This window comes from Rhipicephalus microplus, chromosome 9, assembly GCF_043290135.1.
Source record: "Rhipicephalus microplus isolate Deutch F79 chromosome 9, USDA_Rmic, whole genome shotgun sequence".
NCBI lineage: Eukaryota > Metazoa > Arthropoda > Arachnida > Ixodida > Ixodidae > Rhipicephalus > Rhipicephalus microplus.
In genome coordinates this window covers 79,272,476-79,560,833 of record NC_134708.1, presented here as the reverse complement: position 1 = coordinate 79,560,833, position 288,358 = coordinate 79,272,476, and the positions used below count along the sequence as shown (strand labels likewise).

The 288,358-nt window shown below is 45.7% G+C and overlaps 3 protein-coding genes across 6 annotated transcripts; 2 read left to right on the top strand and 1 right to left on the bottom strand.

The window, feature by feature from the left end:
• Positions 1 to 71,456: 71,456 nt before the first annotated feature.
• On the bottom strand, positions 71,457 to 180,281 carry LOC142771930 (protein NEDD1-like). 2 transcript variants are annotated; one of them, XM_075873928.1, is made up of 15 exons: positions 179,994 to 180,275; positions 176,339 to 176,495; positions 156,038 to 156,132; positions 153,176 to 153,289; positions 144,097 to 144,234; positions 134,122 to 134,351; positions 125,915 to 126,122; positions 124,919 to 125,021; positions 117,991 to 118,035; positions 113,973 to 114,043; positions 110,646 to 110,724; positions 95,859 to 95,969; positions 85,158 to 85,315; positions 78,708 to 78,896; positions 71,457 to 71,654 (listed from the first exon to the last, which is right to left on the bottom strand). In XM_075873928.1, exons 1-15 carry the CDS (start codon positions 180,045 to 180,047, stop codon positions 71,568 to 71,570), a joined length of 1,839 nt encoding a protein of 612 aa, XP_075730043.1. In that variant the 5' UTR covers positions 180,048 to 180,275; the 3' UTR covers positions 71,457 to 71,567. The 2 variants fall into 2 exon arrangements, with proteins under 2 accessions (XP_075730043.1, XP_075730044.1); XM_075873929.1 differs by lacking the exon at positions 176,339 to 176,495 and having other exon boundaries at positions 179,994 to 180,281.
• A 382-nt stretch (positions 180,282 to 180,663) lies between these two features.
• On the top strand, positions 180,664 to 206,041 carry LOC119164728 (uncharacterized). 2 transcript variants are annotated; one of them, XM_075873925.1, is made up of 4 exons: positions 180,664 to 180,806; positions 181,799 to 181,877; positions 181,966 to 182,078; positions 200,732 to 206,041. In XM_075873925.1, exons 2-4 carry the CDS (start codon positions 181,809 to 181,811, stop codon positions 203,358 to 203,360), a joined length of 2,811 nt encoding a protein of 936 aa, XP_075730040.1. In that variant the 5' UTR covers positions 180,664 to 180,806; positions 181,799 to 181,808; the 3' UTR covers positions 203,361 to 206,041. The 2 variants fall into 2 exon arrangements, with proteins under 2 accessions (XP_075730040.1, XP_075730039.1); XM_075873924.1 differs by having other exon boundaries at positions 180,684 to 180,941.
• Positions 206,042 to 206,651: 610 nt separating this feature from the next.
• Positions 206,652 to 263,351, top strand: LOC119163183 (uncharacterized). Of its 2 annotated transcripts, none has more exons than XM_075873926.1 (5): positions 206,652 to 209,025; positions 232,748 to 233,941; positions 239,010 to 239,159; positions 241,882 to 241,985; positions 260,775 to 263,351. In XM_075873926.1, exons 2-5 carry the CDS (start codon positions 232,891 to 232,893, stop codon positions 260,841 to 260,843), a joined length of 1,374 nt encoding a protein of 457 aa, XP_075730041.1. In that variant the 5' UTR covers positions 206,652 to 209,025; positions 232,748 to 232,890; the 3' UTR covers positions 260,844 to 263,351. The 2 variants fall into 2 exon arrangements, with proteins under 2 accessions (XP_075730041.1, XP_075730042.1); XM_075873927.1 differs by lacking the exon at positions 206,652 to 209,025 and adding an exon at positions 209,050 to 210,999.
• Positions 263,352 to 288,358: the final 25,007 nt, after the last annotated feature.

The window sequence follows — 288,358 nt, the reverse complement described above, 5'->3', positions numbered from 1 at the left end:
GTTACTTTTATAAATATCCTTTAAAAGATTAGTGACTACATTTTCCACACCTAGTGTGTCCAGTATTTCCCACAAGTCCTCTTGAACCACACTACCGTACGCTCTCTCGATATCCAAAAATGCTAGCCACAGGTGCCTGTGTTTATATATATATATATATATATATATATATATATATATATATATATATATATATATATCGTTTCACTCCTCCTTCCCTTTCCTCTCCATCTCTCTTCCTTTTCTCCTTTTCAACTTTAGGGTGTCTGCGGTCTGTGTATCCTTCCTTTACCAGCGCATTGTTCCCGACCAGACGGCGCCTCCTGGCTCTAGTGGTTTGGTGTGGGGGAAAAAGAGCTTTTTTAAGAAGTTTAAGCCTTTAACTACTCATTGCCCCCTCGCCATCTCGTCGTAGAAAGAATGGCGCCGCGTATTGCTGCAGAGGCTGGCAAGCGGGTGCAATGGCAATTCTTGCCCACTTTTGGATTACGCGTGCAGTAGGGGCCTCCAGAATGTGCACAGGGTTGTTGTTGGGCATGTCATGTTTGGCACAATTGATTGGATAGTGAGGTAAAAACAGAAACAGACGACAGCTGTACTTAAGAAGAGTAGTTACACTTGGAATTATTTTGAGTTGCCCAGTGCCCTTCGCAGCTGCAGTGCCGTGCAATCAGTTATTTTTTCATTATTGCCGATATTGTTTTCTAATGCTTTAATTGCTGCAAGTGTACCCGGATTCTCATTTATTCCTCTATCGAGGGTGTTAAATCGGTGGATAAGGTATGACTCTCGTTGTTCACGTTCTCGGTTTTATTTAAATCCCGTCTCTAAGATCGTTACTGATAGTTTGTCGAATGCATGGTCGGGAAGATTAAGTTGTTCTGATAGGGGTAGATTTGGGGCTGATTTCGCATGGGCTCTGTGATTATTGAAGCGAATCCTAAATGGTGTTTCTGTTTGTCCGGTGTACTGCACACTGCACACGTTGCATTCGAGTAGGTATACCACATTAGAGGAATCGCTTGTTAGGTTTCCTCGTATGTTAATCGCAAACTTGGATTGTGTGCTGGTTGCTTTGTGTGTTTCTCGCATCGCTTTACATACAAGATATTGTGACTTTAAACAAGGTCGGCATGAATTATTAGGGGGTAAGGTATTAAGTTGATAGTGGACAAGTGTGTCTTTGAGGTTGCGTGGTCGTCGGTAAACGACGCCAGGAGCGGATGGAAATGCGCGTTTCAGACGTTCACTTTGTTCCAGAATGTTGTAATGTCGTTTAAGGATTTTGTTTACATTGGGGAAATTTATGCTGTAAGTTAAGCAGAGGTTTGTTCGTTGTGGGTCTTCTTGCGGTGGTCGCTTCACAAGTAAGTCATCACGCTTCAGTTTTATCGCTTTTTGAACGGCGTCATCAATTACATGGGGGGGGGGGGGGGTATTTTTGTTTATCGAGCATAATTTTTAGCCTCTGTGAGCTCGTGTCAAAATCAGCGTCTCTTGAGCAGATTCGCTTAAACCGGTGAGCCTGGCTGTATGGAATACTGTTTTTACAGTGGCGTGGGTGATTCTCTCCCATGCGCAGGGTAGCAAACCGGCTGCCGATAGGCTGGTTAACCTCCCTGCCGTTTTTTCCCCCTATTTTCCTTCCTTCCTTGGTAATAGAGGTATTGTTGTCGATCCGTTGGTTTGCGATATAGGGTTGTAGAAAGCTTGTCTTCTTCTATCGTTATGGTAACATCAAGAAAATTTACGATTGCTTGCGAGTAGGTGTGTGTGAAGTGTATGTTCGTATGTACAGCATTGTAAGTGCCGATAAAGCTGAGAAGTTCATCCTCGCTGAGGGTCCAAATAAGAAAGATGTCTTCTGTGTATCTTCTGCATAACAGTGGTTTCAAGGAACTTTGTGCAAGGAACATCGATTCTAGCTTTCCCATAAATATGTTGGCATAATTGGGTGCCATTTTGGTGCCCATTGCGGTCCCGCTGATTGGTCGAAAATACTCTTGGTTAAAGTCGAGGACCATCCTCGTCAAAGTTTCGATGGCAGAGAAATCTGGGGTGTTAGACTGTCTATGGTCTGTGTACATGTTTTGTAATGCAGCTATGCCGTCATCGTGAGGAATATTTGTATACAATGAAGAGACATCAAAAGTAAGCAGGTACAAGTTTTTCGGCACACACAGACCTGTAATGTCTCGAAGAAAATGTGTGGTGTCTTTTATGTACGACGCGAGGGTGCATGGAATGTAGCTTATTAGTTTGTCCACGTACCCTGATATAGGCTCAGTTATAGTACCGATGCCTGATATAATTGGTCGACCTGGGTTACCGGGTCTATGAATTTCTGGGGGGATGTAGAAGCGACCTGGACGAGGTTATGCTGCTCGCATCAGTTTGTGGTCAGTGTTGGTTATCTTTTCTGCATCCAACAATTTCTTTAGTTCCGTTGATACGATACGTTTGTATTCCTATGTCGGATCACCTGGGAGGCGTTAGTAAAATTTTGAGTCGTCTAGTTGGCGGTATGCTTCTTGTAAGTAGTTGGTTGTATTAAAGACTACAATTGCTCCTTTTTTGTCAGCGGGTGTTATTGTTATGTTTGTCCTAGATGCCAGTTTTCTCATACTGATTTTTTTTTCAGATTTTGTCAAGTTTTCTTGTTTTCCTTTCTGTCTGTGGTATTCGTGTACTATATCTTTCTGTACTGTGGTGATATAAAGGTCCAGGCACTTGTCTCAATTACTGTTCGGTGTCCAACCATTTGTTTTATGACAGTGAATTGTTTCGTGGTTAGAAGGCCTGTGCAAGAAATATTCGCGCAACCTTAAGCTTCTAGCGAAGTTGTCGAGGTCTCGGAGCAAGTGGAATTAATCGAAAAAAATTGTGGTTGGGCAGAAGCTTAGTCCTTTAGATAGCAGTTTTTCTTCGTCTGGTGACGAACTCGTGTGCAATAGGTTTACAATCACAGTGTGACGAGGTCTGTTCATAGATGGGTGCACGTTTGTACCGTTAGTGGTTTTCTGGGTGGTGGTGTTGTAGTGATAAGGAACTATATTAGGAAACGCCGGGTTGGGCACATGGTCTCTTTTGAGTTCATGAATTTTTGTAATCATGATGGCTTGGTATTTATTCTGTTCAAATTCTGTTAACCTGGTGATTTCTTCGTTCGATAAAGTGTTGTGGTGGAGAATGGTCTGGTCATAGCAACCAGTTTCTTTACCTACTTATCACTGTGATTGAGAGCGATTTCTGTTAATTTAAGAGATGCCTCAAGGAGGACATTTTTTCATGTTATTTGGTCGTGTTCGTCCAGGTTTGCAGCGGTTGGTTAGAGGGAGGGTGTCATACCCTTGGGGGCTATTCTAGCACGGAGGTATGTTTGCAATGTTGATTTATGCATTTCATGTCTAATTCCTTTGTCAGTAAGTTTTCGTACTTTAAGGAAGGTGCCACTGCAACTGGGAAGCGATGAGCTGGACTTACATTTCAGAGTTCAATCTTCTTTTGGGTGCGGGGATGGCACTGATGAAGTCCGCAGATTGTAGTTATGTCCGGCAGGCCTTCATCGTTGTAGAGAGGATGTCGGCATTGGGATCCCGGCTAACGTGTTCGTAGGGAGTTCCGGTCTCGGGGTCCGCAATAGAGGGACGCGCTTTCGTAGTTCGGCAGGCTTCCCTTTGAGGACAGGGGTAGTGGTGCTATCATGTAGTGCTTTTGGTCTCGACATCCGCAATGGAGGGGCGCGTGTTCGCTGTCCAGCAGACTTTCCCCCTGGTAGTGGTGCGCTGTTGATGATGGTGAGGTGGTGCTAGTCGCTCGCCGAAGTCACAGTTTCGACGATCGTCGGGAACTCGTCTGTGATGTTGGGTGGGTGCGCGGCTCCTGGAGTATGTTGATACGTAGAGTTCTTGTCATGGGCTCCTGGGATATGTTGATATGCAGAGTTCGTGTCGTGGGTGTCTTGTTGTGGTGAACGGATATTGACGGGAGCTACTGGCTGAGTCGACCACTTCGTGGAGGCTTCGAGGTCTCCGCGACCGAGTGCACTTTTGAGGGTTTCTGCAATCAATGCGACACCCATAAAACGCGGATGACGCCCATCTGCAGCAAAAAAGCGTCTTGGTGGCAACTGCTCGAATTGATAGTGGATGTATGACACCTTTCTGGGTCCTCAGCAGTAGGCCGTGACTGTCTCGTTGAATTGACGAGTGTCCCAGTTGAAATGGTGCACGAATTGTTCGTCACCAGGATCACTTTGTGTGTGTTTAGTAAAAATGTCGAACGATTTCGAGTACTTCAAGTACTTGGTACTCAACTATGGGAGAGCAGTGAGCCGGCCCTAAGTCTTCGTCTTCTTCGGATGCCAACTCAACGTGGTCGATTGCTATCGCATACGGAGTCGACCTAACAATACTTACTATAGCATACTCAATACTTTCAACAGCCAATGTGGCACAAGCCACTGTGAAAGTTCTTCTATTTTTGTATGCATTAAAATTGAAAATATCTCCAACATTAACAGTTGGCTTGACTTACTCTTGATAGAAACGCTTGGCTTTATTTTAAATTACGGGCTATTATAAGCCAGTACTGCTGCAGGGTGAACATTATTCATCTAAATGCCGATTTCTTTCGCCCGGGAGCTGCTTCGGAATAAAGGAAGTTGGCGTTTAGCACGGCCGGCTTTAGAAATGGCAAGTGGTGTTAAACTTCATAACAGTGGAGACTCTTGTGCAGGCTTCCATGCCCTGAGTTCGGTCTCTACATGTCTATCTATCTATCTATCTATCTATCTATCTATCTATCTATCTATCTATCTATCTATCTATCTATCTATCTATCCATCCACCTACGGCTTTTAGCTCTCCTGGTCGTTTGGATAATGGTATCGATACCAAACTTGGTATGGCATAACATTACTGTATTGTGCGCATGTTTGACTAGTCATAACATGAAAATAATGACATGTATGTCATGAATGTCATGATTTACATTTAATGGCCTTGCTGCTTTCGCCGTGGTTTCGTTAACATGGCATGTGGCAAAAATAGTATGGTATGACGTGATTGCACGCGAACACAAGTGACATACCCTAACATGAAAATGATGACATGCGTGGCATGTACCAACATGACAACATGCCACGCTCATGATGCGCTCCCGGTCATTTCGCTAGCGTCACATATACCAAAGTTGGTATTACGGTACGTGAATGGATGACGAAGGTATGTGACTGGTACAAACACGATAATCGCAACATGCGTGTCATGTAACAACATGACTACATGCCACACTCATGATGCGCTCGTGGCTGTTTCGCTAGCTTCACATATGCCAAATTTCACATTACGTGACGTCAATGTATGACGTATTTATGTGACTAGCGCAAACATGATAATCATGAGATGCGTGTCATGTGAGAACATGACTACATGCCACAGTCAAGGCACGAATACACTTCGACGTGGCCCGGCGCGCGTGCGTACCAGCGTTCATTTTGTCGCGTCACGCAGACCTTGCAACACCAGGTGCCAGTCCTGCCATATAGTCGCGCGACGTGCTGCGTTGCTTTGACGCATGCGCGTTTCAGCGCGTCCGGCGTCCCTCCGTCTGAAAAAGAGGCAGACGCAGTGCTGTGTGGATAACGCATCGGCGTCAAATGCAACATGTCGCATTTCGAGCCAGTTGCTGTCGGGCCACGCCTGGCGTCAGATTGTACAGAGTGCTCGCGTTTTGCAAACGTAGCGTCCGTGTGCCCAGCGTGCGCACGCGTCAACGTTACGTCGGAATATATTGGGCCCTTCATAATGCACTCGAGGCCGTTTCGCAAGCTCCACGTATACCAAACTTGGTGTTACGTGACGTCAATGGATGACTAAGGTATATGACTAGTGCAAACATTATAATCCTGACACGCGTGTCATGTAAGAACATGACAACATACGACGCTCATAGCATTCTCGCGACCGAGCGGTGGGCCACTCAGAGTCGGACGCCCTGGTGCCGGAGCCCCTGGTCACCTACCACGACATCACTCAGCACTATCGCCTCGAGCGATATTTCTATTCACATCCTCACAGCAGCCTTCCCAAGCGGTCCGAGATCGCCTGGCGTCGCCTACAGACCCGCACCTTCCCGTGCCCCCTCGTGTTTTCATACATGCACCCAGGTGCCATCGATCCACGCTGCTGCCTGTGCGGCAACGTTGCCTCGTTGAACCACATCCTCTGGGGCTGCCCGGAGGATCCCCCGCCCGCCGACCTCCTTTGCTCACCCCCCACCGAGGGACAATGGGAGGCCCTTCTCTCCAGCAACGACATAGACATCCAGACACGGGTCCTGAAACGAGCGGAAGAAGTCATCGAGAAACACAGCCTGGCAGCCTTCGTGGCTTAGCCTCCCTTACCCCTCACCCCTTCGACTAATAAAGTTGTTACTCACTCACTCGCGGCCGTTTCGGTAGGCCCACATATACTCAATTTCATCTATTTCTTCATCTATTCGTCATCTATTTTGTCATCTAATCACGTCACGTGATAACGGGACGTGAATAGATGACGAAGGTAAACACCTCCAAAAATTATAATCATGACACGGAAGTCGTGTACGGCATAATTTACCTCGACCTCGTAACGATATTGTGATTGAAAATGACATATTAAACTTCCTCATTCGTGCTTCGCATATAATCGATTCTGGCAGATCCCACTGCATATATACGTAGGATCAATCTGCCAGTTTTTTTCCCTCACGGCGCTCGAATTTCTTGTACTTTCCTTTCCATTAAACGAAGAAACGAGAAAGCCAAGGTAACTATAGGAGTTATCATCTGCAGCAGTTATGAAGTAAAGCAGTAAAGCGTGAAGAAAGTAAAGTAGACAAAGGGATAACTTGCCGCTGGCAGGGATCAAACTTGCGAACTCTGAACAGCGCGTCCAATGCTCCACCATCTGAGCCACCGTAGCAGTCACCCCCCCCCCCCCCCCACGTCCACTTCATGGTATATATATGACCAGTATTTTTTTATTACTTATTATACTACATAAAGGCATCTAGTCTGCCAGAAAGAAACCTACAATAAATAAAAAAACAATGCAATTCTAAGGGATTGTTTTCTTTTTTGTGACACACAACACTAATAAGAGGTAACCAACATGGCTCTGATACACCAAGACAGTGTGGCCACCACAAACATTATTTTTTCATGATAGACTTAATATCATCGATAGTCCACGTTACATGTTGTTTATTGGTGGCCTGCATGAATACAGCAATTAACCATTGCAACAGTCAAGACACTCTACGAAATCACTCTCCATGCTGTCTTATGAAGGTGGTGGTGCACGACTGACATTGCGCTCGTTTGTGAGAAAAACAAGTGCTCTATAAAGAATAATACGCTTCCCGCCACTGTATATCACGGGACAGTACGTTGTACTACAGTAGCGTCTCACGTTGGAGCTGTTCAGCTGCGCACAAAGGCTTGGCGAAATTCCACCACTGGAAAAAACAATTTGCCACTGACTAGCGCACCACAGAACCGTACTCAATCACAGGAAACATGAGTCAAGCTACCCCCACACACGATCGCAGACATTAAAGCACAAGAAAGTACACGAACACGCGCAACTCTTGAGGCGACCAGATTACAACACGAAGTGCAGGCTCCTTTATTTAGCGCCCAAACAGATTGGCGAAGATTGCAAACCAGAACCTTTTCAAATCCAGTACACCGGAACAGAGTAAATTCCAGACAATACCCGCAAACAAGCTGTACCCTCTGTAAGCACGAACACGCAGATATGGCACTTATTCTATGGCAATGTACACACGTCTCAGTAGTATACCGAGAGGACAATATAAAACCGGACCTTCTCGAGGAGCGTTGGCTAAGTACGCTGACTAGCTGAGATCTGCACGACCAACTGTGGGCAATCCAGCGGGACCGGGCAGCGGTGGAAAGGCTACGCCTCACCGCACAAAACGTCGGAGTGGCCTGAGTCCGGGCCGGTAACCCTGCAGGGTTCCCTTTTTAGTAAATAAAGTTTTTCCGTCCGTTATTTAGCGCCCACAGCCCAATAAAAAAATCACAGCATATATCCACGGAGTGAATGATGATCAGTGGGGCGAAGCATCTGTCAGTCCGTCCGCACTTCTGTCCGTCCGCGCATGCGTTCATCCATGTATTCGTGCGTCCGTCCGAGCGTTCGAGCAAGGTGATTCAACCTCACAATCAATAAACATCAGCACAGCGTCAAGCGATAAGGGATGCGCTGACACTTACTTTATTGGTTCTTTGGTTCAAGATGCCATGCCGCCTTATGGACAGCGATGGCGGTTCCATCTTTTTCCGGGTTCAACCACCACTAATCGTGGCCCTTTTTCATGTGAAACAGTGTGTAATGTCTAATGTCTGTTGTGCCGCTAAGTTGAGGAACAAACTCACTTTTCGGCAGTTATGAAAGCTCAGAAGGTCGATGCTAGCGACACCCCCCCCCCCCCTCTTCACCACCCCGAACCATGTATGACGCATGCGTGTGTTTGGCCACGGAGAATGTTTTCGGCATTTCCTGCTCCATATATAAGCATTCGTTTACGCGGCATAGGGCCCTGAAGTGTACGCCTGAGCCAACACTTGAACACCTGTTATTATTTATTTATTTCAGAAGTGCTGCCAGCCCCACACATGAGGCCTTAGGCAGGGGTGGGTGATACAAAAAAGAAAACAAATATGAAAAAACAACAAGAAAGGAAACACGTCACGTAGAGCTACACCATGAATAACTAGTGCATCAAAGTACGCCAGTACTTACACAATTGTAGTTGTTTACGCGTACACGTACAAAAAAAAAACTATGATGACGAACATCTGCTCATACAGAACTAAGAAACAACTATCATATAACGGTTCAAAAATCGGCAACATTTCAAAAGTACAACGCATTGATATGAAAAAAGTGATAAAAGTGGAACATAAATGGAAGCCTGTTCAGGATGCGCAGTGGAAAATTAGAGTGCGAAGCGAAAAGAAAGATCAAAGTCAAGTGGGTTGCTGGTGTTTAGGTGTTTCCATGAACGACTGAGTGGTTTTGCAGTTCACCAGATCGGCAGAAAGAGCATTCCAATTAGAGACAGTGCGCGGAAAAAAAGTGTTTTTAAAGGCTTTTGTTTGACAGGAATATTCCTTCAGTTTTTTTGGATGCTCGGATTGAGTTGATCGGCGGTGAATCGTTTTCATGTACGCGTGCTTGTCTATGCGTAGCTTGTCGTGGTAAAGTAGAAACATGTTCTTCAATCGATCGTGTTGCCATCTTGCCTGCAATGTATCCAAGTCAGCTTTTTTTAGCAGTTCACTGGGTGACGTCAGAGCGCTGTAGCGATTATATACAATTCGGATTGCTTTTCTTTGAATCATTTCAAGTGTTTTAATATTTACTTGGCTATGAGGGTCCCAAACCACAGATGAATACTCGAGGATCGGACGGATAAAAGTTTTATACTCAATTAATTTTAATTTTGGGGTAGATTTTCGCAAAGAACGTCTTAGAAATGCTAGTTTCTGTAAAGCTTTCTTTTCAATGTAGGCAACATGCTCATTCCACCTAAAATCTGCACTTAATACAACCCCCAAATATTTATAAGTTTTAACAAACGATAGTTTTTGACCATTGATGGAATATGAGTGTTTCAAAGGAAGCAGCTTGCGCGTAATGGTCATAGCTACCGTTTTCTTTTCATTAATCTTCATTTACCACACTGCAAGATATTTTTGTTAACGCTGCGTTAGAATACTTCAGTCGCTCAAAACGCATTCTTTTGTGTTGCAAAGTCAATATCGGCTTTGATATAGTGCATGTATAGAAGCAGGGGGACTGAGTGTAAAATTTTATTGTTGTCCGGCAAGACCCACGTTAGTGCGCAGTGGGTGACTGCCAGGTCGGGACCGCTAGGCTAAATTTGGCAGCCGCTCAGCGGGCCTGCTGAACGGCCCAGAGTCGGTCGGACAAGAGAGAGCTACGAAGGGCCGCCTCCCACCTGGCCGTGGTGAGGTTATTTTGTAGCGTTAGCTACACTGGCCCCGCTGAGCCGATTTTGCGTGGCACTGGTCTGCGCATGCGCAATCATACTCCGCTGCCGCCACGCGCGGCTCGCGCCGGTGTGCGCGCAATTCGATGCGCTGCGCAGACAATCAGTGGTGTCACACACCAGAGCCGGCACCTCCCTCGCACTCGGCCGCGGCCGCGCGCGACACGCCGCCCCCGGTGTGCGCTTTCCAGAGGAGTGCCGCATAGCCTTGGTAGACATATGGACGCCGACGCACGCACCTTCCCTGTGCAGTCGTTATCTGACACTGCGCTGGAGCCGCTTGATAGCGCCTCTGACTGGCGTTTGCCACTGTGGTATAGCCATGGAGAAGGAGGGTGCAAATTCTGCTCAACGGTGCAGTAGAGCGGAGAAGCTTAACTCATCGGATCCTGAAGTAGTTGCCCGGCAAAATAAATATACATGTGCCACATAATACGTATACCATGTGTGTGTCATCGGAACAGCAGTAAGCATGATATCTGGAAAGCTAAGAATAATCAGCTGAACTTTTGCTAACGCTACGTATATCCTAGCATAGCTGAGCTAAGCCACTGCCATTTTTTCAGAGGGAAAGTGGGAACCTACATCTTTTTTTTTTTGCTGGAAACTTCGTTCACTCACAGCGCTCTAATTCCTTATACTTCCCTATTAGTAAGAGCTAATCGATATCAAAGCAAAGAAAACTATAAGGGACAAAATTTGCAGTAATCATGAGGTAAAATGTGAAGGAAAAGTGGACTAAAAGATAACTTGCCGCTGGCAGGCAGTGAACCTGCGATTTCGTAGCAACGCGTCTGATGCTCTACCAACTGCGCCACAGCGGCAGTTGTCCCCCGTCCACTTTATGGTATATGCACGTGCTTTTAAACTCGGGAGTGTTAGCCTGTATCACTAACACGTATGAAACACTCTTTATCCGTCTCTTGGTGTCACGTAGCCAGTTATTTTCTTTCAAGTTCATAGCTGACCAATAATCCTCAATCATTGGCATACTATCCCTGCAGGCACCAAATCTGTCAGCACGACACATAAATAAGAAAAAACTAGCATTGAAAATTGAAAGGGTTGTTCTTTTTTCTGAACCAACACACTAATTAAGACTAACAGACAATATTTCAATGCATCAAGATGGTGTGCACACCACAAGCATTTTCTTTTGTGGTAAACTCAATATAATCGATAGTCCACGTTAGAGGTCGTTACGAGGCAGCAGAAAGCACAAGACCCGGGTTGATTGGCGAATCGTAAGAGACGCCTTTGTGTTGCGAAGATCGTAGTCATGATGATGATGATGACAACGATGATGATGATGATGATGTTGAGTTGGTATTGCACAAGAATACACTAAATAACCTTTTAAACTGTCAAGGTGACCTACCAAATCACTCGCCCTGCACATGTCGACGCCAATCTTTTTAAGTCCTAGCTGATACATTAGAGCTTAACCGCATGCACGCGATTTCCTAGCGACAGCGACATGAGGCCGCGACAAACTTGCCCCGTCGCGCCGGTGCATCGCGACGGTGGCAACCACATGTCCGTGACAAACTGTCATTGTTGCTTGAATGAAAACTATCACGTGCATGCCCATAAATTGCGAATAGAAGTTTAAAGTTGGTCGATGACCACATGCCAAATTTATTACTGTCTTGTGTGGCATAAAGAAGCCACAAAAGCACTGTTTACGGCCTTCTTGTTTCTCAATCTTTTGTTCAACCGCGACAAGCTGCCCAAAAGCGTACGCTAGAGATGACGGGTACGATGCACTCCGAATGATGATTTTATTCTTTATTCATTCTTTATTCATCAGATACCCCGCAGCACCCGAAGGCGTTATAGCAGGGGGGTTACATCAATAAATGAAGTACATCTCCGTTCACCGACACAATACAACTTTGTTCATACATAAATAACTGAAATACATTTTCGTTCACACACATAGCAGAATTTTGTTCACACATAATATATCTTCGTTAGGTTACAGCATGGGTTTACAGCAGTGAATAAAATATATCTTCGTTCCCACTATGTACTTGCATTTCAGTTAGCCTGTTCCACTGTTTAATCGTTCTAGGAAAAAATGAATTGGCATACATGTTCGTTTTAGCTGGGTATTCCCGAATTTTGCAACTATGATCAAAACGTTTTGAAGTGTAATGAGGGTTGTGTAGGTATATTTCTCTATTAATTCCAGTTTTATTGTAGTAAATGCAGTAAAGAAATTTTAATCTCTGCTTCTGGCGGCGGTCAGAAAGACACTCCCATCCTAGCTCAGCCTTCATTGCAGTGCAGCTCTCCCCCCTTCCGTACCGTCCCAAGACGAACCTGGCAGCACGATTTTGTATTTGTTCCAGAGCAGCAATGAAGGTTACCTCGGCGGGGTCCCACACGACACAACCGTATTCTAAGATAGGCCTGATACAAGTAGTGTATGTCATACGTTTTAAATTCACATGCGAACATCGCAGGTTTCTTTGAATGAAATTTAAAGCCTTACCAGCTTTGGCTATGAGAGTGTCAACCTGAGGCCTCCATGAACATTCAGATGATAGTATTATACCTAGGTACTTATATGTACTCTCTCGTTTCAACTGTACATTGTTCAGATGGTACTGTGACTGAAATGGTTTCATCTTTTTGGTAAATGAAATATGTACACACTTTGTTATATTCAAATTCATTTTCCATTTGGTACACCAGCTATAAATGAGCGATATGTCTTTCTGAAGTTCTAATACATCATTGTGATCAAAAATTTTTCTGTACACAACACAGTCATCCGCAAACAACCGTATAGAAGATGAAATTCCTGCAGAGATATCATTAACATAAATTAAAAACAATAGCGGACCCAGGACGGAGCCCTGTGGGACCCCTGAGGTAACATCGGTGTACTCGGAGCATTTTCCATTCAGTACTACGGTTTGTGTTCTTTGGGAAAGGTAACATTCGATCCATTTAAAGACAGTCTTATCAATGTTCAGGGTGGTAAGTTTAAACAGTAAGAGTGAATGTGACACCGTGTCAAACGCTTTCCGAAAATCCAAGAACACACCGTCAACCTGTCCCACAGTATCTACGCCCGATATTACGTCATGATAAAATTCGACTAATTGTGTTGTGCAAGACTGCCCTCTGCGAAATCCATGCTGCTCGTTGATTAGTACCTTATGCTTGTTTAAATGAGTTAATATTTCTTTGTATAAAATATGTTCGAGGATTTTACACGGGATAGACGTAAGCGATATTGGTCTATAATTACCAACGTCTTTTTTGGACCCACCTTTATGTATCGGTACCACGTGCGCGATTTTCCAGTCATGTGGTAAGGTGCCTGTCGCTAAAGATCTTTCAAAAATCGTATAAAGATACATAGAAATTGGCCCTGCACAACGCTTGAGTACACGCGGAGAAATTCCATCTGGACCACTAGATTTACTCTCATCAACGTCCTTCAATAGTTTTTCAATTCCATTAACACTAAGCTCGACAGGAAGCACATGCGAAATGCTCATAATAGTTTGATGATAATTACAGCTGTGTTTAGGTAGGAATACCGAGTGGAAAAAGTTGTTTAGGCATGCAGCCTTATCCTCGTCATTCGTAATTACCGTGCCGTTGTAATTTAACTCCTGTATTCCAAAGGAATCTGAGCCACACTGTTTTAGGTACTTCCAAAACATTTTAGGATTTGATTTCATTTTGTTGCTCAGCTCAGTGAAGTAATCATCTTTAGCTTTTTTTTATCTTTAGCTTATATTCGTGGGTAATCGACTTCAGTTTTTCAAAGTGAGCAACTGATTTGCTTTTCTTGAATGCACCTAATGCCCTCTTTCTTTTGTTGATAAGTTTTAATATATGTGCTGTTACCCATGGTTGTTTGTGTTTTTTTAGCCGTGATGAATGAACACTGGGGATATGTCTATTTGTTAACTCGGAAAGTATATTCTTAAATTTGTCCCACATATCATACACATTGCCCTCCTCAAAAAGACATTCGAAAACAGGGAACGAATTACGAAGTTTTTTAGAAATTGCATCGTAGTCACCCTTGTCATAAAAGTAGATCCTTCTACTCGTAGGTAACTTCGCACACACTTTTTTCTTTTGGATACAAGCAACAACAGCAAGATGATCACTAATTCCTGGAATCACAGTCACGTCATTTACGAAATTTGGCGAGTTACAAAACAACAAGTCTAACACAGCGTCATTGCGAGTAGGGGTGGTAACGTACTGCGTCAGACCAAACCTGTCGACGATATTTTTCATCGCACGGTTCATGCGCCCGCTTATACTTATACAGGAACCATTACCCCAGGATAAGCCAGGCAGATTAAAATCCCCCCCTAGGAGTATTGTCTGGGCTGATGCTTCGGAAAGAATTTCATCTAATGTTTGCATTACGCTACTATCTGAGCTCGGCGAGCGATAAACCACTCCGACCAAAAACGCGAAGTTATCAGGCAGTGTTATCTTGCACCATACAGACTCCAGTGCGTCGCACTTATAATCAACTTCAAATGACTGTAAGCAAGAACAAACAAGTAAAAAAACGCCACCACCTGCTGTGAGCCTATCTTTACGATAGACGACGTAATTTTGCGGAAACACCTCACTATCAGCAATCGAGGGCTTTAGCCAAGATTCTGTACCAAGGACTATATCTGCGTTAACACTCTCAATTAGGCCCAAGAGCTCAGCAACTTTATTAACTACACTGCGGCAGTTCACGATGACGGCAACAAGTTCTTGACATCGGTATTTCTCCTTTTTTCTAGTTTGTCATCGCCTGCTTACTGGGACGACCTGTTCTTTTTCGTCATCCCACCTGAAAGCCCTGCCGTTAATAATCAGTTTGTCAAATTTCAGCTTCACTTTATTGCTCTTATCCTGTCTTTTTGTCTTGGCATATTCCCACAGCTTATTCCTGATACTTCTTGTCTCATGTGAGTAATCTTCACTAACGCTGTATTGGGAATTCTTGAATCTTTTGGCATTGAGAAGCACTGCCTGACGCTCTTTGTACAATGAGAATTTAACAATAATTGGCCTCTTCTTATTCTCATTATAGCGTCCTAAGCGATGTGCCCTTTCCACAGACTCGAGTTCCATTCCAAGGCTCGTTTTGCAAATATTCTTTATTATAGCTTCGGATTCATCCCACGATTCTGAGGTTTTATCATCAACGCCATAGAAAACAAGATTTTTCCGGCGACTTCTGTTTTCGAGGTCATTTGTTTTCTTTTGCAGATCTTTCACCTGTTGCATGAGTTGCCGTATTATAGCTGCCTGCTCAGTTACAATCTTGCTGAGGTCCCTTATCTGGTTCTGAGTTTGGCTAAGATTATCTTTTACTTCCATCAGTATGTTCTCATTTTTTTCGAACCTGGATTCAATGCCGTTTAATTTTGAAATTAAAGTTTCCTGCCCACTCTGCAAACATTTCAGCACTTCCATCTCCGGTGTCTTAGCAGGACCTGGGTTCAGTTCAACATCTCCCGCGAGTATTAACAACAAAATCAAATACAGAACTCTGTTAGAAAATAATCGCAATCTCTTCAGACGCGACGTATGCATCGTGCATCCGTGGTTTTTGTTACGAACAGTTAGCAACGTGGGAGGAGCCGGCAATGCATATACAAGTCTCCGCGATTGAGATGGGTAGTAATGACTAACCTGCACCAGCAACAGTTGCATCAGCGACATGTCGGCAAGTGTGCCGGCTCCAAATCCCACGAAGCCATCGTGCTGAGTGCCTATATACGCCTGATCGGCACCACGTGAGTTCTGTTGGCCCGAATTCATTGGTTGATCCTTGCTGATCCATCCGTGGCTCGGGCCACACGTGCCTCTGACGACAGATGATGACCCATGCACACGTGTGGACGATAGTCGAGATACTGTAGATGCCGACCAAGGATCAGACAAAAAGGGCTGTGTCCGGCGCTCCGCCGCATCGAAGTGGATCGCAGAAACCAGCAGCAGAGGTACCTGCACCAGCAACAGTTGCATCAGCGACATGTCGGCAAGTGTGCCGGCTCCAATTTCGCACTGTAACAAGCAACCAAATTGTCACAAGCTACCGTCGAGACACCAAAACAAACCTTCGATAACGAGATTTACGAGAAAATACGGCCGCTTTCTCACTCCGCGTGAGATCAAAATGTAAAAAAAAAAAAGATAGTCTATACCTTGCGTCTCTTGAAGAACGTGTGGATAACAAGCATCAAGAGCAAATTGTAACCGAAGCGAGAACCATGGGCGCAGCCATGTTGCCGGAAATAATCATGCTGGCTTTCGGGCGACAAGCGATCTTTTCTAGTTTTCCAGAAACGCGTGACGCGACAAGCAGTGGCGACTGATGGGCCTCCGGGACAGAAACGTTTCTCGCTCGTCGCTGCAGCTTGTCGCTGTCGCGAGGAAATCTCGTGCATGCAGTTAGGGCTTTAGTGGCGAGTGCCTTGTTTCTGCGCAGCATTTTCAGTAAGTTGGCCCTGCAGTGTACTATGCAAGTATACAGAATTCGAGCCCTTGATTAAGCATAGTACCTGCACAGCTGTCATAAATCTTTACAGCTGTATTAAATGTGAAGTAGCTCTTCGCGAACCAAGAGCAACTTGCTCATTTCTATCTATCTATCTATCTATCTATCTATCTATCTATCTATCTATCTATCTATCTATCTATCTATCTATCTATCTATCTATCTATCTATCTTGCATCTACGTCTTGCTGCTCTCGCGGTCGTCGCCTTAACTTGGTATATACCAAAGCTATTCGTGGTTCATGCTTGGGAAGTAAAAACTGTGCATATATATATATATATATATATATATATATATATATATAGCAAGAGACGACAGTTGCGAGTTCAGCGCCATGTCGTCTCTTCCACAGTCCATGTCTATATTTTCGCGCTGTTTTTACTTCCCAGACTTTTATAAGAAGCAGCGATTCCAGTTGACGACATCACTAACTTGATGTCTTCCCTGCCGTATACGTCATGAAACGCTTTCCACCTGAGACATGTGGCACACATTCCCACACCAGTGCCGGGGATATGCGGGCATGCGCCTCAGAACGTTCGCAATCGACATAATCCCACATTTTAGGGATGTTAGCGTGAGCACTCATCCGCTGACCCCAAGGTCGCGGGTTCGATCCCGAACACGGCAGTCGCGTTTCAATGAAGGCGAAACGGTAGAGGCACGTGTATTGTGCGGTATCAATTAGAAGCCACAATATAGGCTGTTTCGCCCAAAGAAATAACGAGGAAAGGGGTCGAGGGATTTCTTTGCGCAAAGTAGCCGCAACTGTGGCTTCTAATTGAACATGAACCGAATAGCCGACAAAGTGTTCTGTGCCATGGCAGTGCGCGGTAAAAAACACCAGATGGTCAAATTTTCCGGAGCCCTCCTCAACGGCCTCTCTCATAATCATATTCTATTTTCGGGACGCAAGACCACACAGATTAAAAACATAACGAAATCTTGGCGTGATGCCATGAATGAACCTGTGTCGCTGTAATTAGATGTGGTGCGGACTTCGGTGGTGGTGTGGATGGATGTGTGAAAAGCACTTTATAAGAGAGAACATTGATTTAATTGGAGAAGTAATATGTAACCTATTCAACCACTCATTACATGCCGGTCAATACCCATCAATACTCAAGATAGCCAAAGTCAGCCCTGTTTACAAAGAGGGAGATAGGTCCGAGTCTTCTTGCTACCGTCCGATCTCTGTACTGAGTGTACTTAACAAAATCTTTGAAAAAATAATTTCGAAATGTATGCTTTCCTTTTTGAACAAATATCATGTGTTATGTCCGCAACAACATGGCCTCCGGCCAATGTGCTCTACAGGTACAGCAGTGCTCACACTAAGCCAAGTTTTAAATACTGCCCTCCAAGATAACAAATTCGCCAAAGTGGTTTTTCTGGACCTCAGAAAAGCGTTCGACACAGTAGACCATGACATCTTACTTTACAAACTACGTAGATATGGTTTTCGCAACACTGTGTCGAATTTTTTTCAGAGTTACCTTCAAGGTCGACAACAGATGGTAGTTATCAGTAACATTACTTCTTCTCTCTAGTCCATTCATGCAGGTGTGCCACAAGGTTCCGTATTAGGTCCGTTACTTTACTTACTATACATAAATGACTTGCCTCTACTACTAACAACTGCCGAGATGGTTATGTATGCTGACGACACTGCCCTAATTATTACCGGCAAAAATCTGTCAGACATAGAAGAACAGATGAATACTGAACTAGCTAAGCTTGCCGATTGGTCTACAGCGAACAGGCTTACCATCAATGCCAAAAAAAAAAACAAAATATATGTTATGCCACTCCCGTAATAATCCTACTCCACATGATATACAACTCTACATCAATAATTGCTCCCTGTAATGTACTGATTCTTTTACTTACCTAGGTGTTGTTCTAGACAGCTGTTTAAATTGGCAGAGTCAAATAGAAGCAGTCAGCTCGAAACTAGCTTCGAGTTACACCCTTTTGCAAGCACGTGAATATTTTGACACAACAATTTTGCGCACTTTGCATTTTGCTTTAGTTAACTGCCACCTTCTGTACTGTTGAGAGTCCTGGGGTTCGACGTATGACTCTTACCTTGAGCCAATACGACGGCTGCAAAAACGGGCTATACGTACGATTACTTTCTCACCTTACTACGAACATAGCAAACCACTTTTTTCTAGGTTAAAGATCTTACCATTTGATTTTGTGCGGGAACAAAAAGTAGCTATATGTATTAACAGTGTCGTTAGGAACAATGAACCATTCCCAATTTCATTACTGTGTATTCCCCGACGCCAAAAGAGGAACGAAACTTTTAACAACTTCAATATACCGCCCATAAAAAACGCCTATAGCAAACGTCTAGTACAATATACCGGAGTCAATGTTTGGAATGGCATACCGCGTTATATAAAGAATACCCAGAACTTTTCCATATCACTGAAAAAATACTACTTTGAAGCAATTTTCTCTGCTTGAGTTGACTGATACTTTAGGTTAATTTTTCATTATGTATATATATTGCCCTTTATGTGTTTAGTGTTTTTTTTGAAAGATGTTTCAATACTATTTTTCTCTATATTAAGCCATATAAGAGAACAACTATTGATACTTGCAACTACAAGTATCATTCTTCAGTTCTGTACGCCACTAATCACCAAATATTTGTGTTTACTACAAGTTGTGTATTTTCCCTTTTTTATGTTCAGTCAAATTCAAGTGACTGTTGTTAGCAGATAAACATTACTTCTTGTATGATGATACCAAATTTGAATTGTTAACTTCTGTTTATTTTAAATTGGAACTATTAAAGTTTCAGCTATGTATACTTTCAATGGGACCCGCACTAGCCTTTGGCTATGGGACCATACAGTTTGTGCTTATTTTATATAAGATATGAGTGCAATAAAGATCATTCATTCATTCACTCATTCATTCATTCATTCATTCATTCATTCATTTTGGGTCACAGAAATCATGCCAAAACGCAGCATTTAAAGCGACCTGAAGCCGCTATATTTTGTGACGATGTGAACAGCGCGTGAGATTATTAATATGGTCAACACTTTCATCCGGAAATAGACGCAGGTAGAGGGTGATTGCTGCCTATACAACTCCAATAAATACTAAACCACCCCGGTCCCCAGTAGTGGGTTAGTTACTTTTTCCGCATTCAATCCTCCTCATCGCCCACATGAAGCACTAGAAGAAGGATCTTCGGCCTGTCAACAGCTGCTTCGACATTCCCTCTTCGGCATGGACGCCACAGAGGACCAGGAAAGCCAGAAAACGTCGACGACGACGCCCTTGTCGAATCAGCGAAGCAGCCGAAGTAGGACTTCGAAGCCGCGCACGGACGCCAGCGTCCGTCCGAAAGCTCGTTCGAGTGACAAGCGTTCCAAGGAGGCGTCCGAGAACGACAGCAAGGTCGACACCGACAACAGCCGGTTAGTTATTGGTCACACTACTGCGACCGAAACTGAATGACAGCTGGGCTCATTCATTGCCATATAGCGTGATTGAAGAATAACTGAGCTCGTATAACTAAAAGCATTCTTACTAACAATTCAGCCGGTGGGGCTTAGCGCAAAAAAAGTGTGACGAATTTCGTTAAGTCGTCAAGATTTTATCACGCCACAAAATATACCATTGCTGCTTAAGGAAGTTTCATATAGTAGCTCCAAACTGGCGATTTCAAAGCGGGGTCATCGACCGCGGAAAGCCTTACTGACTTCTTGGCCATGGTCCTCAGCCTCTAAAGTGTATTGAAATATACATTTTATTTGATTTGCCTCCCCGCGAAAAGAACTACTATTGACTTGTTATGCCCAACCACTTTTCTAGTCTAGTAAAAACAATGAATGCAATTACCATAATTACAGCAATATACTGTCATTAGTCACTTTAAGATATATGCGGCCAATGATGCAGTAATCACGAAGGCAGTGCAAAAATGTAGCATTTTTCTCACTTTCGGGGATTTCCGGACACACGTTATTAGAAAAACCTGGTATATCTATAGACCAACTCGCAGTTAGTAATAACACAGAAAAGATGTTATAGCGGCTATAAGCAATATTGTTTCAAAACATCCGGACCCCTCTCTACGGGTGGTGACTCACGTACAAGATTCGGTGGCATTGGCAGAAATAATGTCAATTATGGCTTAGCCATTCAACAGACATGTTTCTGAACGGCAACCTCCGAGAAAAGTGCTGTACGAAGAGCGCTTCAATAAGGCCGGCATTGTCCTATTTTGAGAGTGCTAATTTTGAAGATGATCAACCGACTGGCAGAGCGCATAGCTTATTAAGTGTAGCTCTCGCACTTTCATGGCTCCGTTTTCATGACACCGCTGATCTCCATAGGCGGGCCAGGAGCTTTTTTTTTTTTAAACTTGGCACTCAGCGATGACCTGGAAACTTATAGAACTCATCTGTAAGAAGCTGTCACTCATCATCCTTTCAGTTAAGACTAACTGCAAGCAACTTCGGCGCATGCTGTTAGTGTCAAGTGCTGTGACAAACAAGTACGAATCTATTTATCACCTCTGTGTAATTCATTGCTTAGCGCCACACAGTATTTAATAGCATCGCGTGGTGCGTGCAGGTCGTCATCTAGCACCACGGAAACGCACAAGCACAAGTCAAAGAAGAGAAAGAAAAAGAGCAAAGACAAAATTGATGGCGCCTTCGCTACGTCGAGTACGACAGGCGTGTCAGCCGTTGCTACTGCAGCCATGTTTCCGGAGTTCTCGCCGGGACCCCAGCTGACCATAACGCCTACGCCGGCAATCGATGCCGACTCCGTAAGGATCTATAGGATTCATGTCGTTGCAATGTTTGACAAGGCGTCCGTATACCTTCAGGCACGGTCTGCTGCGAGCGATAACGCGTTTCGAAGTTTTTAGACTGTGGAACCTGGTCGACATGACGAAGAAAGACATGGGGGCGTCATTAAAGAACGTCACTTTTTACTCATCGGCAAAAATTTTTGTTACGGTCAGCTGCAGAAGAGTTTTACGCGTGTCAGCATCGATCGAGTGCAGAACTGTCAGCTAGTAAATCACCTTCGGAGCGATAAGCTTGGTAAGTCGCGTGTTACCTTCAGCTTTCTGTTGAAAGCAATGGACGCGTCAGAGCCGAAATTCGCATCGTTAGTTGATCTTAAAGAGGTTATAACGCTTCGACGTTCGTTTCCTTTATTTTGAATAGTTTATCACTATTTCTCGCGCTTGTTGGTTTTTCTAGTGTTCAATGCCGTTGTTTCCATATGATGTATCGTTTTTGTACAATGATGTAGCTTTTTCTTTGTGCATATTTTTATTGAATGTAAATCTAACTATGGCTGTGCTGCCATGAGCCCTTGTAAATGGGGGCGGCGGGCCCGTCAAGCTGTCGCAAGACAGCTTTGTTTCGCTGCTCCTCTGTCGGTTTGTTAAAGGACACAAATGAAGTTGATTGATTGATTCAATGAAATAACTGCAGTCACAGTTTAAATAAATGCCTTCAGTTATACTGTTGTTCTTGTGTTGTTTTTTTTATACCAGGGCACCAAGCCAACACCACTACTGTTGCATTCATTGGTAAGGATGTTTTTTTTTTTCGCTTCGGAAAGCGCACTCATTTACTAGTGACACGTGTATGGACGTAAAATAGAATGACGATGGAGATGTTTTGCAAACTCCGGTTATAATAACTTTCGGGCAGAAAGGCGAAAAAGTCGTCTTCTGTACAGAATAATTTAAACACGCTGTCTCGCGTGTTAAAAATCAGTGCTTTGGCACCATGAAGCAAGTGAAAGCATGAGCTTCACCAAGGTCGTAATATGAGCACGTTGATATTCCATGATTATGAACGGTAATAGCGTAATGAAGACGTAATACGAAATAACACACACGCACGCACATAGCGCAACTTTCATCAGTTTATTTCTTCTATTACAACAGCATGATTATAGGGCAAAACATGAGCACATCTGCGGCACAGATGTAACAAGACCATTGATAGGTCTCGTGGCGAACACCAAGGAAGTCAATTTTTTTCTTTGTCACTGCGATGGAGGGAATGCTAATACACTCGTCACTCATCTTTTCAATCTCCACTGCTCCTCTAATCGCAAGTGCAAATTGATTTTCATTTTTTCCCGCAGTTATCTCGCAATAGAAATCAGCTTACACGTGAAATTATAGAAGCTGGGGAGATTGAAAAGATCGGTGACAAGGAAGGAAGGAAGAACAACGAGAGAGAAGGCGACCAGGCACGTGCCCGGTATGCTACCCTCTGATTTGGCGACAAGTGTATTAGAAGAGCGGGGTGCACTTGGGATGACGTGGTCACACGCACCCTTTTGTGCGGCGGCGTTGGCTGGCTCGGCTCATCACTGGTTAAGCAGCTCTTATCATCAGTGTTCGCGTGCTTTTATTCGCACGTAGAACGCACGGTGTGCCGAACGATGTTATCTACGTGAGGTTGACACCAAACTTGAGAGCCACAGTGCATGACGGCACAAATCCATTCGGAGTGTCCATACAATAGCTATAGCAATAAACGCTTAGCAGTTGATTTGCCGCATCTCCAGAGTATATATTGCTCTGAAAATAAAGCATCCTACTTCGTTTTCTCAGGATCAGCCGATTTCCATAAGAGCCATTGTTCCACAGACACAACTAGACACGCAGATGCGGCGGGAACGGTAAGCCTTTCTACGATTTCTTGCTTCTTACTATCGTACTTTACATGTTAGAACAGCCAGTTTCAGCCTTCCAGACAACCGGCTTTCGGTTATCTCGTGCATTTAGTGACGTAACACGCATGTGAATGAAGCCTAGACACCAATAAGTTAGATAACGGTTTGAAAAGCTTCCGCCAATATAGGAATTCGGTGTTACAATGTAAGAAAAAACCAAAAGCTGCTCCCTAATAACTGAGGAGCGCCTACAATTCATCTGTTATAGAGAACCGTGCTGGTTTGCGTTCTATAACAGCAATTACTTTTTCGCTGCTAGTGTGAACACTTTGTATATTAACAATTAGGTGTTCTTGGTCACTGCTTAAAAAGACGGCGTATTCCCGGGTAGTGATTTCAGAATCTGTGTTGAGATTTACCAGCAAGTTAGATTCTTAGGGCACAACGGGTTCTCTTAAAAAAACACCATCCTCAAATACTCTCCAAGTGCTTGGCGTCACGGGTGAGCAAGCGCGATCGGACGGGGCGCCTATGCAAATTTTCTTTGATTAATTGGTATGTGTGGTTTAGCGTCCCGAACCCACCATATGGTTGAGACGCCGTAGTGGAGGGCTATAGAAATGTCGACCACCTGGGGTTCTTTAACGTGCACCCGAATCTGAGCACACGGGCGTGCAACATTTCCGCCTTCATCGGAAATGCAGCCGCCGCAGCTAGGATTTGATCCCGCGACCTGCGTGTCAGCAGCCGAGTAGCTTAGCCACTAGACCACCGCGGCAGGGTTATGCGAATGTTCTTTGGCCGGGAATGCTACCTATGCGTGCGAAGCTTGCATTTATTTTTAGGTTTTAACTAAATGTATATAAAAGCGTACGCGTACTCTTGTTCTTAACAGAACTAGAGTGCATTCGTGCCGCGGTACTGGGTTCCAACGCTACAAAGAATCTATAGCAACGTTGCCAGGCGTCAGTGCTGGACTGGTTACTTTTTTTATTCGCGCAAATAGTACTACAGAGTGTTGCAAGTAACACTAACACTCATAAAAAGGCCCGTAACCAGCAAAGTTGCGCTAACCCCCCCCCCCTCACCTGTTCGTCCCCAAAATTCTGAAAGAAGGGGGTGTTTTACAGAAAATAAGTAATGAAAACGATGTCTTTAAGGTCCTGAGCATGTGCACCCCGCCCCCCTTTTCCCGAAGTAAATTTGCGGCTGCTGGCTTCTCCTATGATGATTCCTTGAAGCACGTACTATCGCATAATCATGTAGGCCGTGCAGGTGCCTCTTTTTCTTTTCCCGCATTGCTTTTTTGCAGGCCAGTAAAGACTGATCCTAATACGTTTCTCTGAGAGAGCCGCACTGTCTGAATATACCACTGTATGTCAGGCGCACGAAAAATGACAATGCATCACAACTCGTGTGCAGGAGGATGGCGAGATTCGCATATCGGGCCGTGGTTTTTACGGTCATCGCGCTCGTCGTCGTCATCATAGGAATCCTGTTCAAGCACAAGGACGCCTCAACCACTGCTCCTGGCGCTACAGCTTCGGCCACGTCGGCACTGGCTGTCAGCACCACCGAAGCCACTGGGGATCGAGTGAGAACGGTCACCGAGGCATCGACTTCGTGGACCGAGGCTCCAGCAGTACCAAGTGTCGAAAGCACTACCGAAGCCAGTGGGGATCGAGTGAGAACGGTCACCGAGGCATCGACTTCGTGGACCGAGGCTCCAGCAGTACCAAGTGTCGAGGTGCGTTAGTTGCCTCGACACCTAAAGTCCGCCTCTGTGAAAGAGTGGCTGGTGCTCGGCTGCTGATTTGAAGGTCGCGGGTTCGATTAAGGCAGCGCAGTCACATTTCAACGAAGACGGAAAGGTCCATGTACTGTGTGATGCCAGTGTACGTTAAATAAAACCAGATGGTCAAAATTTTCGGAGCCCTCCACTTTAGCGACCTTAGTAATCATTTCGTGGTTTTGGGACGTAAAACACTAGATTTTATTATTATAAGGTGTGCTAGGAGAATCCGCTATCTGTTGCTATCGCGTGGTACCCTCGCGACTGTTTGCGGAATGTTTCGTGCGTTGTAGCAGCGCTACTGTGGAGTAACGGGGGTGCGAATCCAGAGTTACTTGCGAAAACAATTCACGTGAATCCAGTGGCTATTCAGTGGCTATATTAATCAACTAGCCCATGAATTGCTTTCGAAAGCTTATTCGCAAGTGTCTCAATTTATTAGAGGACAATTACCGTTGAAGCAAGTGGCTAGTGACCATCCTTCTGGCCCTACAGGAAATCGAAAGAGTAGAGATGGGCTGGCCGCTGTAGGTTTGTTGTAAGAGGACTTGGTAAGTGCGCACTTACAAATGAGATGTGGAAGACAAGCAAATCAGTAAATACTCGGTTTGAATCTTCCATCGGGTGCTCTCCTTTCTACCCTGGTCATTGCGGTATATACTTTTTTCTATCAATCAATCAAGTTATAGTCGCCACTTGCTTGTGCAATGCTCACCCATGTCTCCTTTCTTTGCGCTGCCAAATTTTCATTGTGCCTCTGGAAAGTTTCCAGGGACCGAAGAAATAAAGATCGAAGGCAACTCATCTTTGTTTTTCACAAAGCCACTCGATGTAATGTGCTCCCCCACATAATTCCTAGTTTTCTTTCCCAAATATGGCCACTCGTAATTCACCATTTGACACCACACAATATTTATAATTGCCCCGTTTAGTCGGGCGCACGCAACGATCTTTACATACGTAGCACGATACGTTGGCTACGCTGAAAGCAGCGCACTGAACAACGCGTTTAGTTTACCGTGTCGACCGTACTGGGATGCGTCTCGTTCAACTGGATGAATCGTATGGAAGATAAAACAGCCTTCGTGCACTTGTTAACGTCACCATGTGGTTAGCGGCTGTCATAACGGCCACTGGCATCCAAGTCGAACTGAATCGTTGGATCCACGCTTTTACGTTTTGAGCTATCTTGCAGTCTGGCTGGTCTCATTCGAAATCAATACGTAGCTGGCGCTACGTATCGTTACGTTTGCTTGCGCCAGGTTTGTTTTCTTTCTTTTTTAGGGGGGGGGGGGGGGGAGAGCGTAGGCACACATTCTTGGAAGTTACAAATCTCTCCCGTAGCCATGCTACATAAGTAGCCTCGTTACGTACGCCCTACTAAAAGTGTCTAATAGATCGCACTTACGCATATTCACAACCTGATTATTAAGGACAATAGAATGCAGCAATAGTTTACCTAATATTCGTAAGTGCTCACTATTCAAACTTTCTTACTGGCATAGCGGATTTTCAGAGCAAACAATTACCGAAACCTACACAACAATATTACGCTTTGGAAGCCGTTGCGCATTTTGCGATGAAGTCTGTAGATTTTGTCGAAAGAATAGTGAAAAAAGACAAAAAAAGACAAAAAGAAGTTTTCCATTGAAGAACATATTTCTTTGTTCGGTATGAACCGGGGACTAGCGCAAAAAGGTGGTAGCTAAGCCATTATTTGGGCAGTGAAGCATAATACTCAGCGAGGACGATTAGTGTGTTTCATTGAACACTGTATATAAGAAATTCGTTATTCGAAACCCTTCGAGGTGATGGAAAGTCCATGACGGGGGAAAATGGACGCAAGGGGAAGATTGATGGTTCGCAAGGACGGCATCATAACTGCTATTTACATAATCGAGACTTCGCGTGACCAAAAAAAAAACATCATAGCATGACTGAGGCATCTTTCACCGAGCCAATACATTGGAGCTCGTGCTGAAATACAGAACATGGACCACGTGTAAGAGGGAGACTAACGGAAGTGTCGTTACCTGTCGACTTCTTTGTTAAGCTGCGTCTCCTGGCGCATTTTCCACTCAACCTATACGAACCCACAATTGAGCATGCTTCTGTGATAATTCTTTAAACGACGGCTGATGTTACGTTCATACAGAAAAGCGACATGCGCGGACTATACACCGAGTCGCCCTGTTTGGCTACCAGTATGGGGAGGAGCTACACTCATGACGCCACGTGAAAATTTACCAGTGATTTGCACCAATCTTGTCCACTATATGTTGACGACTCTACGCGTGGGCTAAACGCTCCTTTCGATCGCGACTGCAGGTAAACACTACCTCGGGCATACTGAAGGGCGCTGCGGTAGACGTGCACGGCGTGGCCCTCCACCGCTGGCTCGGCGTGCCTTACGCTTGGCTCGGGGCTAGAAGTAAACGTTTCGCCTTCGCACAGCCTGTCAAGGCAAGAAGTATCCTGGCTCTGGATTCGAAAGCGGCGAGCCCTCCGTGCGCCCAGGTCATCAACGACACACTACTGGGCCGCGAGGACTGCTTACGCGTGAACGTGTGGGCGCCTGCCCACGACTCGGCGACCGCTGCCAAGAGACCGCTGCTTCTGGCCATGACGCAGGACTGGTTCTCGAGGGGCACAAACAATTTGCTCGAATGGGAGATACTGGCTGCTAAAGGTGAGCTAGTGAGCTATACAATCCCTTTCACGTTGGTCCTTGGCTAAAAAGACAATCACATTGTGTAGATTATGCATTGGATGTTTGTGTACACAGTCCCGCCGAGGTGTTCTAGTGGCTAAGGTACTCGGCTGCTGACCCGCAGGTCACGGGATCGAATCCCGGCTACGGCAGCTGCATTTTCGATGGAGGCGAAAATGCTGTAGGCCCGTGAGCTAAGATTTGGGTGCAAGTTAAAGAACCCCAGGTGGTCGAAATTTCTGGAGCCCTCCACAACGGCGTCTCTTAATCATATGGTGTTTTGGGACGTTAAACACCATTTATTATTATTATTATTACAGTGCATACTCCGAATGCAAGAAGCCACACTTTCTAATTTTGTCGTTAATGCTTCATTCCTTCCGTACAGTACAAAATGTAAAGTTGAATATTTAGTGCTATTTTCGGTCAAACGGTTATTTTTGCTGGCGCTTTTTTTTCTTGTTGTGAAAAGGCCGACCAATAAGTTACTACAGGAAAGATATCAATGCTTCGTTCATTGTTATTGAATTCCTTAATCACTTTTTTAACATATCGCTTTCGCTATTACCTTTTATTTTGTTAGGCGTATATCGCCCACATCGTCCTTATCGTTCTCTGTTCTCATGTTATCACTATTCTCGATCATTTTCCCATTGATATTACGACGCCGTCATCGAAACGCCAACCTACTTGCGCAGCCGATGCAGTGGTGATGTCTCCTAACGTGAGACTCGGCGTACTCGGCTACCTTAGCCGGACAAGTCCCGCAGAATCGGGTGCTGACCTGGCCATCAATGACGCCGTGGTCGCTGTGCGTTGGGCGCTGGACAATGCCGCCGCCTTTCACGCCGACCCGTCCAAACTGATGCTCGTGGGTCACGGCTCGGGCGCCTACGTTCTGACGGCAGCCGCTCAAGCGCTAAAGCTGAACTGCCTGAGAGCCGTGCTGGAAGGACCCGTCCCTGGATCTGCGTTACCGACAAATGCGGCAAGCTCTTTGAAAGTGTGCCCCGCCGCGGTGGTCTAAGGTATTCCGCTGCTGACCTGCAGGTCACGGGATTGAATCCTGGCTTCGGCAGCGGCATTTTCGATGGAGGCGAAATTGCTGTAGGCCCGTCTGCTCAGATTTAGATGCATGGTAAAGAACCAGGTGGTCGAAATTTCCGGAGCCCTCCGCTACGGCGTCACCAAATAATATGGTGATTTTGGGACGTTAAACCCCACATACCAATCAATCTTTGAAAATGGTAGAGTTAAAGAGCTCATAGTAAACAAAATTGCACTATTTCAATCTAAAAGAAATCATGTGATGATGCGAAGCAGCACTCGTGTTCACTTGTGTTTCCATTTGTGTTTTTCCGTGTCTGTTTTATTTGTCATTGGATTTGTGTATATATTATGTACCTCTTATGTTACCCCCCTCTAATTTGGGTGGGTTATCGTGTGTGTGCCGCAAAATGAACGCCCAGCGCTGCTAGGAGAGTGCAACGGAGCTAGTGCGCTCAGTATTACATACGAGCACACAGCTGTTTAGCGGGAGATGAGAAACAAAGCGGAGGCAGCTCTGCCACTTCCTAGCATGAGCGCGAAGAGAAGGCGAGAGTTAGCGCATGCGCATTGTTGGAGCGGATGGTCGCCAAGGGACGGACACAGCCCCAAGCAAAAGTTGCTTCGCATATAAACAGCACGAAAATACCAAAGAAGAGACAGACGAAACAGTATAGAGCACTGACTACCAAAAACGGCGTTTGTTTCAGCGGCGAAACTCTTTACGCCGTGGGTCGTATGTCCCGTGTCGTCGTAGTCGTCGTATAGTAAGTTGCATTGAATTGCATGTCAATAAAAACAGTGTTACAGTATATCCACGGAGTGAATGATGATGAGTGGGGCGAAGCGTCCGTCAGCCCACCATACTTCCGTGCGTCCGTGCGTCCGTGCGTCACAGCATATATCCACGCAGGGAATGATGATGAGTGGTGCGAAGCGTCCGTGATTCCATCCGTGCTTCTATGCGTCCATCCATCCATCTGTCCACTTCGCCCCACTCGACTTCATTCATCTGGAGGATATACTTTGAATTTTTTTTCGCAGAGAAAGAACATACGCTTCGGGAAACGGAAACACCGGAGGGAAGGAGGAGGACTTTCCTAGCACATGCGCACAGGTCGCGCTTTGTCAAAGAAGCATAGAACGCTCAAATGCCAGGATAGTTAATCTGTTTGTCAGTTAGTGTGATATACGGGGAGCTCATATACATGCGTGACCTGTGACGTGGATGGCGAAGGCTATATGTTTCGCTGGCGTGGTTATGACGGTCGCGTCTCAAAGCATGTGTTTTTGCACAGCGAAAATGAAGGCAGTTGTTGGTAGTCGGCGCTCTGTCCAGTTTCTTCTGTCCCTTCCTTGGTGTTTTCACGCTGTTTGTTAGTATCAGTGTGCACCAATACACTCCAGTTCACACGTTTTTCAAGTTAACGAGCCCGTTTCGAAGAAATCGCGGAGTCGACGTTGGCGTGGGAGTAGTTATCGACACAGTTGTGATCGTTGGACGGAATCATGGGTTTTACCTTCCTTTTTAGGTGTGCGAGAAAAAAACTTAACTTCTCCCATACAAGGCACTATTTGAATACAAAACTAATGAGCTTTCACGCTGAGGGTAAATGAGATCTGTACGCAGAGGCTGTTCTTAATGCATACATCAAAACAAAGCAGCACAGTTGCTGCGTAGTTCCCAATTACTACGGCACAAATGGCTTTTGACAAAGGGAATGTAGTAGTCATGATAATGGACACGTTGAGGGCAAATATTAGATAACACTGCGTGGCGAAACAAAACAGCACTGTAAAACAGGTTTGGAAGAGTCAAAGTACATGCTTAATGCAGTTTAATACTGCTTCCATGGCATGGCGTGAATGTCATTTCTGGAGTAAGCGGCGCCATGCTCCATATACTACGTATCAATATTTGTGATAAATATATTGGCTACGCAATGCCACTACGCAATGCCATACAGAAAACTAAGGAGCAAAACAAAGTATATCAAAAACTGGGCTTTCTATGTGCCACAAACTGCAGAATATGAAGATATGAATTTTTAGGTGACTATAAAAAATGCCTGATCGATATGTGGGGTTTAACGTCCCAAAACCACCATATGGTTATGAGAGACGCCGTAGTGGAGGGCTCTAGAAATTTAGACCACCTGGGATTCTTTAGCGTGCACCCAAATCTGAGCACACGGGCCTACAACATATCCGCCTCTATCGGAAATGCAGCCGTCGCAGCCGGGATTTGTGGTCCCGCGACATGCGGGTCAGCAGCCTAGTACCTTAGGCACTAGACCACTGCGGCAGGGCTATAAAAATACCTCAATCAGTATATACGCTGAAATGGAATTTGAGCTCCCCGGCCGCTGCTAGGTTAGAATAGAGGTTGATGACATGCATACATCCAGGAGGCGGTCGACAAGTGGGACAAGTTGGCCGCAGTTCTTGGTTGCCATGGAAACAGCGAGTCGGAGCGGGAGTCCTGTTTCCAGGACACAGAGCTGCCAGACCTGCTTGCAGCCGCGGCGAATGTTACGTTCCGTTTCGTGCCTCGTTGGAACACGAGCGAGTGGCTGACTAAACCCGCTGCCATTCAGGTGCAAGAAGTCATAGCTGGCGTCGACGTCGACGAGGTCAGAAACCGTCTTGCAATCACTGTGCATCCCACAAAACAAAAAAGGCACGACGATGGACACGTGACCTAAGCATTCGTAGTTGTCGTTGCTTCTTTGGTGCAGTGCAGGGATATTTACGAACGTGGCAAATATTTATGCTGCCGTTCATGAGAGGAAACTATGCGGCGTGTTTTAATAACGTGAGCGAATCACGTTGTCCCGATGGCAATTGTTCCTCTGACACGCCACAGTGGTCTAGTGGACACAGTGCTCAACTACTGGCTGGCAGGTCACGTGACCAAATCTCTGCCGTGGTAGCTACATATTCTACAGAGGCGAAAAGGCTACATGCCAAATGAGGTAGAGAGGTGGGATAGTTCGTGGCTGATCGTTATACCGTACGCTGAAGTAGCGCCCTTTTGACAGAATGAGAGGGCACGACACTCTCTGAACTCGTGGTTAGATTCATATCAGAAAAAAATATTCATATTTATGCACCCACGCCCCTCCCCCGAGTGACACAAAAATGAAATAAGTTAATGCAAACTTATATAATATATAGAATATTTTTCCCACTGAAGCGATAACATAATTGAGGCACGTGTGGAAATGAACTTCACAGTCTATGCATTCTTATCTAAGAAACAAATTTTCGCGTACACTCAAGCGAATGCGGCCCGTATATTTATATGTAGGTTCACGCCAAAGACCTTGTGTTCTCGAAATTTACGGAGCACTTCGCTGCTCCGTCCCTCAAAATCATACCGCGGTTTTGGGAAGCAAAAGCCCAACAATATTATCATTATTCTGCTGGGACGGACTGATTCCTCAAATGCGTATTATTTCTTAGCCTCACTTATAAAAAAAAGAAACATGGATGATCTCTCTGTCTAAGACCGGCTAGACACAAAAGTGAAGCATGTCTTCACAGAGGCAGTTGAGCATTTATTGTACAATGTTTCACCAAAATGGCGAAGGAATGAATGCTACAGAACGGCAAGCAGCTAACTTGCAGCACGCACCTCAAGCACAAACCACGCATGAAATGAGCTTGACGAGCGCGGCTAACAACCGTCACAGCTCGGCACTTGAAAGGCACTGCTCAAACACATGGAAAGGCGCACGAAACGAACGTATTCTTCTTGGTGTGTGAGCAGCGAACTCCTTTCGGAACGCGGCCGCGGCAGCGAGTGAAGTTACATTTGTGTTCTTTTTAAACACTAATTTCAAAGCAAACTTGCAGTGGAAACACAAGACGTACAAAGTGTCGCAATCACAAGATAAACGCACCCGTATCACAACGCGCGAGGCGATGACCTTTAGAGCGCGTCCCCACGCCATCTCGCTACTGATGACGGAAACGCGCTGATGTTGCTGAGCTCTGAGGACCGCCAACGGTACATCGCCTATATAAATAGCTGATGGTCAGCAATCCGGACAATGTACGATCTGTGGCTTAGTGGATTTGCTCCGCGCGCTGAGGAGCGAGAAGCATGTCGACGCCCGGCGACGGAACGTCGTCGCCTCGCTTTCTTCTTTGAAATTTGTTAGTTTACACTTTACAACGTCATATTCATGACGGAAGTGCGTCAGCGTAGCCTCAAACATAAAACGCTCTCGCGTTAAAAAATCTAGTGTATTTTGAGCGCATTTTCTGCACACCACTATAGTTCTATTCTAGCTCGCCCATGTTGACATCATTCGACATCAGCGGTCATATGATGTCGAATGCTGTAATCGTATGCTGCCGCTTGGCGTAATGCAGGCAAAACTACGATTATCATGGCCATCTGTGGCATATATAGAGTACGCATACACGTACTCGCGCAAGAACAAGTCTTCTTCCGCTTGTTCTTCGAGCTCGTTGGTGATTGTAAGTGCGGAGCACTTTTAAGGTAATGGGCCGTCGTATGCTCTCGCATGCAGTCGTCGCTTGGGTCACTTGGCGTAACGCGACAACGACGCATCAAGACAAAAAAAAACTGAAAAAATTGGAAGCAAGGGGAAAGTAGAAGAAATAAAATTAAATGGGAAAATAGGAAAAAAAAATAAAGTTTCCTTCAACCTTCTTCGTGAACCTTTATTCAGAGCATTTCATGCGACTACTTATGGCGTCACCACGCGCAGGTTCGGGTGTTCTTTGAAGAATGCGTCAAACCGTGGGCCGTCGCAAAGAAGTGCGCTGCCCCGGTGACTCAGCTCTACGGCTGCACACTCGAGTACCTCTTCACAAATCGAACAGCCGCGTACGAGAACCTACTGCAAGTGTTCAGGCCGAACAATGAACCAGACATCGTGCGCTTCCTAGCGATGCTCATGTCTGGATGCGACACGCACCGCATAGCAAAGGGCGCCTCTAAGGCGGGCTACCACTACATCACGGAAGGACCGGGAAGGACACTCTTCGAACCTGTCCTTGGTGTAGATGTCCTCACGGCGTTTCTGAAGAACGGGTGAGTGTAGGTCTTCCTGAGTGTATATGGGGGATTCGGCACACAAACAAAACTGAGTAAATAAATCACTGTGTAATTTGGGACCGAGAAAAGTTGTACCCTTAGGCACCAACTCGTGAAAATCTCCACGGTCTTAATCTTCGTATATTTTGCCGCCTACATCCACCATATTTTGTTGTGTTCGTTTTCGAATTAACTTAGAATGTTCTGGGTGTTTTGTATGCGAAACACGCGATTCCGTGCTCGTACGTATAGATGTGCTGACAGACGACGACGTACGCGAAAAAGATGAACGACGCCGTCCCGATGCCTGTACTGCCAAAAACAGAGCAGGAAAGTGTGCAAGCATAGGTTTTCTCACAATAAAGTTATGTGGCTTTATAAACGGAGGAAAGCAAAAGAAAGAAAGGATCATTATATATAGATTCATTACATCGCGCTGCCAGTCTTGACAAGCCAGCCCGTTTTTAAGACAGCAGCGTCGGCCCGACAAGCGACCTTTTGCATCAGAACCACACAAGAAATGGGATTTACCGAAACCTAATTCAGGTATATCACAGGCGGTACCTTTCAATCAAAGCGCGCTTGTTCGGGGCAGACCAACCGGCTCACGGTGGAGGTTCAAAAACAGAACTCAACCTGAAGTACTAAACCCACCGCACGCTCTGACATCTTCATCCTATTTTGGGCCGATACATTGGTCTTCCGCCGTATTGCGCCACTCTTCCTATTTTCTTTTTCTCTCTTCCGTGCTTTCGTATCACTCGGCTCACAGAGTTGTGAGCGGACTTATAAAAGAAACACAAACGGATATATTTCTTGTCATTCTTTGTCAATGTAGACGTCGCGTCTAAAGTGACATTGCAAAGGAAAGGTACACGGAACGAAAACACCCGGGAAGCTTTGTTTGATTTTGGATCAGAATACATACAAAACTGTGCATCTTCCGCCGTTGTTCCATCGTTATGTCTGGATACTCTCAAAAGTATTAAATGGGCCAGGAAACATGCTGCCGCTCACAATTTCTTTGTTGATTTCACGCATAGGTACTTTTCGCTGACAAATCCGGCTTTGCTTTCACGGTCACTAGAGCCTCCGCAAAATAACCTATAGTTTCGAGTGACGTATATCTTTGCTAAAATGGCTTTTGAAGTCAAGGTGGGGTCAGACTTTAAAAATTACTTTCAAAGGTTTGGCTGTACATCAGTAGGAATACAATCAACGTTTATAAAATGTCCATGGATTTTGTAACGTAGACTGAGCCTGTATTGCAGCCCAGTTACCTTGATTGATTTGTGGGGTTTAACGTCCCGAAACCACCATATGATTATGAGAGACGCCGTAGTGGAGGGATCCGGAAATTCTGACCACCTTTGGTTCTTTAACGTGCACCCAAATCTGAGCACACGGGCCTACGACATTTCCGCCTCCATCGGAAAGGCAGCCGCCGCTGCCGGGATTTGAACCCGCGACCTGCCGGTCAGCATCCGAGTACCTTATCCACAAGACCACCGCGGCGGGGCCAGCCCAGTTACCTTTTATACGTATATTTAGTACAGTTTTTTTAGTTTTTTTTACATATTTTCTTCGTTACAATCTACCATTCACCGAACATTGGAGTTTCGTACAAAAGTAGCAACCAACATTTTACAAAAGTAATAAATATTCTGAGCGTACGGCAACTAGATTTGTTTTACTTTCATGCGCTTGTGAATGCATCAAAATTGCAGCTTATGAACAGGTTTTTTTTTCATACTCAGCAGAATATAAATTAACCGTGGTTACTAATTCTTTTTCCAGTTAGTAATTTCCAACACATAACGCTCGTGAGAATGTTGTTTGCTGATGCCTCATAGTTCCCGCCCCACCGTGGTGGTCCATAGTGGCTAAGGCACTCGGTTGCTGACCCGCAGGTCCCGGGATGGAATCCCGGCTGCGGCGGCTGCATTTCTGATGGAGCCGGAAATTCTGTAGGCCCATGTACTCATATTTGGCTGCAAATATCAAAAACCTCACGGGGGGTGGGCGAAATTTCCGGAGCCTTCCATAACAGCGTCTCTCATAATCATATGGTGGTTTTGGGATGGTATAACCCACATATCAATGAATCAATCATAGTTCCCGAGAAAAACGTACTAAATACTTCAAAACTGTGTTTCTGATAACCGTGTCGAAGAAAGGGGACAAAAATTTGCTTTTGAAACTGTAAATACCTAAGTGTTACACATTTTCTGAAGACTAAAGTAGTTCTTTGTCATAAGATTGCAAAATCTCAAAATTACGTTCTATGAAGAAACGAAGTCTTGCCCCACCTCAAATGTACGACATACCAGAGTAATATAAAAAAACAAAATAATCTCTATTTAATTATTATAATAACCGATTCAATCACAATAAATCTTTTAGATGGCTGTGGTTTTTAGCCGTGAGATAAGTGAGACACCTATGTCAATTTATGTTGTCTAATGGTAATGTGTAATGGTATAAAAGTTTTATTGCATCTTGACCATACCACTCTTACATACAGATTTATGAAGAAACGGTCGCTTAAGATGCTCTGATGAGTTCTATCACTGCTCTTTATAAACACTTATTCATGTTTGACGTGGTAGTATAGCCGCCACTTTTTATAACCAGAAATTATCGCGTGGCACTGATGTGGCTATTGCAACGCGACCATGGACGACTTTTTTCAGGCTGATTGTTGACTTCCTTTTCAGTGAAAGTTGTGTGTAGACTGATTTACCCCATTTCTGTGGTACAAACGCTTTTATGATGATTATAGTTTTCTGATTGGCTGCCCAGGTTTCTTTAGCACCATAAAGTTTTTTTTTCTTCCAGCTGTTGCCTTCGTGATTATTGTGCAGGTGGTGAGTAATGTGACTTACCCAATGTATGTGGCGAATATCTGTTCATGCCCACCTGCGTTACCACAGATGCCGGACATGAAACACTAGACCAGACACTGCTTTGCACGCTAAAAGGCAAACTGTATAACTGCTCTATGTCGCGTTGTCTGAGTGTTCTTACTGAAATCACCATCAGTTTCATGTATCCCTTCTATTCTATTGAACCTACTTTGTAATTTTCATCTCTAATGTGTTTTCTGCTTACTCCTCATTCAGGACAGTGCCAGAGCTGAGAGGCAGCGTTGTCTGGCACCCGATGACGCCAAGCGATCAAGCGAGTCGTGTCGTCTTAGCCAACGGCACCGACGTAATGGACAGCAGAACAATTTCTGAAGCGTGCCACTACACTTTCACTGGTCCTCCTACAAGAAAGAAATGAAAATCTGCAAATTTTTAGTGACAGTAATTCCCCACCTGTTTATGGGGTCTTTTTCAGGAGTCTGGACCTATAGTTGTGGCACGCGTAGAGAAACGTCACGCTTTAGAGCTCTTCAAAAGCGTTTTGTTGCGTACCCGCGAGCAATTGCCATTTCATTTTTCTGCGTCACAGCTCTTCCATGACGCATACTTATATTTTCATAAGAAATACGTCGTTACGTTTGTATGACCCGTCTTTCCTATGTTCAATAAAATGATAACAACATAAGATAATGTATATTGTATAACAAGAGCTTTCAATTTTGCTATTGGTGAATTCAAAGTGCCATGGAAGTAGATCATGGCCGAGAATTAAATACGAATCCGAAACTATAACCGGCAATTTAACTTAAACAACAGTCAAATAGATGTTTTGTTTACTGTAACGCAGTATTTAAATAATAATCAAACATTTAAAGTTGCATAATCAAATGCTGGTTTATTAAGCATATATACACATAGTTTGCATTTTGTGTGTTATATTATTGCTTGTAAACACACAGCCTCATTATTGGCATACCTTCAAGCTGTTAACAGTATAGAGCCGCAAACAAAAAATCTAGTTACCACCAGAATGGCTCTTCTGTATCGATTCATCTCATGCTTGTGCATTTAGATGCTGATGTGACTGTTTACTGCACTTTAATGGCTTTGTTTTTTGGGGAATCGCGCTTTCCGAACACTGGGTGCTATAAGACACTTTGAAGGAGCAAGACGGCACAGCAAATTGCAGCATTTACAACGCTCACAAGGCAATATTTTATTATGATAAGTTGGCGAAGTAGCGAAATCTATACAAAGGTACATGGCTCAAGTTTTCGCAACTCCGTGCGAGCAGCAGCTATTGTATACATTGCTTCAACAGCCAAGCTTGCGGCTCCTTTATATTCTTGCGCCATAGTCCCCTTTAATTACGTTGTAACTATTTTGGTAACTGGCATAGTAGACTTGCACGTCCTGTTGCAGACCACTGTAACAGGAGCGCGACTTAGTTTGTATTTGCAACTTGTACTGCTCAATTCACCAGGTTTTGTACTCGCTCCGATTCGAAAGCTACACCTACCATTCGAGGCATATTCTCAATACATATGCAAAACATGTTTTAGAGCCCCGAAGTGGCATTACAAAAATTTTAAATCAGCCAAATTGGTCAGTGGTATCACTGAGGTAACGATACAAACTTCGTTCTTGCAATATATCTTCCGCAAGGACCTGCATCTACCACAACGCCCTAGGTATGATTGATTGGATATACCACAACGCTCTAGGTATAATGGATTAACAATTTAGGAAGTTTGAAGTTTGGGGTTGTGTGGGTAGTCGTTTCAGAGAACCCTTCGGGTGTGCGCCACAGAAAGCAAGTGTGTGCCAAGCGGGCCTTAGCATAGCATAGCTGTGCAGTGTGTAGGTTGGGGGTGGAAAGAGGTGTTAATGTGAGAAGAAGTGACGGAAGGATGAGGAGGAAGGCAAAAAAAGGTGGATGAGGGTAGCATTATGTAGTATAGTTCAGCAAGGAGCATAGCATAGCCATGCATGGTAAGGTGTTGGTGAAGGGAACCTAGGAGTGATCTAGAGGTGGGGAGCAAGAGGGAAAAAGGAAAGTCATGGCATAGACATTTGTAGTATAGTTTAGTAAGGGAAGGGGTAAGGTAAGTGAGGGCAATGAGGAGAAGGGAAAGAAGAGAAAAATGAAGGGTAAAAATGTGGCTGTGTGCCAAGCAGCGCCTGGCAAAGCATGGTCATGTATATATATAGTGTACTATACATAGGGGGGGAGGAAAGGAAGCGAGGGTAGTAGGACATATGTGAAGATGAAGAGGAGGGCAAAGCTTATTATAGCTTTGTATAATTTAGTCTAATAAAGGAATGGAAAATCGGACAGGGTGAGGAGGAGATGAGAAAGCGGTATAGTGCCAAGCAGTTCCTAACACAGCATAGCCAGGAATAAAGGAAGGGAAATTCTAAATAACGAGGAGAGAAAAAGGGAAATGAGGAGGGGAGAGGGCAAAGCGTGGCACAGCTTTGCATATATATATATTGTCACGTGCGTACCACGAAAAAGACGAAGGCGACAGCGCATACGCGCATCTGCACGCTTTTATGCACATTAGCGGAACTAGCGGGTGTAGTGAGGCACTTACATCCTACAGCACCTGGACAAAATGGAGTAACCTCAGCAATGATAAAAGTACTACATGACATTTCCCCACATGAACTCTGTAATATGGTTAATTACTCTTTGAAAAATTCTTGGATACCGGCGGATTGGAAACTTTCCAAAATAATTCCGATACTTAAAAAACAGGGACCTGGGTATACACGTGACAATGTGAGGCCAATTTCTCTCACATCGAATTGGGTTAAACAAACTGAAAGAGTTTTGAATGCACGTGTAATAAAATACATTGAGGAGAAATCAATACTGAACCCCAGTCAAATTGGCTTTAAATCGGGATGCTCCATATGGTGTGCGCACGCGGATTTGGAGAGTCGTATACAGTTAGCTAGGCGTAGAAGAAAGTATTGTGCATTAGTTACTCTGGATTTGGCCAAGGCGTATGACAAAGTGGAGCATTAAATACTGATGGAGCAGATGGAAATGTCACACTTACCAAACTACATGACAGCATGGGTAGCAGAGTATTTAAGGGAGAGAGAGTTTTATTGCTTTCAAAGGGGTTGTTTTTCTAACAGATATCGACAATACCGTGGCGTACCACAGGGGGCAGCGCTCTCACCGGTGTTGTTTAACATCTTCTTCAGTTCGATTCCAACACATAGCGATATTCATTTATATGTGTATGCAGATGACATTGCTTTCTTTGCGACAAACAGTGATCTGCAATTACTTTATCAGACATTACAGAATTACCTAAACATGATAGAGGAATGGCTTGAAAAAATTGGAATGTCTCTTAACGTAAACAAAAGCGCGCTTCTAGCGTTCTCGTTCAGGGATCCTGTCAACATCTCCTTGATGTATGGCACAGAGCAGATTCCCCGGGTGGATTCACTCAAATACTTAGGCATCATATATAACAGCTCGTTAAATTGGAAAAGCCACATCGATCACATTGCGTCCAAAGCAACACGAGCCATGGCGTGGTTACGCAAGCTCAGCAACATAAAAAGGGGGTTGCGAAGAAATACATTGGTAATGGTCTATAAAATGTACATGCGCCCTATCATGGAATTCAGCTGTGTCTTATTTTCGGGTAGTGCGACATATAAAATGAGACCGCTAATACTATTAGAAAGGGAGGCTTTACGACTGTGCCTTTGACTGCCCAAGTTTGTTGCTAACAATGTGCTATAGATGGAAGCGCGCCTACCGTCATTGTTGAATAGATTCAAAATGCTTACTATCCAAACATTTTTAAAACTATACACTGTGCCCCAGAGAGCATCGTTTTATGCTTTTATTAAAGAACCAAGCTTATTTTTTGAAACTTGGTGGTCGCGATTCTACTGCCCACAGATCTTGTTCGTTCAAGCGCTGCTAGAACCACTGAACGTCAAAATCAAACATATTTTCTCAACAAGAAACGTTAATTTAGATCTTGAGATATAATTTGAGAATATTTATCCCTCTAACGCAAAGCAAATGCCATTTCAATATTTAAATGATCGGCTGCAGGATTACTTGGCACACATGAACATGAACAACATAATTGCGACTGATGCATCCGTATCAAATGAAAAAGCTGGGGCAGATATCTTCTCACGTTCCCTTGACTGCATGGTCCTTTTCGGTTAGACTCCCAGATTACACACCAATATTCATAGCAGAATTATTTTCTATTGTACTGGCACTACGGAAACTTCCTTCGGGCGAATCGGAAGCAGTCGTAATTACAGATTCTTTTTCAGTATGTGCTGCTCTGTCTTCAGGAGCCAACTTAACACTCATGCACATGTTTCGACAACTCATACCGACAAACTTGAAAAAACTGCAGCTCTTATGGGTACCAGGTCATCGTGGCATATATCTCAATGAGATGGCGGATGCACTAGCCACAGTATCTCTTAGCGGTCCCCTTATCCCGATTTTGCCTGATACGGCTTACGCGACAGGAATAAGGTTTAGAAACTTCTGTTTGCAATGCATGAACACGACTGCTACTCATTGGATAAGTATTGAGATTTCGCACATCTAAGATGCCGGTGGAATAGACAGTGGTGTGCAACACGGCACTTAGAAGTTACTTTTACAAGATTGCGTTGCCTAATTCTGCAACTGAATTATTATTTGCATAAAGTTGGTCTAAAGGCGTCACCTTAATCTCAGACTTGCAAAGAAACGGAAACGATAGATCACTTCTTTTTGTTCTGTCACCAATATTCTCATCAGCGGAAAAGATACCTGGTAGCTCCTTTTGAAAAGTTGGGATTAGAATTAAATGTGGCAGTAATTTTGTCGTTTGGCAGCATTAAATTCGGTTAGAGCCACAGGGACGTCTGCTCTGCGGTATTTGAATATATAATTGAAACAAAGCGATTGCCATGTTAATCTGCCTATATATATATATATATATATATATATATATATATATATATATATATATATATATATATATATATATATATATATATATATATATATATATATATATATCATTTTAGACCCACCATTACCTCTGTCTCAAATTGCATCTGAATCTGATAGCCTGCATCGCTCCCTGCTCAGATATACTCCTTTTTCGATTTTCGGCTTTTCTTTTTATATATTTTTTTCAGCCCAAAATTACGTTGTGTTTGAAAAACCATAAGCCTTTTAGTTAAGATCCTGCCGCTCGGTTCTTGGCCGATCCCCCTTCGTGGGTGTGCGCCGGGTATCAAGGATCATCATCATCAACATCATCATATGCAGAACGCAACAACGAGAAAGATGAGAAACTCTCTGGTGCGCGCGGTTAATAAAAAGACCGACCCGCTTCTGTTTTCTCAGCGTCTTCAAATACGACCTCTGTCTTCACGTCGCGACACTGGCGGAGGTGCTGGGGCCTGCAACCTGATGCAAGAAAGTGTTGTTCGGGACCGTACACCCAGTCCGGAGCCTCAACATCTTGTTACGACTCCAGCACACCGATTCCGTCGGCGCCTACTAGGCCTAAGTTCAGAACGCTTGACGGCTTCTCCTGTTACCGACATGGCGGCCCCTTCAACGTCTGCGAATCTTTCTCCGGCCCAGATGACTCATCCTTACCAGGTAACTTTTGACACTCCTCGTGTTCAAGTCTTCTGTGGAGAACCGTATGAAGATGTCGAGGACTGGCTCGACCAGTCCGAGCGGACCACTGTGGTGAATCATTGGAGCGTGCAAGAAATACTTGGCCGTGCCTACTTCGCAATGAAAAATAGTGCGCGCGCACATGGTACGAGAACAGGGAGCCTACTTTCCAAACCTGGGACAATTTCCGCCAAAAGCTTCTCGAGACGTTCCTGAGTGCGGACCGACGGGATCTCGCACAACAGATGATTGACACCCGCGTGCAAAAGCTGAACGAAAGCGTGGCCATGTTCGCTGAGGATATGGCCCGTCTATTTCGCCGCGCGGACCCTGACATGCCCGAGGCAAGGAAAGTTCGTCACCTGATGAGGGGAGTTAAGGAACCGCTTCTCACCGGCCTTGTACGAAATCCGCCAACAACAGTGGATGAATTCATCAAAGAGGCGACCGTCATTGAGCGGGCGCTCCGGCAACGATGCCGCCACTTTGACCGCCTGCCCTACCAAACGCCTGTTGGTGCCGCCGCTCAAAACGCTGCCGTTTCCGAAAACTCTTTACGCCAAATGATTAGGCAAATCCTGCGGGAAGAGCTGCGGGCCCTCGGCCTTCCGTCTACCGAGCCCCCAGTTGCTTCTGTTGCAGAAATCGTGCGCCAGGAACTACGACAAGCCTTTCCGTCACCGGCGCCACCGCCCGAACCACGTCCACTGACCTATGCTGACGCCATCCGCCGTCATCCGCCTGCCCCAGAAGAAGCACCCTTTCAGCCACGGCCCGTTACCTTACCGTGGTGGCAGCGGGAACCTGTGCGGCGACCACCAGTACGTCGGACCGACTTGTGGCGCACTGCCGACCGTCGACCCCTTTGTTTCTACTGCGGCGAACCAGGCCACATTTCGCGCTACTGCCGTCATCGAGAAGCCTGGTTTGGAAACTTTTCTCGGCCCCCTTCATTTTATTTCCAAGAGCCTCGTGACCATGGTGCTGATCACCTGCCGACCAACCCAGCGTCTTCACCAAGTCGTCGCTCGCGGTCTCCCTCACCTGCACGAGGTCAGAATTCCCCGAATCGCCAAAGATACGCTGACGCCGTCAGAAACCGCTCCCCAAGCCCATGCCAGGGAAACTAACTGCCGCGACCTCCGGGGGCAAGGTTGCCAATCGCCGAGACGCCAAAAAGACCCCCTTGCCTCTACACAAATACGACGTGACGACGGTGATGACGAAGACGACAACAACCCCGAGTAATACTGCTAATGAATTTGTATGTGCCGACCTTAGGGTTAATATAGACGGACACTACGTAACAGCACTGGTTGACACTGGTGCTGACTTCTCTATTATGAAACAAGAGCTCGCCGACCGCCTTAAGAAGATCAAGACGCCGTGGAGTGGGCCGAGCATGAGGAGTGCTGGTGGACAGCTAATGACGCCAACCGGTAAATGCACCACTCGGCTCGTAATCGGTGATTCGAGCTTCGTCGCCACTTTTGTCATTTTACCGGACTGTTGAAAAGAGTTGATTTTGGGTATGGATTTTCTGCGAGAGTACGGTGCTGTCATCAACATTCCAGAGCGTATCGTCACCTTTTCCGCCCATCCTTACGTCGACGCCTCCACTGAAGAACAACTGCAACGTTTACGTGTAGCCGATGATGTGATGCTCCTGCCGAGATCTTGCTGCCTTCTGTCGGTGTTATGTGAACGGCCGTGCCGTAATGAGGTGATAGCGGAGCGAATAGACACGCTATTGCTTACGCAAGGTGTTTCAATAGCGAGAAGCGTTATGTCACTAATTGATGGGCGGGCAGAAGTGCTCATCACCAACTTCAGCAACGTGCGTCGTCACATCCACAAGGGCACCGCGATTGCCTACTACGACGACGTGGACCAAGTCAGAGATTGCTTCGCTTTGAAGCCGGACGACGCGACCATCCCAGCCTCGACACGTTTGTCTGTCAAGATTTCCTCTACTCTGTCACCCTCGGATAAACAGCGCCTACTAGAGCTGATACACCAGTTCAAAAATTGTTTTTCGTGCACGTCGAAAGTCAAGCAAACACCAATGACCCGGCACCGAATCATCGAAGAAAATACGAGACGGATCCATCAAAACTCATACCGTGTGGCTCCGAAAGAACGTGAGGAGATCCAAAAGCAAGTTCAGAAGATGCTCCAGGAGGACGTAATACAGCCGTCCAAAAGTCCCTGTGCATCCCCCGTGGTAGTGGTTAAAAAGAAAGACGGCAGCTTGCGTTTCTGTATAGATTACCGCAAGTTAAAGCAAGTAACGAAGAAAGACGTCTACCCACTGCCACGCATAGATGACTCTCTTGATGGGCTGCGGCATGCACGCTATTTCTCATCGATGGACCTGCGAAGTGGCTATTGGCAAATAGAGGTCGACGAGAGAGACCGTGAGAAAACTGCTTTCGTGACGCCCGACGGTCTTTATGAATTTAAAGTGCTTCCATTCGGGTTATGCTCGGCGCCAGCCACTTTTCAGCGTTGAATAGACACTGTGCTATCAGGACTGAAGTGGCAGACATGCTTGGTCTATCTAGACGACATTATCGTCTTTTCAGCTACATTCGAGGAACACCTAAGTCGATTATGCACAGTTCTACAAGCTATACGTTCGGCTGGCCTGACTTTAAAACCAGAGAAGTGCCATTTCGGTTTCAGCGAACTTTGCTTCCTAGGCCACGTGGTCAGCCACGAAGGTATTCGACCTGACCCATGCAAAATCGACGCTGTCGCAAATTTTCCCACGCCGCATGACAAAAGAGCAGTGAGACGCTTCTTAGGCCTGCGCGCTCAATACCGACGATTCATCGCCAACTTTTCGTCTATTGCGGCGCCTTTGACGCGGCTCACACGAGAGGATGTCCCCCTTCTTTGGAGCGAAAAGGAACAAACAGCATTCAACGAATTACGCCAGCGCCTCGAAACACCTCCAGTTCTTGCGCACTTTGACCAGGAAGCGCCAACAGCCCTTCACACCGACGCAAGCAATGTAGGCCTGGGGGCCATACTGATACAATGGCAAGATAACTCCGAGAAAGTGATAGCCTATGCTAGCAGAGCTCTCTTTCGTACGGAAGAGAACTACTCGACTACCGAGAAAGAGTTCCTCGCCATGGTTTGGGCGGTTCTCGAATTTCGACCATATCTGTACGGCCTCTCATTCAGGGTCATCAGTGATCACCACTCGCTTTGCTGGCTCACTAACTTGAAAGACCCATCCGGCCGTTTAGCACGCTGGAGCCTTTGGCTTCAGGAGTTTGATATGACCATTGTTTATAAATCAGGAAAGAAGCACAACGACGCAGACTGTCTCTCGCGGTCACCCGTCGAGCCTGCCGCTATTAATGACGAGTCTATGGACGCCGCATTCTTGGGCGTCATCAACGCGGCCACTATTTCACAAGAGCAGCGCAGTGACCCCGACCTGCTTCCGCTTATCGACTTCTTAGAAGGACGACGTGAAGACGTGCCTCGAGGTTTTGCGAGAGGAGTGCCATCTTTTTGTTTAAGGAACGACGTCCTATACAAGAAAAACTTTTTCTCCCACCGGCAGCCCATACTTGCTCGTCGTCTCTGCATCACTGCGGAAAGAAATCCTGGAAGCCTGCCATGACGAAGTCACCTCCGGTCATCTCGGTTACACTCGAACATTGTCCTGTCTGCACAACAGTTGCTACTGGCCGAACCTACCAGCTGCTGTGAAACATCGCGTCCTAACATGTGCCAACTGTCAAAGACGCAAAGCACCACCCGGCAGACCAGCATGCTTATTACATTCCGTCCAAGTACCAGCAAAGCCATTCGCCCAAATCGGAATGGATTTCCTGGGCCCATTCCCAACTTCTACCACCGGGAACAGATGGATCATTATCGCCACCGATTACTTGTCTCGCTACGCAGAAACTAAAGCCATGCCGAGGGCCACAGCAGCAGAAGCGGCTCATTTCTTTATAGAAAACGTCGTCCTTCGGCACGGTGCTCCAACAGTTCTCATCACGGATAGAGGAACTGCGTTCATGGCAGAACTTTTGGAGTCGGTTCTCAGACTCAGCGGTAAAGCTCACCGGTGAACAACGCCGTACCATCCACAAACGAACGGACTAACACAGCGGCTTAATAAGACACTCGCAGACATGCTCTACATGTATGTCGACACAGAAGAGAAAAACTGGGACGAAAATTTGCCTTATGTGACCTTCGCCTATAATACTGCCCGGCAGGAAACTACCGGAAGGACGCCGTTTAGTTTAATACACGGGCGTGAAGTCACTACAACGTTGGACACTTTGCTGCCGCCCGAGTGTGACGACACTCACGCTGACGCCGAAGAATTCGGTCAGCGCGCCGAAGAAGCCCGACAGCTAGCCCGCGTACGTATTTGTCACCAGCAACACAAAGATGCGAAACGATACGACCTACGACATAAATTGGTAACCTACAAACCAGGCGACAAGGTATGGGTCTGGATCCCAATACGTCGACGCGGACTTTCAGAGAAGCTATTACGACGATACTTTGGCCCATATCGAGTCACCCGACGATTGAACGATATCAACTAAGAAGTTATTCCTGACGGCTATTGCAGTTCCAGTCGCCGAAACCGCTCGCCCGAGATCGCGCATGTCATCCGGATGAAACCCTACTTGTCCAGCTAACTCTCGTTTGTCCTGTGGGTGCCAGTGCATATGTGCATTTTATAAATAGAGCACCGTGGCTGCGCATCGGGACGATGCCATTTTTGGAAGGAGGCAAATGTCACGTGTGTCTCGCGAAAAAGACGAAGGTGACAGCGCATACGCGCATCTGCACGCTTTTATGCAGAATGCAACAACGAGAAAGACGAGAAACTCTCTGGTGCGCGCGGTTAATAAAAAGACCGACCCACTGCTGTTTTCTCAACGTCTTCAAATACGACCTCTGTCTTCACGTCGCGAGAATATATATATATATATATATATATATATATATATATATATATATATATATATATTGTAGAGAAGCCGCCGAACACTGAAATGGGTCGAACTCTCAAGTGCTTTCTAGTGGGTCTGCCCAAAAAGAACGCCGCTCGCGGGGAGAGTCCGTGCTTTGCTGTTACTGTCGCCATTGTGTATATAGACTCGCTGTGTGCCGGCTAATAAACGCCATAACAAATTGGTGGAGAGTGCTACGATCCCCTTCGATGCCTTTGGAACTACGCTCACGTACCCTGCAATCTACCATGTCCCACGACGCCTCTCAGCAAACGCCTCCTCCCATGCCACCCCCTTGTCCCGGTGTCCCCAGGATCCGCGATCCACCCATCTTCACGGGCGCCGATGGCACTGACGTGGAGGACTGGCTCGCCATTTACGAGCGCGTGAGCGTCCCCAACAAATGAGACGAGGACGGCAAGTTGACAAACTTGGTGTTCTACCTTGCGGGCGTTGCAAGTTTGTGGTACACCAACCACGCGTCCGAGTTCGCAACCTGGTCCGATTTCAAGACTGCTATCACCAACGTTTTTGGCCGCCCAGCCATTCGCAAGCTGCAAGCCGAGCAGCGCTTACGCGAACGCGCTCAGCAGGCCGGTGAATCATTCACCAGTTACATTGAAGATGTCCTGGACCTGTGCAAGAAATCCAACGAGAGCATGTCCGAATCAGATAAGATCCGGAACGTCATGAAGGGCATTGACGATGATGCCTTCACGATGCTGCTAGCCAAAAACCCAGGCACAGTAGCTGAGGTCATCACGCTGTGCCAGAGCTACGAGGAGCTCCGCCGGCAGCGTTCGATGACCCGTCACTCTACACCCGAGAAGCATGGCTTGCTGGCTTGGGGGCGAGATGTGATCAGGTGGCGCTGCTGGCAGACCTAAAGTCCTTCATCCGTGAGGAAATCGCGCGCCAGTTCTCTCTCCTTCCCTTTGCCCACCCACCGGCTGTTCAACAATCGGCAACTACTATTCTTCCACCCATCCGCCAAGCGATTGAGCAGGAAATAGCGAAGGTCATGCCTGCGTACCACCCACAACAACTTCCGGCCCCTGCGCCCCCAAGTTACGCCCAAGTGGTCGCAAGGCCGCCTCCAGTCGTTCGAGCGCCTGCACCACTGACTTACGCCGAAGCTGCCGCACGACCTCCGTCCTTTGCAGCGGGTATGCCGGCTGCGTATGTTGGCGCAACGCCTCAGCCTCAATTTCAGCCCACCATGCAGCCTTTCCAGCCACCGTTCCGGGCGAGACCCACCCCGGCAAACCGATGGCGCACACCCGACAACTGGCCCATCTGCTTTGCTTGCGGTTACGCCGGTCACGTAGCCCGTTATTGCTCTCGACTACAGCCGGCTCCCATTTCTTCTCCTGTTGATGGCCACCTTAGCCGTTCGTATAACGACGAACTGCCGTCTGTACCACTGTCGTCTCGCCCAGGTCCGTCTGCTCGAAGGTCGCCGTCTCCACGACGTCGGTCTCTGTCCCCCATGCGGCCAAGTTCTTCTGTTCATGAGCGGGAAAACTAGTCGTCGCAGTCCCAGAGGCAAGGACTGCGACGCTATCGCATTGTGAAAGCCCTCAGAGCCGCCCATCTAATGTCATTGACGTGCTTGTGGACGGTGTTCATGCATCTGCTCTTATTGACACTGGAGCTGCGGTATCAGTTATGAGCGAAAACCTTTGCCGCTTGCTTCGAAAAGTGACGAGGCCGATTTCAGGACTGTCCCTTCGTACCGCTAGCTCACATCGTATTAATCCTACAGCAGGCTGCACAACTCGCGTTGTCGTTCAGGACGTTCTGTATGTCGCCCAATTCATCATCATTCCTGCATGCTCTCATGACGTCATCCTGGGATGGGATTTTCTCTCCCGCAACGACGCCGTCATTCATTGTGCCGCCGCCGAAATTGAACTCTCGCCCTTCTCGCATTTGACGCCAGAAGACGGTCCCTCGACACTGAGCAAGATTCTTGTGAAAGACGATACTATAGTGCCTCCAAGCTCGACGATGGGTGTATCGGTCTACTGCACCGGTCTCTCCGACACAATTGCACTCGTTTCGCCATCCTACCGTGCTTCCAGAAGGAGAGGGTTGCTAGTACCTTTCGCGACCGTGAAAATCACCCAGGGCAACGCCGCTATTTTCATGACCAACCCATCCCCGTACACTGTTACCTTGGTTCGAGGGGAATGTCTCGGCAGAGTGGAACCAGTCGACGACGCACAAGTCCTGGACGCACCCCAAGACTCGTGTTGTCCCGATTCGCGTACCATCAGTGCTGTTTGTACTTCTGACCCATCATCTCCTGATGTATTTGGCCCATACATTGATGACGACCTAACGTCAGTACAGCGTTCCCAGCTTCTAGACCTGTTGCAAGAATACCGTTCTTTCCATGTCGGGCGAAGTTCTCTCGGTCGCGCGTCCACTGTTACGCATCGTATCGACACTGGTGCCCATCCACCATTATACGGCAACGTCCATACCGCGTGTCGCCTGCTGAACGCCGGGAAATTAACGAGCAGGTTGACGATATGCTCCGACGCGAGGTCATTCGGCCCTCGGACAGTCCATGGGCGTCTCCTGTTATTCTTGTTGCGAAGAAAGATGGTTCTGTGCGGTTCTGTGTGGACTACAGACGGCTCAATAAGATCACTCGCAAGGATGTCTACCCACTGCCGCGCATCGACGACGCAATTAACAGCCTTCACGGAGCCCAATTTTTTTCTTCTCTCGATCTGCGCTCGGGGTACTGGCAAGTACCCCTGGCTGATGATGCTCGACCGAAGACTGCCTTCATCACACCCGATGGCTTGTACGAATTCAACGTCATGCCGTTTGGTCTGTGTAATGCACCTGCGACATTTGAGCGCATGGTGGGCACCGTTCTGCACAACTTGAAATGGCACACGTGCTTGTGTTACCTTGATGATGTTGTTGTCTTCGCTCCAGATTTCTCCACCCATCTCCAACGTTTAAAAGAAGTTTTCGCACGTGTGAGCGATGCCGGCTTGCAACTAAATCTGAAGAAGTGCCGCTTTGCAGCACGCCAACTTACCATCCTAGGGTACGTCGTGTACAAAGATGGCATTCTTCCTGACCCAGCCAAGCTTCGGGCCGTGGCCGAATTCCCAAAACCTGCGTCCGTCAAAGAACTGCGTAGTTTCGTGGGCCTGTGCTCATACTTCCGACGCTTCATACGAAACTTCGCCACGATTATATCACCACTGACAAAGCTTCTTGGAAGTAACGGGCCCCTCAATTCGTGGTCGTCAGAGTGCGACAACGCGTTCTTGAAGCTCCGCCACTTGTTGACGTCTCCTCCCATTCTCCGCCACTACGACCCCATACGGCCCCAACAGAGGTGCACACGGACGCCAGTGGTGTAGGCCTCGGCGCTGTCCTAGCGCAGCGCAAACCGGGATTCCCGGATTATGTTGTGGCATACGCAAGCCGTACGCTCACGAGAGCCGAGACAAACTACACCGTCACGGAAAAAGAGTGCCTGGCGATCGTCTGGGCTCTTACAAAGTTTCGACCTTATTTGTATGGTCGCCCATTCGATGTAGTCACCGACCATCACGCACTATGCTGGCTGTCATCATTGAAGGATCCCTCAGGCCGCCTCGCCCGATGGGCTTTTCGCTTACAAGACTACGACATCCGCGTGCTCTACCGCAACGGACGCCAGCATGCTGATGCCGACGCCCTCTCGCGCTCCCCTCTGCCTGAAGCTGACGTGCTCTGCTCAGTATCCTCGGTTGCTGTTTCTGCCATTAATGTTGACATCATCGCTACCGAACCGCGAAAGGATAATTGGATCGCCCAACTGATCGACTTGCTCTCTGATCCGTCCACAACGCCATCCATGCGTGCCTTGCGTCGTCGAGCTCACCATTTCGCCATTCAGGATGGCCTCCTACACCGGCGCAATTACGACGCCAATGGCCGGCAGTGGCTACTCGTGATACCCCGCAGTCTGCGGTCGGAGATATTGTTGCGAAAGACGGCGACGCCAACACGGTCCCGAAGGCGCCACTGCTTCCAACTCCGCCGGGAAGGTCACCAGCCGTTTGGTAGCGTATGTTTATCAGCTCGCGACTGCTTCTGCGCAGAACTGATAAGACGAGCGGACGAGACGACGGTGAGTTAAACAAGGTTTATGTACAGCATATATACAGAGGCATTACAAATTCGGCACTGGGGCCGACAGAGACTCGAAGAGCCGAGCTGTCCTCTCTAACACATAGGTCTGCTCTCAAACGGGTCCGATCTGACACACAGGTCAGCTTTCCCTAGGACCGCCGATCGCGACGCACCGCAGGGCTTCTTTTATAGGCACCGGGTCCAACCAAAATGTCCAATTAGAAGCGCCGCTGGTCGTCAGGGCAGATTCCTCCAATGGGGTCGCCGCGCAATGCGTCAGACCACCAGACATGAAGACGCCGCTTGTTTACTCGACGGGCTCGCAGCTGCGCTGACTGCACGTGCGCGCCAGAAAGGCGCCGTTGAGTTGTTGATCGCGTCAGGCGGACTGGCCTTGACACAGATTGCCTTTTTCAGAGGCACGGCCGTTCGCTGTAGACTCGCAGGCATAACAGCACCCCCGCCGCCAGACAATGCGCCGAAAAGACGAGCTGCTTCCACGGGGCTCGGATGACAGGCGCGCTCGTTCGCCAGGTCCCTCCAGGTTCGCCTCCAGGGCCATGGGGAGAATGCAGCTCCAGACTCTGTTCCGGGAACACATCCCATTCTTGACGACAGATCCCAGCTCCACTGGCTCGTCGCCACAACTTGCTGGCCAACTTCGCTCGTCTCTTCTGACCATCTTCGGTTTCAGCACTTGTCGATGGTTCTGCAACTTGCTAAGAACGGTTCGACAACAGACAACACACGACACAAGCAAGTGCCCTCGGTCACCCAACAGAACACCAGACAAAGTATAGTACAACATATACCTATCTACGTGTCTATCGGAATTTTGTTCCCCCTACATCAAGAGGCACATGTGGGACACAAGACTCTTAAAGTAAGAACTTGAATTTTTCACACTTACAACAACGCAACGAATTAGAATACCACATCAAGTTGGCCCCTTGAGATCACTCTGAACGAGAGCGCTCAGCCCAGGTCGTGATGAGGTCAAAATTTTGCCCCGAATCGCCAGCGAGAAACCGAAAGGTTGAGAAGGTACTAGCTAGAACGCACTGCTCAATGCACCTGCATTAGCGTTTAGCTTTCCCTTTTTTTTTTTGATAGCGAACGTCAAAGTTGCGCTGTGGAGCAACATGCTCCACCTCAGTAACCGGCCACTTTTAGGCGACGATACCTATGCGGCACCAAGAGCGGCTCACACTTGCGACGTTGCACAGGGGAACAACGATACGGCTTGCTACGGATTGACTCCTCACCGCTTAGCTCGATATCGTGTTCGATCGCCCTCGTGTTTCCGGGGCGGTCCGAAAACACGTCTCCAAACTCGGAAACAATCCTTCTCGGGTCCTCCTTCCGGGCTTCACTTAACCTAGGCTCTAGGTTTATCTGCTCCCAGATTACTTTCGATCCCCCTTCGATTAACTCACTAGTACTCAAAACTTCCGCTCCCTCTTCCTCTGAAGCACTTAAAAGTAAATTTACGACTGCTTTCATGTTACTGTGATAAATTTTGTTCCGCCGCCTTCCTAATTTCACTTCATAATTCGTATCGGGAAGCTTCGATATCACTTTGGCGGGCCCTTCCCAATGAATCTCAAGCTTGTTCCTTTTGGACGGCTGCAGCAGCATTACCTGATTATCAACTTCAAAAGCGCGCTTCTTCACCGATTTCTCGTAGTGCTCCTTCGACAGCACTTGTGCCGCGTTTTTGTGGCTTTCCACTAGCGCTTCAATCGAGAGATCCTCACGCTGCTCTCGAATGAGCGTTTCTCGATCAACCCCCGACAGCTCACTCCAACTTTCCGCTACAGGCGAGAGCGTTGCAACCCTCTCGCTCTGACTCAATGGCGCCATGTCGTCTCCCCTTTCTACGGAAACCGCGCCGGTCGGTTCGGCGACGGGCCGCTCGCGCGACTGCTCACATGACTCACGCGGAAAATTTCCTTTCTGGGGTTCCGTCGACCCGCCGACAAGGTCACCTGAGAGTTCACCGCATGGAACAAGGTCAAGCTTCCGCGAAAGCTTTCGCGCTTGCGATCGCGTGAGGGCCATGCACGCAAAGTTGGGGAAGAACGATTTGCCCTGCTCTTTGAGGAGCTGCTCCGAGTTGTTGGAGAAAAGATAAGGAAAACGATCGTTCAGCGCGGCAGACACAGCCGCTTCGGTGCGAAGCTTACCGAACGGGCCTTCAATGACAACCGTGGCGATTGGGAAGCGAACACTCTGCTCCTCGGCGACTTGCCTGATCTACGCGCATTCTCCTGTAAAGTCATCCGGAGACACCAATGAAGGATGGACAACGTCCATGGTTGCCGCTGAGTCTCTATGTGCTCGGCACGTTTTCTCATTCACCCTAATTTCTTGGAGATACGGCTCCAACAACCGCATGTTTTTTTCCGATTCTCGGATTGTTGCGAAGGCAAACTTTTCCTGACAGTTTATCGCGATGTGTCCTTCCTTTTTGCAGTTGTAGCAGATTAGCGGCTTCCGTTTGTTTTCCGATTCAAATGCCTGTGTGATAGAAACCTCACTCGATTTCTCCGCTTCTGTTTGCCCTTCCCCTACACTGTCCTTCGTAAGAGACGGGTCCTTTTTGAAATTACGGTGCGGAACGGGTTTCCGTTGATCAGGTTTCCTTGAAAAGCCCTCTTTCCTTTCATCCTTTTCAACGCGCACTGCCCTGCTATGCAACTTTCGGCGAGTATAATACTCCTCAGCTAACTCAGCTGCCTTGTTTAACTGTACTTCTCCAAGTCTGTCCTGCAGCCAAAGTTTGACATCCTCCTCGATGCAGCGGTAGAATTGCTCCAATGCAACGCATTCCACCACTTTATCGCGGTCGTCATACACACCTTCGCCCTTGAGCCATTCAATCAAATCGGCTTTAAGACGAAACGCGAAGTCAACGTGTGACTCATTCCCCTTTCTAGCATACCGGAACCTTTGCCTGAAAGCCTCGGGTGACAACTTATAACGTCTTAAGAGCACTTCCTTGACCTCGTCATAGCTCTCAAACGCTTCCCTGGACAAGCAAGTTATCGCGTCGGACACTTCGCCGGGAAGAAGAGCTAACAGGTTCCGCGCCCAAAGAGACCGCTCCAAAGCGTTTCGCTCACAGACGTGTTCAAACTTGACGAGATACTTCGCCATGTCCTCGCCTACTACGAACGGTGGCAGTTGGTCCCGAATTCTAAAACCGCTGACCTGAATCGTCGGAGAAGCTACGCTAGGCGCCTGCGAACACTGTAGGATTGCCAATTCTATTCGTTTCAGCTCAAGGCGCTCCTGTCTCTCGGCCTCCTCGCGCTCGCGACGTTCGCGCCTTTCAACTTCTTCACGTTCACGAGCTTCGCGCCTTTCAGCTTCTTCACGTTCGCGAGCTTCGCGCCTTTCAGCTTCTTCACGTTCGCGAGCTTCTCGCCTTTCAGCCTCCTCACGGCGTGCTTTGATATCCACCCAGGCCTCATCGACTTCCTCAGCCGACACTCCCTCATCCTTCATGATCTCAAGGATCGCTTGCTTTCGTTTCGCACGGCCCAAAGTAATGCCGAGTTCCTCACAAATTTCGATGAGTTCCTTCACTTTAAGGTTCCCCATCGTTCACACTAGCCTCTTGCTGTTTGCCCCTGTTAAGAATCTACTTGCCGTACCCACTATAAGCCTACTGGCAAGACGCGCAAGCAATTTTTCACACTCCCGTGTTTACCCCCTCTGCATTAACTTTGGTTTCAAAGCGCTTCGACTTGGCTTGAAACGATCAAAGCTCACTTCAATGCTTCACACAGCCCTTCTCTAAACTACTACAACCTGAGCTAGAGTAGTCTGGTGAACTGAGGGGAAAACATCAGGCACTCACCGCATCGATGTCGCTGACGCCGGTCGATCCCGCAGCTGCCAACCACTGTTGCGAAAGACGGCGACGCCAACACGGTCCCGAAGGCGCCACTGCTTCCAACTCCGCCGGGAAGGTCACCAGCCGTTTGGTAGCGTATGTTTATCAGCTCGCGACTGCTTCTGCGCAGAGCTGATAAGACGAGCGGACGAGACGACGGTGAGTTAAACAAGGTTTATGTACAGCATATATACAGAGGCATTACAAATTCGGCACTGGGGCCGACAGAGACTCGAAGAGCCGAGCTCTCCTCTCTAACACATAGGTCTGCTCTCAAACGGGTCCGATCTGACACACAGGTCAGCTTTCCCTAGGACCGCCGATCGCGACGCACCGCAGGGCTTCTTTTATAGGCACCGGGTCCAACCAAAATGTCCAATTAGAAGCGCCGCTGGTCGTCAGGGCAGATTCCTCCAATGGGGTCGCCGCGCAATGCGTCAGACCACCAGACATGAAGACGCCGCTTGTTTACTCGACAGGCTCGCAGCTGCGCTGACTCACTGCACGTGCGCGCCAGAAAGGCGCCGTTGAGTTGTTGATCGCGTCAGGCGGACTGGCCTTGACACAGATTGCCTTTTTCAGAGGCACGGCCGTTCGCTGTAGACTCGCAGGCATAACAATATGTAAATCATTCCATTCTGATCCACAGTGCGCGCACTCTGGGGTATTCAAAACCTACCATGGCATTAGACAACGCTACTTCTGGCGCGGGATGTACCGCTACGTCCAGCAGTTCGTTCGCTCCTGTCTCGCTTGCCAACGCCGCAAACCGTCCGCACACATGTCACCAGCCGGTCTGCAACCATTACCTTGCCCTGAACGTCCGTTTGGGCGCATAGGTATCGATTTGTATGGACCACTCCCTCTGACGTCCACTGGCAACCGCTGGGCCATCGTCGCCGTAGATCATTTAACGCGATACGCCAAAACCGACTCTCTCCCTGCGGCTACTGTGCGTGATGTTGCGTCCTTCCTACTACATCGATTCATACTGCGCCAAGGTCCACCCCAGGAGCTTCTCAGCGATCGAGGCCGTGTCTTCTTGTCAGAAGTCGTCGACACCATTCTCACTGAGTGTCTTTCTGTCCATCGCAAAACTACTGCTTACCACCCGCAGACGAATGGCCTGACCGAACGCTTTAACCGCACTCTCGGCGACATGCTGTCGATGTACGTCGCCGCCAACCACACGAATTGGGATACCATACTGCCCTTCGTCACCTACGCCTACAACACCGCCCCTCAAAGCACGACTGATTTTTCACCTTTTTGCTGTACGGAAGGCACCCGCCACACCATCGACACGATACTCCCGTACACGCCGGATCCATCTGATTGTACACCTATTTCCGTGGCCGCCAGGCTTGCTGAAGAGTGTCGCGAGCTTGCGAAGAATTTTACGACGCATGAGCAAGAGCGGCAGAAGAGTATTCGTGATGGCTCCGCCACTTCTGAGCCAACGTTCCTTCTTGGTTCCCTTGTATGGCTCTCAATCCCGACCTCTGTAGCTGGCCTTTCTTCCAAACTATATATACTCCCGAAATATGAAGGTCCCTACCGTGTGATCGAGCGCACACCTCCGGTCAACTATCTTATCGAGCCAATTGAACAATCTTCGGACATGCGCCGCCGTGGGCGCGACATAGTCAACGTGGAGCGCCTGAAGGCTTACTATGACCCGCTCGTAGTGACAAGCTGTTAGGTCGCCAGGCGGCTCCCTCTTCGACCCCGGGGTAATTGTAGAGGAGCCGCCGAACACTGAAATGGGTCGAACTCTCAAGTGCTTTCTAGTGGGTCTGCCCAAAAAGAACGCCGCTCGCGCAGAGAGTCCGTGCTTGGCTGTTACTGTCGCCATTGTGTAGACTCGCTGTGTGCCGGCTAATAAACGTCATAACAATATATATATATATATATATATATATATATATATATATATATATATATATATATATATATATATATATATATATATAGTTTAGCGAGTTAGTGGAGGAAAATCGAGCATGATGTGTGAATTAGGGGGAGCCAAAGAAGGAGAGGGGCCGATATAGAAAGGTATCTCTCTCTCAGGCGCCTGACCAGAAATGTTTTCATGGATAAGGGTGTGCCCGGTGGAAGAGGCAGAAGGGGTCAAACACTGTTAATGCATGTTGTACGTGTGGTTGTGTATTAAAAATGCAATATTTTGGAAAATTCTAGCGACGGGGGCTAGTGAACGGGTTCTTTGATGTGCATCTGAAGTTTAGCAGGCGGGGGTTCTTCAGAGTGCGCATCGATTGAGATGTCAAGCGGTAATGGAGCCCACGTCCTCGAGCTCAGCAGCAGGAGGGCACGACACCTTACATGCTTATATATCAACACTCTTTATTTCAAACGCATTCAGTGTCGGTTAAATAATAGAAAGACGAATCGCTTGTTCAGAAAGTTGGTGTTGCCAACGTCACAGGCAAACTGACAAACCCGCTGCAACGACGCGATGCCACAAAAGCACGCGACACGAATCTTATGCCCACGAAATGCACACGACTACAAAACCTAAACGACGTCATTCCACAATAGAAAGCCTGGCTGAAGCCAGAGAACGTTCTTAGTTGACTTATTGGCATCACAGTTTCCTAAAATTACCTATATAACTATAATTATATGTTAATATAATTAACATATACTTAATTTATACTAACATATAAATTAACTATATGGCGCTGCGATCGGTCAGCCACTAAGGTCCCTAGATGAAACAAGGTAGCGTCACTCATTGTTCTCGAGCCGTCCTCCTCACTCTCTCGATTACTTCTCTTTTTCTCTGCCATCCGCGTCTGTAATTAATGCATTACTTGCACGTGATCTTGCAAATGGCTGGTGGTGTTATTTATTATTATGCAAAAGGTTCAAAACGAGTACGCATGCGCATATGGCTCCAGCCGGATTCTCGCCGTGACCAAAGACAAAATCGTAGCCAGTGTAGAGGTCGCCACCCTTCAGTCATTTAGTTCGGCTGCCACTAGCAGGTGGCGCCCCTGAGATTGTATATATAACTTGACCGCGGCAAGTAAGCAAAGGGAGCCAGTTAAAAAGCAAGTGAGGGAAACAGAGACGCTCATGTGGAAAGAGAGGATGGAAAAGAAGGGATCGCTGGGAATCTACAAGGCAAGCAAACAAGAGATCCGGAAAGAGAACTTTTATGACAACAATAAAGGTAGTGCGTTGCTCTTTGAGGCGCGGGCTGGCTGCTTGAGAACTCTAACTTACAGGAGCAAATATTCGTCACAGGATAAGACATGTGTTGGATGTGGCATAAATAAAGAAACAATCGACCACATAGTCATGGAATGTCAAAAGATTCAGCCGGATAGAAATGGGGGGAAGGTCACACTTCCTGAGGCGCTGGGCTTCGCGGTTGATGGAAGCATTAACTGGTCAGCAGTAGGTATTACTAAGCAGCGGCTGGAGTATTGGTGGAGGAAAAGCAGAGAAGTCGATAAAATAACATCCCAGCCAAGAGTAGCGGCTGGGCAAAATTAAAAAGACATCCGAGTTGAGGGACAGAATTTAAACTCGAACTATTAAGGTAGGCTAGATGGCGCAAGCCGTCACCCCGATTCAAAGGGGAGGCCTTTAATCATCATCATCATATTCTGCCCCGAATAAAGTGGGAGGCCCCTTTTTCGTTAGCTGAGCAGCTGTCGGGCGTATCGTCTCTCTCCGCTCGTGCTCCGCCACGCTGGCGCGGCACCAGCCACAAGACATGGTGTCAGAAGTGGCTGCGTAACGCCCCCTCATCGCGAACTCGCCCGTACCGCACGACGATGGCGCCGAAAAAGCTCAGCCTCAACCTCCAGCCGCCCGCACCGTTCGACTTTGTGAACCCGGGAACCTGGCCAGCATGGCTCAGCCGCTACGAGGACTACGCCGTCGTTTCCGGCCTGACTCAAGCATCCGGCGACATGCAGGTACGCTCGTTGTTGTACTGCATGGGGCCGGAGGCCCGCCCACTTCTTGAGACGTTCTCCTTCGACACCGCATCACTCGCCTCATTTCAAGCGGTTGCCGCCAGCTTCCCCGACCACTTCGTGCATCCGGCGAATGAACTGTACGAGTCGTCGCGTTTTCACCGGCGTGTTCAGTTACCCGACGAGAGCGTCGACGCCTACTACGCCGAACTGTGTAGAATGGTGAAGCGGTGCAACTATCCGTCAGCTGAGGTGGAGCAAAGGCTTGTACGCGATAGATTCGTCGTCGGCCTCCGCGACTCGCGCCTTTCGGACCAGCTTTGCCGGAACGCGAAGTTGACGCTCAAAGAAGCATGGATGCAGGCCCGTCAATCAGAAGACGCCGACAAAGAAAAAACGTTGCCTCAAAACTGCGCAGAGCGCTCCCGTGAGCTACACCTCGACGCCGTACGAGATAAGAAGTTCGCCTCTCGCCGCCGCAACTACGATAAGCGGCCTTCGCCCCCGCGGAAAGCAGAGCGCTCCTGCCAGCCGTCAACATGTGAATTCTGCGGCCGCGCGCCACATCCACGTTCTAACTGCCCTGCTCGAAACTCCGTCTGCAACTCCTGCAAAACGAAAGGACACTTTGCGGAAGTGTGCCGCGCGCGGCAGGCAAAACAGAAGCTCGGCTCCATTCAGCTACACGCTGTCGGGACGCTCGCCGCGGCAAAGTTCGTCGACATCACCGTTGACAACTACACAGCGCAGTTCAAGGTCGATTCCGGAGCCGAGGTGTCCGCCGTTCCGAGCGACTTCCCTGCATTGCCGGCCAAGCTCGACCCCGTCAACAGCCTGCTCACCGGACCTGGCGGTCAGCCGCTGCGCGTGCTGGGTTCGTACATCGCAAGACTTCGGTGGCACGGGAAAATGAGCTCTCAGCGCTTGTACGTGATCCAGTCTCTCACCGTACCTCTTCTTGGACTGCCGGCGCTTCAAGCTCTGGAAGTTGTAAAGTTTCTCGACGAACTTCAGACTCCGAAAGCAACATTGCGTGCTGAGCTCTTCCAGGGATTGGGCACCCTCAAGGACGAGTACACTATCCTTCTGAGACCTGACGCCGTACCCTTCTCCCTAAGTGTGCCTCGCAGGATTCCCATCCCGCTACGCGGGGTCGTCCGTCACGAGCTTGACAAACTGGAGGAAGGAGGCGTGATCCGCAGGGTCGACAACCCAACCCCGTGGTGCTCTGGTCTCGTTGTAGTACGGAAAGCCGATGATTTCTACCGGCTGTGCGTTGACTTGACTCAGCTGAACAAGGTTGTCCTTCGGGAACGCCACATCCTACCAACTGTAGAGCAAGTCCTTGGCCTCCTTGGCGACGCAACAGTTTTCTCCAAGCTGGATGCAACAGCCAGTTTTCATCAGGTTAAACTATCTGCAGACTCCCAAGAGCTCACAACGTTCATCACCCCATTTGGCCGATACTGCTTCTGCCGGCTCCCCTTTGGCATCACCTCCACGCCGGAGTACTTCCAAAAACAGATGGCCAGGATCCTGGAGGGTCAGGAAGGAGTCGCCAATATGATAGACGACATTCTGGTCTTTGGGCGCACCCGCGAGGAGCACGATGCCAGACTGAACCAGGTGCTGTCTCGCCTTGCAAAAGCAGGCATCACGTTGAACCAAGACAAGTGTCGTTTTGGTGTCTCCAAAGTCTCCTTCCTAGGAGTCATCGTTTCAGCACAAGGCATCAGGCCAAGTCCAGACAAGGTCGAAGCAATCAAAGCCATGGAGGCTCCAACAGACATCGCAGGTGTCCGGCGACTGCTCGGAATGGTGAACCATCTTGCCCGGTTTTTGCCTTGCATCTCAGAGGTCACAGCTCCCATCAGAGCACTTCTAAACAAGTCTGCGACTTGGGTGTGGCAGCATGAACAAAATGCTGCATTCGAGAAAATCAAGGAACTCCTGACATCAGACCGTTGCATGGCCAAGTACCATCCATCATACGCCACCACAGTTTTGGCTGACGCAAGCTCATTCGGACTGGGCGCAGTCTTGCTGCAGACACAGCCCTCCGGAGAGCGCCGCCCAGTTGCGTTTGCTTCGAGATCAATGACCGAGACAGAGCAGCGTTACAGCCAGACAGAAAAGGAAGCGTTGGCAACAACATGGGCAATCCAACGGTTTGACGAATTCGTCCGCGGCATCACCTTCGATGGTGAGACAAATGACCTACCACTCGTTTCTCTCTTCGGCAAGATGGAGCTGGACATGCTGCCGCCTCGCATACAGAGGCTCAGGTTAAAGACCATGGGATACCAGTTCTGAATGGTCCACGTGCCAGGAAAGCTGTTAGCTACGGCAGATACCTTGTCACGCATCACCCAAAAGTCGTCCCTTCCCCTGGACACCGTGCCACGAATTGTTTGCAGCTCAAGTGGTCAGCGGCATGTCAGAAGCCTTGCCACTAAGCCCAGAGGACGTGCGACAAGCACAAGAGTCCGATGGCGAATGCAGAGCCCTCACCTCCTTCTGCCAGAATGGTTGGCCACAGAAGTCCAAACTGCCACTGCACCTCTCCCAGTATGCCTCAGCAGCAGATGAGCTCTCTGTCTGCGACGGTGTTCTACTGAAAGGTGCCAGGATGGTCATCCCGCATTCTCTTCGGCCGGCTGTTTTGACGCTGTTGCACGAAGGACACCAAGGCATCAACAGGACGAAAGCTCTCGCTAGAGAGTCCATTTGGTGGCCTGGCATTTCGGCAGACATTACCTCTCTGGTAACTAACTGCGAGCAATGTGCTTCCACTCGGGTGAACCTTGCAGAGCCCCTGGTCTCCACGGTCCTACCTGAACGTCCCTGGGAACTTGTCGGCGTGGACCTGTTCCACCTCCGCAGCCAGACATTCATCTTGGTGGTGGACTACCACTCCAGGTACCCTGAAGTTGTAACCTTGCGGAGTACAACGGCTCAGGCAGTCATCGACGTTCTCAAAAGCATCTTTGCCCGGCATGGGATTCCGCGAGAAGTCAGATCAGACAACGGTCCACCGTTCTCTTCACGCGAGTTTGCAGCATTGGCGGCATCTTACGGCTTTGACCACGTCACCAGCAGCCCGCACTATGCGCAATCGAACGGAGAGGCGGAGAGAATGGTCAGGACCATCAAGGAGTTGTTTCGCAAAGCAACAGACCCTCATCTGGCCTTGCTCAGCTACCGGGACACCCCCGGAGTCGATGGCTTCAGCCTGGCCCAGCTCTTGATGGGACGACAACTTCGAACCAAAGTGCCGAAACAGGACTCCCAGTTATGTCCTCACTGGCCGTCGAGGAAAGACGTGAGGAGAAAAGATGCAGCCTACAAGCAGAAACAGGCCGCTGACTTTAACAGGCATCAGAGAGCTCAAGATCTGTCATCGCTCCGAACAGGCCAGTGTGTCTGGGTACGACCTGATCAGGTCAAAGCTACAGTGCTTAGCCCAGCACGCCGACCACGAAGTTATGTCGTGGAAACGGAGCAGGGTGGCGTCCTACAGCGCAACCGGCGTCACCTAGTGCCTTTTGCACCTCCTGCGCCAAGGGTGGAACCACCGCCGTCTGAGGAGCAGGAGCCACAGCGAACACTGCCTCCTCTGGAACCCCAGCGAACTACTACAGTGCAACCACCCAATTCCCTTGGACTGCCCCCTGCAGACAGTGACCGCAGTGATGGTGTGACACGAACACGTAGTGGCCGCCGTGTTGTGCCTCCGAACCGCCTGAACTTGTGATGTGCAGTGTCTGGCGTCCTCCGTCTTCCGTCTGGTCTTCAAGGGGGGAGATGTAGAGGTCGCCACCCTTCAGTCATTTAGTTCGGCTGCCACTAGCAGGTGGCGCCCCTGAGATTGTATATATTCTGCCCCGAATAAAGTGGGAGGCCCCTTTTTCGTTAGCTGAGCAGCTGTCGGGCGTATCGTCTCTCTCCGCTCGTGCTCCGCCACGCTGGCGCGGCACCAGCCACAAGACAGCCAGAACATAAATTGAAGAGGAGGAGCGTTTCGGTGTGCGCTAAGTCGACCAAGGTTGTTTTGCCATGCTCGTTCAATGCAACATCTGCGTTTTTCAGCAATGCTGCGTTGCCGTAAACAACAGAAAATGGTTTCGCTCTCTTCAACTTACCTCGTGCTTTCCGAGATGAAGCGCACCATGAAGTGCAACTATGAACCATTTCACGCGAATGCTTTCGTGCAACTCCGTCAACGTATGTCGACGCGGATCTGCGAAGCGAGTTCACTTGTCGGTTTTTATTGAAACGCCAGGCGCGCGTCTAATGCGTGTCTAGTGCATGCCAGTTGGTACAAATACATGTTGGTATGCACGTATACAGAGCAGCTGTAGGTTGTAATCAACGCACCTTCAGAAACATTTCACTCTTGACCAGTTCCCGTTTGAGCCGAAACGCGCTGCTTCGAGACACCTCATCAGTAGAACTCTAACTTTTCAGGAAGTTCCCAGCACCGCATCAGAATCACTTGGCATCACGATTGTCCAAATGGGCACATTTAAAAAAAAAAACGTCATCGCTAAAAACGTTGGCTGGACGAGTGTTCGTACCAGTCTGGTCATAGTTTTTTTTCTTGCGTGTGCACAAGCCGGTTGTAATCAATCGTCACAACGTCACGCCCTGTGGCCACTTACAGGATCCAGCAAGAAGCACGTTCACTGTGTCACAGCACGAACAAAACACAATCGGAGAAGTGGACTAGTTGGAACTGGACGAAATACCGCGGCCGTGGAACTAAAATGTACTACGCGAGACGCCATGGCTAGTGGTGTAAAGTATAGAACTGCACAACGTTGCCGGTTGAGTAACGCACATCCCGCTTGCTCTTGTGTTGTGCCGTTTATGTTCATAAAGGTAACTGTTTATTCTACGTCTTATTTCGTTCCATTTTGTTTCATTTACATCTATTCACCGTAGCAACGGAACCCAAACATTCGCTTTTGGATGAAAGTTTTAAACCTCCTAGGGGACGCTTCAGGAACATAGGCGAAGAGGAAAGGGAAAGGTGTCGCTACCTTGGAATTTTGTTTTATCTAGGGACCTTATCAGCAACTATAGAAATGATGGGTTGTAACTTGTACACAATTTTGCATAGTCGTCATCAAGCTCCGAATTTACTTATGGTTTTGCTTATTGCTGTGTTTTGATTTTGTTTAAAATAAAAGAATGGACCGTTGTGAACTTCGTGAGCCGATTTGAATTGGCGAGTCTGAAAAGTTGAATATAGTGAAGCGTAACTTCTACACCTTTACTAAACTTCGTGTTGCATCGGGGTTGGCTGGCCGGGAAGGCACAAACAACACTTAGTGTTGCGGCAAAGTGAATTCACGTCACATCACAATGGGCACTGAAAGTCCGATGGACATCAATCGGACTCCAGTTTGGGACATACAAACGTCCGATGGAGATCTCCAGAAATCCGCCAGCTGTATACTAGGGTCGTTCGTCGCACCCTTGTGCGCAAGAAAATTGACCATCCATCCAATGTCCGATGTGTGCCAACAACCGTCCATTATGACACAGGAGAGACATAGAGTTAGCCCTTTCAGCACGTGCACTGAACGTACGTGGGAATTAACGGACGTTCATCGGCCATGCCTTGCCTTATGGGGTTTCACGATATTTTTCGTGCTGGGGCCCCGAACACTTCGCGTACGTGAGCCCTTGTGCGGCGGTTAGTACAAAGGAATGTGAGATCGTGCGCACACAGGCAACCTGAAGTACGCGCGACACTAAATATCTCTAATAGAACGGTCGTCCACGCCACACGACATTGGCCGAGGGTGCCGCGTTTCATGAACACTGTTGCACTCCACTGCACTGACGGCCACATTAGCAGGCACCGTCCGAAGGCCCAGTGTCTTGCACAAACAGCAATGAAGGAAAAGCTCAATACAAGAAAAAAGTTAGTCAACTGAATACGCTTGATTTACAACAAGTACGACAGATTTCCAATTAAGAAAGTGAGAAAATGCTGCGTGTAATTACAGACAACAATCAATCTCAACTGCGCTCGCAGGCGCGGTGCCTACAGTAGAAACGTTGCCCTTCGTCAGTGACAGGGCGCCATAGTAGTAAGCATATATCCTTGCCTAGAAGTATGTCGGCTTGTCGCGCTCACACGCACACGAGAAATTTCCACCACCACCAACAACAACATTATCCAAAACAGGTAGAGTCGGCCTTGCTTACGATACGCACCAGCGTGCGCTTCATAGTTCCGCGTTCGACCAATATTGATTGATTTGATTGATTGATATATGGGGTTATATTACCCCGAAAAACACTTTTCATTTTTCCTCAGTAAAATACCCCTCCATACAAATTTGGGGGGGTGGGGACTAGGAGCCAAAGAAGCATTTTATTCCACAATAAAATGGCCCTTTGACGTCACCTTTAGTCAACATGCCTGAAAATGACATGAGTGCTACAAACGCATTGCATACACATCAGACTAAAAGAGCGTAAAAGCACCCTAAGTGAAGATCGAGCATCTACCATCATAGACCATTGCCACGAGTGCGGCTGCTCCTTCTATTTTAAACACACAATGATCCTTACATTGTACAGACAGCAGCTAGCCAGAGAAGCCTTCCATATCGAAAGGAAAGGGGAGTCATATGTCAGCAGGCCGTCAATGAACTTTAGTGACCATGAATTTGATTATTTAACACTCGAAATAGATGACGCATCCATAAAAAAAAGAAAAAGAGCAAAAACTATGGACCCGTTTTTTGTGCATTTTTAGTTTGGCATTTTTTCGGCTACCTTGTGGTGGCAAGCCCCGGTACTTATTATTGTCTCTTTTCCCATAAAATTTCTCAGTTGAAAGACAGCGCTACTCCTGTTCGCTTCTTTTCTTCTGTCTCTCCCGTGCGCACAGAATTTTACGAATCATGAATTCATTCATTCGTTGGTTGATTCATTGCTTTGGCTGTCACTGCTTATTTTGCTTTAACCAGCCTTTTGTTGGTGCGGAACTCGTAAGAGACATTCACACAGCCCCAATGTTTCTGGAACTTTCTCTGCCTTTCATTTGTTAAAGGATAAAATGGCAGCACAACTTTCTTTTGCAGTTCTTTTCATAATGCCTGTTACAAGAAAAGCTATTTGAACAGGCAGCATCTCAACTCTTCTTCTTAACCAGATTGAGCACGGAGGCTTTCAAGGATGACTTATGCTCGCTTAGCCTTACTTGGTTTCCCTTTAGCAACAGTAGATGCTTAATGCCACGGCTTCCGTGAATAAATTTCTCTAAACGAAATGTCTGGAGAACATCACCACCTAGTTTGCTTCATCACTTGGCCACAACCAGGACAGCTTACTGCTCTCCCATAGTAGAGTGCGTGTAGTGCTCCAAAGCGGTCACACTCGTCTAAACACACTCATTGAGCGTGAGGTCCACGGGACAGCTTTATGTTCTCCTATAGTAGAGTACCAAGTACTCTTATCCGCGAACAACTTTTTCCGAACACATCCTTCATTATGTAACGTAGCCTGGTGTGTTGTCAATAGTTGAGTACAAAGCGCTTGAAATTTTGTTGAACACCGTTTCTAAGCAGACAAGCCAGTATGTTGCATAGACCCCGTTTCCATGTGTTTGTAGAGTCTCCGTAGAGCAACTATGACGTCCCACGGTAGAATGATTATTTCGATATCAGCTATAGTGATACTATCGGCTGATTTTTGCCGCTGCCGTCATGTGCAAGGTGTGTGTGTTTGTGTCATTCCATATCACGTGTACTCGGTCAATTTCCGAACATCTCCGATCACGCTAAAAAAATCGTGCAGGTATATGTGAAGGTGAGAGGCACTTATCTCGAGGCGTTAAAAAACATTGTTGCCTAGAGGGCACTTCAAAAATACAAGTGAGACTGTCATGCGAAAGAATTTATATATTATTATTGGTTTGAGTTGTTAATAGGAAAAATTTTTTTTCTTAATCCTAAGGTGCTACGTTTTTATTACTATGATAGTTTATTTACTTGTCTTTTCATTTTCTTTCTTTCTGGCTTTGGTGAAAAAATGAAATATGTTGTACGTTTACAGTTTCTTAAAGGCACAATTTTTTCTGCCAATAATATATTTACAATTTGTACTTTAAATAATCGTATATTAAATTATTATCATACTTCACGAGCAAATGAAGCGAAAACATTGCCAAAATAATGTGGCAAGGTTAGAAAAAAGAGCAGCTTGACTCGTATTGTGGCTTAATTTTTGCAATGTCAAGGCAAAAATCCGGCTTTTACATTGTTGCATAGTATATTTTGTCAGTGAGAAGTAGAAAGTTTCAAAAGAGTAGATTTTGTAATTAGGGAGAACAAATTTTTCAAACTGAACAACCACAAGGTTGTATGAGGCCCGTCTTTGCTTTACCTTCACTACATAGCACGTCAGCGCGAGGTTGCAGCGGGGGCTTTTTGGCAGTGCATAATCCATGTCGTATAACACGAAGTCACTTGTTTTAGCAATATTTCTATAGTGAATGTCAATAAAGGGCAGTAGTGCTTTTTCTACAGAACAGTATCTCCCCGCTAGGACCATCAAAGGGCAGGTTATATTGAACAGCTTTTCAGTCCCAAAGTGGCAGAATAATAATGCAGTCGGTGGCCTGCATTACAGTACTGAGGCATTGTGATTGGCTTCTGATAATACACATAGTCTTAACGATAATTACCGACATAATTGAAGTATTTTCCATATAAGCTGTTTATATGATGCTTCAGGTACAGGCCGATGCATCATCATCCTAATCTGTAAGAAAGGAGACATCAAGGACTTGAAAAATCGCATGTCGATCAGCTTACAGACCATTCTCTAAAAACTATTTACAAAAGTAATGGCTAATAGAATTAAGGTGACATGAGAGTTCAATCAACCAAAGGACCAAGCAGGATATCGTACAGGCTACTCCACAATAGCCCATATTTATACTACAAATCAGGCAATAGAGAAATGCACGGAATACAACCAACCCCTATACATAGCTTTCATAGATTACAAGAAGGCATTTGACTCAGTCGAGACATCAGCAGTGATTCAGGCACTAAGGAATCGGGACATTGATGAATCCTACATAAACATACTGAACGAAATCTACAGTGGATCCGCAGCCATAGTTATCCATAAAGAACGCGACAGAATCCCAATAAAAAAGGGTGTAAGGCAGAGAGACACGATCTCTCCAATGCTATTCACTGCGTGTTTACAGGCTTTCAGGGCCCTAGAATGGCAAAAGTCAGGGATATGAGTTAATAGAGAGTATCTTAGTAACCTGCAATTTGCTGATGGCATTGCCTTGATAAGTAACTCGGGGAAAGAATGAAAGCGCATGATTACGGAACTGGACACAGAAAGCAGGAGAATAGGTATGAAAATTAATATGCACAAAACTAAAGTCATGTGCAACAGCCTCGACATAAAATAGCACTTTGCGATAGGTGGAGAGACGCTGGAAGTTGTAAAGGAATATGTAACCGCGAGCCGCACTATGGGAGTGAAATAACTAGAAGAATAAGGATGGGATGGATCCCATTCAGCAAGCATTCTAAAATCATGAATGGTAATCTGCCACTAACCCTCAAGAGGAAAGTATATAACAGCTGAATCTTGACAGTACTTACCTACGGGGAGAAACCTGGAGGCTTACAAAGAAGGTTCAGCCTAAATTGAAGACGACGCAGCAAGCGATAAAAAGGAAAATGATAGGTGTAACCTTCAGATGCAAGAAGAGAGCACAGCGGGCCAAGGAAGAAACCGGGGTTAAGGATATAGTTGAAATCAAGAAGAAATAAACATCGGCCGGGCACGTAACACCTAGGCAGGATAACCACTGGTCATTAAGGGTAACCGACAGTCTTGGGCAGTAACTAGTTACTAGCAACGCGTTACCAGTAACTAGTTACATTTTTCAGTAACTTGTAACTGTAACTAGTTACTTTTAATTCAGAGTAACTTGTAACTGTAACACTTACTTTTTACTGAGTAAATGTAACGAAAAATACAGTTACAGTTACTTCTGTTCTGATGAAAAAATCACCGACCGCCACACTCGTTAAAAACCAACTTTACATGCTTGCGTTTTTTTTTACTTCGTTCTTTACAATATCTCCTCCATCTTTCGACTTGCCACGGCCCTCATCGCAGTTTCAGAGGATATGTCGCTAAAAGGAATATCTTCCCTGCAGAAGACAGAGTTTGAAGTTTACTTGTACTCTAAATGTCTAGAGGTAAACATATTTGACAAAGACCTGTCTGGCTGGTTTCAAGCGAAGTGTATCTGGAGGGTATGTTTATTCGTAAAACTAGATGTCGTAAATCAATAATGTTTCCACCGAACAGCTTGCAAAGTTCACGTGCCCCCCACCCTTAGCTTTTCATTTTTTAGGGGGGTCTGGGGGGGGGAAGAGAACATACTGTCACGACGTGAAAATAACAGGATACCGGACGATGGTGCGACCAGGAAAAACAAGGTCTGTATTAACAAAACAAAAGAGCAGTCGCTTCGACGTTGTCTCCCTCGGAGCAACCATGGGTGCTGTCCACACTCATCACTTCGTCGTCCTCTGTCTTCTTGCCCGGCCTTTAGCCGTGACAATATATACCTTTTTTGTCACTCGAGCTTGTATCCCATTTCTTCTATGTCGGTGGAACATTCCTCTGTCTGAGGCTTCCAGCAAGTCGCGTTTGACACATGACTAGAAAACAGTAGCATAGAACTGCTGAAAGCCTGAAGCATTTAAAATGGCTTTGTAACTGGTTGTGAAAGCTCTACTTCGAGTTAACGTAACAACTATCAACAAAGTGATTGATGTTTCGCCTCCTATGCAGGTGGTATCCTCAGTAGACACTGGCAAAAAAATAAAAATAAGTGGAGGTTAATCAGTTTATTAGTCACACATGTCCTCGCAAACGTTCGGTAAAGGGCCGCGGGTTGCTGTTGCAAGCCAGTGCAGCGTAGCAAATAAACCACGTTTACAGAAGCCTCCCCCCCACACACATATTGTTTAGGTTAAAACTATGGCCCTGTGCAGTATCGTTCTGCGTTTCGTCACATACAACTTTCACTACCTGCATGCCTTCCTACGTCTTTATAAATTAAAATGTATCATTTGCTTTGTAATTGATCTTTATACAGTAACAGAAAAATTATGTCGTTACTTTTTCACTGCAACTGTAACAAGTTACATTTAGAAAATCGGTAACTGTAACAGAGTTACTTTTTTGGCTTCAGTAACTGTAACACTTATTTTTTACTGGTAATGTGCCCATGACTGGTAACCGACTGGATGCCCAGAAAAGGAAAATGGACAAAGGGGAGACAAAGTTAGGTAAACCAATGAGATTAAAAAGTTCACAGGTATAACATGGCAGCAGAAAGTACAAGACCAGGTTGACTGGCAGATCGTCATGTGATCGTCACGCAAAACAGAATACATGAATAATTATTTATGACTTGCACTGCGGCTAGGCCTGTGCGCTGCCGCCCGTGTCACCCTCGTCATTAGCACCACCACCAATGTCCCGACAGTGATCCCGGTGCTGTCACCATGCAATGATTCCGACGCACTACCATGCGTCTCTTCTAAAAATCTGAGCAAAAAATATGGACACGAAGTACATAACTTCACCGGGAGAGTCTGTCGGTATGCGCGTATGCACGATCAAGACAACTCGACGGCATGAATCCCAACTCTGAACTGACTTCATCATTCTTTTCTCTTTACTCTCCTCACCCACTCCTTCACTGCGTGATGAAAGCGTAGGCGAGGGGGAACTGCTTAGAACAATTGCCACAAACCCCTTACCTTCGGCCACTTAGCTTTTTTTGACTGCATGGTGACCATACCAAACTTTACTATCGATCAATTCACTATGAATTATGCAGTGGTCGACAAGTTGCACCAAAATCATGCAGAACAACAAAACTCAAAAATTTGCAGAATGGTCCATTTTTATTTATGTGTTTAATATAAAACGCGAGAATATCTTTATCACAGTCAAAACAAAATTTTAAGCATACATCATTTACAAGGCACAGAGTACACTAAACATCGTCACGTAGCTCGGCTATCTCCGCTCGCAGTGTTACCACTTCGTCGAACACTTCCTGAAGCATGGCTTGTGTGTCTTTCTGCAAAATAACAGATGGCTAATCGTTAAACAGCACTGAACAGTTAATTTCAATTCAAACAACATAACTTACCTAGCTTGTGCGGGCGAAAGTGTATTTCACTAGCCGACACTATAACTCACACTAACTGTAACCACATTTAAAAAGAAACATGCAAAAGAACTATCTAAAACTTTTGGCACTTACAAAGTGCTGTTGCAGGTGCAACCAAAAAAGAAAAAAAGAAGGAGGTGGGGGTGTGGGGGCACCCACGAGTGTACAGGAATACAAAACACACAACTGAGGCCCCCAAAAGGTGTGCTGGATGCACGCTCATTTGTATAGGGCATTTCATAACAATTGATTCTTTCTCTATGGTAAGCTTGTCGTTGATCATCCGTTTTTGATACAGCAATCTCATCTTTTATAGAAGTCTTTAGTCATTTCACAATGCCATATTTCACTGCAGCCAGGATACATACGAAAGCGAGACCATCATTGTTGCCTGCAGAAACTGCATAGGAAGTACACTCAGACCACATTATAACGAAATTGCAGCTTACACGAAAATAAGTTTGTTATATCTGAAAATTCGTTATAAAGCAAAAAATTCGTCAAAATTTGTTATTCATTATATTCTTAATACTATATACAATACAATTGTATGTTACATTTACTTTGTTATAGCTAACATTTCGTTATATCCGGGTTCATTATATAGGGGTCTGAGTGTATTGCACTGTTAAGCATGTGAATGGCAGTTAATGTTTAGTAATGAAGGAAGCACACTGAAAACAATCTAATCACTATTGATCCACCGCCAGTACCTCACGCAACAGAAAAACGTCCACCTCGGGCGTGAAGTAAACCCTTGCGCTGCTTCGCCGGAGGCGGCATCTTAGAAGGCGGCCGATCCATGCTGAACGATATTTAGCGCCTTTGTGCTATAATAATTGTGTCAAGCTGGTGGTTCTGGTCAGTCTCCGCTTGGCTCACCGTAAAGGTGAGTTACATCACGGGTAACGTGATGCGCCAGGGCAGATTATCTCCGCTGGAAGGCCATTGGTGGCAGCGTTGTTTATGGCCGCGCGGACGCATCGCCCCAGCGATCTTGTGACGCATCTGTTTGGGATTTCGCGCATGCGCAATACCGTCGCCCCAACGTCCTGGGTACGCAAGCTGCTTGGATACCCAGCACTAAAACTCTACTGCATCGCTGCCTAAATCGGTGCGCGGCGGTGTTCGAAGAATCGGCAGCCGTGGTCAAAAATCGTTTTGTTGCGCCGGCGGGTTTGCATGGCTTCACGAACTTCGATATTTCACGATTCATTCTGCGCAAATTAACAGCCGTTTTCCCGCTTCCACATGCACGTGGAAGGCACGCTGGGCTGAGTGCGAAGTGAGCGAGAACAAGTCCTAAACACGAAACGAATCAGAGTCGGTGGGGTAGCGTACGCGCGTGCATTAGACGCAAGCTATCGAATACAGTCGGTGGCCGACGATGTTGGCAAATGGTCTTGTCACTCCAGGCCGTCGACGTCGACAGTACTATGGATCAAAAACGGGGTACATGGCCAACCGGTCTTTGAAAGATCGGTGGCAGAGTGAAAACACGGGCCTCGTCTGGCAATGCAGAATGCTCAGAGTAGCGGGGGGTGGGGGAGGGACAACGGACGGAGGGGTGCGTAACAAAAGCGGTCGGAGAGAGAGGCAACTAGGGGTGCGCGAAGGCAGGGTCGGCGTTTATCAATAAGAATGTATGGGCACCTCGTCGATGCCTGATCAATGGTCGGAATTGGTTTCCCGGGAAGTCGGCAGACCGCTGACTCCGTTGGCTGAAACCGATCGGCGACGCTCGGAGACGTTCGTTGTAAGTGCGATTTTGTGCCATTGAACCAATGTATATTTTCACGTCACGAGGATATTGATCGTTTTAAGCGAAGGCTCATTTTAAGTAAGGCCGTTATATGTGGGCTCGACTGTATCGTGATTTGTTTACTATCACATGAAGAGACTAATGTCATGCCACATGAAGAGACGAAAACGACATTGTCAGTTGAATGATTTCCGAAAACTTATTCACATTATATTTCAGATCAAATGCATAGTCTCCACACCGGGGCCTTGTTAGGGAGATGGCCGATGTAATTCGTCTACTTTAATGTGCTTGGCTGTTGATTCTAACGTCGCGGGTTCGACCCCAGCAGCTAGGCTCGCATTTTGGTGGAGGCGAAATGCTATAGAGCTCCTTGTTGTGTGTTGTGTCAATGCACATTAAAGAACAGCAGACTGTCAAAATTTTCCTCCACGGCGTTTTTTATAATCATATCGTCGTTTTGGGACGCGAAACTTGAGGCATTATATTGTTACCAAATTCTGTAGTTCCAAAATATCTTACTTTAAACTAGAAGAGCTTATGACTGGTTTGAAAAACGACTAAACTACGTCGGTCACATTTCAGGCGCGTTGCCAGAATTTTTTTCCGGGAGAGGGGGGACCACCCCCTGGCTATGCCCGTGTCATGTTTATTTTTGCTCTGCTTGTTGTTGCCTGTATCGCGGGGGTTAATTGTCCAATTGCACGTGCTTTGATGCACCACCATGCTTCAGTTGAATGTCACCATGCCCCGTCACATTGTCGGCAATGTTGGTTTTCAATTCGCTCTCTGCTTCACTATTGACTTGGCTTCGTTTCTTTTGGGGAGCTGTGCCAAACTATGTGAAACCGCTTGGTTTATATTCTTCCAACAGCTTTTCATTGGTAAAAACGTATTTTCGAGAATACACGAGTGTTTCACGCAAGTTTAAATAAAGCTGTATTTCTTCCGAAGTCTCAGAAGGGCTAAGGCAATAGTTATTATATTATTATGGTATTTATTTTCATTCTGTGACAATAGACATGTAAAACGACTTTGAGTTCACTTAGCGTCATTCGTTGTAAATCACGTCAGATGGACCGTGTGACAAGGGTATCAAAAACGGTATGAGTGCACAGCTGACGCAAACCTTTTCGAATAGGGTGGGGTCATGCACCTTGAAGAATACGAGAAAAAGACTCCATGAACGCCGTCTTCACTCGTTACTCGCCACTGTTTCTTTTCGCACGCTTTTATTAAATAAATTCTGCATTTGGTGTATAATCAATAACTTACATTAAATGTTAACGAAAAAGTAATGACGTTACTTTTTCATGGTAACTGTAAATGTAACAAGTTGCTTAGTAAACTATGTAACTGTAACAAGATTACTTTTTTGGCTTAGGTAACTGCAACTGTGATACTTTTTGCCAGTAAATGTGCCCATGACCAGTGCTATGTACTAGGAGGAAGCCCCTCCCCCCCCTCTTATAAAATTTAAATAACGTGCCAGTGGCTGCAAAAGTGTATAAGATCTGCAGCGCATGGCGGAGCAACAAAAAACTGCCCTACTGCGTCACCTGCCGAGATGCAACATGACGTTGAGGCCGTGGCCTCAGTGATTAGCATTGGCGCATTTCAACAATGCGCTCTTGCCGCATATAATCATTTAGGCCGGGCCCAGCAGCATGCCCAGCTGTAGGCAGCATGTTCAGCTGGAGACGACATAGAACCTCCCTACCGAGCCAACCAGTCAATCGCACTGCACGCTACATTTTCATATGATTAGTACATTGAAAATGTCTATCAAAATGCCATTGTATGCATGTAAATGCGATTACCTCTAATTTTCTGATCAACACTTTTCGGAGAGTCGGCGCACCTTCAGGCTCAAATGAGCCAACAGCATTCAGTCAAAAACATAACTTATTGAAGGAATATGTAAAATTCTCGCTTCCTTTTCCTGTGAAATTCAAGAATGAGCTATGAGAACGTTCCCAATGCTGCATTCCCGACCTGCAAGAAAGTGAACTGTGCTAATGAACTACTAAATCAAGGAGATGCATTTCTTTTTACTTGGTTGTACCATATATTCATAAGCGTTAACTGATGGATGTATTTGTGACTTGTTCAAATGACAACATCATAGCGCATGAATGTTTCATAAGTTAAAGTTCTGCAAACAGGGGTGAAACAGGGCACATGGGTTTGAGAGCAGTCCTTGGAGCAGGCAAAAATGCTTTTTTTATCTGGCTTGAAAAATCCAGAAAGATGTTTTGGAGCAGGCTTCGAGCAGCGAGAAGTGCCTTTTCGAGCAAGTTTAGAACAGTAGAAATATTCAGAGCAAACTCAGCCCCGTTCAAAGCACTTGTGAAGCAACGTTTATTTAATGCTGCATTTTTCCAACATTCAGGTTAATTCTGCAATAGCCTCATTATTGTAATAGAAATTATATGGACACTCCAGACAGGTTTTTTGCTGTTGGCGTCACATTATAAAAAACAGCATTAGCGGAATGGTGAAGCTGTCAGCAGATACCATGGACCTTATCACGTCATAGAACAAACTTCCGCTGTTAACTACCTCATCAAACCCCTCACGGCCACTGTGGACCTGCGACGCCGAGGCCGCAAAATCGTACATGTGTATCGCCTCAAACCATATCACGAACCACTTGTCCTCACGACACCTTAGAACACTTACTTGGCACCATCTTCAGCGAGAGACAAAAATGTAATGATGAATGTAGTGGGTCATGCAAATCTCGGTAAACACATTGTCAGTGCTAAGCAGCAGACACTCGGCCCGGACGGACTGTCGCTGATTTCGCTAGCTAGGCCTACGCTCCTACCTGGTCTCGAATAACAGTTTTGACTGTCTCAGTTCTTTATTATAAAGCAATGAGTTCGATAGCAAGAAATCGTAAGGCTCAACTTGTAAGTTACAACAAATTGTATCTCTCTTAGATACGATATCGCATAACTCTACAAAACGCTGATGGAAGAGAATACAGCCTTGCCTGGGAGAGATGTTCTTCTCGCAGTCTCTTCGCGTTTAGGGCACTGCCCGTAGAAGAGTTCCTGAGCTACTTGGGCTGATGCCTGCCGTGATCGCGCGTGCATAGCGATCGCAACCACACCTTTAAGATCTAAGTGCGCAGCTGCTCCTGGAGCGATCCCAGCCTTTGCGACACCGAAACTACTATAACCGTTTCAATGAAACAAAGACAATGTTTCAGCCACATTTCTGGGCATGGCGCTTGATGAATATTCGCACTTTGAAGCTTAATCATGGTACTACGGTGCAGTACGGCACTAACAGACGAGTCACCATTGTGTGCCAAACTTGTTTACCTGTGCCATCCTGCAAAGCAGGATGGCACAGGTAAACACGTTTGGCACACAATGGTGCAGCTGTTCCAATGGTGCAGCTGTTCACAATGGTGCAACTGTTCTAATCTTTCATGGAATATGCACGTAGAATATGTAAGTAACAATGCTAACCGCATGCTTGGTTACCTGTGTCGAAACTTTTCCTCTGCCCTATCGTCAATCAAGTTAACACTCTACGAAACATTGGTAAGATCAAAATTAGAGTACGCATGAGCCATATGGGACACAACTCATGCCATTCTCATTGAAACCCTCGAAGCCATTCATAATCACGCAGCGCGTTTCATCTTATGAAATTATTCACATCATTCCAGTGTCACATTCATGAAAAACACCTTAAACTTGCCTGACCTTTCGTTGCGCCGCACATTGTCTCGCCTTGACCTTTTTTCACAAAATCTATCATTTTAACAGCCATTTGAAGGGCGCCCTATTTCATCAACCTAGTTTCATATCACCGAGGATCGATCATCACTATAAGGTGGGTCTACCATCCTGTCACACCAGATTGTGCAATGACTCATTTGTTCCTAGGAAAAGCGCCACCTGGAACCACCTTCCCGCCTACATCGCCTGCATAATGGACGAAAAAGATTTCAAGCTTGCCGTACAAGATGCCCTGTAACTTCTTTTTTTCTTTTTACTGCACTTATAAATTATTGTTTTCCCCACTCCTTTCTGTAGTGCCTTCAGGCCTTGAAAGTATCTTTAATAAATAATAAATAAATAAATCTGTTTGGGGCTGTAGCAGGGTCCAAAAGTCGGCTTTGCCACAATTCTGATGTGTTCTGGGGTGAACCAGGTAAAACAAATATGAAAGAGTGGCTACCGCGACACGGTGCGGTGATGTCTTCACAGATAAGCACCGGGGATGCTTGGAGGTGCGATGGTGGCAGGTGGCAAACTCAACAGTGCAACTTAATCGCTGACAATTCTTTATGATAAGCATCTTCAGGTAACTGCTTGTTAGTGCATGAGGCCCAGCAAAATTGTAAACATACTGCATCCTTTTGATGGGCGACAACCCTAATGTACCAAGCCACTGTTACCGATTCTTCTTTAAGCGAGACCGCTGAATGCGTTGCACAGACTCGTTGCTTTGAGGAAAATAAAGCCGCATTGTAGAGCCCATGTGCAGTCAGGAACTGAGTGGGCATAACAAATACCTTCATGGCAAATGCTAGCAAGCACCCCAGCATTGACAGTATTAACGCAGTTGGCGATGTGCTGCACACAACTAGGAACGATTGACTGCACACGGCGTGCGTGTCTGCGTGAGATTTTTGTACAGTAGCGCTTCGGTGACGTGCACACACGAATCGGAGAAAGTCGGACATCCTCCTCTCCCACCACAGACTTTGAGTTCCGCGCCTTCGTTTCCAAACTCTGCATGACAGAGAGCCGTAACTTAATCTGCGCTTAGCTGGTATCAGCGCCGCTCATCAGAAGACACAAATTTGCGATCGGCGGTGGGCACATAGTTAGGCGAGATTTACAGCACATACCAAATGTATTCCCAAGAGCCTGGGCGCTCACCAAAACGCCTCATAAGTGCACTGGGAGCCACTGAAGCTATTTCGGCCGGCAATTTGACCACTTGAGCGGAGTGAAGACGTACGAGTTCATTTTCTTGAACTGCCCTATCTTTCCGACGATTTTACAGTCCCTAGAGAGTCCGAAAAATCCACAGTTGACTGTAGCACAGTGCCATATATTCAGGTTTCACTACATACCGTTATCCCACATGCTGTAAATAGAAAGAAGGTAAGAGAAAAGCACATAGCACTTGCGCTTTTCCCAGACTAAGCACAAGAAGTCAATAAATACCATGAATGAGTGCTGCATCATTGTCATTTGCATGTGGATACGGAGCAAGTGGCCATCTATGCGATCGAAGTGGTCATCCGTGCGACGTGTGTGTGCATCAAGGCGCCGTTCCAGGTCTGACAGCCTGCTTTCTATGAGACCCATGCTTCGTAGTGCCAGTGCAGAATCATCAGCATGCCTCCCCACATCCTACGAAGATGAACAGGTAAAAGGGAGAAGACCATCATACACAGCTGCAAGGAGCGACAGCCCCCCTCAGTTACATAAACACAATGTTGTTCATTTCACTCAATATGATTTCTGCCAAATATAATTGATCGAGCTTGCTCATCTTGCTCAAGAATAGCTTGTAGTATTACAAAACTTTAAAAAGTAGGAAACACACTCAAACTTCTTTATAACAAACCCGTATATAGCGAATTATCAGTTATAATGAAGTGAGGAATGACTCTGGCTTAGGTAGAGGGCTACAAATATATGTTTATAACATATTTTCGAACACAATGTATTTTCATTGCAGGTTTGACTTCATTATAATGAGATTTAAGCGTTGTACTCCATTTTCAGACTTTTTTAAAGATATGCACCTTGTCTGACACAATGCCTTATCACTTACATTGGGAAAGTATAAATTTTATGGCATTGAAGGTGCACCGCATTCCTCAATCTCATTTTGTTTGCAATACTGAACACTCATTGCAATGATCGCAGCCTAATTTGTACATAATAATAATAATAACTGTTGAGGTTTAACGTCCCAAAAGCAGGATGATTATGAGAGATGCTGTAGTCGATGGAGGGCTCTGGAAATTCCCACCACTGGGGGTTCTTCAACGTGCAGCTAAATTTAAGTAGATGGGTCTAAAGCATTATTCGCCTGCATTGCAGCTTCGTTCTTGAGCAAAAAGAGTAAAATGCGGCACTCTCCAAATGAGACTTTTGGGACCAATTCTCCTTATTTTATATTACCAAGGCCAAAGAACAGTGATCACAATGCTAAATGTACAATCTATATAAATTATGCCCATTTATTTCCTGTGGACAGTTCAAGTAGAATATAAATACACATTTAGAAGCAATTTCAATCAAGAAATAAAGAAAAAGACCTAAAGCAAAACTCCACTAGGGAGTACTGTGTGCTGAAGTCCCAAGTCTGATGGAAATTCATCTGGTAAGGAAGAGGATGGCAATTGAAAGACACCAGCTGCAACTATTCAAATAAAAAGGAAAATGTTCTGGCTCAGCATGACTCTCAGCAAGACATTTCAGAAGAAGGAGAAAAGAAATGACACATAACGCGAAAAAGTGGTGATGCACGATGAACCCTTCAAACGCAACGGGGCTCGCACTCGCACCATTCATATAGTCTCGCAGCTTGTTCTCTGCTGCCGTTGGTAGAATGTGAAGCAATCAAACTCTTTCAAAACAACTCTAAGATAATGATGCTCCCTGCCAACTAAGGCAATGTTGCAGTGCTACTTGACAGCACTAAGTACTATGACAAAGTGACGGCTTCACTTGGAGGGCGCAGCAACGCATAGAGGACCCTACACTGAAGCTGTAACAGGACTTTCAAAAGCTTCTTTCAGGCATGTTTCGTTGCATTCCACCTCAACACAAGGCCTCCTGCTGCTATCTTCTGTGCCATAATGGTTCTACGCAAGCCTTGTCAATTGCCCGAAACTCATAAGCTCAAGGCGCCAATGCACCCCATTATGAAGCGCACTCGCTCAAGCTTTCACAAGCTGTCTGGGTACCTGCATCGCATGTTGCTACCCCCTGTGAACAGAAGCAAAACATATATCCACAACTTCGATAATTTCATAGACTAGCTACGAGACATCGCACTCGAGGGTTACAATATTCTAGCCTCTTTTGACGTCCAGTCTTTACTCACCAGCATACGTACAGGTATGGTGGTGAATGTTGGTGGAGGCAAAGATGGTTCAGCTTAGATAGAGTATGACATAGCAAGCAATGGAAATGAAAAATGATGGGTGGAACCTAATGGACAAAAAAAAAGGACCAGAGTGGGTCGGGGAACAAACCGTTGTTAAGGACATCCTAGTCAAAATCAAAAAGAAATGAACATGAACAGGGCATGTAGAGTGTAGGCAGGATAACCACTGGTCACTGAGAGTAACCCACTGGATTCCCAGAGAAAGCAAATGCAGGGGGAAGAGGGAAAATCATGTGGGCAAACGAGGTTTAAAAGTTTGCGGGTATAACGAGACAGCAGAAGGCACAGGATCGTGGTGACTGGCAGAGTATAGCAGAGGGCTCAGCATCGCAGTGGGCGTAGTCAGAATTAGGATGATAATACTACGGGCTTGGCAGTTGATGCAAATCTCAGCCCTCGAAATGGACACTACCCTGCCCTAGCTTACACAAACTGACGTCTAGGATCTGCGGCACCTCTTGAAGTTTTGTCTCGAGAACATGCATTTCATGTTCGAAAATTGTTCACGTGATCGAATTCCAGCTGCGGCGGCTACGTTTTCGATGGAGGCGAAAATGCTGTAGGCTCGTGTGCTCAGGTTTGGATGCACGTTAAAGAACCCCAGGTGGTTGAAATTTCCAGAGCCCTTCACTATGGCATCTTTCATAATCATATGGTGGTTTCGGGATGTCAAACCCACACATCGATAAAAAAATTTTGAAAAAAAGTTCCAGAGTTTCTTTTACAAGCCTGTACATAGGACTGAAGTACATCCCGCTGTCTCCGTAACGGCAGCAAATCTCGCAATGGAGGATCTTAAACAATGCAAACTGCTCTTTTCGTCCTGCACCCAAAAATTCTTCTACATTGTGTGGAAGATTGTTTCAGCATAGTCAAGTAGGCACTTGTTGCACTTACAGAACACCCAAAGGGCATTGATGCAGCAATATAGTTTACCACAGAGAAGCAGCAGCACGACTTTCTTCCTTTTCACGACGTTCACGTAAAACGCAAAAGAAGAAGAGCGTTACTGAGTTTCTACAGAAAAACAATCACATCAGCCATTATATGCATTTCAATTCTGTGAACCCTGCTTCCCACAAAAGGTTCGCTCGCTTGTTGGTCTTGAAATGAGAAATTTGGATCTCTCCCACGTCGGCTACCTCGCCTCATTTGTGCGCTCTGTGGAATGTCATGGCACACTCTGCACATCGTGATAAATCAAGCACAAGGAAATGTGTAGCCTAGTGCGAATAGTGAATTTTAGGTTGGAAGCAAATTCAAAGCAATCAGTAATCTTGGTCGAATAATGCGATTCAAATTCGAATAGTAATGTCACATGTTATACAAGAAAATCAGCAGATTTTTCATAAACCAAAAAACCTGCACAATATCTATTTTTTTGAAAATTGAAACAAGGCCTGTGCAAATGCCATTCTTTTAGAAAAAGTTCAAAGAAAGTGGAAACAACTTTGAATAGCAGCTGAATTTGACTTTCGATAGAATGCAAGTGATAACCTGTAAAACATTTAACGTTTTAAAATTTACTAGGAGGAAATAGGATGCCATAATAAGCCCTTAAACTTAGAAAATAATGAAGTGGTGCGAGGGTAGTATGCTCACTTAACCTTGCAGTGGAGCTTCACGGTAGGACGAATTTCCCCTGGATAGGCATTTTCACGCCTTGGCATCCCTTTAAAGCAGTGAAACCACCTTTACAAAAAATTACATAAAGTCTAATGTACATTTGAGTAGGTGCTTTCTTAACTTAGCATCTCTCTACTTCAGCGAAACCACCATTCCAGGGGGTTACATTCGGATTAATAATACTTATTCGTTTATTTTGAATACTTCAAAAATTTTCAACAATTAAAATTCAAATCGAGCTTACTTCATTCATTTGAATATTCAAGGCATTGAAATATTTGCACAAGCCTAGATATGCTCCTTTGTGCCACATGTTCCTGAGATCAGCGAGCCTTTCTGACGTGACCTACAATATTCAGCAATATTCCAATGAGCAAGCTGAGGCCTTCCTTTGTGAAGACGAAAGACAATCCGCCAAACCAAAAATTTCCTGGTGTTGCCTACAACAACCCGTGCTTAAGAAAATAGTGAAAATTACGCTGGCAAGACTGACAACTTTTAGCAAAGTCTCAAGCAGAACATACAAGACGTAAGAAAAAAAGAAAGAAAAAAATTTCGTCATACACTCTGGTCGCACATACAGAAGCAATCAGCCTGAAAATAGACAAGAATAATGCAAAGATAACGGAAATAAAAATTCTCTGATGATTAGGACACCGCCTAATGCACATTTAGAGCGCAACTTTGTGTTGGGCAAGGTCAACCATGCTTGAAGTTTGGACTTTCCACACAGTATCGACTTCGCCATAGATCAATGCTGCGGACAAAACCGTGTCGATGCAAACAAAGATATCATCGGCGCAGTTCTGAAGGCACGTGCTCAAATTGAATACGGAACTACCGTTTGCCGCAATCTCTGCGCAGAAAACCAGTAGCGATTGTCGCGTTCTTCAATAGTGAATACGATCTGAAGGTGTGCAGGTGACACAGCCACAGACTAGAGGCAATAAAGTCGTTAAATGGCACAAAGCGCTAAGGCTTTTTTGTCGTACGCTTATGGCTAGGTAGTGCGAAGCTTAGGCAGAGCTTCGGCACTTCCAGTTGCAGTTTTCATTTGGCCGCTAGCAAAGCATTCGCATGCTTGATTGTGGCGCTGTGCACTCAGCACGCTCCAAGGGTCGTTTGAATATTGTATTTTTTTGTGTACAACCTGCCCATGCAAATACCTGGCACCCTTGGGTGCAAACCGCGGGAGAAAGAAAAAAAAAAATACCCGCATATTGACCCAAGGCTGCTTTCTTTGCATTACTGTGAAAGCGTGCCATGAAGCCAGCTTGCACACCAAACCTCAACTTAAGCTCTAAATTTTCTGTATATTTTGATCGTGTTACACGCGATAAAATAGGTACATTCACTCGGTGTGCGGGCAGCATCATCGGAGTTGGTGAGAGTTCGCTGCATGCGCTTGCTGGGATTCTACAGCGAATTGCTTCGCATGTCTTGTCAATTTTGTTGTGCCGGGGATTGACTGTACTTATTGTACAACCTTAAGTAAGCACGAATAGCTTGTGCTCAATAAACAAAACAGACTACAACTCTGCACATATAATTGCTCATTTATAGGTCACGTTGAACTCTCTTGGAACCACCAGGGTCAGTGTAGTGACAGATTATAAAAAAACTTTTTTTTATTATTATTCTGTGACCACTGCTTGTGCCAAGAAACAATCAGTGCACCTCTGGAGTGAGTATTACAGTAAGGACAACTAGCTTTATGTGTCATTATCATCATCAATTAAAGTACGCCCACTGCAGGGCAAAGGCCTCTCCCATGTTTCACCTCAATTAACTTGGTACTCTGGTTGCTACGACTACGATGTCTCTGGAAACTTTGTAATCTCACCTGCCGACCCAACTTTCCACCGCTTCTTGTGCGCCTGACGCCTAATTGAATCCTGCCTTCCTTTTAATGATTAGGGGTCACTCGTGTTGCCCTCTCACTAAATGCCCAGTCCACTTTTTTTATTTCGACAACGGTAAAATATAGAGCAAAGCGCAGAGTTTTGGAGTATATGCAGTGAACAATGTGACATCGCTCTCTGCTGATCACTTCACTGCACACACAGCATGTAACAGTGTTCATACAGGTTTCCGAAGCAAAACTTCAAGGATATTCAAGGACTTTTCCAGGAGCCGTTGCAGGTTTTTCAATGTCTCAAAGCAGCATGCAAACTAGAAATTTTTTTGTCTAAAATCTTCAAATATGGCTAGCTTTATTATACTTACGTAAATGGACATCAGTAACTAAATAAACATCACAATTATAAAAAAAAGTCTAGAAGTCTTGATAGGCTCTCAAGAACAACACGCACTGAATGCTTACAGGAGTGTATGAGATTATAAGAATGATTGAGATCGCATTCATTTCTACACCGCACCGACAGACAAACTGAATTTTTTTCCCAACGCACTTCTGCAAAACAGAATCATGCGCGCTCATGTTAAATTACTGTTTATGAACTAGCGAGTTCGTCAGGTCAACAGCGATCTACCACATTAAAGAGGCTGAAAACGTCAACCTGGGGAGTGCACTGCTCAGGAAATTCAAGGATTATAAAGGACGAGAAAAAAATTCCAGGACTTTCAAGGGCCTGGAGAACCTGTTTTTCAAATTCAAGGGTTTTCATGGATTTCAAGAACCTGTCCGAACCCCGGCGTAAACTGCAGCAAAATCATCACCTAGGTCCAAACTCTTTTGAAATGAAACGGGGCATCTCTCAAGTCTACCATGCATAAAATAAATGACCGAAGCATGCAAGAAAATAACCAGAAAATTCCACCAAACCAACTGCTTTTGGAAGACCGCTCAAGCTAGGCTTCAAGCAGCGAAATTAAGAAAGAAAGCCGTGAGACCTACTACTGACCATAGCGGCTGCTTTGCCCGCATTCTGAGGGTCTCCCGAGGATTCCTTTGAAGCCGATAGCACTGAGTTGATCAAAGCCGAAGAATCCTTTATGCTTGCGGGACTATTGTGCAATGGGGCCTCGGTTCCATTTACAGCAAGAGACTCCCGTGCCGACACTGGAAGGCAAGGAAAAAAGTATTCTCATAAAAGCATTCTCACGACATTCACCCTCATATTCTAAAACAATCTTTAGCTCTAAACTCTCTTTTCACTCAGGCAATAATTGTCACAGGTTTATTTTTTTTAGGTTGCAATTAGGGCCTATTGGTCTGCCAACAGAATGTACAGAGTTCACGACTCAGACAGACGAGATACATAAAAACAAGACACAAAGTTCGAAAATTACACACCCTCCTACACACATGCCACTAACACATGTACGTATGTCTCGAGAGTCTGCATTAGACATGAGCACTAGGGTTGAAAGGCGGGCTAGTTGGTATTATAGATTAACACTGAAATATTGACATCGCAAACAAACGGGATGCAAATGCGCTCGTTTGTCTGCTCCATTACATCGCGTCGGTTAGTACTACTAATATTTCGACAAGTGCACTACCGCTCAAATGCACTATTTATTTTTTGCGATAGAAGTGTCTTTTTACTTTTTTGGAGCATCCTTAGGGGCAGGAGAAGTACTGCATCGGAGCAGCCATAAGTGTTTTCGGAGCAGAAAAAATGCTGGTTTGTAGAAGCTATTGGTGTTTAAGAAACAGATTAAATTGGCCATACATTAATTGCAATGTTCAGCATTGTCAAAGCAACTCATGAATATTAATATTGATACAAAACAGCCGCTAAACACGGCTGCATGAAAAAGGAGGACGAAGTGGGTTTTTCATTGGATGCTGGTCTGACGCCATCTTGCTCGTCGGGTTCTGTGCGCTGTAAATAGATTATTAAACAAGTTACTCGTAACATTATTGGTGGAGGTGGACGACCCCCGTACCTCGATGGAGACGCGCAGCGGTCGCACCATCGGCGACCTTTCGACTGCTGGTACTTCCTCTACGCCGCCCTCATCAGTCCAAGCCACCACCTACGTCACACTACCGCACCTCCGGGATCCCGGCACTTTCTCCGGTGATGGTACGATCGATCTCGACACTTGGCTGAAGCGGTACGAGCGCGTCAGTGCTACTCACCGATGGGATCCCACGCTCATGCTCGCCAACGTGCTTTTCTACCTGGACGGCACTCCCCGAACATGGTTTGAAAGCCACGAAGCCGACATAACGAGTTGGGATCTCTTCAAAGAAAAGATACGTGACCTGTTTGGCGATTCATCTGGTCGTCAGCTCGCTGCGAAGAAGACTCTTGCCACACGGGCCCAGTCTTCTACCAAATCGTACGTCTCTTACATTCTTGACGTCTTGGCCCTTTGTTCCAAGGCCGACCAGTACATGTCGGAAGACGAAAAGGTTAACCACGTCTTGAAAGGCATTGCTGACGATGCTTTCAACCTGCTTGTTTTTAACAACGTCTCGAGCATCGACACAATCCTTAAAGAATGCCGACGTCTCGAACAAGCTAAAGCCCACCGCGTAGCCCAAAGCATCGTGCGCCTTCCGAACACAGCGGCCACTTCTTCGTGTGACGACGCCTTCCACCAGGCCCCTCGATGTGACAACCTTACACGCATCATTCGTCGAGAGGTCGAGGCAGCACAACCGCTAGCCACGCCATTACCGACGCCTGCGCCTTCCCCGACCACGATCTCTTTAATACAAGCGGTCGTTCGTCAAGAGCTCTCGAATGTCGGCCTACATCCTGTTCCTGCCGTATACTCTGCTGAGCCTTCTTATCGTACCCCTTCTGCACCTCGCATACAATGCAATCCGTCCGAATGGCGTACTCTTGATGACAGGCCCATATGTTTTAACAGTCGACGCGTTGGTCATATCGCTCGTCACTGCCGCAGCCGCTGGGCTCCACCGTCCCATTATGCACCTCAGTATCACACCACTTCTGCTCGCCAGTCGTCCCCACCACTTTCTCCATCAACGCCGACCACATTTTCCGCTCCTACAGCACGTCTGAGCAGACCTCGCTACGACCGGTCACCGTCCCCTGCTCGTCGTCAGTCCCGGTCGCCCCCACAACGCCGTGCTGCCTCCTTGACCTATTCGCAGCATCTCCGACCGGAAAACTAGGCCGTGCAGCTTCTGGAGGTGGAGCTGCGTTGACGACCTTCGTAAGAAATCCTCTATTAACGTTAACAACGAACCGGAACCTTTTGGACGTTACTGTCGACAATGTTCGTGTCAGTGCATTGATAGATACTGGCGCGCATGTGTCCATTATGAGTGCTAACCTTCGCCGCCGACTTAGAAAAGTTGTCACACCCGCCCTCAACCGAGCTGTACGAGTCGCTGATGGAGGAACTGCTGCAATTCTTGGCATGTGCTCTGCGCGAGTGTCTATTGGGGAGAGAAGCACTGTCGTTCTTTTCGCCGTTATCGAACAATGCCCTCATGAACTCATTCTCGGTATGGATTTTCTAGCCACGCACTCTGCCCTCATAGACTGTTCAGCTGGCTCTCTCCATCTCGATTTACCCCTCTTTTCCGACCCAACCAGCCCACCGCAAACCAGCCTCTGCTGCATTGATTTCACGCGCCTCCCTCCTAACTCTATCACACATGTCGACTTATCCTCCACGCCGCCAGTACCTGATGGTGATTACATGGTGGCCCCGATTCCTGCAGTGATGCTTACGCATGGGGTTGCTGTGCCACATATGATTCTGACGATTAAGAGAAACCGCACCTTCCTTCCACTGGTCAACTTTTCACTCACCACCCAAGTTCTGCCACAGGGTATCTCCCTGGCCAAAATTACTGCTCTCCAAGATGACCATGTCGAGCCCTTCAGAGTTGATGATTGCTGCAGCTTAGTCAGTGGTTCCACTCCATCACGTTCTTGGGGCGCCGACATCGAGCGAATGGTGTCATCGGACCTCACGTCTGAGCAAGCTGCAGCGCTTTGCCACGTTCTTGAGGGCTATCGTAGCATTTTCGACTTTGCCAGCAACTCTTTGGGCCAAACGACCATTGTCACCCATCGCATAAATACTGGTCATGCAACCCCCATTCACCGACGCCCCTACCGTGTGTCGGCGTCGGAGCGTGCAATATTACAACATGAAGTCGGCAAAATGCTTGCGAAAAACATTATCGAGCCTTCATGCAGCCCCTGGGCTTCTCCAGTCGTCCTTGTTAAAAAGAAAGATGGAACATGGCACTTTTGTGTCGATTACCGTCACCTTAACAAAATTACCAAAAAAGACATTTATCCTTTACCTCGCATCGACGACGCCCTCGACTGCCTGTACGGTGCCACTTATTTTTCAACTATTGACCTTCGGTCAGGGTACTGGCAGATAGCCGTCGACGAGATGGACCGGGAGAAGACCGCATTCATCACTCCCGATGGTCTTTATCAGTTTAAGGTGATGCCCTTTAGACTCTGCAATGCACCAGCCACATTTGAAAGAATGATGGACTCATTGCTCCAAGGGCTGAAATGGTCCACCTGCTTGTGTTACCTTGACGATGTTATTGTCTTTTCGCCCACATTCGACTCGCATCTTGATCGTTTGTCAGCTATTCTGGACGTTTTTCGTCGAGCCGGACTCCAGCTTAACACCTCCAAGTGCCGCTTCGCTTGTCGTCAAATTTCCGTGCTCGGTCACCTTGTCGATGCTCAAGGCGTGCATCCAGACCCAGAGAAAATTCGCGCAGTCACGAACTTTCCCGTTCCGAAGACCACAAAGGATGTCCGCAGTTTTGTGGGGTTGTGCTCATATTTCAGACACTTTGTTAAGGACTTTGCGACCATTGCACGCCCACTCACAGACCTCTTGAAGAAAGACGCCTCGTTTATCTGGGGCCATGATCAAGCGTCATCGTTTTCGCAATTTACGACATTGCTTACAACGCCACCAATCTTGGCTCACTTTGATCCATTAGCCCCAACCGAGGTTCACACGGACGCCAGTGGACACGGCATAGGAGCTGTACTATTGCAGCAACAACGCGGACACGACCTTGTTATAGCCTACGCAAGTCGACTGCTATCTCCAGCCGAGCGCAACTATTCCATCACGGAGCACGAGTGCCTCGCCCTTGTATGGGCAGTCGCCAAGTTTCACCCATACCTGTACGGGCGCTCATTCCGTGTTGTCATGGATCATCACGCGCTCTGCTGGCTAGCCTCCCTGAAGGACCCCACGGGACGTCTCGCTCGTTGGGCTCTACGCCTTCAAGAGTACACGTTCTCTGTAATGTACAAAACAGGGCGATTACATCAGGATGCGGATTGTTTATCCCGCTACCCTGTTGACGAAGCAACCGATACTGACGCTATCACGGACGTTTTTTCCGTGTCGCAGCTGTTAAACATTGGCGAAGAGCAACGTCGGGATGCTTCTTTACGAGCCATCATTGACAAACTGGAGTCAACGCCTCGCGACCCGTCCCTATGAATGTTTTTAGTCAAAGACGGGATCCTATATCGCCGCAACCTTGATTCCTTCGGATCAGACTTACTTCCTGTCATCCCAGCGCACCTGCGTTCCACTGTCCTGCATCAACTACATGACGCTCCCATGACGGGCCATTTGGGCGTTTCTCAAACATACGATCGGGTACGACGTCGGTTTTTTTGGCCTGGACTTGCCCGCTCTGTTCGACGCTATGTCGCCGCTTGTGAGCCATGTCAGCGTCGCAAAACGCCGTCTGCCCTCCCAGCCGGCTACCTTCAGCCGATCGACGTTCCCAACGAGCCTTTCTTTCGAGTTGGTCTCGACCTGTTGGGCCCTTTTCCACTCTCCACAGCTGGAAATAAATGGATTGCTGTTGCCACGGACTACGCGATGCGGTACGCAATCACACGAGCACTCCCGACCACCTGCGCTACCGACGTTGCGGACTTTCTGCTGTACGACATAATACTAGTGCACGGTGCTCCCCGTCAACTTCTCACCAACCGTGGCCGCACGTTCTTATCAGCTGTCGTTCATGAAATCCTGAGGTCTTGCCATACCAAGCACAAATTTACTACTTCGTACCATCCCCAGTCAAATGGCCTCACGGAGCGCCTTAACAGGACCCTAACCGATATGCTTGCCAAATATGTTGCGCCAGACCACCATGATTGGGACATTCATTTGCCGTATGTGACGTTCGCCTACAACTCATCTCGTCACAACACTGCCTGATATTCGCCCTTCTATCTACTATATGGCCAGAACCCAACTCTACCTTTAGACACGTTACTACCTGCGGCCACTGAATATGCTGGTGAAGCCATTGCCCGTGCCGACCCCGCGCGCCAAGTCGCCCGTAACCGTCTACAGGCTTCACAGGCGCGCCAACAACAGCTCTACAATTCTCACCATAGGGACGTGCACTTTTCTCCGGGTTCTCTCGTGCTCCTCTGGTCACCTACCTGACGTGTGGGACTGTCGGAAAAACTGTTGTCGCCCTACACTGGACCATTCCGTATCGTTCGCCAAGTGACAGACGTTACGTACGAGATTGTTCCAACCGATCCAACAAAGTCATCGTCAGCTCCGAGCGACACCGTTCACGTGGCTCGGCTAAAGCCCTATTACCCCCTTTCGACATCATCTGCGTAAATTTAGTACCAAGACGGTGCTTCTACCGCCGGGGGTTATGATACAAAACAGCCGCTAAACACGGCTGCATGAAAGAGGAGGACGAAGTGGGTTTTTCGTTGGATGCTGGTCTGACGCCATCTTGCTCGTCGGGTTCTGTGCGCTGTAAATAGATTATTAAACAAGTTACTCGTAACACTATCTATTACAGAATAAATTTAGCAGACAACCAATCAATGTGAACATTATGAAGCAAACAATGACCGGTTGTCGAAAATGTGCTGCGAAATGAGCTACGATTAAAATACTTGTATTTGCATCAGAAATCGAATTAGACAGGGAAAGCTGAGTGCATGCTGCATTTTAGAAGTAACCACCATCCCATACAACTGTTGCCAAACAAGCAGTATATAATCGGTATGCGATAAAAGCAATCCTGCTCATTTTCATATTTTGCCACATTATTGGCCTGCCCGTCTACCTAAGAAGAAAAAAAATCACAGAATATCCACAGAGTACATGACTATAAGTGGGGCGAAGCATCCGTCAGGCCGCTTGCGCTTTTGTCTGTATGTTCATTCTTGCTTCCGCCCGCCCATGCGTCCCTCTGTTCAAACGTCCGTCTGCCCGTCCATCCGTGCATCTCCTTGTCTGTCCATCCAGCCGTCTATCTAGTGAACACTCCAAGTGCCACCATGTCGCATCTTTTCATCATATATTCATCATATAGAAGTACCGCTATCCAGCAGACATTCCAGGGTCTAAACGAGAGGTGGCACAGCCGGACTACAGGAGCGGCACGTGCGCACTTTCTTACGGCCTGCGGTTCGTGTCTAGGTCCCAACTTTCACCGCTGCTAGTTCATGGAACTGTGGCCTAACCCTCGCTGAACCTTGCTAAAACCAAGTACGTTACACGCCCAGCGAGTTTAATGTGGCAACTTTTTGTGGTCAGATAGTGCTTAAAGTGCGTTTTTTGGCTTTTATCCTCAATTCAAAAGAGTGTGCGTGTGCCGCTTTTCTAGTCCGGTTGTGAAGGTGGCTGCCGAATACTACTGCGATGACTACTACTACATACATCGTGGATACACGACCCACGCCTTAAGGGGGGACACGGATTTTAAAAACCGAAAAATCAAAAAAAAATTTTTTAAATAGCAGTTTTGGTACTTCCATTCAATATTCTACCATTTCGCCAAGTATTATGCAGTTTGAAACAATATCTTAGCCGTAATATCGATTTTTAGCACCAATGCCAGTTAAATACGAGCCAAGAATTTGGTAAATAAAGGTCTTTTTCCCAGACATGCGACGGCCGTCATACTTCCCCGACAGCCGCAGATCATATATCGTTCGAAAGCGCAGCCTCTCGCCTTAATTTTAGCGCTGTTTCCGGCTCTGAACATGCGTTGGCTGTGAAGATATCCCGCTTAAAAAAGAAGTCCCAATACGCGCACCAATTGGCCAGTCCCAGCACGTGACCCGCGGCGGGCCATGCCATTGGCTAGACTAGTGTCGTCTGCATCTCTGCGTGGCAACTGTGCGCACACCGTACGCGTCAACGTGTTCGCACGCGAGCAATGATGTCTACGCCGTCGCCAAAGTTTGCTACAAAGTACCAATTTAGAACAAAAAGAAAGAGGAAGACTCCGTAAAACTTCCAGAAACGCGCTGCTGTGCCACCACCAGTTCCTGACCATGCGAAGAACGACGCGCAACTAGAGTCGAGCAGCGCCACCGATGCCGATGTTCTAGGCCTAGTCCCCCCAAAGCGCTCTTCACGACGGCCGCGGCTCTTCGTCATTGTTTCGGTACGACACTGCAATGCTGCAGCCAGAAGATTTGCGGCGTATAGACAGTGAAGCTCAAGAAAAAATTAAAAGTGCTTGCTTCCACTCTTGGTACTGCCCGAAAATCTGACCTTTTGGATCGTGATGACGCTACTGCACAAGCTAGCAATGATCTCGCTACAAGTTTTTTCATTGCTAGTTACCACTCGATGAATGCGCTGTTGGCGTCTACCAGTGTACGATTTGTGGTGGTAACCTCACGGTGCGAAAAGGTGAGCGGGATTTTGGCCTTGCTGTGAAGTTTGCTGCCGAATGCGCGATCTGCGGCGATGGTGCGGAAGGATGGAGCTCGCCGCGCGTGAGCGGCAAAGCGAAGCTCAGACCCTTTGTCATAAACACCCTTGCAAAGCATGCAATGCAGAGCACCGGAAACGGGCAAACCGCAATTAATGACATTTTTGCGGCGATGAACATTCGAGAGAGAATATGCACAATAAAACGTGGCTGGGGCACTTAAAAACAAAGCTCGTCCCCGCGGCAACCAAAGAAGCAGAAAAGTTGATGGGGACATGTGCACAATTAGCACACGATTTGTACTGTGACCTACAAATAAACAGCCCGGACAACATCGCTAAATCGCGGCCACTCGTCTTATATCGGCGTCAGCACGGTAATTGAGCTGTACACAGGACTTGTGCTCGATTATGTAGTGCTGAGCAATTTCTGTGCTGGGTGCACACGGGCACCAAAAGAAGATGACCCTGCCTACAAGGCTTGCAAGGAGGGACACGCATGCCAGAAGAACACGGACAAAAAAGCTGGGGAGATGGAGGTAGAAGCGGCACTGCTCCTCTTCCAAAGATCGCTGCAGAAGCATAAGCTGCGGTATGCGACCTTGTTGTCGGATGGCGACAGCCGCTCTTGCTTTGCTCTTCAAGATGCAAAAGTGTATGGATACATACCCATGGACAAGGACCACATACACAAGAGAATGGTCACAGCACTGCCAAATCTAGTTTACAGGCAGAAGTCCTCTGGTATCGAGAGTCTCGGTGGGAAAGGAAAACTGACTGGTAAGCTTATCACCAAGCGCATCAGCTACTATGGCTGGACTTTGAAATCGTACAAAGGTGATGTCCAGGCCGTAATTTATATGTGTGGTTTAACGTGCAAAAACCATCATACGATTATGAGAGACGGCGAAGTGAAGGGTTCCGAAAATTTCGAACACATGGGGTTCTTTACCGTGCACCCAAATCTGAGCACACGGACCTACAACATTTCCGCCTCCATCGAAAATGCAGCCACCGCATTTGGGATTCGATCCCACGACCTGCGGGTCAGCAGACGAGTACCTTAGCCACTAGACCACAGCGGCGGGGCATGTCAAGGCCATGCATAAGGCAGTCATGGCCACATACTACCAGATCGCCTCAAACGATGTCACTTCAAACCGCGCTCTCTGTCCAGAAGGCCCAGATTCATAGCGCCACCAAAACGCAGCAAAGGCCAAAGGTGAGCCTGCTCCAAAACACCGCCACAATCTGCCACCCCATGTATGTGAGGCGCTGCTTCCAGTCTATAAGACGTTTGATTAATCACTTCTTCGGCGGTGCCTAAGAGAGAAGACCCAAAATAACAACGAGTGTCTCAACTCAATGATTTGGGCACTGGTGCCGAAGGAGAAACATGCATCATTTTTTGCTGTACAAGCTGCTGTGGCAGAGGCTGCAATGAAGTTCAATTCTGGATATGGAAAAGCTTCTACAGCCATACTTCAAGAACTACAGCTAAACCCTGGTTGACAGTTGACCAAGCGCATGAGTGAAAAAGACCGCCACCGTGCGCAATCATGCGCACGCAAGCATGCTTCTGCTGAAAACTTGCAACGTGTGCTAAGAAAACAACACCGAAATGACTCTAAACCAACAGACTATGTTGTTGGAGGCTGCTGATACCATACCATTTGTGAATATTGTAAATAATTCGTGTTGTTCTGTATTATATATGAGTCTGTTTTGTTTTTTGACACAGAATCTCATCTTTGGTGTTTTTAAAACTTGCCAAAGCGATATCTTGGTCTTTAAGGCACATAGAGCCACAATTCTTGCGGTGGCTTGTAGCTGCATATGTCTGCTACGCAAATGTAGGAACAAATTTTTCAATCTAGCATTTGTAAATTTTTGTTCTTGATACTAGCTGGATCGCATGATAGAGATATCTGGAGATTAAACTTTAAGTTCCTATAAAATTGGTAATACATGTTATATTAAAAATGTAATCCTACATTTGTGTTCATTACACTTCATAATATCCAGCCATATGTCAATATTATTACTCTGGCCAATAATTGCCTTGCCATTGTTCTGATAAACAATATAGGATAAATTTTAATTATCTCCACAACCACCCAACCAATTTGAAAAGTAATTATATTTTTGAAATCAGCTTGAACAACCCTGTCTGGGTTACAATAATCATTGAATTTGGTCAAGAAATGGAAAAACTAGAACCCTCTTCGCCCCCAAAAAGAAAGAGCCAAATGCACCTATATGCCTAATATGCCAGTTTTTGTTGCATAAATAAGGTCAGAGCCAAAAATGCTGCTCCCTAGTAGCACACTGGGATGATAGTAGACAGATGATTTTCTGTTTCTTCAGTATTTTCGAGTAGGTCAAACAAAGTTCATTTTCATTCCCTCAATGTCATTTCAGAGCAAGTTTAGAGCAATTACTTACAAAAATTACTGTATGAAGCAACATGAAGCAGCATTTCTCTTCTGGAGCAGTTTGGAGCAATCGGAGCAGCACTTCCATCACTGCTTTTGCAGGCAAGGCAATGCATGGCTTGCCGATGCATGCATCTTGTAATACAGAGGTAGCCATTTGATGGATACTGAGCTACCTAAAGTCCAAAGGCAGCTATCACGTGCGGCCAAGAAGCATAGCCTTTGAGGTGGGCAGTTGCAAGCACGATCTCCAGTCACAACCAGTGCAACCACGACTACCAAGTGTAAATATTGTTAACCCATCGAGGACAGTTGATCATGGCATTCAAAGTCGCACTCGATCAGCATATCGGAGTCCAAAATATGTAACGGTGCACCATGGGACACCAAAATCTTCGGTTGCGAGTTTAAATTACGTCAATGGCACGAGAGGTGGTGCCGCGAAAGTGTCCGAATAATTGGTTGGTGACTAAAAAGACTAACATAATGTCACACAAGACAGCTGAAGCTGCAAGCACTAACCTCCTCGGCTTCCGACTCCAAGATCCGCTTTCTCCGAGACGTTTGACAGGGAGACACGGCTTGCATTGCCCCCAACCACGTCGTCCAACACCGGCATGAAGTCACTGAGACCTATCGAACAAACAAAAAAGAAGATTAAAAATAGCACAATGCAGTCAGTGTATACAACCGGGGTGAGAGGGCTGAGAATAAATTCGGAGTCGTTTTTGGAGCAGCAAAATATTGATTTCGGATCAGAAGAATCTTGCTTGGGAGCACTTAGTGGCATTTAATATGTCGTCCTGGGAGCTTGAAATACAGATCTTTAGCAATGTGGGGGTGCCAGTGCACATTTTAATTCGTTTATAATATGCATAACACTTAAACAGGTTTTAAAGGCCGTTTTTAAACAGATTATTGCCAGGTATGAACTGCATTACCTGTTTACATACCACGTGACCTATCTGGCCCTTGTAACAAACATGTGAAATAATATTTAATAAAAAAGGTTTTATTAAAAACTAGGTTTCCCGGAAAAATTTGAAAAGAAAAATGCATCACACGCAAAAAGAAATTAAAAATTGTGATTGCACTAGACTTAGTTACGTAACAGTGGTCCTTCACTTAAAGAAAAGCCTAACATGATAGCGTCAAGAGCTTTTAACAGAGGACAAAAGCATGCTGCACCGCCGTTCGCGGCCAACTCGTGCAAAACCACCTTCAAGATTGCAGTGCGGGAGCCAAGAAATCTCACGGCACCAACTATCTCCTACAGCATCTGCGTTATGACACTAAGCGATAACCCAATGATACTGATAACGCCTCTCTACACATGTAACCGCGCGTTAATAATACGGCACACTTTGACCAGTTCTTTCTTTTTTTAAAGGCCAAACACCATAATCGCGAAAATGTTCGCGACAGCGATGAACGACACGACGCAGATTGCCTTTACGCGAACAGTCGCTTGCGTAGGCAAACCTCATTCACGCGACAGCTTCAGTGAGCAAACACCACCGTTGCTTCCATGAGGCTGTCTACTCGTATCAAGAATACCGCGTAATGAGCGGTATGCAATTTAAAAATAAAATATATTGTTGTGTAATGGAACGGAAAGTGTTTACCGTATTTGCTCGCATGATCCTCGCACTTTTTTTTGTCGGAAAGCCGATGAAAAGTTGGGGGGTGCGAGAATTACGCGGGGAAAACGGTAGAACAACTCACAGAGCGAAAAAGAAAACGAAGTGGCCGCAAATCGGGATTCTCACACCAGCAACTAACAGCAAGCTTTAAGAAGTACTAATTAAAACTTACCTCAACAATTAAAGCAGAGGTTCAACACAAGACGAGATTTAATTGAGACACAAAAAGTGGAAGCAAATAGTCGAGAATTAGAATACCATACGCAAAGCTTGCGGACGTTGCGGACGTAGCGGTAGCGTTCGTCGCTCAACAGGAGCCCTCAAAAGGTAAGCGTGGGACGTCAGTATTGGGCTGATGGCTATTTAACAGAATTGTCCGCAGTTTTCATATTGAGAAATAATGTTAACCATCAACCCCAGTTTTAGGCACACGGCAGGCTCAACGCGTCTTCATGGCTTTCAGCAGCCATCACCAGTAGCAAACACGAAACTCGTAGACTCCGAAGGGCCTACCGGCGGCCCTGTTGCCGTTGGTTAGTGCATGATCTATCACTTGCAACTTGAAAGCAGCCGTACAGCTTCAGTATCGCCTCGTAACTTGACAAGGTTACCGACGCAACATACAAAACTTGGCTAAAGTGTTCTAGAAAGGGGTAGTGGGCTGACTGGAGGCCGTGCACTGATGCACTTTATGTCTCACCTGGTAGATGACGCCACCACCATTTGCAATGGAAGCGACGCGTTGCTGCTCTCGGCCAACGCAGCGCGAAGGTTAGTTTGCCAGCGCTTCAAGCACAAACTACTCTTGTGCAACTCCTGTTCATAGCCATTTTCGTTGCTTTTCTTCTTTTGCCTGAGCATATTCTTGCTTTGGCCGTCGTTCTGGCGCATGAAGTATCGCTAAACATGAGCGCGTCATCAGCGGGATGCAATACACGCTGTAAACAGCCAGTTTTGTATTGCGCTCTCGCAGTTTTATTGCCTTTAGATAATTGATTTATGAAACCACTTTCTGCTTATGAAGCACGCCGTAGTTGAGGACTCCGGAAATTTTAACGTGCACTGACATCGATTGCCTTTAGATAAAAGAGACTAATGTTTTCATGATCACTACTAATTTAATAAGTCGCAGAGTGGCATATAAGCGGCGCACATTTCTCCACCAATATGCTAGCGTTTGTACTCAATAGTAACTTTAGTGAAGTCGTACTCTCGCTAAATAAAACAATATTACTACAAACTTAAGCACCTTACGCGCTCTCAGCTGATATATTCTCCTGAAAAGTGCAAGAAAATGTGTGGTAGTGCACAGAAGGAAAGACCTATTCTAATCATGCCCAAGAAATAAAAGTGAATTTGTAATGAAGGTGTGGAAAAAAATATAGACAACAATCGTTCACGGGAATAAGTTAGAAGTTTATTTTGTGGGGCAGCACAACGACCGTACTCCACAAAAGCCATGCATATCAATCACTTTCATTTTTTTTTTCTCAAAGTGAAAGCAGATGGAAAAAGCTGAAATAGCTTGTAGAGGGCCTTGCCCCATTATGTACTTATCAGCGTGTGCAACAAAGAGCATGTCTCCTAAAACAGCCCAATAGATGCTAGAAAAATATTCACAACTACAAATAATCACAAAGAGATGCTAAATATTTTCAATAGCACACTTGGCATAAAAAAGTTCACAAAAACACATGAACACTCAACACATATTGTTCACACAATAAGTAAAGACACTGAATCAGAAGAAATACTGAAAATGACAAATAATAGACACATTTCCATTCAAATAACACGCATTTTTATAGAGATCTACAGATGTTCTCGTAGATCATATTAATCGCACTGTTGATGGTACGCCAAGGACCAAAGTCACCATTCACAATTGAATTAAGCAGAGTTGCCACTTAGTCAAGGGTTTATTGCTATAGTATGCGTGGCGAGCGGCAACATACTATTTTGCTTGTTTTTCAAATCTGGCATTCTCTTGTATTTGGGTCAGTGAAACAGAAAAAGAATATTCAGAAAGGATTAATACATCAAGTTTAACCTACACTTGTAAAATCCACACAGGAACACTATTAAATTTTTAAAAATCTTCTAAAGCAAGGAAAAAATATTTAACAGCAGCGGCTTATCTTTAAGTGCTTTGCTTTCTGGCGTTTGCCTGCTCTATCTGTATTTAGTCCCTTAATGTAAAAATGAAGTCATGTAACAACATAGAATTGTATTATTTTTTGAGAGAGCATTGAGACATGGCTTGGGCACCCAACCTCTTGCCAAAGCCTTGCTTTCACAATGGTCAGCACATCTAAAATGCTGTCTGCATGGAGCTGTTCACAAGAAAAGCAGCCTGTGAACAAGTCTTCAAGCTTCTTTATGAACCAAAATAGGCAAGCACTTGGGTAGAGGAGTCCACCGTTGTCACGAAATAGTGTCAACCTTGCAAGCTGAAAGCTTTCGTCTGGGGCAGGCGCGGTAAGTAGTATCAAACAATCTTTACAATTGCTTTTCAAAATGCACTTTCGTGCCACGTAGCCAGCAATGTAAAATATAATTCTCGAGTCGCTCCTCGCAACATGCTGGCTGTGGTCCTGGGAAGGTATAACCAACGCCTGCGCATTCGGAGCAGAGCTCGGTGCCAAATTTGTGCCTGCTGCATTTTGCGATGTGTCTCGTGGGCTACTAACTTCCAAAAGGGAACCTAGCATGCCCTCTTCGCAGTTTCCTTCACTGACACCTTTAACTAAACCATAGAATGACATGCAGTTTACTGTAATCAAAAACTGAGTTGGTGTTGGATGATCATTACTGCCAGAAAATCGCCTGATAGGGTAATACCGAAAAGGTTTTCCAAAGGATCCTGGCTAGTTTTTGCAGTCATTAGGTATTTAAAGCCAACATTTTCAGTGAGATAGTCAAGCAACTCTAGTGTAGTCGAAATGGTCACACGTAGGCCAGCAGCAGTGGAATTGCTCAGAAAGCCTCCTCCACCTTTCGTATGCTGCTCCCATGCTTTGAGGTAGGACAGAAAATCCTGCAACACTGCTGTTCCTGATGAACACAGTCTGAGGGCTTCAGCAGGGAACCGCGATGTCATCACTCTTATGAGCTGGTGGATTTTGCTGAAATATGCAAAACAGCTGTTTTCATAATTTTGTAGTTTACATTGCATGATGCATTCTTCATAGTTATGAACGGCGCAAAACACACGAGACACAAAATGACGAAAAACACAAGGACGTCATTTTGTGTCTCGTGTGTTTTCCGCCGTTCATAACTATGAACCAAAACCAACTCGCCCAAATGTCGGTGCTAATGATGCATTCTATTAAGATGTAATTTTCATTTACAAGTTGGTTATATCAGACATTTCACTACCTATTTTTAACCAGCATATGACAAGAGACGACTCACCTGAAGAACTCTTGTGTTACATCCATCCTTCCAAGTGTTGCTTCCAACTTGTCTTTGTATAGGTGGAAAGCTTGGAGGACTTTTGTCCCAAAAAGCTGGAAGGCATAGCTGACCTTCATCTTCTCAAATCCATTAGGATCCAGGTGACACCGTGTTATGCCCGGCATCACTTTAAGGGTCATGTTGGAGGAGTCTATTTTGTGAGCTTCCCTTACATGTTGCATATCAACCTGCAATGAAATCAGGTGGACCATATTGAAATGCACTTGGTTAAGCTTGGAGATAATGTAAGCATATATGAAATACAATGTGTGATATGCGTAAAAAACATCAGACTTACATGACCTGCAGGGGTGTTGAATCCAGACTTCAGCAGCGAGTTCCGTAGGCATTTGATGAGATGTGGGAAGTCAGATATAAAATATAGGTGCCGTGATGCATCACTAGGGTGTTCAATTTTCAAAGTAGTAGAGTCAGCTGTCGCTTGGATCCCAAGTACTTTCCACATATTTCTATTCCAACTTGCACCATCGCAAGTAATAAAATCCACAAAGAGCCCACTCTTTTCAGCTAGTATGGTTGCTTCAATGACAACTTTGGCGAGTGTGTCACCTTTCATGTTTCCATGTGTAGCAAAGTAACCAATAACTTGACTCCATTTGCCTTGAAATGGGACGAAAAGGATAACCATACTGTGGTCACATGGTACACCTTTGTCCTTGGAAGTTGTAAATGGACCTAAATCCACAAAACCCTCAATTGCACCCGACTTCTTCACTGAAAAATGTTCTGACAGTTTCAGTTCGTCGATGACCAATCCACCGTGTTTCTTCCAAACATCAAGCTCCGCTGTCTTTTCCTTTAGCTGCTTTAGAACTCTCTCACTAAAGCCAAACACAGTGCGGTATGCATGTACATAGCGCTACAGGATTGATTTACATGGAAGGGCTAGGATGTTATTGCGACGAAGGTGTTCATGCAGGCGAGGGCTCTTCACCTTCATGATTAAACAATCTAAAACCCAGCTTTTCGTATAGCGCAACCCATTGGGTTTTACTCTTGAAGATGCAAAGCACTGTCGTACAGCTTCCTGCTGTCTTGGTGGAAGCCTTGCAATCTGTGCTTCTAAAGTTTCTGTTTTTATAGCAGCATTCCTAATTTGCATTTGTTCCAGCTTCTTTTTCACACTTTTCAAGCGAGAAAACAATCTAGTGTTTTTTCTGGCCACAACACGCAACTTCAGCGCTGCATATTGGCAATTCCTTGTTGCTGTTCGCTTCACCCGGGCTCGTCGGATTTGCAGTGCTCGTTTCAAATAGCGGCAAGACACACATTGTGCACCTGAAAGAAAGGTGCAGTGAATTAGGTTGTAATAACTGGCAAGAAATCTTTCGTAGCGACAAGAGTTATAGCTGTCTTACTAGTAAAAATGCACATTATAAATATTTTTTTTTATCAACCTGGCGAAGACACTTAATGCTGAAGTACATTTCGTTGCATGTAACCACGTAGTGTTTTAGCTTCGTAAAAAATCGTTCTTCATAGTCTTCGTGAGATATTGCTCCAACGCAAATGCACATACAATCACTTGTTTTCAGCACTTCTGCTGCTGCCTCTGTCTCTACGGTGCCTTCTTTCAACAGGGTACCTCTGATGAACACTTTGCAGTAGCTCGCAATGCGTGACTCAAAAAACATGACCACTTTTTCCGATCGTACTTCATTCTTCGATGTCAACACGGACGTGCAGTACACAATGCCTTTATGATCTGGAAAGATGTCCTTAGTCCAGTGCGGCGATGGTACCTCAAGACAGCTAAATAACGACATAGACTTGCGGTCTTCCTGCGGATTTTCTGAAGAAGAAACTTCTACATCGATGGCCAGCTGTTCGTCTTCTGGCCTCGATGCTGCAGCGTCTGGATCCGGAGTATTTACGGCGTTTGTGTGCAACACCGTCGAGTTGCCACTCGTGCACAGCCGACGCTTCACTGGCGAAGCATGACTCTCAGACTTCCTTTTTCGAGGCGGCCTTTCTTTCACTGCTTTTTTGGCGAGATACGATGGCAAATTTGGCAAAATAGTGGGAACAGCGTCACTGCTCAACATAGGCCTCCGGCGTGGGATCCGCACTTCTTTACCGCCGATGGTGTGTACATAATCGCGAATTACGTATCGAGGCTCGAAGTGGAGTTCACAAACCGCACTTGTGTCTTCGAGTGGCTTGTCTGCACGGTGTAAATTATTCTCCCACAGTCTTCCAAGTCTCTCATCCCTGGGGACGACAAACAGTGACGGTTTTGGAGCACCTTTCACGTGAACGTAGCCCGTCTGGCATCTGGGCGCATAACAATGGTTCTGGCGACGAGGTGCCATTCCGCACTAAGTGTCGATGACCGCGAGGTGTTCACTACCAATCTACATTATTCACAACTATAAGAACTGAAAAATGGAACGTATTGACAAAGCACTGCTCAGCCGTAAACCTGCAGCGACGACGACACACAGCCAACACAGAAGCGGAGTGAAAAGGTGAAAACTCCCATTGCTGACGATGGTAGCGCCGCCACGCGGGCACTCAAGAAAATGAAAACTCGTTGACATTTTTTGCGCCACAGCAACGTACCCTCTCCCCATAGAGTGGGCTCACTACCCATTATTCTAGAACACTATAACACGGTGCAACGCACACTGGCCACTTCGGCTTGGCTTGAGTTGGATTGAATCTCTGTGCAATAGTACGCTTGATGCTTAAGAGATGGCGCCAGATGACGTGCGCCATCATCATCAATGGCTGGAAAGAGCAGACGACATTATTGTAGCAGTTTTCGGGGGTGCGATAATTACTCGAGGAAAAAAGAAATCGTATTTTTGTTGGGCGATGTGGGGGGTGCGAGAGTTGCGCGAGTGCGAGGATTACGCGAGTAAATACGGTACTATTGCTTTGCAGCACTTATTTTTATGTGCACGTGCATAAACTTTACTTTGGCAGAGAGGAGCACGACAGGAGGTGGTGATTTTGCAGCACATGAAGAGAACCGGCAGTACCTCAGTCATGTACATCCTGTTCCGGCACTTAAGCACAGCACTTCTGGGCAATGGGCGACGGTTTCTAAATCTGGCAAACCGAGTGATTACACGAACACTACCACGCGATACGTCGCGTGAACGCCCTGTTTCGTCGCTCATAGCATCGCTAATTGCTGTCGCGTGCATTTCCGCCTTTATGGGGTTTGGCCTTATCGTAGGTCATCACCGTCGATGTAGAACTCCAGATAATACATCAACTTGTGATTGCCGCTCCGCGACTCGCAAAAAGTGCTCGCGCAGCGCAGGTAAGTAATTCGTGCCCACGCAAACAAACTGCCCAACGTACAGAGGCCGGTTTTATTTCACAAGAAGAAAAGAAAGAAAACGAAGTCACACTGCCGCCGACCAAAACACCAATCGAGCCAAGCCTAAAAGCATAGCCCAGACCCTGCACGCATGCAGCGATGCTTTTTAAAGCGCACGTTGAGAGTTTAGGTTACAAAACGGAGCAGTGGCAAATCAAGAAAACTGTGCCACGTGATCGCCGTTGCATCATGAGTCAGGAATAAAGCGCCGAGGTGCTCGTTCATATTTGAAATGGTTTGAAAGTGCGTTCTGTCACCACAGCTTCACGAATAACCGAGTGCTTCTCTCTACCTGCAGACACCGATGCGCGGAATTCGCGTGTGATGGCCTTTGTATATGCAAAATGCAACGAGAAATCACTTCTCTAAATAAGTTAGCAGCTACTGGGCGTAAACCGGGAATAGGCTGCATGCGCTCTGTCGCTCATGGAAGTAATTTTGAGAGCCCACGTGCACACGCCAGAGCATGCAGGAGACGCGTCACATGCAAATGACTCCACAATTACAGTTACTCACTCATGGCAAATGTACACGTGTAGGCGCCCAAATGAAGCAGCATCAACACGAAAACCACAGCGACCGTAGGAACGCGCTAGGCACAACAAAGAAACCGAGAGTCAACCCCGCTACCCTCGCCACTCGACTATGTGGTTTTCACAAGGCGACATGGGAACCGGAACACACAGCTTAGCTAGTAGAAGCAGCAAGCTCGATGCACGGCAGCCCATTTTTGCGGGGTCACATATATTTACAACAGTTTAGAGAAGATTATCGCGGCACCATGGGAAACCTTCGTCACCAGAAAAATAAAAAAAGAAACGCAATTGGGCACGTTTTATCAGTCAACTCAGCCTTTTTTCCCACTGAATCTGAGGTTGGCATGAAAAATCTAGCTTTCGAGGCTGTTTTGAAGTAGTTGAGCGCAATTTTCATAATTTTTATGCTTTTGGAGTAGCTTGGCACAAGAAAACGGAAATGTATCAAAAATGCGCAATATGCACAGCTGTCTCACCTCTGATACAGTCAAACCCCTTTATGTGAGACACTGATGTAACAGACAAATGGGTATATTAAACACTAGTATGCTTACATTGAAACAGGTGTTGGCGAAAAAACGTATACATGGTACCCAGCTTACACGAGACACTTTATATAAAGACAATAACTGCTCCCCAGTGCATGTCTCTTATAACTGGGTTGAACTGTACTATAATTGTAGTGTGATGCTAGACACTACTACAGTGTACAACCACGACTTTAATACTATCAGAACTAGCAGTAACCCAGATGACACCCCACCAGTAATGATAGAAGAAGTCAGAAAAGCTTTGGAGAGCATGCAAAGAGGCAAAGCTGCTGGTGAGGATCAGGTAACATCAGATCTGCTGAAAGATGGAGGACAGATTGTGTTAGAAAAACTAGCCAGCCTGTTTACGAGGTGTCTCCTGACGGGAAGAGTACCAGAGTCTTGGAAGAACGCTAACATCATCTTAATACATAAGAAAGGAGATGACAAGGACTTGAATTACAGGCCGATTAGCTTGCTCTCTGTAGTATACAAGCTATTTAAAAAAGTAATAGCTAACAGAGTAAAGAAAACATTAGAATTCAATCAACCAAAGGAACAAGCAGGATTTCGAACAGGCTACTCAACAATCGACCACATTCATACTATCAATCAGGTAATAGAGAAATGCTCAGAATATAACCAACCACTATACATAGCCTTCATAGATTATGAGAAGGCGTTTGATTCAGTAGAAATATCAGCCGTCATGCAGACACTGCGGAATCAGGGCGTCGTTTAAGTATATATAAACATCCTGGAAGAAATCTACAGGGGATCAACTGCTACCATAGTGCTTCATAAAGAAAGCAACAATACCAATCAAGAAGGGTGTAAGGCAGGGGGACACAATCTCCCCAATGCTATTTACCGTGTGCTTACAGGAGGTTTTCAGAAGCCTAGAATGGAAACAGTTAGGTATAAGAGTTAATGAAGAGTACCTTAGTAACCTGCGCTTCGCCGATGACATTGCACTGCTGAGTAACTCAGGGGACGAATTGCAACTCATGATTACGGAGGTATACAAGGAGAGCAGGAAGGTAGGTCTTAAAATGAATCTGCAGAAAACGAAAGTAATGTACAACAACCTCGGAAAAGAGCAGCGCTTCGAGATAGCTAATAGTGCACTTCAAGTTGTAAAAGACTATGTCTACTTAGGGCAGGTAATAACCGCGGAGCCGAACCACGAGATTGAAGTAACTAGAAGAATAAGAATGGAGTGGAGCACATTTGGCAAGCACTCTCAAATTATGACAGGTAGATCGCCACTATCCCTTAAGAGAAAGGTATATAACAGCTGTATCTTGCCGGTACTTAGCTACGGAGCAGAAACCTGGAGACTTACAAAGAGGGTTCAGCTTAAATTGAAGACGACGCAGCGAGCAATGGAAAGAAAAATAATAGGTGTAACCTTAAGAGACAAGAAGAGAGCAGAGTGGATTAGGGAACAAACGGGGGTTAAGGATATCATATCTGAAATCAAGAAGAAGATATGGACATGGGCCGGGCATGTAGTGCGTAGACAGGATAACCGCTGGTCGTTAAGGGTAACTACCTGGATTCCCAGAGAAGGAAAACGGGTTAAGGGGAGACAAAATGTTAGGTGGGCAGATGAGATTAAGAAGTTTGCGGGTATAAATTGGCAGCAGCAAGCACAGGACCGGGTTAACTGGCGGAACATGGGAGAGGCCTTTGTCCTGCAGTGGACGTAGTCAGGCTGATGATGATGATGACTACAGTGTACTAGAAGGGGAAGTGTGCTGTGTGCGGCGCGTTCCAATGAAGACGAGGGGGCCCCCGCAGCGATGAAGCAGGTTGAGTACAGCCTGGGGGCGTTAGGGGACGCTGCGACCCAGAGGAGCGCGTGTGTCAACACATGTTGCACTGTTAGTTTGGCTGTTAACGCGTGACCAGTTCCTCGTTGCTGGTATTTCTCGCATGGAATAACTCTGCTCCTCGCCAGATTGTGCTGTATGTGACTGAAGAAATTGCGACGGTGTTTGCACTTGTCTACTGGAATGAGAAAAATATGGCTGAGAGACGACGGTACAAAGGAGACGACTTTTGCTTTGTGCCAAATCGTAACAGCGGCTCCCGTTCGTGTAAAGAGGCGCACTCCTTATTTCGGGTGCCGTTGAACCTGAGCGCCGGGAAAAATGGTCGCGGAACATCAAAAGAGGTGATCGAGTCTTCAACAAGAGCAGCACTGTTTGTGAGCGACAGTTCGAAGCAAGGTTCATACAGCGAACTTTCAAGACGACTATATCGACGCAAAGGTTATTAAGACCCCCCCAGAGACTTACTACTCTTATCAAAAGGTGCCATTCCTACAATTTTCCCTGATGCTCCTAAATACCTTTCAAAATCGCTGCCAAAAAAACGGAAGAATCACAACCTTGACGATATCAGATTCTCCCCAAACCGAAGCGAAGACGTGAGAGCAACACGTTGTCAGAAGTTGAGTCGAACGACGTTGATAGAGGCAGTTCAGTCGATGATGTTCCTGAACATAAATGCCAAAGAATGTCGAATAGTGTAGGCCGAGATGGTGCCACTGATAAAGCTCGTGACCAAGAATTTCAAGGGCTGTCATTTTCAAAGCTCACGATTCCAAATGAGTGGTCAGAAATTTTCCTGCCGTGTGTCGGGGACTGATTTCTTTAGGCTAAGTTGGAAGCCGACGCTGTTTAACATAGATAGGTAGCATTGAAAAAACTCATTCAAATCAAGAAGCAAGCTGCTGAAGGTGCTGCAGACGCCGAAGTTCTCATAAGAGGAAAGAAGTGGCGCCAAAAACTCGTAGCATGAGAAGAGGCAGAGTTGCTGATAAAGAATGTCAGCAAATTGACTTTGTGTTCCGGCCTGGGAATGGAGCTTTTAGCTATCTATAGTAAATGCCCATCGAGCGTTTAGAGGGTTGTTCTCTTTGAAGAACTGCACGCTTGTAGTAAATGACCTCAGTGCTTGTGTCCACTGCAAATATTAGAAAAAGCTGATACTGATCCAGCTTTCCAGAAGACGATGTCAGAAGATGTTTACGAAACGAAGTCCTTGCAATATACGACATAACCTTCGGAGAACGAAAGCCAAGCTTAGCAGCCCAAAAATTAGCTTGAGCTGAAAGACTTAGAGGCCTTAGATTGACGCTTCCTGACCATTTAGTATGCGAAGCAATATAAAAGATATAAAACACACAGGACCGGACAGAGACACTTGTATGCAAATAGTAGATATTTAAGCTCTATAAGTTAATACGTTGAAATTCACCCAATACTAATTGAAAGTACATCACTACTATATAAAATTTAGTAACTTCGAGGAGAAACATGTTCGGCTGGTGTAAACGACCTCATCGAATCATAGTCGGGTGTTTATGTGTAGACACGTTACAGCGAGAGAACGACTAGTGCCTATGCACAAGGGCTGAATTTCACTATTAAGTCGCATTTATAACATAAAAAGTCGTGACGACAACTCGGAACAATACACAAATCGGCCACACAGCCCGCTCACAGAGCCATCACAGTAGCGAGCGTAGCGCTCTTTTAGCCAGCAGCGCCCTCTAGTCGCGCACGGAGCGGTCATCGCTAGAAGGACCCTTTTTCCGGCGCCGAACGACACACTTCTCCTTCTAGTACACTGTAACACTACTGTTTCATCAGGGCACTTTTGAACAGTAGGAAGGGCCCAGAGGAACATGCATACAGTATGTCACACCTGGCGAAGGATCCAATGTTGAATGGACACAAGATAAACCTGGTGTGAACAGCTCAGAATATGCCAGCATCCTAAATAAACTTTAAAATTGTTGCGTTACTAGGAAATACACCTCTATCCATGAACATTCTCGGCTGATAATGTTATAGGAGCTTGGTCGCCATGCCTCTATTGGTCGCAGCTTGTCTAGAGGGGGCTGGCGGGGTTTACACCATTGTTGCCAATGTACTCTTCTCCAGTGCCCCTCAAAGTCGCTGCTCTGGTCGCTTCTCCAATGATTCCAACAAAGCTCACTAGACGGTGCACCACTACCCAAGGCGTCGGTTTTCGATGGCACGCGCGCTCGCCTTCTCTTACTTCGTCAACGTCGCTCTCGTCCCTTCGAAGGCACAATGGCACGTGACAAGTTCCTACAATAAGTGTTACGCACACGTACCGATATCCTCTCAAGCCCCCTCACTTGCCTGCTCTCAGCTCTGATCAAGAACGCCTGATAGCTCTACGTCTGCCATTTATGAGCCTTAGGGATGTGACTTCCGGCAGCGACCAGTATGGCACCGAAGTTTGGCATCGAAGGCAACAAGTGCGAATTTTTGAAGTCCGAAAAATCGGTCGACGACTGTACAAAGGTACGAGCTGTATTCTGAACCCTGTCAAGAAAGAGCACGTGCAATCATGCCCACCTGCTGAAAGCAGGCTATTCCTGCTAGAGTTAAGTCCGTGCCACCTGCTACAGCAACAATTTGTTTCTGAAGTACTAGTGTATTCATTTTCTTAGCAAGCTTGTACTTTTTCTTTTAGCTTTTTATTCCTGTTATCCTTGATTCAAGACAGCTCTTAAAGGGGAACTTCGGTGCATTTTCACCCATACTGAGATAATGCTGTTTTCAAATAGTATTGACAGTCCCGAAGAGATAGGGTTGTTTCATACTGCCCAGGCACTTGTCAATCATTTCAATGTCAAAAAACGACGAGTCAAAACGGAAACCGAAACAGGGAGTGGTTCTGTTGTCCATGGTAGGTATCCTACGACGTCACAAGAATCCGTCGCCCACGACGTCACGAGATCCACTACACTTCACCACGGCTGGCCAAGGTGCAAACATAGCTCACGTGCCTCGATTTTCTGATGCGCGAAAAGCAAGTTGGCGATGTCATAGAACGTGGAATCAAGCTGCGCCGCTCATCTGTACTTACCAGTGACGAATTCAGCGATGATTGTAGCTACTGTCTGAGTATGGAAGCATTGTTTTTTGATTTCGACCCTCTGGCACCTGAAGCATCTGACATGCCCCGAATTTATTTCCTCGTTGCTCAATATTGCAAGACCCGCCATTACAACTACCAACACACTTATAGAGCTGACAGAGCTGAACTGCACTCGCACTGTCGTCACCTCGTTGGAGAAAGCGTACTCTGCATCCATCTGCTGGGAAAGGCAAGGTTTTTGAGAAGAGAGTAGGCCCTGACGTCATATACACAGGGCGGCCCGTGTTTACAAGTGTGATTCCAGAATCAGGTATCAATTTTAAAATTTGTTTTCTAAAAAAATAAATAACTCATGGTTGTATAATTTGGCACATATCACCATGGTACCAATGCGAATACATGTTAAAATTTTTATTGAAATTGGTGAATATCGAAAAAACACCGGAGTTCTCCTTTAAGCCTTTAGATAATGCAAAGTGGCTATCAAATATTTGTAGTAAGTCAAACCTCACTTTAACAAAGTTGCATCTTACATGTTTTTTTATATCCCAAAATTCGTTATAAAGGTAAATTCCTAACACTATGCTTATTGCAAAACGAGTCTTCATTTGCTTTATTATAAGCAATATTTCATTATATTTGGGTTTGTTGTATTGAGGTTTGAGTGTGTAATTATTACTGTGGGCTTGATTTACCATTATGCAATGTGATTTTTTCTTTAATATTTCAGCTTTCCGTCTATAAAAAGGGTGTGCATATTTGATTCAGCATTGTGTATCGGTGCTTCATTCAACATGGCAATACTTTTGACAACTGTTGTTGGGTTTACCAGGAGAGAATCAACTGAAGTCTGCTGTACTTACGAAAAGGCTGCTGATTGTAAACAGAGGGGGAGGTCCCTGAAGTCCACGATGCATCCAGAATGTTAGATTCATGTGGCTTCTATGAGAAAAAAAAAAAGTACTTGTGAATAACGTTGCCGATAAGAGACATGAAAGATTAATGAAGCCATAATGCAATACAAAAGCACAAACGTGCTGCAAACGTACTCTACTCATAAACTTTTGTATTTGAGCCTGTTGGTTTACCGTTACTGTTCAACTAACTACAGCAAACACCACCCCCAACAATGAAATTTCTGCCATACGGAAAATTTGTTTTAATTGTCATTCAGTTGCCTACCCCCTCAAAAAAAAAAAAAAGCCATAAACAAAGGTTTCTTCAGAATGAGTCATTTTGCGGAATATTCTCACTTCAACACAGTGACCATGCATACATCTAGATTGTACGATGCTTTTGCCATAGGAAAGGTCAACTACAGATCAGCGACTCATCAAAATAAAACCAGAGAGATTCTAAGTGGAAGTAGACTGCAACAAAATTGCACTCCATCAGTCGCACAGTCTGAAACACTGCAGGAGCATTGCACTTGGCAACCAACACAACCATTGCCAACTGTTTTTGCAATCTTAGATGAAGGTGATGCTGTTCTTACAGGGGCCCTGCAACGCTTTCTCAAGTAGCCATAGCATGGATTCACTATTTGCCTCACAAAATCATTGCCGCAAAAATTTTTTAAATCCGTCAAGTGCGAGCGGAGTTGCACAGATTTGTCGCACGCTACAATTGCATTCTCTTTTCTCTCGTCCTGACAAAAGCGCTAGAGACTACGCAGGGAGAGATAGCGCGGGGAAAGAAAAAACATACTGCGGGCCTCGTGACCTTGAGCGCTTTTTCTAGTTTTTTTTTTTCCTTCCGATACTCGGCTTTTCAGTGTGATCGCGCACACATGGGTGGGCAAGTTGCAGCCTCCCCCTGTAGGCCCCGCAACGAACAAGAGCGCTATGCTCAAATCCGCCAATGGCTATTCAAACTGCAGTAACGAGTGATTTCTGAACTTGATCTGTCAGTTGACAAGAAAAAAGAAAGCGGTTTTCAGCTGACTTTGAAAATTTATGGTGAATTATGGGCAACATATTGCGCTGCAGTTAAACCTGCTTATAACGAACCTCCATATAACAAATTTCTGAATATAGCGAAGCTTTTCTATTCCCCGCCGTCGCTCCATAGGAGCACATGTATTTGCGACCTCTATGTAAGATAGTAACTGCGGGAGACAACCTTGATATAACGGATTTTCGCCACGGACACTCTTGGAATTTCGCTCCGCATTTCGGCTTTTTGGTACGAGCATGCATCTTTCGCCGCTGCCCCGCCGCCGCCGAAGTGGTGGCGGCGGGCACGGGGGCTGCGTCCGTTTCAGGCGAGCAGCCCTCCCCCTCCCCCACTCCAAACCAAAATAAAAAAAAAACTACTTTCGCGCTTTTAGTTAGCGTCAGGTATATGGGGCCGCACTGCATATGGAGGGCGCTTTACCAAATAGTTTTCGCGGAAACCGCGCCTGTGTCCGTGTCGTCTGCTCTTCGTTTTCGACGCCATGCACGCGCGCATATGGTGTGTCCCCCGGTGACGTTTTGCTTTGCTATTTTGTTATTGTGATAGCAAATATGTATATGGGCAGTTTCAGCTGGGTTTTTGCAGCCTATGCCTTCGTTCACCGTATATGTATAGTATATGTATATGTACCTATATATACGGAAACTCAAAAAGAAAAAAAAAAGCAGCCCGCCCTCGGCGCTCAGCTCGTCAAGATGTGCCAACGGGCGCCTATCTCCCACGCGTACTTTGCCCCGCGAATGCGGAGGGGGGAGAGGAGGGTTAGATGCATGTGCGCGCGCGCTCATCCTTCGGTGGGGAGAATTGCGGGCCTTTGACTTTGACCGGAACGATTGCCTTTGCTCTTTTCACACAGTGCCTTCGCGTTGAAACCGCACTGATACTCACCGAGATAGCAAGCGCGCAAGCGATCGCGACCGCTCTTAATATCAAAGTTCATTATCGCTACTCGAGCGACCCCCTCCCCTTGTTGCTTCAAGCTCGTTTAAGACAGGTGGTTTACTTTGTTTGAGCATTTGATGGCAGTTCTAACACGCGGGAGATGTTATGCATTTTCCAGGCGATAGGGATCGGCCGACTCATTTGATTTCTGTTTCAGCAGCGCTCACACGCTTTTACCCACTTGTGAAAGTTAAACCCGTGCCACACGGGCGGAGAAAATGGCATTTACCTTCTAATGCCTTCAGATTGAAGGTCATTCGCGCGGTGCCACACAGATGAACGAAATGGCATTCGCCAAAATGCCATTCGTCACCAAATGCCATCGCCAGAACTCATTCGACTGAGAAATGCGTACTCTCGACGCCACAGCTGATGAAGTAACTGTATAAAATGACGTTTGATCCTACTGGAAAAAAACTTTTTGCGTGTTTTATTTACAGTAATCACTTTAAAAACTGCTTAAAAACTTCTCTTCAGCTGGTAGGCGCTGTGAAATAAATGCGCCAGGCGCCATTTTCTTTCTACGCTGCGGATCACACTAGCTTTGGCTCAAGTTGCTACACAGTCGGTTGCGAAGTCAGGAAACAAAGTAACGAACGAAATCTAACGGCAGCGTAATATGCTTATTTATACTTTTATATATTATCGGATGTGTATGAAGCTTGTAAACGCTTGTTTGTTTTTTTATTGCTCCTCATCCGATGGTCACAAGGAAGGTGCTGCGATCGACATCATCAAGTCAAATGTCATTCGCTTTGGACGTGTAGCAGCGCCGCCGGAAAAAATGTCATTGGGGAACTGAATGCCTTCGCTACCGAATGTCATTTTCTATGCCCATGTGGCATGGGTATTACAATGCACAGGGGCAAGTTGTCAATTTGGACTTTTTGCGGAACATGGCGGCGACACCGAGAACCCGCCGAGAGTGTCCATATAATTGCTATCGCAATAATAATGCAGTTTTTTACTGTAAAATGAGTGTTTGGGGTTAGCTCTGCCTTCAGCCCCCCTTTTGTTTTATTTGCACGTTTCTTTTCCTAATTTTCGTACCAAACCTGCATATAACAAAAACCTCTTAGTAATGAATTTTTCTGGGAATTTGTCAATTTCGTTATATCCAGGTTTAACTGTATATTATTAGCCTCGGGTATTCCCGGAAGCCTCAACTACAAAGTGGCAGCATTTTCTGACCATGCTCAAAAAGTATTGCAGGGCCCTTTTAAGTGCCACACCGATCAACCCCTAATTGCGTATTTGCAATTAGGGGTCAAGTTAGAGCACCGTACACTCACCTTGAATACTTCGTCCGACTCGGACTGGCGTGTGCCAAGCGAATCTCTGGCAATCTTTGGAACCTGGCCAGCTGCATATGTTAAAAATGAAAAGGAGAAAAAATATGTTGCACCTCAATCTTGAAGACTAAACCAATATTAATGTTGCACTTATAAAAATTGACTAATGCTTCAAAAATTCATTACAAACAAGTTTTGATTATATGCAACTACGTAAAAAAAATTCAACAAGAAATGCACATATTAAACGAAAAGGAAACTGAAGGCGCTGCTCACCCAAAAGAGGTAAAAAAACTGTTCTCCGATATCAATCACTTGATGGATTTTTGCCGTTGTCATGTTCCTAAAAAGTCCAAATTAATTATGTCCTCCTGCACATCGCGAGTTCTACCTGCACATAAAAGCGTGCTAGCGGAGGCAACGAGCGCTGCGGAAGCGGAGATCAAACAAGCCAGCCCTTCACTTGGAGAAGGCAATGACAACATCCTACCCTCCTGCCCCCCCACTCCCACCCCCCCAACAGTATGTTAGACCTGCCATTGAATGGGGGGAGGGTGAGCTTGCTTGTGCAGCACTGAACTTAGATTTTCTACAGTGAAAGTTGTTAAGAGATCACAACTCGGGGCACACGCAGTTGCACGTGTCTGCCGCCGCCCCCAGTGTCCGTAACCACATCGCGAGAAATAAGAAAAAAAAAACTCGCACCAATGAAACAGTGGGGCTTGAACCCGGTTTTGCTAGGTGCCAGCCTAATATTCTACCACTGAGTTACGCCGATGCTTGTAACTTATCAAACTTGCCTTAGGCAGTCATGACCTAGCACTAATGGCACAGTGGGGCTCGAACCCGGGTCCGCTGGGTGCCAGCCCAGTATTCTACCACTGAGTTACGCCGGAGCTTGTAACTTGTCAAACTTGCCTTAGGCAGTCGTGACCTAGCACCAATGACACAGTGGGGCTCGAACCCGGGTCCGCTGGGTGCCAGCCCAGTATTCTACCACTGAGCTACTCCGGTGCTTGTGAGTTGTTGTCAAACTTGCCTTAGGCAGGCTTGATGTCGGTAGCGCAATCGTGTAAATACGACTCATAAAGCGTTTTACAACAGTGAAAGAACAACCAGTCGTCGCACAACGCGATTAGTGTAACAAGTGGGCCGCCCAATGCTCCAACCCATTACAAAAGCTTGTTCTTGTTTCCCTATTAACTGTGGCGCATACCCACTTCAACCTTAATTTCTCACCGTTGTCAGCCACTGCATGGACAATTGGCACAACATTTTTTGCAAGTCTTTAGCGGACACCACGCTTCTCAGAAGACTGACGAAAAATAGCATAGCGAATGCTGGCCTACTACCCAAAAGTTTATTATGAACGCCCTAGTGGGTACCAAGCACGTGTGTTTGCAGCAGTTACCCAATGAGTGTTTTGAAAACTCTCTGAAAGGCCGCTCTTCTAGCTTTCGCTGTGAATGTGCTGTGCCTACCGCACCGGCCTAACGTTTTTTTTAAGGGTGCGGTTGTGATCGTTCGCGCATGTGCCATCTTGATAAGTGTCAGCATATGGCTCATGTACCCTTCGATGTGCTGCGCTCCCAGCAGTAAGTGTGTGAAACATTTCTACCTGGAGCGGCCGCATTCTCTTACACCAGTGTTTTGTAGAGTTACGTGACATCACACCGAAAAGAGCTAGCTACCAGCCCTACTACGTGGAGCACTAGAATTTGTTGTGAATGTATTAGTCATTTTGCCCTTGCAGTGAAACTGACTTTGTTGCCCTAGTGCTCTCGAGGAATGGCAATCCTGGACAACGAGGCCTCTGAGATTGGCCTGGGCAACAGGACGAAGCGTTGCCAGAATCTCAAAGGCCACAGTCTAACAAACCCACAGCGCAGCACAAGACATCAAGGCGTGGAACAAGTGGGCCTCCAAAGACCTGTCATTGTCCCCATGGCCTTCAACAGTTTCTACCAGCACCTAATCTGACATCTCCTCTGTAGTGACAACACAGTTGTCTGCATAAAAATAAAGAATGCATAGCTCAACATTATTGGAGGCCACTCCACGCGCCAACAGTAAACTCATGAATGCATGCGTAGCATCGAAAATGAAGGGCGAACGACACGGATACCACAGAATACAACTCAGAAAAGTGCTCTCCATATGAAGAGTGGTCCCACATATGCGGCAACGAGAGCTTGATGTGAAATGACGCAGATTTCTTTTTTTTTTTTCAGTAGCATCAGCTGGTGTCACTTTAACGAAGTGCAGTTCAAAGAGACTTCTGCAGCAACCAAACAACAGTGGTGCTACTAAGTGAAAAGTACTTTTCTTGTTTGCTTGTTTGTTTCAAGGGAGAGGGAAGGCATACTAGGCGCTCACGCTTTCATGGTGGCAAGAGCAGCGTGGGCCCACACGCCCGCCTCGCGCGCACTAACGAGCACTCTCTTCCACCTCGCAGTTGCCGGGGCTTCAGCGTGCCGCCGCCGCTTCGTCATCGGCGAGGCAACCGCAGAAGATGCTCGTACTAAAACGACAAAATTTGTGGCAAAATCACTAGGCTATTGAAGGAGATCAATGGCAAATGCATGAACGATACTGTATCCTTAGTCCTAATGGTTATCGACTGTCGTGCTTCGGTAGTATTGGCAGGGCCTCTCTAGACCTCAGTTGTACGAGACTAAAACCATGAATTGGTCTTCATCTTTGCCTCACAAGAAACACCAAACCAGTTCCTAGAAACAAATATCAAAAGCTAGTCTTCCTACTAATGCAGTCAACAGGCGTGCATAAAGAAAAAGGAAGTCGTGACTCTCTATATCCTGTTGTTTAGGAGAACAAATTTTATACCGTAACTTGTTTGATTTGAAAATGAAGACCCGATTTTCTCTTGAACGTTTTGCGCTAAACTATCTTAAAAAAAGGGAGGGCTTTTAAGTTAAGAGATGACAGCAAAGCATAGCCTTTCAGATTCATTTCTGTTAATTGGGAGGCGTTGTTTGCAAGGTATTGACGAAGACATCCCCTTTCCTTTTCAACTAGGAAAGTAATTGATGGTGAGTGAACATTGAGAATTGTTGCAACAAACCCATTTTTTCACAACCTTACGTCCATTGGAGTGTAGCGAATTCTTTTCATAGCTAAGTACACAGTACACTAAGCATTAGCCCACAACCTTCTTCCTGTGGCATGCTAAAGCCCAAAAATGCTCAATATACTCAAATCTTGATATAAAGAAGCTAGATATAATGCAATATCAATTATAATGAAATAAATAAACAATAGTCTTCCAATAGACTCAGTGTCAAGATTACACCTTTAAAAAAATTTTTTGAATATAACGAACCTTTTTTTTTTTTCCGTGTAAGACGAAACTTTGTTAGAATGAGGTTTGAGTGTAAATGCTTGCTGATCACTTGGCAGTATCCAATGCTTACCACTCCCCTCCTATGACTGTATAAAAGTACAGACTGCTTTAGGTTTCGTCTTCACAAAATGACAAACTGGCTCGAAGATAAGTGCCGAAACCTCTGCACGATTATTAGCGACACCACAATCGCCAAGCTCATCTAGTTTGGTCAGCTGTAGTTCTTTACGTGCAGAGCACACAGCTGTTCTTTCATTTCACTGCCGACAAAATGTGCCTGCCATGGCTGGGATCCAACATGGAACCTAAAACCTAGTAGGGTGATGGCATAAATACCGAATTGAAGTAATCATATCTGGGGTTTTATGTACCAAAACCACAATGTTATCATGAGGCACGACTTAAAAGCAGGGCTCTGAAGTGTCAACCATCTGGAGTTCTATTGTGAGCACCGACATCGCACAGTACATGGGCCTCTAGCATATCGTCAACATAAAGATGCGGACATCACGAATGGACAAGATTGAACTTGCAACTTTCAGGTCAGCAGAACTTGCGACTTTCAGATCAGCAGCTGAGCCCCGTAACCACTATACCACAGTGGCAGACTACTGAATTAAAGCAATAGGTACACAATGACCACGCACAAGAACTTACCGAAAGGTGTTGAAGCCTTCACAAGATCCCCGGCAGCTTCTACATCTGAAAGAAGGTCGGGAGAGCTATGTAAGAGCCGAACCACTTACTGCAGTTCAACTAAAGCTGCACCACATTGCCCCGCGCGCTTATTGCTTCTTTTTTATTTTATGTAATCGCGCTTCCTTCACGAAAATTCAACCAGCTCCATGCAGCCGACGTTGATCAAACAGCAAAGCTGGTGGCCTATTTTGCTTTGCCAGTCATTTTAGCCAATTGAATGAAGCGGGATTTGAATGCAGAGGGCTTATTGAAAAGGGAATGAAGAGGGTAAGTGAAATGAGAGCAGTGGGGAGAGTGGTAGTGGACGCAGTGGCGAGTTGTGGGACTTGTGTGAGTAGTGGCACATGCCCATTTACGATCTACCGCAGCTGCTAGATACGAAAGGCTCGGCTAAGAACAACTTCGCTGTTAAAGTCTCATTTCCAACACTCAATGCAGGCTGTACCACAATGCATGGTAAGTTCACGATTTGTTTCAGACTGTTTAAGATTACGCACAGGGCGCGAGTAACCAAGTTCATTGTACAGCTAGCGCGAGCACCAGTGATAATGCTGAATGCATTCGATAAGGCATGTATGAATACATTTCACAGACAAGCAGACTACCAACAACAAATTTCAGTGCTTGCCACCTTCGCTGTGATTTGAGTCCTACTCTTTGAACTGGGCGCGAGTTCACCCAATAAAAACATTTCATCTTTACTGGCTGAATTGGGTTTCATCATCATCGCAACCATACGACAATATGAACTTTTGCACAAAGCCATAGGCAACGCCTCAAATCTTGGGTGCTTCATGCAAACATTTATGAGAACTTTACACAACATTGAGTCCTTTACAGGACATTCTCGCAGCACATTAGTTCAATATAAAATAATGTTACGAGTAACTTATTTATTAAATTATTTCCAATGGACCGTGTTCGGTGAACAAGATGGCGACAGTTCATCAACAACCAGCAAACGACGTTGTCTTTCTCTTTCATGCAGCAAGGTTGTGCCGACTGTTGTGTATCAATATGCATGATATAGACGAATCACCAACACAATATCCATAAGATACCATGTTGAACAACTGGTCAAGTAACTTATTCTCTAGTGGTATGGCTAAGAGGTAGTTTCTACAATGTAGTGATCATGGTGATATAATCATCACTTTTTGTTTTGTTTTTTCAACACACCTAACTCACTGTGCACAGGCGCCCCAATGTGTCACAATAAAAGTAAACTTTTCATTAAGTGTTGACAAAAGCCAAATGATTGCTCAGACTTTGAAGCGAAGCAGTGATGTTAGGATAGCTAGACTAGTAATGCATTTATCAATAGACATCCCAAATGAGGAAGGGCGCGATAGCAGCCAGCATTGAACATGTTATCTGTTCGCTGACCAATCATTTTTAATCGTCGGCTATTGATCGTGAAAAGAGAGGAGTGGACCTGCAACGTGGTGTGGCTGCTTCACAATGGGCCTCCTGATGCTATGGCCATTCAGCAAAAATGCCTGTTACTTAGGCTTGTGCGAATAAGAAATTTTTGGTTCAAAGCAAATAATGATTTTGGTCAAATAATTTTGATTTGAATCTAATTTGAACAGTATATATATAGCATATTATAAATAAAAATGGGTTTGTTAGTCATGACCTGCTCAATATTTTTCAAAATTTGAAACAAAACCTATGCAAATGCCTTTTTCTTTTTTTTTATCAAAGAAAGAAAAAGAGAACTTTCGGTAGTAGCAGGACACGACTTTCAGTAAAATGCTAGTGATAGCCTGTAAAATATGTAATTTTTCAAAATTTGCTATACTTAGAGCATATAGGTCGCTATAATGAGCTTTTAAACAGAAAAATATTTTTAAAAAAGTGTATCAATGCGACAGTAATATCATCATTTAACTTTAAAGTAGGGCTTCACGGAAATGCCAACTCCTCCTGATTATGTGTTCTGATGGCTCAGCATCACTTCACTGCAGCGAAGCCACTTTTACAAAATTTACACACAAACTAAATACACGCTTGTTCAGGTACTTTCACGGCTCAGCATCACTTCACTGCCGTGAAACCACTTTTGCAAAAGTTACATGCGAACTAATATACACTTGTTTAAGTGCTTTAAAGACTTAGCACACCTGCGCTGCATTAAAACCACCTTTACAGAGTGTAACATGTGGACTTGTATGCATTTATTCATTCATCTTGAATTATTCAAAATTTTCAATAATTTAAATTCGATTGGGAGTGAATTCAAATACTGCATTAATAGTTTGAATATTCAAATATTTGCACGCACTTAATGTTACTGATATCTGCGCATATAAAAACCATATTATTATTGAGACGACATTAAAAAAAACAGGCAATAACATGAACTCAGAAACAAGGACTCATAAGGTAAAGAGCAGGGCCTTTTAGGGGTTATTTACTACAAGATCGATTACCAACTAAGATGTGCTGGTAAATGAAACAGATAATGTATATCTGAGAAAAAGTGTCAACATTGTTCCACTATTCACATGCTATTTCATGGACTAAGCACAAAAAACTAGATATTGTGCCATACATGTATCATTAACTTTCGCAGATTTCATTTAAGATGTTTAGAAACAAAGACGACAGACATTTTAGCGGCATGTGTGTACCTATTAAAAAAAATTGTTTTAACTATGCACTATTCGACGTTTCAAGAGAGCTACCCGCAGCGTTTCTGGAACAGACGACTGCCCATTGAATTGCCACATTTTTTTGGCCTAGATGTCACGATCCTCTACAGAGAGCGCGTTTTCTTGCCGAGCCAACTTGCACGACAGAAGCTGCATCGGCATCATGGCTTACTTGGGATGCATGCACGAGCATTTCTTACATGAAGAAAATCCTTAGCCTGTGGCTGAAACTTTTGCAGCCCCGAGATCAAGCTGTACATGTCCTGACGCCAGAGGTATGGTTGATTGCCAGTGATACACTCAAATCTCAATGTAACGAACCTGGATATAGTAAAATATCGATTATAACAAAGTAACTGAAGAATATTTTTGCAATCAATATATAGTTATGAATATGCCTTTAAATAAATTTTTGAATATAATGAACTTATTTTCATTTAAGATGCAACTTCACTATAAAGAGGTTTGATTGCACTTTTTACCACCAAACCCAAGACTGGCGCAATTTGACACAATTTCCATCGATATTATCAGGACAGCACAGTGAATCTGATTTGGCACACTTTGGTGCAGAAGTGAAATCCCAGTCTATGTCTTCAGAACTGCATTGCTGTCATATACGACTGCATTGTCAACAGTGTACTCATGATGCATAGCTCCCAAGGGAGACAGGTTTGTTTTCACTGTGCATGTGGACCTCACGCACATTTAATAAAATTCATGCCATGAGCATTTATGTAACTCGCAACCGTGATTTCTTCGAAAGCAGATGCAAAGCTTAGTGCCGTTTGACTTCGCAATGAGCTCGTTGCATTAGGAAGACATAGGAGGCTACTGAGAGTGAAAATTGTGAGCCTTTCTACTCTAAGGATGGATGGCGACTTTCCGCACAACGCTGACACAGAATTTCGAACCAACGGCCACACACACCCTGCTACTCCATCACTAATATCTGTCCGGAGTCCCTTTTTTGAATTTAATGCATGCTCCTTTAAACTTTTCTGTGTGAGCAGCATTTTCCGTTTCACCACAAGAGACTTGTCCGGCGCTCCGAATGCACGGTCTTAAAGAGATAGTGAACAAAATTTTCGCCGCTAACATATTCAGCCAAAGTGAAAGGTGTTGAAATCGACAGACAGAACCTTCAATTTCAGCCAGAGACTAGAGGAAAGTAATAAGTTTAATGCATTTTAAACTGTCCTGACAAGTAGCCGCATCGTGAACTAGGGTAAGTAGCACTAGGCGATACTGTGTGCACCGGAAACTGACATGACAACAATGCAGCCATCGCCCGTGTCTCTCAACCCGCTCAGCTCCCACAACGGTTTCTAGAACCACTACGAACGTTACGGGCAGTAAACAATGCTCCCAACTGAGGTAATGCCCTTAAGAGTGGGGCACGTTTCATGTCTCTGCCAAAGAGCAGGATGTAATAAAGAGATGGAGAAAGGGAAGTGGCCGAAAAGAAAAACATGCACCTCGAGTTCAACACAGCAAATGCGATGTCACGGCTTGCGTGGGCGTGCAGTCGCCGCATGCTCATCATTCTCCAAAACTACAGCCAACCGTTCAAAAAAAAAGAAAAGACATGAGCTGAACTTCTCCTTGGATTAGTTGGTATTTCTCACTGTACGTCAGTCTGCTGCTAGTAAAAGCCACACACACACGAGACACCCATGACGTCCTGCTGCCCATGTCGTCACCTTCATGTCATGTGTGCGTGGCTTTTTACTAGCGGCAGAATGACATGAAGTTCAAAATCATGCGAAACAAACTCTGTTTAATCAGAACAGTGAAGTCTTCCCAGAAGAATCTCATCCTTGCCAAACTGACACCGAACAATTTTGAACGAGTGTGGCTCATCCGCTTGACAAAAAAGCTTTTCATTATTAGAATGAGCATATCGGAATGACGAAATTAATCTCGGAATGCTGAGAATTCTCTTTTTTTTTTGTTGTTATTGACAAGCAGGTAGTCTGTCTTTTTTCCCCACTGGTACAGTGAAATCTCGGTAGAACGAACCTCACATTAATGAACTTTCCAGATCAACGAACTTTTAAAAATCTCATGCTGACTGCTAATAGTTTCAATGTAGAATTATTTCACTACTAGGTACTTCAGAATACTGAACTTTTCAGAATAACGAGCATTAATTTAGTTCCACGTTATATTAACAACACCTCAGTACTGCGATATCCGTCGAGACTACAGGAGCGGTACGCAAGCAAACGACAAAGCGAACGGCCACCTTGCTTTTCGGAAGACGCGCGACGGTGTGGAGAAAAAAAAAACGAAAAAGCGACTTTCTTTTTTGTTGTTGAAACGCCGACGTTGCAGGTTTACAAGCGGGCGCAGAGGCGAGGGCAACACGGGAGGGCAAGGTCAGCGAGGCAGAGTGGGAGTTGCGGAGCAGGAAGCATGGGCGCGGAAAACCAGATACAGCGAGAGAGCAGAAAACGAAACATGAGAAATTTTCTGTTTTAGCACTTTTTTTTCTTTGAAAGAGGTGATGACAGCCGTGACACTTCGGGGTTTTTTTTTTTTTTTTTGGAGGCCTTGTTTTTTCAGTCGTGTTCATCTCTTTTCGGTGATTACTTATCGCGTCTGCAAAGCAAGCCGGTGTTCGCGCTGCGGCAATACTATAAATGAGTTCACCTCTGCTTACGACGAAGCAGAAGCAGTTTTCACTAAGCGAGATAATAGATATTCTTCGGTAACTGGAAGGCAAAAAGCAGGCTGTTGTGACCAAAGAACCGAATCACACCGCAGGAATTTGGATGAGCTGGAGGCTTTCGCGCTGCAAAGTTTGTGCTGCTCGCGTCAAAAAAAGAAAGAAATCACTTTTTTAAAGTAAACGTGCATTTTTTGGTGTTTACTTGTGTCTGCGCTTTTTCTCATGAAACGAATCCCACCATTGTAAGGGTAAGTTGTTTTGGTCGGTGAAAAATAAGTATTTATGGTTAATTTTCGAGCGTTCACTATAACGACCTTTCAAAATAACGAACAAATTTTCGCAGTCCCCTAAAGTTCACTATACCGAGATTTCACTGTAATTTAAAATAACCTTCTTTACAACAATTTTACTTAATAAATTTTTTTTCCTTTTTTTTGAAGGGTACTGGCACAAAAATTGGGCTCGCATTTTTTTTGCCGCAATGTGTTGCTGGGGGCCTGTTAGACATAACACAACACATAGTTTGGTGCAGTACATGACAGATAATTATTTACAGGCCCCTCATTATAGACCAGTTTCAGTTTCGATTTGAGAGAGCTCCAAAAACTAGACGCCGCCGGGTGCAACTATTGCCACGTATTGTGTTCAGCCCTCGAACGCGTCATCACACAAAGCTGTGACGCATTGCCCCCCGGTCCACATCAAGAATTCCTTTCTAATAGCCATCAGGACTGAAGTGTTGTCAAACACAAAACTTACAACGTGTGCGCTGCAATTGCATAAACTGCTGGAACAATCGCGGCAAAAAAAAAAGGCAGCTATGACATAATCACAACTTGTTTTATTGACGGCAGAGTGGTGACGAGGAGTAAGTAAGAAAGTCCCCAGGGGGTCCCTTTAGACAGAGTCAGTACGTTCGAAATTCTGACTTCAAAATTGCTGTAATATGCCTTCCAAGCTACTCGCTGTTGATATTTTGCAGATGGTTCACGCATGTTCACGGGAACTAATCCCAAAGGCTATCTCATTCGCGAAATTTTGTGTCAGTACCCCTTAACGGGAAAGGCTTCCTTTCTAGAAGAAGACTATCCAATGCAATCTTTTAAAACAGTAGTTACCCAAAATCAGAAACAGTAGAAACCTTAAAATCATAACGGTTAAGGGCAGGTAAAAAAAGCCCATCAGAGATTGAGATTTGGTTATGCGCTCAGACCACATAGTGAAGGATGCTGCAAGACTATAACCGCAGTGTGTGGTACAATGCTTTTATAAAAAATAATAAGACTTGAAGAATCATTTGTTAAACAAATGCATACTTCATCAGCACACTTTTATTCGTCATTTTCTTAGAATCCTTCGTAATTCGACACTTTGTTAAGACATTTTTCTTGGTTTTGTGAAAAGTGAAACAATTATCTGTATAGCTGTATATCTATTTTACATTTTTACACATTTAAGATTTTCAGTTGCATGGTCGGAGAGAATCAAGTGAAAATTTTCCTAGAGCAGAACTCGTGCTCCACAATATTTGACACGACGTGCACGCCGCACTCACCGGAGTCGAGGGAAAACCGGATGGGAGGACAGAGTTCCTGCCGGGGCTGATAAGAGGTGGTGGTGGCCGCTTCGCTCGCACAGGCCTTCACAAATGCCATCATCTGCGTGCAAACGCCACCTGTTTCGAAGTGTGGCACCTACTGTCTGAGACAAGCTAAAATAACGCACTGACAAATGTCCCCAGTCTCCGTTTTGTAGGTGACACCAATGCTCTACTCCTTTTTATCTTTTCTTGCGTGGCTGCCTTGGCTTCTCTGGCTTGAATATGTTTGCTGTTATCGGACATATCATTTTTTTCACTTCTTTTGTATATCGAGGGCGTACTGAGTGGTTTAAGAATTTTTGACGACGCATCTTTTTTAGCAACCAGTGGTCACAACATCTTTCATCGGTTCCTTTCATCATGTTATCTTTCTGTCGTTTCAATGCGTGCCACGAAGAAGGCTTTGCGTTTGAAGTAATAAATCAGTTGAGAGTTCAGTGCTGCATGTGTGCGTTGTAGCGAAATGGTGCTGTTGCTAGTAAAGAGATGCACAATCAACTCGCAGGGTCGTATCAACTTTGACGATGCCCGGGTCATTGACACAGATGGTAGCCCCACAAAAAGACAAATTTTTAGAGTTCTGGAACATTCAAACAACACATGAAAATATTAAACGATCAACTGGAACCTAATCAAACGTATACGTGCACGGTCTGTGGAACCAGTGACAAAAACACCCCAGCAAAAAAGGAACGACGGGAAGAAGAACAGTGGGTAGGGGGACACCACCAACAAAAAGTCACTTATTTTGGAGCAGGCCAAACAGTCACCCCTGAAGAAGAGATCGAATTAGCCCTGAAACGTCAGGTCAAAGTTTTTAAATTTTAACTTTATAAACTCAGGAATATAAGTTTTTTTACCCATATAGGTTAATAATAATATTAATATCTGGGGTTTAACATCTCAATACCACCATGATTATTCCTATGCGTTCCAGTTCAACATCCTCACCTCTGCCTCCACTTCCTGGTTTCGCATGGTGGCCACAGCCAAGACCGTTTTGGAGTGGGCGTTAAACACGCTGGGCGGAGTCTGTCTGGTGTTGCGTAGGTCGTAGAGGTAAACACGCCCAGACGTGCCTCCAGCCAGGACACGTTGCCCATCGGGCAGAAACGCCACCGATTCCAGGGTCTCCGGTGTGGCCACACTTGCCTCCTTACTGCACAACACGGCACATGAAACAGTCATGTAGGTCAGTTTTGATGCCGGACCTGCTAAAATATGACAACAGTGTAGCACTGAGGTTCACCATTCATCTTGTCATGTGCCGAGAAGGCTTGTGCCAATAGTGAATTTTAGGTTCAAAGCGAACTCGAACCAAAGTATGCTATAGGTTGAATAACTTCGAATCGAATTCGAATAGTAGATATATATAACTCATATTAAAAAGAAAAATAGGAATACTTGTCACGACCTAACTAACCAGTATAATATTTTTTTTTTAATTGAAGTGAGGCCTGTGCAAATGCCAATTTTTCGTATCAAAGGAAGTGGAGACAACTTGGAATTGTAGCAGGATTTGACTTTTGGTAGAATGCAAGTGATATCCTGTAAAATATGCAATGTTTTAAAATTTGCTGTACTTGCAGCATATAGGTCGGTAAAATGAGCTTTCAAGCTAGATTTCAAACAAGATTTTAAAAATCAATGGGAGGATAACATTTTAATCTAACCTTGAAGTGGGGCTTCGCAGCAGTGCGGATTTTTCCTTGGTAAGTGTTTTCACAATTTGGCATCAATTCACTGCAGTGAAACAACTTTTACAAAAAGTTGCATAAAAACGAATATATGCTTGACAAGGTGCTTTTACTGCTTAGCAGCCCTTTATTGCAGCAAAACCAGCTTTACAAAACGTATATATGGATTAATATGCACCTACTCAATCATTTCGAAGAATTCGAAATTTTCAATAATTTAAACTCGATTTGAAGCAAATTCAAACAGTGCATAATTTGTTTGAATATTCGAAGCATTTGAATATTGTGGGGTCTCGATGTGGAAAGCGCCACGCTTTTGAAGCGAACGGACGCAGCAGACGCTATCGGAACAAACCACACAATCCACATTTATTTAACTGCTTTTAGAACGGCGATATTGTCAGCCAAGTAGTCATACATCAATTGTGCTCAAATATGCTAAAACAAGCTTACACATAACTATGCAACACTCAACAGCATAACAAACACAAGGCGGCATCGCCAACGTCTGATTCACCACGGGGGCCCCTGGCAGACGGCCCGTGGTGCCGTGCACCAGGGACACACTGCCAGAGACAACCGTCCCCGCTAAACGCAACGTGCAAAAGAGACTCGCTCAATTCTCTCGTGCCGCCACCAAGGCTTGCCACCAGAGGTCACCGCCGGCGCTACCAACCTAACCATGATGATGATAGTGGTGATCAAAGATCGCGAACACAACGCCATTTACCACTTAATAATATTTACCACTGAATAATTGTGAACCCAAAATACGGCTTCTGCGCAAGACACGTGCACCACGCTGCACAAACAACCTTACAGGAAGTGTCATCACTTCTCTAATATTTACACAAGCCTAGTGCCGAGTATTGAGAAGCAAACCAGTGTTAAACCGAAAGAGCGAATAACCATCATGCACTATATTATAGCAGAGTGACTTGTTGGGCGGGTTGGTTCATTCTTGACGTAGCTTATGGCGCGAAAATAACACGAGAGAAGGACAAGCGCAAGTCCTTCTCTCGTGTGTTATTTTCGCGCCATAGGCTGCGTCAAGAATGCACATTGTTCGTTCATGCCTGGTGTACCTGTAAGTAGTACTCTGCACATTACAAGATGAATGAACATAAACAGGCTGGATTTATCGAGGACGACAGAAACTTGTATGCGCTATCACGGTACAATGCAGAGTACTGCTATCGTGCTACACCACGGGGCAGAGGATCCGCGGTTTTTATTAAATTGTCATTGTCATACAAACGCCGCAATGACGTTACAATTTCTAATATGTCCTGTGAATCCGTATGGGTAGAATTTGATGAGTGTTTTCTCAGTCAATGGCCAGAACACAGTATTAGGGTGCATTTATCGTTCGCCAGCATCTTCACAGTCCGAGTTCTGTTTTCAGTTCGATAAGTTGTTGCACATTATTATGAACGAAAACAAAAATATCATCATCTGCAGAGACATCAACGTAAACAATATCGACCTTACTAGTCAGTCATGTTCTGATTATCTCGGGTGTTTACATGGCTACGGCTTTGAATCTTTAATAACCACTCCGACCAGATGTGACATAGCAGGGTCTAATACGTTAATTGACCACATATTACCCATTTTGCTACACACAATACAGAAGGAGTCATTGAGCACAGCATAACAGATCATTACCCTTTATTCCTGACTTTGGGCACAGAAAATTGCAAGTGTAAAGAAAACAGAGAGAATATTTTTCAATGCTCAGAAATTCATATCTATGATACAACGAATTGACTGGACCGTCGTAATAAGTGAATCCTGTGCTGAAAAGGTTTATCAGTTATTTTTGACTACAGTTACACAATGTATAACTGAATGCACCACGGTACATATCATGGCTCGCCATATTAGTAATCCCAGAAAACCTTAGGTTACAAGGGCGCTACTTCGAGGTATCTTGAAGAAAAACCAGCTTCACAAAAGAGTGACTTGTGAGCCATTTAACTCTGAACTTAAAATCGTTTCAAGAAATATTCCAACACGCTTGCAGCCGCACTTAAATGTGCAAAACAAGAATATTTTCAGAAAAAAATTTGGATAATGGCAATGATACGAGGTGCAACTGGCAGGTCATAAATGAATTCTTAAATAATAAATGTCGTGAGCAGATAACGAAAATTATAACTGAAGCAGAAATATACAGCCATCTAACTGATACCGCCAATGCGTTCAGTGAGCACCTGTGAATCTCTGAGAAATCCCTCATTACCAACATTATCTCGTCAACCTTATTCTTTCTTCTTGCGACCTACGAGTGCAGAGGAAGTTCTTCGCGTTACAACTTAACTCAAGTCCACGGGACCTGGTCTTGACTCTGTTCATCCATCTCACATCAAGTTAGTCTCTAGTGAGCTATCCCCTGTCATTGCAGATATTGTTAACAAGATGTTTAAAAGCAGGCATATTTCTCCCTAAATGTTGGTAGAATAACACCTGTTCCCAAAAATGGTGATCGCGAACTTCTGAGTAATTATAGGCCCATTTGTATTCTTCCATTTTTCAGCAAAACAATCGAGCGTCTTATGCATACAAGATTAATAGCCTACCTGGCAAAGTTTAACCTGTTGACATCTAAACAGTACGGCTTACGGCCTGGCTATTCCACTGAGCTTGCGCTTCTAACCCTCACCGATTAAATAAAAGGGGGCAATCGACCAAGGCTTCGTAGTTGGTGGCGTATTCATAGATTTAACAAAAGCTTTTGACAATTAATCACAAAATTTTTTCACATAAACTTGAATCGTATGGCATAACTGGCCCCGCACTTCAATTTATATCTAGTTATCTGTGCAATCAATAAAAGTTTATCCAATCCAATAAAAGTTTATCCAATCCAATCCAATCTGTGCAATCGCACTTAAGTTGTTCAGATTGATGGTAAAGTTTCAGCAGCTAAGAAAGTAAATCAAGGTGTTCCTCAGGGCTCGATTCTTGGCCCGCTACTCTTTTTGCTATTTATTATTGATCTACCTAATGTTTTGACCGCTACAGACTGTATCTTATATGCAGATGACAGACCATTTTTACTTACGCTAATAATGTCGATGAGCTAAAACGAAACATTAACTTGGATCTACATAATATAAGTTCCTGGTGTCGAATGAACATGTCAAGAATTAATCCATCAAAAACCGTTTTTATAGTTTTTCATTCCTTCCCGACGGTACTTTCAAAATCTATATCTGTGCATCTGGACGATAATTTAATTCCCATGCCCGACAGTACAACGTTTCTCGCTGTAGTTCTTGACCGGCACATGAAATTCAATCTTCATGCGCAGTCACTCATTCGCAAGATAACCTTTGGAATACACGCCATAATAAAAACTCGTTCATATTTTCAGCGACGCATAATCCCCTCCCTTTATCATGCATATATTCACAGCCATTTATCTTAATGCATATCAGCCTGGGGTAACTCATATTTGACCCACTTCAACCAACTACAACGCCTACAGAATCAAGTACTTCGCCTCATGACTTTCAGCCATTTTTTAACCAATGCAATGCCACTTTATCAGAATTTAAATATACATCCTCTTTATCACCTCTTTCAGCTGAAGTTATCAGTTGTGACGTATAGGCTTTTTCACGGTAATGTGCATATAGATGGCGTTGTCGTGGAAAGCCTTGTAAAGAAAAATATTTTTAGGTTTTCCGAGCTTCATAACCGCCTTCTGCCTAACGCTATGTTCACACTACGGTCGTAAGGCGTCGATTTTTCATAACACGCGTAAGCGGAAGCACAACAAGCGTATGCGTCTAGTTCAGACTGTGAACGTAAAGGTACCAACGTTCGCAACGAACGCATAAATCGTGGGTGAGAGTGTTAAAGGCTAGGCAACTTTTACGACTGGATACTACGACCGTTATGACACAGCCAATGACCGATCAGCTTTCGGTTTTCAACAACCGGTCACGAGACCTGACAGGACTTCCGTCCTCCCGGCTGCAGCAGCATCGCGGCGGCGATGGCGGTAGCTGCCGGCGCGGGAAGTGCTACTTCGCCATTCCGCGGTGACGATTGGGTTGGCTTTGTTTGCTCGCAACGTGCGTAAAAAGTTGTTCCGCGCTGCCTGCCGTACTGTCTTCATTTGGAATTTCTTCCAACTCGGCCAGCGCTCGCGTGTTGATGGGAGCCATATTGGACCGCTAGTGACGTCGATTCTACAGCGACAAATATGATTGGCCTATCGTAAAAATCGTAATGTACGTAGCTGTAAATGTGAACAAAGGTATCGACATAACTGCGGTAACGCTTTTTATAGCCGTTGCGTTCGATACGCCGAACGAGCTGTTACGCACGTTACGACCGTAGTGTGAACATAGCATAAAGTTCGCACAAACTACAGCAGGTTCACTACCACACTTACAGGAAACAAGCTGCGGAATTCCCTTCCTTACGTAATAAAATCATCAACCACAGAACATGCATTCAAAAACCAAGTAAAGAAATATTTTTTGCAACAGTTATTTTCATCTTAGCAACTGCTTTTTAATGTAGCGATAACAATTGCTACATGTTACATTGTTCTTACGTTTTGTATTACAACTTGCGCTTGTTTGTTTTTGAAAGTTTTCTTTTTTACCTTGCTAAACATATAAGTATTTTCTACTTTCGTTTTTTTGCACTGTGCTTTTTTTTTTTCTTACTAAAGATACCATAACAACTGAATGTTGTATATTTTGTTTCTTCTCCAATTAACATCATGTATGGGAGCTCACAACTTGTGTATGTTGTTTTCGTGCATCATCTATGTGTGAGCAGCGCGCTGCACGTTTCGATCAGCTTGCCGTTCTCAGAATTACATTCCAAGTTGTTGCTACCGCATTCATTGCTTCGCCCTTGTGATGAAACTGTGACTTTTCATTTACATGACAATGAATTTAATAAACAACATCAGATACGCATTCAGGCCGTTCATTCTTGAGGTTCTTTTTACACAAGCAATGCTCGTCTTGAAAAAAAAAATGGCTGCATGGGAGAGGAGGCTTTAGGGCAGTGCTTGCTCCATCATGGACGCTTATTTCAGATCACCAAAAAAAGGTCGGGGGGCACTTGCTCGTCATTTCACCGTAGTTGATAACTAGCTTAGTGCCAAGGCCATGTGTCCCTTACTATCTAATAACTGAATTCCACGGACTTACAGTAAAGCCCACTTCAATGGGAGAGTAGGTCCAGTGGAGACAGTGACAGGCAACGCAAAGCCAGAAATGCTAAATGTTCACGATGCCACTGCAAGCACGTTCATATGAGAAGCTGTAATTAGTAGGTCTATGGAATGCACAAGTTAACGTTGGTGGAGTGCATTCGGTTATTTAAAAAATTTGACGTAATTGCGCTCTGTTACGTCCACAAATCGATCCACACAACATGCTCCAAGCACAAGTGAACAAAACATACGGCCACTTCCTAGCCAAAATACCTGAAGGGGCCCTGCAACACTTTTTCAGCCCTATCAGAAAATGCTGCCAATCGGTCCATAAGGCTCTTGAGAACATGCGAGCCAAACATTGTTACATAGCACGGGGCCTGAAGTTTATAACGAATATCCCCAACTTCCTTGCTTCAACAGTTTCTTGGTGCAGAAAACGAATGAAATTAAATAAGGTGAATACAAACAAATGTGAGAGAGTCCCTGCGAGGTGTGCACACTAAAGAGTGCAAAGCCTGAAAGAATTATGACCAGCAACTCGATACTGACATGTGCTTATCCCACAAAATCCTTTGAGAATAGATCTTTTCTCCAGGAGACATACGAAATATGACAATGTTTTTAATTGCTGAATTAAGTTCTTCAGACTAATCTATTTGAGAAATTCGAAACAGCACAACAAAAAAAGATTGCTTTTAGAACAGAAAACAAAAGTATATGCAATCCGTTCAACATTAGCTAACCCGTGCACACTGCATGAAAAGCTCTGCTACTTTAATATCCCCTCCGCTACCTCAATACAAGTTCGAGTCTTAGGACCACCTTGAACTGCATTTGACAGGCACTACAAAGGTGAACCTGCCTAAAAATGTAGTCGTGTACGTTTTTATTGTTTCCAAGAGCTGCAGAAACATCCCAGACAGCACTGAATGTTTGCCAGCAAATCTTTCTTTGCATCAGTGAACATACCAGTAGTATTTGTGACTACCAGGTGCTTGCACATGTGTGTAGTTAATGAAAAAAAATTTGCCGTGTCTCGTGGGCCATAAAAGCTTGTACTTGTAGCGCCCTCCTTATCTTAATATGTTTTTCCGGAAGACCGGATGGAACTAGGCCAGAAAATTTTAGAACAGCTGTCTTTTCCTTTTGCCTTTCACATAGGGCTTACTCCCGCATAAAAAATATTTATGGCCACACCCGTATAATCGAGACTTAATACTTGGGAGCATTTCGTAAATATAGGGCGAGCTTGATGGCAGGCAAATTTCAATTTTATTTTTGAAATTGTTTGTCAGACACAGAGACACAATGTTAAGTATGTCCACAAAGTAATGCAAAAGGAGACATCTCTCGACGTTGCCTTGACACCGGACTATCATATTTGACAGCCAGGACCAAAACCATAGAAGCATGACAAACGTTTCCACCGAAAACACCCATCACAGGTGCAGAGCTTTTGCTTTAATATTCAAATGTCTTTAGAGAAGCATTGCAAACAGCAGAAAAAAAAGAACAATAAAGTTCTTGGGCTCTTAATAGAAAGCACACCAACAGCTTTCTTGCACTTCTGGATTGTATTGAATATGTACTATCAGCGTCGAATGAAACCCAAACAGATGCAAGCATTTGCAATAGTGTAGTGCATGCCGTCCAGTTATCACCATAGACAGGTGCGCGCATCTTGTTCGGCTGTTCTGTGCATACATATATGTGTGCCTGTCCATAGTGATAAATGGACGGCACGCACCATTATCGCAAAGGCTTGCTGCTGTTCGGGTTTTACTTGACGCTGATAGTACAAACGGCAGGTGGCCCACACGGCGCTTATTTCTAGCTAACATTAGCGAAACTGCCAATTTCGATACTGGTCTGGCATGTCGGTGCAGCTAGGCGCAGTATTGACAAATGTCACCGCTTTGATGCAGCTTGGCACGAAAATAAGATCAATCCAGATTAATGGGAGCATACAGATTAATCAAGTGAGTACAAGTGGTTCTGCTGCTGCAGCCCTGACAGACTCTCACACAACTCTGGGTGCTTAATCCACCTCGAAATGCATCATTCTACAGCAGCTGCACTGACGCGGATGATAATGCGCACAAATGTCGTCCCCAAATCGTGGCCATGAAGGACTTCACTGCAACAATACAGGCTTTGCACTTGTTTATCTCCGTTCTTCGTCCATGTTGTCTCATACCAGGTGGCTGAAATGTGAATTCGTTTCAACCGCTTCGAGAAAGAGGACTGTGATGGACATGGCACACACGTACGTGGTGGTCAGCATGTCGAAGAGTACCAGGCATCTGTCGTAGCCGGCCGTCACAGCCAGCGCCTCGTTGACAGGCGACAGCGACAGGCAGCTGGAACCTGTGAAATGGTGCACAGCGTGCTTACTTTTCAAGCACCTCGTGCTGCTGTCCCAGATGCACAGGTAGCCGTCCATCGAGGTGGTCACCAGCTTGAACCTGCTGTGGCTCGACCACTGCAGCCCAACCACGGCCTGACAAAAGAGTGACTTAGGGCTTAGACTCTGCTAAGAGATGCGAATCAACTAGGGGTGTGCAAATACACTCATACCCCATTATAACAAAGTTGCATTTTACACGAACATAAGCTTATGATATCCAGAAATTTGTTATAAATGTTCATTCCTAACAATAACGCATTTACTCGCGTAATGAACACACTTCTTTTCTTTGAAAAATCGGAGCAAAGTTGGGGGTGCATATATTATTCAGGGAAAGTTTTATAAAAATTTTCACAAGTTGAGCAATAGCGGTAATGAAAAAAAAAAAAATTTGGTTGATGTGCCTTTCACAGTGGACGTACACGTATACTATTTGGAAACAGCTTCTTTGTGGCACTTCACTCAACTTTGGTGGTTGAAGGCGCTATTTTCCGCAAGCTGTCCCTGCGCTGCCCGTGCACTCTATAAAAGCGTTTCATGGCTTTCTATTCTCGCAATCGTTAAATTGAAACAGGGGTATCTGCTGTGATTTCGAACGGCGCCCAGAAGCAAGCACTACGACTCACTAGCACAGACATACTTGCAAAGGGGAGTGATTTGCGAGGTAGCCATGGCTAAATCTGGCATAGTGAACACCGAAACACGCTGTTGTGAGAGGCCCGACAGTCTCTTGGGTAGCGGGTTGCGATAGCCAACGATGGGCTGGGAGAATCCAGGCAGTGGCAAGAAAAAGTGCAGCCAGAAGGAAACAAAACACTTATATTTACAACGTATGTACAAAACGTGGATGAGGAAGCAGCTTTGACGCTAGCTAGGCCGGCTTTTTATAGGCCTACGAGGAGGAGAGTCCACCTCCAAGGTTGAGAGTGTCTCCGACAGCCGCATTTAGTGCCTCTTAGAGGAAGGCCAGCAAGGGAGGGGGGGAAGAGAGCACTGCACAACGGGAAGCGTGTTCCGCATGCTACTGCAGGCCAGTCGTGTGGCACTTTCCAGGTTGCCTGGCTCCGAGTACTGACACTGAGAGCCTTTACAGTGGTAGGTCGCAGCACGCTCGTAACGACATGAACTGGAAGACGCCGTGAGAATAATCAATATTACTCAAACCTTTTCATAACAAAGCTGCGTCTTCTACAATAATAGGTTCATTATATCCTAAAATTTGTCATAAAGGTATATTTCTAACAATATATTGCATGAGTATTTTTCATTCACTCTGTTATAACTGATAGTCCATTATATCTGGGTTTGTTATATCAAGGTTTGAGCGTAGTACACTAATTTGCCTAGTCTTCACACTCACAAGCTTTTAACGTACTTGTGACTTCGTTTATTACTGTGTTTCGGTGTAATGATAGAGGCATGAAAAAACAATTAAGTGGTCGCCGTGCTGAGTCAACGAGGAAAGCGAAGTGTGCCCGCGTGCGACGCGAGTCACAACAAGCGTGTTGATGTTCGAGAAAGTGAAGCGGCCAAGGACCAACGGTTCTCAGCTGAACGTCTGGTCCAGAGAACTAAGCGACGCCCTCCAGGCGCTCTACCATTCCGGCTGGGGACTGGCCCAGGGACCATGTGATATGCAGAGCTTCTGGCTGGCATTCTTAACCGCTGGGCAACCCCGAAGTCCAAGGCCTGCATTCGGGCTGGGCAGCTGGCCCAGAGATCAGGCGAAATGCCGTTGTCCTCATTGTCATTCACAGTGATAGGTCGTGTTCCATGGGCTGTGGACCACTGGGGCTCTTCGATTTTCAGGCCTATGGCAGCTCTCTGGCAACCAGAGCTAGCCAGAGGTCAGTCAGCCAGATCCAGTCTGGACAGGAAATAACGTCGTGGTCACGTGTGTGGGGAACCCTAGACAACCCGAAGCTGCCCAAAGATGGCAAAATTAAAAGCTAGGATAGCCAGCGTAAACGTAAACAAACTCTACCGTCGTGGCAGCTAAGGAAGCACTGTGCCGCGTGCACGTTGATTTTTGTCTGCATTGTCCGCTTGGAAATACGTAGCTAAGCTCTCCAAAAAGCTGAAATAATATCCTCAAGCGTACACATTGAGAGTACGACTTCGTACGCTCACACGATCGCTCGACGCATCCGCAAAAGAAACCGCTGGCTGGCGCATGCCTCCTCAAGAACGATGCAAGGTGAGCTGCCACGACGCTGACGAATTAAAAAGCTCACATCTTTTTAGTACGTGTATCAGTCACTGCACAACACGACACGAAATCGTGCGAAAGTGATCGTGTCCCCTAGGGAGCTCGAGGATACGTTGCTCAGCTATCGCGTAGGATGCGACGCAAACACACGTTGACCAACTTACATTTTTGTTGAAAGTTTAGACATGCGTAGGTATCGGTACCACGAGTGGGCGTTGTATTTAAAATAAACTTATGCATGACATGTTTTTGACTCGTTTTGGAACTCGCCCAGGCCTGTTTTCCAGTCCTAAGTGGCACTTAACAAATGTCATGTATATCAGCTTTGATTTGACCTACTAGGTTATATATAGTACATACTGTACTGCACGGCATTATTATGAAGAGGTGAAACAAGACAAAGCCAACAATGAAATGGGTAACGAAAGGATGTATACATTTCTGAATTCATTCTCTCTCTTTTTTTTTTTTTTCGTCGTATCGTATAATATTGCACAGCACGCATCACAATCCCCGATCACCCCACATCTGTTCTCTTTGCAGTTATTGAGCAGTGCCCCAATGACCTGATTCTTGGATTGGATTTCTTGTCCACTAATGCCGCTCTCATCGACTGTGCAACCGGCGTTCTCCAACTTGAACTGCCTCGACTTGGGGCTGTGCCGTCCTCACCATCACACCGAGTGTGCGCTGTTGATTATGTTCAGCTGTCACCGCAAGCCACCAGGTTTGCGGCCTCAACGATATCACCAGCTCTTCCTGACGGTGACTACATAGTGTCCCCATTAGTGGATGTGCTCTTGGCGTGAAGTGTTGCTGTGCCGCATACCATCGTGACTATCGTCCAGCTTCCGCTCCTCAACTTTAGTAGTTCGACCCAAGTTCTCCCACAAGGCACTTCATTAGGCCATGTTTCCCCACTTGATGCATGTAACATCGTGGCATTAGACCCTGAAGGCTGCTCGTCCCCTATTGCAGCCAGCCGAGCAAACGCACCTACCGATGAAATCACGATGATGATTGCCCCTGATCTTCTGCCCTGTCAGGCTGCGCAACTCCACCACGTTCTGACCACCTACCGAGATATTTGCGACATCGATGACCGCCCTTTAGGTCAAACGTCCGTCATGCGTCATCAAATACATACCGACGATGCTAGTCCTGTTAGACGGCGACCATATCGTGTTTCCCAGTCCGAACTCCAGGTCATACGAGAAGTCGAGAAGATGCTCTCCAAAGGAGTCATAGAGGCCTCTTCAAGTCCATGGGCGTCACCTGTTGTTTTTGTCAAAAAAAAAAGGATGGCAGCTGGAGATTTCGCATTGACTACCGTGCCTTGAACAAGATAACCCGCAAAGACGTATATCCGCTGCCCGAATCGACGACGCCCTTGACTGCCTTCATGGCGCGCGATACTTCTCATCAATAGATCTGCGTTCGGGCTATTGGCAAATTTCTGTCGACGACTTAGACCGCAAAAAAAGTGCCTTTGTCACATCGGACGGCCTTTATCAGTTTAAGGTTATGCCTTTTGGACTGTACAATGCCCCGGCAACGTCCGAACGCATGATGGACTCTCTCCTCCGTGGTTATGAATGGTCCATCTGCCTTTGCTACCTCAACGACGTGATTGTTTTTTCTCCAACATTTGAAAGCCACCTAACTCGCCTGTCGACCATTCTAGCTGTTGTTCGTCGAGCGGGACTCCAGCTGAACTCGAAAAAGTGCAATTTCAGCCGACGAGAAATCACGGTCCTTGGTCATCGTGTAAGTGCTGCTGGCGTCCAACCGGACCCTGACAAGATTAGCGCTGTCAAAAACTTTCCTCTTCCTTCTGCTACCAAAGATGTTCGCTGTTTTGTGGGCTTACGCTCGTACTTCCGACATTTTATACGCAATTTCGCTACAATTGCACGACCACTCACTGATCTTCTCAAAAAGAATTCGCCCTTCTAGTGGGGCCAAGACGAAGCAGCTGCATTTTCCACGCTGATCCAGTTGCTCACTTCACCACCAATATTGGCTCACTTCGACCCGTCCGCGACGACTGAAGTTCGCACAGACGCCAGTGCCCACGGCATCGGCGCCGTCCTCGCTCAACACCAGGGGAGCCAAACGCGTGTTATTGCGTATGCCAGCCGCCTTCTCTCCACAGCAGAGCAAAACTATTTGATAACGGAGCGCGAGTGTCTTGCGTTGGCCTGGGCTGTAGCGAAATTTCGCCCCTACTAGTAAGGCTGGGAGTTTTCAGTTTTTACGGACCACCACGCTCTGTGTTGGTTGTCGTCGCTCAAGGACCCAACTGGTCGCCTAGGTCGCTGGGCTCTACGTCTCCAGGAGTATAACTTCGACGTAATTTATAGGTGTCTGGCAGGTTACACCAAGATGTTGATTGTCTCTCACGTTATCCGGTGGATCCTGCTAGCCTCGCCGTCCATGAGAGTGATTCTTGTGTGCTTGCCATATCCGATTTGCGCGACATCGGCACAGAGCAGCGCCGGGACGCAACCCTCAAGACGGTCATTGAGCGAGTATCTTCAGGACATTCCAACCCTTCGTTCCGTCAATATGTCCTCCGTAACGAAATTCTGTACCACCGCAACACGAAGCCTGATGGCCCGGACCTTTTGTTGGTTATCCCCAGACACCTGCGTGCCACATTTCTTCAAAATCTGCATGACGCTCCGACGGCAGGACACCTAGGTTTTTCACGCACCTATCACCGCATGCGGCAACGGTTCTTTTGGCCTGGCCTGTATAAATTTGTGCGCCGCTATGTCGCTGCTTGCGAGCGCTGCCAGCGTCGCAAACGTCCAACTCTCCGTACGACTGGCCTGCTCCAACCTATCGACATTCCCCCGGAACCATCCTTCCGGGTCGGCCTCGACTTGCTCGGACCTTTCCCAACGTCCGTGTCAGGCAACAAATGGATCGCTGTCGCAACAGACTATGCGACCAGATATGCTATAACTCGTGCCTTGCCAAGTAGCTGCGCTACAGACATTGCAGACTTTCTACTGAATGACGTCATTCTGTGGCATGGGGCTCCGCGCCAGCTTTTGATGCATCGTGGCCGCTGCTTCCTCGCAAAAGTTATCGACGAAATCCTCCGTAGCTGCTCTACTGAACATCACCTTACCACTGCCTACCATCCCCAGACCAACGGTCTCACAGAGTGCCTCAACCGAACTCTTACAGACATGTTGTCAATGTACGTCTCTGCTGATCACCGTGACTGGGACGCAATGCTCCCCTACGTTACGTTTGCATAAAATTCATCAAGGCATGACACCGCCGGCTATTCTCCGTTCTTTCTCCTGTACGGCCGCAACCCTGCCTTGCCATTCGATACACTCCTTCCTTCCGATACTACCGAATCAACGGTGTATGCTCAGGACGTTGCTTCTCGAGCCCGCGTCGCTCGCCAAATCACGCACACTAGGCTCACTGCTTCTCAGGCCTCACAAAAAGTCCGCTACGATGACTGGCACCGCACGTTGACTACCCTGCTGACTCTCTCGTTCTACTTTGGACGCCGCATCGACGTGAAGGCTTGTGCGAGAAGCTGCTTCCACGATACACCGGGCCCTACAACGTTCTCCGCAAGGTCACTGACGTCGACCACCTCATCACTGCCGTTGAACCACCTTCATCTTCTGCCACAAAACCTACTGATGTTGTCCATGTGCCGCGACTAAAACGCTACTTCACTGCCAGTCCTAATTGACTCAGCGGCACCGTGACGGCGCTTCGTCCGCCGGGGGTGATATTACGAGGCAGTGGGCATGGCTCCGCCCCGTCGTAGATGCATCAATGAAGAAGAAGCGGATTCGGCGCGCGAGATCCGAGCAACCCCGAGGTGTCACATCTATCTGTAAATATTGCAAATACACTCCTTTCTATCTTCCGTGTATTTGTAATCCCCGTAACAATATTATACCACATATGATGGCCTATAGATCGAAGTGGCTTCGCATGCTGCTTGCGACCAGCGAGCATCACCAACAGTCGCGATCTAGGGTCTTCTATCACCATCGAAGATTAATCGAGTAGTCAGGGCAGAGGTTCTAAGAGGTTCGCGCACACAAACATACGACGGATCGAGCTAATTCGACCACAATCGTCTTCGCTAAGTGCACAGAAAACAGGCATGGCTCCACAAACGACTACCAAGGCCTTGACTACTACAAAAAAAAAAAAACAACTCCAAAGTTGTCTCTATGCGTGCACACGAACGTGTAGTACATAACTTTTGAGGCATGTGTACAACGCAGCCAGCAGGCAACAGTTTGCCGGGCTGTTCACAGGAGGAAGCTTCACAGGAAACATAACAAAAGCGATGAACAGTAGCTTCAAACACTCGCCGCCACCCTGTAATTGCCTCGTCTCGCAAGGCGAGACAGGCTTTAGAGAATAACGCCATGCGTAATGACAAGCGAAGGCGCAGTCCTCAAGCGCCCACATTGCAATCCGTCGAGTCCTCACAATGATGGCGCAGAGCGTGTATCGTAGCTTTTCGGCGTCTGCTAACTTGAAACCTGCCCAAAACCTTCCAGAGATTCCACGACTAAATTGTCCTGGAAGCATCTGGCGATCCTCGGGCTCCCCGTGGGTCCCCAGAACCGTCCAACCTGAGCAAAACGAACGCCAACTAGAAGTGCGCCGCAGGGGAGGACGGAGCAGTCCGAGAAAAACGAGTGCACTCTGGCTGGCTCTAGCAGCCCACAGTTAGCCAGAAGTGAAAAATCGAAGAGCCCCACTGTTGCTGACGTCGCTCCAAGTGTCTGACCCGACCCATCGTGCGCAGACGGGACCAATGTGATGTTCGAACTACCAAGCTGCTGCAGGAATGATCCGCGCCATGACGAGGGCTGACTGGTGTTAAGGACGTCAACCAGCCACACTGTGCTTCGTGTCCAAGCGACCGGCATTGATGCCCATCAGCTACTTCAAATACAGCGAAACACTTCCCATTCAAAAGAATTAGCACAGCTAGTACTGCTTGTATCTGATTACCTCTCGTGTTATTCGTTAATGGTTCAGCTTTGTCTGTAAATATACTGTATTTACTTGAGTCTAGGCCGACCCCGATTCTAAGCCAACACCCCAAAAGTCTGAAGCCCGAAAAAATAAATAAAAGAAATAAAAAACTGCAAATGTAGGCAGACTGAAACAGCAATGACAGCGCTCACAAGGAGATAACATTTATTGAACATAAAGATGAAACAAAGCCATTGGTTCATAAAAAATAATCTGAGAAACATACATCCACTAGTTCTGTTCTGTGTGTCTTCATCATTGTTTCTTCGCGCTGCTTCTAGTTTTTTGCATCATAAGAGATGTCGCATTTCCCGATGCCGTTCTCATTTAGACTTGTCGTTGCCGACCTCTTTGTCACTGTCTTCAAACAGTGCGCAATCTTCGGTGCCATCAAGCGCACTTCTTAGCGCACAATCAAAGTTCCAAGCAGAAGACCCTCCAGCGACGCACATTTTTCTCATACACTCTAAAGTCCCGCCCGGCTTGAAGGTTGGACGACTACTTTGCAGCTAGGATAACTTTCCTTTTATAAGCTGCACTATTCAGAACTTTCCCAACCTACAGGTGGCGCAACTGTACATTCAACATGGCAGTCATTGAGATGACTGCCCTAAGAGACAATGTGGGAAAGTAAATGTTTGGTGAAGAGTGCAATTTTTCGTGCTTAGGTGGCCCTTTGATTCAAGTTTTTGAGAAAGCACGGGAGCGCTAACAAAAAAATGTAAGATAGCACATTGGGTAGATAAATATGCGCAAAACTGTAAATAAGGCACACACATTGCTAGGTGTGCATTATCGCACCCAAAGCCAGCTGTCATGTAGGAAAAATATTATAATGGGAGTCTCAGTACAAATTTCTCAGTAATATCTGAAACATTTTGGAAGACTCGCTTTATCTTACCGTTTTGCTTGCATTGCATTCTCCCACACAGCTTGTTGAGCTCACCTAAAAGCACTAAGTAGAACAAACAGACGAAAAAAATTGTTTTCCAATAGCGAAGCTAAACAGCAACTGATGCATGTCCTATTACTGGCAATATGATTTTAGATCGCTTTCTTGAATAAAAAAAATACAGCAGAACACTAATCGACAAGCAGTAAACGAAACTAGTGGTAATTTGCAATTTTCACATTTAAGAGGTGATGTTCCCGTTACTATTCCATGTAGCCATGCTAGAGAAGCACAAAAGATAGCATTGTGCAGGGCTGAAAAAACAAACAAAGAAAACAAACACGCTATCAGGAAGTAATACCGAACTCAAATTTCTGCAGGTGTTAAGGTCATGGAGGCTCTTCGCAGACCCTTCAGGGGTGGCATGATGCGATGAAGGTTTTGAAACCGGTCCTTTCATACTATTCAACAGGCGGAACGAATTCCTCATTAGTTCTGGTACTGTTTACACAGCGACCGAGTCGAGAGGACGAACTAAACGCAAGAACTGCAAACTCGAACATAAAATGGCTGACGCATACATTCACGGGCCTTAGTTATTTTTTTTTCTAAATTTAACCCTCTTAAACACTCATGGCTTTTTGTGTCACTAATCTGAACGGGAGGCTTTCTTTGCTTCCTGGCGTATAGACTGTGAACACCGAGGTTTGCAGTGAAACCACTCAGATTTTTCTTTCAACTTTGCTTTTACCTTGAGAAACTCAAAGGGCCACGATGAAATTGAGGCCATTCACAACGTTGCAAAACGACCACAAACGTGGGGAAAACAAGCAGCAACATCTTCTGTTTGAAACAGGTCCAAAACTTCAATCATCTCAACAAAGCTTCCGGCCACCACCGCTCAGAGGCACCACGGTACATGGAAGTTGCGAATACTGACACCACCTGTTTGGCACCATTGAGCTACGCCACACACAGACCACTCGAAGCACTACTCAAAATGACAAACGACTCGCTTTAACAATCGCTACAAAGATCAAAATGGAGGCTTCATGTGTGTACTTGAGCCAGGTGTTAGCTCGGCTACTAACGGCAACAATACCATCTAGGTGGCACTAGTTCTGCACCATTTTTCTCAATGAAAATCGGAGTTTTTCAAAATCCTCAAGTCTAAGCCGACCCTGGAGTTTATTGCAAAGAGATGTGTAAAAAAAAACTATCAAACTAGATTTGAATAAACACGTATGCTTGTGCGTGTGTGCACTCCTGGCTCGACTCAGTTTCTTGGCGAATGGTCCTGGGCCTAAAACTTGGTATTTCATTAGGTTTGGTTTTGTTTCGAATAAAAGAAAAACTGTCATGAACTTCGTCGCCTGATTTGGATTGGTGAGCCTAAAAGGTCAAGGTGGTGAAGTGCAACTGCTGAACGATCGCTGATTGTCATCTCATGACAAAGCGGCTACAGGCCTTGTGAAGCCAAACGGAGCCAACATAACGAAGACTAGACAATTCCATGTACTTACTACCCATCATTCTCACGCTGGCTGAAGCATCGTGCATAGCAGCTCCCATAGACACTAGCGCCACAGTTACCTCTAGTGTACTTATAGGAAACTCTATGCTTCAAACTGCCTTTCTTTCACTCCATCCTCGAGCCACAAAAGAGCATCCGTCCTCCAAACAACGGCTACACCCACCTTTGCAGTTGGTGCACAGAGATTCCTGCAGGCCTTTGTGTCCACAGAGAGGAGGGCCACGCTGCCGTCGTACCCGCCACTCGCCACGAAGCTGTCATTCACATTGTACGACAAGCACGTCACCCTTGATTTGTGCGGCTGCGGATTAAATAAACAATACAAGTATTAAATTTGAACTGACCTTCATTAATGTGCTTGAACAGAAAAATATCGCAAGCACCAGAATCCTTAGCAGAATGCTAGTTTTAATATATGTAACTATAACATACATAAATTTACAGCCAGGAGACAGTTGTACAAAAACTTGGAACGGTAGATTAACATACAAAGAGTAATGAAGACAATTATCTTGTATATGTGAGAGTGTTTTAGGTTAGTGTACAACATCCATCATTATTATTATCATTATTACCCAGCCCTTTCGTATCTCAATTTCAAAATTTTTTATGCTAAAAAGGCCAGAAATAGAGAGCATGGAGAGCAGGGTGCAAAATCCTTGGAAAAAAATTTTCATATGCCCGGTTAATGATGAGTAAATGTAAATAATAATTACTGCACAGGTGTACTTTCAGAAAATGAGATTTAAGTGTATATACCAGTGAGACATTGCAGGGTGCTCTAAACCAAAAACCACTCTACAATTGGGGTGCATGTCATCACGCAGAACTTTGAGAACTTTTCATTGCCCTGGGTGGTTTCTTCACCATGAACAAACATCTAAGGCCACTAGAATTTCGGCATTTTAAGCCCAATGGAATGCCACCACCTCACTTGGAAATTGAGCCAAAACTTTCGAGCTTACCAGTGCAACACTTGGGCCACCAAGTAACCACGATACAGTACAGACTATTTTACAAAGGGTTTTCCGTGCCACCATGTTTGGTTCTTAACCTCTGTGTGTTACATCTTTAACAACTAAACGAACGGTGTTACAGTTGGCGCATACACATGAAAATTGTAGAGTTAGTGCACAATATATTTTACAGGCTTGCCGATTCACATCACAATGTACAAAAACAAGAAAATGTCAATTTAAGAGACCAAGATGGCGGCGCACACAGGCAAGATCCGTGCATCTCTTATTGTGCAGAGCAGGGGTCCCAAACACAGGGCCCACATGCCGTGCTCTCCGCATGTGGCCCACGAACCTCGCGCTTGTGGCCCACAGTTTGCACATGAATGCCTTCCCTTTCCACTGTTTCATTTTCTCAGTAAGTGTGCTCGTGAGTTACACAAGCATGACTAATCTAAACCACTATTTTCACAAGGCCCACCATGTGGTCACTGTGTATTGAAACAAAAGCAATATTTCAGAATCAGAATCCTCATTTTAGCCATTTTGATGATTGCTACAGACATGTTGAAATCCTGGCACCAAATCTTTCATAAATTGCAAAACACTAGACGCCTACGTACCATGCAATGCCGGTGCATGTTAAAGAACACCAGATAGCCGAAATTTCCGTAGCTCCCAACTACAGCGTCATATATCACGGCTTCGGAGCATTAAACCACCCACCTTGAGAAATGACCTGTATACGAGATATGGAAAAAGCTTTCTTTCGATAGCAATGTCTGTTGACAATTTTAGGTGCAAAGCATCTCATAGTCGATCTGCCTAATCCGGTGCTCAGCGTGACCACCCTTACTGCGCATGTGCGTCCCCTCTCCTTCCTACGCTCCCCCCTCTCTCACATCGCAACACCAACACAGGCCGCGTCTACTAGCAAGTTTCTCGATTGAAAAAAAAAAAAAAACGGACTTCTCGCACGGCACAGCCATTCACTGGCCACCTCGTATATAGGCACTGGATCTTGACCTCCAATGTAGTACCGGTGGGAGAATTCGGTGCGTTGATGAACAATAAAAATTTGCAGCATGCGCGTTGACTAAAAGTGGACTGCGGGTCTTTGTGTCCAATCTGAGTCTTCTGTCTTTAATTGCCCATTAGCAGCAATCGCCATGATCCAGTAGAAAACACCAGTCCATCACTGCATGCTTTGCGCCTTTCCCATTTTCTCTCCTGTGTAATGATGCGATGAGCGGCAGTGTCAGTGTACGTGGGAGTGCTTGCTTCTTCGCATCTACACATGCGAAGAAGGTGACGTAATTTTTTACCAGCTCCACGCTCCCGTTCTCCTACCAGGGTAGTTCACTGCCCTGACCTTTGCGGGACTAAACTGCATTATTGCGGACCTCTGCCTGAGGAGATTTTGAGATCCCTAGTGTAGAGAAACAGGTGCTCAGGCTTATCTACCACAGATGTTCCAACATACAAGATGCCCCTGCTGGTCTGACACTAGTGACGAGCCTCAAATACAAAGCTTGCCTTGAACCTCTTCCAAGTTGAGTTTTTGAATTAAGTAAACATCCACTAGGCCAAAGAAGATCTATAAAGGTAGGTCAACATGGTGAGGTATACCAAGGTGTCGATGTTATCCACGAATTTTTACAACTTGCAGTATTTAGCAGCACTTAAAGAGACCGACACTTGGCCGGAACGTTTTATTGGGATCCTGGTCGAAGTTCAGACCATAAATTATAGCAACCGATTCCAGCATCATTTTCACAATGAGAGTAGTGTATATTGTGAAATCCCAAGTGGCCTGCTCATGGGTCGTCGTGAAAGGCTTCGAGGACTTGATGACGTAGAGAACGCGGAAGTACTGGAACCCAGCAGTGTCCATCAGTAGTGTAAACGTAACGATGGAGCTCGATGGCGGACAGCTCAATGCCTCCGGAACATTGTGAGGGAGGAACTAGCGTCCATGACGTGTGAGCAAGTCCCAAGCTCGCATACCACTCCAATGTCGACGTACGCTCAGGTGGTTGCAGCCTCACCTCCTCAGCAATCACTGCAGTATGGGTCAACTATGCAGCCTTCACTGAATGTCCTTGCCCAAAGAGCAACGCCTCCTTCGTTTCAAGCCTGGCATCCATCTCGACCTATTTGCTATTATTGCGGAATATGCGGCCACATCTCACGGTTCTGTCGTCGACGTCAACAAGACGAAAGGCATGGCTATGGTGACTGCGAGAGGGATGAGTTTGCCCCCTCTCCACAACATCGTCACCCATACCAACTTTACCAATGCCGCTCACTCTCTCCACAGCACTTCGATGCAGCAAGTACCTTCCGCTCCTCGCGCCGTCGCTCCCCGTCACCTATGCGCCGTTCCCCGTCACCACTTCGTCCGGCTACCACGGCGTCTGATCAACGCCCGGAAAGCTAAACAGTGCAGCTTCAGGAGGGAAAGCTGCATTTGGCGGACTGCATCGAACTCCTCCAGAACGCCCCTCAAATGTACTTTCAGTGTGTGTTCAGGGTATATGGACTGAAGCCTTGGTGGACACAGGTGCATCGCTCTCAGTTATTATTGTGGACTTGTGTTCGCGTTTGCACAAAGTGAAGACACCGTATGATGGCCATCCCCTTCGCTGTGCTAATGCGGTTTTCGTTCAGCCTTCTGGTGTTTGCACGGTACGCGTTTTTATTGAGGGCATCCTTCACCATATACAGTTCCTTGTTCCGTAATCGAGTACCAATGCGCTCATTTTAGGATGGGACTTTCTCTCCTCAGCTCCAGCCGTGATATCTTGCCGTCAGAGGGTCATTCACATGTCAGATACTGCGCTTTCGTCTGATAACTATGCCCATAGCCAGCGTTTCGTCACCGCTGATGACTGTTTTATTCCCCCAGGTAATGAGCATATTCTGACCCTGACATCAGATAAGATCGATACTGGTGATGTGTTCCTAGCACTGTGTGGACGTTACATCTCTGGTGGACTTACCATCGCTCCTAGCCTGGTGCGCTTTCGTGATGGCAGAGCATTAGTTACGGCAGTTAACCACACTTCATTGCCTGTTGCACTGCCCCAGGACACCAGTGTGGTTTGCTTCACAGATACCGAACCACTTTCTCTGGTGCCCCTTCACGGAGACTCGCCATCTTTCTCTACGAGCACTGATGACCAGGCTACAACGGCTGCTTTAAAAGCCACGATAAATCCCGATCTCATGTCAGCGCAAAAGCAAGAACTTTTGGGTGTGCTTCAAAAACACAGCGCTTCGTTTGATGTATATTCCAAGCTTCTGGGTCGCACTTTTGTCTCCATGCATTGAATTGAAACTGAAGGCAATGCAATCGTACGCCGCCGCCCATATCGAGTGTCGTCCGCAGAGCGGAAAATCATCGAGGACAACGTTGCTGATATGCTCAAACGAGATGTTATCCGGCCTTCGTCCAGCTCGTGGTCATCACCTGTGGTGCTAGTCCGAAAGAAGAATGGTTTGGTGCGATTCTGCGTCGATTATCGAGTACTTAATAAGATCACGCATAAAGACGTCTACCAGATGCCACAAGTCGACGACGCACTTGACTCTCTGCAAGGCGCTGAATTTTTCTCCAGCCTCGATTTACGGTCTGGTTATTGGCAAATACCTATGCACGAAGCGGACAAAGAAAAAAAACTGCCTTAGCAACACCAGACGGGCTTACGAATTCAACGTCATGCCATTCGGTTTATGTAACGCTCCTGCCACGTTTGAACGCATGATGGACACAGTTCTACGCGGCCTAAAATGGAAAACATGTCTCTGCTATCTAGATGACATCGTCATTTTCTCCTCTTCTTTTCGTCAGCATCTTGATCGTTTGGACGAAGTTTTGACGTCTATTTCCAGTGCTGGACTTCGGCTAAACACAAAAAAAATGCCATTTCGCCAACAAGAACATCAAGGTGTTGGGCCACCTTGTCAGCAAAGAAGGCGTTCGTCCAGATCCTGACAAGCTTGCTGCCGTGATACGCTTCCCTCGACCAGAAAATCAGAAACACCTACGTAGTTTCCTGGGCCTGGCATCCTACTTCCGCCGCTTCATTTAGTCATTTTGCTGCCATCGCGTCGCCACTGCAAGAGCTGCTGACATCCGGATCAACTTTCGCTTGGAACGACGACTGCGAGCGTGCCTTTCAAGCCCTCAAGAATGCTTTAACGTCTGACCCTGTTCTGTGCCATTTTGACGAGAACGCACCTACATGTCTGCACACCGACGCGAGCGGCCATGGCCTTGGTGCAGTTCTTCTACAGCGGGATGCCACTTCACAGGAAAGAGTTATAGCGTATGCTAGTCGTGTTCTTACGGCTGCTGAACAGAACTACTCCATAACTGAGCAGGAGTGCCTCGCTGTCGTTTGGGCAATACAAAAATTTCGACCGTATCTTTACGAACGCCACTTCACAGTGATTACAGACCACCCTGCCTTGTGCTGGCTATCGACACTGAGAAACTTGTCTGGTCGCCTCGGTCGTTGGGTGCTCCGCTTGCAAGAGTACGATTTTGACGTCATCTATAAGTCTGGCAAAAGACACCAAGATGCAGATGCTCTCTCTCGCTGCCCCCTTCCACTGCCATCATCAAGTACGTCAGCTAATTGCTCGTCTGGTGGGCAAGGCACTGCGTCACCCCTCACATTATCACACCTTGCGGTTATCGAAACGCCGGCTTCAAATCGCTACACCGAGTTCACCACACACCAGCGTGATGATCCATATTGCAATCACATTATCCAACGCCTAAATGGCATATCACCTACTCCTAATGCTAGATTGCGCCGACAACTATGGCAATTTAAGCTCGATAACAATGTGCTCCATCGTTACGTTTACACTACTGATGGACACCGCTGGGTTCCAGTACTTCCGCGTTCTCTACGTCATCAAGTCCTCGAAGCCTTTCACGACGACCCATGTGTAGGCCACTTGGGATTTCACAAAACAAAAAGCCGCATCAGAAACCGTTTCTTCTCGCCGGGCATCTCTACCTTTGTGGCCAAGTACGTTGCATCTTGCCATCTGTGTCAACGGCGGAAGCGACCAACTTCGTCTCCTGCTGGCCTTCTGCAACCTATCCCATGTCCCGAGACTCCTTTTGTCATCGTTGACATAGACCTACTCGGACCTCTCCCCATCACGCCAGCAGGTAATCGTTGGATTGTGACTGCTGTCGACCACCTGACAAGGTACGCAGAGACTGCTGCACTACGCACAAGTTCTGCTTCAGACGTCGCAGACTTCTTTCTCAACGCCATTGTATTGCGTCACGGTGCACTTCGCATTCTCCTGAATGATCCCGGCAAGACGTTCCTGTCCACCATAATCGAAACCCTGCTCACAACCTGTGGTACAGTACATAAGACGACGTCAGCCTACCACCCCCAAACTAATGGGCTGACTGAGAGATTTCATCGGACACTAACAGACATGCTGTCGATGTACATCGCACCAAACCACGACAACTGGGATACCATTTTGCCTTTTGTGACGTTGGGCCATAACACCGCTGTTCAAAAAACTACTGGCTACTCACCTTTCTACCTCGTGCACCGACATTCACCATTGACGTCTCTTTCCTAAATGTGCCAACCGACGCCTCGGCAACCGTATCAGAGCAGTTCATCACCAGGCTCGAAGAATGTCGGCATCGGGCTCGCCTTAATACAGAAGCCAATCAGCAAGACCGCAAGCAACGCTACGACAGCTCTCATCGCGACGTCTCCTTCAGTCCAGGGGATGAAGTGTTGCTTTGGACGCCCATTCGTACTCCAGGATTGTGTGATTGTGTGACAAGTTTCAGTCACGCTTCATTGGGCCCTATACAATCAATGGACAGACGTCCCCAGTGAACTATCGTCACTTCCACCGACCTTTCTTCGGATCGTCGCTGTCGTGGTTCGGAGATTGTCCACGTATCATGTCTGAAGCCATTCGTTCGACGTTCCGTTTATTAGATTGTCCACGTATCATGTCTGAAGCCATTCGTTCGACGTTCCGTCTAAGACGCGTCCGGGCTGGCCGCTTACGCGTGGGGGGAAAATAAGTGTGAGCATTATTCATAAGCATCATCTTACCATATGTACATACTCATCATCATCAGTCTGACCTGTGTTGTGGGGCAGAGGCTCGGCAAGTAAAAGAGGTGCCTTGCAGCCAAAACGTTGCTTTACAATATATGTAAGGCACGTTTAAAAGTAACGAAAACCAGTACGACACAGTCTAGTGGAACAGCCCTTCATCTAAATTATAGAGTTGTTCATCGTGCCACACATGATCTAATGCTTTCATGCGTAATATAATTAGTGCTCGAAGTTAGAGTACGTGCATTATCATGCATCCCCACTATATTTTGTGCTGCTTACAAGACAAAAGGTGTTGTACAGCGAAAATCGGCACTGCTTCGGTGGCAACTAGTAAAACATGTAGCCGATGTGCCGCAAACAGCAACATGCAAACCGTTCTCCCGCTTACGTACCACTGTTTGCAGCTAGTGTTGTGCTGCCACAGATTGAAAAATTTTATTACAAACGTTTCACGGTGCGAGGATTCGAGAAAAACGACAACGACGAAGGTGCGGACAAGGCACGTGCGATTACGAGGCAACTGTGCGCCAATCAGCTGATGACTAGCGGTGGCTCATAGAAGTGGCGTGCCACGATTGGGCCACGTGTGATCATTACGTGGCAGTAGGCTTTGTGGCTGGGGACGAGCTGGAGCCGCGGCAGACGGGAGACAGCGGGCCGAAGCGTCGGACGCAGGCGATCCAGGTTCCGGCCAGGGAACGCGGCCGTCCACGCTACTGCCGTCCAACCACCAGCTGGGGCGGCATCGCCGGCACGAGTACTGCATCTCGGGGCGCGGCCTAGCCTGCTGTTCTCTTCCTTGCCGAGGGCATCGCAGATCTCGGCAAGGCGTCTCCACGGTCAGCCGTTCGGCACAGCGATGAACGTGGCCTGGCTAATGGTCACGATTGCGCCGAGCATCGCGTTTCGACGCAAGCTGTTCGCTGGATGGGCTGGCCATTTCCCCGCATGGAGCATCGCGTCTCCGATGCGGGCTGGCTGCTCCGTAGCCGCACCCATGCCATCAAGCGCCGGTGTCACAAGAGCGTCGCACATCGGCAAGGGACGAGCGAGACGTTCTGCCGGGCGAGACGCGGGCGTGTGTACGGAGAACCACGGAGCCGGGCGAGGTTCAGGGTGGCCGAGGATCCAGGTGCCAGGAGAGTTGCTGGCCGATTCGAGGATCGCCGAGCGGTGCCGAGCCGTACCGAGCGACGCGCCAGACTCGGACGTGGGCCACGAAGGCAGACGAAGCGGTGCGCCGCTCGAGAGTACGAGTTCCTGGCAGCGTTCCTGAGCCGGACGTGGGACCCGTACGCGTCGGCGGCCAGGTCGAGCTCTGGTGGTCTGTTCGAGGTCGAGACCGTCGGCCTGTACAAGGTCCAAGGACGGGGCCTGTCGAACGGCTCCTGCCTGGGTGTGGTCCTCGTGAGTCGTGGCCTGATCCTGGACCTCGGGAGTTGCGACCCAGGCTGCTGGGTTGGTCACGACGTTCGACTCAACGGCGCTGCACACGGTAGCGTATCCGTGCGCCGTCAGCCGTTCCACCCATGCCATCAAATAAAGTGTTCATGTTAATCCTTTCTCGTCCGCTATTAACAAACATAGTGACGAACGTCTTTAATCATTACACACGGCATTTCCCGTGTTACCATTCTATGATTAGACAGTGTCAGACAGGTAAGGTTTCTGTTGGCTAATGAAACAGGCACCATAAATGTTTGCTTAGATTCCTTTGAATGGTTTCCTTTGATCCATCATCATTTCTGATGATGTGGTATGCTATGCTGAGACTGCAGTAAGAATTGAGCTTGCAGAAATTAGTTATAAATTCAGTAAATACAATCATAAAAGATCAGAATAGTTTATCCCTTCTCGAGTGCAAGGCGCACCAGTTTCTACCCTCACCCATTATCATCGTCGCTGCCCACAACTTTTTGACAGCACAAGACAGCGCATTAATTGTCGAGATGAAGTGATTTTAAACAAGCATTATCAGTGGTGCATTTATCGATTCTTTTTTACCTGGAAACCAGTCTGTACTAAATTTTTAAAAATTTTATTGAGGTTCTCTGACACTGTTATACACAACCATAGATTTTCCACTGCGTGGACATTTGGCTCACACATTCACAAATGCATAGTATACGAACAAACGTTTCTCAGTTCTACTACGTACCTTGTACGAGTAGAAGGTCTTTCCGTTCTTCAGAAGTTGCACACCACCTCCCTCTAGGCCGACAGCCAGGCTGCCGCTGTCATTGTGGCTGAACGCACAGCAGTGGCAAGGACCCTGCAGGAAGAGACACACCCGACATGCGATAATAATTAGGGATGAGTGAATATTTAAAATTTTTAATATTTTGCCAACACTGTTCGATATTCAATTTGACTCGCAGCGGAATACCACTATTTGTTCATTCGATGAGCAGTGGCCCCTTGAGATTTTCAATAATCTTTACCCCAACACATTTTCGTATTGCGGCACAGCTGCCTTTCAGGTTCTGCTACTGTCTCAAATGTATTGACTCAAACGATTTCAACGTGGAGATGGTAAATGTGGCCTAGGTAGAGGCTGAATACTGTTTTCAATGAAATGAAAACTACGAGACAAGTGCCGACTGTCAAATGGATGTTTATTAACTCAGAACTTTATATAACGAACACAGATATAATGAATTATTGGTTATAACGAAGTCACTGAAGAATAGTCATGTCATAAATTCAGTGTTATTGATAAACATATATAAAAATTTTTGGATATATAGTTATTTTTATTACAGATGTAAATTATGGGGCTGCTGCAAGAGCCAAGGAGAAGGAGAGGTTGAGGAATTAGGATCTTTGACCTTTGCGTGTAAAGTGTCGTCGGCAGCACTTTATTTGCACCAAATCATGCAGATACATATAATTCAGCCTCTGCATTGCCTCATTCTTGATAAGACAACTATGAAACGCCACCCCATCAACGCTTCATTAACCTAGCCAAAAAAAAAAAAACTTTCGTATTGCTATCTCATAAGAATATGCTTAGGAATCATCAACTTCTTTTTATGACAATATAGCAGTGAAGTATTAAAAAAAAACTCTAGAAATATTCCAAAAAATGTTCTATTTGATTCGCACTAAAACTTCAATATATAAATTTGCTTCGCACTCATAATTTTGGTATTTGCACAGCTCTAATGATAATATCTGGGGTTTAACGTCCCAAGACCCCGATATTGATGCAAGTAATCATAGAAACCTCTAGAAATTTCGACCAACTGAAGTTTTTAACATGCACCAACATCGCGCAGTAAATGGGCCTCTACCGTTTCACTTGAACAAATAATAAACTGAAACTGAAGCTTGCATCAAAATGCGAGCGCCACGGCCATGATCAAATACATGAAGTTCCCGAGTCTGTAGTCTACCATCGTAGTCACTACACTACTGCGGTGGACTGCCACACAACTTAGCTATAAGAAAAGCACGATAGAAGTTAGATTTCAATTAGGTATCTCCTGTAGGATTTCGGGCCGCTGCTAGCGCAGAACCCCTCAAGGCAGACACCGAGGCAGACTAGCAGCCATCTTTACTCCGCTCATGCGCAGCTGGAACTGCCCGGCTGCTGAATGCATGCCGCGAGCGCGCCCACAATCATCGTTCCCGTTTTCCACGAGCCCTCTTAGCTGCCGAGTACTCCCATACTATTTAGCCCGAAATCATTAATTTTGCGTTTTTCGATAAATAGGATCAGATCACGGGCTGTAAATTTAATGTAGTGTTGTTTTCGGTGCTATTCTTTGAGCAAAAAACACTTTCGAGGTGGCTTGCAGAAATCGTTCCATTGAAGGACTTGCCAAAAGGAACTGCCTTCAGCAAAGTGATCATGTGTAACAGCAAACTTTAAACTGGAGTTAAATGAGAACATTTATTATTTAGGAAGTTTGATTAAATCAAAATTCAATGTGGTAAGCTTTCTTGGCCACAAGTAAATGCAACTAGCCCAACAAGTTGCAACATCAATGTGAACAAAGAACCTCAAATGGTTAACCATCTGTTAATTTAGAGTGAATAGAACAGCTTTGAGTGGTAAGGCATTGTTCAACCATACTGCCAAACCCACTCCTTTTTATTTTCATGTTACCACCCCCACTACAATGTAGCTGCTGCCTTGCGCAAAGCGCACCGGAATGACCAGGAACTATCCGCATAATCTTAGAACCTTTCAATGAGCTCACGTGCTCAATGTAAACATCAGAATTATTACCAGAACTTACGCAGCCGCTGGCAATAACGCTGGAAACTTCGACGATTGCCAGTGTTTTGACAACTGTCGCTCTGTTCGCCACTACCAGTGCGCATTGCTCGCTTGCAATTTTTTCCTGGTCACAAGTTTGACCAAAAAAAGAGATCAATATTTCCAAGTTCTACTGGAGCCTTCGGCGTCGTCACGAACATGTGAGCATATCCAGACATACTCCTTCACGAGCACTACGACTCAAGCTCATGCCGCACAAGTTTCAAATGAGTGTGTGACGAAGATCAGATTGACGCGAATACAAACGTGGGTGAACGTTCATAAACATGAGGATAAATGAAAGAGTGAGCAGATGTATTTTTATGCAAGTCAGTGTTAGTCTGATGGAAGTGAGCCCGAATGCAAGTGTCAGTAGGCATGCACAAGCGAGATCCTGTATGAATGCGAGTAATGTTGACATACTGACTTCTTGACAACTGACTTCTTAACCTTTTGAGTGCTTTATGCTTTGGGTAGTTCTGTAGAATGTGTTCCAGAATGTTTTAGAAAACAAACGAAATTCAATTTTTGGTGGAAACATGTACATTTCATTTGGTTAAAGTCAAGTGGTACCTTGATGAATATTTTACTACTGTTTTTTTTCTTTAAATCTTGAGACAAAACAAAAATGGCTGTTGTTTAGCTTAAAGGGCCAGTAAAAAGGCCCTAACTACATTTTTTTTTCTTTTTACACCCACCAAGCAAGCTCAGAATTTGCGGCAACCACATCTGCACCGCTACTTGAAGAATACTCACCTCGACCTTCACCTGCGAGTGGCTGTGCTCAGTTTTTGTGAAATCTGTGATTTTGACAAAGTCGCAGCGCCTAGAGATCGAGGCCAACCGTTGTCCTGCAAAAATAAAAAAAATATGAGCACTTAGTTTCCCAACAGTAAATAAATTAAAAATAAACAATGGCACTACAAAATTATTCACAGGTGAGTAGAAGCACACAGGTTCTTTTCCTTAGTGTTGAGATTTTCAGCAACAATGTGGCCAGCGGATGAAAAACAAAGCTCCGCTTGGAAGCATCTTGATTCTAACAAAGAAATGTAACTAAAGTATAGCAATGAACAAACTAAAGAGCTCCTGCCCACAGCAAGCCGCCCTTTCTTGTATTTTTGCCATATTTGTAGAGAAGAACAATTTTCTTCTGCTTTTGTTTCCTTGGCTTTCCTATGCATAGATGCTGGTTGACATACTTTATTAGTAGTACTAAGTGATTAAAGGGCCCCTCACCAGGTTTGACAATTTTGAGCTGACAAGCGCAATGCATATACTGGGCGTTCACGATGACGTCTGCCAAAATTTGCAACGCTATGCGCAGCGAAAATGGGTCAAACTTCAAGCTGAACGCCGCTTGGCCTTCTTGCGTGCTCACACCCACAGAATGAGAGGATAACGCAGATGATGGAATCGTCCTATCTAGACGGTACTGCTGTGATGTCATTCCTTTTCGTAGAAGACTGTGCTCTGACGTCTCCAACTGTAGCATGTGACACGGCAAAAATTATTCGACACAACTTGTGTAAATTCTGTAATTTGTAGCTTAAGTAGATGAATAAAACTTGACAGAAGTAATTAGACACAAAAAGGAAACATGTGCACCTTCTTTCATTTTTTACCCAACATTGCAACAATATATGGGGCTAATGTGCCTCCGTTTCGCATGAGTTCGTGTCCCTGCGGCTAACACATCGAGCAGATGCCAGCCCTGGAAACAAAAGTAATGTTCTGGTGCGTTCGAGCTCTCAGTATACTGATTTATTCTACCGCATGAAGTAAACGTTAATGCAGCACTGGCTCATAATACCACCCCTCTCGTGCCAATGAAATGACACAGTCTTGATGCTCATTAATAGGTTGCAAGCCTGATGATGATCGGCAAGGTAGTAGAGGATAAAATAATGCTTGTCTGTAAAAAAACGATGCAAGCGTGCTTAGGGTTGCTCAAGCTCAACTGATTATTTGATTTGTGGTGTTTAACGTCCCAAAACCACCATTTGATTATGAGAGACGCCGTAGTGGAGGGCTCCGGAAATTTTGACCACCTGGGGTTCTTTAACGTGCACCCAAATCTGAGCACACAGGCCTACAGTATTTCCGCCTCCATCAAAAATGCAGTCGCCACAGCCGGGATTCGATCCCACAATCTGCGGGTCAGCAGCCGAGTACCTTAGCCACTAGACCACCGTGGCGGGGCGGTTGCTCAAGCTCGTCATACGCATGTGCTCTGACGTACATATGATGTGGACCTCTCGCTCTGATGCCAGGGAGGGCACAAAAGAAATTTGGCTTGCAATGGCCACATGGGACGAGCAGCAAGGGTTTCGAGCTTCCTCCTCATATCATGGTTTCGTTCCACATCAAAATACCAGTTTTCTGAGCTCGAATGAACCGACTGCCAAAATTCTTGTGGCATTATGCTTTTCACTGGACACACAACAACTACTGCCACCGTCTAGCTAAAATTTCTTACGCCGCCTGGTGAGGGGACCTTTAACAAGACGAAAGAAAGGTTTACCCTAAAAGCAGCCAGCTATCCAGATCATGTATTGGTCTCTGAAGCAGAAGAGAACTTCAAAAAAATCTGAGCCCAATCAAGAGAACCTGACTCTCAAGATTGCAATACTCCAAACTACTGAAACACAGCAGTTCCCTATATTTATAAACTGTTGCACAATATTAAAAAAGTGGCACTATAGTAAAATGTTAGGGAGGTATTTTCAGTGCCTCATAAGCTTGGAAGCCTCTTCATGAAAAGAAACCCCTCTAGGAAAGAAAAAAAGCACAGTGTGGAATCAAGCACAAGCCCGTGTTCACAAAATGCAAGGCATTCGTCATCTATCGCATCCCGATATCGTTTGGAAAATACGGTACTACTCTGGATAGACCAGCAGGTGTGGAAATGTGCTGCTAAGGGAGCACGACAACGGGACATAAAGCTGCCATCTGACGGTCTCCTCACCACTCAGTCGTGTGGCTGTATGCGAAATCGTTCAGAAGACTATCAATATGGATCATCGTAAGGATGAAATCACCTGCCTTGTCGCAGAAACTGAGCATATAGATACTCTTGGTGATAACTGCGTCAGCAAGCCATCGCTATCATTGTACAATGAGCGATTATATTGCTGCAAGAACGCTGACCATATGTTAGCGCGCAGTTTTCGTTTGTCACGATGCCGTTCTTTAAGTGACCCTTTGTGCACGTATTAGCCCCATGTGATTATTGTTCACTTTTGCATTTGTGGTGGGTAAAAGGAGGTTGGGTGTTGAAAAATAAGGATTGTTGCGAGTAGTGCTATGAGTTGTCATCTTTGCATCTGTAATTGATAATTGATATTTGGAGTTTAACGTACCAAAACCACCATATGATTATGAGAGACGCCGTAGTGGAGGGCTCAGGAAATGTCAACCGCCTGGGGTTCTTTAACGTGCACCCGAATATGAGAACACGAGCCCATAGCATTTTCGCCTCCGTCGAAAATGCAGCCGCCGCGGCCGGGATTCGATCTCGCGACCTGCGGGTCAGTAGCCGAGTACTTTAGCCATTAGACCACTACGGCGGGACGTCCTTGAGTCTTCTTTGTTCCTCGGCTTTCGTGTCGAGTTCGCGCTACAAAAAAGTCCCCTAATGATCTACCTACGAGCCAACTTTGCTACTCTACTTTAATTAATTTTAAGGAAATATGTAATTCCAAAAAAAAAGGTTGCATTAATCTGTAGCCCAAGTGAATATTATTTCTGCTCTATATATATAGGCTTTCATGCTCATCTCAAATATGTAATTAGTTTTATAGCAAGTTGCATAGTTTTTGTTTTATTCCATGACAATGTGTGAAATATAGTTCGTTGTAGTCAGACATACCACGAAACTTATCGTTCTGAGCCATTAAAGAGGCACTAAAGAGCAAAATGCTTGTTTGCATATTAATAAAGTACAATTTCACAACCTCAAAAACGTCACTCTTACCAGGACACGACACTTGGCAAGCAAAAAAACGCGCAAAAAGAAACTACGGGTGGAGACACCACCTTGAGCTTCCCGCACCAGATACTGTGACGTCGTTAATTTTTGAAGGCGTCCACTAGGTCCTACGTAGCTTCTAATCAATGAAATTGAAGTACATTCTGATCTGTATGTGCCATAGACTCAGCATACGAAGCCTCAGAAAATTTCATCCAGTCAATGTCGCGTGGAAAATCCAGTCAATGTCGCGCAGTCAACATATTGTGGAAATTCTTAGACCACGCGCGGAGATTACAGCGCGAAATTTAAAATTAAACTTCAACCTTGATTTTATCTGCTAATAATGAACTTATGACAGGGAAACTTATAACATTAGAGTTCTCAGAGTCCACTTCAAACTAAGACAACTCGTCGTTTCTCTGTAGTGTCCCTTTAATGGCTCGTACTGCTCAACATTAGCTGTAATATGCAAAAAACTTATCAGGAAAGTGCATATAAAGCATTTTCATGGACAATGAAAACTGTAATGTGAGAATTTTTAGAATCCTCAATCCATATTAATTGCTTAAGGTTCATAATATATATACATATAAAAGTGCTATCAAGTTTTAAGAGAGATACTTGTACCTTTCACATGTTGAAGAATATGTGGGCCAAATTTAATCCCTACTGAGCAGTAAGAACTACCAAAAACATGATGTCGAAATTCAAGAAGTTGCCCAAGAATGGACCTTGAGAAAAACACAGTTTAAAAGTAAAAGTACAGATGTGTAAGATGATCTCTCCATCATAAGAGCTTGGCAATCATGGTTATATTGAGCATGTGGCTTTAGTGAACTCAAGCAAAATGCCAAGGCACGCAGCTAGGCGACAATTATCAGAAGACCTTTATTTAGTTTTCAATAGCCACCATGTGCTCTTCAAAAACAATTTTAATTTACTTGAAGTTTAATTGCAATGTTACATTTCTTTGTCATAGAAGTACAGGAACTAAAAGAACAACTAAAAAATAGAATGCAATTTTGCATGAAACTTGTGTTATTCTACTCGCATCTCTCATTAACTGAATGAATGATTCATCATGTAATGGCCCCAATAGATTCAGCCAATAACTATTTATTCAAAGCTAAAAATTTAAAATGTAAAAATATATCTGGTCTCTCAACATTCATCCCAATTTAGTGATGTTAACATACACTGTGATGTTTTAATCACCCTTTTACCAGTAAATGCATCTCTGCTTTAGTTCTGCCAACATGACTAATTGCATAGGTATTAAGGGCCTAACTTATGACACAATAATGAGAGATGCCATAGCGTGGGTCTTCGGAAATCACCACCTGGTGTTGTCTAGCATGCATCCAAACGATGTCACACGGGCCTCCAGAATTTCCGCGTTACCAAAATACAGGTCGCCACGGGTTGACTTGAACTTGTGACTTTTATGTCAGCAGCTGAGCACCATCCATTGTATCATTTCTTCATCTGTCAATCAAGACTTGTGGTCTCAAAAGAAAATTGTAGCGATAGAACTCTCATATGAGGACAGCATACTTGGCAACTCGCAGGAAGAAAACCCAATGAATCCTTTGAATTTTGTATCCCTGCCATGATTATGGCAGGGATACATCTTGGGTCATGGCACTGTTGTTGATCCCCTCTGACATAGCAGAAACGTCACAAATATGCTCTTGGCCGCATACTTGTGTAGTCCGTAATTTTTTCTGGTTGACTGTACACTGAATTCTCAAGGGTGCATACCACAATGTCATACGAAGAAGCTAGAGTTCACACTTATGAGCGCCTACAGCCAAGTGCAATTTCTTTTCACAGGGTCAGGCCATTAGAGAACAGCATTTCAAGACCTCAAACAAAATAGTGAGGCCAGTAATCAGCAGTGCTCCCATCAGTCTATGAACCAGCCCCAATACCTATAGGGCAGCTTTTCTGTGATTCGAAAATTCATGTGAACACACAAGTAAAACGTCCTCTTAAGCATTGCATGCAGTCTACGTAGGCACATGTCTGTCTTTTGCAGACATCGCAGCTACATTCCAGAAACGGCTCACAACTGTGCCTTTCAAGAGTAAAAAAAAATTACCTTCTGCGGTACTATGCGACAAATATATGAAGGCCAGCACTGGTGGCAACGAAAAGACCCAGAGAGGAACGAGGACGTGCTTATCTTTTTGACCTATGATACGTAGTGCTGCAACATTTGGCATTATTGATCATTAGAGGCTGGGTTTATGGGCACTAAAAACCGGGTTTTAGGCACCAAAACTAGGTGGGGAAAACACTGTCTTGATTCCCAAAATCATAAATATAGGCACAATAAACTTTGACAAAATTCAAGTTTTCGAAGAGATACACGTGGAATCTGTGTCTCCGACAAGAAAGCAAACAGAAATTATTTACTTTAAATAGTGCAAAGGCATCGATGGTTTAGCATAGCCATGCACTCTTTTTCCCCACTGTGTTTGCAGGATACGGTCTCTCCTCTGATCTAGCGTGGTGAGTTAAGTTCTTATCATCGAATAAACAGGCTTTTGGGTCTTTTTTTTAAAGATTATAGTCTTTCTTGGGGACCTTCGATGCAAAAATTTTGGTCTGTCTGTCTGTACATTTGTCTGTTCACTCTTAATGGCACCGGGTGCTTGAAACGGCCGACCCCATCCGCAGCAACCATCAATGTTGCTCAAAGTTTTGCGTTCATACTTGTGCAATTGTCTATTAAAAAGCAATTACTGCCAATGTCTGGGGCACCATAACAACACATATATATTGTGTCTATCAATCTAGACACGCCTGCAGGTAAGTTTTGACAACTCCGGCAAGTCTTGGCCAGTAATAGTTTTGCCTTATCCTCGCCAATGTTATTGGGTAGCCCAAGTGACCAGCGGTAGGTTCGTCGTGGCATGCTTGCAGTACCTCCCGGCGAAGCGAAGAAGGAACGACGAGCAAGTAGCTGCTGCCGGCGGGTGAAAAGTTCTTCTTATAAAGAACGTCATTTCGCAAGCAGTATGATGACAGCCCTCTCGAAAATAACTTCGGCACGCTATTCGTTCCCCGTTGTAGGTAATTTATGAGTAATAGTAATTCAGGGTCGTCGTGCTGCTGTTGAGAAAAGGCGGCAGAGTCCACAATTCCCAAAAAGGCCATGTCGTCGTCGTCATCCGGCGATGCCGTCCCAACAGGAGATCGAGAAAGACAGTCGGCATCAGTGTGTAGTTTTCCCGACTTGTAGGCAACAGTGAAGTCAAATTCTTGGAGCCGAAGACTCCAGCGTGCAAGACGATCAGGTGGATCTTTCAAGTTGATTAACCAACGGAACAAGTGGTGATCGCTAATAACGGTGAATGGGCGGCCGTACAAATAAGGACAAAATTTCAGGACTGCCCACACCATTGCAAGACATTCTTTCTCCGTCGTAGTATAGTTAGCTTCTGATTGGGACAGCGTCCTGCTGGCGTAGGCGATCACCTTTTCCATGTTGTCCTTCGACTGTAGGAGCACTGCTCTAAGAGCCACAGTACTAGCGTCTGTCTATAGTATTGTTGGTGCATCTTCATCGAAGTGGGCGAGCACGGGCGGTGTTTGCATGCGCTGACGAAGCTCGTGAAATGCCTGCTGCTGGTCTCCCCCCCATGTGAAGGGGATATCTTCTCGAGTAAGCTGTGTCAATGACCATGCGATGCGCAAAAAATTGGCGATAAACCGCCGGTAATAGGCACAGAGTCCCAAAAAACGTCGCTTTGATTTTATGTCTGATGGCGTCGGGAAATTCGCTACGGCAGCAATTTTATCCGGGTCGGGTCGGATCCCTTCGCTGCTCACAACGTGACCGAGGAATTGAACTCCGTGAAAGCCGAAGTCGCACTTTTCGGATTTTAGATTAAGACCGGCCAAGCGTACCGCTTCAAAAACTACTTCAAGCCTGTGTAAGTGTTTCTCGAAAGTCGCCGAAAAGACAATCACGTCGTCGAGGTACACCAAGCAGGTTTGCCACTTAAGTCCCGAGAGAAACGTGTCCATCAGACGCTGGAATGTTGCTGGCACCGAACACAAACCGAAAGGAAGTACCTGAAATTCATAAAGTCCATCGGGCGATCTCGCAATCTCTCTCATCCACTTCAATTTGCCAGTAGCCACTTTTCAAGTCCATGAATGAAAATTAGCGCGCATTTCGTAGTCTATCCAATGAATCATCAATACGCGGCAAAGGATAGACGTCTTTCTTTGTGATCTGATTTAGCTTCTGATAGTCGACGCAGAAACGCAAGCTGCCGTTCTTTTTTTGACTACTGGTGATGCCCAAAGACTGTTAGATGGCCGAATAATACCATCTTCCAGCATCGTTTTCACCTGTTTTTGGATTGCTTCACACTCTTTTGGGGCGACGCAATAAGGATTTTGCCGGATGGGTCTGGCGTCGAAATCCGTGATGATGTGGTGTTTTGTCAGTGCCGTTTGACGAACTCTTGATGTGGATGAGAAGCAGCGGTGGAACTTGTTGATCAGCGTGAGAATGTGGTCTCGCTCAATGAGAGATAACCTTGGAATAACGTCGACAGATGTCGGTGTAGTGATAGTAGGCGCTGCTGCTTTTTCCACTAAATGACAATCTTCTATTTGAGCGAGTTCGTGGAAATAGGCAATAGCCGTGCCTTTAACTATGTGTCAGCGTTCTCCGCTGAAATTTGTCAACAAGAGTTCAGTGCGTCCCTCAATAACAGTGACGACAGCCCTGGCAATAGAAATGCCGCTAGTGAATACGAGCCCCTTGAAGTTTTCAGCGATGCCACTACCGTTTTGCAAGATGTCGCAGTGCACGGATACGAGGGAGCAACTTCGTGGCGGCAGTATGACATCCTCAGCGGCAATATGGAAATGAGGTGGCTGGTGTTCCTCATCAGTAGCAGTGTGCGAGCTTATAGCGAACGTTAAGCTTCTGTCGCGGAGGTCAATCGCAGCCCCGTATTCGCGCAAGAAATCCATTCCCAATATGAGCTGTTTACAGCACTCGTGAAGAATGACGAGGGTGGCGACAAAGGCGGAACCAGCGATGAAAATTCGGGCCGTGCACTTTCCAACCGGTGTGATCAACTGACCTCCTGCAGTTCTTATGCTGGGTCCGTGCCATGGCATCTTCACCTTCCTTAGTCTTTCGGCTAGCTGTAGGCTTATAGAAAAGTGGGAGCCAGTGTCCACCAGAGCCGTCACTTGGTGGCCGTCAATGTGAACGACGAGGTCAGCGCTGATAACGTCGGTTACGTTGGCAGTTGTCCCATTCGTCGAATCAGTCGTTGCTGTCGTCTTCTTCGGTATCGGTGACTTCTAGCTGTCATTTGTCTGCAATGGGGGCTGTTTGAAATTTCGATTATTGGCGACCCTCCCCCCCCCATGGTCGCTGTGTCTAGTTTTCCTGTCGCGGACTAGGGGACCTGCCCCTGGTGACGTCGGCAAAACTGCGACGATTAGGTGAACTGGCCCGCGCAGGAGAGGGAGAACGTGATCTGGGCATTACTGGATTCTGCGGCGGTGTGTTCACAGGAGCGTCGTTGTACATGCGTCGATCGTCGTACGCAGCGTAATCAGTGTAGCGAAGAAATCTCGAGTACTGAGCGTCGCGATAACAGCAAACTCTGTAGATGTGCCCAGCTTCGCCACAATGAAAGCATACCGGTCGACGGTCAGCGGTACGCCCCAAATCGGTTTTCCGACGCTGGTAGGTAAATGGAGACTCAGTACTGGGCCACGTTGGGGGGCCGCGTTGTGGAGCATGTTGGCTATGCGGCATTCGTCGTCGGAGGAATCAGTGAGGTTGGGAAAGTGGTCGGCGCTGAGAGTAGCTGTGTTTGCAGGGTTGGTGGTGGTCTAGTCATTGGAGTGCGCTGTGCCGAAGGCACAACGGCAGGGCGTCGGACTGCATCAGCATACGTAAGATGCCGTCGCACATCACCATAGCCAGATGAAGAGAGAGCCTGACAGACCTCATCCTGGACAACATCGGCGACAAAAGACAGTGCCGGCGTCGGTTCGGTTGCTGAAATTAACCAAGCTGCCGAAGCTCCTCCCTCAAAATTTCCCAGATGACTTCTCACAGAGGCCTGTCGTTGTCGGAGAGGCTTGCCGCAGCCGTAACAAGACTACTCGTTCGAAAGTTGACTGGGTTCTGCTGGCGGTACCGTTGCTGTAGGGCCCGTTCAATAGCTGTGGCTTCTTTCGTGAACTCAGCTACTGTGGTTGGTGGATTTCTCACAAGCACAGCAAAAGTTGCTCCTTCACGCCTCACATTAAATATTGCAGCTTCCCGTCTTCCGGCATCTCGGGATCTGCCCTGTGGAAAAGACGGGTCATGTCCTCGGCGAACATAGCAATGCTCTCATTTGGTTTTTGAAATCGAACTTCCAAAAGGCATTGCACATTTTCCTTTCTGTCGAGACTAGTAAACGTGTCAACCAGCTGGTTGCGGAAGTCATCCCACGAAGCCAAGCTTCTTTTCCTGTTGATGTACAACGTCTGGGCGTTGTCCTTCAGATACAAGTACACATTCGCGAGCTTGTCTTCTGGGGTGGTCCACTGGTTGTACTTCGCACAGCATTTGAACTGGTCCTGCCAGCATTGGGCGTCTTCATAAGTGCCACGATGAAAACAATCAGGAATCATGGGATTCTGTAGTGTCATGTGCACTGGAGCTGCAGTGGCCATGGTGGTTGAAGAAGGCAAGCGATAGCTGGCAGTTTCTCGCAAGGGATTCAGCTCAGGAGCAAGGCCTAGCAGACAACGACTGAAACGGTGGACTGGTGTGTCGACGCGCGGTAGCGATTCCGGGCTCGAATGTCGGGTCCGTGAAGGGGTGCCGAGCATGAAGACTACCCCGCACCTCCACCAGTGTGACGACACGGGATCGACGAGCACACAAGGCACCTCGAACAAATACGCTTTATCGACCACAGGACAAAGACTGCAACGTCTTCTTCGTCTCTGCTCTCAGCCAAGAACACTCGCGCTGCTTCAGTGTCACCGCCACTGGCACATATACGCGTCAATAGTGTGCATATGCAACTTTTACTAGAAAAAGCATACCTAAGTAATTTTAAAAACCATAGCGCTTATCATGCTGCGCTGACCATGCAACCCTTGCTTGAAAAGACGAGTGTTTCTAACGCTTTGCTAAAACGAGACGATGGTGGCATCTACCCGTCGCCTTGCGTTCTACACCTTATCTCTGAGATGGGCGCGCACGCCGCACACCTGTCTCAGAGCCACACGTTTCATTTTCCAAAAACACTGCCAGGTGGCGCTCATGTCTCACGTGTGACATGTCTTGATGCGCTCGTTCGCCTCCGCTGCACGCTCGAGGCACTCTAATGCAGCGCCTTCTAAATACCATTTACCCATTTTTTTGCGCAGAATATCAAATAAATTGTTCACTCTTTACACACGCAAGACTATCACCTTTTGACAACATTTGCAGATGAAATGCAGATACGGGGCCAATCTTTTTTTGGCATTGCTGAGAAGGGCAACACAGGATTAAATAACCAGAGCGCTAATAGGCCAGAAAGGCCTTTTTGCTTCGTATTAACTTGGTCTAATCGCACAGGATCAATTTCTCTTCTGTCCGTGAACACCTTAAAGTGCCCTTCAGTAGGTTTGATCATTTTGAGCAGGCAAGAGGAATACATGCACAGGGTGCTCACTATGTCATCTGCCAGAATTTGTAATACTACGCACCCTGAAAAGAGGTAAAATCTCAGACTGAACTCTGCCTCACTATCTCACGGTTGTACGCCCCAACATGGTGAGGTGATGTATACAACAAGGAATGGTCCTGTGTATATCAAAGTAGTGCATGACACTGCGAAAATTATACGAAGGAACACGTATAATTTATGCAATGTGTAGCCAGAATAGAAGTCATGGTGGCCAGAAATATCAAAACATATACAAATGGAATCTATGCATAATTTGTTAACTTTGTATCGAGCGAGATGCGAGACTAAGCTGCCCCCATTTCGTCTACTATTGTGTTCTCGTCAATCTGGCATTGTGTCGGTGCTAGCATTCACAACGCTTGGCGTGTTTTTGGTGCATCGTCCCTTAAAAAATTTCAGTGTGGTGACGCTGTGTATCGTGGTAAGGACACATGATCCATGCCGGCCTGTCCAAATGTGCGTGCATCTGGCTATCCATCCCACAGAAACAGGCAGTACAATAGAGAGAACATCAAAATGACACCACACCATCGAAATGACACCACACGTAGAAGAAACCATGTGGCGTCTATCGCGGTGGCAGCTGGTAGCACAGATGTTTCTGTGTACCGCTTGAGGTGGTCGATGGCGACTCTTATGCAGCGGTTGCCGTCAATAGAGGTCGGGAGTAGACCGTAGAGGTCAACTTCGACGCGGTCGAAGTTGACCTCTATTTATTGTAGTGGAGCATACGCACCAACGCGTAGGCGCCTTCGGAAGACAACGAAAAGCCCGTGCTCTGCTTGCGGACCTCTGGTCGGCCGAACGCTTCTGTTACGAGGGTCTTAAAGAAGGACCAGTTGGCGATGGCGGTTTCGCGGTTGGTAAACCAAAGCTTAGCTACGTCTGCCAAGTAAAAGATAACGTAGGCGAGTTTAGAGTCGTCGTCCCACTTGTTGCTGGCACTTACGCGTTCGTACAAGGAGAGCCAGTCTTCGACGTCTTGTTCACCACTGCCGCTGAAGATTGGTGGGTCTCGTTGGCGGGTAGCGCCGGGGCAGGTAGACGGGGCAGCCGATGGTGCTGGCTGGGTTGGGACGGGCTGGTTGGCGACTGCGTCAGTCATGTTTGGCGGTAGTCTTTCAGGCAACTTGCGAGAGTGGAGCTCCAGGTCTGCTTGGGGATCTCAGCAGCCTCCACCAAATGTGATGACGTTTATTCGAGCAGAGAAGTCGCAACGAGGTAGCAACGAAAAGTGGGCGTACGGCAAGTCTGGCAAAGGCGGCACAAACTCTCGCGCAACCAGAGCACGGGCTTTTCGTTGTCTTCCGAAGGCGCATACGCGTTGGTGCGTATGCTCCACTACACTGTGTATATCAAAGTAGTGCATGACACTGCGAAAATCATACAAAGGAACACGTATAATTTATGCAATGTGTAGCCAGAATACAAGTGATGGTGGCCAGAAATATCAGAACATATACAAATGAAATCTATGCATGTTTTGTTAACTTTGTATCGAGCGAGATGCGAGACTAAGCTGCCCCCATTTCGTCTACTATGGTGTTCTCGTCAATCTGGCATTGTGTCGGTGCCAGCATTCACAACGCTTGGCGTGTTTTTGGTGCATCGTCCCTTAAAAAATTTCAGTGTGGTGACGCTGTGTATCGTGGTAAGGACACATGATCCATGCCGGCCTGTCCAAATGTGCGTGCATCTGGCTATCCATCCCACAGAAACAGGCAGTACAATAGAGAGAACATCAAAATGACACCACACCATCGAAATGACACCACACGTAGAAGAAACCATGTGACGTCTATAGCGGTGGCAGCTGGTAGCACAGATGTTTCTGTGTACCGCTTGAGGTGTTCGATGGCGACTCTTATGCAGCGGTTGCCGTCAATAGAGGTCGGGAGTAGACCGTAGAGGTCAACTTCGACGCGGTCGAATGGTCAGACAGGGCAGGTCAATGGCTGTAGAAGACCAGCGATGCTGCGAGTAGGAACCTTGCGACGTTGACACGCAGGGCACGACCGAACGTACCAGCGAACGTATCGATACATGGCTCGCCAGTAGTACCTCAGGCAGAGACGCGAGTACACCTTGAATGTGCCAGCATAATCGCACTGAGGGTCGTCGTGACAGGCGCTGGAAATGTCCTCGCGCAAATGACGGGGGCTCACGAGGAGCCACTTGCGGCCGTCGTTCAGGTAATTGCCACGATACAGCAAGCCTTCACGAAGTGCAAAGTGTTGGACTTGACGACATAGGATGCATGAGACAGAGTTTGAGGCACGTTAAGACAAAATGTCAAGCAGGGAAGCGATCCAGGGATTTTTGCGCTGTTCTTCAAACATGTCAGTAATGGTCAGAGAAGATAAATAACAAGCAGAAGCTGGTGAGCCAGCAGAGTTGGAAGGCAGTGGCGATCGAGATAGGGCGTCAGCATCCGTGCTTTCGTCCAGAGCGATAAATCACACGTATATCATACTCCTGTAAAAGTAAAGCCAGCGAGCCAGGCGCCCATTCGGGTCTTTCAAGGACAACAGCCAGCATAGAGTGTGGTGATCCGTATCAACATCAAACTGACGCCCATTGAGGTAGGTGCGAAATTCACCGATTGCTCAAACAATTGCCAAACACTCCTTTTCTGTGACGGAGTAATTTGACTCCACCTTTGTTAGGGTACAACTGGCATATGCTACAACGTACTCACCAAAGTCTGGTTTACACTGAGCGAGTATCGCGCCAAGGCCGACACCGCTAGCATTTGTGTGCATTTCTGTAGGCGCGTTGGGATCATAGTGGTGCAGAATTGGAGGAGACATGAGGATTAGGCGGAGTGTCGTAAATGATTCATCGCAATCGGCATTCCAAGCTGAGAGAGGTCATTGCTGCCGGTAAGAAGCTGTGTCAAGGGGGATATAATGGAGGCAAAGTTGCGGATGTAGCGCCGAAAATATGAACACAGCCCAATAAAGCTTCGGAGTTTCTTTAGAGTGATGGGCTTGGGATATTCGGTAACTGCTCGAAGTTTGGCCGGACCTGGCGAAATTCTCTCTTTGGCGACGACGTGGCCTAGGATGGTGAGCTGACGGGCGCCAAAATGACATTTCTTTAGGTTTAACTGCAAGCCGGCGTTAGTGAGGCACTCGAGAACTTGTCCAAGGCGAACGATATGAGATGGAAAATCCGCAAAAAAAAACACTATGTCATCTAAGTAGCATAAACAGGTTTGCCATTTGAGGCCTCTGAGAATGGTGTCCATCATCCTCTCGAAGGTAGCAGGCGCATCGCTAAGGCCGAAAGGCATTACGTTAACCTCGTATAAACCGTCGGGGGTGACGAATGCCGTTTTTGGATGATCGGCTTCAGCCATGGGCACTTGCCAGTAGCCTGAGCGCAGATCCAGAGATGAGAAATATTCGGCTCCTTGAAGGTAATCCAGGGTGTTGTCGATGCGAGGTAGGGGATAAACGTCCTTCCGCGTAATCTTGTTCAGGCGGCGGTAGTCAACGCAAAATCATATCGAACCGTGTTTTTTGCGCACCAGCATAACAGGAGAGGTCCAGGGACTGTTTGATTCCTGAATCACGCTACGTTGCATCATGTCATCGACGTTGTCACTAATAACGTGGCGTTCGACCTCCGATACTCGAAGGGAACGCTGTTGCAGGGGAGTATGATGACTGGTGTCAATACGATGAACCACTGCAGACATGTACCCAATAATGGCTGGCCAATGTCAAAAGAGGCACAAAAGCATTCAATCAGTTGAACAGTCTTTAACAACCTTTGCGCGCTGGACTGGAAGCGAGACAGCTACAGAACAGAAAACAGGAGGCTGAGAGCATGACACACGAACGTCATCGTCTTTTCTCTCACTGGCACAGAGCAGGCGCAGATGTGCACAGATACAATATATATATATATACTGTAACGGGGTTTATTTGCAAAGCAGAACGCACAAGGCAAAGCAGTCAGCAGTGTCCAGCCAAGCGCAGCAAGCATGAGCTTATGCTAATGGCGATGCCCCTGAGGCGCCGAGAAATGCCGCGGAGGCCCCTTTCTTCACTACAATTGCCCTCCGCAGAAAAAGGCGCCATCCATTAGGGAGAAGAAACGACTAAAGGGTCATAATATGGCTTGAGGCGAGAGACGTGGACAGTGTCGCGGCTGCGGTAGCGTAGGTCTGTGGATGGGATGATGGGCTCCACGATATAGTTGACGAGTGACGTTTGCTCTACAACGCGGTATGGCCCGATGTATTTGGGAAGAAGTTTTGCGGAGCGGCCAGGTGCGGTAGCAGGTGCCCGAAGCCATACCAATGAACCAGGTGGAAAGTTTGGAGCCGAAGGGTCCCCAGTCTGGCGGGATGTTGCTGCCACTGGTCCTCGGTAGAAAAAGAGCAGGCAAGCTGGGAGCATTCTTCAGCATGTCGAGCAGCTCCGGACAGAGTTGTATTTTCGGACTCATAAGGTTTATATGGAAGAATAGTGTCTACTGTATTTGAAGGCTCTCGTCCATACAGAAGAAAGTATGGCGAAAATCCAGTAGTAGCTTGTACGGCAGTGTTATACGCATAGGTGACGAACGGGAGAACTTGGTCCCAATTTGAATGATCAGAGGCGACGTACATCGACAGCATATTGCCAAGAGTACGGTTGAAGCGCTCCGTCATGCCAATTGTTTGAGAGTGGTATGCTGTACTTGTGCGGTGCACGATCCGGCATTCGTTGAGTAATGCCTTCAAGGCATCAGAAAGGAAGGCACGGCCTCTGTCACTTAAGAGCTCGGAAGGGGCACCATGACGCAGAATGAAACGTTGCAACAGAAACGTTCCAACGTCACAGGCTGTGGCAGTCGGCAGCGCGGCTGTTTCGGCATAGCGTGTCAGATGGTCTATCGCAACAATAATCCAGCGATTACCAGCTAGAGTTGATAGTGGTCTGTAAATGTCAATGCCGACGCGATCAAAAGGTCGACTAGGACAAGGAAGAGGTTGTGACGGGTAGACTTGCCCGGGAAGTAACTTTCATCGTTGGCACTGAGCACACGAGCGAATGAATTTCCGCACGTAGTTATACATGCCACGCCAATAAAATCTGAGTCGAAGCCTAGCGTATGTCTTGAAGAGGCCTGCGTGGGCGCACTGTGGGTCTGCGTGAAAAGCTTCGCAGATAGTAGCTCGAAGATGGCTGGGTATCACAAGGAGGCACTTGTGACCGTCAGAAGGGTAGTTGCGTCGATAAAGAAGATCATCCCTTAGGCAAAAGTTGCTAGCCTGGCAGCGGAGAGCACGAGACGGCGAAGGAGTGAGAGGATCAGAAAGAATGCTCATGAGGCCAGTGATCCAGGGATCCTTTCGTTGTCCCACCGTCATGTTGCACAAGGCGGATGACGCAAGTGCAGGCTCGAGGGAAGAGAGGCAAACACCTTCATCCGATATGGGTGAGCGAGAAAGGGCATTGGCGTCCGCGTGCTTACGACCAGATCTGTAAATAACGTGGATGTCGTATTCCTGAAGTTTGAGCGCCCAGCGAGCAAGTCGTCCGGAGGGGTCTTTAAGTGTGGACAGCCAACAAAGGGCGTGGTGGTCAGTGAGGACGTCGAATGTGTGACCATACAGGCAGGGGAAAAATTTTCCAAGGGCCCATATAATAGCTAAACACTCTTTCTCAGTCACGGAGTAGTTAGCCTCGGCTTTCATCAAAGTTCGGCTTGCGTAGGCGACAACATATTTATCAAACCCTGCCTTTCGTTGCGCGAGCACAGCGCCAAGTCCAACACCGCTGGCATCAGTATGAACCTCCGTGGTAGCGGCAGGATCGTAGTGGCGGAGGACGGGTGGTGAAGTTAGCAGGCGGCGTAATTTGGTGAACGCATTGTCTCATGCTGGTTACCAAGCGGAAAGGTCCTTGTCGCCGCTAAGAAGGTCCGTAAGGGGCGCACATACGGAAGCAAAATTTCCAATAAAGCGTCGGAAGTATGACGACAAGCTGACAAAACTTCTAAGTTCCTGTAAGTTCTTTGGCTTCAGAAAATCGGCAACTGCTCGAAGCTTGGCGGGGTTGGGAAGTATGCCGTCCCGCGATACGACGTGGCCAGGAATGGTGAGCTGCTGGGCATCAAAACAACACTTCTTGAGGTTGAGTTAAAGGCCGGCGTCGGTGATGCCTGTGTCGATTTAAATGGGTGTCGAAATCGGTGGAAAAGACAACTACGTCATCGAGGTAGCATAAACATATGTTCCATGAGGCCTCGTAAAATAGTGTCCATCATTCTTTCAAAAGTGGCTGGAGCATTACAAAGGCCGAAAGGCATAACGATAAATTCGTATAATCCATCAGGTGTGACAAATGCTGTTTTCGGTCGGTCAGATGCTTCCATAGGAACTTGCCAGTATCCAGACCGTAAATCCAGCGAAGAGAAGTATTCTGCTCCCTGCAAACAGTCAAGGGCGTCGTCTATTCGCGGTAACGGGTAAACGTCCTTGGGGATGATCTTGTTTAAACGTCGATAGTCCACACAGAACCGAATGGAGCCGTCCATCTTCTTAACAAGAACGACCGGTGGCGCCCAGGGACTGTTAGAAGGCTGTATAATACCCCGCTGGAGCATGTCAGCAACCTGGTCGTCAATAACACGGCGCTGCCACGCTGAGACTCGGTAGGGCCGCTGCCGTAGAGGCGTATGGCTTCTTGTGTCAATCTTGTGAGATATGTTCGATGAGCGACTGAGGCCAGAAGCGTGGCTGTCAAAAGAAGTACGAAACTTTTGCAGCAGGTTCACCAACTGGCTTCGTTCTAAGAAGACGTTGCGACATCGATGGAACGGTGGAAAGCGTCAAGGAGTGACTAGTCAACAACAGAGTCAGAAATGAGTGCGCTGAGGTCCGTAGAAAGTAAACTAGATGAAGCGTCAAAAATGTGACGGGGGTCGATCGGATGCACCTGACCGAGACATTCACCATAGAATAAAGGTAAAGGCTTTTCTAGCGTATTGTACACGAGCGTCTTCGTGACGCCATGGTGGAGAGTAAGGAGAGCAACGGGCAGTGGAGAACATTTGCGTTGAATGAACAGGGCAGAGGGCGTAAATAGAACATCACCGTCGGAAATAGCGTCACACGACACAGTCACCAGCAGAGAAGAGCGCGGTAGTACGATGGTGTCGTCAGAAACAGACAGTTTATAATATGGCAGGGAGGCTTCGACAGCGTCAACATCAGGAAGTGCAGATAGCTCAAGTTCAGCGCGACAGCAGTCCATGACGGCATTATTATTCGCAAGGAAGTCCCAGCCGAGTATAATGTCATGGGAACACGAGAGCAGCACTACGAATTCGACGATATACACAATCCCTTCGATGACGACTCGTGTGGTACAGGCTGTGACAGGTGTTACACTTTGTGCGTTAGCCGTTCCAAGAGAGAGGCCAGATAATGACGTCAGAACTTTGCGGAGTTTGCGGCACAGGTTGATGGAAAGGACGGATAGAGCGGCTCCGGTGTCGACAAGCGCCATGACGACGACACGATCGACTGACACTTCAATGACGTTAGCTGGACAGGGGCGAGGACTTGTGCATGGCGACGGGGACGCAGTTCGTGCCTCGCGAACTGCGGCCGTTAGTTTTCCTGGTCGGTGGGTCCGGAACGGTGACGCATAGGGGAAAGCGAACGTCGACGTGGAGATGGGGAGCGGCGGGTGGAACCGTGTGCACGATCAGAAGGAAAGGAAGAGGAAGGAGGGCTTGAAGGCGTAAAAAAGAACTGAGGGTCGAAAGAGGGCATTCGTCGAATGTTCTGAGCAGCCTGGCGACGACGACAATAACATGCCACGTGGACAACACCGCCACAAGCAAAACATATCGGACGGTTGTCGTAGGTCCGCCATTGGTCGGAGTAGACTCCGACTTGCGGCTGGCGGGCAGAAAACTGCGGCCGAGGTGGTATCGGCATAGGCGGCGGTGAATACATAGGAGCTGGCTGGAACGCAGGCTGTCGAGGTCGAGCAACGGCCTCGGCATACGTGAGAGGTGTGGCGACTGGCGGCAGTTCACGGGCGGGAGGAAGAACTTGTGCGACCTGGTCTTGAATGAAGTCGCGGAATGTAGAGTCAATCTGCGTGGTTGATCGGGTACGCAGGACATCAAAGAGATCTGAGGAGCGACCTCAGCACGGATGAGCTCTTGGATCTTGGAGAGAAGAGGGGCATGGTCTTCTCCTATGCCAAGGGTGGACAGGCTGGACAAAGAGTCGTCGAGCACCGAGGGACGTTGGGTGGAAAGACGTTGCCTGCGCAACTCATCAAAACTCTGGCATAACTCGGTCAGTTCTAGGGCAGTGCGAGGACTCTTAGAAAGCAAAATTTGGAAAGCGTCGTCCTCAACGCCCTTCATGATGTGCTTGATCTTAAGCTCTTCGGACGTCGACTTGTAGACTCGCTTGCAAAGGTCCAGAACGTCCTCAATATAGCTTGTGAAGTTCTCACCAAGCTGCCGAGACCGAGTATGCAAGCGTTGTTCGGCACGGCGTTTGCGTACCTCAGGCCGTCCGAAAACTTGTGTGAGGCTCGTTTTGAAGACCGACCATGTAGGGAGTTTCGCTTCGTGGTTTATAAACCACAGCTTGCCACGTCTGACAGGTAGAAGGAGACGTAGGCCAACTTGGCGGCGCCATCCCATTTGTTGCGAGTACTCACTCGCTCGTACATTGAAATCCAGTTGTCAACGTCCTTGTCTTTTGTGCCTGAGAAAACAGGGGGATCTTGCAGACGCAGAGAACCGGCGCAGCAGACAGTAGGCAGTGCTGGTGGAGGAGTTGGAGCGGCGCTTGCGTTGGTAGGCATAATGGATGATAAAATGCGATTTCGAAGCTCCAGAGTGATCGAAACCTAGCAGACTCCACGACTTGTAACGGGGTTTATTTGCAAAGCAGAACGCAGAAGGCGAAGCAGTCAGCAGCGTCCGGCCAAGCGCAGCAAGCACGAGCTTATGCTGATGGCGATGCCCCTGAGGCGCCGAAAAAATGCCGCTGAGGCCCCTCTTCTTCACTACAATATATATATATATATATATATATATATATATATATATATATATATATATATATATATATATATATACATACATACAAAAGATAGCTTAAGGGCCTTTAAAATGACTCAAGTGGAAGCACAAATTAAGAAAGAACAACAGCAATCTTTGAATATGAATTATTTAATTCTAAGCCCATGGGCTTTTCCACTCGTTGCTCTTAAGACAGCCAAGAAATGACGGGTTCAGAAACGAAGCATCATTAAACCACTATGGCAAGCTATCAATTTTTTAGGTTGCATTATGAATAAACAGAATTAAGAGACCACTAAAGTCACTCACCAATACCGAAATCCAGCAGCTTTGAAAGAAAAGGAGAAAAGAAAGTCAGATGAGAACAGAAATAAGGTAGCACGTGGCACACTAAAGTTGGGGTCAACTTCGGAAGTCTGCAGCATTTCCTCCTCGATGAGAGTGCATTCCAGACTGATGTCAGGCACTGCAGGAAACATAAGCGTGCCTTTGCATAAAACAGTTTATTTTATAGATGACTTTAAGTGCCGCGATACCGGGCTGTTAACCTTCGTGCTTCATATCTTTCACAACAAAGCGAAAGGTGTCATGGGAGCTGCATACAAATGAAAACTGCTGGGTTGGTGCCTCCGTTTCATAGCCTTATTGATTCAAGCCACGATATACAAAAAAAGAAAGCATTGGCTTAGCAGCCCAACATGGCGGCAGCCACATGTATCGCGGGAAATAGCCTATACAAGCAGGACCATTTTTCTTATCACAGAGGTGACTGGCTGCTGTGCTTCGATAATCTGGTGTGGGATCTCCAGACTTCTCAGGTAGTACCCAGCTATTCGAGGTATGCACTTGTCCTCAGCGAAAAGCGCTATGGAAGGTCTGCACACTCGCCCTGTGTGCAAAAAGCTCCCTACACGCAGTGCATACGATATAGATGCAGCGACTTAGACGGCTAGAGAACTCCAGAACACCTCCTGCCCGTCGACCCACGAGCAGTGCATACAGACAAATTTACACAATGACACGGCAACTGTGAGATCTCTTAGTGGATAAAGGCTCAATACATGCCCTTTACAGTCTTGGTTTGAGCAGTTTTACTTTCTGCATCTAGCAATGGTATTTAAGCACGTGCTAGCACTTTGCACTCTTGATGACAAACAGACACCTTTGCACCTTCAATGACAAACAGACAGAATAAATTACAACTCTTGCATCAACATGAACACCTTAACTACATTCTGAAGTTTTACATGCCATAACAAAACAATCGTGGAGCTTGCTATCGTGTAGGCTAATTTTGGTTTTTACTGCCTCATTTTCTTTAACAAGCACTTACCTGTAATTACACAGGTGTTTTTATATTGAACATTCACAGAAATGCCATTGTCGTGGCCAGGAATCAAACTCAAGTCCTAAAATGCAGCGACACGTCACATTGCCTGACAGGCTATGACGGTAGGTGGTAGAGCAAGAAAGATGTCTGATACAAAATGAAGCATTTGAGAAGTTCGATTTCTGCGAGTGCCACACAAGGCCTTTAGAATTTCCGATAATTAAACACGTTTCTTCAGAGCTTGATGTATCCGAGATACTGCACACATTTGCTTTATTTATTTAAACATACTGCCAATCCCTCACGGGATTCTCGCAGGAAGGGCGTAGACACAGTACATGTCAGAGAATTTTTCGCCCCGCCATGGTGGTCTAGTGGCTAAGGTATTCGGCTGCTGACCCACAGGTCGCGGGATTGAATCCCGGCTGCGGCGGCTGCATTTCCGATGGAGGTGGAAATATTGTAAGCCCGTGTGCTCAGATTTGGGTGCACGTTAAAGAACCCCAGGTGGTCGAAATTTCCGGAGCACTCCACTACGGCGTCTCTCATAATCATATGGTGGTTTTGAGACGTTAAATCCCACATATCAATCAATCAATCAATGTCAAAGAATTTCAAGAAATGTGGGGTTACAGAGTCGGTGGAGTGTAGTGCACATTATACATTCTTCATTGAATAAGTATGAACAAGGAACGCATACATTTTACAAAAGTAATTTACCGTACAGGTTTTGATATTACAGGTTACAAAAAAAAACGTCTTCATTACAAATCTTTTCAAAATTCATGATTTGGTGATAAGATGAAACACAAATGAGTCTATAAACACATCCACTCAGTGATAAGTTATAGTCACATCGTGTCAATTTTCTTTTCTACCAGCCTTAAGAACTCTGTTAAACTCGTGGTACCAGTTATTGAGTTGCCTAGAGAATTCCAATCCCTTATTGCTAATAGAAAGAAAGCGTACTTGAAACAGTCTACGTTGAACTTAGCCTTTGGGGATGTTTTAGTCTGGTTAGGCTTGTTCGATCAACGGATATATAATCTGAGGCCTCAAATTTTAGGCGACTGTAAATTAGTTCATACAGAAATTTTAATCTGGCTATCTTGATTCTATTATCGAGGGTGAACAGGCCAGCTTGTTTTAGTAGCTCTGTCGGAGAGTCGCTAAAGCTTTTTCTTTTTGTTTTGCATGACATGCTTCATCTTTCAGACAGGTAGTCCTGACTTGAGCTAGCGTAAGGCCCTCCACATCGAAGTTTCATTGCTCAAATTTGAATTTTCATTTACGTAACCTCGACATACACGCTAGGTGCTACATTCAATGGCCACAATGAGCATAGAAGTATGCAAGATTTACTCACTCATCGGCATCACTTTCTGAGGAGTCTCTTCAAAACCTCGCCATTTTAATGCAACTTTTTCGCAATTCCCGTTCCTTTCTCCTACCCTCTAAATTTAAGAAAGAAACTGGTTAGTTCATGGGATTTGAAGTCCCAAAGCAACACGGGACATGAAAGACGACGTGGTGGAGGAGCCCGGATAACGTGCGCCGACATCGCTTAGAACATGCACGTCGTAATGAGTCTTTCAAACGGGATCGAACCTGCATCTTTCGGGCCAGTATCCGAGCACTGACACCACACCACGGTGGCTAGAAATGAAACCGAAGTCTGCAGTCGCAACACTCAACACGCTTTTAGATATTTTGTTTAGAATTACTGCATCGAGATATAATCCCTTTTGGTTTTTACAGGCAGCTAGGGGTTCTGTAAATACAGTGTGACCGTTCACACTCTTGCGAAAGCCTGCATAACGCTTAGTGCAAGACAAAAAAGGAAAAAAAAAAATGGCTCCAAACTTGCATGTTACACCGCAAATGTAGTCGAAAGACGATAGTCTTGCGTCTGGAGAGAGTGAACAAAATGTTTACTTGATGTTCTGCGCTTCTTGCACAGCGTTAGAGTGCCTCGAGCGTGTAGCGGAGGCGAATGGCCGCATCGAGGCACTTTAGACACACGCGCCATCTGGCAGTTATCTTCGAAAACGAAGGCGTGCAGCCCGCGGAGAAAGATGCGCGCCAGTTTCCGAGGTGATAAGGTGTAGAACGCAAAGCGACGGGCAGGTGCCACCACCGTGACGTCGAAGCAAAGCGTTGGAAACACCTTTTTGAGCATCGCGTTTCACTATCAGCGCAGCGCGATAAACGCTGCGCTGATTCCTTAGAGTTACTTGTGTGTGTCTCTTCAAGTATGAAGGCAGACATAGAAAACTTCGAAGTGTTGTTATGGCGCCTCAGATATGCGCAAGAAATGCTTTTTAACTGACAATCGCACAACCATGAACGCTAAACCTTGAGCAATATTGGTGGGCACTGCGAATGGGGTTGGACGTTTGGTGCCGTTTACGGTATCGTTAGGACGGACAAACAGACAAAAGTACAAATAGACAGACAGACCAAAACTTTTCCGTCGAAGGTCCACAAGAAAGATTAAAAAACAGCCCCTTCCCACTCACCCCGACCTAAAGTTATCCGAGGCCAAGGCGACAGCATTCGCGAAGAGAAACTTGTACGAAACTTCACTCGCAAACTCTACGCATCGCGAGAGGAAGTTTCAGAAAGAAAACGAACCGTTGGCAGACCAGGAGAGGGACGAAACCGTTCGAAGGCGCGACTTGTCCACATCGAAACGCAGGAACGGCTGCACCGACGAAGAGCACCACAGCTGAACGTCTTCACCGGCGGTGGCGAACATCTCGACGAAACTGCAAGAGCGGCGCTGTCTTGTCAAACCAAGTCGTTTCACTGCGCGCTGTCAGTTGCAAGATGAACTAGATGAACTACACTCGATTCGCGCGTTTTTGTTCGCAGCCGTTGCTGCCATGCACAAACATGTGCACAAACTGCGCGCGCCTACGCAAATGTATTCGTCCGCGGAAACATTTCGAGACTAGCTTGTATGTTCTCTAATTTGTAGCAAGCCTGTACAAAATAAGCAATACATTGCGGTATTTTTATTTTTATTTGCTTTATTACACATGTGAGAAGGCTTGTATCAACCATAAAGATGTTTGCAACCTAAAACTCTTTCTTTACGCGCAAAAAGAGTAACAACGTTCAGTGTACTACTTTTTCAAGTTTAAATAAGTAAATATAAAATAAACTTAACTAAAGACGCATTTTTATTAGTTAAAATAACTTATGTTACAACATTGTTAAACAAAAAAAACGTTTTAAATGAACAGTTCAAATAAGTAACTATGTTGTTGCTAGCGTCGCTTAGTGAGTGTTTAAAAAAACAGTCGTTGCGACAACGCTACCTTCTTTTTTTTCGCTCAGCAACGCCGCAAATGCGCAACTCGCGCCCGTTAGTTTTGGCGTCCAAACTGGCTTCGTTTCCCACAATGGAAATGTGTTGACATCGTCAGAGAGTCGAAAAATTTCGTAAGTTCCCCGTCAACGTATCCACGGTTTCGCGCAAATCGGAACCCCCAGAGGAGAACACAACGTGCTATCGTCGTTCACCCGGGAACGCAGCGCGCGCGAGTCATCGGCAGTGTTCCCGACCAAAGCCTCACCGTAAGTGGACGACGATTCTTTCTGTGGCGGCGCTGGGTCCGTTGTGTCCCTCTCCGGACCAAGCGCGCGCACCCAAGCAACCCCCCCTTCTTCGGCGTCGTTTCTTTGTCGTTGTCGTGCGCGGCCCGAAAAATCTTGTGCCCGTCTCGCAATTCGGGACGAAAACAAAGACGACGCCGAGCGCGTTCGCGATGTGTGGGTTCGGCCCGCGCGCGCCACAGAGCACTGCGACGCGCCAAATGGCCTCGACACGCAAGCCGCGGCATGCTAGCGCGGGCTACATCGCGCACGTTTCGGTTCTCGGTGCGTCCTCAGTGCACGTAACCAAAACAATCACCCGTTTCACTTCTAGTTTCTAGTCCTCGCATAAAATGTGACCACCTTCTCTTCTCTATATCGAAGTTATCTCGCTGACGCAGTTTGCCTGCGTGGTTTGCGAGCTGCGGTTGGCTGCCGTGAAGTTCGATCTTCGACGCGGCAGTAAATCGCGACGCACATTAGCACAGAACTCTATCGGATTTTTTTTCTCGCGTAATATAAGCCCCTTGTGACCAGGGGCTTAGATGTGGTCAAAGCTTTCGTTACGTAGATAATCCAGCTCTCCGTGCACGACTTCGCATGCTAGGCAGACCGAGATTTTCGAGAAAACGCGGCTAATAGCACTCTTGCGATGAACGCGCTCAAAGGCCGTGTGCAGGAGACGCGGGAACCGATGCATTGCCTCCTTGTTAATCTGTCTTCCGTCGTATTTGGTGTTATGTAAGTCGCCATGTCCTTGTGTAATGCGCGTTTGTTCGTCTAGCAAGCCTGAATTTGCAGTCACCGGGCTGACGTTGGCGTCGTATCTTCCCACGTAGAACCTGAGTCATGGCAGGCGGTGGAGGCACGGATGGGGCAGAGCCCACAACTCCCACGGCACCTGTTTTCACGACCGAGGTGAGTGTGCCTTCTTCTAGGCTGCCAGTGTCAATCCATCTCACATGCCAAACTAATGGCACTCCTTGTTTCGTTCTCTCCTGAGCAGCTGGACAGCCCGGCCATGTTCGACGACCCGAACCTTCCCGAGGGCTGGCACCGCAAGGTTTGTCAACGGCAGAGTGGGCGCTCGGCGGGCAAGTTTGACGTCTACATATACAAGTGAGTCGTGGAAGCAGTACCTTTCGCTGCAAAAAAACCAGATTTTGATATTGCTCGGTTGGCCGAGGTTGGATGCTCAGACCTGCACAAGCCTTGAACGCAGTGATGGAAGTGCTGCTCCAAAGTGCAATATTTGCAAGTAACTGCTCCAAACCTGCTCTGAAATGGCATTGTCAAACTAAAGAGAATGAAGTTGAACCATGAGAACCATCCCGTGAGCCTAAGCGAAACCAAAAGCAAGCTGTATGCTATCATCCTAGTATGCTACTCAGTGGCGTAAATGCAGAAAAATCGCAAGGGGTGACACCTATTAGGCCATGCTGACCAATTCGTATTTTTAATGTGGGTTGTATTTTTATTTATATAAGAACTAAGTCATGCTTTCAAATAGAATTTAAAACGAAATGAGCATCAGGTCCGAGCTCCAGCAATTGCACTGTTCCATGCAGTCTATTTTTATTCACCTTTTTGGGATTTGGGACAGCTCAGGGGAGTTTAACCCAGCTATGCAGTAACAGATAAAAAGTCTTTTAAAATGTTGATTGCGCTATACTTAACTGTTAACTCAATTATATCATGTGCTAAATCTCAATGGGGACACTTGCAAGGGCTGTCCTCCCCAGCCAGACACAAGAAAAGTCTGGACTTCCTTCACCCCCCCTTCCATGATTTACGCCAATGATGCTACAATACCGCTTGTATACTAGCTGCATACTAGCATATGGCAGATGTAATCATAAATATAAATATTTATTAGATGCTTAAGTGATGTTTTAAACTTCAGGAGTCATTAAAAACATGCATGTGCTCTGAATACACCAATAGAAGTCCTTAGCTATAGCATTCTTTTCTGCTCCGAAGACGGTTAAGGCTGCTCCAAAGCAGCATTTTTTTATGCTCCTTCATCTGCTCCAAAAAGCAAAATGTTGCTTCCGTCACTGTGAACAATTCCGTCACATTGGCTCACGGCATCCAGTCATCATTGCCGCTTCTTAACTGCGGCATAGTAGTTGAAAAATAAGAGGAACAGAGAACTTCGACCCATGAATACCTTGATTTGACTGAGTTGGTCCATCGTTAGAGGACACCTGAAAAATGCTAACAAAGATTTAACATTGTGTCCTGTTGTATGCGTTTCATCTTCGTCATTCGCAGTTTTCATTTGTCTTCTAGCATCTCTTATCATATGCATATTCATAATGCTGATGGTACTAACTAGTAAGCAGCCAATGTTATGTTAGCCATGCAAATAGTGCGGGAGCACTAAACACATATTGCAGTGCAGTTCTTGATGTGTAGTCCTCCTTTGTTGTATATGTATTACTATTTCGCTTACTTTTTATTTATTTATAAATACTGCAATCCCTGATAGGGATTTTAGCAGGTGGGTTACAGTGCATAAAAAGGATACATGGTTTACAACAAACCTTACGTAACTACAAATTGTTAACCTTAATGTTTCCTCTAGTGACATTATGTGCATCTGCATTCTCATAGTATGCAACACAATGCATTTTCATTGTCTGGTGGTCATTGATTAGAGATTGATTAATATGTGGCGTTTAACGTCCCAAAACCATCATATGATTGTGAGAGATGCCGTAGTGGAAAGCTTCGGAAATTTTGACCACCTGGGGCTTTTTAACATGCACCCAAATCTGAGCACACCATCGATTAGGGAAACATGCCACTTTCGTCGTTTGGTACCTTTGAAACTCAGTTTAACTAAATGATTGAGGCAATCATTTCGTTAAATTGAGTTCCACTTTTAATTGCTTTAATTGGGAAGTTTATAAAAGCGAGAAGTGAATTTTTGGGACTTTCAAAACCCAAGACTGTAATGCAGTGTTGCCCGAAACTGACCAGGGCTCTTAATTTGCCACCACTACACGCCTACGCATGTGAAAATTCCGTGAAGGCAAGCCAAGTGAAAATTCCTTGCAACATACATTTTAAAAGCAGCTGTTTGTAAAAATTGGGGAGGGGGATCACTTCATTCTTAATAATTTGTGGGAAAACTCTGCTAAATTGAGTTCAGGGCCATGAAAGCTTCGTCAATTTGAATAGGTATAATGAGCCTTATGGAGACCTGCCGGGGAACGGAAGTTTCTTCGTGACATCTGGGAATTCATTAAATCTGATTTTGTGAGGGCAAGCTTTAAGGGCATTTGATAGCTTCCTCTTTAGCACAGCATATCTATGAGAATACAAACTCTACAAGTTCGAAGCAGGCAGAAGCAGCATAACTTGCTAGAAGTCTGCTTGCTTAAGCTGGCATGAAACCAAGCGGCAGGCCCAATTGATCTTGAACTAATTTCTTCACCAAGACAAAACCTACGATTTCTCACTGCACCAAAAGCCGCGATGTGGCTGCACTAGCATCTAAACATCTGGTCGCATATTCTGGTTGGCAGCCAAAGTAGCTCCAATGATTCTGATCGACGTAATTGGAAAATTACCTCGTTCTGCTCGACAAAACCTACAGGCTCTATGAGGAAACATTCCTCTTGTCCCCCTCGGTGGAATAGTGGCTACAATTCTCGGCTGTTGACCCGAAGGTCGCAGGTTCGACCTCAGCCGTTGGTGTCACACTTCGGTGGAGGCGAATTTGTAGAGGCCTGTGTACTGCCGGATGTTAATGAACACCAGAAGGTCGAAATTTCTGGAGCGCTCCACTATGGCGTTCCTCCTAATCGTGTCATGGTTTTGGGTCATAAAACTATAATAATAATAATAATTATTATTGTTATTATTATTATTATTATTACTATTATTATTAAACATTCCTCAAGAGTCTGATTTTGGACTAAATGTGCCAAACAGGTGAGAATTAGCAGCTGTAGCAGCGGTACATTAGTGTGACCCAACATATCTGGCTTTTGCACACAGTTAGGTTATCCCACTAGCATTTGTGTGTGCGCTTACTTAGCATCTGCCTCGGCATCTTGAGAAGGTCAAAATTATTTCTGATTCGTGTTCTGCACGTGTAACTAAAATTCAGCCCGAAACGTGACGCCCATAACAAATGCATGAAGGAGGGAATCCACTGTGTCACTCTCCTGCTTATTCCCTCACGTGGAAAAAGCCTGAACGTGTGTAATATTTTTCTCAAAATAAAGATGATCCTTTAGCCAACTTTAGTTTTGGATTTTGAAAACTGGCTCTGCGTTTCGAGAACAGTTTGTTCCCTTCTTCAAAAGGCGACTGTCCGGCTGGCTTCGAAGCTCGCGCATTTTAGTTGCTCTCTCCCTCTTCACCATCATTCTCCCTGCTGCTATTGTTAATCCATTGTGTTCTCCATTGGTTTTGAAAACCATATACCTGCATGCTTGGCAGGGTCCCTATTAAGCTGTTAACACTTTCCGCTATCGATGACCGAAAGCGACTGGAAGTGTAGTGCCAGTTTTTAAAATTAAAAACTAAGTTTGGTTGAAGAGTCTTTCAATACTTATAAAATTACCCAGCCTGACAGATCCCCGTTAAGTATGTTTACCTTTAAATATATCTCGCACCTGAAAGGGAAGGAGGATCTTTCTGCAAATAAATGAAGTTTGTTCATCATCTAGCACGATGCCTTTAAACTGGATAGTGCACATGTGTGCTTCGTTTCGTTTTGATGCAATGTATTCAGTCCTGCGTTGATTTATTGAAGCAAGTCTTTTTAAGGTTTGTTTTATAACCTCCCATTCCTATAGTCTAGCGTGGGTATTCGTGTCATTGTGAGCAGCAGGTGACTACATCTCTTGTTGTTGCACGCCCCGCCACGGTAGTCTAGTGGCTAAGGTACTCGGCTGCTGACTCGCAGGGCGCGGGATCGAATCCCGGCTGCGGCGGCTGCATTTTCGATAGAGGCAAAAATGCTGTAGGCCCGTGTGCTCAGACTTGGGTGCAGGTTAAAGAACTCCAGGTGGTCCAAATTTCCGGAGTCTTCCATTACGGCGTCTCTCATAATCATATGGTTGTTTTGGGACGTTAAACTCCACATATCGATCTTGTTGTTGCACATGTCTGAAGCCGTTAATGAACTTATACTATCCTCACGCTGGCACAAACAACATAAATGGCTTGGTTGCTGTTGGAACATTTTTGATTGTATGAAAGCTGAATGTCTATTCCAGCAGAGATGCGATCTAGCTACTCAATTGGCCATTGAATGTGTACTGTTATTCCCATTACCTGCAGCCATAGCGATACAAGAACATAGAACTCTGTCAGTGCTGTGGCTGATGATGATCAAGAGCGGGTGCACGTTAAAGAACCCCAGGTGGTCTAAATTTCCGGAGCCCTCCACTACGGCGTCTCTCATAATCATATAGTGGTTTTGGGACGTTAGACCCCACATATCAATCAATGATGATCAAGAGCACTTTGTAATGGGTTCGAAGCTTTAAAGGGGCCCTGCAGCACTTTCTTCAAGTAGCTATGGAATAGATTCACTGAAGGAGCTTATTGCCTAACAAATTCACCGCCACAAAAATTTTTAGAACCCATCTAATGCGAGCGGAGTCGCAAAGATTTGTCGCACAGCGCAATTGCATTCTATCTGCTCTCGTCCCTATGAAAGCGATGGAAACTAAGCAAGTAGAGACGGCACGGGGAAAGAAAATACGTCACATGCTCCTCGTGACCTTCAACACTTTTTTTTTCTGCATTGAATATATAGCACTGCACGCACGTGTGATAGCATGCGCATGCATGGACCAATAGCGACCTCTCGCCACAGCCTCTGTAACGACCGAGTGCGCCATGCTCAAATCAGCCAATGGCTGGTGCAGTGGCTGTGATGAGTGATTTTTGAGCTTGCCGCATTATTTGTCGTGGAAAGAGAAAGAAATTTTTGCTGACTTGGAAAATTTATTGTAAATTCCAGGCCATGTGCTGTGCCATAATATTAGGCTTGCGTGTTCTCAGTTGCCTCGACTACCAATCGGCACCATTTTCTGACCATGCTCAGTGTTGCAGGGCCCCTAACTACCCGCCCTTTACGCCATTCGCACTGTGTGATGCCTGGTTGTTATCTTCTATCACACTACATTACAGATGTTAACGTTATTCAATGCCTAACATGACAGTTAAGCAGGTGTAGATCTCGTTCTGAGATGTCCTTATATGCGCACAAAGTAGAGAGGTGTCCTGGTTTTGCATCATCGTGCAGTGTGGCTATTTTCCACAATTCTAAGAAGAGTTCCTGTTATTGACCCTTTATGCCAGGGTTCCAGTGCAACTTATTTCGTGTTTCACAAACTTGGCTGTATTTGCAAAACTCTGCACTTTCCTCAGTTCAAGCTATTTCTTATTTTACTGGTGTACTACTCTACGAGCATACTTGCAAACTTCATAGTGTGTATTTTTACACTCATGACTATGGTAGCTCCAGGCATTGCCACAGCAAGCTCAGCTGTATGCTGTGGCAATGCCGAGATATTGTAGGCAGCGATCGGTTCATTCTTTTTAGATGCCGGTGTTCTGCATCCTAATACAGTGTAGACCACTTATAATGTAACCGCTTATAGTGCAGAACCGGTTGCAATGCGGCCTTTTATGACTACTGTTTACCCTCCCGTAGGACCCCGCATATACGCATAATACCGCTTATTGTGCATTCCCCCAAGATGAAATACCGGCTTTAATGCAGTTGCGGGAAAATCTTTTCGAGAAGTGCGTTAGAGTGCGTGTGTGAAATGGAGCTGGTGAGCGAGCAATGAGGTCGTGATGGAGCAGGAGGGCGTGCAGAGTGAACAAACAAAGGACGAAGAGGGGGAAAAAAGAAAAAAAAAGGTAAAAAAAAGGAGCACACTCCATGGGCTTGCCACTTGCGCCGATGCGGCTACAGTACGCGTTGTTAGCGTGGCTCAACAGGACACTTGAGATCACGTTCTTATCAAGTGCGCTGTAGTTTCCTGCCGGGAAAAGTGTCGTCGTTATTGAGCTTCCCACAGATATCGCGCTTGCTACCAAGTCTGTAAGTTTAAAACTTTTCACGGTTTTATGACATGAGCATTCGCCTTTGCTGCCAGTGCCCAATCTCATGTAGGCTTGGCAGGCTTTCGTCGTTGATCTCCCGGCCACGAATGCGAACTTCGTATCATGAACGCTGTTCTTGGTTGAGTGCAGTCTTTTCGACGCCGGATCTTTTATGTCTTGGACAAAGTTCCCGCGACAACAAGCGAAACGGACGGCTAGGCCTAATTGGCTTTGGAAACTCTTTTGCGGTAGCTGCACTTGGCAGGAAGGGATACATTATAACATATCGTGAATTAAAACAAGGGTGGCATGTTCAGCGCTCGAATGGTGGTTCGCAATTCGATCGCCATGTCTTGAAATCAGGTGCGAACCAATGAAATTGAAGCATTGGCGTCTTTAAGAGCGTGAAGGGGTCTGTCAACTCATGTCTGGACATGAGTTGACAGTTTTGTAATTCGTGCAATCGGGGTGGTCTGAGAAGTAGTCCGCGAATTCTCTCGATGGTGCTGTCTTTTGTTAGACACCCTACCCCCTTTTTGCGTCGATTTTGTTGGAAACGCGTGTCTTTGGACGTTACATTTTTTTAACGTTTAGAAATTTGTATAGTTTTAAGCATCACGCATCGCATGCTTCGATTCTCGGATACGGGAGGCTGCATGCTCAACAAATTTTGCGCAAGTGCGACCCTTGAAAAATGTTGTTTTAATTGAAGTGCAGTGCCGCTTATAGTGCGGATATTCGCGACTTACGTTATGAGCGGTCTATACTGCACTAGCATTTGACCGTAGAAGCCTGTACGATACTTGCGGCTGTTAAACACAATAAACAATAAAACTTCAAAAGACAGTAGTTTACACTGAATTTCCGAAGCGTAGTGAAAGCTCTGAAGACTCTTGAAAAAATGCAAGTATTCGGTACTTGTCTCCCTTTACTCATTTTCATGCTCAGTCTACGAATTCAAACAGCATGCCATTGTGTGCTGGGTGCCCAGGCACGCGAGATCCAAGGTCACGTGATGGGAGACCTGCTGGTCGAATCCATCCACAAAAACACTGTTGATACATCCATGCCCATCCCTGAGCCTAACTGAAAACCTTCACTTTTATCGAAACCTCACGGCTTATTTGCAGTAGTACATCGGATAGGCGCACACAAAATAAACTACACGTTATTAAGCCGCTCCTTGCCTGCCATTTTCAAACTGGCACTGCATAGAAGTAACAGTTAAAAGGCTAGGAACAGGACATACACACAGTACACACTCAGATAATTTGTCTGGTAGTGAAACACCTTTGTGTGATAAGTATGGTGAATCCACTGACACTCACATTCCCATCCAATGCAGTGAACCAGGCTCAATCGGGAAAAAGCACTTCAATTAGCTTACCGAGAACAATTTGCTCTGCATCCTTGATAGGGTGTTCGTAGCCAAAGAACCGATTTATAAATATGAGTCATGGCTTGCACTGTTAAAAAATATTCATAGTCATCGAGCAAATCTGTAGCACGACCTCTCAAAAGAGGCTTTTGCTGCGGTTGCTTCTCTCAGAAGCACCCACTTCCCAGCCTTTCGCCTCAAAGGCCTCGAGGTGGCATTCATGCTATCTTTCGAGCGCTTACTTCTAGATACTATGGTCATTTGGAATTCATTCCACACCCATAGATCACATTACATGCTATTGCCTGACACGTATCGCTTTCCTCACGGTAGTCTACCTCCACCTTGCATTTTCATTTGTAGACTTCTATTAAACAAAACCTGATGACATCTTGGAACACCAGCATCGTGAATAACAAATATATGCATCTTCACATAACGAGCTCGACGTAGGAGACACTCAGAAATGCAGGGAGATACAAAAACCTATCCGCACTTGGGACTATGGCACACAATGTGGCCATCTCTTCCCCACATTATGTGGGAATGCAAGTCAAGGTCACAAAACATAAACCCTTTGCTGGTTTATACTGTACTAAGGGAGCCCTGGGAGGCTGTTCAGGCTTGAGCTGACTTGGAGACCCCAGCGGGGTCTCTTGATTCAGGCTGAACGTACAGCAATGGCCACAGGTGTCCTGGACAAGGGGCCCATCCCTGTCGCTCCTTTGTCTCTCATGTTTTTGAATAAAGTCTTTCAATCAATCAAGATGCCAGGAAAATGTGTTTCGTGTAACAAAAGTTTCGTTTACTAAGAGGTATACAGGATTAAAGGCAGTTCTATTTTGAGAGCGATTTTGTTTAAGGCAGTTTCGTTTACTAAGGCTGCTGCATGTGCTGTATTTGTGTATGTTTCAGCGATGAAAGCAGTCTTACACACTTTTCTGCCGTCAAAGAGAAACCCGGCAGATTAGAGCAGCATAACAAAAATGCAATAAGGCATATAATAATCATTGGGAATTAACGTCCCAAAATCACGATATCGTTAGGGCAGATGCAACATTGGAGACCTTCAACAATTAGGCCATCTGGGATTATTTAACATGGACGTAAATGTAAGCTTACAATCATCTGGCCTATCTTCCTCCATCTAGCAATACAATCAGTCGGGGGCCTACAGTGGCATCTGTCGGATTGTTTCTTGTGGCCACCGCGCTATAATACCACAATGTGTTGCAAGAGGCAAATCCTACTACAAAAAGTTCCACCATCTCCCACTAAAGGGGACCATGTGCAGATGCAAAGCAGCGGACGCTAACGCTGGCGGCGGCATTGCGCAGGAGGGAAACCTGGGGAAGTGCATAGCACGGAGTAATGGACTGATGTTTCCTACTGGATCATGCCAATCGCTGCTAATGGGCAATGATGGACAGAACACTTAGATTGGACACAGAGACCCGCAGTCCGCTTTTATTTAATGCGCATGCTGCGAAATTTTATTGCTTAACAACGCACAGGAGGAATTGCTCACCGGCACTACATTGGAGGTCAAGATCCAGTGTTTATATATATGTGGTGGCCAGTGAACAGTTGTACAGCACGAGCAGTTAGTTTTTTTTAATCAAAAAACTCGATAGCATGCCAGCGTCGGCCTTGCGAGATGAGAGAGAAGGAGCGTAGGAAAGAGGGAGAGAGACGCTCATGATGCAGTAAAGGTGGTGACACCGCACACCGGATTGAACTCGACCATAATATGCTTTGTATCTTAAAAAACTGTAATTTCTAACCGTAGACATTTTTCCTAAACGTGCATTTTCGAAGTGTTCAGTAATTCCTGACATTCTAGCTTGCTTGAAGGGGTACAGACTCAAAATTTTGCGGGCAAGACAGCCTGTGGGATCTCTTTCCTTGGATATGCGTATATTAACTGCAAATGTGGTTTTGATGGTGTTTATATTAATTTTTAAGTTTGCTCTGTGTATAAGCGCTATACGGCTCACTGCGCAACATTGACACTCTCGAAAGTGGCTTGTCAGTCGACCACTACTCAGCTGCTGCTTGCAATTTCGTGGCTGTGGTTCACGCGCTGGAAGTGTTGTATTCGGCAATGCTGTTTTCCCGTTTCATGCTTGAAAGGACTTTTTGACGCAAACCGTGCAGAAGTGCATCACAGTTCTGTGTGCTGATGTTGTCTTGCGTTGTACACGCTAGGTGAGGTGGTGATAGTTGCCTCGGTGGCTTGTCGTTTTTAGAGCCTTCTCAAGCCCAAACTAAGACTATTCGTTAATGAAGAGCCTGTGATTGATGATCTGTTACACACTACAGCAAACGATGTTTAGTATTATGAGTATCAAGCAACGCTCAACAAATGGCAACAAAAAAGCTCAAGGCCATATCTTTTGGCGCTCGCCTCTAATCTATCTAAGGGTATGATTTCTTTGTCAAATGGGACCACCGAGTTTTTTATCATTATTACTATTTTTTAATTGCTGATTGACAGTCGTCAGATGAATATTATCAAGGCAAAAGTTGTAACCTTTTTAAGTCATCGTAAATAATAAAAAATGGCAGCATATCCACAGAGTGAATGATGGAGAGTGGGGCGAGGCATCCGTCCGTTCATTCGTTCTTGCTTCCGTCCGTCCCTGCGTTTGTCCATGCACCCGCTCCTGCGTCCGTCCGTGCAGTCATCCGTGCGTCCGTCTGTGCATCTGTCCGTGTGTCCGTTCCTCAACCTATTCAATACTCCAAGTACTACCATCTCGCATCTTTTCATCATATATTCCTCATATAGAAGCACCGTCATCTAGCAAACATTCCAAGGACTGAATGAAAGGAGGCACACACACACATTCTTACGTCTTGCGCTTCATGTCTACTTTCCACCTTTAACCACCTCGAGTTCATGGTATATACTAGTTCACTGTATTCATGGCACTGCGGCCCAACGCTCACTAAACCTTTCTAAAACCAAGGAGGTTACACCCAGCGAGTATAACGTAGCAACCCTTTTTTGTCAGATATTGCTCAATGTACATGCCAATGGCTGCTAAGGGGTAATGAGAGACAGGGGAATTCGGCTTTTAGTTAACGCGCACACTTAGATTTTCTTTATTGTTCAATAACGCACAGAAGAAATCTCCCACTGGCACCACCTTTGAGGTCAAAATCTAAGACTGGTTACACACTACGACTACTACTACTACTACTACGAGGGATGAACGGGTGCCGCTTTAAGGAGCTTCGCCCCTAAAAAAAAGTCATTCGTGTGGTTACACACTTACGGTTTATTCATGAGTAACAGCAAATGAAATCGTTTAAAGGAAGAACTTTTTCAATGAATAAACAATCTTCTACTGTAATAAATGTCTGTGCAGTTCACAAGCATACAAAAACAAGTTCTAGAAGTGGTTTCACACGGAGAGAAAACACTCATCTTTGATCTAGTCAGCATTGTCTCGCCGTAAACGTTTCTGAAATATTGCTCGCTCATCCACATCTGAGTCCTAACTCTACTTATGACGAGCAGACATCTAATGAATCGGATCCTGATCCAGCAGTTGAGTGGAAATTTGAAGCAGTCACTGCTGGATCCATTTGCGGCTGAGAAATTAGCACTCACTTTTGTAACACAAGTGAATTGTGCGGGTGAATGCACTGAAGAAAGCTGTATGGTTGTTCAATCCAGTAAGCAAAAATAAGGCAGGAACATATTGTGACGACGCGAGATTGACGAGCACACAAAGCGCCTTAAACAAATACGATTTATCGATTGCAGGAAACAGACTGCAACGACTTCGTCTTTTTTCCTCGGCCAAGGACACTTGCGCTGCTTCGTTGTCCTCACCACTGGCACATATGCGCGGCATTATTCTCCCTTTAAAAAAAACATCATCCCGATGTTAAATGTTCCAGAAGCAAGGCGAAACCAAAACTGCACAGTCAGTCACTGAAAGTAAGGCTTCATCCGAAGCACGTGGACAATTTCTGGTGAATATCTGCGCCGCTTCAAACACTGCATGCCGTCCGGAACAACCTTGTAGTTGACTTCACTGATGCGTCGCAGAACCTTGTAGGGTCCGAAGTATCTTCGCAACAGCTTTTCGGAGAGCCCACGCTGACGAATAGGTGTCCAGACCCATACTTTGTCGTCCGCGTTAAATATGACGGGTCTGTGCCGGAGGTTGGAATGTTTGGCATTGTCGTCTTGTTGTTTGGTGATTCGCAACCTGGCAAGTTGTCTGGCTTCTTCTGCTAGCTGGGTAAACTCTTCGGCGTCCGTCTTATTGCTATCATTTTCATGAGCGAGCATTGCGTCTAACGTTGTAATCTCGCGTCCGTAAAGGAGACTGAAGGGTGTTTTCCGAGTGGTCTCCTGACGAGACGTGTTGTACGCGAACGTGAAGTAGGGCAAAATGACGTCCCAGTTCTTGTGCTCTACATCTACGTACATGCTTATCATGTCAGCCAGGGTCTCCTCCCTCGAAATCTCACGGATGACTTCCCGCAGAGGCCTGTCGTCGCAGAGGCTCGCCGCAGTCGTAACAGGGCTACTCGCTCGAACGTTGACCGGGTTCTGCTGGCGGTACCGTTGCTGTAGGGCCCGTTCAATAGCTGTGGCTTCTTTCGTGAACTCAGCTACTGTGGTTGGCGGATTTCTCACAAGCCCAGCAAACAGCTGCTCCTTCACGCCTCGCATTAGATACCGCAGCTTCCTGTCTTCCGGCATCTCGGGATCTGCCCTGCTGAAAAGACGGGTCATGTCCTCGGCTAACATAGCGACACTCTCATTTGGTTTTTGAATTCGAGCTTCCAAGAGACGTTGCGCGTTCTCCTTTCTGTCAAAACTACTAAAAGTGTCGATCAGCTTGTTGCGGAAGTCGTCCCATGTAGCCATGCTTCTTTCCCTGTTGATGTACCACGTCTGGGCGTTGTCTTTCAGGCAGAAGTACACATTCGCGAGCTTGTCTTCTGGGGTGGCCCACTGGTTGTACTCCGTGCAGCGTTCGAACTGGTCCAGCCAGTCTTGTGCGTCTTCATAGGTCTCACCATGAAAGCAGTCAGGAATCATGGGATTCTGAAGTGTCATGTGCGATGGAGCTGCAGTAGCCATGGTGGCTGAAGGAGGCAAGCGATTGCTGGCAGTTTCTGGCAAAGGATTGAGCTCAGGAGCCAGGCCTCCCAGATGGTGGCTGAAACGATGGACTGTTGTGTCGACGGGTGGTAGTGATTCCGGGCTCGAATGTCGGGTCCGCGAAGGGGTGTCAAGCATGAAGACATACCCAGCACCTCCACCAGTGTGACGACGCGAGATTGACGAGCACACGAAGCGCCTCAAACAAATACGATTTATCGATTGCAAGAAACAGACTGCAGCGACTTCTTCGTCTTTTTTCCTCGGCCAAGGACACTCGTGCTGCTTCATTGTCCTCACCACTGGCACATACGCGCGGCAATATAATCTCATCTTATCGCTGACACAGCATTTCATAAAGGGCCAGCAAACAGGCTTTGTTGTTTTTTGTACCCCCCTCACCCCCAAACATGCTTGCCAATTTGTACAGTAGACCGCAGTGATCACATACTCCGAATATTACAGTGCTACACACCGCACATACCCTCCATTTCGGAAAACAGTCCTGCACCTGTGTCCCTCACCCGCGCAGTCGGACGAAAGCTTGCCTATGGGCAACGTTGCGCATAGGCAAGCGTTGCGTTGCGTTCTTTGCCCTACGATATGGTGCCTTGGCATTGTGGCAATGCAGGGCTTATTTTCATTTTTCTGTGCTGCCCTCTGCTGTTTCAAGGTCAAGACCGACTTCAAGATCAACATCACTTAGGAAAAACACTGAGGATACGTGGGAGACGTGGACAGTCTGCTAAACGTGGCAAGTTTTTGCATGGCTGAGCGATTGAGTTGTGCAGATGACTCACTGTAAAAACATGACCAAGGTTGTTATAAAAGGTAAATGATAAATTTCTCACCGCTGACTTTTATGCTTCCCAGACAAGGAAGAGATCGATATTGCAGTTTTCCTTGTGCACAGTTCAAAAAAAATCAGTATGCTTCAAACAATACACGCAAAAGTAAGGTAATGCACTGGCACTAGTGAGATGACCTGCAGCTTTTCTAGAAACAGCATGGTTTGTTCTAAAAACAGTGCCCCTTTGTTCAAATTTTGTCATTTCCTTGTGAAGGGCTGTTCCGGCTGTTCATTTCTGATTCTTAAAATATAAGTGTGCTATAAATTGGCATGTGCTACAACTTTGTAATATTGCTACGTAGCTGACAAATCAGAAGATGACAACAAAAAGTGGACTGGCTTGCCCGCTGTGCGTGCTGTGCGCTTTGTTCGGTGTTAATACACTCGCCAATAGTCATGTCTCGTCTCATTTTACGTAACATTTGTGGTGGAGGTGCTGGCTCTTCTTTGTACCATCACTAAGCTTTGCAGCGGACGCACCATCACGGGTCCAACCATGTCGCAGGTTCAAGGAACATTGTCTTCACCACCCGCCTCTTCTGTGACTCCTACTTACGTCGTCCTACCTCGTGCTTGTGGTCCTGGCGTATTTTCCGAACAGGATGGCTTTGACGTTGACAAGTGGCTTAACGCATATGAACGGATCAGCGCCATGTATACGTAGGACCCGACAGTCATGCTTATCAACGTTCTTTTTTACTTTTATTACCCACCGTGGGTGTGGTTCGAGACGCACAAAGCCGACATTACCAGCTGTGACACTTTCAAAAAGAAGATCCACGACTTTTTTAGTAACACTGCAGCAGAACAGCGCGAAATCAGTTGGCTACTTGGGCATAGACGTAGACGTCATCGCCCTTTGCCGCCAGGTTGACGAACACATGCCCGAGACTGAGAAGGTATCTATCGCATGTGCTCAAAGGCATCGCAGACAATGCCTTCAACCTGCTTGTTTACACTAACGTTGCCACCACCAATGAAATCATCATGGGGTAACGCTACGTAGCTGACATATCAGCGCTCAGAGGATGACAGCAAAGAATTGGACTGGCTTGCCCAACCTGTGTGCTATGCGCAGTCTTGTTCGGTGTTGATACACTCGCCAATAGTCACGTCTCGTCTCATTTTATGTGACAATATAAATACCTGACCTGAAGTCAATAATTCAAAAGACATTTGACAAGTCCTTGCAAATTAGTCGCAACAATGTAATTTCAACTGTGACAAAGCATTTTTGCCTCAGCGGGGGGAGTCTGTGTATGAAAACAACAGGTGCCTTACTGTTGGAGGACTTCACCGTATGATGAACATAAATTACAGGTGTTATCATCAAATTAATTTAATGCATGTCATGTAGGGCATGATTTACGTGCATTCTCAGGGTTAGCTCATGGCCCTTTTGATAGCGTGATGTACTATATTGGTATTGCATGATGTGAAGAGTAAAGGAGGGGCATGAGGTGCGTGCCGTACTTGGAAGCGCAGCGACGGTGCACGAGGGGAAAAGAGTCGCCCGAGGGCAGGCGCACCAGACATGTAGACGCCGGAGATTGGTTGGACAAATGCGCGTGGCACGCAACCCAAGCCGAGAATAAAATCCTAGAGGACGAGCCGACACTAGTTGCTAGGGCGCAGAGCTGCGAAGACATGAGAAACGAGCATCGCTACCGCAACGGAGAAAGTAGAACCTCCCGGTTCTGAGGCTGTCAATGAAGAGGCTCGGGGAGTAGCCGTCAATATCAGAAGAATCGAGTGAGGCTGTCTAGACTTGCCGCTACTTGTCACAGCAGTTCCTGGGTGGTCTACAGCTCCTCCGCTTAGAGGCAGAACATATGGGGCCCGCACAACAGTCAATACACCGTTGAAGAGTTAGGCGTGGCCTAACCAAGCCAGAGAAGATGACGAAGACCGGAACCAACCGGAAATTAGGTCGAGTGGCTTGTTCGGCGAAAGAGGACGACAACAGTAGGACCTTAGGGACGACTTCAAAAACAGTGCTCGACTAACCGTCGACACGACAAGGGGCAACTCATCGCGACAAGTCATAAGAACATTCTTTTATAGACGCCATATTGGCTTGGGGCTAGGGCTAGAGACAGATATAGACTGGACTACAGTCAATTTTGATTTGACTATGTACGGGATGTCTTCGGAGTATTTCTGTGTACTCTGAGTGTTTCGTTTTCACCTTTTTTACTTCTCTTGTATTTGTGTAGTGTGATAAAGTGTGTTTGTTTGCCACGCCCGTTTCCCGTCTGTCTCAGATCCATCCTTTGCAAGCGCTCCTGAGATGAGTTTCTGACACATGATGTGACTGAATGACGAACATGAACGATAGGTTGTTACCATCCAATCATGAAATGCGTATCATGTACAGCATGATTTATATGACAGCCTTGGCAGGCTTGCGACCTTTTTTTTTTTTTTCGAGGTGTATAGTATAACCTCTTTAAATATACCCTCATTAATTAAATAAATCAGACAATTCGGGTGTTATTTCTGGTCCCCGCAGGTATAGGTATTGTGTAATGGCATCAAGCTCCCATTAATTTGGTTATACTTGGCCACAAGCAGGTTAATTCAGACGATTATATGGGAACTTTAAGCTCGAAGTGCCGCAAATGTGTGATGCCAAGGAGCGAAAATATGGTTCACGAACAACCAAAATGGCTGTGGGCCTTCAGAAAGGCGTGGTGGCTATCCACGATCTTACTGCAGTCGCTTTATTGGTGACAAGGGCTTCAGCGGCTGCGGCAAGTATGTTCGTTGTCAATTTGGCCCGGCATATGGGAACTGTGTAGCCCTTATCTATAAACGTGCCGATAGTGATTGGAGTCAAAGTTGCAACTATTTTTTTTTTACTCGTAGGTGTCATACATAAATGTGCATTAGAGAAGTGTTGCATGGCAGTTTTATTCCGGCTCCAAACATAAGCCGAATACGTGCTTTTATAAAGAAGTTACTGGGGTCAGAACATTCGTTAAGGCTGGTGTCAAATTTTCGTGTGGCATGGGCATTCTTCTTAACCATAAGGAAGAGAAGGCATGACACCACATCAGCGATATGCCATTGGGGTGGAGCCAACAATTGCGCAGGGCTTCCCCCACGCATGAGCACGTTTCATAGTTGCGCGGAGAGGAAGTGCAGGGCAAGGAGCACCCTTCTTCTATCGGTAAAGTAGTGAGACTCCTCTCTATCTCCTCCTTAATTCTGGCAATACCGCTGCTCACGGCAGTCTCGGGCTGCACGAAATGGCAGAGGGAAGCGCAGGAAAATCAAAATGTAGACTGAATGGCCAAAACTGCACCATCGCAAGGCCAAGGTGCCGGTTCGTAAAGCGAAGGACCAATCAGCGAGCATGGTATGTCAAGTTGGCCATGGGCCTTGTTTGCTTCTCTGCAGTGTGAGGAGGGTTGGTCATTTGCGGCAACTGTTTTTCAAAAGGGGGGGTCTGCGCTGCTCGATGCTGTAGTATTCGAAAAACGTAATCACTGCGGTACTGTACGGATTGGTAAGCTTGTATAGGTGGTGAGAAAAAAAGAGGTCGGAGCCTGTTTACTAGCTCCTTAAAGGAAGCTGAAGAGGTCGTAGAACTCAATAGAACTTCGTAGTTATCAAGGACCAACATTGTTGTTGGTAATTTTGTCATTTGCTTTCGCACTTGTTGCAGCAGGAGCTTCAAAATTCCTGAAAGAAAAATTTGTCTTGCTCATCCCGCCAGCTCACCGAAACTGTCGGTGTGGAAATCTACGTCATTTTCGGTTCCCTGGCGAAGCTGTTTTACACTGTAATACGTTCCCTGTTCACTAGACACCTTCAGCTCGTTGTCGTTTTCACTCAGCCATGTGCATATGTAGCACACTGAGACAGTGCAGGGAACTGCGTAGATTTCGTGTTTTTGATTAGCTTGTTTTGTCGAGATGCTATGAACTTGGCTGCAAAATGATGGCAAAACCAAGTGGACGCTCCATCACCCTCCGCTCAGTCGGCTTTGTAAGTGGAGCAAAAAATATGATCCATATTCCAAGTGCTACGTGTGCAAGCACCTCTCGTATCTTCAGCCATGGCCTCCATGACAAACTCATGATGTGCCATTGACGAAGCTAATTGAATAAGCACGCTTCTGCAGCACTCCTGTTGTAAATAACGTGGCGTAATGAGGATGATGTTATCATGTCTGCACAGCATCTCGAGAAGCCTTGTGTGGCCATAGCCTCTCCTGCCAAAATGTGCTATTTGCATAATCTTTTGAGAACTTGCATCGCTTTTCGTATTCAGAAGGGATAAAACCGACAGCCGTTCTTATACACACCAAGATCTTTTTTTTTTTTTTTTTTCCAACTGCTTCAGCTTTTCTTTAAGTAGCAGTGGCCATTTGCAGATTACGGTTTCTGTGCCAGCAGCACTATTCATAGCATTCTTTTCAGAATGAGCAATGCGAATAATGGTATTGTCTCATCGGCTGCTGTTGTGAATGAGTCAAGTAGGGCTGAAGGATGCCATGGTAAATGTAGACTTTCACATCACTGCAGCCAAGGAATTTATCAGTCTTCTAATTGTCTGTCTCATTTAATGTAATCTCATGGAACCGCACATTGCACCCTAACAGCTGTGCTCAAATGTGAAATTAAGGTGTATAGTAATTGTCTCACACGCCTTCCCCCACCTTTTCTCTCTCTCTTTCTTTTTTTCTTGACTTTTATAAGGCTTCACTCGCAAACAAAACCATAGCGCTTCACGGCACAGACTACTCAGTGACGTTTGGGAAGGTTCAGAATTGTTTTGGTCTTTTTTGTTAAAATTACGGCACAGGGCATGACTCATCAAATTCACTCAAGAGCTTTCACGAGTGCCTCTGGTAACCCTGGAAAGTTCAGTCACTGATGTATAAAAGACGGTGTTTTGCCAGTGATCAAATTACCGGCAACCAACAGCTGTGCTTATTGTACTATAGCACATATTGCTTTTTCTTTTTTTTTCCCTCTCAATCACCTCTCCTTCCTCCAGGCACAACCTTGCTCAATAAAGAGGTTCATTTTCAACAGTCATATCGTCACCTCCTTCATTGTCCTGACCACATAGTGTAATCATTCGTGTCTGTGTGTTGTTCTACTTTTATTTTTACTATTTTCTCAATGTTTTTTCTTGGCGTGTGTGCGCTCATGAAAGAGTTCTAACAGATGTAACACTTGGTTATATTGTAATGTCACACAGCAACGTATTAAAGTAACCAATGCATTTTTGTGGGTTCTGTAAAAGATGTTTTGGGGAGAGCCAATTTTTTTAGCACTGTCTAATGTTTGTGTGCTTGTTGCTTCCTTTTCACTTAGCCCGCAGGGGAAGAAGTTCCGCTCACGGAACGAGTTGGCAGCCTATTTGGAGGAGGTGAAGAGCACACTCACGGTGTCGGACTTTGACTTTACTGTCAAGGGTGAGCAGTCCAAGGCCAAATCAGCTGGACTGCCTCCACCACCGTCGGCACTAAAGCCAGTAACGCCAACTCCAGTCAAGCGGGAAAAGAAAGTGTCACCCGAGAAAAAGCCAAAGTCCAACAAGAAGTCGAAATCTGAGACGAAGCCACCTGTCGAAAAAAGGGTACCGGCAGAAAAGAAGACACAGTCGGTAAAGAAGGCTGCCCCCGAAAAGAAGGTGTCTTCTTCCGGGGCCAAGCCAGTGTCTTCACCAGCGCCACGAACAGGTCGTAAGTTAATGGTCAGACTCAATTTCACTTCCCCGAAAAAGCGAATACTGAAAAACTACTCTGAGAATAAGGTTGAAAGTGGGGACACGGGGGGCGGGACGGATGATAGTTCGGAAAGCCCGATTCCGGTAAAGTGCGAAGATCAAGTGCCACCGGAAGCAACGGACGAGAAGAAGCGGACTGAGACGGGGCTCAGCACGCCAGAAGTGGATTCTGGCGCTGTTTCAGGAGCAGATAGCACACCCAAGAGCGAACCTGTTACAAAGAAGAACAAAGAAAACGCCGTAGACAAAGTCTCAACTAAAAAGAAAAAGAAGAAGGAAAAAGAGGAGGCACCGGCAAAAAAGCCCGACAAAGTTGTGACTGCGAGAAAGGAAGCTCCACAGAAGCCTGAAAGCCGGATGCGGAAACGAAAAATAGTGGAAGTTGAGGACATGCTTTTCAAAGAGTTTGACAGGCTCGAACGGAAGCCAGTAGTGAAGCCAAAAGCAGTACCTGAGGAGAAGAAGGTCGAGTCTAAAGACAGCATAGCAGATGATGTGGCTGCCATCAAAGCAGCTGACGCTAAGGTTGCTCCAGTGCCAGATGAGAGCAGGAAAGACCAAGCGAAAGAAAAGCATGAGGGAAAGAAGATCAAGAAAGTGGAGGGCAAATCTAAGGCTAAGGCAGAGCCGGAAATGAAAGTTGAAACCAAACAAGAATCTGAATCCCATCCAAAAGTAAAAGAGCAGACTCCCAAGGTTAAAGGTCATCAAAGGGGCAAAGCTCAAGTGAAGGACAAATCGCATGCTAAGCCGGAAAATCAGAATGATACTGAGCGTAAGTCTAAAGTAAAGCCTGTGCCAGTACCACAGCCAGAGTTAGAAGCCGCAGATAAGCCTGAAGCCCACTCTGAAAGTGTGGCTGATTCTGAGGCCCCAGATCAGTCTGGCAGCCAACCCGAGCCACAAGCAGCTCCTGAATCAGAAGATCAGCCTGAGCCTGATGTTCAAGCAGAGCCCGAAGCTTCATCCATGTTCGAAGACAAAGCAAAGTCCGAGGCTGAGCTCGAAGCCCGGCCAGACTTCGATGGCCACTCGAAGTCCAAGCTTCTTATTGAAACACCTGTTCAGTCTAAAGCCACGACCCACCCCAAGGCCGAGTCAAAACCTCCGTCAGAGGGCAAGTCGGAGGCAAAGCTTCAGGAGAAACAAAGAACGAAGCGCCTGAAAGAAGAAGATGTTGTTAACCGCATAGCAAAAAGATCTAGAAAGGACAGTGAACAAAAGAAGGAGACAGAAGAAAGTTCTGAAACTGGTGCACCTGAAAATGGTGCAGAAAAGGATAGGCAGGACTCGGCATTAGAGCCGGGTGAGGCTGCCCCCAAGTCGACACACACGCCAGAGGTACAAGCTTCACCTAAGAAAGGTAAGAAGGAGGGTGAAAAAGATAAGGTGAAGGAAAAGGATGCAGCCGAATCAAAGCCGGTGCGGGAAAAAAGCAAGCGGCAAGCGGAGCGGCAGTCGAGGAAACATGACATTGAGAAGGCACTGTCTTTGGACACCAGGCACGGTACCGAGAGGCAATCCCGAAGAGCTGGCAAGGCAGACAAGCTGCTGTCACCAGGCATGAAACGTGATGGTGAACGGCAACCAAGAAAAGGTAAGAAGGCTGAGAAGACGCTCTCTCCTGGTGCGAAGCACATCTCAGATCGGCAATCCAGGCGGGGCACAAAGGTGCAGTCTCCGGAGGCAAAGCGTGACGAAAACAGCAACAAAAGCGACGACCAACTGTCCAGCATAGAACCGGAGTCGCAGTTTCCTACTGAGGAGCAGATCAGAGAGGCTGCTCGTGCGAAACTAGCAAGCAAGATCGAGAAACCGGTGGATCCGTACGAAATACCGCTGCCCCCTCCCATCGACATTCCGTCTGTACCAGATGAGGATGAAGAGGACGACATGGCTGTTGACGAGGCTGCGACCGAGATGTCGCAGCGAGAGCTGAGGTTGTTCGAGATGAGCCCGCACCTGATCGAACACAGTTACACCAAGATCCCCGACGACGAAGATGCGGATGCCACAGAGAAACCGCATACGCCGTCGCCTTCCCGCAAAAGGGGCCGATCATTAGTGTCTGAGAACGAAGCCGAGCTCGACGAGGCGGGCAAGTCACCCTCGCCACGACGTCGGCAGCGGCGCAAGAAGGGAGTCGGCGAGAATGCCGTGCAGCACGAAGTGAAGGAGGATAAGTCGGCAGCCCTTATTGTGGGCCAGAGCTGAACAGTGTGAAAGGCTGGCTCACTCGTGCCTCACACACTTTTGATTGTTGCCTTGGCTCTTTTGCTCCGAGGTCTTTAACCTGTATTTATCAAAGACTGAACCATTGCAGCAAAAAAAGCTCCACTCCCTCCTTCTGTCGCTGGAAATTATGGCCTTAGGCATACATGTCTTTTGGGTCCTATTGGTGACCTTTATATCATGCAAAGCTCTCAAAAAGGCGAGAAATGAGGGTGGTTGATCATTAATCTAGCAGTTTCTTGTTTTCTTTTTTTTTCTGACCTGTTTGGAAGGTTCTTATGGTGGTTAATAATCGGCACTGAGGCTTACGAACATCGTTTGTTTGGTTGGAGGAGAGAGGTGGGACTGTTGTTTGTTTTCTGTTTTAAATCTGGGGGGGCTTTTTTTGTACACGCATTTCTGGATTGTCATTACTAGGTTGTATCATGCATGGTGCATAAAGCAGCAGGTGCCGCATTAATTTGTTCATAGCAAGTTGTACCTTGTTCGACCATGGACTATCATGTACAGTAATGAGACGTGTCATAAATTCATGGCCGTGTTTACTGTATCGTCAGTGTTCATTCACGGGCCGCACATAGTTTGGTCAGTGGAAATGGTCTGCTGCTGAAGGGGGGGGGGGGGGGGGGCTGTTTCGTAAAATGCGTAAAACGAATGAGACGTCGCAGCCAATACTACAATTCTATGATGTGTTGAATGCAAACAAGATTGCATCTTTTGCAATGACGATATTGTCGACCATCAAGTGCACCTTTAATTGGTCCTGGCTGTAAAAAAAAAAGATGTTTAGTTAGCTCATATGGAGCTTGAAACCTTTTCGATGGGATGCTTGCAAATTTAACAGCTCGTCCTTTTAGATGTTTCAGTTACGCCGCCCGAGGGTGAGAAAAGATCACATCTTCTGGGCGCTTGTGAAAACACTGTAGTGCATAAAAACCATGAAACTTTTCGTTAAACGTAGCTCCTCGATTGTACTGACTTTATAAATCTTAGTTAAGCGACTACAGACGTGTTTTATTCTTGTCTTGTGCACAGACGCTGTTGAAAGGTGCGCATCTTTTTGTTCCACCTCAATGAATCGGGCTTGTGCGGAGTTCCGACTGTAAGATGTTTCTAACGGTCATTTTAACACATTCCTTGAACATGTGTTTCGGAACTAAAAAATATTGCTCTACAACTGGCAACAAGGCTACTTTTGTGCAGTGCAGTTTTGGCGTTGTTTTGAGGACTAAACCGAGGCATTTGGGAATAGTCGTTAGTGCAGTCGTTGTCTTGATGGCTGGCATGATTGGTACAACTCTTTAGGAAGGAGTATTTGGCTATTGTGCACTATTTCGGCACAGTGATTTATCGTTTACGAATGTCTTCACGCCTTCGTCACAGAAGGGGAGGGAGAAAAAGGTCCGAGGCAACATGGAAAGAAAAAAAGGAGATCATTGTACAAAGGTGTACATAATAGCATGGCTGTTTTTTCATCAAGTCAGTGCTTTTTGACCCATATATCTTTTGTTATTTTTTTCTTGAAAAACGTCATGACATTTTTTTCGTATACAACACCCCCATTACAGTTTGCAGCCTATTTGTAAATTTATGAATGAAGGAAGAGAAAATTTCGAGGGCTGATTTCTTTGTGTGGCACAACCTAACTGAAAATTTGCTTGTTTTAGTAAAGGTTTTGTACATTTATGGCATTTATGTCGAATGGCCTAGGCTGATGTCGAATGGCCTTGGCTGCTCTCTTTTTTCTCTCATCGGCTTTCATCGTGTCGGCAAAATCGCTCAGTAGTACAATTGTGAGAAGCTCTGTGACATTTCTGTTGAAACGTGTTTTGAAGGCACGCACACTTACGCCCAATAAAATATAAGGGGAGTGCCGACCTGAACATCTTTTTGCGTGAAGTTGCGTCTTTGCGCCATTGAATTCGTTTACCAGTGATTTTAGTATTTGCACTGGGTGGCATCAAAGCATTTATGCCGTCAGAAACGAAACCACTGTGTGAGCCGTCGCACAACTAAGCACCGTCAAAAGCTAAAACTTCCTTAGCCATTTTGATCACATAATACACACACAGGGCAGACACAGAAAAATCTCCAGGGAGATGAACTTGGCTGTGATGATTTTTCTTCGCGTTCATGCTTTCCTTTGAAAACAAACCCTATGTGAAAAGTACTACGCTCACAGTGGTAAATGCTACGAAAAAAAAAAAAAAAAAGCTTGTGATATAATAATTTGTGTGATTAGACATAATGCACAGTCCCCGTAGTTTCGGGGAATGGGTCATTCCAATGTGTGTGTGGGCATTGCTTTTTTGAGGATACCTGTATCATTTCTTCATAGTCTCAGCTTGCATGGCACCACATTTTGCATCAAGCAAAAGGGGAGGCCAAAAGAGAGGAGAAAAAAAAAAAGGAAGGTCATCACGCCCTGCTATTCCCTAGGAGGTTTTATCGACAAATGATTCACAAGTTTTATAAAAAAATACACAAACTGCATAAGTGCTGTGTGTCTCATGTTTCCCTAATTGTGCAAATCCACTGTAAATTGCTACGACTGGCACTCTGCCTTCCCTTTGCTTATCCCTCTCCGTATAATTCCACTGTAGTATTTCATGACAAATCATTGTTCAGTACAATAAAGAACTCATTATCATGCTGTCCACAAATAGTTGTTGTCGTTTTTGGGGAGCATAGCACTCGAATATGGGTTTTGGCATAAAAAATTTTATTTGACATTAAAAGAGCATATGTTCTAGGTTGGAAACGACCATTTAACTAGCAAGCAAGAACTAAACAACTGTAATATCTCAAGGTGCTCTACTTTGCGCTAAGTCTCGTGTATTGGGCTGCATTTACTGGTGACATTTCATAGATGTGTGTGTTCATGTGTGTGTGTCCATGTGTGTGTGTGTTTCATAGATGTGTAGAAATGCACCTCACAGATTAGCTTGTTTTGAAAAATTTTGGTCGGTACCCTTTTAAGGACGTAGCAATAAGTATTGTGCTTTTGTAAACGTTCCGTTAATGAAGAAATGGGATAAATGTAGGAAGGTATTGGTGTTGTTACTACAATTGTGGCAGGAACTTCAGGTGTAAAATACATTTCAGTAATTAGTTTCTTTGGTCAACAACTGAAACATTTAGTGATAGTGTTTATGATGCAAATTAAATACAGCTTAGAATATGTAATGAGGATTTATTTTAGACACAGAAGTCATTTGGGCAGTTTTTACATTTTGGTCTGTTTAAATTTTTCGTAGGATTGTGATGCATTCTCTTGCTGAGCCGCCAATTCAAAGCAGGTGATAACGACTGGCAGAGCATGGCCTCTGAAATCACAGGTGCGACATTGTAACAGACCACATTGTTTTCAGGTGGCCTGGTTGGAACTGCGGATGAATGTGCGAGCTGTTCAGTCATCATTTTGTAGCTAAGCCATCCTTTAGGATGATTTGTACATGAAAACTGTTGTGCGGAATTCTTTGAAGGGCAGTTTGACAATCTAGGTAGATTAATTTCTTGCGATGTTATTTCTTTAACATGAATCTAAAGGAGCACTCACACAAAGTTTTGAAGGTGAAATAATGAGCGAGATAGATTTATATGGAGACATGCGCAACATCTACGAGGTATCATCGAGGGCAAATATAGCATAGAACACAATCAAAGTCAATTTAAAGTGCATGCTGCACAACTTCACGAGGTGTGGAGCCCCCGGTGACGCCGACTACAACATAGGAACGATGTAAAAAACTTATTTCACAAGCTTGTGTTGGCTGTTTGCTAGGACGCCTTGCACTTGCACTACCTTTAAATTCCTCCTCTGTGCCTACGGCTTCGCATTGCCAGCGGTTTTTACAATGCCCCCAAAACTGCCCTTCCAAACTGAAACTGCAACTGAGCACTCTAGAAATGTTTTAAGTAAATAATCATCATGAGTTCGTGCAAAACAAGCTTCCCAGCCGTGATTAGTAGGTCGTAAGCTATCTATTGCAACAACAACAAAAAAAAAAGTGCACACTGGTGTATATGCTCCAGTCTACGAAATTAGTGTCGTGAATTGCATCCACACAAAGCAGTGGCATGTAGAAGCAAAGTAGAGGAGAAAGACAACAAAGCATTGTAAAAGAAATACCTGGGAACCAAAAACAAGCACTAATAGTAAACTTGGCACCAGAAACATGACCATGTAGGAACACAGATAGTATGGTTGCCCAGTTTGCAATTGACATAAACATGCAACAACCATTCAAAAGTTGCTGCTGCTGGAGCAAGGAACCTTGTGGGTGGCGTGAGAAAACAATCGCGTTCTTATTAAGGTTAGCCACTGTGTTTTCTGTTCGCACAAGCAAACATGAATATATGTTGCACTAATTCCCTGAACATTCTCTTTCCACATAGCTGGGATCAAGGGTAGTGATTCGAACCTTATTTCAGTCCCACTGCCAGTTAAACTTGCATCAACATTTCACTTTGCGAGCTCGGAGTGATGCAGTAGCCAACGGGTGCCATCACAGCTGTCGGAGGAGTTCAACGGAGCGCATCTGTTTTCCCACACCTTTCGCCCTCTTCTGCTCTAGTGCTAGCTGTGCTTAACGACCTCGGATCTGCACAGTGCTCTTGCATTACATTGATGGGGGCACACTGTCCTGTGTTTTATTGTCTGTAGTATCTGTGAGAATTGTTTCTCTCAGCAAAATATCAGTTCCTGTTATAGAGCAGAAGTTTCCCATACATGACGTGACAACTTTCAGAACTTGCACCACCTCACAAGGCCGTCTTCAGAAAGGTCACGTCCGGTCTTTCTCAACTTTTAAATGTATCCGTTCCAAGTCTCCTTACTTGCCCAAGCTCTACTCTGTATCGAAGTGGCTGATGTATCTCCGAGACCACTTATGCAATGCTGGCAGCTTATCTACAATTGTGGCCGATATGGCATTTGGGGGTTGGCGGTGAACATGACTGTAGAAATTAATACCATGCTGTGTGGACATATTGAGGACTACAAAAATATCCTGGTTAGCTTAAAACGGGGATCTCAAACTTCGAGTTGGCTTGTGGGCTGCAGTCATAAAATTCAGGCCCACAGGGGCCGGAATAGTGAAGAAGATTTTAGCGCGTTTGTAAAAGAATACAAAAGAAAAGAGTACAGAGCATAGGTCGGCGGAAAAATTGGAGCTCTCTCAGATAAACTCGCGAAGTATCTGTTGCGCTTGGGGCTCACTCAGACTAGACTTCCGAATATCTTCCTCGACCGGACGCACTCGGACACTCTCACTAAAGTCTTCCGCCACTGGACTCGCTCTGGCTCCATACCCGTTCCGAGTCGGAGGGACTCGACTCATGAGTGAGTTCACCGACCTATGACACAGAGCAAGCGTGTGCACCTTATTGGGGGAGACTTGGGAATGGAAGCAAAGAGGCGTTACGCATCCACTGAATGTCATTACCATCCTCCACTGAGTGTAAACAGCGAGCTGTTCAGCAGGCAAGTATCTTGCTATAAGTAGAGCTCAGTGGTCAAAAGCGAACCACCCCCTTTTCACTTAACAGTGAGACGGTTCCTGCCATGGCATAGCATCTGCGTGAGTGGGCAACAGCACCATGGATAGAATGTCGAAAAGATGAAAGGGAGGAAAAATCAGACAAGGTAACTATGAAAACATTTTCTTTTTGAGGATCATTTACGACCTTGTTCTTGACATGTGGCAGTTTGGGCTAGTTGGTATGACATGACGATAAAAAAAAAAAAAACGACGACGACAATGAGACGTGAAGAACACGAGCGCTCGTGTCCTTCTTGTCTCTTTGTTGTAGTTCTGTTCTCGCCTGTTCTCTATCGTCTTGTTCTTGACATCGAAATCGGCGTGAATGGATTTTTGAGCAGACAACAGCATTCCAACTGACTGAAATTAGGACAATGTTTGCTGCACTTCTTTTTAGTCCTGTTCGAAAAAATAAAGCAGTTTTTGAACTGGTGTGGCTCAGTAAATTTAGTCTTCGGCACCTTGTGCACAGTGATGGAGTTAAATGTGCTTAACTATTTGAACAGTAAAAGTATCAATTCTGCTCAGTTAGGAATCTTAGGGGAAAAGGACCATCTAATATCGATTGAAATTAAATAGAAAATTTCTGGGAGTCCATTAGGGAGTGAAGCTTAATATTGATACGGGACTTTCGTTTAAGTGAGAAATAGGAAGAAAAAGTGTCTGCGTTCTGGGCCAGGAGTTTAAAAAGCAAGGCACAGTCTGATTCATGGCCCGTCCCCTGGGTGGGTTGCGCCATGCTGTTGAGCAACCAACCAACCTTCCTTCTGCGGCCATACGTTATCTCGCCTGTACATCTCTCACCGTAACATCATTGATGGAGAGTGCTAGGTAACACCTTGGAGCACCGGACAAGTAGGGCAGAAGATGCATCCCTGGAGCTTTGCCGAAGCAGCAGACTCGCAGGATTGCCGCCGCTACTAGTCATCATGAACCCTGACGGTGAAATCCAACCAGCTGCGCCTAACGCTTCTGGACACCATTACAGGGAACAGCGCCCATTCTCTGGGAAACCTGACGAATACGTCAAGGAATGGCTCAAGCACTATCGGCGGGTGAGTCTGTATAACCACTGGAACACTGCCAGCCAGCACAACTATGTACCACTTTTCCTTGAGGGAACCTCGTTGATGTGGTACGAGAACCATGAGGAGAATTTGACCGCTTGTGCGAACTTCGTCGACGATTAAGAAGTGTTTTGGAGATACGACCATGACAAAGAAGGGTGCTGAGCCAACATGCTCAAGTCCCTGGGGAAATGTGTACGATATATATTCAGGAAGTTCTCAAGCTGTGCAAGAGTGTGGACCCACTAATGACTGATGAGGATAAGGTCGGGCATCTCCTTAAGGGCATTGCGGAGGATATCTACCACTACCTTATAGGAAATGATGACTTGCAACAGTAGGCGAATGCCATCATCCAACATTGCTTAATATTTGAGGCCCTCAAAGCTTGACGCATTTCAGCAAAGTTTAGTAGCCCCCCAACGTAACTACGGTCGCGAGCATCGATGTTGTCCCTCTACCCAGCAACCTGGCGTCATCAATACGACAAATAGTGCGCGAAAAACTTGATTGGCGGGACGCTGCTGCGCAGTCTATAGCACATGGCCACAGATCTGTCAGGTCATGCGGTCACACACCTGTGCCCATCAACGCTATGGGCTTCGTCAACTCAAGGACGCCGGTACAGTCACATCGTCGTGTCTATATGTCTGATCCGTGAAACGACTCCGTACAAAGGTCACCCCCTGATATGGCAGCATGGCAAGATTATCCCGCTGACCATCTTCAGCAGCGAGTGGGGCGTGAATCACCTGTGTGCTTTTACTGTATTGTTTGTGGATATATAGCCAGCTTTGCTCAGAGTGGCGCCGGGCACCTCTGTCGCAGTATCAACAAACCCCAGCATCCTCACAGCGTGCAAGTACTCGGGGAGACTATCGCTTGCCACCGAACGGCTACTACAGAATTAACTTTCAACAGACCTTCTGCAGTGATTCTCTGGCTCTTGTGTGGAGTGTGACCCCACCAGCCTCTTCCTCCCGCCAGCATCGGTCGCCGCAGCCGATGGAGGTGAGGTCGCCGGACATTCTTCATTGTGTGCAGATATGCCTCCGCCAGTATCTATGCTACAGAATAAGGTCAGTGTTCTTATAGATGGTGTGCCCACGTCAGCTATAGTTGACATGGGAGCAACTGTTCCTGCCATGAGCGGAAATTTTAGGAGTCGTCTCAGTAAGTTAGCGATGTCCTCTTGGGAAACCCAGACAACGTTCCGTGCAGTGAGTGGAGAACCGTTGCACCCAGTGGAAGAATGTACTGCAACTGTTACTCTCAGCGCTAAATTGTTTAAGGCAGATTTTGCAGTTCTTTTGAATTCTACTCACGACGTTATCCTGGGTATGGACTTTCTGAAAAAATGTGGAGCCACTGCGGATTGCTCAGCTGGTGAAATATTACTGTCTGGTGTTTGTGGGGAGCCCATGCACTGCGATTAGGCCATCGCAGTCGTTGATAGCATAACTTTGCTGGCCCCGTCGATAGTTCAAGTGCCTGTTGATGTTTGTGGTATCACAGCAGGTAACGTTCACCTTTTAGTTCACCCAATCTAGCTGAGCTGTGCGAAGAAGGATGTGGTTGTACCGCATTGTGTGATTTCTGCAAGTATTGGCAAAGCCTCAGTTTGGGTTAGGTGCCTAAATGAAACAAGTTTCTAAAGTAGCGTAACTGATTGTTCTCAAGCCGTCCTCCTCACTCTCTCGATTACCCCCTCTTTTTCTCTGCCATCCGCGTCTGTAATTGGTGGATTCCTTGCACGTGATCTTGCAAATGGCTGGTGGTGTTATTTATCATTATGCAAAAGGTTCAAAACGAGTGTGCATGCGCATATGGCTCCAGCCGGATTCTCGCCGTGACCAAAGACGAAATCGTAGTCAGAACATAAACTGAAGAGGAGGAGCGTTTCATTGTGCGCCAAGTGAACCATGATTGTTTCGTGGTGCTCGCTCAATGCAACATACACCTTTTTCAACAATGCTGCGTTGCCATAAAACAACAGAAAACGGTTTCGCTCTCTTCAACTTACTTCGTGCTTTCTGAGATGAAGCACACCGTAAAGTGTAGCTACGAAACATTTCACGCGAATGTACGTCGACGCATATCTGCGAAGGGAGTTTACTTGTCGGTTTTATTAAAATGCCAGGCATGCTTCTAATGCGCGAGTAGGGCATGCCAGTTGGTACAAATACTTGTGCGTATGCACGTATACAGAGCAGCTGTAGGTTGTAATCAATGCACCTTCTGAAACATTTCACGCTTGAGCCGAAACGCGCTGCTTCGAGACACCGCACCAGTAGAACTCTCACTTTTCAGGAAGTTCCAAGCACTGCATCAGAATCACCTGGCATCACTATTGTCCAAATGGGCACATTTAAAAAAAGAAACGGTCATCTCAGTGCTGCTTGTCAGGCGTTCGTACCAGTCTGGCCGTATTTTTTTTTCTTGCGTGTGCACAAGCCGGCTGTATCGTTACAACGTCATGCCCTGTTGCCACTGACATGATCCAGCAAGAAGTGCGTTCACTGTGTCACAGCATGAACAAAACACATTCGGAGAAGTGTGAACTATCATGGCTGCGGAACTACGATGTACGAGGCGAGACGCCATGACTAGTGGTGTAAAATATAGCACTGCACAGCGTTGCCAGTTGAGTAACGCACATCCCACTTGCTCTTGTGTTGTACCATTTATGTTCATATAGGTAACTGTTTATTTTACGACTTATTTTGTTCTATTTTGTTTCGTTTACACCTATTCATTCACCGTAGCAACTGAGCCCAAACATTCGCTTTTTCATGAGAGTTTTGAACCTTCTAGGGGGCGCTCCAGGAACATAGGCGAGGAAGAAAGGGAAAGATGTCGCTACCTTGGAAACTTGTTTCATTTAGGGGCCTTAGGTATGGGTAGTGAACTCTTTTTTTTTTTGAGCTGATTGTACAGCTTGGTGGAATGAGACTGGATGTGTTTGAATTCAATGCCAGGAGCAATTTTAACATTGCAGTCATTAGCGATGACAGGAAAAAGGAAAATGCATCTGATACGGCTTGTCCTAGTGGTAACATACTCATGGGTATGGTGTATAAGTTGTTATCGCCAGAGAAAAGGCACTGTAGTTCGGATCCTCTCCAACCATGCATCTATTTTTGATTTCGCACTGCATAGCCACAAAATTCCTGCACCACCTTCACGTATTCGTCATGCGATTGATACTGGTTCCACCCATCCCATTCACCTGAGACCATACAGAGTATTTCCGTCTGAGCGTAAAGCTATTGCTGAGCAGGTGGAAGAAACGCAATCCAAGAAAGTTATACCCGAGTCGTCTAGCCCTCGGGCAGAACCAGTTATACCTGTAAAAAAGAAGGATGGTTCCTGGAGGTTTTGTGCTGATTACCGGCGGCTCAACTCGGTCACAAAAAGAGACGTATATCCCCTTCCCCAAATCGACAATATTATTGATTGTTTGCACTCCGCCTAATACTTTTCTTTCTAAGACTTGAGGTCTCGATATTGGCAAATCTCTATGCACTCTGCCGATAAAGAAAAAAAGGCGTTTATAACTCCAGATGGTTTATTTGAATTTAACGTCATGCCGTTTGGTCTATGTAACGCTCCAGCCATTTTTAAGCACTTTATGGACAGTTCTGTGTGGCCTAAAATGGGAATATATCTTTGCTATCTTGATGATGTAATTTTTGGCCGCACGTTTGAAGAACACGATGTCGTTCTCGCGTGCCTTGAGAAAGCAGCACTTACCTTGAATTCCAAAAAGTTCTATTTTGGTGATCGTGAAACTGTAGTTCTTGGGCATCTTGTAGACAAACACTGTGTTCGGCCTGATCACCGCGGTCGGCACTTTCCCTCAACCACGCTCGCTACGAAAACTTCGAAGCTTCCTGGACCTGTGTTCGTATTTCCAGCGTTTTGTTACTAGCTTCGCCGATTTTGCTGAGCCTCTTACTCATCTGCTCAACAAAGACGTACCCTTCAAGTGGACGAAAGAGTACTAGTCATCGTTTTCTCAGCTAAAGGTTCTACTCACTTCTAGTCATATTCTTTATCATTTTGACACATCAGCCCTAACTGAGGTGCACAGCGATTCCAGTGGAATCGGCATCGGCACAGTATTAGCTCAGCGTCACTGTGGCACCGAACGTGTCATTGCCTACGCGAGCCGTTCTTTGAGTGAAGCCGAGCGCAATTACACTGTTACAGAGCAAGAATGTCTGGCAGCTGTCTTCACCATGCACAAGTTTTGCCTGTACATTATGGCCGCCGATTCTCTATCGTCTCGCCCCGCCGCGGTGGTCCAGTGGCTAAGGTACTCGGCTGCTGACCCGCAGGTCGCGGGTTCGATTCCCGGCTGCGGCGGCTGCATTTCCGATGGAGGCGGAAATGTTGGAGGCCCGTGTACTCAGATTTGGGTGCACGTTAAAGAACCCCATGTGGTCAAAATTTCCGGAGCCCTCCACTACGGCGTCTCTCATAATCAAATGGTGGTTTTGGGACGTTAAACCCCACAAATCAATCAATCAATCAATCGATTCTCTATCGTCTCAGGCCACCACTCACTTTGTTGGCTCACTGGTCTACGAGATCCAACTGGTCGTCTTGCATGATAGGCGCTCCGTTTGCAAGAATACGACGGATGTGTGCTTCGAGTGGCCACCGTCACATGGATGCTGACTGCCTATCGCGACTTCTCCTTCCCATGACTAAATGCTACGCCGACAACTTAAACAACTGTCTCGCTGCTCTTGACTCCAGATTTGGAAACGTTCCGTGCAGAACAACGTCAAGATCGTAGTCTGGCTCCTTTTTTCTCATCTGCTGTAGATAAGCCACATCAGTCCCCATTCTTCATGCAGGATGACATTGTTTACCAAGCGAAAAATCGCTGTAAAGGGAGCCCACCTACTTTCGGTTGTCCCCAAATCTTTGCCACCCCCAATGTGCTGCAAGCTGTGCACGACGATCCAACATCTGGGCAGATGGCGTTTGCCTAGACCTATCACCACACACTGGAACGTTTCTGCTGGCCCTGCATGCGTCAGGCTACAGCTATACGTGACCAGTTGTGAGCATTGTCAACGGTACAAGAGTTCAACAAGTGCGCCGCAAGGATTTCTCCATCCCGTACCACCTCGATGTTTTCCTTTTGAGGTCGTCGGTATTGTTTTGATGGGACCTTTTGCACGATCGATCACTGGGAACCGCTGGACTATAGCCTGTGTTGACCACCTCACTCAGTATACTGAAACTGCAGCAATCTCTGCCGCAATAGCCAATCACGTTTCAGACTTCCTATTACACTACATCCTCCAGCATGGGTCCCCTCGTGCCATCATCAGCGATTGTGGCCGGCACTTCATAGTCGACGTCGTGGAAGAGTTGCTTCAGCGGTCTGCTTCTCGGTTTTATCATGCCACTTTGTACCATCCACAGACGAACGGTCTGACTGAGGTTATCAACAGGACACTCATTAACATGCTCATTATGTACATTGAGCATAAGAACTTTGAAGCAGTTTTAGCGTTTATGACCTACGGCTACAACACTGCGCTACAAGAGACCACTGGCTTTAACACATTTTACCTTCTAGACATCCGTGAGCCATGTACTATCCTTGACACAATTCTTCCGTTTTCTGAGCAAGCAAGCAAACCCATCCCTTGCAGAGACACTCGATCGCGCTGAGGAGGCACAACGCATCACGCATCTCCGGACTTTTGCAGTTCAAGATCGTTCCAAGGCTCACTATGATAAGCGAAATCTAAATGTATCGTACACATCTAAATGTAGCGTACAGCGAAAAACATATGGTGTGGCTGTGGACTCTATACCACAAGCGTCGCTTGTATCAAAAGTTTCTGGCCCGCTATACAGGTTCCTTCATTGTTTTGTCGCGCCTTAGGGACGTTACATACATGATATCACGCCTCACATTTTCTGGCCGTCGTTCCAGGAAAACTGACAATGTCGCCCAGTTGAAGCCATACCACGCGCAACACTAACTCCCCTAGTGGGCATCGTCTACAATGGGGGAAATGATACGAGACTTTCGTCGAAGTGAGAAAAAGGAAAAAGAAGTGACTGTGTTCTGGGCCAGTTCTCCTTCTACGACCATTGATCATCCCGCCTGTACAATAAACATCTTTCATCGTAACAATATATAGTTTGACAATTGTATACCGCTTGTGACATGGTACATCTAGTGTGCAAGTGGTGAAATTAATAAAAATTATATATGGGTGTAATATATATGGGTGTAATATAAACCATGCTTGTTTAGTCAAGGCTGTAGCATCATAAATCATTTTGAAGTAATCAAACAGATTTAGGTTGATTTAAATTTTGTTCCAAACTGACAAGTAATACTCTTCAGTTTGGTTTCAGTTAGACACCTTCATTTTGCTCATTCCCGTTTTACAATTTAAGTGGCATTTTATATCAGATAAGCAGTGCGCCACAATACTGTTTTCTCCCCCCCTCCCTTGAGGCTCATTCTGAAGTTGTAAGAAAAGCGGAATTCAGCAATTAGGTAAGCGCTTGGGACTTGTTTTCAGTGATTGAAACACCATGCTCGGTGCATGTGGCTGATGGTGGTGAAATTGAGGGTGAGAGCTTTTCTGACTCATGGTGACTGCACTTGGTACAGACCCTTCAACTGTGTTTATGCATTGGCCGCTTCTGGCCCAAAGTCATCCGCTTGGCAGAGCCTAATCTCCTGCGTGCAGGGCGGAGGAAGCCTTTTAGCATCTGTTGTATGTTTCCCAGTCCTTGAAGCACAACAAGCCTCCTGGCTTGCCACACTCCGTCACCAGGATCTATCCATATACAGAGGGACCTATTGTTCCCCACACCCAGGTCTTCAAGACCATTCCTCACTTCCTTGGGGACACTGGACTGGACAACCAACTATAAAAGCCACCTGTCACACTTTGGTCATGGACATCGTTTCTCTTCTTCTTCTCTCTTGTCCACTTCTTTAATGCCCTCACCCTATTCCCCTACAGGCGCCGAGCCGTGCTCCCAACTAGGGCTGCAGAAGCTGCGTATTCAACCGCTCCTTCTTCGCCAGTACACCCATTCAGGCAGTACTAGACAAGTGCTGCTTACCATAGCTTCAAAACACAGCACTTGCATGCCCTGCCTCGTGAAGCTGCTAAAGCTGGCAAGCGCATGCTACAAAGGATTTCGGCATTCCACTGGTGCCAACGAGAACCACACACTGAATGACTATTTACCGGATGCAGCCACTGTGCCTCACAATTTCTCTCGCCCTCACCTCCCATGCTTACCAACCATAGCTACATGCTCCAAGTATTGACTTTTAATTGCTGCGCACTCTACCTTTCATGATCCACAAAAATGAGAGCCTCTGATATCGTGTCCCTTACTTTTTAGAAATCGCTCCAATTCTGATTTCAATCATGTAGAGCCCGCTGTCAGTGAGAGCACAAGAAAGCACGTACAAGTCGATTTAGCTGCCACTCATCAGGGCAAGTGCAGGCCCGAAAAGGAAGCAGTGAGGCACTGGCATGCGGGCTGCCACACCGCCACTGGAACTGCCGCAAAAGTACAAGACCGGAACTCTGCCAGATTTCAACCATGCTCCGAGGTTGAATGTTGGGGCACTTGACATCAATGAGCTGAGCATGCCAGGAGACTCTGTAACCGTAGCCTTGCTAAGCAGACAGTTTAAAGCATTCCATGAGGTACACTTGACGAAAGAAGCTTCCCATTCTAAATTCTTGCATGAGGAGTGTGCTTGACAATATTGGCAGTTTTACACAAGTATTATCGTTTAGTTTCTTTACTTACACTTTCATTCGTTTTGAATTCATGCTTTTTTATTATTTGTTCTTTCGATAAGTTTCTGCAAGCATGCATAAATGAACAAACATCTGCGAGTTTAGCATGCTCCTTATGAAAGATTTCCTATTCATTCCTTTTGCCTGAAAAAAGTCTGGGAGCGTGGCTGAGATCTGGCAGTGTTGCGATCGCATATCACCTGCAATTTTTCGTTGTAAGTTTGTTGTCTGCTGTGGCAATCCCTTAGTTCACCTTGTTTATTTATAAAAAGGGCTGCTGGCACATTTCTTGCTGCCCATGTCAGTTAATCTGGCCTAGATCTAGTTAAAGCTCCGCGGAAGGAAACAGGGACAGCAAAAAAGACGGGGACCACTTCGATTAGCTAAGTTGCAAAGCTAGCAGTTGGGCGTGCGTTTGGGTTGGTCACACTTTATCTTCATTCAAAAGCAGGCTTTGCGTAAGTCCTTATTGGAGTGCGGTAAGAACCAGCTAAATCTATCGTATGTACCCAACAGGTTACATAACGGTGAATTTATCATCAGCCTATTTTTGCATCCACTCCCAGAACAAAGGCCTTTCCCAGCAATCTCCAGCTATGCCCGTTCAGAACTAGCTGATTCGAAGATGTGTCTGCAAATTCTCTAATTTCTTCACACAACTTTTTTTTTGTATTTGCCTCGCTACTCGCTCGTGTCAAACGGGATATTGGTAATTAGTCTTTTACAGTGAAATAGGATATCAACCTTCTTTTTCTTTTTATATCTCTGTCTTCCTGTCTGTTAATCCTTTGAGTGTTCAATTTTTCTAGGGAAAAAAAGCTTTCTTAGATCGTCAAATCACTTTTTGCAGTTTTGGAATGTATTAAATGTGTAAAGTTGCAAAAAAATGGTACAAAAAATTAGAAACAGTTCTTTTTATGTCAGCATTACTGAGACCTTCAAAATGTTGTATAAGTATGGTAAGAAACGAAGAAGGAGACCCGGACCCAATCGTTTGGCTACATCCAAGGTCAACGGAACAACTGCTCGAGCCAGCGACCCTGACTCAAGCTCGTGCCCGCGACTCCTTTTTTCATCTTTGTAACACTCCCTCAGTCGACAAAGTTGCACACGTTTTAGAAAACATTGAGTGAGTCTGCAGGAGTTGTTAAACGGTGACTGAAGGGCTTTGCCAATGACGATGGGAACCATGGAAGGAGGCGATGGCTTCTCTTGTGGGAGAAGTCGTCCATCATCGCTGTAATGGTCATAGGACTTAGGGGTCACGTTGTGAGCCATCTTGAGGTTTTCGTCATGTGACCAGATGAGTTCGCATCCCTGCTTGGCACTACTGGTTGCTTTAGAATGACGCAAAAACTCCTGCTCATGAATTTTGCACTTCTTGCATGGCTTTTTGTAGTCGGAGGTGCCTGATTTTGGCCTGCTGTCATAGACTAGCAAGGTTTCCCTATAAGTCTCGTACTTCTTTGGATTCATGCTCGTGAGCCGTAGATGGCATTGCTTATGATGCCTCTGTAGTTGCTGCACAATCATTTCGTGCTTGACCACTTTGGGAGTCAAGTAGTCTTTAGCGTGAGCTTGGTCTGCTGGTGAATCCAAGCTTAATTATTACTCTGGGATCAACAATGATTCTTTTTCCTTACTTAATGAGGCTGGCGATGATGTCGAAGCATCCTTGTTCCGTTCAGTAGTGACCTCACCAAGGACGGGAATTTCGGCCTTTTTCGAAGGCAGCAGAGGTTCGTCGACGTGCGCTGTTGCTGGTAGCGGAGTCTCGTCAGTCTGGGCCTCGCAAACAATGGCACACACGGAGCTGACGTTTTCAGATGCATGACTCCGAGTCATGGCGGTGATTTTGGAAACATCGCTGCGGGAGCATCCCGACGACTTGTCGATCACAGTGTCCCTTTTTGCGATAGTCCTCGTTTGTACTGGTTCTCTGCATAATGTACATGGCGTAGCGCTGGAGCTATGTAGTGTAGTGATGGTACATCCAGCGCAGGTCTCTGACATGAGACGCCATCTTCTGGTATTTGGCAATGTCGTAAGCGGTCGTGCTGTACATATACTTAGTTGAGTGTGGCTCGTACCAGCGCTGCTGCTCGCCGTACCGATTATCGACTTGCTTGGGCTGGGTAGAGACGCTACCGCCAGGATCGAGCTTGAGGAGCCTTTAGGGCAAGTAGTAGGGCTCCACATGTCGTTGCTCACGAGGACTGTTCTGCAGGTGGAAGGGGCCGCGCAACAGGCCGTCCGTGCGTTTGTCCGCTTCGTCTGGGATAAGGAATTGCCGTGGCGAACTGCAGCTCAGATGGTGGGAAACCAGGTCCTTGTAGTCGGTGCGCATGGCGCAGTTGAGGCTTCTCTTGGTCATTGAACTCTCCACAGCGTGCCTTCTGGACGAATCCTCGCACTGAAGCGCCGTAAATTGCATGGAAAGCAACAGATCTTGCGGCATGTAGCAGAAACTCTTTCAGCCGGTGTGTATTGATTCGAGGCAAGTTATCTACAGGATTGTGTGGGACGAACTGCATAGCCTGGGTTAGTGTGATGTGAGGTACTGGCATTGCAATCAGGAGGCCGCGAGAAGGTAACGTCACGGCCTGCTGGGACGATGAAGCAAGAGAGGTCTTGAGGCTGGTTGTTGGTGAAGTCGTGGCTTGTTGACACGTTTAAGCGAGAGGAGTCGAGAGGCCAGTTGAAGGCGAAGTCGCAGTCTGCTATGACATTGAGGTGAGTTTGACTGTCAAGTCTCGGCCTGCTACGGCGTCGAAGCGAGAGCAGTCGAGAGGCCGGTCGAATGTGTAGTTGTGGTCTGCTCCATTGTGAAAGCGAGAGGAGTCAACATGCCGGACAAAGATGAAGTTGCTGCCTGCTTCGACGTTGAGGCGAGAGGGGTTGAAAGGCTGATCGAAGACGCCGCCGCAGTGGGCTCCGATGTGGATGCGAGAGGCTTACTGGGTGCAGTGGTAGTAACGGCAGCTGATGCTGGTGGGATTCACGACCACGGCTCGGTTGCGCGGCGAGCTCTCCCTTGACTTTGTCCTCAAAATCACTAGCTACGATCAGGTCCGCTTCTAAGTCTGTCTTCGTAGTGAAGGTAAGCCTAGATCTCTCTGTCGACGTTCATTAGGTGGGCGCTTTTTGCGATGATAATTGTGAGGAGCTCTTTGAGCCTGAGAGCGGGGATCGTTGAGTCGGCTAGAAGAGTGTCGAGCACCAAATGGCCTCCGTGATGGCGGCCCGGTAGAAGCAGCGCTTGATGTTGAGTCGATCCATAGGTGAGAGTCTAGGGCCAGACGACCAAGCGGGTATTGGCACCAGAACGCAGTGTAAGAAACAGAAGGAGACCCGGACTCGATCGTCTGCCTACATCCATGGTCAACGAAACAATTGCTCAAGCCAGTGCCTCTGGCTCAAGCTCGTGCCCGCCACCGCTTCTTTCTCTTTTACTTGTTACAAGTATTTCAGAACGTGGTGTTCCTTAAAAGACAGAACTATGCAAAGTGCCTTATCGCCTTTTGCACACCTAACATACATCGCTGCTCTCTTCTTGGAGCCATGAGTTGTGCTGACAAACACACAGCATCTTCTCTGCATGTGGCTGCCATGGCCAGAGTAAATGCAGTAATCCAGGAGAAGGGAAATGCATCGTTTATCTCAATAAAAGAAGCAGAGCAGTTCAAATGAACATGGAAATCAACTTCCACCGCCTCTGCTAGAAAATGCCGATAAAAATAAAATTCAGGTTTCGGGGGGGGGGGGGGGGGCACGCTTTTATTGCCAACAGGCTGGAAAACCTAAGCCATGAAAGGACGTAGCCCATTGGCGTTGCAGCAGATGGCACGACGTGCCGACGCTAGAAATGAGTTCTATTTACCTCCACAAGAAAATAGAATCATTTTTAATGCTTGTAAGTCCTGGGAGGTGGCAGCACTTCTCTGTGAGCATCCATTGTCATTGCGGCATGAAATTTGAATTGGTAGGTGGAAAACTTGCCTTACGGCAGTGTCTTTGTCGTAAAAGTACGTCTTCGACACTCTTGGACAGAAAACTGCCGTGCATGTTCAGCAAGAACACTGAATATGCTAATATTACAAATAACACTGTCTATTCCACCACTGGGTGCATAGCTCTTATTTTAATAATCTTTAAAACTCTGCCTTATGTAAGAACTGCTAGAAAGCAGTGATTTTACTTTCTTTTTGTTAGTGATAACACTAAGCTGCTGATCTTAATGCTCTTCACAGCATTTACATTCTTCTGTAAGCTTCCTTCTCGTCGTCCTGATTTCCTGTCGGCAGTCAGTATAAACTATTTCCCACGGTTCTTGACAAAGCTTACTCCAAACAAACAGGTATATAAGGAAGTTTTTTTTTTAATATGGAACACTTTCTGTTTTTTTTCCAAACAAAAGTTTTATATTTATTGTGGAAACTTGGACAGGCTGGTGAGACATAATTGGATATAAGAACAGCGTAAACGACAAATATTAACGGACGCAGCAAAGCAAAAACGAGCCCTTACAGGCGCTTCAATTTAAATATGAGTTATGCAGCACTGGTGTCTGTTATCTTCGTCAGTCATTGTCTGTTGCACTGTTCTTATATTCAGTGCCTTTTCAGTTTTACAGAAAGTTTACATGACAAGGTGGCTGCAGTGATATAAATATTTTAGACAGTGCAGCAGAAGTGAGCAGTGTACCGATCTCGTTGCGATGCTGACACATGGGTGGTTGAGGCAGAGGGACTAGATGCATTAATGTTGTAAGGATGAATCGATAAAATGATTTAAATTTAAGATCAAGCGCCTTCTGCCCCATTGTCTGAACAAGCTCAGAGGCCACACATGGATCCTGGCTACTCTTGTAAACTTTAGTGCGATCTGTGCGATCAGCTGACCAATTTTAGTCGGTGCGCCTTTCACCAGCACAGATATGTGTAGCATCTTCTAACATGGCACCAGAGAAATAAGCTGCTCTGTCACTTGCAGTTCCAGTAGTGCCAAGATAGGACTTAGGTTCTTTTTACAGCAGAGTTGTGGTCGAGGTTTGCGGTGTGTCATAGATTTAAAATTATCATCGGGTCATGAACCAACGCTCGCTTCCTTTGATTCTTCTTCATCGCTTTCCTCTTTTGCTTTGCTATCAGGACATGTGCGCCGATATGTGTGGCGAGAGATTATACAATCACTCTGATAGGGGAGGGAACGAGTATAGAGAAAGAAATTCTTGGTGACGAAAAAGTGTTTTGGTGAGGCGAGATTCAAGCCTGCATTCTCACAATTCGACATGCTAGCGTCACAACCACTGAACTATCTAGGCACACCAGCAGAACATAGCATAGCCTTGTTCGATATAGCATAGCACAGGGGTAGGAAAAGGGAGTATGGGCCAAAAGGACAGTTGCAAGTGTGAAGTGGAAAGAAGAATGAGTACAGAGAGAGAAAGAAAGCAATAGAAAAAAAATTATGGACTATCTCTTCGAAGAGAACCATGGTGCGATGCGAAGAAGCAGCTGTGCACACGCTGTTGAACCGGCTGAAACGGGCATCGACGCGGGTGCTGGAAGAATGGTGTCAAGCGAAACTCAGTGTAGCCTTTACTCGAGTAAACGTTTCTTTGAAACGCAAAGACACGGGAGGTGGGTTGGATTTCGTGTAAGTTTCATTGCAGATAAACGAGCCGAAAGTGTGTTTCCACTGAACGTGCGGTCGAGCGTTGTGGGTGGTGGAGAGGGTGAAGCGAGCGGACGGAGGAGCAACACCACCTAGTTGCATTGGAAGGAGCCAGCAGCTGCCGTGGGTGAGGGAAAGAGTGACGTCAACGTGCAGCTGCAACTTGACCTACTTGGCATCATTCCAACAACTGCGGTGGGGTAATGCGGTGCGGTGGCACGGAGACACGGAGGGACAGCGTTATTCAGGCTAGTCAAAGAGCTGCTTTGCATCTAATAAGAATGAGTTAAAAAGATAGAATTGAAGACAATGACTACGGAGAGAGGGAGAGTGAAAGACAAAGATAAGAAAAAAAGGCAGGAAAATATGTAAAAAGAGATACACAAATAGACATAGAGAGACAGAGACCTATAGAAAGACACAGACTGAAGATATAGAAAACAGCCAGCATAGCGCGTCTCTCATAATCATATGGTGGTTTTGGGACGTTAAACCGAACATACCAACCAACCAACAGCCAGCATTGCCAAGTATACCGTAAAATGCAGGAAGAGCCTCTTCCATCAAAACGTGGAATGTGCCATGACACGCAGTGCTCGAAGGCAGCTTTGCACCTGCTGTGCCTGTTGTCATGTGTTTGTAGTAGGCAGTGGCAGGCTATGGTCTGGGCGGAGCCTGTGCGCTGCAACGTTGCTACAAGTGCCTCAGTATGCCGACGGCGCCTGCCGCTGTTTATAAACATGGATTACCGTACAATGCTGAGCCAGCGCCCCCACTATGGTGAAAAATAATCTGGCCAGATTTGGGAGGGGTCACTTCTCAGACCAGTCATTGGCAATTATTTGTTGCTTATTTCAGATCTCATGAAAAAGGGAGGGGGGTACTTGCTCGGCATTTTAGGGTATGTCTCTAGCAAGGGGTAGGAGAGGGACAGGTAAGTGGGTAAATGCCTAGTGAAGACGAGAGCAGCTGGGTGCCCACCTGATCTGTTCTGATGCAGCATTGCGTGATTTAGCGCAAGCTGCGCTAATCTTTTTTGTTCACTTTTACAATTAATGATGCCATACCAAAAGGCCCACGGTGGCACTGCTATAATAAACGATCCACTACACCATTGGTGAAATTACACAATGTTGAATTGAAAATAATAATTCTGAAGACACTCGATGTCAGGGACAGCTAGAGATCAACCCCACTAGTTCACCCTCACTGGCTGTCACTTATGTCACTGAGCTCAAAATTTGGATTGTCTAGGTGCACTAAACACATACCTACAAGGGCTGAAATCACAAGCACATACATACCATGTTTCGGAAACACATCGAAACGTGGATGATAAACTTGAATTGATTTGAGGTTTTCAATTTTGTTATACCCAGCACCCTACTGCACAGATTTTCGAAAAATGGAGTGTTATTATTCAATCATGTATGAGTAACAGGCTAAGAACACGTGTCTTCTCGGTATCACTGAACGACACTACGGTGGCCCTCCATCTCGCAGTATTGTTGGCGAGTAGGAACTCTCTAGAGTGTGAAAACACGTACCAGATTTAGGATATTACTCTCGAACATACTTTTGTGGCCACATGGAAAATTCTCGAATAAGATTTAGTTAAGCGCAGCGCATAATCCAGGTTTTATTTTGTAAATGGAGGCTTCTCACGATATCTATTCAGTGAGGTGGTCTCACAACATGCGGATTTTTGGTTGCAGAACTTTCCTTCTGCAACTAATGCAAGACGTAAGAAACAAAATGTGCTGAACCTTCTCGCTTGTTACAGCAACAACATTTAGTTAGCGTTGCAATATAACATCAAATAACACTGTTCCTTTGACGCTATAACTCCAGTATAGACAGGCAGTAGTTCTTGTCACGTGAAAACAACAAAACTTCACCACTTGATGTTATGGCACAATGTTACAAGAACAGGACAACACAATACAGCCATCACTCGTCACCACAACCTAATCTTAACACGCTCACTATGGCATGCCTTTTGTTGGTCTGGTTTTATATGCGGAGTTACCACTGGAGTGGGGCATGTAACTATGCCTCTTATCTTTTGCTCCAATGAGGTGGTCCTGCCACCTTTGGGGCATTTATTTGAAAGATGCAAAGCTGTTTTCCGCCTTCTTTGCGTGAATCGATGCTTATATACAAAATGCTTGCTTAAAAAAAGCACGTGAAGTTCGTTTCTGTGATAGAATTCTTCGTGAGGTAGGTAGAGTTGAAATTTAGTAGGAGCATTAACAAACGACTTGGTGCTGCCACATTTGAAGCAGATGTTTGGCATGTTTATTTAAGAAATACTAAACTGTTTTCCGTCTTTTTTTTTATAAATGAGTGTTCAAATACAAAGTGCTTGCCATGAAGAAACACATGAAGTTAATTTCTGTGATATGTTGGTTTGTTTCTTTCATGCTGTGCTTTCGTTCGCGTTTGTAAAAGGCACGAACCTTTATTAGGCGTGCTGTAAAGTTTGGGAGCAGTCAGGAACACTTTTACACTTATTATTTTAAAAGCTACTGGAAAATTTTGCAAGTAATGCGATGGAGAAACGTGCCGCCACTCAACTTCTTAGAAACAATCGTGCTACCTTGCATCCAATGCAATAGACAATATATATTAGTTGTAATTTCAATCTTCAGACAGCTGCACAAGATCGAGAGCTTTGGCGCGTTGGCCATCGTTGGATCATGCCACAGATAGCACAAAAATATTTTTATCGAGTGTGTCGTGGGTCACTGGTGGGTCATAGCCTGTAACATCAGAAGAGTATTATCCTGGGCATGTTTATCCTTCTGCAGCAAAAATTATAGCTCTGCATTCAAGAGTCATAAAGTTACCGCAGCCATGAGCAGATAAATGCACAAACATTCTCAGCCGCATATGGGGAGCTCAGGCCATGACCCAACGATGACCCACAATGCAGTAAACACGTTAATTCAATGTTAACCACCAAATACAACATGCTTCTCGGTGGCCACATAGTCACCTTTGGTGAACAGAGGCAATGAAAATTCTATAACAAAGCCATGACACGGGCACTGCAGACTTCATTAAAAAGCCCATAAATTGATTCAGATGGAAAGCATTTAATAATGCCGACTGGAACCTGTATGTAAAAAGCAATTATTCATGGCTGTAATGATCCAGCAACCTTAGCAATCTTACAAGTAGGCTGGAAAGACATTATTCTCGGTATGGACTTCCTGAGCCAACACAGTCCAGTCGGCAACCGAAGGTCTGTTTGATTTATAAAGCTATCTACAAAATGTGCATTAGTGCCACGCTAAACACCCAGAATCCTTAAAGAATATATAAAATTTAGTGCAAAAGCAGTGCTGCTGGTTATATACTGATTTAGGTTTACAAAAGTGGCTTCTTGACAATGCCATCGAGGTGGCAGGCACTAGGATGCCTGAAAGTGAGATGAGGGCAGGGCAATGACTCTGGTGACTGAAACTGAATATGAAAGTGTTGTTTTTTCAATATATGATTATAGTGGTGTAAAACCTTTTTCTGCAGTTGATGTGCATAGATAATGTGTGAGGAGCTTTCTGTATATATTCCGCTTGTTGTAGTTCGGGTTGCTGGTTAATGTGGGGGTTGGTAATATGCGAGAAAGTATAGTACCTTCTAGTTCTAGAATCAGCACAGCCGTCAGACGTTTTGCATGTCACGCTTGATAATCCAACAGCTGAGCTCTTTTGGTTTTCCCATGTGCTTGCTAGGATTCAAGAGGAATACTACTGGCAGTGCCTGAACACCAACACCGCCCATTACGTCAAGATATTTTCTTGATTTTCGAAAATTCACGAGGTCATTGAGGTAGGCTGGTGAGTTTTCGTAGGTTGTCGAACCACCTTGCTGAGCATTTCAACATATCAGGATGAAGTTGTTAAGGCCCTTTTCATTGTTGTCATAAGTGGATTGTTGTGGCTACCTGTTGCCCCACTATATTGAAAGCCTGTTCCTAAGTAGAGCAACTAAAGACTCAAAATTCTTTGTAAAGAACACCTTACTATAATTGGTCACCTGGAGGTCCTAATTATTGACATGGAAACGGTATTTACAACTCAGCTTACTTAAGTGATCCTGCACCACAGCCAAGCTAACACCTGAGAACAACCACCATTATTAACAGACAAATCGTTTTACTAAACCTCTAAAGAAGACTTTCACCAACATGTCAGCCAGGTGCAATAACATTGAGCAAGATAGGGGTGTCAGGAGCGACAGTCATGAGATTGGAAGATGAAGACGGCGAGATTCAAAGAAGCACAGGCGCGTGCTTGGAATGTTCGAGAGAACTCAAGGCACGAGAACTGATTCGAAGAACGAGGAGGTGGGGCGCTGGCATTGTTGGGGTGAACTCCGAGGCGGAAGGTCGCATCGCTTGCACGCACCAACGAGAGTAACAGGCGTTGAAATCCATTGCCTGAGACGCGGGCGTTCTAAGGTGGCTGGCAAAATTGACGGTGGTTGAAAGGAGTCTCCTCGAAGAGACAGCAGACACGTCCTGCAAGGACGAGTATTGCTTGCGCAAGCCCCCCTCGTAAGTTAGCCACTCAAGGCAATCCCCGGAGTGCCACGTCAACAATGAAACGTCACGCCAGGGGAAGCAGTTGACAGTGACGGTAGACCGAAAGGGACCTATAAGCATCAGTGATGACGGCCTTTCTTCATAAATGAGCTGTTTGGACACTCTGGTTTTTGAACGAGTTCATCACGCGGGGCCGCACGTAATCCGTAACAAAGGAACACTGTCCTCTCATGTGTAACCTGTGCTTACAACTCGGCTGAGTGAGAGAACAGTGCTGACTTTGCAATTGGTTTACAGAAGGAACACTGCAATGACTTGCTGCCATGCTATCGAACATCACCAACAAAAAAAAAAAAAAAACTTTACATCTGCAAGATGCTGAGGAAGCTGCACAGCTCACCCGCTTCCGTATCAACCAGCATAGAACCGACATCCATTCAGATGACTTTAGACAAAATTTATTGGAATACCAACCCCGACCCGGCAACTGTGTTTGGGTCTGAGTGTCAGTATGTCAATGTGTTTTTGTCAGAAACTTTTGCAACAATACTTTAGGCAGTGCAAGACACTCCTTTGTTTTTGCTCGCTCGAAATCTTGTACCTGATAGCATTACACAATTGCAGGAGCGCTGAAAATGGCTTGATATTGCCCGTCTAGTGCTCCTTGAACCTTTCTATTTGCTGCAATGGATTCTGAGACTTGATTTTTGTCCTGCTGCATTGATTACATTTAATGCATATATTATCGGCCATATGTTCTGTATGCTACATTGAAATATTGCTTTAATTAAAGGCGGCATTGACATGCATCTCCTTTTAACAGCTAAGCTGTCAAAGCTTGAGGTAAACCGGATGACCACAATAAACTGTCATCATTATGAACAGGTATTTGCACCTCACATTGCCAAGCAACCAGCCAATTAACATCTGGACAACACCTGGCATATCTGCGCATGGACAAAGCCAAGCCTACTGATGACGTCACCACGTCAAATTGAGTTGCGCCTTGTCTATGCTGATCTGAAGCAGGTCACACCAGGACAGAGCGAAATTTCGCTCTGTCCTGCCTAGCAACCGGCTAGCAACCTACAAGGCTAGCTGCATGGCTAGCCTTGTATAATGGTGAACGTGCAGAGCTAGGGGAGACAGGGACGGCGGTCTCAAGGACAGCAATTTGAATACATTCAGAGTGGCGAGCTTTCCATATATTCTGGACATGCTCACTCCCGTCTTTTGGTTGCTGCTTCTTCTGGCTAGCACGCTGGACCCAATCGTCGCTGGCATTGTGATTTCTGTGTGTCAACATGACAAGCAGGTGACGACTAGCTTTGCTGTGCCAAATTTTGCATGACTTGGTGCAAACTTACCGCAGTTGAACTTCTTTTTTTTGTTTTCATTGTGTCTGGGTTTGACTGGTTAAAGCTGTCACGTGTTATTACTTCGTGTCAGCCTTACAAAATGTATCAGCATCATCTCATGTGATTTGATTGATCTAATAAGATGGCATGCCCAGTCCACATAGTTTAGTACATTTTAAAACTTTCACGAAACCAGCAGTAGCACTGAAATGTTCAGCGAAGCATATATGAAAGTAATTTACGGTATGGGAAATTTATATATGTCTGACGACAGTGTTTGGAACCATCTTTGCACTGTGAGCTTCTCGTATTTCTAGGCTCGACTTTGCCCTACGGTCATGATCTTTAAAGGGGCCCTGAAACACTTTTTTGAGTAACCATGGAATTAATTCACTGGGAAGCATATTACCTCACAAATTGAACGCCGCAACAGTTTTAAAAATCTGTCTAGTACGAGCGGAATCGCAAAGATTTGTCGCACGCTTTAATCACATTCTCTCTTCTCTTGTCCCTACGGAAGTGCTGGAAGATGAGCGGGGAGGGATGGGAGGGGCAAACAAAAAACACTACTTGTGCCTCGTGACCTTGAGCATTTTTTTCTTTTTTTTCTTCAAAAACGCGGCTTTTTCAAAAACGCGTCGCTTGTCCATGCGCATGCGTGGACAAGTGACGGCCTCTTGCAGCCACTTCTGTTACAACCGAGTGCGCCATGTTCAAATCAGTCAATGGCTAATAGGTGGGTTTATTGGGCTTAATTTCATGATTTGTTGAGAGAAAAGAAAGCTATTTTTAGCTGACTTTGATAATTTATTGTGAATTTCAGGCCGCGTGCATCGCTATAATGTTTGGCTCGCGTGTTGTCGGAAGCCTCTACTACCGATCGGCAGCGTTTTCTCACCATGCTCAAAAAGTGTCACAGGGCTCCTTTAACATTTCGGCTTCTGCATTTTTTAACTGTTACATCTATATAGCTGTACGCTGAAACAGTGACTGTACCAGCCATCACAAAGCAGTGTTGCCTCCTTTCTTCTCTGGAGCTTCGCCTTCCGTCTTCATATTATTGCGATAGCAGTTATATGGACACTCTCAGCTGGATTTTGCCATCGGCATCGACATCGGCGTCACTCACTGTATATGTATACGTATTTATATATATATTAATATTCAAAGAAGAAAAATAATCCACAAAAATACTGCGGCGTACGGAATCAAACTTGTCACCTCTGAAGTGTGAGTGCGAGGCGTTAACCACTGATCTACGAAAGAGCACTTCCTTCAACGTTCAAACGGCAAGCTATTCATATCTACCCCTTACCACTGGTGACGTCCATTTCAGGGGAACTGTTATGTTTTCAGCATTACCAGCAAGATGGCGCAATGAGTGCGCGATGCCACATTGTCACGACGCAGCGGCGCGCGCTCTCATCTCCCACGCGCACTTTGCCCTGCGGAGAGAACGAGGGTGGACGCTCACTTGCACGCCCTTATCTCGCGGTGGAAAGGATCGTACGTCTTGGCTGGCTTTGGGCTTTCACTAGAACGATTCTGTTGTAATTACCGGGCGCACAAATGTCACTGCCATTGTTACACATTCTTCGTTTGCGAAAAGGTTTCAGACAGAGCTAAGTAACAACTAAGACGCTTATTCGCGTTCATCTGTACCTGTGAGTACGTTTGGTGCGTCATTTGTGCGTGAGAAACACTGGGCACATTTCGGTCTGCTTGCCTATCTGTGCATGGCCTTCCAATTTGTTGCTATCACGTTCATTTCTTCGTCTTTGCGGCAAAGCTGTGACTTACTTTAGTATTTCACCTTCTCCGAAACTTCATCTTACCTTAATATAGTACGCTTGCCAATTGGGTCTTCTCTAGCCTTCGCTGCCAAACAGAATGCAGATTCCACACAAGATTACATTTAAGTCACAGGGGATGTGTTTGTGCTGAATTGACCATGTTCTGGAGCATCGCATGACATTCGCTGGGTGAGCGCATTTCGCACCACGTGACATTCCCCTTGTAGTCCCGACAGAAACATTTGCCATGGGCTTAGTACTTAGGCAGATCAGGAGGAGCTTCAGGCACATTGGAGAGGGATTCCCTGGTACCCAATATGAACAGGACAGAGTTAAGCGACAATCGGCTGTAACCATATTGTCATAACGTATTTATCAGCACTTCTGTCACTGGGTCGATAGTTGCCTGCTAGTGAACTGTGTTTGTTAAATACGAAATTGCACTCCCACTTTTTTCATGATAAGTTTGTCATTTGTGGAATTCTTTTCTCAAAGCCCTAAGTTTTGACATTGCTTTCAGCATCGTGCCTATCGATATACTTTCTACTGCAGGCTTACGCACAGTTTGTTGTGTAGCCGGGTTGTACGAGCAGTTCAGTTTTACTGCACAAATATTCGTGCAGACCTGTTGCGGATTCTTGATATGTCACTAAATTGTGAACTCCTGTAGCGGCTGATCCTACCTTTGTAAATGGTTAGTTTATCAGCAAAGGGAAATACTTTAGGTGGTGGACACACTCATGTTATAGCAATACTCAATGCAGTTTTACCAGATTGAGGAGCATTTGTCTGGAAGATGCAATCTGTATATGGTGGTGCTTTTAAAGATGACTTAATAAAGCCAAGTGCCTAAGAAATTCTTTTTTTTTTTTTTTGCATCTGTGTGACCTTTGTTTGAAACTGGCCTACATAGTCCGTCTCTGTTGTCATTTGTACTTGACCATTTTTTTTTTTTACCTGTTAAAGTGACCAGCTTCCCCGTGTCATAATATTGCCAAGACTGTACTTGAGCTCATTTTTTGCAAAAATACAGTGTTACTGCTTACAATGGTTATCAACTTTGTCCAAAGGCCAAAGAGAATAAGTGACTTCAGAGACCACTGTTATGCAGAGTGTCTGCTCTAGAAAGCTAAAATTTTAAGCTTTCATTGGTAAAAAAAATACGGCCACGATTCAATGATAGCACAATGTCTAATGTTACGATTTTGCTTGATATAAGTGCATAAAAAATGGTTTAAAGCAAGAAACAAATGCTAACCAACTCATCTGCTTCCAAGTGTTGATGAACAATTTGAGGATTGCCAGCACTAAAACTTTATTCTGTGAGCAAAGATCTTTCAAACTTCACAAGTCCTGGCTTACTAACATAGCGGTGGCACTATCAGGGAATAGATTCTAGTAGAACAATTTGAAAATGTACTTTTGATATTTTATGTGGCTGAGATGATTGTGTAAACAATATATTTAATTAATTATTTCATAAAATGCCATGGCTCAGTGTGTTCTGTGATCAGCATACGTAGCATGGAAGTTTTGCAGTAATACTTTTATTTATTTTTTTATTCTGTCAAGGTTTGCTCTTCGAGGAGCTCGACAATCACGCGGTCTCTCAAAAGGCGAGGAATCGGGACGAATCACCACAGCAAGTTGCCTCACATCTGACAGAGCCCGATCATGCGAATGGGGATGGTGAAAAAACGAAGTCGCTGAGGTCCATGAAGTCTCCAGTGAAGTGCAAGTCATCATTGGCAGATGGCTCGAAGCCATCATTGTCTGACAGGGTGCAAAAGTCAACCTCTTTTTCGAAGCTGTGCACGAGGTTAAGGTCCTCCGGCATTTTTAGAGAAACAACTCGCGATTACATGTACGTGTCACCACAAGCAGGTGATCGAAAAGAGTCGCACAAAGATGCAGCATTCACAACGGTCAGCCCGAAGCCTTCTTGGAGTGACCAACCACAAGAATCATCGGTGTTTTCAAAATTGTGCGAGAGGTTCAAATCTTACGGCATCCTCAAGGACGCAGGCGGCGAACAAGATCAGGTTGTTCCTGAAAGTCGTTCGACCTTCAGGAATGTTTATGAAGGACTGCAGGCTGAACGCCGAAGGCGTGCATTAGGTGGCAGCACACAAGAACATCTTGGCTGCGTAAAAACTGTCGGTGCTTTGTCGTCGGGTGGAGGTCAGGCATTCAACGTAAAGCAGGAGTACGATCATCCCGAAGCTGTCACAACAACTTGTTGTGGCGATGAAGACATGATAAACAGGCTTACAGCAACCATCGCAGGATGTAAAGATTCAAGAGGCGATGTTTTGTGCGAACCAGACGAGCCACATGCGGAGGAGGGCACCCCGTCTGCAGACGAGACAATCTTGGGAGATGATAAGACAAGTAGTGCACGTGACAAGGCACCTCTTTTAGCTAAGAACAACAAACATCCGCACAGCTCGGGGAAGAGTGGAAACTCCACCAATTCGCCAAGGCGCGGAAGAAAAAATGCTGCTCTCAAAAGGCATTCAAGCGAAGAGCCCGAAGACAAAAAACCACTGGGTGAGGACGCTGTAGCCACAGGCGAACAGATCGAGAGAAAAAAAGCAAAATTGAGTAAGAGCCCCTACTTCAAGGCAGCAGGCCATTCTTTAGGTATCAGGATTGGATCTAGGCCCTGGGTGCCCCCACGGTCACCGTACAACCTCGTGCAAGAAAAGCTGTATCAGGATCCCTGGAAAGTCCTGATAGCAACTATATTCCTCAATCGCACTACAGGTAAAGTATTAACATTATTCAGTGCATTATGTAACTACTCTAAATGCTTATTTGAGAAAGTACACTGACACCTCATTATAGTAAAGTCCCATTTTACATGAAAATATGTTCATTATACAGTCAAGCCTGCTTATAATGAACCTGAGCGTGACGCGGCATCCATTCGCTGTATCCCGAAAACCGTAGTAAATGAAACACAGCTTTTAAAAAAAGTTGCGAGTGAAAACACTAACTTTTTGCCCCCTACAGTCCGTGATGCACGTGTTTCGAAGAGCAGAAGCGATAAGGGCGGTCTCGAGTTCGTTTAAAATGGCAGGGTACTCGTTTGCCGAGGCCCGTGGCATAAGCTGCATGAAGCACTGGCTCCAAAGTATCGTCGTTCTAGCAATCGGATTCCTCCAAAGCGCTCTCGTTATGTACTTCATTCACAATGCCCTAATCCATGCACGATTCCGCAGTGTCGGCATCATCATCGGCCGTAATGAAACCATCCCAACAGATGTTCCACTCGCTCTCCCAGGTCGGAGTCGACGACGCGCTGCCACAAATTACCGCCGCAGTTCGGAAGCTTCCGGCTCGGCATCGGGCCCGACGTCGACAAAGTCGGCCTCGCAAGAACAGTTTCGTGCGTATGTAGCCGTCACAGCCGCGCACGAAATATTCACCATCTTTACAGCTGAATACCGGGACACCCGAAGCGGCAAGTTGGCTGCCAGGTGGTCGAGAGCTATGAGCAAGCGCTTCAAAACGCGGCATTTAACGCGCGGATTTTGCTCAAGCCAAGCGGTCACACTTCCGACATTTTGTTGAGCGGCAGGAAAAAGCGTGCTAGTCCTCCCGTCGGCCATCATGACCACACACGCACACCAAGTGCGAGTAAGACGGGCACACACGACACACATGTCAGAACGCGTGGAACAGCTCTGGGCTCGTTTCCATTCAGCAAACGAAACTGATTCGAGCCAGCGTGGTGGGCGTCCCGGAGCGGCGGAGACGGGCAAAGGGGTTGTGATCAAGAGAGGAGAGCAGACTTGCGAGAGAACGGCAAGGAGTTGCGATAAAAAGAAGGGAGGATGCGGCGGGAGGGCAACCTTGAAAACCAAAACACACAGGAAGAAGGCAGGTTGGGTAGCTTGCTTGAAAGGTCCGCGAAACTCGCACGTAGAAAAACTTGGAAAGAGTGCCTGCGCGTGCAGAAGTCAAAGCATGTCCACCTGGATTGGTGCGCGCGGTGGTGTTAGAAAAATCGGCGGCCGTGGTTAAAAAATCTATTTGTTGCGGGCAGCGGGTTTGCGTGGCCTCACGAACTTCGATATTTCGCGATTTGTTCCGCGCAAATTAACAGCCGTTTTCGCGCTTTCGCACGCACGCGGAAAGCATGCTGAGCCGAGTGCGAAGTGAGCGAAAACAAGTCTTAAACACGAAACGAATCGCAAATTATCAGAATCGGTGGGGTAGCGTACGCGCGTGCACTAGACGCAGACTATCGGATACAGTCGGTGGCCGACGATGTTGGCAAATGGTCTGTTCACTCCATGCCGGCGGCGCCAACGACACTACCAGCGATTAAACACAGGGTAGATGGCCGACCGGTCTTCGAAAGATCGGTGAAAGTGTGAAAACACGAGCCTTGTCTGGCGATGCGGGGTGCTCAGAGTAGCGGGGGGACAAAGGACGTAGGGGTGCGTAACAAAAAGCAGTCGGGGCATGGAGGAAGGAAACAGCTTTCCTTCCTCCATGAGTTGGGGAGAGCGGCAACTAGAGGGTCGCGGAGGCAGGGTCGGTGTTCAACAATAAGAATATATGGGCACCTCGCCGATGCCTGATCGGTGGCCGATATTGGTTTCCCGGGAATTCGGCAGACCGCTGACTTCGTTCACTGTAACCGATCAGCGGCGCTCGGAGACGTTCGTTGTAAGTGCAATTTTGTGTCATTGAACCTATGTATATTTTCACGGTCACGTGGATATTATTGGTTTTAAGTGAAAATTCGTTTTAAGTGGGGCCGTTATATGAGGACTCGAATGTAATAGAAAATTTGTTATAAATGTATATTCATAACACTGTATCTATTGCAAAACCAGTCTTCCTTTGCTTCGTTGGAACCAATATTTGGTATATCCGAGTTTGTTACATAAAGGTTTGAGTGTATTAGGATAACAGAGAGCTGAGCTAGTGGGTAAGTATTCATACTAAAAGACTTGGCGTGCAAAAAAAGACTTCACTTTACTGTAACTTCTTTCTTGTGTCTGTGTTTGCATGCACAGCTTTTTGAAATTCCGAGAGAACCACTGCACAGCTGCGATTCGGACTCTCAAGTCTTCCAACAAAAATCTGCACTGTGCTTAGCTAAGTCTGTGGATCTGTAGAAGCTGTAACACAAATATAAAATTCATGTGTTCAACTAATTGCCACACTGCTTGCACATGACAGTGGTTTGTTCGTGGTAGATACCATGCACTAGCCATTGATCTAGCTGAACTGTTTTATGGAAAAATCTCTGCCAAGTTTAGAGATATGTATGTGTAGGATTAGAATTTGTGTATACAGACCCTGATTGCTTGAAACAGCCTGCAAAATTCTGTATTATGTGGTGTATGGTTATGCAAGTAATGATTTCATGTCCTCCACTTATTTTTTGCACCACCCTAGTTGTTTCTTACATAACCTTAATGAAACCCAAATGACAATGAAGCCGAAAGAGGTATTGCAGCAATTATGGTGTAATTGTAAAGCAGTTAAAGTGGGCGAAGGGTGACTTGCTGCCAGTAGCAGCCAAGCCTACAACTTTTGGATAATGCATCCAGTGCTCTGCCAATTTAGCCACAGTTGTAATCGTGGACGTACACCTGGGAGTGTTAGCCAGTGCTATTTGTAGCCATGACAGCGAGTGAGGAACGCTCTTTCCAGCTGGCATCACATAGCACGTGAATTTTTTCAAGCTGGCAGCTAACCAATACATCCTTGCATACTTGTCTTGGCTTCTTGGCTTCATTGTGACTTGGTTTTCGTGAAGGTTGTATCTAACAAAAAACAAAAACAAGTCTTCTATAATAAAAAATTCTACCCTTGCTTTTTTTTTTTACATAAAAGTATTGGCAACCTGCTCTCGTGAATTTTCGTGAGATTATACTGACAGTGCAGCGTTATATGCTGACATGTTTCTGTACCCTGAAGAGCACAGCAGTGTAACTGCAAGTCGCCGTCACTTGCTAGAGATTCGTATGATGCGAGCAAAAGCTTAGTCTGACATCAGAACACCTTTGCATAGATGTCACTATTTTGCCAGTGCCAGTGTGCTTGACGTGTGCCTCTGTGTAGTCAATAACTTATGTCATGCCGCTTTGTGGTTCTCTCCATTGTACCAGCAGTATCAGTACGGTGAGAACCAGAGCCAAACAGCAACGTGCCACTATACCAGTGACGAAAAAGCCTTGGAGCAGAAGTGTACAGTGTCACTGAAGTAGATGTTTTGACCTGCCAGTATATAACACAGCCACTGACGTTACGCATGATCTTCGTGCTCAGGTCACATGACTCTTGCGTGTGACGCCAACTTTAAGTTGTGTCGCATCCTGCTATACAAACATCAACGAAAGAGAGCTTTAAAGAATATATAGAGGCTTAAAGTCATCAGCAGTGACCAAACATAATTCAATTTGAATGTCAGTTGTATCTTTTTTTTAATATGTTGGAATGTATGCAAATCACGTTTGAATGGATCGAAATATTTGTAACATGATCTGGCACAGCCGAGGCCTAGTCCACAGAACTGCTGCTTGCAAAAATGTACTACTGAGTGCTGAGGGAAACTTAATGTTAGGAAATGTTTTACAGACTTATTTGCACCTCAAAGAGACCTGGCTAGGATGTATTACATGAGGCCCGGGTCACACCCTCTGGCTTATACCCTTTACTTTTAAATACCTTTGTTAGGTGGTACTGAAAACAAGTAATAAGCGCAGAGCCGAACCACGAGATTGAAGTAACTAGAAGAATAAGAATGGGGTTAAGCACATTTGGCAAGCACTCTCAAATCATGACTGGTGGATTGCCACTATCCCTCAAGAAGAAGGTATATAACAGCTGCATCTTGCCATTACTTACCTACGGAGCAGAAGCCTGGAGGCTTACAAAGAGGGTTCAGCTTAAATTGAAGACAACGCAGCCAGCAATGAAGAGAGAAATAATAGGTGTAACCTTAAGAGACAAGAGGAGAGCCGAGTTGATCCGGGAACAAACGGGGGTTAAGGATATCATAGCTGAAACCAAGAAGAGGAAATGGAAATGGGCCGGGCATGTAGCGCATAGACAGGATAACCGCAGGTCATTAAGGATCACAGACTGGATTCCCAGAGAAGGCAAGCAGGTTAGGGGGAGACAGAAGGTTAGGTGGGCAGATGAGATTAAGAAGTTAGCGGGTATAAATTGGCAGCGGCAAGCAAAGGACCGAGTTGACTAGCGGAACACGGGAGAGGCATTTGTCCTGCAGTGGACGTAGTCAGGATGATGATGATGATGATTACTGTTGGCCAGTGTGAACATAGGAACTCTCACAATTCAAAGAGAATCAGAGCCACATTCAGTCTATGTTTACTATGCAAATGATGCACTTCACAGAAAGGTGACGCAACGTAATCAAGCACCAAAAATTTACTAAAACGATGAATCGACATGTGACAAGCTACAGTTCGGTTGTTGTTGGCACACGGTGCTGACTGCCAGAGCTTACCAATGTTTGAAAGAACTGCCAATGCTCCTTCCTTAAGCTTAACATTGCGAACAGCGCCGTCACAAAATTGACAAGAAATTCTACACAAAATATTTTCAAATGACTGCATCACTAAGCCATTAACTAGTGCTAATGACAATTGAAGAGCTTGCTTATTTGTTTGTTTCATGAAATGTGCATTTTGGTGTTGTACTTTTATTGCTGTGTATGTAATCCTCTGATTGCCTCAATTATAGCGCATCATATGACCTAACTGTCAGCACTTTTTGTGGTGCTCTACCTCTCTGTGTAATGTTGTTTTTGCTAGCTCAACAGATTTTCGTGTTGACATTGCAGGCAAGGCAGCCATTCCTGTATTGTGGCAGTTCCTCGATCTCTATCCAACTGCGCACGCTGTCGTCAATGCGAACTCTGAAGACATCGCAAACCTGCTGCAGCCACTTGGTTTGCACAGGAAGCGTGCAGACATCATACAGAAGTTCTCCGGTCAGTTCAACCACTCTTTTTGTTATTTTATGCATGCACAGCCGTATCAGTTTGCAAGATGGCTGTTAATACATCACACCCATTTGTCACCGCTATCTAGACATGTGCGGGTACCTTTATTAGTGGCCACTGCTAGCCTTGAAGAATTATCATGAGCTTTCCGCAGAAAGAGGGAAAAAAAAATCTTTTGCAGCAAGTGACACTCCATAATACTTGAATGCAAAACTTGTTCCACACTTGGTAATACATTAAGTTAAGGAATTGCGGACCAAAATTCTTGGAAAGCAGTGTGAGTTGCAGTGTGAGAAACAGAAACATGCATTGAACGGCCGTGACAGTCATTCTAATGCACAGTTCATCCCTACCTGAAGCTGTCCGCACCTCATGTGGTGTTGCATCACCTCTGAAAACAGTTACTTTTGACAGAGTGACGATTCCATGTGATGGTGTAATCATATGGCATCACGATGCCTTCATAATGACATCACCTATTCCTGCAATCCGTTGCATCATTGTGGCATTACATGTCGTCATTAATGGTCATGCGGGTCTTTGTACCACTTCAGTCGCATGCTGTGCTTTGTTGAAGACACTGCTCAACGACACACCTAATGAGGTTGTGGCGGTGAGCAACCTCGCAGACTCGTGAAGTCTCGGTTTCCCCAGAGAGAGTGATTTGGACACGACCGCCACGATCAGAAGTATTTCAATAACTGAATCGAACGGCAGCGCGCGCAGGCTCATCGCTGCGGCCTTGTGCAAGAGCAAGCGGCTCGCCTTCTTTGCAATTGTGATGCAGCTGCCGCTACTGAGGCCTCTCTTCCCTAGAAAGGAGGAAAATCTGACAAACGATCAGAACTGCAGGAGGCACGATATGTCCTGCGTGTGGCATAGAAAGGCAGTGATCCAGAATGCGGTAGTGTTACATCGGTTACATTGCGTGACGGCGGGGCCGATGGCAACGTTTCTTTGAAGAATGCAGGCTTGAGTTGTTCAAGAGCGATTGTGTCAGACTGGCTGTTGAAGTTGATGTCAAATGTTGACGAACGATGCTCCAAAACTCCATATGAGCCGGAGTAGCGTGGTTGTTGTAGCACAGTTGCGCACGAAAACGTTTGTAGCTGAGGTGAGCTGCAGAGACATGTAAGAAGCTCTCGCTTCGTGCGGGTGTGTAGACACAGCGCGTATCTGCTGAAAGATGTTTAGTAGCAGTTCGGAAATGTTGCATCCGAAGAGTGGCACAAGTTTTTTTGGCTGGGGGGATAAAAAAAAGTTGCATGGCAGGCGTAGTGAACTGCCGTAGACCAGCTCTGGGACATGAGCAGCCCAGGTCGTTTTTGATGGCAGCTCTGATGCCAAGCAAGACGAGTGGTAGTTGGACGATTCTCTTCTGTGGTGATTTATGTGCCATGAGGGCACATAAATCACCACAGAAGAGGATCGGATGCCAGGGAGAACTTCAGAAGACTAGCCCATTTGTTTGTTGGTAGTAAGAGGCCATGCGGAGGCATGTCTCGAGAAACTTGAGGAGTTCGTTGAAGAGCGCCGAATCAAACTGCCGGCCGCGATCGGTGACTGTAATAGATGGGCAGCTGAACCTTGAGCGCCATGTCGACATGAAGCGTGCCACAACTGTAGCACTGATATGTCGGCGATGGGTGTATTTGGTAACCGTGTGCAGCGGTCGATGCATGTCAGTATATAGCTGTAGCTCTTGGAAGGTGGGAGAGGGCCACTGGAAATTTTCGGCGCTTCTTGCTTCACCTGTGCCGCTTGCCGACCGCTGCAGTGGACGCACTCTGCCGTTCTAGTACACTCTAGTTACAGGAACTCCTGCGGAAGCAGAAGGATGACAGCTTTCACAAATCATAAGAAAGAATTGTGGCATTGCTATCAATTCTCAGTGTTGCTGCAGAAAAGGTATATCTGTGTGAGCTTTCCAGATGCTCGTGTGCTTCAATTTGGGTACACTTAGGAAAGACCAGGTGGTTAAAATTGGTCTGGAGCTCTCTATTATGTCCTTTGGCAACATTATATTGTGATTAAAGTACAAAAAGCACCACAATTATTTGAAGAGTAATAAAACTATAGGTGCAGCAAGGCACCCATTGGATGATAAACTTCAAAGATTTCAACGCTCTCATGTGCGAATATACATTTCTTTGTCATTTGGAGAAGCAGCCGAGGTACACCAGGTAAGCTGTATCCTCCAGCTCTGTTTGTAAAGAGAGCAGTTCTCTATTAGTATTGTGGTTCAATAAAACAGATCATGTCTTCTTTTTTACTTCAATTCCCTGCGTAAAAAGCAACATTTTTGTTGCAAGAAAGCTCACAAGATGGAGGAAGTTTCATGTGACCTCATCGGTCTCGGTGGGCTTTGGATTGTCAATTAATCTGTCCTCACACTGCAATCTATTGACCTCCTAGATAGCTCGGACAACAGAACAACAAGCCCAAAAGAACATTAGCTATTGGCTCATGTTTTGGACCAAGATGAATTCTTATTCATTATGGAAGTTTTTTTTTTTTTTTCTGTGAAATCGATCAAGACCTTCTTGTAGTCTTGCGCTGGGAATGGGTGGTAACCATCTTTTTTCTCTTTCGCGAACTTTGTTTGATGAATTTGTACGGCGTCCTTATTGAGTCAGCACATGCACGCCTTATGCCAGAAGCATTTTGCTACTGATAATGATCTAACTATGAGGGCACGATTTCTCTGCAGAGGAGTATCTCACCAAAGAATGGCGCTACCCGGATGAGCTCCATGGCATTGGGAAGTATGGAAATGACTCGTACCGCATCTTCTGCGTCAACGAATGGAGGAAGGTGAGGCAATATCATATCTGTTGTGACCTAGTGTATTAAAACACCTTGCGTGCAGTTGTGGCCTTTATTTTAACATTAAAGGTCTCTTTTATGGAAGTAACAGTGCTGTAGTGGAATGATGGTTACAATGCTTGATGGCCGATCAGAAAGTCATGGGTTTGATTCTGGTTGCATTGGTAGTATTGGTCACATTGGTCGCATTACAGTGGGGGCAAAAAACTAGAGACATGCATTGTGTGATGTCGCGTGCATTAAAAAAAAAACGATGGACCATCTCCCTGAAGGCAACCCTGATGGGATGCGAAGCAGCAGTGGTGCGCCCAGAGCTGACCCGGTTGAAACGGGCATCGACGCAGGTGCTGGAAGAATAATTTAAAGCAAAGCCTGGTGTAGCGTTTACTCGAGTAAACGTTTGTTTGAAACGCATGGACGCAGGAGGCGGGACACGTTGAAGACGCTTGCGCTCGGCTTTCTTGGCTCGCGTCTATTGGTGTTACCCGCACGCTATTTGCGTTCTCGAATGTGATCCGTGTTTTTGACTCGCACCTCGTCGGTCTCTCTGGTCTTCCACTGCCGACGCTTGTGTTCAGCTTCCTTGGCTCACGCCTCATCAGTGTTGACGTCGCCATTCGCGAATGCGATTAGCTTCGCTAAGCCTCGCAACGCCGGCGACAGCTGGGAAAAGTACGCGCACACTCACACTAGCGGGAAGCATGCGGTGACGGCGTCCAGCTTGTCGGCGTGATCACGCAGCAAGCAGCTGTGCACTGTCCACATTGTTGGCGCGGCGAGATTCTCGAGGGGCACGCGCATCATCCGGCTCACGGTTTCTTCTCTCCGACAGATGGAGAGAGGTGGCGCAGTTGAGATGATACCCACGTGAGAAATGGGCTCGAGCATTGCGAGTGGTGGAGAGGGTAAAGAGAGAGAAAGCTGACACATGGCGAGCTTGCGATAGGGGAGGAAGGAAGACGTCACCGCGCACAGTTAGAAGGGCGCGAGCTACTTGGCACCACTCCAACGCCTGCGGCGAGCGGAGCAGTGCGGACGGAGGGACAGCGTTACACAAGCTAGTCAAAAAGCTGCTTCGCATCTAAAAACTTCAGGTGTCCAAAATTGTTCGGACTCCTCCACTGCAGCGTCTGTTCTAGCCTGAATTGCTCTGTTGTGTCAAACACCATACACCAATCATCTATCATTAACTAGCTCTCCCAGTTTTTGAAATTAGGAAAAAACAACAATATTATCATTATTCATTATTATCAGTATAATTTGTTTTAGCCAGAGTGATGGGTAAGAGGTAATGAGGCCTGCTACTCTCAAAATGGTAAGGGTTGGGATAGAGTAGGGTAAGCTGCAGAAAAGTGCCTAGAGGAACTCAAAGAACTTACAATTAATAGATCTCAATGGGGGTGATATGCTCATGTCACCGGCAGTCGTCAGTGACTTAACAGTACTTGAAAAAACTAGATAAACAAGGATAGTTATTCACTTAACTGTCATCAACTATCTTTGTCTCACTTTAGCACCCTTGTGCAGTATTAAATTATATTTTCTAGGCTTGTGCAAATAGTGAATTTCAGGTTCGAAGCGAAATTTAAGAGATTAGTGGTCTTGGTCAAATAATTTCAAATCAAATTCAAACAGTATATATCACACAAATAAAAATGGGCATATGTGTCATGACCTTAGCTAACCTGCACATTATTTTTTTTTTAATTTGGAAGAAGACCTGTGCAAATGCCTTTTTTTTTTAAGAAAGTGGAAACAACATTAAATAGTAGCAAGATTTTACTTTCAGTAGAATGCGGATGATAAAATGTAAAATATGTTAGGTTTTAAAAATCACTTAGAGAACACAAGCTGGTGCAACAATCTTTAAAACAAAAAAAGTCGCGGCATATCCACGGAGCGTAAGATGATGAGTGGGGCAAAGCGGCCGTCCATCTCTCCACTCGTCTGCCTGTTTGTCCATCCGCTCCCATCACATTAGAGCACGCATCGAATGGACACTTCAACCTACTCATTATCATTCGCTCCGTGGACATTCTGTGAATTTCTTATTATAACAGCGCCATGGATCCTATTCAATCGTCAACTATACGAAAACCACTAATGCCATCTAGTGATACTATTTCCAAGGACATATGCACACAACACCATCTAGTGAGCAATTCTTAAAACTAACTGAAAGTGGCTACTTCAAAATGCAACGAGGGAACAACCCACACCCTAAAGAGCTTCGTCCCTAAAACAATGATAAAATGGGGGTTAATATGATCATTTTACATTGAAGTGAGGCTTCACGCAATGCAAATTTTTCCTGGATAGGCATTTTCACAGTTTGGCATTTCTTCACTGCAGCGAAATTACTTTTACAAGTAGTGTCATAACGATTATTATGTATTTAGATGCTTTTACGGCTTAGCACCTTTCCGGTGATGTGAAAGCACTTTGCAGGTCATTACATGCGAGCTGATTTTTACCTAAATAGGTCGTTTCATGGTTTAGCACCCCTCCACTACAGTGAAACCACCTGTACGAATGATTAGATGTGGAACATGTACACTTGTTCGTTTATTTCAAATAATTCAAATTCAGGTCGAAGCAGATTTGAATACCTTAATATTAATTCGAATATTTGAATGCTTCGCATATTCGCGAAAGCCTAGTGTTTGGTCAGCAACCTTTTCCTTACATGTACGCTGGACAAGAGTGTGTGGCCAGAATTAATTCAACACTCCAGTGGGCAGGAATGTCCATAAACTACACTTGCTTCTCCCCATTTTCATTGTAGTGGTATTGTTCTAGCCCAAAAGATTTTTTTTTTACTGAAATCAACTTGCAGTCGATGGTCAAGTTCTTCGGAGTTAGCATGTCGCTTCTGATGAAAGTTCGTCTATGGTAGGCTTCCGAGACATGTTTAGTCACAAACTATTGTCAACGCTGTGGACCTCATACCCTGTTACAGAAAGTTGATAAACGAGGGCTGGGATCGCTTGAACAAGAACTATACATCCTGTGCCATGCGAATCTGAGCATCAGGTCAAAAGCTAAGAAAAGCAAGAGAGCATATCTGCATGTAACTTCAACAGGGTACATTGGGAAGCTCTAGTTACCGTTCTCCTGTAAACGTGAAGCTTTTTTGCAGCCTCATCGCGGTGGTTTAGTGGCTATAAGGCACTCGGCTCCTGACCTGCAGGTCGCGGGATCGACTCCCGGCTGCGGTGACTGCATTGTCGATAGAGGCGAAAATGCTCTAGGCCCGTGTGCTCCCATTTGGGTGCACGTTAAAGAACCCCAGGTGGTCGAAATTTCCGAAACCCTCCACTACGGCATTTCTCCTAATCATGTGGTGGTTTTGGGAAGTTAAACTCCACATATCAATGAATCGCATTATTTAAAATATACCATTCCTACTTTAGACAATGTTTAGTGAACTTAAAGCTGAACCGTTAGGGTTCCCCGCAATTTCTGCTTTTACATAGCACTACTTCTTGTTCGACAGCCTGTGGTATACCAGCAAGTGACCAGTATTTTTTTTTCCCGTAGCATACAGACTCCAAGGGGAGTGTGAATGCAGTCACGCCCATTATCTTCTTAGACATCTAGGTTGCAGAAACCATCTTCACTTATCATATCAAGTTTTTTCTCTTCTTTATGTCCTTCCATACAACTTTATTGGCATGGCATTTGTATGTCCTTCTTCTTTGATACTGCCCTATTTTATTTTTGAGCTTTGACTTGACACAAATCACTCCTCTTTTAAAAATTTTTTTCTTCCTCCTTCCTGATCGGTGGGCAGACACTGCACCACTCTTGATGGAAGTTGTCAGTCTGCCTCTTTTTTTTCTTTGGTTATGTCTCATTGTATCTAATGCTCCACACTGTACCTAATGAAGCAAAATGGAGTGGCAGGTGAGATGGTACTGATCCATAACAACGTAAATGTAGCACGAAAAAACACAGGCAAGAAAGGGTACACCACAAGCGCTTGTGGTGTATCCTTTCTTGTCCGTGTCTTCTCGCCCTACACTTACGTTGTTTTATTTTCATTTCATTTCATTTCATTTATTTTACCCTCAATTGCTATAGCTTTACAGAGGGGAGTGGGGTACAAAAAATAATAAATTATAAACAAGAGCAAACATAGTAACATCAAAATAATAAAGATTACAAGACATAAAAATTCGATGTTAGGCAATACACTGAATGTATATGTAAGTATCATCAGAAACATGGGGGAAACAGAGTACAATATTATATATGTACAATATACACTTCACGCGTCATCACGTAAGTACCTCTGTATTGTAAAAGAAAACAAGTCATAATTTGAAATGGAAACCATGTCCGAGGAAGGTGGCTCCAGTTGTTGGATGTGCGTGAGACGAAGGAATGATCGAAAGTGTTAGTGCGGCAGCTAATGATGTGTACCTCATGTTGATGATCTAAACGGGCTGAGTAATAGGATGGAGTGGTAATGAACTTAGTTTTTAAAAGTGGATGATTGAATATCTTGTGAAAAAGTATGAGACGAGATGCTTTGCGACGTTATTCAAGTGACTGCAGCGAAAGAATGTGTTTTATTGACGTAACACTGCTAGTGCGATGGTAGTTGGATAGAATGAAACGTGCTGCGTTATTCTGTACCATTTCAAGCGAGTGAGTTAATTTCAGTTTAAAAGGGTCCCAAATGGAGCATGCATATTCGTGTTTTGGATGAACTAGTGTTTTATACATTGTTAGTTTCACGGCTTGAAGGGCACGGCTAAAGTTGCGTCGTAGGTACCCTAGCATACGGTTGCTATTGTTAATAACATAGTTAATATGATGCTTCCAGTTCAAGTCAGATGTTATTTGAATCCCCAAGTATTTATACGGAGTTACAAACTCTAGATCAGCGTCATTTAAGATGTAGTTAGCAGGGGGTCCGGTAGTTCGTGAAATACGTAAAACTTTACACTTGTTAGTGTTGAGGCCCATGTGCCGAGTTCTATACCTTCTGGCAATATTATTAATGTAACTTTGCAAAGAACTAGCGTCAGAGTTAGATGAAATTTCTCGGTAAACAACGCAGTCGTCTGCAAAAAGGTGAATCGAGAAAGTTACTACATCGGGTAAATCGTTAATATAAATAAGGAATAGTAAAGGGCCCAATACAGAACCCTGGGGAACACCAGCAGCAACGGGAGAAGAGGGTGAGCTGTAGTTGTTAGCAACAAGGAATTGTGAGTGATTAATTAAGAAAAACTCGATCCAAGCAAGAATGCTGCCATCACTATTAAGGGTCCTAAGCTTATATAGTAGTAGGTGATGATTAATCTTGTCAAAAGTCTTCGAAATATCTAAAAAAAAATGCAGTCGACCAGAGAACTCCAATCTAGAATGATATGTAATGAATGGGTAAAACAAAGCAACTGCATTTCACATGAGAATGACTTCCTAAATTCATGCTGTGACGTGCTAAAGAACTAATTTAATTCTAGAAAGGTGACCAAGTTAGAGAAGATTACGTGCTCCAAAAGTTTGCATGGTATAGCAGTAAGTGAAATAGGTCGGTAATTAGTGACAGAATGCTTGTTTCCTGACTTGTGTAGCGGAACCACCTTTGCCTCTTTCCAAACACGTGGCACCAGACCTTCATTCAAAGACTGTTGGAATACTTTACCCAGGAACATAGATAGGCATGTTTAGTTTCTTTAAGTATTCTTGCATTTATATTGTCAACATCACAAGCAGAGGACACTCTGAGTGATTCAATTACTTTTACGATTCCATGGGCCTCAGTCACTATAACAGACGTTGATGGATAGTTGCGCGCTGGTAAAGAGACAGTAGCAGAAGTGGACGATACTGAAAAGTTCCGGACAAAATTTTCGTTCAGACGTGCTGCACACATCTCCGAAGACACTGGAAGGCCGTCCGAGTCAACAAGTACAATTTCACTGTCGTTGGTATTTGTAATAGTTTTCCAAAACTTTCTAGGGTTGCTAACGAGCATTGATGGCAAAGTTTTAGATAGAAAGTTAGCCTTAGCATCCAAAACTGCTGACGAGTAAACTTGCGCAGCACTCTCGTAGGTGCGCCAGCGTTCCTCCGTACTGTGGAGTTTCGCAGCACGAAACAAGCGTTTCTTTTTGTTAGAAAGTCGCTTTTAGTATGTATTGAACCAGGGTGAGCAAGAGCTCACAGGTATAGACTTTAAGAGAACAAAGGCGCGAGTAAGTTCGTAGATTTTGTTAACAAACAGATCCCAGTTTTTTGCACGGTTCTATTATCAAAGTCATGTAGGTAAGCATCGTAAAATAGGTAAAATAGAGAGAGATCGTGGTTCAATGCCTCAAAGTTTGCAACATTGTAGTTATAGCTAACGTTGCATTTCTTATTAGCAGTTGGCATGCTACTAAAAATGTAGCAGACAGTGATCGCTGAGACCAGGAAGTGAGTTTAGTGCATGAATGTTCTCGGGCATTGTTGTAAGAATCAAGTCAAGAATGTGCGATGAAGAACTGGTGATGCGAGTTGGGTTATTCACCATCTGCTTAAAATTAAACAGGTTGCAAGTATGAAGAAAGCATTGGCCATTTGAGGAAAATGGTACGACTTCTGGTAACGATGACGCCCACATTATGGTAGGATAGTTGAAGTCGCCGAGAATAGTTATCGAAGAAGATGGGTACCGCATTATAATTTCATTAATGTTATCGTGAAACTCCTGAACATAGCTGATGTCTGTATCTGGAGGGCGGTAACAGACGCCAAGAACAAGCGTTTTATTATTCACAACCACCCCGCGTCATGTCACTTCCAATGTAGACGTCACGTTTATAAGAAAGAACTTAAAACGCTTTGAAATGGCAGCAAAGTACCACCACCTTGTCTTCCATCTCTATCGCGGCGGTAAATGTTTAACGATTTGGAAATAGTAAAAATTTCGTTATTGCAAACATGAGCATTCAACCAAGTCTCGGTCACGGCTATCACGTTGCCTTCACAAGAATCGATAATAGCGTCAAAAGCGTCACACTTTTCCATTATACTACGAATGTTCGTGTAGAGCACCGAAATAGGACGTGATATGACACTGCCACTTCCCCTTGCTGATTGTTGTGAGAAGGCAATAGATGTCCGCGCACGTGACAAAAGCGCGGTATCAGGCAATGAACGTGCGTGAAGGTCATGACTATGATCGAAAGTCGAGTGTGCCCCATTTTCGATGTGGAATTCCCTACTATTACTGCGAGAATGCGCAGTAGTCTCGCGAACAATGCCCGCGGAAGCATCATAAAAACAGTTTGTGTGGTTAACAACGAGCTTGTCGTAACGAAGCTGAAAAGCGGGTTGGCCAGGCAATGATGTTGCAAAATTGTGCAGCATCTTGCGCGCTGTTCTTTTAGCCTGACAGTAGTCCTCCGATACAGAGACGTTATGACTTCTCAACTTAGATTGACGTGCCAGCACAAGTTCTTTTGTTTTAAAGCTTGCAAATTTTACTATCACTAGTTGAGTTTTCTCGCCTATGTATGGACCACCTAAACGATGGGCCTTTTCTACTGCATTCGGGTCAAACTCGGCACCTAGGCTACTAGAGAGCAAGTTGGTAAGTGCCTCTTCAGTAGCTTGCCAGGTCTCATTTTTATCGGGCATACTAAAAAACAATAAGTTGCACCTTCGGGTTCTGTCCTTGAGGTTGTTTAGACGGGACACCAACGCCTCATTTGTTTGAGTGATGCTGCTGATAGCTTCATTCGTGACCTGCAATTCCTTCTCAATGTCAGCAACCGAGTTAGTCCGCAGTTCAACCGTCGAAAGCCGCCTTTCAATCTCGCATAATTTGCTCCCCACAAGTTGCTGGTTGGCTTCCACCTCGTCGATCGCCTTTGCCAAATTGGACTGCTCAAGGGCAGATGAATCACAGCGGGCCCTTATCTTAGAAAGCGTTGCCATGACTTCTTTATGACGCGCATCAGAAAAAGCTGTGTTGTTCTCGACATCATCTAGTGGCCCAGGGGTCTTTTTCGGAGGCCCTGGGTTCGCTTCAACGTCACCGCAACACAAGAGTAGCGAGCAAAGGGCGTCAGTACACTCTCGCAACAAGACGTACAACACCTGTGGGCATGGAAGCAGCAGTAAACAACGGTTACTTGACTTCTTAACATATGAAGAATAGGTTTCACCAACCTGTATAACGTGAAAGCGAAGCTCGTAAGCCATTGCCACAGTTGTGCTGCCTTTACACCCACTAAACCACAAATGTCCGCTGTTGCCGCTTTTGTTGCTTGATAAGAACGATATCCTCGATGATGACGATGTCCCGAATGGCCTGGGAGGTTCAGGTGTGTCGGCGCAGGCACTCAAATCTGTAGAAAATCTGCAGTCTTTTGGAAGCTGCAACTGTTTGGTAGGGGTGTCAGCAGGCCTTCCCGAGTGAACCATAAGCGGCAGCCAGACCAAGACGATCTGTACCTAATTTTATACATTTGCACGGAACATTTATGTATTTTGCGCACGTAGTTCTCACAGAACAAAACACATCTAAGCATAGGCGTATCAGCCGGGAGGGCAAGGGGGGCTCAAGCCCCCCCCACTAAGAAAAGTTGCCCCCCCTCTTTTGATAGCTAGTGGTCACTGTCGGCTGCACGCTGCGGAGAACAACAACCAAGGCAAAACTTTCCTTCACCCCTATTATATTAATTATATTGTTAGGAGAAAAAAAAGTATCACAAGGTAAAGGTACATTGGAGTGATAATTTTTCAATGTTTCAGCAGTGACGATTTTCCTTGAAGGCTTTGCTGTGTTGGGGGCTGGCTGGTCGCGACGAAGCAGAAGAAGAACACGGCCGACGGAGACGTACGCGGCCGGCGGGGACGCCGACCAGCCCGAACACGCGGGTTGGCGCAAAGCGCGGAAGAGAAGAACAATAACCGCACTCCACGGTTACCCAACACACACTCGTTTTATTTTACAGTCGCCTTGAAATCCTAGATGCCAGAGCGGCACCCCCTGGCATCCTCGCATGTTATTCCGAAACCGAAAACCCAGAACACAACAACCATCCCCTCCTCGAAAAAAGTTCACCTATACACTGTTTATATTTATACATGATCGATACCAACATATTTTACAAAGTATGTACATTAGAACACATGAAAATTCAGAGCACGGCACACCGAACTCACACACTACGAGTTCTGAAAATGCACTGAAAAAATGTACAATGGAAGTCCTGAAAATGCACTGAAAAAAAATGTACACAACTCAGTACAATATTGATTTGAATGCATTGGACCTTTTAACAGAACAATAATGTTCACAACAGTAATGAATAAGGGTTCTACATCACGTAGTCTTCGAACCGACGCGGCTTCTGCCGCTTCCGCTTAGGGCGGGCCCTTTTGGGTGTAGAATCGGGTGTCTGTGCACCTTGGTCACTTGTGCTCTGATGTGACACATCAAGAGCAGTGAAAGATTGTGAAGGCTCTGAACAAGCGTTAAAATTCGCGGTCTCATCCGTATTTGAAGGTTTGAAGTGAACCGTATGACTTGGTGTACTTGAACCAGCGACACCGACTGGTAACTCCTCCCCCCTTGAAGAAATGCCTGTACATGGAGGCCACATGTAATAATCTGATGGATAGTCGAAAGGCGCCGATGGAATGTGATGAGAAAGACATTTAGGTGTTGAAGGCGAATCCGTATGAAAAATAACAAGGCGCGAAGCATTTCAGATGTTACCATCGCTTAAGCGAAAAGAAGTGGGGCTAACCTGGCCCAAGACTTTGTAAGGACCCCGATACTTGGGGCGCTTGCCTGGCACACGAACCTTGACTAGATCGCGAGTGCGAACTTTGGACTGCTTTGCACCTCGACGGGTGTCGACATACTTTTTCATTGCTTGTTGATGAGAAAAAACCCTGGTACGGATTTGATCAGGAGAAGACACTGCTATGTTATGAGGCAAAGAGACTATGTTGAGAGCAACTCGCGGTTGCCTGCCATGGAGAAGTTGAGCAGGAGACACTCCAGTGGTGCCTTGTGGTGTGAACCTGTACGAAGCTAAACATTCAGTCAAGACTTGCTTGAGGGGACGGTGCTCTAATTGGGCGATCTAGATATGTTCCTTCAGAACGCGATTAAAGCGCTCGATTTGCCCATTTGATTGGGGATAGAAAACTGATGACCTCAAGTGCTGAATTCCTCGTTGTGAAAGAAAAGCCTCGAAATGTTGGGACTGAAACTGTGGACCATTGTCCGTAACTATGGCATCAGGAAAACCTTCCCGGCTGAAGATTGAAGACAGAAACTCAATGATGACCTCAGAAGTAACCGTATGTGTGAAACAAAGCTCTGGCCATTTAGAATAGTAGTCGATGAGAGAAACAATGAACCGGGCATTTTGCGGAACATTATGCAAAGGACAAATGATGTCCATGCCGAGTTTCTGCCAAGGCCGATCAGGCCACTGGACTGGCTGCAACGGAGAAAATGCAGGTTTGGCAGACTTGTCAGCTGCCTGACATATGTGGCAGTTGTAAACTGCATGCTCGACCTGCTTGTCTAAGGCTGGCCACCAGTACCTGTCTCGGAGATTCTGTTTGGTGCGGACAATGCCTGGATGGGCTTCGTGGGCAAGCTGTATTAGCTTGTTACGGAAAGAAGCAGGGGGAATCACGCGTTCTTCGCGGAAAAGCAAGTCCTCGACACAAGACAGTTCCTGTCGGACTGTGAAGTAAGGCAAGAATTCAGAAGCAAGAGCACATTTGGAAGGCCATCCTTCACGTAAATATTTGGGAACTTGAGACAAAGTGGAATCTGCAGCTGTAGCTGCCTGAAGCTCAGCTTCAGTAATGCAGGAAGTAACTAATGAAACAACTTCCTCATCCCGCTCTTCAGTAACCGGTATCTGAAGAGGAAGGCGCGACAGTGCATCAGCAACCACATTATTAGAACCTTTACAATGTTGAACACTGAAATTATAATACATGAGTTTGGCACACCAACGGGAAATGCGAATGGGGCGGCGGCCTTCGGATCCTGCAGAAAGAAGAACAACTAGTGCTTGGTGATCTGTACGTAATGTGAAGTGCCGGCCCCACAAGTAAACATGCCATTTCTCACAGGCAAAAAGACACGCGAGAGCTTCACGCTCTCCTACTGAATATCTGCGTTCAGCAGGGGTCAATGTACGAATCAGCATAGGCAAAACTACACAAGAGATTGAAGGACTAAACAAATCAGCATCGGAGCAGGCGAATGCGATCACTGGTTTGACACAGCGTGTTAAAGACTTGCAAAGTAGAAATAACAGATTAGAAAATCGCAGCCGACAGCAAAATCTTGTGTTTTACGGTGTCGATGACAACAACTGAGCTGAGACTTGGGACCAATCGGAAAACTTGATCACAAGTATTTGTAAAGAACTTCAGATCGATTTGCACTCCATGCAGAAGGCCCACCGCGTGGGCCGGTATACTGAAAGTGGGAAAAGACCTATTGTTGTCCATTTCTCTTTATACAAAGAAAAACAAAGCGTACTAACTAAGGCAAAAAAGTTTAAGGGCTCGCCTTACAGCGTCGATCAAGACTATTCTCCCGAGACCCAGGACATACGTAAGCGATTGTGGGAATTCGCGAAAGCGAAACGGACCAATAAAGAAGAAGTAAAGCTTAAGAGCGACCGGGCTGTCATCAACGGCCAAGCATTCGTTTGGGATAAGAAAAAAGAAGAAGTTGTGAAAGTGCGCAAACAGTGACAAGTTGTTGTCAAAAGCGGTGCCCGTCGCGACCTTGTCGCAATTGTAATCAATTGTAGGAGCCTGGTAAACAAAGTCGAAGAATTTGCCGGATTAATCCATTCTTTCAAAGCTGACATCGTATTTGGCACAGAGTCTTGGTTGAACCCGTCTATTCGTGATAGTGAAGTCTTCCCAGATGATTTTATAGCTTATCGGAAGGACAGGCCTAGCTTAGGCGGGGGAGTCTTTGTACTCGTTCACTGCTCACTGCATTCATCAGCGCTTGATATTGGCCATGAGAAATTGGAATCAGTTTGGTGCTCCGTCAGATTAGAGGATAATTCTTCTTTTGCCGTCGGGGCGTTTTATCGACCACCTGCCTCCGACATTAGTTCATTACAACTTTTACATGAAACTATTTCCGATATTTCTGGCGAAATCTTTCTTCTTGCTGGAGACTTTAATTTGCCAGATCTGCTTTGGGATGACAGCACATGCACGTGCAAAACTGGTAGCCGTGTTAATAGCGAGATGAAGAAAATCGTTAATGTTTTTGGGCTCTACCAGTATGTGCATCAGCCAACCCGAAATGGCAACATTCTAGACTTGATGTTTTGTAATGTCCCCACTATTGTAACTTCTGTGGATAACGTTCCGAGTATAAGTGATCACACCGCGGTCGTCGCGGGTATTAGGTTCGAAAAGAACAAGTCAAGGAAGCAACCTACAAGGAAGGTATTTCTTTTTGGTAAAGGTGACTACTCAGCGATGTCACATGCGCTTTCAAATCATCTGCCTGTTTTCGAATGCCTTGCCGAATATTCTACCACACAAGAATTGTGGTGTGCTTTTAAAAGTAAAGTAATGGAACTCATAGATATTTACATACCTAGTGTGCATTCTTGTGGAATGAATAGCCGCAAGAAGCCTTAGGTTACCTCACAGTTATTAAAAATAATTAAAAACAGGCAGCGAGTATACCGTAGCTTCAAAAGAACGAAGGCAAAAAAACACATCGACAGGTTAAGCGCCCTAACGCGTGAATACAAAGTTTTGGCAAAAAACGCGAAGGCGGGCTACTTAAATAGGCTAAACGAAGAAATGAAAACAAATACCAAAATGTTCTGGCAGTACTTAAAACGTTGCGGGTCGGATGCTACCGGTATTAACGAAATCCAATATAATAATCAAGTGTTCTCGGAAGATATAGACATAGCGAACTGCCTTAATGAATATTTTTGCTCTGTATTTTCGCCAAAGACTGATGAATACTGTGATATCCCATGTGTATATCCCGTACCCTTAATGCAGCCTATTGAGCTTAGCGTGGACGGCATTCAAGCCTTTCTCAGTAATCTCGATGAAACAAAAGCGAATGGTCCTGACGGAATTCCTCTGCGTGTTTACAAACATTGTGCTTCTCCTGGTTCCATGTATCTTCATTTAATTTACTCGAAGTCTTTATCTACTGGTGTCTTACCAGGTGACTGGAAGATGGCCCACGTTGTGCCGATCCACAAAGGTGGACCCAAAAAGGAAGCTGTCAACTATAGACCAATTTCATTAACATCAATTGCCTGCAAAGTACTTGAGCACATCTTGTACAAGGAAATAATGCGACATATAACGCACCACAAATTGTTAATAGAAAATCAGCATGGATTCCGTAAAGGACTATCTTGTACCACGCAGCTGGTTGAATTTTATCATGATTTATCCTCTAGTATTGACGAAAATGGGCAAATTGACTGTATTTTTCTTGATTTCCAAAAAGCTTTTGATTCGGTTTCGCATGCGCTCCTTTTGCAAAAACTTAAGTTATTTAATTTAGACCTAAATGTGATAATCTGGATGGAAAATTATTTAAAGCATTGTCGCCAATGTGTTGTTTTGAATGGAAAAGCATCCAGTTATGTTGACGTGACATCAGGTGTGCCACAGGGCTCCGTTTTGGGTCCTTTGTTGTTTTTAATTTATATCAATGATATTTCGGTTGGTATCTCATCGTCTATCCGGCTTTTTGCCGATGACTGTATAGTCTACCAGAAAATTAAGAGTGAGCAGGATTCCTCCCAACTTCAAAATGACTTGGTGCGTATTCATGACTGGTGTACAACGTGGAAAATGTCTTTAAATTTTAATAAGTGCAATAACCTTTGTTTTTCAAAGAAGACAAAGAAGATCGAATTTAGATATTGTATAAATGGTGTGCCAGTTACCACGAAGACAACTTACAAATGCCTGGGTGTGTTCTTTTCTTCTGACTGTTCATGGAATGTACATGTTGATTATGTTGTCGCAAAAGCTGCGAGGGTGTTAAATTTTATTGAGCGTAACTTACGATGTTCGCATCAGCGACTTAAATGTGCGTATTTGACGTGTGTACGAGTAGTCTCAGAGTACGCCTGCGCTGTGTGGGATCCGGCGCAGGTATATCTTAGTGATAAGATAGAAAAAATACAGAACAGGGCGGCAAGGTTCGTCCTGGGACGGTATCAATGGCGGAAAAGCTCTACTGCTATGAAACAAGAATTGAATTGGGAGCTGCTTTCATCGCGTAGAAGAAAATTGCGATTAAAACTTTTATATCTAATATTTAATAATAAAACTGGAATCAATAAGGATATGTATTTACAGACGCCGTATTATTTGTCAAATCGAATTAATCATCCTTTTAAACAGAGGGAATACCGTCCCAGGACTGGAATTTTTGCAAATTCTTTTTTTGTCAGAACAATACATGAGTGGAATGGGCTCACAAGTGTACAAGTGTCTGCTGTAAATGAAAATTTGTTTCTTTCGAATCTGTAACCCCCCTGCTATAACGCCTTCGGGCGCTGCAGGTATACTTCGAATAAAGAATAAAGAGATGCAAAAGCGATAGTCATCAGCTGATCACCTCTGAGTTGTTGAAACACTGCTCTCAGTCCAACATCGGACGCATCCGTCGTGATGACGATGGGAAGCTTTTCATTGAAAATACTAACAGCTGGCTTTGAGGCCAGTATTGACTTAACTCGAATGAAGCTCTGCTCAGCTTCAGCTGACCAGTTAAAAGGCTGTGCTTGACGAAGTAGAGTACGCAGTGGTTCAACAACATCAGCATAGTGAGGAAAAAACTTGGCATAATAACCAACAAGACCTACAAAATATTGCAAGGTTTTAGCATCAGTAGGCCGTGGGGCATTGACAATGGCCTGAACTTTAGATTCAACAGGTGTAAAGCCACGGGAACTGACATTATGTCCTAGAAATTGTAACTCATTCACAGAAAAAATGCACTTGTTATTAAGTTTCATACCACATTCACTGATGCGGTTGAGAACAGTATGCAAGTTAGCATCGTGCTCTTCGCAAGTACGTCCCCACACCAAAATGTCATCCAAGTAACAAAGGGCGCCATTACAACCCTTAAGAATAATTGACATCATTTTCCGAAAGACTGCAGGGGCAGATGCAAGCCCGAAACACACGCGGCGAAACCGAAACAAGCCTTCGTGCGATACAAATGTGGTTAAGTCTCTACTGCACTCGGAAAGTTCAACTTGGTGATAAGCGGACGCGAGGTCCAGCTTGGAGAAACATACCGCTCCTGAGAGCTGATGAAGTTCTTCAATGTGAGGAAGTGGAAACCCGTCTACGACGATCGCCTTGTTCGGTTCTCGTAAGTCGACGCATAGTCGAAAGGATCCATCTTTTTTCTTGACGACGACCAGTCGAGAAACCCAGTCAAAAGCAGAGACAGGCTCGATGATTCCGCTGGCTTGAAGGCGAGACAGTTCCGCAGAGACTTGCTCACGGAGAAGAAGAGGAATGCGGCGCAGCTTGGCACGCACAGGGCACACACCTGGTCGACGCATCACTTTATGCACAAAACCGCGCACACAACCCAGTTCACGGGTGAACAGGTGGTGGAATTCAGAAGGCGCGTTGGCCGGAAGATCATCTTGGACGTCGACTTGAGCACACGTCATAGACGCACCGACGATGTTGATGGACAAAGCCCAGATGGCATCACGTCCCAAAAGCGAGCTGCCATTGGCAGTTACATAAAAAGTAATGGAAGCAGTGCGACTGCGATAGGAGACCTGAGCTGTAAAATGGCCTAATATATCAATCGTTTCCTTGGAATATGTTTGTAGAATGACGTGTGAAGGCAAAAGGCGAATGTTGGAAAAATGACTATGAAAGTCAGCGGCACTGATTTAAGAGACTGAGCCACCAGTGTCCACGAAAAAATGACAAGGGCACATGGCCCACTGAAGCTACGATGCTGGGCTCGGACGTAGTGTGGAGGCCATCCACATTTAACACAGTAACCGTATTGGTCTGTGCAGTGCTCGAAGGAGCGAACGAAGAAACTGGTTCAGGAAGATTTGCTGGACGGGAATTGCATAAGGACTGAAAATGTCCGATTTTTCCACACGCAAGACAAGTGCGGTTCTTCGCGGGACACTGCGCAAAATTGGCTAAATGCCGAGCCGATCCGCAACGAAAGCAATGCGCGGTTGCGCTTGGAGAAGAAAATTGCAAACGCAAGTTAGGAGCTCGGTGCTGTTTCTGAAAACCAGAATTTGGCGGAATGGGGTCGCCATATTGCCGGCTTCCTCGCCCCCGCGACACAGAGAGGCCGCCATGTTGGCTGTCACGAAAGGACTGTGCAGGCGGGCGTCCATGTTGGTCGCTGCGCCGAGACGAAGATGAAGGGCCGCCATGTTGACGTGTCTCGTGAAACAAAGAGCCGCCGCCTTGGCCCCCCGCAGCAGAAAGTTGCTGCACTGAATGCGGAGCGAATTGCTCCAACTGGGAGCGAATAAGCTCGTCCTCTCGCGCAATCGAGAGGGCTTCGGATAATGAAATTGAGGAGCCTTTTTGAAGCATGCGGCAGCGGACGTTTTGCGAGGCTACCCCGGTGAAAAGCTGATGGCGGATCATATCATCCTCGAGCGCGCCGAAGTCGCACGACGCGGCGAGCATTCGAAGAGAAGTAATGAACTCGCCGACTGGCTCGCCAGGCAATTGTCGTCTTTCTTGGAATTTTACGCGTGCGAGATAATCGCACGAGACATCTTTAAAATGCTCATCGAAAAGAGCAACAGCATTTTTGAAGGCATCGCCTGACGCTGGCGTCAGCGACGCGTTGGTGGCTTCCAAAGTATAGAAGAGCTTTAACCCGGCAGGGCCCAACGCGTTGAGCAGCAGGGCCTTGCGACGCTCGGCCTTGCTGGCGTTCTCCCCGGCCGCGTCTGCGTAGGCCTGAAACACCAATTATCAGTCCGCCCACGGAAGTGGCGGGTCTCCGGGCGAATGAAGAAATAGGGGAGGTGGAATAGGAGACGCCATTTCAAGCAAGAAGAATGGAGAGGTGCAGACGAGAAGAAAATGACGCCAGTACACTGTTTGAAGAAGACGACAGAGGCGGCGCAGCTGAATGAAGAAATGAAGCGATGCAGCACGCAGCTGCCACCTTGCTGGGAACAAAGAGCGTCTAGGGTTAGCAGGGTAGGTCCATTAGAAGCACGAAAAAGACGAACACGGAAAACGAAATGGGTTCTTACACGTCCTCGTCGCCATTGCTGTGTTGGGGGCTGGCTGGTCCCGACAAAGCAGAAGAAGAACACGGCCGACGGAGACGCACGCGGCCGGCGGGGACGCCGACCAGCCCGAACACGCGGGTTGGCGCAAAGCGCCGAAGAGAAGAACAATAAACCGCACTCCACGGTTACCCAACACACACTCATTTTATTTTGCAGTCGCCTTGAAATCCTAGATGCCAGAGCGGCGCCCCCTGGCATCCTCGCATGTTATTCCGAAACCGAAACCGAAAACCCAGAACACAACAGGCTTTTTGCCACTCTTTCTGCTGTGTAGTAGCACTGCAGAGCAGGCTAGCGCTGAACAGGTGCCCCATTAATTACAGCACTTGTTTATGTTTTTATACTACTGCAACTTGCCGATGCAGTTATAGATGGGAACTAACACACTCTTTGTGGACTGGTCAAAGCATTTGCAGCTTGCGCAAAATAGTTTTCTTTCATCAAAAACGATTACCATTACCGCTGCTCTGTCGAAGCTGCTGTGAGCATATGACCGCAACTAATCTTTTTAAATATTTTAATTTTACCGTACTGGAAGTGGCAAGAAAGGTTTCCATTTTAATATCCAATAAATCTGATCAACTTTGCTTATGGCGACTTGGAGCGATGAAGGCAGCTTGCAAAGCAGTGACGAATAAAGCCATAGACTAGAGCTCATAGAGAAGCTAAAATAAGTAGATATAAGTGCTCAAAATACCTTTGGTTTCTCAAGGAGTGCTTTAAATATAAAGACTGAATTCTTCGTGAGCTGTTTCAGTCATAAAAATTTCATTCAATGTTAAAATATTAACTGTTGAGGAGGCTGCATATATCGGCTGACAAGTGTGTTACTTATATGTACCATACTGATTTATTTCACTCCATGAGCACTTTACAAAGCTGATTGCTCTCATTCATTTGTCGTGCATTCTCCTCTTGCACCTATACACCATAAGAGGCCGAAGACAAAGCTGGTCTCTGTGTGTGTTACGTGTGTGTGGGTGTTTTCCAATCAAGTGATCTCTCAGTCTTGTGTATAGTTAAGCTCAATCTTACAAAAATGGATTTTATGAATTTCCCTGTTTAGCAAAGAGATTTCCTTTGCTCAAAAGTCACCCATAGGGTTCAACGTTGTCATCAATGACACACATTGATACCAGTGTCTCCCGCTCACGCATTTGCCTTCCATATCAGTCGTATGTTAGGTGTGTGCTAGTCTATATAAAATGCAGCGGTTGCTTGCGGATGTCGTTACGTCGCAGTTTGAGATTTCGAAGAACTGAATCTTGATTTAGTAACTGAATAATCTAAATGCCACCATCGGTTAATTAAATCAAGTTTCAACTTAATACATTTTCTGAACATATACAATCCTCATGGTGCACTGTTTAGCATTACATTTTAATTGTGGCAATCTTATTGCTTCTAATCACTTGCACTGTTGTGATCACCTGTCCCATCAATTTTCTCCCAGGTCAAGCCCAACGACCACATGCTCAACAAGTACCATGCCTGGTTGAAAACACAAAGCCTGCAAGTATAACCAGGTCGGTCCTGAACAACCCAGGAGGGTTTGGCATGTTCAAGAGAGACACGATGATAACAGCGCAATGGGAGTGGAGAATACTTCTACACTGGCGTACTTTGTTCGTATATCATTGTCATTCCAACCTTGATCATAGGTTTATTTTATGCTGTGCTTTACTGATATTTTATGCTCTGCTTTACTGAAAGCAGCCAGCAAGTTGCGATGTACTTTCAGAAAGTAGCAACACTGAGAAGCATTCTTTGTGCGAGGGACTGAGTTTGTGCCCGTGCTCACAATGCCTGTTGCATTGGTTGGCATTATTACAATGTTTGCCGTGTCACACTACAGAAGCATTCATGCAAAGAGGTCACAAGCTTTCTTATTACTCTTTTTAGAGCATTCCTAGCTTCCATGTTACGTGTTAAAGTAACAGCTTGCTACTCTACACAAGCTTTGAAGTCGCTGTACTTACTCTTTTGTGTGCTCTGCTTTTGGTACAGTGGTAAACAAACGGCTTGCCAAATTATCTAAATTCCACACTGTCATGTAAAAAGGCACTTGTCCACTGCTCAAGGCCTGTTATGCATTGAACTCTTCTTGTATTTGTGAGCAGGTTACAAATGGGACGCTGTTCTCAGTACTTTTGCCTTTCCTGTCTTACAAATTCTTTGTTGTTATTTGCTCGGCAGGCATCTAAGTATGTCCAGCCATCGACAAACGAGTGTCTGCATTACTGTCACATTTTCTCACGTATAACCCACACTTGCATAAAAACCGCACCTCTAGGTATAAACTGCAGGAAAATAACGCTTTTTTAAATCGCCACTTACATTGTTGTGAAAGCTTCCTAGCAATACCGTGAAGCAGTATCACGAAGCCAGTTTTCACAACTCTCAGTTCGATTTCAGTTTCAATTTTTTTGTATTTGTCATGTGGGTTATACGCAAGAAAATATAGTAAGTTGGCACTCAACTTTGAAGCAGGCTTGGTGGAGATCTAACAGTAGCCAATCACGTAGATCGGTTTACTGGCAAACACAGTTTGGTTGTGCATATGTGAACAAGATGGCACCCTTATGTGAGAGCTGAAACATGTTGAGAACTGTGGGCTAGTTACTGTTGAGGTTACATGTGCAGAGATACCCAAGAAAGTGGACTAAAAAATGGCTGCTGCCACCGTGCACCTTGGTTTCGTTCCCTGCTGGCCACAAGTTGCTTGGCATTCGCTTTTCTTTTTTTTACTCATAATTGCCATGCAACTAACGACTACAAATAATATCTCGTATGCTTTCCTGGCACGTTGAGTTTCAGAGACGCTATTTCTTCAATTCGTGGAAACAAAAAAAAAGAGAGAGAGAGAGAAAAAAACTGAGAGATTTGTAAGATCTATTTAAAAGCATCACTTGCATCAATAATGATCACGTGTCACACAATGTACACTAGTTTTGGTATTTGTTAACTATGAGTGTGTAGTAAACAAAGACACCAGATGTGGCTGTTAAAAAACTTCTTTCTTTTATTTGTTACGTATGTGTGCATCCCCATTCATTGCATTATTGTATTCACATATTCATTAATTTAAGCTGCTTCAAGAAAGTTTATACTGTGTACCTTCTGTTTGTAGCATTCGTTGATAGCAAGCACTATTCACAGTTGTTGCAATTTGTGCCGCTTACCAAACAATATCTACCAGGCCATTGTGTATAACATACCGTCGTCGTCGTGTACAGCTGTTTTGATAGTCTCACAAGAGCATGCGTCTGGCAATGTGATGTGTATATTAAATCACGTGAGTCACTCGCGTGATTTAAAGATGCTTGATTGAACAGTCTTCTAAAGTCAGCAATTGAATGTTTCACCGTCACCTTGTTACGTGAAACAAAATGGCTCTTACTGTATTTAAACTTCATTCTACCAATTTTTTAGGTAGCACATTGTACTCCTTTAGAATGTTTTATTGCGTGTTTTTTCAATATTTATGGTTATTTAACAGTGTCATATACATAGAGTTTCTCAAAATTAACTAGAGGGGACTCTGGGGCTGCGATCGATCAGCGACCATGGGAATGATGGGCAGTACACACATTTGCCTAGTCTTTGTACTTGCGGGCGGCGAATCATACTTGCGGCTTCGCTTATTGCTGTGTTTCGATTTTGTTTTGAAACAAAGATTCAACTCTTTTGAACTCTGTGACCCAATTTAGAAAGGTAATTCGAAAGAAATAGGGTGGTGAAGCGCAATCGCTGAACATTTGCTGATTTTTGTTTCGTGAGAAAACAGCTTCAAGCCACACGAACACACACGGAGCCAAAAGCAGGCCAGAAGTACGAAGTTTAGACAAATGTGTGTACTACCCATCATTCTCATGGTCACTGAAACGCCGTGCGTTGCAGCTCCCATAGACACTAGCACCAGAGTTCCCTCTAGTGTATATTAGGAAACTCTATGGTCATATATTGTAAACACTGTTTTCAGCCATATTTTGTTAAAGTTTACTCCTGCACAATAAATGTTTTGTCTCTACTTTTTTGCTCTCGTCTTGACAAGTCTTCATTTATTCTTAAATACTGCAGCCCTATGCAGGGATCTTGTAGGGGTGGAGTATATTTCCATAAACAAATGTACAGTTCACAAGATCGACATAATAGGTCACAGGTCAGTGAACTCACTCACAAGTAGACTTACTCGGGCTCGCTCAGTTCAAGCTACGAGACCGGGTTAGTAATATTTGGGCGAGACCCACAGATGGAAACTGGATTGAAACCTCTTCTGCATGATGAGAGTGTGTGATACAGCAATGCAACATAAAAAAATTGCAATAGTGTAGTTACGTTAACTCATGCAATGTAAGTTATCCAAAATAACAGCATGAATACTACAACGATCGAACATGCAATGCCTTATGCAGCAGGAGGCACATGATTAGTTGCGACCGCCTGGGATTCTCTGATGTTTAAGGTACAGTTGGTGTTCTCGCATTCCATTGCCACTGAAATGCTGTAATCACAACCTGAAGTCAAACAGGTCGCCTTGTGCCCAGCAACAGAATCGAGGCACTGGGTACTGGAAAAGATACAGATCCAGAGATGCCATTACTATAGAAGGTTTCTACGCAACATTCAAAATAAAGTACATATGTCCTCTGCAAACAGCGTCGAGGCACTGGGTTACTAGAAGAGATACAGATTCAGAGATGCCATTACTGTAGAGGGTTTCTACGCAACATTCAAAATAAGGTACGTATGTCCTATCAAAACACTAACTGTTATACGTCTTTAATATCCAACTCCCCTCAAAAGCAAACTAGACTGCTAAAAAAAAAGTGCTGGATTAAAAGGGGTCCTGCAAGGCTTTGTACAAAAATGATGCTGGCCATTATTGTGGATTCACATTCAACTGAAATGGTGGCCAACGTTTCGGCCACTTTAACTCTTTTCAATTTAAGTGAGGATTGTTACAATACAGTTAAGAAACTGTATATAATGTCTCCTATGCTGTGCTTGGCATAATTGCTAGTAGGCTTCGTTACTTTTATTTATTAAATGCAAAGCATTTCTTAGTGAACTTCTACGATTTTGAGCATATCTATCTATCTATCCATCTATCTGTCTGTCTGTCTATCTCTATCCGCCTACGACTTTTAGCTCTCCTGGCCGTTTGTATAATGGTATCCATAGCAAAACTGGTATGGCGTAACATGATTGTATGAAGAACATGTCGGACTAGTCATAACATGAAAATCATGACATGTATGTCATGAATGTCTTGATTCACATTTCATGGTCCTGCAGCTCTTGCGGTGGTTTCGTTCACATGACATGTTGGAAAACTAGTATGGTATGACAAGATTGCATGGCGAACACAAGCGACAGACCCTTACATGAAAATCATGACATCCATGTCATGTAACAGCATGACTACATGTCATGCTCATGATGCACTCGCGGCCGTCTCGCTAGCGTCACATATACCAAATTTGGTATTACAGTACATAAATGGATGATGAAGGTATGTGACTGGTGCAAACATGATAATCATGAGATGCATGTCATATAACAACATGACTACATGCCACGCTCACGATGCGCTGGCAGCCGTTTTGCTAGCTTCACTTACCAAAATGCAGCATGTTGCATTTCGCGCCGGTTCCCATCGGGCCGCGCCGACGGACCCTGGTCGCGCCTGGCGTGAGATTATAGAGTGCTCGCGTTTTGCTAACGTTGCGTCGCTGTGCCCAGCGTGCGCGCACGCCAACGCTACATTGAGTATATTGGGCCCTTCATTATGCGCTCGCGGCCGTTTTGCAAGCTCCACATATACCAAATTGGGCGTTACATGACGTCAATGGATGACGAAATATATGACTGGTGCAAACAGGATAATCCTGACATGCATGTCATGTAAGAACATGACAACATACCACGCTCATAGCGTGCTCGCGGCCTTTTCGCTAGCTCCACATATACTAAATTTGGTATCATATGATCTGAATAGATGACGATGGCAAACGACACATCCAAACATGATAATCATTACACGGAAGTCATTTGCAGCATTATTTACCTCCACCTCGTAACATTGTGCTGATTTTAAAGTGACATATCAACATTTTTCATTCGCGCTTCACATAGCATCGATTCCCACTGTACGTGATATCTGCTAATTTTTTGTTTATTTATTTATTTTCAAATACTGCAGCCCTATATGGGGCTATTGCAGGAGTGGGGTACATTTACATGAACAAAGTGCACTGATTACATGGTTGAACAAACATGACAAAGAAGAAAAAAACAATGAATTACTTATAACAGTGCATCTACAAAATCCGACGACAATTCACGAATATACCGGGTAATTCGTTCCATCTTTCAATAACTTTAGGAAAATAACTGTTCTCAAAAATGTTTGTGTGCAGAAAGAAAGCCTTTGAGTTGAGGCTGTGGTAACATCTAGTTGAAAGAGTATTAGCACATGACATGTAATCATCAGAAGATAGTCGACAAGGTGAGTGAAGAAATGAATGCAATAACTTTAAGGAATCGGTATCCTGTCTGGTGGATAGGAGAGGGAATTTCAAAGAATTCATTGCTGAAGAAGTTGAAAAGTTAGAATGATCGTAGCGATGGCAAATGAAGCGAACCGCCTTGCTTTATACAGATTAAACTTTGTTGACATCACATGTTTTATGCAGGTTCCAGACATACCAAGCATACTCCAGTATAGGGCGTATAAATTTATTACCTGCCCTAAGTAGACAGTCTCTTACAACTTGAAGTGCACTATTACCTATCTCGAAGCGCTGCTCATTGCCGAGGTTGTTGTACATTACTTTCGTTTTCTGCAGATTAATTTTAAGACACACCTTTCTGCTCTCCTTGTCTAACTCCGTAATCATGAGTTGCAATTCGTCCCCTAAGTTACTCAGCTAACTGGATTACCAGAGAAGGTAAGTGGGTTAGGGGGAGACACAAGGTTAGGTGGGCAGATGAGATTAAGAAGTATGCGAGTATAAATTGGCAGCAGCAAGCACAGGACCGGGTTAACTGACGAAACATGGAAGAGGGCTTTGTCCTGCAGTGGACGTAGTCAGGTTGATGATGATGATGATGATTTTTACTCTTGTGCCCGGGGAATAATTGTGTTCTTGGAAGTGTACACATGCGGCAACGGGAAGTGGCTGTTAGTGAATGATACCACTACTGTAATCTGAAAGTTAATGCGCATCTGCCAATGCCTACACCATGTGCAAAAGCTGGTGAAGGAATCCTGAGACATGGTACAATCGCCAGGAGATGAAAATACTTCATATAAGACGCAGTTGTCGGCATAATGACGAACTTTTGACTTCATATTGTTCGGAAGGTCATTTATAAATATTAAAAATAATAAAGGTCCTAGAACGGATCCCTGTGGAACACCCAAAGTTGCATCGACAGTTGAGGACGAAATGGAGTTGAAAGACACATATTGAGATCGAGATTTAAGAAAGCTAGCTATCCTATTGGTTAATTCAGAGTTGTTTAGAGTAGCGTCAATTTTACTTAGCAGCTTATTGTGTATAACGGTGTCAAAAGCCTTAGAGAAGTCTATGAATAATGCATCAATTTGATTGCCAATGTCAAAGTTGCTGGAAATGTCATGTACAAATTCGACCAGTTGTGTTAGTGTGCTGAAACCACGACGAAAACCATGTTGAATGTTCGAGAGTAGGTTATTCGACTAAAGGTATTCAGTTTTATGATTGTGAATGATATGCTCAAGCAGTTTACCGGAATTTGAAGTTAGTGATATCAGTCTGTAGTTAGACAGGAGTTGTTTGTTGCTTGATTCATGCAAGGGGAAGACTTTGGCTAGTTTCCAGGACTTGGGGACAGTGCTTGAAATTTTAGATTTTCGAAAAATGATGGACAAATAACGTGCACACCAGAGTGAATATCGCACCAGAAAGCTGTTTGGATTGTTGTCGAGACCAGTGCACTTTTTTGTGTCTAACTTGAGTATCATGTTCAAGATGCCGCCCTCGTTAATCAATACATCGTCAATAGCGAGCTCAGGATTAGGGCTTCTGAATACCGGCAGAGAACTGTCAACATGCGTGAACACAGGCTGAAAGTAGACATTGAAGGCGTTGGCTATTTCAAGTGGGTCTGAAATAACCTTACCATCTAGTATAAACGATATGGTATTACTTTTAGTTGGTGTTATAGAAGCCTAAAAATTGCGTGGGTAGGATTGAAGTAATCCTGGAAGTTCAACTAGATTATAGAAATCTTTAGCCCTTAGCGATTCGGTACGTAGTTGCAGCAAGGCACTATTAAAGCGAAAGATACTGTTAGAATCTAGCGTATTTTTTTGGCGGCAAAGACAACGAACCCGATGTGATGTATGCAGTAGAGTGCGATTTATCGAAGTAACCTTAGTATAGTCTTGAGGGGACCGGAGCTATAATGCATAGTTTAACTATGTGCTCAAATTCTTCAACTAATTTATCAACGTTTTCGCTAACACCAAGGTCTCGAAAAGAATCAAACTCAAATGCAAGAGTGTCCGTTATTGACGCGTCATCAGCACGAGAAAAATCAAGGAAATGAGCAATATTGGGCTGCGCTTCACTCAGTGAAGGGGGAATTGAAACTAACACAGCTTTGTGGTCGTAAATACCATCGATCACATTGCACTGAAAGCCGGTTTCAACTAGATGAGAACTTAAGAAAACCAGATCAAGGACAGATGTGTTTCGGGCAGGTGTATGTACGATTTGAGTAAGACCAAGAGATAATGAGAGATAAAAGTTCTCTACATGTGGCCAGATCATGCCAGGTGCAACTCAGAGTTCGCCAATCAATACCCGGAGTATTAAAATCTCCCATGAACACAATATACGAGGTGCCAAGTCTTGTTCGTGCATGAACAAGCTAAGTTTTCTAAAGTTTCTAATGGAGAACCAGGAGCTCTATAGCACACACCAAAAATCATAGATAGACCATTTAAACATAGCTTACAGCAAGTAACTTCGACATTAGGCGTGGTAGGGAGCACAGAAAATTTTATGTTCTAACGAAGAAAAAGAGCGTTTTACATATTATCGAGAACGAGCCCGTCAAACGATACCTCAGGCATCTTTCGAATCGACTAGTATAGTGTTTTTTGGGCAATGTGGCCTTTCCATCCCTGTAATTGTGAAGGCTACTCGTAATCAACACCATTCCCGTAATCAGTGATCATCGACTCTCCAGATGCTGCAGACAGCTCCCTTCCAGTTTCATAGCACATTCAGTCACTTTGCTGAAGACATAAACTCTGGAAGCTCTGTCTGTGGTGCGGATAATTGCACACTAGGTCACATGCTCTGGTGGTGCCCGGCGTTACGTAGCACGAAGTTCGGCACAGAAGAGGACTGGGAAAGGGCCCTTAAAGGCCAACTTCGGCAATTTTTTTGAAGTCAATAGATCTCAATAAAATTCACTGGGTACGTTAATTTGCACGTTCGCACCATTAATGCTAAATTGCAGGCTTAAGACGTTTACAGATTCTTTTTAAATGAATTTTATAGCTTGCCTCCAAATGCTTGCCTTACTTGCCAAAATTAATGGCGACGCGTTGTGTGTGTGACGTTGATATTTGCTAAGCGAAAGTGACACAACTGATGTGCACTTAGCATCTACTTGTCTGCTATGCACTGTGTGGGTATGGCCAGCGCTTTCTTGGTTGAGCATGCGATTTCCTTTTCTGTGTGTGTGGGTAAGCGAAGGGTGCAAGCGGCCTTGCGTTGTCGGGCACACATGAATCGCCATATATTCACCATAACAGCGCAAGCGTTTCAGCCAATTGCCACAGGCACCGACATGGATGGCCTAGGCAAGTAGTGCCATCCGGCGGCGTTATGCACAGCCAGGCAGGTTCTGGCAAAGTTAATTCAGACCATCATACATAGAAGCGCACTCTGTTGGGCTTCGATATTGCAATTTTTTGCTAATTAAAAATTATTTTCGAATTTGTTGTGCATTTCAGCTGTCGGGCACGCGACAAGAGTGTCTCAGGAACACAAAAGCACCATTACTCCAACATGGTAAAAAAATCGTCGGAGTTGGCCTTTAAAAGCTCAGAGCTTTCAATCAAGCTCTCGGCAGCCCAAGAGGCCTGTGGACGATGGAGGGCCATGGTCTTCCAGAACCGGTGTGGGCGCGGCCAGCAACTGCAGCGGACCTCCCCTGGGGGGCTGTCTGATCGAGGTTTCCCAGGACCAAATAAAGTTTATTTCACCTCACTGAAAAACCACCCTGCAGTTTGTGTGCCGCCTCTGTCATGTCACAAAATGAACCCTGAAGCTCACATACATTAAGCAACACTCACCTCAGTGCCTTCAATCTTTTCTTTGCCTCTTGCTACTAAATCCTGCTATACAGACATAACCTTAATAAGTTCTATCATTACGTCTAGACGTAACGATAGACTTTCTATATTTTATAACTACCACACACTTATGTGGATTTAGAAGGATAGTAAAGTGAAACAAAGAACCATTTTTAATAAAGTGAACTCAAAGAAGTCGAATTTGCTGATTTCCCCATAATATTTATTAACAGATAACGAAGTCAAAGGTTCCAATGTTTGATTTTGCAGCAAAATCGGCACACATGACGTCAGAGATTTCAAAGTGCATTTGCCGTATTTTGATAGCATTGGCTCAACCAGGTTTCCTGAAACTTGGTATATTAATTCTGTATCCTCCTCAGAGGTAAAGTGCACCATATTTACCAATCAGGAACTACGCAGGACCTGGTAGATGCCATCAAGATCTAGGACATTGCGACATTTAGTGCAGAAATTTCACGGTGGCATCGCCACCTCCAATTCTTTTTCTGCGTGTTCTCGTCCACGAAGTGAATTCTCGTGCCATGCATGGCGATTATGGAACTGAATTGTGAAAAAGTAATTTATAATAAAATAAAGCTTTTCTCTTTAGCCTCCCCTCAAGCTCCAGAGAACTTGAAGCAATCAAATGCAGTCATTTGAACACCGTTTTATTTAGGCGTCCAGCCTCTTGAACGCACCTAAAATGTATCGCCATCACTTATTAAATACACAACCTCAGTCTCGCCACAGCACAGCAACTGATCTCTCAGCTACTGTTGAAAAATGCCGTTAAGACGTCTCTCGTGGCAGACCCGTCCACGGAAATGTTTCCGCATGACGAAGGGAAGCCAAAGAATAGCTCCGTGGGGTTGCTGCTGCTGCTTGCCTTGGCACTGGCACCCGCAGGAGAAGGCCCGCTGTTGCCCAAGAAGTTGTGCAGCACACAGGCTGCATTCACAATGGCGGCGACTCTCTCGGGTTTCTCTTGGATGACGGTTCGGAGGCACCCAAAACGACTTTCCATCGCCCCGAAGGCGTCGTTCATAACCTCGTGGACTCTAGATAACCTGTAAAGTGACACAAGAGGTGATGCTACTAAGCATCACACTCGGCAGTGAACGTTACTCGCAAGTAGTGCAATCATAGAAGTCGCCTTCTGCACCCTCGCACTACAGCAAAGAGTCTATAGTTAGCAATACAGTCAAAACCCTTTACAAGAGGCACTGATACAAAAGACAAATGGGTATAACAGACACCAGTGTGCTTACTAGACTGATATATGGGTTGATAGTAATTCGCATGATTTTATTTATATTCTTTACTTTTTAACCTACTTGTGCTGAGATGCAGCAACTGTGTAAAATAGTATTACTTGTTGTTCTAGGCATCTTCTAGTACAGAGTTCTGTTGTCAATACGATGGCTGCTTTTGTGAATATGTATTTTTCTTGTAATAACTCTGTTTTTCGATTGTATATGCAATGTTCTTTTCAGTTGCGAATGTCTATTTAGCACTACTGCTGGTACGCCCAGCGCAAGAAGGACCTCGTCAGAAGGCAAACCACCTCCTTTTGTCCTGACTGTGGGCAGTGCAATTGTACTGTCCAAAAAAGAAATAAATAAAAATAAATAAATAAGAGGATGCATGTGTGGTACCCCGCTTATAAGAGACATCTCATATAAAAGACAAGAATTGCTGCCCAGAGCATGCCTCTTATAAATGGGTTTGACTGTACTCCATAATGACAGTAAAAACAATAATAAATGAGTCTAGGGGTGTTGGAAATACTATTAAATTTAAATACAACCAAGTTGATAAAATTAGCAACTATTTTATGACATTGAAACTATAATAAACTTATTCCCTTTTCGAGCAAGTAATTACAAAAGGCCTCTTCCTTGCTTCGGGAATACCAGAAGAATGCTTGATCAATACAATAGCAGAATAAACTAATTTGAATAACGCAAAACTAAACAATATTCATGACTCTTGAGATACAGTGGGCACAGCTCGATGCTGTGCCGGCAAAGACCTTTTCACAGTGTCCGAACACATTGGCATGACGAGTGCAGCTAAAGTGGTTGCTTGGGCATGTTGGTACAACACATTGGAAGGAAACAGCGCGAAAAACAAGAAACCAGACAAAGAACGACACAAAGACAAAGAAGGACACATGAAGAGCGCTGCATGTGTCATTCTTTGTCTGATTTCTCGTTTTTCGAGCTGTTTACTCCCAATATAGTGAGTGCATCACTTTGTGCTTTCATGAGGCCAGCTGCATTCACAGACAAACCGTGCTCTCTCGACACATTCCAAACTGCGACTGGGCGTTTCAAAGAGATCCCCAAATAATGAACCATCAAGGGCTAAAGCAAACAAGGTTTCCAGCCGTGATAAATACATCCATTAGCTAATTATTACTGCAGTAAGAACAGTATGAAAAATGTTCTACCCCTTTCATAGATAAGTAAATTACGTAATGTTACGTGCTGAACCCGCATTAAAATAGTGAGTTACACCACAGTGGGATACTGAATAATTTTTGACCATGTGGGGTTCTTTAATGTGCACTTAAATGAAACTACATGAGTGTTCTTACTTTGGCCCCCATTGAAATAAGGCTGCTGTGAATGTCAATCGACTCCTCAAACTTGTAGCTGACAGGACTTCACCTTCCACAATGGCTGTCAAAGCAACATCAACCTGCTCGACTCTCTTTTCACATTATACAAGACTTTGTTATACTTGCAATTCTGCACAAGTTCAATGGGTACTTTGTTATGATGGTAATTACCTGTGATTGAACCATCTTTTCTCTGTTGTGAGATTGGATCCTATGAAGGGCTTCATCACGTGTTTTTCGAGGGGCAACGTGTCGTCTGCTATGAACACTGGTGGCAGAAGGATGTCAGGAGAGTTTTCCACCTTGATGGCTTCTGGTAGCTGGGCCTTGTTGCTGCATATGGCTCTTTGTAGGGCTGTCATCTGCCACACGTCATTGCCACCCTTCGCTCCGGCTGCACCCACATCCGTGTAGATGAACTTGCCGTTGGCATCGACGACAGCGAAGAGAATCAGGCTAAACGAGTTCTTGTAGTTCGTGTAGGCTGCCCGGCACTTCGCCGGCGCCTTCATGACCACGTGCCTTCCACCGAGCGCACCAATGCAGTTTGGAATGCTACACTTGTCTTTGAAAACTCTCGCTACTTCCTTCCAGTCATCTTCGCTCTTCGGTGCTCTCATGAAGTCATCCTTCAGTTCCTTGTAAATTACGTTGCACGTCTTTTGGATGAGGGCGCCTACGTCTGCACTTCCCAGCTTGAACTGATTCCTCAGCGACTCAGGCAACTCTCCTGCAAAGTGCACGCAGAAATGGTGAATGATTAACCCCATATGGCAACACAGGAAAGTGCGTAGCAGCTATCACAGTAAACACGAGCACAGTGTCATTCGTCACAAGTGCCATCACTAGTGAGATCAAAGAAGCATAAGTGTAGGCGTACAGTATGGATGTTGAGACACTCAATCACATATAACTACTCGCACAGTAACTAACATGCAACAAGAATTCCTGAAATTTCAATTACTTTTATTTACCACTTCAGGAAGTGGGGTTATGGGAAGAAAAGGCTCTAGTGAGCTTGACTAAGCAAACAAATTTCAAATACCATTTCACAAACCTTGAATATGTATTAAGGACATTTTCTAGAGTGCAGCAGTAGTAGTCGTAGAGCCAAAAGGCATGCTAAGCTCGGTTAGTACGAAAAGCAGTAATCAAGCCCAAAAGTGGCTAAGACATGCAAGTGATGGCAAGGATAAAAGCTAATAAATATTGTTAATCTGACATATAGCAAGAAATGATCAAGCCTAACGGCGGCAAAATTTTGTATCAAGTCAAACAGCGGCTAAAATTTGTTTGTCTGGCATACGACAGACCAGGCACAAGGGCAACTAAAACGCTCATGCATGTACGACAAGCAGTAATCAGGCCCAGAGGCCATCAAGTGTTTATGGCATACCACAAGCAGCAATAAGGCCCAAATGCGGCTAAATTTAGTTCATGGTGAGCATGACAAACAGTGACGAGGCCAAAAAAAGCTAAATTTTGTACATCTCACGTACAGCAAGCAGTGATCAGGCCAATAAGCAGCTAAATTTTGTTCATATATGGTACAGCAAGTAGCGACCAGGCACAAAGGTAGTTTGATGTTCATGCGACATATGACAAGCAGTGATCAGACCAACAAGCAGCTGAATTTTGTTCAGCAAGTAGCGACCAGGTACAAAGGCAGTTTGGTGTTCAGGCGACATATGACAAGCAGTGATCAGGCCAATAAGCAGCTAGATTTTGTTCATAAGCAGTACGGCAAGTAGTGACGAGGCACAAATGCGTCTAAATTTTGTACGTCTGACATATAGCAAGCACTGATTCAGGCACAAAGGTGGGTAAGCTTGTTAACCTGACCTACAGCATGCAACGACAGAGCCAAAAAGAAAGCGTAGTTTATCTGGCATAAAAGAATGTCGATTGTTCAGTTACCAGGTGAGACAAAGAGGAAAAGGGGCACGCAGAAGCACAGTGGCGATCGCGCAGCTAAAGACACGCGTTTTCGGGGGAGCAAAGAAACAATGAGCACGTGGAGATGTTTACCAGACGTCAGATAACGGAGCGTCACTTGCAGCCTCGTCTGCGTCGATACGTGACGGTTGGCGACAGTCTTGTCCCTGATGATGCCCATACGCACACGGGACATGAGGTGCAAGAACTGCTCTCTGCTCACGGAGAGCAGGTCTCTGTAGTCCTGCGGACCAGCGTTCAGCCGAGTGACAAGAAGCAGCTTGCTCGGTGTGCCGGGCTCCTTCTTGGCCGCGCTCTCCTTCTTGTGCCGCTTCGCAGCTTGGTGCAAAATATCGTCATCATCCGCGTTCGCCAAGAGAACCGCCGCCAATGCTAGGAACTGGCGCTTGTGCGAATTCATTGGGGGAAGCAACGGGCAAGTGGCGATGAAAGCCTGCTCGAAGCTGACCGTGTTTCGGGCGATGCAAGTAGAGTTGCACGTGCGTGCGCTAAGGATTACACTTGGCAAACCTGCAATCGGTAAAACCGCCGGAACGCTCGCAGAGATCTACCGGAAAAGCAAAGATCGGAATCCACGGGAGCTGGCTATCACCGCCAGTAGTTCAAATGGGCGAGCGTCTCGGAAACTTTTCGTAGCGAAACAACAGATGACGGCTAGTTGAGTTGATCCGCTGATGGCGCTACTGTTATTTTGTCTCCTTCTGTTCTTTCTCTTTGCCTTTATTTATTAGATAACATTTGTTATCTAACCCTGTTATGATTTCCGCGACCGAAATGCTAATATTTCCTGAATTAGTTAAAAAAAAAAAAGAAACCACATTTATCACTTATCATCATCATGTAGAATTACAAATGGTCTAGTTGATTCTCCGGGTCAAGATCGTTCCCTGTGGACGGCCTCGCTACACAATGATAACTTACCTCTTGACTTATTTCTCCGCAGTGGCGTGAGCTATATTCCCGTCGCTCTGGTACCCTTGGGTAGAAATTTCATTAAGCTGAAAAACCCTAAGGCAACACAAGAACATCTCCATGCCGTGAACCCAAACGACCAGAGCATAACCGACGTGCGGCAGTTTGGTCGCGGTGGCATTGTATGTCGAACACCGGATCAGCAATGTGTAAAGGATCTTCTTAAGTGTTCTTCCTTTGCCTCGATCCCGGGAAGTGCGTAGATACCGCAACATCTCGCACGCACTTAAGGCATTGTGCGTGGGGTTGACGCACAAGTAAGCCCTGTGGAGACGCTCGAGAAGCTGTCGGTGACAGGTGTGGTTGCAGTTTACCGGTGCAATCGACTGGTTGACAACAAACAACATCCCACAGAGCCAGGGATTGCGACTTTTGCAGGTATGTCGTGCCCTTCAGAAATTGAAGCATCACCATTAGTATTTAGAGTAGATCAGTTAGCGTCCCGCCCTTTGCAATGTCAGAACTGCTGAAGGTCTGGACACAGCTCTCGTGGCTGCAAATCGGAGGGTCGATGTGGTAGATGTGGCGAACGCCACTCAGGTCAAGATTGTAAGGCTCAAGATGACTTTTGTTGCTTGTGCGGTGGACATCACGCAGCTGATTTCGCAGAGTGCCCAATGCACCATAAAGAGGTACAAATTCTTGAAATTCTGGACAAAAGGAGATGCTCTAGAAAGGAAGCCATTTCAGCTGTTATGGAGAGATCCCATAGCAATGCTGACGTTACAGCACGTCATTCATGTCGGGATACTAATGTCGCGCAGGCAGTTGAGGTAGCGGTAGGAAGAGCTATGGCTACAGTTATGGATCAATTGGTAGCTAGCATCTCCGAATGCATAGCACAAGTTTTAAGTAATCAAATTACTAAGCTGTTGATTCCAACTGCTTTCGGTAGTCCTGAGCCCAGTAAAATACCGACCGCCAGTGATGCTACTGCAGTATGTAATGATGAGATGAGTAATCATGAACATCCAGCGCACCTCACAGTGCATGACATACGTTGAACAAGAACAAGTGTTAGACTTAAATGTGTCTACTGATGTCGAGCTGGATGCTCGGGCGCAGAAACGCAGCCGGTCCCCGTTGAACCATGAAGTTTCAAGTTCCCTTCCGTCAAATCCCAAAAAGACTCTACTAGTAAAATACTTGAAAGTATTTTGGAGAAAGTTATCTCAGCAACAATTCTTACACCAAAATAGCGTCCCTGAGTGTTCTGCAGTGGAATTGCCGTTCTCTATTTGCTGCTCTTACCGATTTACATTTCTTGTGTGATAAACTAAATTCCCATTTAATCTTACTTCAAGATTCTTGGATTGCTCCTGATACTACTATTCATTTTAAGAATTACCGTTTGTTCAGACTAGACAGCCCTACGAGAGGTGGCGGAATAGTGACAATGATTTCGAACAAACTTAAAACGCTGGCAGAGACACAATCGCAAGCTTAAACTTCACGTTGCTCAACTCACTTTACAAGCTGAACAATACGCCACAGAGCTCACGAGGAACAATTGGCACAACTTTTGTAAGTCACTTAATGGAACACTAAGCACTGCACGCACGTGGGCCATACTAAGAGCCCTTGTTGACCCGAAAAGTACCAAGTCTTATACGTGCAGTACCATCCAAACACTTCTTCACAAACAGCATGGGGACGACAACAGCATCTTACAGACTCTTCAAGACAAGTACATCGCTGCAGGCCCTCAGCCAAAATATAAAAACTACCCATATACAGAGTCAACGCCACTGGATGCTGATATCACTGTGCACAAAGTTCGAGCTGCCCTTCTGAATATCAAGCTCAACACAGCGCCAGGGAAAGACAACATCCAATACTCTCTCATACGAAACCTCTACGACGAAGATCTAGAACAGCTCACAGATTTTTACAACACTCACTGGAAATCCGGAACGTTACCCCAGGAATGGAGACATTCCGAAATAACACTAATTCCTAAGTCCGGCAAACCCCTAGAGCTTGGAAACCTGCAACCAATCTGGTTGACATATTGCCTCGGTAAATTAATGGAGCATGTCGTCCTCCAGAGACTGCAACCATATCTGGAGGCCGAGGGATTTTTTTTCCGGACTCACTGTTTGGGTACCGGGCCCATCTTTCCATGCAAGACGTACTTCTCCCTCTAAAAGAGGAGGTAATGGACAGGCTCAGTTCTACGCAAACTAGAGCTCTGCTTGCCTCGAACATCCGCGGTGCGTTTGACAACGTCTCGCATGACCTAATACTGGGGAATCTCGTGTCAATACGCTGCGGACGACGAGTTTACGACTATGTGAAAGCATTCCTAACAAACAGGACGGCAACCATAGGATTAGGCTCTCTTCGCAGTGACATCATTAAGCTCATGGGTAAAGGCACGCCACAAGGATCGGTGTTATCCCCGACACTCTTTAACATCGCCATGGCTAAGTTACCGCCTCTACTCGCCACCATTCCGAGTCCGCGACATGCTTAATACGCGGACGACGTCACTATATGGGTGACCAAAGGCTCAGACGGACAAATACAAGATGCCCTCCAAGAAGCAGTAAATACAGTTCAAGCATACGCACAAGCAGGTGGTCTAACGTGCTCTGCAAATAAGTCGGAACTTCTACTCATTCGTCGTCCCCAGCAAAAGCCCGACAACAGCCCGCAAACCACAGTCACATTAGAGGACCATGTAATTCCCTGCGTACAGAAACTCCGCGTCCTTGGCCTTCATATACAAGCTGATCTCAAGGCAACGCACACCATGAAAATATTAGAACAGCAAGTTTCTCAAATCACGCATATGATCTGCCGCATGATCAACCGAAGGCATGGACTTCAGGAACAAGACATTCTACGTATAGTTCATGCCTGCATTGTAAGTCGCATCACCTACCACGTGCCTTATCAAACCCTAGCGCTTGCACAGGAGAGAAGACTGGACATTCTCCTCCGTAGAGCCGTCAAGGCGGCGCTTGGACTACCTACGTACGCATCCACCAACCGTCTCCTAGCCATGGGTGTATACAAAAACCTGAGGGAACTAACCGAGGCACAACGTAATAGTCAGCTACGAAGACTCCGCAGCACTCAAGTGGGAAAGCGACTACTCGTCAGGCTAGGGTACCCTCCGAATTGATGTGGATACAGCACACAAGGGAAGCAGCTACCCGCTGACTTCCGAGCAAGAATTACAGTCGCGCCACTTCCACGCAATATGCACCCTGAGCGCAACGCTCAGCGCCGGCGGACAAGGGTGAAAAACCTCACACGCCTCATCAATCAGTCTCCTCCAAACACACTCTTATACTGCGCCGCCGCGAGACACCACTCCCGCAGTTTTACAGTTGGAGCAGTGGGGAACAATGATCACGACGTAGTAGCCTCAATCAGCGTACCTACAAAGAACATATATGAAGGCGAAGAGTGTGTCGTCGCTCTGGCAATTTCCCACGCTGCCATAAACCTTTCTCACGCAGATGTTATTCTAATCTTTACGGACTCAATGTATACCTGCCGTGCCTTAACACGAAGTATTGTCTCACAGCATATACACCAAATTCGAACACCTTGTTCCACACGCCACACAAGTTCCGACTTGTCTGGACCCCTGGGCACGCCTCTCTCCCCAGTCATGACTGCGCTCATGCAACTACCCGAGCACTCACTAACCGGGATCCGGAGGAAGAGCTGTCCAACCCAGATGAGGAGAACACAAACATGGAACTTCTAGGATATCGAGACACTCTCAATTACTATAGACGAGAACGCAATCGGTACCCTCTACCACACCACACGCTCACACGAGAAGATGCAACTGCAGTGCGTCAACTGCAGGCGAACACGTTTCGGAACCTCTATTTCCTCCACATCCTCCATCCCACTTCTTACCCTGACAAATGCCCTGGCTGTGAAGCGGTACCGACGTTATTTCATGTAATGCTGGAATGTCAGCGTCTGCCAGCCAGGCTTTCTGCCAACTCCTCTCCTATTCCTACCCTACAAGACTGGGAGGCCATGCTGCTTGATGAAAGCCCGAGTGGCCAGCGGGCGCGGGACGCAGCAGCGGCTGTTGGAGCTGTGGACTGAGAGCCCCACCCGACATTTTTCTATGCTTGAAATAAAAAAGTTTCTCTCTCTCTCGAACAAACTTAGCCACAAAGCCAAACTGATGTTAAAGTTCCTCTCCCCTGTATACGAAATATTAGTTGTAGGCTTAAGTCTCCAGATCGGTCAGGTTTTGTCAGTAGTAAATGCTTACTTTCCTTCAGGCGTACATGACACGCGGTCATTAGATACTTTAATAACCATGTGTGAAGGAAATATTTTACTAGCAGACAACTACCACCACGTTACATGGGGAGTAAAAACTGATGTGTGGCAGCCGGTTGTGGCATTGGGCCTAAGATAACAATTTTTCATGTCAGGATTCGGGAAGCCCAACACACGTGTGCAGTCAATACTTCTTCTGTGCTAGATTTAACTTTTGCAAGCTCCAGCCTTTATGTTTCATCTTAGTCAGTCGTTGATTGCGCAATAAACAGCGACCACTTATCGATAACTTTTAAAATAGAAATTCAGATAGCCTCTTCAATCTCCATTACTGGTGCGCATATAAACTACTTGAAATTTAAGGATTCCTTCTTTTTTTCACTGTCTTCTTTGTCAGGTAATAGCACAATGCCAAAGGCTCGGAGCTTATATTTTTTATTAAAGGAATTCCCGGGAAAAATCTGAATTCGTGGTGTCGTCCGCTAATCATAACTCGAGTTCTCCTTGGTGGAATGACGATTGCTCGAGAGACTACAGTCGCAAAAAGGCAGCATGGAAAAAAGCTTTTGTACAATGAGTGCCCTCAAAATTGGAAAGACTACCGGTTCGTTGCAGGCGTTTTTAAGCGTCAGGTTGCCAATTCCGCCGCGGTGGTCTAGTGGCTAAGGTACTCGGCTGCTGACCCGCAGGCCGCGGGATCGAATCCTGGCTGCGGCGGCTGCATTTTCGATGGGGGCGGTAATGTTGTAGGCCCGTGTGCTCAGATTTGGGTGGAAGTTAAAGAACCCCAGTTGGTCTAAATTTCTAGAGCCCTCCACTACGGCGTCTCTCATTACGATATGGTGGTTTTGGGACGTTAAACTCCACATATCAACGTCACGTTGCCAAGTCAAAAGAAGATTACGAAAGGCGGAAATTCAATCATCTTTCTAAATCCAAGAACAAAAAAGCATTATTCAGATTCCTACGTAAAAATAAAATGATTCCACAATTAATAAATGCAGACTCGATCATTTTGTCTGCCGAAGAAATGAAAGCTTCATTAGAAATGATTGGTAAGGGATTGGAGCAATGTTTTTCCAGCCAACTATCACCACCTTCTTCACATGCGCTTAGGGACCAGGACTTCACAGAAGTTTCCAAGTATGAATTGTCGCAGGTGTTAGCTAACTTGCCACCAGCTGCTCTGGGCCCTGACGGAGTTACGTGGTTCATGTCAAAAATGATGCATAAAGAGTGCCAAGAGTACCTATTGGATATTATCAACTATTTTTTAAGGACGGCGTGGCTCCCATTGGAGTGGAAAATAACAAAGGTAATACCAATACTGAAAGTTCCGGGTAAAGAATATGTTTGGATAACATTAGGCCCATTGTGTTAACCTCAAACTTTGTAAAAGTAATTGAGAGAATCCTAAACATTCGAATACCAAATTTCATCAATGAGAGAGAAATTCTGAATCTATCCCAAATTGGCTTCAGATCCGGATGCTCCATATGGCAGGCCCATATAGACCTTGAAAGTCGCATAAAATTAGCTAAGCGTGAAGGAAAACAGGCTGTGCTCATCACTCTTGATATAGCAAAAGCGTACGACAGCGTTGAGCATATAGTCTTAATCAACCAGCTGCACAACCTTAACTTCCCAAACTACATACAGTCAGGGATAGCAAAATTTTTACGCACTAGAACGTTTTACTGTTACAAAAGCGGCATCTCATCTTATAAATATGTGCAAACAAGACGTGTCCTGCAAGGGGCCGTTCTTTCCCCGGTATTGTTCAATATCTTGATGAGCTTTGTGCCACGGCACCAGGACATCCACACTTATGTGTATGCAGACGACATCGCATTTTTTTCAGCAGCAAAGGACATTCATAAGCTACTTCAAACATTACAGACATACCTATCTGCCGTAAAAATGTGGCTTGATAGTTTACATCTGTATTTAAATGTCAAGAAATGTTCTGTTTTAACATTTCCACTCAAAGACCCTTTACACATTTCGCTCTCCTATATCATCTGGATCCTATCCCTCAAGTAGTGTATGTGAAATATCTGGGAGTAATCTATGACCAATCAATGTCTTGGAAGACACACATTGAGTACATTGCAGCAAAGGGAGGCCGTGCAGTGGGAATATTAAGCAAAATCAGTAATAGTCGCTTAGGTATGCGGAGAAATACTCTTATTTCAGTGTATTGTATGTATATTCGCCCGGTGCTTGAGTTTGGGTGCGTGTTATACGCGGGGGCACCTGCCTACAAGATACATCCTCTGGTAGTCATAGAGAGACAAGCCTTGAGACGCTTAGGTCTCCCTAAGTTTGTTTCAATCAAGATCTTGCATCTGAAAGCTAGGCTTCCCTCACTTGCGACCCATTTTAAATTGTTAGCTACACAGGCATTTTTCGGACGGTATGAATCGCCGGTAAGGCGCTTAGAAACAGTTTTTATTGAGCGTCCTGACTTGTTTTATGGACAATACTGGTCGAGATTTCGTATACCCCAAATTCTGGTTATACAGCGCTTTTTAGATGATTTAGACATAAAATAATGCTGTTTTTTTAATCAGTACCATTAGCAATGCTATTAAATTACAGTTTGATGATATATTTCCGAAAAAAATTCAAAAGTGATGCCGCTCAGTTTTTAGAAGCTATATCAAGGGATTACTTGGCACATACATCAATACAAGCAGTCATAGCAACTGATGCATCACAAACAGAAGAAAAATGTGGAATTGGTATTTTTCTCCTACCCTAGACTGGTCCTTTTCGCTTCCCCTTCCAGATTTTGTGTCCATATTTGAAGCAGAATTTTTTGCAATAATTCTAGCTCTCAGTAAAATAACTGCTTCACTAAGGCCCGCAGTTATTTTAACAGATTCACTATCAGTATGTGCCTCCCTTACTGTAGATGAGAACTCGTATGCTCAGAATGCTTTCAAAGCATTAGTTCCCTCGCATTTAAATCTGATCGAATCGGTCTTTATTCCAGGACATAAAGGCATTTATATGAATGAAATGGCAGATGCGCCGACAAAGTCATCTTTAAATTGGCCTGTTATTGAGGTATTACCAGCATCATCTAAGGTATTTTATGCTAGAACGAATTGTTTTGTATCTGATGGCGGAATGCACGAAGTGCATGCAACAGCTCTCGCTTCGTTCTTTTTCTCCTGGGTGGCATAAGCTCTATCTTCAATAATTTTGTTTATTTGGTGTGTACGCACCCATGGAGTGGCACATGACACGTTACATAGTCCTGAAGTACATTTTTTGTTCCAAGGTCCTCGCTTCTGTGGCATATGGAGAATTCGTGACATACACAGAAGTATGCATCAATGTTGCATTTTAGATAATTTAACTATGCAATCATTTATGGGTTGCTATTTAAAGCTGGAAAATGAAAACAATTTTCATTTGCTTGCCAGTTTGATAATTCCGACTTTAAAAGGTGAAACGGTGTTGCAGAGCCCCTTTAAAGTGGGCTGAATTGTTGCCTTTTAAATAATTTTCTTTTGAACTCAAATTGGCTGTGAACACATACATTCCTGAGCTGAGGCACTTATTGGCTACCTCATGACATCGGTTGACGTTGCCAGTGTGACGTGCATGTGCTGCGGGGTAACTACATGAAAGTGCCATGGAGCCTGCCCATCCTGCCAGGCTCATGAAGGCAGTGGCATACTATGGCTCATTCCACTTGTAACTGAACTAAATGGCTGTACCATAATCATGCACCTCTTACGAACCTGTTTCGCTGTTGAAGAACTGTCTTTAGCAGTTGTAGGTACATTATGAATATCATAAAATTTTATTACAAAGAAGCAAGAAGGGTGGTATCACATAATGAGCCTTTGTGAGTGCTGTACAGCAAAAGCTGTCATGAGATTACAACTCGGGTCTCGCGCAGCGCAGTAGTTGTCTGCCGCCGGTGTAACCACATCGCGCAAAATTAGCAAAAAAACTTAGTACCAGTGACACAGTGGGACTCCATAGAGTTTCACACAATAATGCCTAGAGGGGAATCTGGCGCTAGTGTCTACGCAGGATTCTTCAGTGGCGCTTGTACCCCTATGGGAATTATGGGAAGTACAGGCGTCGGATCTGCTTTGGATGGATTACAATCTTAAAATTCGCGACGCTTCTTTTCCAAGTGTAAAACAAAGTGATATTCACTTATATTTCATTAAAACTTACTTGATTTATTTGTATGCAAACTTTATTGCAAAAGGTTTTCGTTACGAGGCGACAAAAGTGAAACCGGGCAAATTTAACCACCAGGGTATGCATCGCTTTGCCATTGCGTTCCAGATTTGGCATCAAGATTTATTGAATATTTCTTTACAGCATTTGAAACCAAGCATGCTTGTTTTTCTCTCGAAAGTACGCATTATCTATTATTGGAAATAACAGTACTGTATTAAGTGAGAAACAGTGAACGTTTCGTCATCTGTGACGCTACGTGGTCTGCCCTCAACACAGCTCTGGTTCTGTTATGAAGCCAAGTCAGCGGAGCGTGACGGTGTGTCTACTTAGCTTCGTCACCATTTTGCAGTCGATATAAAGGAGTTTAGGCAAGACGCGCTCATTAAAAAACATGAACTTGATGCAATATCCTGCACCGGCATGAAATGCTACATCTATTCACAGCGGTGAGTTCACGACGCCTCGTTTAAACTGTCAAATATGACCCCTAAAGCTCGAAAATGTCAGCTGTACAAGAGACCTAGTGGTCTTCAGCCTCTTCAAACAACAAAGGCACTGCTTCACCGCACCCCACTACCTGTGCTGCGCGAAGAACGAAACTGAAACTGTGGAAAAAGGTTTGTAGACAGTTCGCTAGCTAACCCTATCCAATCCGAAGCCTGTACTTCTCATAATTCCCATGAAGGTACACGATCACAGCGCCAGATTCCTCTCTAGGTGTTATTGTATTAAACTCTATGGTGGGGCTCGAACCTGGGTCCTCTGTGTGCCAGCCCAGTATACTACCACTGAGCTGCGCCAGTGCTTGGGACTTGTTGGCAAACATGCCCTAGGCAGGCTTGATGTTGAGAAAGGAATCGCGTTATTGTAAGTGTAAAGGGGGTTTATTGAAGGAACTGAGCAAGCGGGTGGTAGCTCGAAAGGAATGCAGGCGGACTCAGATGACGGTGCTTGATCGCCGATCTCGTGCCTTTTTCTTGTGTTGATGATTGTTGAGCCGATGGTATCGTCTTTCTTATTCACTATAATTACCCCCGGTGAAAAAGTTGAAGCCATCCTGGCAATCTAACACGTGGGGACAAGCGGGTCGAAGTAGGGCTTGAGACGGTTTACGTGAACAATATCACGCCCACGCTGATGACGGTCGCTTGGTGGTGTGAGGGGTTCAATGGCGTAGTTCACGGTTAAGGTATGCTTGAGGACGCGGTAGGGACCATGATAATTAGAGAGTAGCTTGGGTGATACACCAGGGGCGCAGGGCGGTACATGCAGCCATACATGTGCTCCAGGAATGAACGTTGCTGCAGAACGATTGTCGTCGTCACGGGTCTTCTTCCGGCACTGTTGGTCGGGTGTAGTAGGCCGCTTGGCTAGCTTGCGGCACTCTTTTGCGTATCGAGCGGCTTCCGAGACAGGCTTTCATTCAGAGGGATCTGGCGAGTATGGCAGTAAAGTGCCGATGGTGTGCGATGGTTGGCGACCGTACAGGAAAAAAAATGGGGAAAACCCGGTAGTGACTTGCGTAGCGGTGTTATACACGTATGTCACAAATAGGAGAATGAGGTCCCAGTTTGTTTGATCAGAAGCGACATGCGTCGCGAGCATGTCCCCCAGAGTATGATTAAACCGCTCAGTCAAACCGTTCGTCTGTAGGTGGTAGGCTGTACTCTTCCGGTGTACAATATGGCACTGTTGAAGAAGTGCTTGGATTACATTGGAGAGGAAAACACGCCCTCGGTTACTGAGGAGTTCGCGAGGAGGACTATGACGAAGCACAAAACGATTTAGTATGAAAGTTGCAACGTCTTGTGCTGCAGCTGTAGGGAGAGCAGCAGTTTCAGTGTACCGTGTAAGATGATCCACAGCCACTATAGCCCATCGGTTGCCTGCCGTTGTCATTGGTAGTGGTTCGTAGAGGTCAATTCCTACGCGGCCGAATGGGTGGTCTGGGCATGAAGTGGCTGCAATGAACCTGTTGCAGGATGGGGCGGGTTTTTCCACCGCTGACATTCGTGGCAGCCACGAATGAACTGACAGACGAGGGTAAACATTCCACGCCAGTAATACCTTTTTCGTAGGCGCTCGTAGGTCTTGAAAACACCGGTATGAGCACATTGCGGGTTGGAATGAAACGACGTGCAGATAGTAGAGCGCAGTGTTCGGGGAATGACCAGTAGCCATTTCCTACCATCTGCTGAATAGTTGCGCCGATACAAAAGGCCGTCCCGAATACTGAAGTGCGAGCCTGGCGGCGCAGGGTTCGAGTGGTTGAAAGTGTCGGTGCCTCGGATAACGCGTCAAGAAGCGAAGCGATCCACGGGTCATTGCGTTGTGCAGAAGAGATGGGTGTATTTGTGAAGAGCTGACAAGTTGTTGTCCGAGGAAACAGATGCGATGTCCGGGGACAGGGGAGATCGCAACGGTGCATCAGCATGCTTGTGGCCGGAACGATATACAACGCGAATGTCATATTCTTGAAACTGAAGAGCCCAACGTGCAAGACGACCCGATGGATCCTTGAGTGAAGACAACCAGCATAATGCGTGGTAGTCTGTTACTATATCAAAAGTACGGCAATAAAGGTATGGGCGGAACATTACAAGCGCCCAAACGATCGCCAAGCCGGAACAATATACAACGCGGGTGTCATATTTTTGAAGTTGAAGAGCCCAACGGGCAAGACGACCCGATGGATCCTTGAGCGAAGACAACCAGCATAATGCGTGGTGGTCCGTTACTACATCAAAAGTACAGCCATAGAGGTATGGGCGGAACTTGACAAGTGCCCAAACAATCGCCAAGCATTCCTTCTCGGTGACGCTGTAGTTCGATTCAGCCTTGGTGGGAGTTCTGCTGGCGTAGGCGACGACATACTTGGCGAATCCAGGCTTGCGCTGCGCGAGAACCGCATCGAGGCCGACACCACTGCCGTTGGTGTGAACCTTAGTTGCCGCCGTAGGATCGTAGTGACACAGTATTAGTGGTGAAGTGAGGAGACGACGAAGGGTACAGAAAGCTTGGTCGCACTCTGAAGACCATGACGAAATATCACTGGCGCTGCCTAGAAGTTCGGTCAAAGGCGCAATGATAGAGGTGAAGTTGTGCACGAACCGGCGAAAGTAGGAGCATAACCCCATGAAGCTCTGTAACTGCTTCATAGTTGTTGGGTTGGGGAAGTCGGAGACAGCACGTAATTTAACCTGGTCTGGAAGTATACCGTCCTTTGATACGACGTGCCCGAGAATCGTTAGTTGCTGAGCAGCAAAGTGGCACTTCTTGAGGTTGAGTTGGAGCTGAGCATTCTTCAGGCACGTGAGGACGTGTTTCAGGCGCTCGAGATGTGTTGCAAAGTCTGGTGCAAAGAACCTGGTCTGGAAGTATACCGTCCTTTGATACGACGTGCCCGAGAATCGTTAGTTGCTGAGCAGCAAAGTGGCACTTCTTGAGGTTGAGTTGGAGCTGAGCATTCTTCAGGCACGTGAGGACGTGTTTCAGGCGCTCGAGATGTGTTGCAAAGTCTGGTGCAAAGATGACAATATCGTCGAGATAGCAGAGACAAATTTGCCACTTCAAACCTTAAAGAACCCAGTCCATCATGCGCTCCAAGGTGGCAGGCGCATCGCAGAGGCCGAAGGGCATGACATTAAACTCATATAGATCGTCGGGTGTCACGAAGGCTGTTTTTGGTCGATTGGCATCTGCAAGGGGGACCTGCCAGTACCCTGAGTGCAAATCTGATGATGAAATAAACTCGGCACCTTGTAAAGTATCAAGGGTATCGTCAATCCTGGGTAAAGGACAGACGTATTTTCGAGTGATCTTATTTAGGCGCCGGTAATCCACGCAGAAGTGAACGGAGCCATCTTTTTTTTAACGAGCACTACAGATGAGGACCATGGACTTTGTGAAGGTTGAATGACGCCGCGTTGCAGCATATCGTCCACCTGTTTGGTAATAACTTGGCTTTCTGTCGCAGAAACACGGTATGGTCGTTGCCATAGTGGCGCATGGGAGCCGGTGTCGATGTAAGATAGAGTGGTAGAAGTGCGGCCAAGTGAAGGTTGAACAACATCGAAAGATTGGTGGTACTGGTACAGCAGTTGGAGGAGTTCAGATCGTTCAGATGGTGACAGTTCGTATGCGATCGCCGAATTGAACACTTTCGAAGCCTGTAGATCAGAGTGGTTAAGAGCACTGACGGCGGCGAGGTCACTTTGGGATGATTCTTGCGGCAGGGTAAAAATTTGTCCGTTATCAATGGGCTGTACATTCGCCTTTAAACAGTTTGATGGTATGCAAAAAGGGATTGGTAAGGCAGAGAGCACTGGCTCCTTTAGAAATGGAGAAGGCTGAATAAGAGGGCAGAAGTGGTTTTAGATTTAGAAAGAGGCTTCATGGCTCAAAAAATGCTATCTCATTACGCATGCCGTCGGAGACCACAGGGAGCAAAACAGCTGTTGTCGGTGGAATGTCAGTGTCGTCTTTTACAACTAGCTTGTGCGCGACTTGGTTCATGTGATCGTAGGGCTGGTCGAACAACGGAAGCAGTTCAAATTCGGAACGGGCACAATCTATAACGGCACGATTACGCGATAGGGAATCCCAGCAAAGTATGATGTGAGAGTAGGAGGAAAGGTCGATGAACTCA

Coding starts and splice junctions, on each gene's coding strand:
- LOC142771930 (XM_075873928.1), bottom strand. CDS start 180,047: ATGTGGACAAGTCGCGCCTTCGAACGGTTTCGTCCCTCTCCTGGTCTG. Junction 176,496..179,993: donor CCTCTCCTGGTCTGCCAACG/GTTCGTTTTCTT, acceptor TGTTTCCTGCAG/TGCCTGACATCAGTCTGGAA. Junction 134,352..144,096: donor TCTGTGCACCAACTGCAAAG/GTGGGTGTAGCC, acceptor CTCTTTTGTCAG/GCCGTGGTTGGGCTGCAGTG.
- LOC119164728 (XM_075873925.1), top strand. CDS start 181,809: ATGGCAGGCGGTGGAGGCACGGATGGGGCAGAGCCCACAACTCCCACG. Junction 181,878..181,965: donor CACCTGTTTTCACGACCGAG/GTGAGTGTGCCT, acceptor TCTCCTGAGCAG/CTGGACAGCCCGGCCATGTT. Junction 182,079..200,731: donor TTTGACGTCTACATATACAA/GTGAGTCGTGGA, acceptor CTTTTCACTTAG/CCCGCAGGGGAAGAAGTTCC.
- LOC119163183 (XM_075873926.1), top strand. CDS start 232,891: ATGAAGTCTCCAGTGAAGTGCAAGTCATCATTGGCAGATGGCTCGAAG. Junction 239,160..241,881: donor CATCATACAGAAGTTCTCCG/GTCAGTTCAACC, acceptor ATTTCTCTGCAG/AGGAGTATCTCACCAAAGAA. Junction 241,986..260,774: donor GCGTCAACGAATGGAGGAAG/GTGAGGCAATAT, acceptor ATTTTCTCCCAG/GTCAAGCCCAACGACCACAT.